This window comes from Paralichthys olivaceus, chromosome 16 (genome assembly GCF_024713975.1).
Source record: "Paralichthys olivaceus isolate ysfri-2021 chromosome 16, ASM2471397v2, whole genome shotgun sequence".
NCBI lineage: Eukaryota > Metazoa > Chordata > Actinopteri > Pleuronectiformes > Paralichthyidae > Paralichthys > Paralichthys olivaceus.
Genome location: NC_091108.1, coordinates 2,272,207 through 2,550,518, shown reverse-complemented (window position 1 = coordinate 2,550,518; position 278,312 = coordinate 2,272,207). Strand labels below are relative to the sequence as shown.

General features: G+C 43.8%; 20 protein-coding genes, 3 long non-coding RNA genes and 24 other non-coding genes across 64 annotated transcripts in view; 31 read left to right on the top strand and 16 right to left on the bottom strand.

Moving 5' to 3' along the window:
- LOC109641197 (hepatic and glial cell adhesion molecule-like) overlaps nt 1–684 on the bottom strand; it is a 3,302-nt gene extending 2,618 nt beyond the window's left edge. Inside the window, exon 1 of one of the 2 annotated variants that reach the window (XM_069510943.1) lies at nt 443–684. In XM_069510943.1, coding sequence (XP_069367044.1) covers nt 443–500 — 58 coding nt within the window. In that variant the 5' untranslated portion in view covers nt 501–684. The remainder of the gene's footprint in view (nt 1–442) is intronic. The other variant, XM_069510944.1, reaches the window with a different exon arrangement.
- Nucleotides 685–902: 218 nt separating this feature from the next.
- On the bottom strand, nt 903–5,643 carry LOC138405056 (SLAM family member 5-like). Of its 2 annotated transcripts, XM_069510941.1 has the most exons (6): nt 5,498–5,643; nt 3,820–4,125; nt 3,447–3,737; nt 2,917–3,054; nt 2,544–2,593; nt 903–1,644 (listed from the first exon to the last, which is right to left on the bottom strand). In XM_069510941.1, exons 1-6 carry the CDS (start codon nt 5,553–5,555, stop codon nt 1,495–1,497), a joined length of 993 nt encoding a protein of 330 aa, XP_069367042.1. In that variant the 5' UTR covers nt 5,556–5,643; the 3' UTR covers nt 903–1,494. The 2 variants fall into 2 exon arrangements, with proteins under 2 accessions (XP_069367042.1, XP_069367043.1); XM_069510942.1 differs by lacking the exon at nt 3,820–4,125 and having other exon boundaries at nt 5,498–5,623.
- A 1,807-nt stretch (nt 5,644–7,450) lies between these two features.
- Nucleotides 7,451–11,825, bottom strand: LOC109641194 (SLAM family member 5-like). Of its 2 annotated transcripts, XM_069510939.1 has the most exons (8): nt 11,571–11,825; nt 9,966–10,274; nt 9,593–9,883; nt 9,082–9,201; nt 8,709–8,758; nt 8,057–8,182; nt 7,854–7,956; nt 7,451–7,742 (listed from the first exon to the last, which is right to left on the bottom strand). In XM_069510939.1, exons 1-7 carry the CDS (start codon nt 11,626–11,628, stop codon nt 7,885–7,887), a joined length of 1,026 nt encoding a protein of 341 aa, XP_069367040.1. In that variant the 5' UTR covers nt 11,629–11,825; the 3' UTR covers nt 7,451–7,742; nt 7,854–7,884. The 2 variants fall into 2 exon arrangements, with proteins under 2 accessions (XP_069367040.1, XP_069367041.1); XM_069510940.1 differs by lacking the exons at nt 7,451–7,742; nt 7,854–7,956; nt 8,057–8,182; nt 9,966–10,274 and adding an exon at nt 8,421–8,537 and having other exon boundaries at nt 11,571–11,782.
- Nucleotides 11,826–12,922: 1,097 nt separating this feature from the next.
- LOC109641191 (potassium inwardly rectifying channel subfamily J member 10) lies at nt 12,923–25,319 on the bottom strand. 5 transcript variants are annotated; one of them, XM_020105566.2, is made up of 8 exons: nt 21,971–25,319; nt 21,771–21,883; nt 20,905–21,087; nt 18,265–18,607; nt 15,688–15,899; nt 15,361–15,492; nt 15,058–15,235; nt 12,923–14,710 (listed from the first exon to the last, which is right to left on the bottom strand). In XM_020105566.2, the coding sequence occupies exons 4-8, from the start codon at nt 18,605–18,607 to the stop codon at nt 14,313–14,315; spliced, it is 1,263 nt and encodes a 420-aa protein (XP_019961125.1). In that variant the 5' UTR covers nt 20,905–21,087; nt 21,771–21,883; nt 21,971–25,319; the 3' UTR covers nt 12,923–14,312. The 5 variants fall into 5 exon arrangements, with proteins under 5 accessions (XP_019961125.1, XP_019961126.1, XP_019961124.1 ...); XM_020105567.2 differs by having other exon boundaries at nt 20,905–21,070; XM_020105565.2 differs by lacking the exon at nt 20,905–21,087.
- Nucleotides 25,320–27,397: 2,078 nt separating this feature from the next.
- LOC109641198 (purine nucleoside phosphorylase-like) lies at nt 27,398–34,780 on the top strand. Its single transcript, XM_069510938.1, has 8 exons — nt 27,398–27,476; nt 27,838–27,930; nt 28,833–29,095; nt 31,387–31,556; nt 31,655–31,758; nt 32,593–32,768; nt 33,529–33,719; nt 34,036–34,780. The coding sequence occupies exons 3-8, from the start codon at nt 29,085–29,087 to the stop codon at nt 34,251–34,253; spliced, it is 870 nt and encodes a 289-aa protein (XP_069367039.1). The 5' UTR covers nt 27,398–27,476; nt 27,838–27,930; nt 28,833–29,084; the 3' UTR covers nt 34,254–34,780.
- A 2,457-nt stretch (nt 34,781–37,237) lies between these two features.
- On the bottom strand, nt 37,238–50,740 carry LOC109646531 (zinc finger protein Xfin-like). Its single transcript, XM_069511642.1, has 11 exons — nt 50,335–50,740; nt 47,903–48,887; nt 47,470–47,483; nt 45,491–45,733; nt 44,504–45,037; nt 43,655–44,422; nt 42,885–43,574; nt 40,409–40,621; nt 40,114–40,178; nt 38,522–38,615; nt 37,238–38,429 (listed from the first exon to the last, which is right to left on the bottom strand). The coding sequence occupies exons 1-11, from the start codon at nt 50,615–50,617 to the stop codon at nt 37,369–37,371; spliced, it is 4,950 nt and encodes a 1,649-aa protein (XP_069367743.1). The 5' UTR covers nt 50,618–50,740; the 3' UTR covers nt 37,238–37,368.
- Nucleotides 50,741–51,297: 557 nt separating this feature from the next.
- arhgap30 (Rho GTPase activating protein 30) lies at nt 51,298–64,381 on the bottom strand. 8 transcript variants are annotated; one of them, XM_069510931.1, is made up of 14 exons: nt 64,245–64,381; nt 58,400–58,749; nt 57,766–57,868; nt 57,498–57,642; nt 57,329–57,411; nt 56,973–57,080; nt 56,693–56,811; nt 56,432–56,600; nt 56,072–56,169; nt 55,864–55,935; nt 54,619–55,368; nt 54,188–54,396; nt 53,514–54,064; nt 51,298–53,400 (listed from the first exon to the last, which is right to left on the bottom strand). In XM_069510931.1, exons 2-14 carry the CDS (start codon nt 58,485–58,487, stop codon nt 51,672–51,674), a joined length of 4,224 nt encoding a protein of 1,407 aa, XP_069367032.1. In that variant the 5' UTR covers nt 58,488–58,749; nt 64,245–64,381; the 3' UTR covers nt 51,298–51,671. The 8 variants fall into 8 exon arrangements, with proteins under 8 accessions (XP_069367032.1, XP_069367025.1, XP_069367030.1 ...); XM_069510924.1 differs by lacking the exon at nt 64,245–64,381 and adding an exon at nt 59,292–59,438 and having other exon boundaries at nt 54,188–54,414; nt 55,864–55,953; XM_069510929.1 differs by lacking the exon at nt 64,245–64,381 and adding an exon at nt 59,292–59,438 and having other exon boundaries at nt 55,864–55,953.
- Nucleotides 60,744–63,777, top strand: LOC109639157 (uncharacterized). The gene is made up of 4 exons (XM_069510936.1): nt 60,744–61,493; nt 62,121–62,224; nt 62,409–62,508; nt 62,685–63,777. The coding sequence occupies exons 1-4, from the start codon at nt 61,280–61,282 to the stop codon at nt 63,629–63,631; spliced, it is 1,365 nt and encodes a 454-aa protein (XP_069367037.1). The 5' UTR covers nt 60,744–61,279; the 3' UTR covers nt 63,632–63,777.
- Nucleotides 64,382–64,428: 47 nt separating the features above from the next.
- On the bottom strand, nt 64,429–87,906 carry tesk2 (testis associated actin remodelling kinase 2). Of its 2 annotated transcripts, none has more exons than XM_020107992.2 (13): nt 87,500–87,906; nt 84,628–85,023; nt 83,811–83,930; nt 79,000–79,121; nt 76,771–76,819; nt 73,081–73,227; nt 71,551–71,633; nt 70,669–70,753; nt 70,272–70,355; nt 69,527–69,613; nt 68,110–68,281; nt 66,523–67,056; nt 64,429–66,208 (listed from the first exon to the last, which is right to left on the bottom strand). In XM_020107992.2, exons 2-13 carry the CDS (start codon nt 84,748–84,750, stop codon nt 65,880–65,882), a joined length of 1,935 nt encoding a protein of 644 aa, XP_019963551.2. In that variant the 5' UTR covers nt 84,751–85,023; nt 87,500–87,906; the 3' UTR covers nt 64,429–65,879. The 2 variants fall into 2 exon arrangements, with proteins under 2 accessions (XP_019963551.2, XP_069367033.1); XM_069510932.1 differs by having other exon boundaries at nt 68,143–68,281.
- A 1,001-nt stretch (nt 87,907–88,907) lies between these two features.
- LOC109643011 (uncharacterized) lies at nt 88,908–92,698 on the top strand. The gene is made up of 2 exons (XM_020108004.2): nt 88,908–89,892; nt 90,284–92,698. The coding sequence occupies exons 1-2, from the start codon at nt 89,562–89,564 to the stop codon at nt 91,195–91,197; spliced, it is 1,245 nt and encodes a 414-aa protein (XP_019963563.2). The 5' UTR covers nt 88,908–89,561; the 3' UTR covers nt 91,198–92,698.
- On the bottom strand, nt 92,695–105,212 carry nectin4b (nectin cell adhesion molecule 4b). Of its 2 annotated transcripts, none has more exons than XM_069510934.1 (11): nt 104,810–105,212; nt 101,282–101,482; nt 101,017–101,184; nt 98,804–99,082; nt 97,379–97,496; nt 95,348–95,499; nt 94,916–95,081; nt 94,755–94,830; nt 94,451–94,510; nt 94,141–94,341; nt 92,695–93,807 (listed from the first exon to the last, which is right to left on the bottom strand). In XM_069510934.1, exons 1-11 carry the CDS (start codon nt 104,847–104,849, stop codon nt 93,556–93,558), a joined length of 1,713 nt encoding a protein of 570 aa, XP_069367035.1. In that variant the 5' UTR covers nt 104,850–105,212; the 3' UTR covers nt 92,695–93,555. The 2 variants fall into 2 exon arrangements, with proteins under 2 accessions (XP_069367035.1, XP_069367034.1); XM_069510933.1 differs by having other exon boundaries at nt 92,695–93,843; nt 104,810–105,211.
- LOC138405055 (uncharacterized) lies at nt 105,163–109,485 on the top strand. Its single transcript, XR_011238713.1, has 3 exons — nt 105,163–105,300; nt 106,178–106,284; nt 109,371–109,485. It is a non-coding gene; the product is annotated as an uncharacterized lncRNA (long non-coding RNA).
- Nucleotides 109,486–109,492: 7 nt separating this feature from the next.
- LOC109644636 (vang-like protein 2) lies at nt 109,493–123,665 on the bottom strand. The gene is made up of 8 exons (XM_069510935.1): nt 123,524–123,665; nt 115,845–116,223; nt 115,539–115,662; nt 114,648–115,255; nt 113,925–114,058; nt 113,644–113,779; nt 113,209–113,452; nt 109,493–112,487 (listed from the first exon to the last, which is right to left on the bottom strand). The coding sequence occupies exons 2-8, from the start codon at nt 115,913–115,915 to the stop codon at nt 112,227–112,229; spliced, it is 1,578 nt and encodes a 525-aa protein (XP_069367036.1). The 5' UTR covers nt 115,916–116,223; nt 123,524–123,665; the 3' UTR covers nt 109,493–112,226.
- Nucleotides 123,666–124,309: 644 nt separating this feature from the next.
- Nucleotides 124,310–134,235, bottom strand: ncstn (nicastrin). The gene is made up of 17 exons (XM_069510923.1): nt 134,081–134,235; nt 131,936–132,037; nt 131,244–131,367; nt 130,999–131,120; nt 130,381–130,526; nt 129,370–129,511; nt 129,147–129,259; nt 128,905–129,057; nt 128,712–128,816; nt 128,514–128,591; nt 128,101–128,270; nt 127,920–128,022; nt 127,653–127,751; nt 127,305–127,392; nt 126,679–126,842; nt 126,049–126,261; nt 124,310–125,547 (listed from the first exon to the last, which is right to left on the bottom strand). Exons 1-17 carry the CDS (start codon nt 134,136–134,138, stop codon nt 125,425–125,427), a joined length of 2,103 nt encoding a protein of 700 aa, XP_069367024.1. The 5' UTR covers nt 134,139–134,235; the 3' UTR covers nt 124,310–125,424.
- Nucleotides 134,236–134,589: 354 nt separating this feature from the next.
- On the bottom strand, nt 134,590–146,030 carry copa (COPI coat complex subunit alpha). Its single transcript, XM_020108185.2, has 30 exons — nt 145,804–146,030; nt 145,342–145,455; nt 145,173–145,246; nt 144,575–144,655; nt 144,360–144,436; nt 144,038–144,147; nt 142,275–142,384; nt 141,435–141,534; nt 141,049–141,267; nt 140,720–140,870; nt 140,539–140,605; nt 140,363–140,438; nt 140,168–140,250; nt 139,842–140,067; nt 139,334–139,472; nt 139,044–139,206; nt 138,762–138,908; nt 138,449–138,638; nt 138,271–138,366; nt 137,899–137,987; nt 137,606–137,729; nt 137,230–137,319; nt 137,000–137,103; nt 136,704–136,850; nt 136,421–136,561; nt 136,130–136,312; nt 135,840–135,950; nt 135,549–135,710; nt 135,239–135,433; nt 134,590–134,987 (listed from the first exon to the last, which is right to left on the bottom strand). The coding sequence occupies exons 1-30, from the start codon at nt 145,841–145,843 to the stop codon at nt 134,928–134,930; spliced, it is 3,669 nt and encodes a 1,222-aa protein (XP_019963744.1). The 5' UTR covers nt 145,844–146,030; the 3' UTR covers nt 134,590–134,927.
- An 887-nt stretch (nt 146,031–146,917) lies between these two features.
- Nucleotides 146,918–151,579, bottom strand: pex19 (peroxisomal biogenesis factor 19). The gene is made up of 8 exons (XM_020108186.2): nt 151,423–151,579; nt 150,176–150,264; nt 149,904–150,066; nt 149,731–149,816; nt 149,469–149,642; nt 149,219–149,389; nt 148,943–148,987; nt 146,918–148,508 (listed from the first exon to the last, which is right to left on the bottom strand). The coding sequence occupies exons 1-8, from the start codon at nt 151,484–151,486 to the stop codon at nt 148,422–148,424; spliced, it is 879 nt and encodes a 292-aa protein (XP_019963745.1). The 5' UTR covers nt 151,487–151,579; the 3' UTR covers nt 146,918–148,421.
- Nucleotides 151,580–153,357: 1,778 nt separating this feature from the next.
- myadmb (myeloid associated differentiation marker b) lies at nt 153,358–159,356 on the top strand. Of its 2 annotated transcripts, none has more exons than XM_020108182.2 (2): nt 153,358–153,536; nt 156,856–159,356. In XM_020108182.2, exon 2 carries the CDS (start codon nt 156,965–156,967, stop codon nt 157,844–157,846), a length of 882 nt encoding a protein of 293 aa, XP_019963741.1. In that variant the 5' UTR covers nt 153,358–153,536; nt 156,856–156,964; the 3' UTR covers nt 157,847–159,356. The 2 variants fall into 2 exon arrangements, with proteins under 2 accessions (XP_019963741.1, XP_069367681.1); XM_069511580.1 differs by lacking the exon at nt 153,358–153,536 and adding an exon at nt 156,106–156,710.
- Nucleotides 159,357–164,304: 4,948 nt separating this feature from the next.
- On the bottom strand, nt 164,305–173,980 carry nfatc4 (nuclear factor of activated T cells 4). Its single transcript, XM_020106812.2, has 13 exons — nt 173,441–173,980; nt 169,062–169,228; nt 168,156–168,671; nt 167,885–168,066; nt 167,631–167,793; nt 167,348–167,448; nt 167,119–167,220; nt 166,588–166,775; nt 166,308–166,448; nt 166,115–166,170; nt 165,886–166,012; nt 164,946–165,665; nt 164,305–164,593 (listed from the first exon to the last, which is right to left on the bottom strand). The coding sequence occupies exons 1-13, from the start codon at nt 173,634–173,636 to the stop codon at nt 164,523–164,525; spliced, it is 2,730 nt and encodes a 909-aa protein (XP_019962371.1). The 5' UTR covers nt 173,637–173,980; the 3' UTR covers nt 164,305–164,522.
- A 4,040-nt stretch (nt 173,981–178,020) lies between these two features.
- Nucleotides 178,021–183,140, top strand: LOC109642133 (leukotriene B4 receptor 1-like). The gene is made up of 5 exons (XM_020106814.2): nt 178,021–178,154; nt 180,127–180,714; nt 181,759–181,959; nt 182,047–182,090; nt 182,190–183,140. The coding sequence occupies exons 2-5, from the start codon at nt 180,145–180,147 to the stop codon at nt 182,410–182,412; spliced, it is 1,038 nt and encodes a 345-aa protein (XP_019962373.1). The 5' UTR covers nt 178,021–178,154; nt 180,127–180,144; the 3' UTR covers nt 182,413–183,140.
- A 159-nt stretch (nt 183,141–183,299) lies between these two features.
- On the bottom strand, nt 183,300–184,604 carry LOC109642134 (uncharacterized). Its single transcript, XR_002203636.2, has 3 exons — nt 184,442–184,604; nt 183,659–183,689; nt 183,300–183,457 (listed from the first exon to the last, which is right to left on the bottom strand). It is a non-coding gene; the product is annotated as an uncharacterized lncRNA (long non-coding RNA).
- A 932-nt stretch (nt 184,605–185,536) lies between these two features.
- Nucleotides 185,537–188,229, top strand: LOC109642135 (gap junction delta-4 protein-like). The gene is made up of 2 exons (XM_069511303.1): nt 185,537–185,830; nt 186,652–188,229. Exons 1-2 carry the CDS (start codon nt 185,773–185,775, stop codon nt 187,788–187,790), a joined length of 1,197 nt encoding a protein of 398 aa, XP_069367404.1. The 5' UTR covers nt 185,537–185,772; the 3' UTR covers nt 187,791–188,229.
- Nucleotides 188,230–193,433: 5,204 nt separating this feature from the next.
- On the bottom strand, nt 193,434–196,197 carry LOC109642131 (frizzled-8-like). Its single transcript, XM_020106811.2, has one exon. It carries the CDS (start codon nt 196,002–196,004, stop codon nt 194,256–194,258), a length of 1,749 nt encoding a protein of 582 aa, XP_019962370.1. The 5' UTR covers nt 196,005–196,197; the 3' UTR covers nt 193,434–194,255.
- A 15,321-nt stretch (nt 196,198–211,518) lies between these two features.
- On the top strand, nt 211,519–211,606 carry trnay-gua (transfer RNA tyrosine (anticodon GUA)). The gene is given in 2 exon segments: nt 211,519–211,555; nt 211,571–211,606. It is a non-coding gene; the product is annotated as a tRNA-Tyr (tRNA).
- A 264-nt stretch (nt 211,607–211,870) lies between these two features.
- trnay-gua (transfer RNA tyrosine (anticodon GUA)) lies at nt 211,871–211,958 on the top strand. The gene is given in 2 exon segments: nt 211,871–211,907; nt 211,923–211,958. It is a non-coding gene; the product is annotated as a tRNA-Tyr (tRNA).
- Nucleotides 211,959–212,685: 727 nt separating this feature from the next.
- trnay-gua (transfer RNA tyrosine (anticodon GUA)) lies at nt 212,686–212,773 on the top strand. Its single transcript is given in 2 exon segments — nt 212,686–212,722; nt 212,738–212,773. It is a non-coding gene; the product is annotated as a tRNA-Tyr (tRNA).
- A 381-nt stretch (nt 212,774–213,154) lies between these two features.
- trnay-gua (transfer RNA tyrosine (anticodon GUA)) lies at nt 213,155–213,242 on the top strand. Its single transcript is given in 2 exon segments — nt 213,155–213,191; nt 213,207–213,242. It is a non-coding gene; the product is annotated as a tRNA-Tyr (tRNA).
- Nucleotides 213,243–213,718: 476 nt separating this feature from the next.
- Nucleotides 213,719–213,806, top strand: trnay-gua (transfer RNA tyrosine (anticodon GUA)). The gene is given in 2 exon segments: nt 213,719–213,755; nt 213,771–213,806. It is a non-coding gene; the product is annotated as a tRNA-Tyr (tRNA).
- Nucleotides 213,807–215,878: 2,072 nt separating this feature from the next.
- On the top strand, nt 215,879–215,966 carry trnay-gua (transfer RNA tyrosine (anticodon GUA)). Its single transcript is given in 2 exon segments — nt 215,879–215,915; nt 215,931–215,966. It is a non-coding gene; the product is annotated as a tRNA-Tyr (tRNA).
- Nucleotides 215,967–219,017: 3,051 nt separating this feature from the next.
- trnay-gua (transfer RNA tyrosine (anticodon GUA)) lies at nt 219,018–219,101 on the top strand. The gene is given in 2 exon segments: nt 219,018–219,054; nt 219,066–219,101. It is a non-coding gene; the product is annotated as a tRNA-Tyr (tRNA).
- A 199-nt stretch (nt 219,102–219,300) lies between these two features.
- trnay-gua (transfer RNA tyrosine (anticodon GUA)) lies at nt 219,301–219,384 on the top strand. Its single transcript is given in 2 exon segments — nt 219,301–219,337; nt 219,349–219,384. It is a non-coding gene; the product is annotated as a tRNA-Tyr (tRNA).
- Nucleotides 219,385–219,579: 195 nt separating this feature from the next.
- trnay-gua (transfer RNA tyrosine (anticodon GUA)) lies at nt 219,580–219,665 on the top strand. Its single transcript is given in 2 exon segments — nt 219,580–219,616; nt 219,630–219,665. It is a non-coding gene; the product is annotated as a tRNA-Tyr (tRNA).
- Nucleotides 219,666–219,894: 229 nt separating this feature from the next.
- trnay-gua (transfer RNA tyrosine (anticodon GUA)) lies at nt 219,895–219,983 on the top strand. The gene is given in 2 exon segments: nt 219,895–219,931; nt 219,948–219,983. It is a non-coding gene; the product is annotated as a tRNA-Tyr (tRNA).
- An 86-nt stretch (nt 219,984–220,069) lies between these two features.
- On the top strand, nt 220,070–220,158 carry trnay-gua (transfer RNA tyrosine (anticodon GUA)). The gene is given in 2 exon segments: nt 220,070–220,106; nt 220,123–220,158. It is a non-coding gene; the product is annotated as a tRNA-Tyr (tRNA).
- Nucleotides 220,159–220,337: 179 nt separating this feature from the next.
- On the top strand, nt 220,338–220,425 carry trnay-gua (transfer RNA tyrosine (anticodon GUA)). The gene is given in 2 exon segments: nt 220,338–220,374; nt 220,390–220,425. It is a non-coding gene; the product is annotated as a tRNA-Tyr (tRNA).
- Nucleotides 220,426–220,654: 229 nt separating this feature from the next.
- On the top strand, nt 220,655–220,740 carry trnay-gua (transfer RNA tyrosine (anticodon GUA)). Its single transcript is given in 2 exon segments — nt 220,655–220,691; nt 220,705–220,740. It is a non-coding gene; the product is annotated as a tRNA-Tyr (tRNA).
- Nucleotides 220,741–221,195: 455 nt separating this feature from the next.
- Nucleotides 221,196–221,283, top strand: trnay-gua (transfer RNA tyrosine (anticodon GUA)). Its single transcript is given in 2 exon segments — nt 221,196–221,232; nt 221,248–221,283. It is a non-coding gene; the product is annotated as a tRNA-Tyr (tRNA).
- Nucleotides 221,284–221,512: 229 nt separating this feature from the next.
- Nucleotides 221,513–221,601, top strand: trnay-gua (transfer RNA tyrosine (anticodon GUA)). The gene is given in 2 exon segments: nt 221,513–221,549; nt 221,566–221,601. It is a non-coding gene; the product is annotated as a tRNA-Tyr (tRNA).
- Nucleotides 221,602–221,687: 86 nt separating this feature from the next.
- trnay-gua (transfer RNA tyrosine (anticodon GUA)) lies at nt 221,688–221,775 on the top strand. Its single transcript is given in 2 exon segments — nt 221,688–221,724; nt 221,740–221,775. It is a non-coding gene; the product is annotated as a tRNA-Tyr (tRNA).
- Nucleotides 221,776–222,004: 229 nt separating this feature from the next.
- On the top strand, nt 222,005–222,093 carry trnay-gua (transfer RNA tyrosine (anticodon GUA)). Its single transcript is given in 2 exon segments — nt 222,005–222,041; nt 222,058–222,093. It is a non-coding gene; the product is annotated as a tRNA-Tyr (tRNA).
- A 228-nt stretch (nt 222,094–222,321) lies between these two features.
- Nucleotides 222,322–222,407, top strand: trnay-gua (transfer RNA tyrosine (anticodon GUA)). Its single transcript is given in 2 exon segments — nt 222,322–222,358; nt 222,372–222,407. It is a non-coding gene; the product is annotated as a tRNA-Tyr (tRNA).
- Nucleotides 222,408–222,493: 86 nt separating this feature from the next.
- Nucleotides 222,494–222,581, top strand: trnay-gua (transfer RNA tyrosine (anticodon GUA)). The gene is given in 2 exon segments: nt 222,494–222,530; nt 222,546–222,581. It is a non-coding gene; the product is annotated as a tRNA-Tyr (tRNA).
- Nucleotides 222,582–222,808: 227 nt separating this feature from the next.
- trnay-gua (transfer RNA tyrosine (anticodon GUA)) lies at nt 222,809–222,897 on the top strand. Its single transcript is given in 2 exon segments — nt 222,809–222,845; nt 222,862–222,897. It is a non-coding gene; the product is annotated as a tRNA-Tyr (tRNA).
- A 179-nt stretch (nt 222,898–223,076) lies between these two features.
- On the top strand, nt 223,077–223,164 carry trnay-gua (transfer RNA tyrosine (anticodon GUA)). The gene is given in 2 exon segments: nt 223,077–223,113; nt 223,129–223,164. It is a non-coding gene; the product is annotated as a tRNA-Tyr (tRNA).
- A 228-nt stretch (nt 223,165–223,392) lies between these two features.
- Nucleotides 223,393–223,478, top strand: trnay-gua (transfer RNA tyrosine (anticodon GUA)). The gene is given in 2 exon segments: nt 223,393–223,429; nt 223,443–223,478. It is a non-coding gene; the product is annotated as a tRNA-Tyr (tRNA).
- A 206-nt stretch (nt 223,479–223,684) lies between these two features.
- On the top strand, nt 223,685–223,768 carry trnay-gua (transfer RNA tyrosine (anticodon GUA)). Its single transcript is given in 2 exon segments — nt 223,685–223,721; nt 223,733–223,768. It is a non-coding gene; the product is annotated as a tRNA-Tyr (tRNA).
- A 267-nt stretch (nt 223,769–224,035) lies between these two features.
- trnay-gua (transfer RNA tyrosine (anticodon GUA)) lies at nt 224,036–224,120 on the top strand. Its single transcript is given in 2 exon segments — nt 224,036–224,072; nt 224,085–224,120. It is a non-coding gene; the product is annotated as a tRNA-Tyr (tRNA).
- A 43,621-nt stretch (nt 224,121–267,741) lies between these two features.
- Nucleotides 267,742–268,796, bottom strand: LOC138405095 (uncharacterized). Its single transcript, XR_011238777.1, has 2 exons — nt 268,676–268,796; nt 267,742–268,354 (listed from the first exon to the last, which is right to left on the bottom strand). It is a non-coding gene; the product is annotated as an uncharacterized lncRNA (long non-coding RNA).
- Nucleotides 268,797–278,312: the final 9,516 nt, after the last annotated feature.

The following is a 278,312-nucleotide window of genomic DNA, read 5'->3' as shown; positions in this document are numbered from 1 at the left end:
CTCAAACTTGTTCATTGCAGCAGCTCATTTCTTAAACTGAACATTTAAAGTGGACGTGCAATGTAGTTCTGTCATAAATAGACAGAGAGACACTGACATGATACAGGAAACCTTCTGTCACTGAGCCTGTTGTAATATCGAGCTTTGTCTTTAATTCATTTGTTCTCTGTTGTTCTCTGTTCTCTGAGTCACTGCCACAGGTCATCACATTAATAATGATTCTGTTGGATTTAAAAGCTTTTAAAAAGTTTCTCCAGGTCTGTTATCACTCAATAAATTTTTTAAATTGAATTCAAGCATAGAACTGTTCTTCCTTTAAATATGTTTTAGAATAATGACATTATTAACAGCAACGACAACAAAAATCAACACAACGTACTTTGCTGAGACAGTCACATAAAACAATATTAGCAGAATGAAGGTGATAGAATTGAGTGTGTACCTTCAGCATCATATGAGCTCAGCAGAGAAAAAGCAAAGAGAAGAACGATGGGACGCATCCTGTCAAATGTGTCGTGTGAGGACGTGGTAAGAAGTTTTGTAGACCTCACTCAGCAGCAGCAGCAGGTCGTCTCTGGGTAATCCACATGTCTCAGTGTAGTTAAAGTTAAACTGAGAACAAACTTCTAGTTTATGTCAACGTTCTTTGACTTCTTGTGTTTTAGGGAAGTGGAAGTAAAGTGTGAGGGTGTGGGCGTGGCTTATCCTCTGGTTGTCTATCTATATGAACTTAAACTTTAGGACTTCCTCATGATGATGTTAATTTAACTAAAACATGTATAATTCCCAATATTTGGGTGAAGTAAGAACTTTATTGTACCAGCACCAATACTGGACACTCATCAAAACTATAGAACCTTCCCTTTTTTGTAATTTTGTGAATACAAACTGTCACAGCAAAAATCACTTTAGGTTTTTATTGTTTTTTTACAGTGAAATTTGATCAAACTAACACACATTACATTATCAAATAATATAAAAATCTCTCTGTATAAAAATAAAAAATCTAATTACACAAGTCATAATGAGATTAACTGAAAGGAGCAATTAAAAGAACTGCTACAAACTTTCTCACATTTTCATCTAAAAGGAACAAAAGTTTGATTCCAAAATGTTTTTTTTAAAAAAAGTAAAGTCTCTGTGGAATCTTTAATATTTTTCAATCAACAGTTAAAATCTTTATAAACATCATTTAAATTGGGGGAAAAAAATGTAGTCGGTCATTTCCCATATTGAAAAGCTGCAACACATAAATGAACCAGAAAGAATTAGAACACATCTGTAAGAGAAATACTATATTTACCATAACATTCATCCACAATGTCAAACCTTCATCAGGTGTCTTTGACAATTAGATAAGAAATGTATTCACAGTTGTAACGTGGGCGGAGCTGTTCCAGATGCTCCTGGATCTGGTTCTAGATGTAAAAAAACGTCTCAGGCAACAATAGTCCTGGAAATTGTCCAAATGTGGAAGACAATTTATGATTTTCTTCAGGACCTGTCAGACTTATCCACCTGTGCACGCTGGCTCTCAGGCAGAGTCGAGTTTCCAGACTCTACCAAGCTGTAGATGGAGGGTTGAGAAGGAGCTGAAGCTTCATCAGGTGGAGTCTGATCCAGATGTTGGCTCACGGTATTAACCTGGAAAGAAAAAGTCACAGAAAAGTTTTTGGGTGGTGCTCCAAAGTTTCCTTTTTTTTTACATCACAGATTTTATATCAGTATTTCCAGTGGGATTTCTCCAAGGGTCCCTCTAATTACACATATTTCTTTCTGAGGAAATCAAATGATCAAATCACGATTCCACTTTTCTTTTCCCCGTGTGTTTTAAAGGAACAGGTGGATGTGATAAGATCTTAAACGTGGATATTCGAGCCAAAGACTTTTGTTTGAGCACAAGCAAGCAGCAGGAGCAGTGAGGCTCACGTGGCAGGTGAGGCAGCAAGCAGCAGGACCACGATCAGCGAGGGGTCAGAGGTCATGTACAGTAACTAGACCAGGGGCTCCCAAACTTTTCCACGCCATGGCCCCCCAAACAGCATTAGCTTCTGGCCGGGGACCCCCTTTGCAAACCCACAGACAAGGCTACAAAATATGTAAAGAAACATCAACTTTTAGAAAGTTTTTTCTTATGTCATGAATGATGTTTTGACTGGCAGCCAATCAGAAAGATGAGCATGGCAAATATCATTTCGATAAGATATATTATTATAAATGATGTTTGATAATAATGATTAAACAACAATAATTAGATTATATATATATATATATATATATATACATTTTCTTTGTATCTTTCCTCCAATTTTCTGAGGCCCCTCTAGCGCCCCCTGGCGGCCCCCACTTTGAAAAACACTGAACCAGACCACCTGTCAGGAAAATGCAGAGTGATCGCTGTGTTTATCCAACAGAGGAAATACAACTCTGGCTTTTATTTTATTTAATTATCTATTGATTTATTTTGGCCCATTTCTTTTGCTCAAAACCATGAAACATTTCGTCTCGGAAGACAGATGTTAGAAAAGATGACGTAACTTTACCTGAACACTTTCGTACACTGTGTTTTTCATGTCCATGCTTTGCTCTGCAACTGAGTCACAAGTAATGTTCATTAGCTTTAAATCACAAATTCATTTAGTCATTTTTGTGATGTTGGTGACCCCTAGAGGTTCTATATTAACACAGCATTGCTTTTCATTGCTGTTGATAGAAAGATATAAGTGACTAACACATTCATTCATTATATGATAAATAACAAACAGTGGATTCACATCCGTACTGTAAACTGGGAGAGGATCTCAGATATTGTTCATTACATAATGGTAGTTGATTAGTGAATAAAGTGAAGCACAGTGAAAATGCTGAATTCTTATTGACACAGGTTTGAAGAATTGAATTTTTATTCTGACGTACTTTTTCTTTTTTTTCGATGTTGTACAACTGCTGCTATGGCAACTATCACCACAACAACACTGACAACAACAGTGACAGTGACAGTGAGAGCAACAGTGATGGTGTCATCAATAACAACAGGTCCTGGTGGTATAATGTCTGCAATGAAAACACAGAAAAACAGATTAGACATCCCCCCCACAGCCAAATGCAAACAAGCTTCAGTTATTTTCTCAACTTATTCACTTCAACACAAAAAATAAATATATTTAAAAAATGACATGCTCTAAATTCAATGCAGTCAAATGCAGCAAGGCCAGAATCTGAGTCATGTGTTGTCTTGAACCAGTTAGAATCCAAGCAGCAGCTTTTTGAACCCATTGAAGGTGATGTCAGAAAGTCTGTGTCTAGAGGCAATGCAGTCAAATATTCAGGGAACGTTTTCAAATGTTGGGACAGATTCAATATTTCAAAATGAACTTAAGTTGGAAGAAACAGGAAAACCGTCTAGAAAACAAAGTTATCAGCCGCTTGTGTTGTCGCTCACTTACCACAATCTGAGAAACAATAGCTCTCAATCTTTATTATGTCCTCGGCCCAGCTGACCTGGTTACTATGGTTACAGATAACTGAGGAGCCATTGGACAGGTAGACACGGAGGGAGGCGCCCGAGGTCGTGACCTTGGACCTGTCTCCTCCCTCGTCCTGGCTGCAGGTGTTGGCGTCACATCTAAAAGTGCTGTTGATGTGATGGGAGTCCTGTGTGCTGCAGGTCACTGTGAGGTTACAGGAGTCGGAGCTCGAGGACACAGACACGTTCCCATGAACCGGAAACACTGGATCTGAGGGGCAGGGACACGGGCATCAAGGGGTTTAGAAGTTGGGCGACTACTGTGTCGATATTTGAAATCTGAAGAAACCTACCTTGAACTGTGACGCTGTATTCACCCACAGATACGTCCTTTTCTCCAAAAACACCTGCACTGTAATGTCCAATGTCACTTTGTTTTACATTCTTCAAGAGCAAAGAGTAATTTTGAAAAATCTCGACCCTTCCCTGATAGGGGCTAGATATAATTGTTGAGTTATCAGAAAACAATCTAATTATGTTTTCTTTTTCATTATATCTCCATTTAAATACATCTCTATGAACTCTGTGAACAGGAGCCATGACGTCTAGAAGCAGATCCTTCCCCGTCTGCACAAATACAGGAGTCACGATGTCGGAGTCTGTAGAAACAACACAGCATCATTTTATTAGGAAGTAAAGACACTGTGGTTTCTGTCCATTGTTACTCCGTCTTGTTTCTGCTCATCGTTGGTTCAACGATCGGCAGGATTACTTCAAAACTGGACACCAACAAAGCTTGGTGGAAAGATGGGACATGGAGTCAGGATTTATTTTTTACTTTCTTTAACATTGTGAGACGAGCAGTTTTTAATATTCTCCATGATTTCCCAGGGAGTGAAATCAGGCATATTTAGGGGACGGATATTTTTGAGTACGGAAATCAAATCATGATTCCACTTTTCTTCTCCCGTGTGTTTTAAAGGAACAGGTGGATGTGATAAGATCTTAAACGTGGATATTCAAGCCACTACCTGTGTCTTCTGAAACATATTCATCCTCATGTAGGGGCAGAATTATTTTGATGAGCTAAATAAAAACCACACTTTCCTCTTTCTTCCTTCTTTCATGTACAGTAGCTTGAGATCCTTGCTTTTGTTTCTCAGACCTCATTGCACACAGTGAACAAAACTATTGACTGTTAATAAATATTGTTCCTGATGTGTTGGAACATATCACTTCTAGTTTTGTCGGAACAATTAAAATGTGATTCAGTTCTTTTTTTTAGGTAGTTGTTGACTACTTGCCTTCAATAGAACCTGTCAACCTGATGAATGTGGGTAGTGATGTGAACATTACACTTCACCATAGTTAGAACTTTGAATTCATTATCAAGCCTCGGTGAAAAGGGGAATAACGAGTCGATCTCACGACAGATTCTGGAGCTCACATGAAGAGGAAGAGGAAGAGGAAGAGACTACAACAGTCAAATTATCTCGACTGGTGTCAATGTTTGTTTGTAGTAGGAAGAAAGACTCAAACTTGTTCATTGCAGCAGCTCATTTCTTAAACTGAACATTTAAAGTGGACGTGCAATGTAGTTCTGTCATAAATAGACAGAGAGACACTGACATGATACAAGAAACCTTCTGTCACTGAGCCTGTTGTAATATAGAGATTTGTCTTTAATTCATTTGTTCTCTGTTGTTCTCTGTTCTCTGAGTCACTGCCACAGGTCATCACATTAATAATGATTCTGTTGGATTTAAAAGCTTTTAAAAAGTTTCTCCAGGTCTGTTATCACTCAATACATTTTTTAAATTGAATTCAAGCATAGAACTGTTCAAAAACAACATGTATATGGAAGGAAGTCTTACTGAGAGAATCATCAATCAATCAATCAATCAATCAGTAATAATTTAAATATTTTTTGGGATAATGAAACAAACAACAAATATGAACACAACGTACTTTGCTGAGACAGTCACATAAAACAATATTAGCAGAATGAAGGTGATAGAATTGAGTGTGTACCTTCAGCATCATATGAGCTCAGCAGAGAAAAAGCAAAGAGAAGAACGATGGGACGCATCCTGTCAAATGTGTCGTGTGAGAGGTGGTAAGAAGTTTTGTAGACCTCACTCACTCAGCAGCAGGTCGTCTCTGGGTAGTGAAGCGACGTGAACGCAGCCCAGGTAGTCCAGCAGGACTCCTCCTTTAGCTCCTCCCCCTGCCCAGGTGCAGTATGGAAGGCCTCAGTTCAGTCTCCTCCTGGTCCCTGGTGGTGGTCACCTGCTCTTCTCGTCTCCTTGTGTCAGGTTTGTCTCTGTTTGTCTGTTTTAAGTCATACTTGTAGTTTCGATTTGCTCGTTTGCTCCAGATTTATTAAGTTTGCTTAGTTTAGGTACATTTCTGTTCGACTCCTTGTTGTGCGTCCGTATGTTTTAAGATCTTGTTTAATTATCAGTTGGGTTTTTGGTTTTGTTCACTTTTTGTTCTCTTTGTTTCAGGAAGTTTCTTCCTTTGATTTTCAGTGCGGACTGGGTGTCATCAGGTGGGGGGGGGGGGGCTCGGCACCGTGGTGAGGACCTCACTCCTGTTGCATGCAAGTGGGCACTGAGGCGCTTTTAGTGCACGTTGTGTTGTGATTTCTTTTGTAGTGTTGCACCCCAGGCGAGAGGGAAGGGGCACTTCTCCAGTAGTCTGCCTCCCACTGAGGCCCCGGCCCACTGAGTTTAGTTTTCTGTTGTAGTCATTAGAGTTTTAGTATTGTTATAGCCGGCTTAAATTTTTGATATTGTGTTCTGTGAATAAAGTAATTTTTGTTTACTTAGTTTATATTCGTCTGAACTTTCTTTTTGTCTCCACCAGCTCCAGTTCTTTTCTTCTCTTTTAGGAACAGTCCTGATTTCTTTGAGTTCTTTGAATCAATAAACATGGTTGCATTATGTAATTTGCTGTCTCTGCCTCCTCAGTCATGAACCTGTGTCCCTTTAGGTTTCTTTTCATTAAACTATTTTCTTGATTTACATTATATCCTGGGGTGCGAGGCCCCAGGTGGCGTTGTTGGTCCCTAAGTTATCGTTACCTCCTTAGTTATCTCTATCTCTCCCCTTATTTAATAAAAAAAAAACTCCACTCCTCGCCACATCTGGGTAATCCACACGTCTCAGTGTATTTAAACTGCCGCGAGAACGTACTTCTAGTTTTCACAAATGTTTTGTCAAATGTCAATGTTCTATAATTTCATTTGTTTTAGGGAAGTGGAAGTAAAGTGTGTGGGCATGTCTTATACTCTGGGTGTCTATTTATATGAACTTCAACTTTAGGACAGTTCACAGATGAAAAACAATGATTGTCTGGTAATAACATCATCTCGAGGTCGGTAAGTAAACACATTGATCTTGTACAAGTTTTGATAATGTGAGGAACTGACTGCTGGTTGGGGGGGGGGGGGGGGGGGGGGGGGGGGGGGGTTAAGTCCCAGGACAGACTTCCTGGTTGAGTGTGTGGAACTTGTTGGTTTGTCAACAGGGTGGAGTGACCACAGCGTCTGCATGGTGCATTTCTACCTGTGGTGAAGCAGAGGAAGATTTGTTCTGCGGCTCCGTGGGTTCGAGTCTTGCGGGTTGGGAAAGATAATGAGAAAATGCAGATGATGCATCAAAGCAAATACTGGATTAGATTCTTCTGGCTCACTTCTCACTGTGAAATGATTCATGGTGGGATCATTAAAGGGAGACGTGTCCCACTGTCCGATGCAAAAGTGCAGGGGATATGATATGGACGGATGGAGATGATGTGTTGAAATGTATTTTTTGGCTTTTGAACATTATTTGTCTTCATATTCATATAAAACATGTATAATTCCCAATATTTGGGTGAAGTAAGAACTTTATTGTACGAGCACCAATGCTGGACACTCATCAAAACTATAGAACCTTCCCTTTTTTGTAATTTTGTGAATTAAAACTGTCACAGCCAAAATCACTTTAGGTTTTTATTGTTTATTTTACAGTGAAATTTGATCAAACTAACACACAATACGTTATCAAATAATTTAAAAATCTCTCTGTATAAAAATAAAAAATCTAATTACACAAGTCATAATGAGATTAATTGAAAGGAGCAATTAAAAGAACTGCTACAAATTTTTCTCATTTTCATCTAAAAGGAACAAAAGTTTGAATCCAAAATGTTTAAAAAAACCAATTTGAAATTTGTTCAGCTGCAACATGAAACTTCAACACTAGATATCACAGAATTCTGTTCACTGTACCTGCAAATTAGGAAAAAAATGTATTCAGTCATTTCCCATATTGAAAAGCTGCAACATATAAATGAACCAGAAAGAATTAGAACACATCTGTAAGAGAAATACTATATTTACCATAACATTCATCCACAATGTCAAACCTTCATCAGGTGTCTTTGACAATTAGATAAGAAATGTATTCACAGTTGTAACGTGGGCGGAGCTGTTCCAGATGCTCCTGGATGTAAAAAAACGTCTCAGGCAACAATAGTCCTGGAAATTGTCCAAATGTTGAAGACAATTTGTGATTTTCTTCAGGACCTGTCAGACTTATCCACCTGTGCATAATGGCTCTCAGGCAGAGTCATGTGTTGAGACTCCACCAAGCTGTAGATGGAGGGTTGAGAAGGAGCTGAAGCTTCATCAGGTGGAGTCTGATCCAGATGTTGGCTCATGGTATTAACCTGGAAAGAAAAAGTCACAGAAAAGTTTTTGGGCAAAGGCTATTATATCAGTTATTCCAGTGGTTTAGTTTTTATGTGCGGACAATTAAAGTAATCCACCAAGAATCTATATGACTCCTCATTTTCCATATGCAGTTTGTTGTGAGACACACATTCAGCAGATTCAGCACACGCACGCAGCTCAGAGACACAGACCTGGAAAGATCTGGAAATTCGTCACTCGATCCGGAGCAAAGAGTTTTGTTCGAGCACAAGCAAGCAGCAGGAGCAGTGAGGCTCACGTGGCAGGTGAGGCAGCAAGCAGCAGGACCACGATCAGCGAGGGGTCAGAGGTCATGTACAGTAACCAGACCACCTGTCAGGAAAATGCAGAGTGATCGCTGTGTTTATCCAGCAGAGGAAATACAACTCTGGCTTTTATTTTATTTAATTATCTATTGATTTATTTTCGCCCATTTCTTTTGCTCAAAACCATGAAACATTTCGTCTCGGAAGACAGATGTTAGAAAAGATGACGTAACTTTACCTGAACACTTTCGTACACTGTGTTTTTCATGTCCATGCTTTGCTCTGCAACTGAGTCACAAGTAATGTTCATTAGCTTTAAATCACAAATTCATTTAGTCATTTTTGTGATGTTGGTGACCCCTAGAGGTTCTATATTAACACAGCATTGCTTTTCATTGCTGTTGATAGAAAGATATAAGTGACTAACACATTCATTCATTATATGATAAATAACAAACAGTGGATTCACATCCGTACTGTAAACTGGGAGAGGATCTCAGATATTGTTCATTACATAATGGTAGTTGATTAGTGAATAGAGTGAAGCACAGTGAAAATGCTGAATTCTTATTTACATGGATTTGAAGAATTGAATTTTTATTCTGACGTACTTTTTCTTTTTTTTCGATGTTGAACAACTTTTGCTATGGCAACTATCACCACAACAACACTGACAACAACAGTGACAGTGATGATGACAGCAATAACAACAGGACTTGGTGGTTTAGTGACTGTAATGAAAACACAGAAAAACAGATTAGACATCCCCCCCACAGCCAAATGCAAACAAGCTTCAGTTATTTTCTCAACTTATTCACTTCAACACAAAAAATAAATATATTTAAAAAGTGACATGCTCTAAATTCAATGCAGTCAAATGCAGCAAGGCCAGAATCTGAGTCATGTGTTGTCTTGAACCAGTTAGAATCCAAGCAGCAGCTTTTTGAACCCATTGAAGGTGATGTCAGAAAGTCTGTGTCTAGAGGCAATGCAGTCAAATATTCAGGGAACGTTTTCAAATGTTGGGACAGATTCAATATTTCAAAATTAACTTAAGTTGGAAGAAACAGGACAACCGTCTAGAAACAAAGTTATCAGCCGCTTGTGTTGTCGGTCACTTACCACAATCTGAGAAAGAATCACACTCAATCTTTATTATGTCCTCGGCCGAGCTGACCTGGTTACTATGGTTACAGATAACTGAGGAGCCATTGGACAGGTAGACACGGAGGGAGGCGCCCGAGGTCGTGACCTTGGACCTGTCTCCTCCCTCGTCCTGGCTGCAGGTTTTGTTGTCACATCTAAAAGTGCTGCTGATGTGATGGGAGTCCTTTGTGCTGCAGGTCACTGTGAGGTTACAGGAGTCGGAGCTCCGGGACACAGACACGTTCCCATGAACCGGAGACACTGGATCTGAGGGGCAGGGACACGGGCATCAAGGGGTTTAGAAGTTGGGCGACTACTGTGTCGATATTTGAAATCTGAAGAAACCTACCTTGAACTGTGACTTTGTATTTACCCACAGATACGTCCTTATTCCCTTGAACACCTGCCCTGTAATCTCCACTGTCGGCTTGTGTTACGTTCTTCAAGAGCAAAGAGTAATTTTGGCGAAAAAACTCGACCCTTCCCTGATAGGGGTCAGGTATAATTGTTGTGTTATCAGAAAACAATCTAATTATGTTTTCTTTTTCATTATATCTCCATTGAAATAGATCTCTATCAAATCTGTGAACAGGAGCCATGACGTCTAGAAGCAGATCCTTCCCCGTCTGCACAAATACAGGAGTCACGATGTCGGAGTCTGTAGAAACAACACAGCATCATTTTATTAGGAAGTAAAGACACTGTAGTTTCTGTCCATTGTTACTCCGTCTTGCTTCTGCTCATCGTTGGTTCAATGATCGGCAGGATTACTTCAAAACTGGACACCAACAAAGCTTGGTGGAAAGATGGGACATGGAGTCAGGATTTATTTTTTACTTTCTTTAACATTGTGAGACGAGCAGTTTTTAATATTCTCCATGATTTCCCAGGGAGTGAAATCAGGCATATTTAGGGGACGGATATTTTTGAGTACGGAAATCAAATCATGATTCCACTTTTCTTCTCCCGTGTGTTTTAAAGGAACAGGTGGATGTGATAAGATCTTAAACGTGGATATTCAAGCCACTGCCTGTGTCTTCTGAAACATATTCATCCTCATGTAGGGGCAGCATTATTTTGATGAGCTAAATAAAAACCACACTTTCCTCTTTCTTTCTCTCTCATGTACAGTAGCTTGAGATCCTTGCTTTTGTTTCTCAGACCTCATTGCACACAGTGAACAAAACTATTGACGGTTAATAAATATTGTTCCTGATGTGTTGTAACATATCACTTCTAGTTTTGTCTGAACAATTAAAATGTGATTCAGTTCTTTTTTTTAGGTAGTTGTTGACTACTTGCCTTCAATAGAACCTGTCAACCTGATGAATGTGGGTAGTGATGTGAACATTACACTTCACCATAGTTAGAACTTTGAATTCATTATCAAGCCTCGGTGAAAAGGTGAATAACGAGTCGATCTCACGACAGTTTCTGGAGCTCACATGAAGAGGAAGAGGAAGAGGAAGAGACTCTGCAACAGTCAAATTATCTCGACCGTTGTCAATGTTTGTTTGTAGTAGGAGGAAAAACTCAAACTTGTTCATTGCAGCAGCTCATTTCTTAAACTGAACATTTAAAGTGGACGTGCAATGTAGTTCTGTCATAAATAGACAGAGAGACACTGACATGATACAGGAAACCTTCTGTCACTGAGCCTGTTGTAATATCGAGCTTTGTCTTTAATTAATTTGTTCTCTGTTGTTCTCTGTTCTCTGAGTCACTGCCACAGGTCATCACATTAATAATGATTCTGTTGGATTTAAAAGCTTTTAAAAAGTTTCTCCAGGTCTGTTATCACTCAATATATTTTTTAAATTGAATTCAAGCATAGAACTGTTCTTCCTTTAAATATTTTTTTAGAATAATGACAAAACTCAACACAACGTACTTTGCTGAGACAGTCACATAAAACAATATTAGAGGAATGAAGGTGATAGAATTGAGTGTGTACCTTCAGCATCATATGAGCTCAGCAGAGAAAAAGCAAAGAGAAGAACGATGGCACGCATCCTGTCAAATGTGTCGTTTGAGGAAGTGGAAGAAGTTTTGTAGACCTCACTCAGCTCAGCTCAGCAGCAGGTCGTCTCTGGGTAACCCACATGTTTCAGTGTAGTTAAAGTTAAACTGAGAACAAGCTTCTTCTTTATGGCAACGGTCTTTGACTTCTTGTGTTTTAGGGAAGTGGAAGTAAAGTGTGAGGGTGTGGGCGTGGCTTACCCTCTGGTTGTCTATTTATATGAACCTAAACTTTAGAACAGTTCACAGATGAATAACAATGATTGTCTGGAAACTACAACATTGAATGTGTGGAACTTTGTCGACGGGGGGGAGTCGGTCAGCTGCTCCTGGTCAGCAGTGATAAGAGCCACTGGTTAGACGGATGTCTGTGGTTCCAGTCAGGAGATTTTAATGATGGTTTTGGAAACCCCAGTGCATTTTAGTGCACCAGTAATCGTGGATCTAATTAAATAATCCGGGCATGTTTAGGGGACTGTAATCTATGAGTGTTTCCAATTTGCTGTGGATTGACATATTGATCTGGCTCTGGTGAATTTAAATGTGGTTTCATGTGGGGACTGATGGGCGGAGCTTCACTGTGTGCCATTCTAGTACTGGTACTGGACCCTGGAGCAATGGAAGGGGGTCAGCTGCTCCAATGAGTCCAGATTACTTCAAAAAAATAATAATTTCAAATTCCCATTGGTCATTTGTGGGACGTACTGGAAGAGCTCCGCCTCATAACCATGTCGACTGCATAAAGCATTTCAATCGCCACCTGGAGGCTGGCTGCAGTATGACTCCTCAACCCTGCCTCTTCCATGTTAGTTAACGGGACATGGACCAAGTTTGTTTTCAAATCGTTATTGAAGCCGTCTCAGTGTACCTTCGCTGCCTGTCAATCTAAAAGACACAACGTCAGGTCCAACACGTCGCCACTCGGCTTCAGTTGCTCTGACTGTAAAAGAATAAAAAATAAAAATAACAATTCATTTATTTGAGTGAGGCCCCTGATTTGTCATGACTGGCAAACAAACGGGGAGACTGTTAGAATGTGCGTCTTCATTGGCAAAAAGTAACCTGTGATTTCAGGAAAGTGAGTGCGTGAGAAGAAATGTGTTCAGTGGAAGAAACAAAGCCACGACAAAACGACACACAAGAGGTGTCAGTTTTGTGGCTTCAGTACATTTTTAGAAAAGATGAATTGATGCTGATGCATCAAACTCACTTGGGTCTTTCAGTCTTGAGAGATGCGATACTCAGCTTTCGTATGAGGACTTTCAGTGAAAGATGTAAAACAGGAAGTTTCTCATCATCAGCTTTATTTCATCACTTGTTTTAAAGAGAGAACTGTGTCACTGGAACTCTCCAGCTGCACTTTAAACACTAATAACACTCCACAGCTCCATGTTAAGTCAAGAAATGTTACAAACAGATTCCAACACATTCATATCTCGTCTTTACTTCGTCTGTCGAGTCAAACCGTCGCCATCACCGTTTATTTACGTTCAGTGATTTACAATATTTCACCTTCACATTCTCATCCCTCCCCACTCACCTCGTCATCTTCTAAACGTCCCTGTTGTCTAGAAGGAACAATGAAAAAGGAGGATTTCGACAAATCACCTGTAGTTAATTTTTTCAGTGTTAGAAAAAAAAACTCCTTTTTCACACGTAAAGAAAAAGAGCTTCTGAAACATTTTCAGTAAAACTCCCTAAGGGGCACTTACATCAATGCATGTTGCCTACAGATTAAATTCAGTTTGCTTGTTCTAATTAGGAAGGAAGCCTCTGTTGGAAATAATCAACATTTAATATGTGAGTAGTATTAAAAACCTATCTCTTCTAAGGTTATGTTCCAAACATACATAGGCAGCTAACCCTCCTAAGGTGCAAATGTACATAATGTAAATAAAGTGCTATATCACTCTGTCCTGAAACAGCAGTCGTTCAGAGAGACACAGTAGATTTGACTCATAGTTTCTGACGCCTTCTCAGACAGGAAACCTCTCAAACTATCATGCAGACGTTGTGGTTGGGGGGTGTTGGTGAGTTGTACATATAGCTGCCTTACCATCACCCACTGTCTCCATGATGATATGAAGGGGACTAGGGTCGAGTTCATTTGAAATGTTTTAAATAGAGTTTTGTGTAGAGTGGTTTGATGTATGTGTGTATGTGTGTGTCTGTGTGTGTGTGTGTGTGTGTGTGTGTGTGTGTGTGTGTGTGTGTGTGTGTGTGTGTGCGCAGCAGGAAGTTTTAGTGTGTGTGGGTGTTTCCTGCTCACTTTAACAGACTCAAGTTCTTCTCCTTCTTTAACATAGTGAGACAGGGCTTTAGCATAAGTGGAGGATTTGTGCCCTTCTTGTTTTGTTTGGTGTTGTTTGAATAAATAATCCAACCTAGTACTTCTTTAACAGTGTTGACAGTATATGTAGTAGTGGCTGTTAGGTAGTTGGTTATGCTCCTTCATATGAATACAGTCAGAACAGCAAATGTATAACAAACCATGCAGTGGTCGACAGTCCATACTGGCTTCCTGCATGTTCTGGTGTTACTGAGAACCAAATCTGTCTCTGATAGGAGGGAAGCCAGTGTCCAGAGCTGCTTTATATGATGTTTCAGTGACTTGGTGTCGATACTGAACTTGGCAGTCTCTCGCAGTCTCTCCCTTGTCATCCAGTCGACCGTCGGTTCACACATTGCTGATGCGAACACTGAGAGGAGTGTCTCTGACCCGGCCTCGGTCCTCCCCTCGCTCCCTGTAGCTCTGCTCCAGACGGATCTTCTCTGGATCGGACAACTCCGGCACAGTCCCGTCGCCCCCGTTGCTCTGGTACCCGTGCTGGGGGCTGGATGGTTTGAAGACGGGCGTGGTCTTAGTCTTGGCTACTTTGTCGAAGAAGGCAAAGTCAGCTACGTATTTACCTGTTGGAGAAAGGGAGACTACGGGGGGGAACTCATAACCCCAGAGGATCTCGTCGGGCAGGTAGGAGGTGCGAACCTGGCAAGTGGCAGAGGTCGGCTCCACCGTGGCGCTCATGATCACCAGCAGCTCAAAGTCAGCCAGTTCTGGATCTGTCCAGCCCCCACCTGGTGGACGGAAATGAGAAGTGAAGAAATGGCACATTGGAGGGTTGTAAAAAGGTGGAAGTTGAATAATAGGACAGAGGAATTAATAAAAATACTAAAGTTAAGGGCAGTCAGTGGAGATGATTCAATTGGGGATAACTTCACACTCTCAGTCTCACCTTGAATACATTTATTGTTTAAGATATGAAAAATGTTCAAGATACAGGTTCATATCCTGCTTCTTCACCTCTGTTCACCGAGCCAATCTTCGCCTGAAGTGCTCGTTGGATTGTGAGTTTCAGATGTCAGAAAGCTGTTGAGGAGAAGGTTTCTACATACCCGCTAAATCTCCTCACCTCCCGACTTACCCTTGGCTGCCCAGGCTCGCAGGGGGCTGCTGTCATCGATGATGTGGTAGAAGGTCAGGGGCAGGATGAGGAAGGGGCTGTCACTGGATGTGTCCACTTGGAAGGGGACGTTCCTCTGGTCCAGACGTACCGTCTCGCCCTCCTTGGTCAGAGACGTCTGGAGCAGTTTTCCACTCACCTGGAGGGAACAACGTGCACGAGCTGTTTTAGCTAAATTCATTCAACATTGGACAAATTGCTCACTGTCAGTTTGGAACCTGTAGGTGGTAAAATTTACAGTATATCCATGTACTGTACACTTGCCTGACACCCAAGCAGGAGGCTCTTGCGCATGTTGGCCACTCGGATCATCAGGCAGGGTCGACCTTCATGCGTGGACACCACAGCATGTTGGCTAAACTTTACTGTCTCTCCTCGCTTTTTTGGTCGAGCAACCTGATCAGAGAAACCTCGTGAACTTCTAGTTTCCGTTTGACAATCTTTGAAAACATTCACGTTGGTCTCTTCACATTGAAGACTTCAGATTTTGGGTCGGACATTATCCAGAGTTTGCAATTTACAAAAGAAGAACACAGAGTCAGACGCATTCACACAACAGGGAAATCTCCTGTATTTGCAGCTGTATGTTACCTTGGCCAGGAAGGTTCCGGTGATGAAGATCTCCATCAGCATGGTGATGACCAGCTGGACAATGAGGAGGATGACAGCCGCTGGGCATTCCTCAGTGATGCAGCGGAATCCATACCCAATGGTTGTCTGGGATTCCAGGGAGAAGAGGAAGGCCCCCGTCAGGGTCTGCATCTGCATCACGCAGGGTGTGTGGTTCGACGGAGGGTCGAACTCTGGAGAAACATGACGCAACATAGTTTTGTATTTTTACTTCTGTACATTTTCTTGTGAGATTCAGGTCATTTTGAAATCTGAAAAACAAAACATTGCAAGGGAGAATAAGTGTCTGAGGTGAAAACATGCTCTTGGTATGCACCATGACACTGGATGTTATCTAACTTCTACTTCTTACATTTTGCTGGAAACATGTGACATTGAAGGTCCAGTGTGTAAGATTTAGGTGAAAGGGAACTATTGGCAGAAATCCTCATGATGTTTTCACGAGTTCGTTTCATCTAAATTTGATGAATTGTAGTTTTCTTTACCCCAGAAAAGGCCCTTTATATTCAAATACTCTATATTTAGAGGGGAACCAGTTTGGGAACCAGAGGGTGGCCGGTTCAAGTCCAGCATGGACTGAAAAGTATGGAAGGTGGACTGGTAGCTGGAGAGGTGCCAGTTCACCTCCTGGGCACTGCTGAGGTGCCCTCGAGCCAGGGCCGGGTCTAGGCAGGGGCAAGAGGGGGCCTGGCCCCCTCAAATAAATGTTGTGCCCCCTCAAACTAAATCCCCCAAAATATATTAAATTTCATATATTTTTTATTATCTCATGCTTCTCTCCTCCGCTCCACTTCTTAATGTCTTAATATCTTGCTTGCCCTCTCAAATATAAAATATATCAAGTTGTTTCTCATGTCATGTTTCTCACCTCCGCTCCATCTCCCCTTTGTGCAGTCAGTTTAGGTTGAGGGTAGGACATACAACTAACAACCCAAGTTCACATATGGTTAGTCTAACAACAATAACTACAATGAAATAAGTGTGCCAAGCATTTGAGACCACAGTACTTTACAAGGCACTTGTTCAGTGTACCCGCATCCTAGTGAGTGAATTTGTCAATTAGACATGGTAAAAGGTGCTGGAGCACAATGCCCCCTCAAGATTTGTGGCTGCCCCCTCATACATGCCTGTCTAGACCCGGCCCTGCCTCGAGCAAAGCAGCAAACACCCCAATTGCTTGCAGGGCGCCTCTCCGGGGCTGCCCCTCACTCTACCACCTCTCTCCGTGTATCGTCTATGAGCCCTTTGTGTGCGTGTGTGTGGGTTAAGAAACTGCATGTATTGAAATGAGTGTAAAAAGAATTTCCCCCTTGGGGGATCAATAAAGTTTTTCGCTTTCTTCTTTAGATCAAGGGGGTCAGAGAGAGAGAGAGAGAGAGAGAGAGAGAGAGATACAGACAGTCGCAGCAAATTAGGAGTCTCTGTGACCTTCTCCTGCTTGCCATTGAGCAAGACATAGAGTATTTGATAGACTATATTGGATGCTTTATTTTTATATCATTCATTCTGAGCAGAGTTTCGATAAGTTTTAAGTTCGAATATTTTCATGATTATTTTTTTGCCTGTTTTTCATTTATTTATTCGAGTTATGATAATTTGAGTTAGACTGTGTTGACTGTGTTCACAAAAATAAATATATAAGTTAAATATATCCTACTGTGTTTTTTCTTAATGGCAGGGGGGCCTCTTTTTTTGGCTTGAGCACAAACATGTCTGTGCATGTGCCTACTAAACACCTTTACACGAAAAGAAAGTGTCCTTTTGAAGACATGTGATTTCCTGTCATCATCATTTTTAACATATACGGTTAAAATTAGGCACCTTTAAACGCAGATAATTCCAGTGAGTAGGTAACCACCCTCCAACTTTGAGTCAAGCATGAATCATTTAAAGTTTCCACTCATCGTATCTCCCCCAGACACAGATTTGAGATTTCCCTCTATGAGAGATGAGTTTGGAAACTGAATATAAAATAAAATGTTTTCACTGGTGTTTAATCTAAATTGTATGAATTGTTGTTTTCTTTACCATAGAAGAGAGTATTCAGTATTCAGTGCAACTTCACCGCTAGATGTCACTAAATTCTACACACTGAACCTTTAAGTCAAAGTGAATAAACGTATTTACCACGCATACTTTCCCCACTAACGGCCATGAACCCCACCTCCTCCATGTTAGTAGATGGGACATGGACAAAGTACACACAAAGTAAATGTTTCTCAATTATATTTTCTTTCATTTAAGAATAATTATATCATACTGATGTAAGTTCTCATTCAATTACTTATGACAGCTAATTGACAGCTGAGTGTGAGTCAGAAAATGGCAGCAACCAAGATAGTTTGGCTTCGTTTTTGTAAAAGGGGAAGAAGTGGAGATCCACCATCCACGTTTTCTGTGATTCTGAGTTTCAGAATCCAACAATACAAGATGGCAGCACCCTCATCGGAGCTATTTCAGCTTAATTTTTTCAGACGTGACGTTATGTCAGGCGATGAACTGCGCATGAAGCCATTGACGGCACCCCTCCTCTCTCACCCAGCAGGTCTCCATGCACCAGTGCCACCAGGTACCACAGCACCCCGAACAGGAACCAGGTCCCTGCAAACGTCGCCGTGAACACGAAGAGCTTGTAGCGCCACTGCATGTCCAGGAACGTCGTCCAGAGGTCACGCATGTACAGAGCATTCCGCCCACTGATGTGCTCGATACGCACGTTGCTGCGTCCATCCTTCGACAGAACACGCCTCCTCTTCCTCAGAGTCCCGCCCGCATTGGAAATGCCGCCCAGCAAAGGTTTCAAAACATCTGTCTGTGTCTGGGAGTGGCACACCTTCTGAGGGGAGGAGCTACGAGAGGAGGGAGGTGTGGCAGATGTCATCTAATGGACAATAAAAATAAGAGGAGTTAAATTAAGTCATTTCACAACTTGGATAAACACAACTTTCATCAGTGTGATGTGTTCAAAAAAACATGAAACTGCCCACAATGACTGCAGACTCTGGTAGATTCCCCTGCCGCCACCTGCTTCTCCTCTCTGGGAAAATTCACCTCAAATGAAACTGGTCTTACTATAAGTTATTTACACATGTACCAAAGAAAAATGAAAGACTAAACTTTTTCTGTAAATTACAAGGCCAAGGGGGTTTTGGAAGCCTGAGGCAAAAGGGAAGTGCATCAAAGAAATGTCCTCTCTCTCTATTAGCAGACAGCTTGTTGAAGGGTTCCCCTCTCAAGTTGGGAGAAAGCCCCCTAACCTGTTGCTACGCCCCTGTCTGTGTATTTTCTCAGTCTATAGAAAATCTATATATATCCTCCACCTGCAACACACACTCCAGTGATATGAGCTTTGTTTTTTTTTAATGCTTTACTCTGTGGGGTGTATGGATGTCAGAACATTCAGGCCCTGTTCAGACCTGGTGTTAACATTCACACACTGACAGTCACTGTATCTCCGAGTACTTAACACGCTCACTTACGTCCAACAAATCATGCAGGCCAGCAGGAAGAGGATGAGCCACAAAGCAGGAAGATAAGGAGGAGGAAAGAGAAAAGAAAGAAGAGTAGAATTAGGATGAAGACATGCAGCATTAACCCGACAAACCTGTCCACACAGAGTCTCACTTGTGAGTCCGCAGAGAGAGGAGAACCCTGAATGAGTTGATTAAGGTAAAAAAAAGACTGAACTTGGATGTTTATCTGGATAAAGTTTTTCTTTCTAGGCGCTACTGTTGATTCTGACTAAAGAAGCTGTTAGTGGACAAAGACTGAACTTCTCACGGGAAACTGGAGACGGCTGTAAGAGTTTGGTAGGAAAAGGGCCAAAGTTCGGCTTTCTGGTGGCCTGCTTCTCAGATACGCCCCCCTGTGACATACAAATGTTAACGTTGGCCATAAGTACGCAGACACCCAAAAACTACACTTGCATAGGGTTGTTGAAAATCTCATCTCTCCAGATTTGACCTCATTCAGCTACAAAAGCTCTGGCGAAGAATGAACACTGATATCAGGGCGTTAACCGGCAGTGAAAGAAGTACTCAGATCTACGTAGAAGTACCTCTACAACAAGGTAGAAATATTTCCCTACAAACAAAAGTCCCCAATTTAAAAAAAATAAAAAAGTACTCATCCTGCAAAAAACTTAACATCAAGTGTGAGGAATGAAAAAGTGTCTGTATATTTTTATCCGAGTGGTGTAAATGATAAATCATAAATCAATCAGCTTTAATCACCTCACACTTTTGTGATTATGCAAGCGTGAGCCCCTCAAACGCTCACGAATCACAATGACACCATTGAAAAACTTCACTCTTTCAACCCTGCGTCGCCCTCTCGCCCCAATCCTCCACGTCACACACACACACACACACACACACACACACACACACGTCCTGGAGAAACACACAGCTCCCACTACAGGCATATCAGGTGGATGATGATACAGTAAATGGGAGGAAATGAGTGTGAGAAGACATATGACCATATTTTCTTTGACCAACCTCTCCAGTCGGATGTATTCCATCTCCATGGCAACACGACCACTTTACTGCACTGGCCCGGACTCAGCGAGCCGCATCCAAAACATGTGAATCAAAACTTTTTCTCTGACCAAACAAAAGAGCGCTCAATGTTTTTCTGATCTCCCTCTCTCTCTCCCTCTCTCTCTCTTTACTTTCCTCTTTCTCTCTCCTTCCATCGCTCTCTCTCTCTCTCTCTCTCTCCTCTGTGTACACAGGAATGCTTTGTTTGGAGCCAAGATAAAAGAAACAAAAGACACCATTGACAAAAACGACTCTGTGCCCATCCGTGTGTGTGTGATCATGTGTGAATGGTATTGCAATTACATGTGTATTTCCTTGTTGTGTGTGTGTGTGTGTGTGTGTGTGAGAGAGAGAGAGAGAGGTGTACATGGAGGTGTACATGTGTTATTTTGTTTGCATGTATGTGAGTTTGTGTGCAATTACATGTGTGGGGGGGGTGAGAGACAGAGAGAGAGAGAGATGAGTGAAAGGGAGAACGACAGAACGGAAGAGAGGAAGGGAGAGAGAAAGAGATCTGTGACAAAAGGCCCTCGTTAGTATTCTGGAGTGAGGAGTAATCCCCCTCCGTCTCCCCCTCACACTCACACACACACACACACACTTTTTCTTTCTCCTCCTCCATTTGTTTCGTCCTTACCTTCCTCGATTTCTCATTCTTTCCTTCTTTTGCTGCAAATCTTTAATTCACCACTCATCATCAGTCTCAACTCCTCCGACTCCTCGTTAAATTCTAGTGAACCTGCTGCTCCTCTGATTCTCAGTGTATCAGACTTCTTCACTTGATTATTTTGATTTGCCAAAACCTGTTCAATATAGGACACTAAAGTGAAAATTAAGTAAGAAAGGAAAAAAATGCATTAATTGATTTAATTTGAAGACTCATATAAACTGAAAATTTTGAATTATTAGAGATAAAAACACAGTAAAGCTAACGATTGATTAGTGAGGAGTTTTTCTCGAACTCACGATACTGCGAGAGTGAGAACCCGACAAGAAACCCCCATATGAGTCATGTTTACGTTTTAACCTCAGCTTCAGTTTCATGAATGGCCAGATGTTCCCACACGTGGAGGTGACAACTTGTCGCTGCACAAAATAAAACCTGAGAATTATTTAGACGTAAATATGAACTTGTTTTATGTAGTTTATATTGTTTTGGTCCCACTTGACGGACACTTGTGTTATTATTGTTTTTTTTTTACAATTTTTATGCATTTCCAACTGTCATCATTTTAATTACCAGTTTAATTCATGAAATATAAATAATCATGCAAATATATAAACAGTTTACAATGGATGAAACATGATTCTACAAATTGTGAATCTGTACAACAACATGCACATTTCTTATCAGAATAGATCGTTAGACACGTTTGAGCAGATGAGGAACTTACCTGTCAGAGGATTTTTCATTCATTCATTAATGAAACAAATCAAGACATTTGATTTATTTATCAATCTCAGTGGTTTGCATCGCTCTCTGCTGTTAAATGTGAAGCTTACCTTTCAGTAACCTAAGTGACCGGTGCAGAGAAGAGTTAGGAGCCCGGAGCTTCAGCCTCTCGTCCACATGTCTGCTGTGTTGTCATGCTCGCAGGACACAACTGGGCCTGAAACTGTGCAGGAACAATAACTTCAGCAGCGTGCATCCCTGGACATTGATGCACCATTAAGGAGAATTATTGGTGTGGTCACTGGCTTACCGGGCTCCTGTTCCTGACCCGAAGCCCGGACTCACTGCTCGCAAATTCTCCCCAAAGAGACAGGACTTGGCTTTATAAGAGGCATCCCTCTCTCACTTTTACTCTTTCCCCCTCTCTCTCTCTCTCTCTCTCTCTCTCTCTCTCTCTCTCTCTCTCTCTCTCTCTCTCCCTCACTCCTGAATTCCTGTTGTGTCCTGCTCACGTCTGGGTAATTGCTGTAATAACTGATCGCCACTCCCTCCAGTCTCAGTTCCCTCTCAGGATAATAAAAGGTTCCACAAAGGCACCACAATGGGACCTCTGCGAAAACTGGCCTGAGAGAGCAGGGGTTCAAAATGTTTACGTTTTTCTTTTTTCGAACATGTTTTGCTGCAGCTGTTGTTGCATCACTCCTTCACTGAGTCTCAAAGAAGCAACACACACACACACACACGTGGACACACACACACATGCTTGGGGCCTCACATGCACATTGTCCACAAAATGCACCAACAAACTGTCGCAACAAACCACCCCCTGCAGCACACACAAACACACAAACACTCTTTTAGGGGGCACCACAGAGCCCTCTATTCATGGCGCCCTTGCCGTGTCCAAGTGCGTCTGTACTGAGCGTCCTGTGAGGCTCAAACACATGAAGAGGGACATCCGTGAGGTGAATACCGCCCCTTATCCTGCCTCAGGAGAGGGTGACAAAGCATTATTTAACTGAAAGAGGGAGAGGTGGATGGAGTTGATGAGGGCCACTGGTCCAATGTGCTAAAGAGTCCCTGTGAGTGCGCCGGCTACAAAGTTCAGAAAAGGAGTTTTTATGTTTCGGGGGGTTCTGTGCTGGTAGACAGTCATGTACCTGCAGGGGTGGATATTAGAAAACATGGAGGGTGCATGATATCTTGTCTTTCATTTTCTGTCATCCATCCAGGGAAGTCCATCCTCAGAACCGGGGAGCGAATGCAGCTCTTGATCAATAGCACTTTTGTGAGTTGCTGTGAGGATGCATGTCGATACGGAGGACCCATGCATCAGGGGCCCCAGCAAGCCAAGCCGAACAATTAGCGAAGAGAGAGAGGCGCTCGCACTCTGCATCAGAGTCTACAGCTGGTCGTCATGCAATCTGAACCTGCATGAGAGGAACCGTGTTGCATTGTGGGAGGAGACAATCTGCAGTTCTCTCCTAAAGAAGAGAAGATGCGGAAACAAAGGCATGGTGCAATGCAATGCATCAAAGATAAGCAGAAGGAAGAAGACTTTTGTAAACACGGCGGTCAGAAGGACTTGCATCACGAACTTAATTTGGAAATTCGTTGGAGTTCATCTTTAGAGCTGAGTAACGATGGTGGAGCCAGACAAGTGTCAGCTTGATGTGTCACGGCCTCTTTTTAAACTCCAGCAACACAAGTCGAACATTTAGCCGAGCCAGATCTCCTCCTCTGTCAGTTTAGTTCACAGTGTTAGATTATGTACAGCTCAGCCCATAGAACGAGCTCATTTAGGACCACAGGGTGCCATTTGTTGTCATGGCACCTAAATTGTGGAAGTATTTATTCCACCATCTCTGTTTTTTAAGAGTTAAACTGACTTTTACCTCTGTTTTATGATTTTCGGTCACGTGGACGATGCATTGTTTCATCTCATTTACCTGCATTTGCTTTTCTCTGTATAATCTTCCCACAGTAACGTGCTCTGTTAAAGCTCAACTGTTAAACCAGGTTTAAATCCACTAGATCCAGACTTTTATATTTTGCACACACTCAGATGTCAGTACTTCATGTGCCTTCTCGCTCTGAATGCTACTAAAATTCACCTGTAGTTAATCTGCCTCAGCGCATCTGTCACTCAACACAAACTCCTGTTTATTTCTCCTGCATCTCAGATTCACTGACTTTATTAAGAACTCGGGTCAAACCGCGCGTGAGGAGACGAGGACAATCAGCCGCGTGTCTTCCCATCACTGCAGATCGTTTACTGGAACTGCCGATTATCACACTTACAGTAAGTGTGAACCATGTTGAGAAATCAGCTTCCTTGCCTCTCCGTCAGATTCTCTCTCTCAAAGAGTCACGTTTGGTGTTTGCCACGTTGCTGTCGAACACTTATCTCCCGCGCAGGTGCTCAGTTGGTTTGAGATGTGGAGCAGGTCATTAGTGATGTTCTTATGTCAACGCTCGTTTGTCCTTTAATAAACTAGTTCTTCAGTGGTGGAGATTCACTCTGAGAAGTTTTCAGTATGTGGGCCAACGCTGCTTTTTGCTGTTTTCATGCATTCAAAGTTCAGTGTGTGTGATTTAGGTAACATGGATCTATTCGCAGAACTTTTATATGAAAAAATAATCCTGGTGATGTTTTCAATCATCTAAATTATAGCAATTGTTGTTTTGTTCACCCTAGAATGAGCTCTATATACGGAACTACTTCATATCTATATGCAGGATGTGGAGATGTGATAGTTAAGTGTTTACCATTTCCTGTCTCTCAACACAAGAAGATACGTGCGTGTGCGTGCGTGCGTGTGTGTGTGTGTGCGTGTGTGTGTGTGTGTGCGTGTGTGTGTGTCGGGGTCAGTCAGTGCTTTTGGCTCCTTGTAGAGCTGGTGTTGGTGGTCTTACCTCCGTTTCATTCATCCTTAGAAACTCCCTTTTCTCTCTCTTTCCAGCCTTTTATTTTGCTCTCCATCCCACCTCTTGCATATTTATTTGCTGTTTTGGTCACTGCTTCACTTCCTGTGGTCACCGAGAGTTTAGACGTCTGCTGAGTTTTTTAAATCCATCGCAAAAGTTGGTATTTGTTCTGGAATCTATCTTTGTTTACTTTATTGCTTCATTGAGTTTAATCGTTAATCAATATGTCATTAACTCAGCTATTCGTCAGCCTTTCAGTTGTCACACATTCACCAGATGATTCAAATTTTTAATTTTTAAAACAAAGGAATCTTCCATTGTTTTTCATCAATAAATGAGTGATAGCTCATGTATAAATACTTCAAGAGAGGATTTTCGTTGTACTTTTTTGTAGATGATCATCAAGTATCTCATAAAATAATTGTGACGAATGTACCTCCTAATTTCTCTCCTGAATTCTCATAAATATGAATAATAAAAGAGGAAAGTCTCTGCTTCAAAGCTCAGAAAAATAAAGTGTGAACAGGATTCACTTCTGCAAGTTAGACCTCAGCCAGCAGGTGGCAGCAGACGATAACTTCAGGTGTGTGTGTGTGTGTGTGTGTGTGTGTGTGTGTGTGTGTGTGTGTGTGTGTGTGTGTGTGTGTGTGTGTGTACTAAAACTTCTCAGAAATCCTCAGGACTCTCGTCCTCCTCCTTCCTCACAGTTGAAAGAGCCTCAGTCTGTTCACCTGTAAAACAGACTGAGCTGATCATGAGCTCAGATCTGAAGATGAGACAACAACACATGATTTGCACCAAATCACACGCACATGAAGACGTGACTGACCAGCAGCTCAGTCCTGACACATCATGACACGATCAGCTGCTGGTCAGACACTCACTGAGAAACCACGGACAGGAACACACGGAAGGAACAACGACACATCAGTGAGTCATGCGTGGTGTTGCAAATGACCTGTGATCAATCCTATGATTCAGGATCAATACCTGCAAATATTAGTACACGACTCAACGATCAGATTCAGCAAACGAAGCTACGTCATGAACCCTCAGCGACGGATTCATTCTTTTGCAGCAGCAACACGAGTGGATGATGCTCAGTGAACCTGCAGCACATCTGGAGAGACTGGGTCCCCAACTCATTTCTTTTTTATAGAAACATTACACACTGTGAGCGTGTATTTGTTCAGTATGTATCAGAGAGTACTGAGAAAACTGGAAAAGTCAAATGGACAAACCTTTCTGACTCAAAGTTCACGCCATGCTATTGTGGTCGATTTTGAATGATGTTCATTCAGAATTAATAACCCGACACGTGGAGATTATAACCAGCAGGGGGCAGTGAACGAAAGAAGTTTTCATCCTCAACTTTTTTTTAACAATACATCCAATAATAATCAAGATACTTCAAACTGGATCTGAAATCAAATAATGGACAAAGCAACCACTCCATTCTTAAAGCCGTGACGTTTCAGAACCAACGCATATTAAAGACGACCCAGTTTGTTTCCTCGACAATAAGATGAAGTTACCGTTGCCTGATATGTACTAGTTCTGATGTAATGAATACTACTTGAATGATATGATATACTACTATTATACTACTAGAAAGTATAATATTGTGAGGCAGTGATGTTTACGTAATATTTCCACGGACATTGTGAAGCTCGACGCTGACAAGGGATGAATTTAAGGACTCAGCTCTTCATATACAGTTTTTAATATTTGGTTTTTAGTTGCCATAGGTCAACTTTTTACTTAATTTTACAGTATTTTTCTGAAATTGTGTTCTGTGTCTTCCTATGTATTGTATGAAATATACATTTCCATCAGTACCTGCATTAGACAATAAAGTTTAGAGTCTTGTATCTTGAACCACTTGGGTTGAGAAGAGAAAAAAGAAAGACAATAAAAGACGATGAGCAAAATAAAACATGCCGGATGATTTCAAGGCCAGAAAAACATCTATGAAACTGTACAGATCAAGTATTTAGTATTTGTACAGCCCATATTCACAGATCACACTTTGTCTCACAAGGTTTAACGAGGTGCGACATCGTCAGTTCCCCAGCAAGAGCAAAGAAAAACGACCTAAAGAATCTCTACTAACAGACGAGAAGAAAGTAGAAACCCCAGAGAGAGAGACACGTGTGAGGGAAACTCTCCCAGGACGGACTCCAGGGAGACGGATGCTGGGAAATATTTGTGTCTGCTCTGGGTTTGCAAAGTAAACAGACCTGAGCGTCGGTATAACAGCTCTGAGAACTGTCAGACTACAAATGAGCTGTTACGTAACCAGAACAGTGGCTGCTCTGTATGTACAGCAGGTATGAGGAGCACACACACACACACACACGGAAATGAATACACACAAGTACACAGACACACAAATGTAATTCACGTACACTTCTCCTATGTCATCTCAGGACAGTTCATTGTTGTGTCCAGGTTCTTGAGGATTCCTTGAGATACAAGTGAACTTTTCCTTTAGTTTCACATCTGCATGAATTATACTGTGAACATCCCGACCAGATGTTTGTAACTACGTGTTTGTCAGCAGGTGATGTCAATCTAACTTCTCTCTCTCTCTCTCTCTCTCTCTCTCTCTCTCTCTCTCTCTCTCTCTCTCTCTCCTCTAGTTCCACCCTTCAGTCCAAAATGTCACCACACAGGACATTTCATGAGCTGTTGAAACTTTCGTCACGTCCTGTGCCTCTCCTCCGGCACCACCCTCGCACCAGAGGGAAACATTTTCAGACCTGAAGGCCTGAACGATCAGCTGCTGAATGTGGGGGGGGGGGGGGGGGGGGGGGGGGGGTCAAGTCCAGAGTAATGGTAGTGGAAGTGTTTATTGTGTTTTAAGTGCCTGCTATGGGAGATGTCTGGTATGCTGCCACACACACACACACACACACACACACACACACACACACACACTCCTGCAAATAGTGTCTGAGTGAAGATAATTAAAAGCCAGGTGTCCAACCCAACATCTGGTTTCTATTTACAACCCTGAATTACGTTGCTGTTTTCCTGTTGCATGTGTGTGTACGTGTGTGTGCATGTATGTGTGTACGTGTGTGTGCATGTATGTGTGTGTGTGTGTGTGTGTGTGTTGGGGGAGGGGGGGTTCCACTCTAATGTTAAAGTTTTCATTTGGAGCTGAGTATTATTTTGAAAAAGTGCACAAAGAGGTGTTTTGTTTTCATCATGGATTAAGTTGCGGGTATCATCGGTCTCGTGCAGAGTTATTGCGTCAGCACCAAACTCAACACGACCACGTTGTGCGAGGTGGGGTCTGTCGGTGCGTTCAGGTACCGTCGGAAAAACATCCTGCAGGTAATGCTCATCAGTGGTCAGAGACTAAATGAAGATTAAACATTAAAACAAAACTGAAAAGAAATTAATTAAAAACTGAAATACTCCTTTAAAGGTTATAACAGAACATAAAGGAGAATAATGCAGCAAGAATAATACTTCAAAACATCTATAATCTGTTGTTTCATCCCAATGTATATATTCTCCACTCCGCAATAATCACTGTGAATTTTTCCAGTATCTTTGTATATTGTTTAAATTTCTCTATATATTGTTTTTTATTCTTCATTTTGAATTCGTATTCTTATTTTTATATTTTTTTTCTTCTTTAAATAAAGTCGATCTTATCTTATCTTATAACAAGATAAGACAATTGCTCCTTTACATGTTAGGCTTTTAAACAAACATACTCAAACAGTATAAAAACTATTTTCTATTTCTTAAAGAGGACGAAATGAATCAGATGCCTTCCTGGCCATATTGTGTGATTGATGGAAGATAAAAAGAAGACGTGCTGGACTAGAGTTGGACTAAACTTAAAGTAAACTTTTAAAGTATAAATATAAATGGAATATAACTAATATATACAGTGAAAACAGACTATTTCACTGTATATATTCCCAACATGTGAGACTATATATATATATAAATATACAGTGACATGGATTGCATTGAATGAATATTGCAGTGAATTAAAAATATAAATATAAAGTGTCGCCTAATCGGAGTAACACTAGAAAGAGGATAAAAGAAGTACACAGAAAACTAACAGAGCAGTGGCACTAAGTAGATACTAGTTAATAATAATAGTGTTTTCAAAGTAATACTCCTTATTCTATACTTTAAGCTGTAGATCTCCTGTTTGTGGAAAAACTCCCTCATTATCACTTAGTCATAAATTTCATCCGTGCATCTTGTTTTAGAATTAGTTCCCGAACGCATCATTTGTTACTGGCACCACCGACGCGCGGAAACGCACGAGCCACTCCTGCGCATCAGCCAATGGGCGCCGGCGCTGCGCCGTGACGCACCGGAGGAGGATGTGGCCGCCGTTAACGTCGAGGGTGGGGGATGTAGGGAACGTGAACCGGGGACCAGTTCGTCAGGTTCCATCAGGACCCGGGTGACAGAACACGGATCAACCTGCGGAACTCCATCTGCATCGCGTCTCCATCATGTCCTCCACGTGAGTTACAATCCGACCCACTAGAATAATCTGATGTGCACATGAAGGAAATCTTATTTCTAACATTCGCTGTGATGCGTCCTCACCGGAGTCCTCACCGGAGGAGTCCTCACCGGAGTCCTCACCGGAGGAGTCCTCACCGGAGTCCTCACCGGAGTCCACGGGCTCATTTCAAATCGGAAACCGCACGTTTACTCTGAAAACCGTGTTTGAATGCTTTAATTGTCTGAAACGTTTCCTTCGCATCACGTCGCACAATTAAACTATTCATTGAAAGAAGCGCGCTCCCGCGTAGAGGCTGCGCACGACATATGTATGTGTCGGTGTGGGGCACGCGCAAGAGGAAGAATTTTTATTTATCGCGTTAACGCAATAATGAAATTTAAAAGAGCGCGCAACTCCAAACCCCTGATGGCGACACGGAAAAACCCCAGTTGGCACCAAATGCGCTCCGGCGTCACGTCTCCTTTCCACCCCCCCACCACCCACCCACGTGCACGCACACACACACACACACACAGGAAGGAGGATCATTCTGAGTAAAGTCTGACACTTGTCCCACCAGACAGCTCTGCAGACCCCGCGTCATCACCACGTCACTCGTTTCACTCCAACTCATTTTCTTTACTTTGACTTTGACAGAGAAAAGTTTTCCACCAGATCCGGATGCTTCCAGCTTCTTCAGTTCTGCTCTGATGTTCACTTCACGTCCCTCTGCACTGAAAACAAGACAGAATGTGATGATGACAGTGAAAGTAGAATCCACTCGAGTCAAACCAACAGATTTAAAAATGGAACAGGTGAAAAGAACTCAAAGAAAGTTCTGATGAGAGTTTTGTCTTAAGAAGGGACTGAAAAGACTAAACTGTCCCCAGAGGATAAGATAATCTTCTATTAGTCCCACTTGAGTCACAAACGAGTCGAGACACGTAAACGTGGAAAGTAAAGTAATATGTGTGACGCTAACATCATATAACAGGATCGAACATGTGCGATATTGAAGTTGCAGAAACGGACAGAAAATAAATAATAACAATAGAAACAAACATAAAAGTTAAATGTGCAGTTGTGATTGGAGACAACAGATAAGGAATAACTCTGATGTGTGTATTTGTCCTTGTGAGAACCTGATTTAAAAGGCTGCTCACTTCAGGTAGAACTCACTGGGTTAGCCGCTATCATGTATTTTCAAAAATAGATTAGATTTAACACCAAGTAATCTGACAATTAATACAAATTTTAATAAACTAATACTTGGGTCTATAAAATTTCAGGAAAAAAAAACAGTGAATATCTTCAAATATCTTGTTTGACTGGATAAAATGTATTAAATTTAAATTAGAGTATCTGCGTTTATATTTACTGATATCTGATGACATGAAAACTTGTATTTTGATTGTATAACAAAGCAGAATATTTACACTTTACATAACAAATATGTTTTTTTTTTCTCAATTCAAGATCTAGATATTTGGTTGTATTTGTGTTTTTCATTTTATTTGTAGTTATTTACCGTAAACTGTCAAATACAAACCGGATTAACTGACACGTTATGGTGCACGTGACGCTGAGGAGGAATAAGAACAGCACAGAAATACCGAACAATCTCTCCACATGTCGTCTAATGAATCAAATATCGTCAGCACCAGCCTTAAAAATCCAACATCCGGCAGCACCGGGGTGAGAATCTCACTTCAGTTTAGTTTCAAAAAGTTTTTGTTTCTGCAGTTTCGGTGTTTTTAGTTGTTTAAAATCTGTGGTAATTGAAACTGATTGCTCCAGATAACATTGAACGAGATCTGTGTGTGAAACTAATGAATGGTAATGACATGTGATACGAGCGTATTTTCTACAACACTCTTTTGTACGTGGGGCCTGGAACTGGATTCATCTTATTCCAGCTGCAGCTCTTATGACTGCTCCTTTATTAGCCGAGTAATCGCAGCCATCACTTTGCAACTTCGTGGTTAAGCTGAAAATTATCAGTATGCAAAGTGCAAAGTTGGCGTGCTGCACTGCAATAGATCCAGTGAAACCTCGTAACTCCACACACATGCACACATCGGGATAGAATGTGTGATTACTTGTGTGCGTTTGTGTAAATATTAGTTAGTAAAAGTTAGAAAGAACATGATAATAACTTTGGGATGAGCTGAAACGCAGCCTCTGATCCAGGTGTTTGAAAAAAAAAAAAAAAGGCTTGATCCCACTGATCTTTGTTTTCCTGCCTCTCTCTCTCTCTCTCTCTCTCTCTCTCTCTCTCTCTCTCTCTCTCTCTCTCTCTCTCTCAGCGACAGCTTTAAGGAGTGCAGGGCCACAGCGGATTGGCTGATGTCCAAAACACAAGTGCGGCCGACTGTGGGAATCGTGTGCGGCTCAGGTCTGGGGGGGCTGGCCGAGATGCTCAAGGACCCGCAGGTCTTCAAGTACAGCGACATTCCCAATTTCCCACGGAGCACAGGTACACACACCCTGAAGCTGTCTGGGTAAACACAGCTGTTAATCTGTGTGTGTGTTCCTGTTGTCTTAACAGTGTGTGTGTGTGTGTGTGTGTTGCAGTGCATGGTCATGCTGGACAGCTGGTGTTTGGGACTCTGAAAGGGAAACCGTGTGTTTGCATGCAGGGTAGATTCCACCTGTACGAGGGCTACCCCATCCAGAAGGTGAGTTTAAAATCTGCACCGGTCCATAAACTCCAAATCTGGTGTTACCGGGGGACCGGCAGGAAAAGTAGAGCGTCTCTGGAAGATGTGCAGACTTCAGTGCTTGTATGTCAGAAAGCGGTTTAACTCTGCAGCAGGATATTTAAAATCCTCAGTTCCCTTTATATCATAATTATTAACAATATAAATATTCCCCCTTTCATCATAATGGTATAAATCTAAGGTTTTGAGACAGTGACCTTGAGAAAACTGGTACAATGAAGATAAAGTAACTGTTCCTGCTGCGGAAAACATCTAAAACTAACTTTTCAAAAACTCACACGTTTGTCTTTCAAGGTTTAGAAACAATCGTGCTCACAAAATAAAACACAAACTTCCTGTAAAACCTGGAATAATAATAAAAAACGATCTGCACGGCGAGAAGCAAGTGAGAGGTTGTTTGTGTGAGCTGGTGTCTGGACTCAGTTATCAGGCTTTGAGATATCAGCGTGTTCCAACTCCTTCAGTCAGAATCCACTTGTTCATTCTTGTCCGCTCAAAAAAATTTGAAAACAACCTGAGGCTGCAAATATGGAAATTATCTTCCTGCCTCGATTGCTCTTGCGCCAGTGGACGTTTTATATTCTCAGCTTGAGGCTCGATTAAAAAAACAGGAATGTTCCCTCCAGAGATGCTTCGTAATTCTACCGTGTCCTAATCTAGTCTCCACTTCAGAGCGTCGGTGTGTTTGAACTGCAAGACTTTCAGCGTTTAAATACATAGTGATGTTCATGATCATGGGAATCGATCACGTTTGAGATGTGAGGTATCGATATCTTACCTGCCGCTCTCCAGATCACTCTGCCCATGCGCGTCTTCAAGCTGATGGGCGTGGAGACGATGATCATGACCAACGCAGCCGGAGGCCTCAACCAGGACTACAAGGTGGGAGACGTCATGATCCTCAAGGACCACATCAACATGCCGGGTTTCGCCGGAGTCAACCCTCTGACCGGACCCAACGATGACAGGTGGGTGGAGGGGTAAACGCAGGGAGGCGTGTTTCATGACGGCACGTATCGCTGCAGCTGTTTATCTTTGAAGCTGATGTTTGACAGAATGATTGGATGGAATGAATGATCAGAGAAGTAAGTATTCGCTGTGTAATTTGGATTTTGCCACCGCGGAAAAGCTCGACGGCAGAAGACCATCGTGAAGTGAAACAGAGGCTCCTCAGTCTTTCAGCACGATAAAGAAAACAGGATTTTCAAACGTTTTATAAATTCTGCCTGAAGGTTTCATCCACTCAGGAAGAAAAAGAGCTGTCTTCATTTGAATCCCCCCCCCCTCTGGAGATAGAACCAAGTTTTATTTTTCTTACAATTTCAAGCAAACCGTTGCTTCACTCAGCTGTACCACCCCATCCCCCACCCCCACCCCCCCTGCATTTTTGCAGGCTCCTACACTGAACTGCAACTCCGTGGCCCGGACACATCCGATGCTGGTGTCAACAACGGTGTCTGTTGTTCACAGAGGCGGCGGTTTAGAGACACTTTGAAACAAGAATCAGAACGAGACTGTTTCATTTCTAAAGACAAACCGACCGTGAACTTCAGGAGCAGCCTGACGTGACACATCTCCTCATGTTTGTGAGGTCATGAGTGCTGTTGTGAAACTTTGTGTTTTCACCCTGCTTGTGTCATCTGGGAAAATTTCCGTCTCACTGCTGTGTAGATTCTGACCTTTGACTGAGCTTGATTCACCATCTTCTTCTTCCCCCCCCACCCTCAGGTTTGGCGTTCGTTTCCCCTGCATGTCTGACGCCTACGACCGGGAGCTGCGACAGTTGGCGCGCGACGTGGCGACGGAGCTGGGCTTCGAAGACATATTGAAGGAGGGAGTGTACTGCGTCCTCGGAGGCCCGTCCTTCGAGACCATCGCCGAGTGCCGCATGCTGCACAGTCTGGGCGCCGACGCTGTGGGTGAGTCGTTAAATCTCTTGAGACAAACACAGATGAGCGGTCAGGGACGCCGATCACTCCCAGGCCTCTTGACTCAGATCTTTTCCCTTGAACTAAACCTGAACCCTTAAGCAAATGATGATCAGTCTCCAAAATCATCCTCATTCAATACGTTTATAGGTCATGAGGTAATTATACAAGCTCACATACACACAGAAGGAAGTGAGTCACAGGGCGAGCCTTTCAAAAAGCAAGTGGACGATGACCTATAAAGTCCTAAAACACCAGCAATGGTCATATACTGAAATCTCTGTCGTCTCACCCTCTCTCTCTGCAGGGATGAGCACCGTTCACGAGGTCATCGTCGCCCGCCACGCCGGGATGCGCTGCTTCGCCCTGTCGCTGATCAGTAACCGGTCGGTGATGGATTACGACAGCCAGGAGAAGGCCAACCACGAAGAGGTGCTGGAGACGGGCCAGAAGAGGGCCAAGCAGCTGGAGACGCTGGTCAGCACCATGGTGGCTCGGCTGGAGCACAACAACAACAGCTTCTGAGCGCGTGACTGGAACCAAGGCGGCTGGTCCCAGATCAGCTCTCCTGCTTCATCTCAGCGAGAAGATTCTCCCAATGTTAGAACGCTACATAATCTCCGCAGAGCTTCATAACCGAGCTTCATAAAAAAAAAAAAACCTACTTTGAGAACAGTTTCCACTCCCTGCATCAAGTCTTAAGATCATAAACCTGGTTCTCTTTTTTTAAATACATTCCGTTTATTATTCATTATTATTATTATTCTTATCATTTTGAGGTGTTTCAGATGTTGTGCAGATAAATCCTAACTTATTCCTACTGAGACACATTGCACTAGACTCAGCCAACTGTAGTGTTTCAGTGAAACATGTGATTTTAATGTGAACTTTCTAATGTAAAATATTTATTTATTTTACATTCCCTGACATGTTAACCACCGTCAAGAAAACAGCAATATTCCAGTTTTAATGTAGAGAAACCAACTCATCACTGCATATCTTCATCGTGGCTGAAAGAAGGGGGTAAAATATTCTAAGATATTTAAACTAAATGTATTTAAGCCGTGTCTTTATGTCGTTTTGATGATTTATATCGAGTGTTTGATGGACACACAGTTGAAGAAAGGGATGACTTCCTGTGTGGAGCAGTTACCAAAGTGTGTAGATTGAATTCAAAGCTGCACTTCTCCTCACTGTAAACTAACTGTGCTTTCTTTTCAGAGGTACTTAACTGAAGACTGTACGAACTGTGGATCTACTTTTTCAATTAAAAAAAAAAAAAAAAAAAGACTCAGCATGAAAACAGTGTTGTCTTTGTGAGCTACGTTCAGAACGGAAAAGGTCGTGCTGTGTTTTTAGCTGTGGGATGTATGAGACCTTTCGAACACACGTGGTCTCGAGACACAATTCAGAAAAGGACAAACGCAGTCTCGGATCATATCGTGTAAAGTACACTGTGAGTTATTTTCTGTAAAATGAGTAGTTGATAAAACGAATGAAGTGAATTAATTAGGATCTTGATGTTTCTGTGTCAAATCTGATTGTAACAACAACATTATTCTAACTTGCATCTTTTAAATATATGTATTTGTTAATTAAATTATCCAAAACTATGCTGCACAAAAGCAGAGGAATCCAAAACACAGGCGGCGAGTGCAGCTGTTCCTCTGGGAAACAGACCAGCATCATGACGGTTGGCATTTTTACTGTCAGTTTGACCTTCACAGCGTCCGCAGCTGTCCGTTCTCTCCGCTCTCCGCTTCTTTCCCCTCACTCTCTCCACTACGCTGCCTGCTCCCACTTCCTTATCCTAAATATACCCACGCTGCCACTTGTGCCCTTCCTCCTCCTCTGAAAAGAAAAGAGGAGAGGAAAACATTTTCCATGACGCTCAGGGGTTCTGTGTTTATGGCCTTACAAGGTTGTGGGGAATTTATGACCTGTCTCTCTTTGCCTGCAGCGAATGATTCATTTACGGTGGCGGAGGGAAGCTGTGGGTGAGGCAGAGGCACGGTAATGGCCTGCTCCTCTTCTGGTTTTATTTATGGCTGCACAGAACCTCCTGGATGCGCTGATGGGTAATTAGTTTGCTTCATACATGAGATAGTGGGTGGAGAACTCAACTTCATGAAATATTCCCTGTGAAATCGAGGAAAATGTTCATTCCAAAATGTCCAGGTTGCACTCCCCTGCTCCTCAATGTAAACAGGACCTGGCTTCAGCTCCCCCTCCGACCCTCGAGATGGTAAACTGTACAGATAATGGACGAGTGGCTTCATCCATTAAAAGCTCAATAACATAAACGGACTGAGTGGACACTCCTCCAAGAGTCCTCAGTGGAAACACATTCACTTCCTCCGCTCTCTCTCCTGGCAACACCCGAGGGGTCACATAACGAGGAAGCGTCTCTGGCAGCGGTGTCTCCTGCGGGACACATTGTTCCACAGCAGTGTTTACACTGTACTCTACGACCTGTGGAGCTGCTGCAGTCCCGAACTGAACCTGTGTTGATGTTGAGATTCTTCAGTGAAAACCTGCACAGCTGGAATATTGAGAAAGTGCAGAGCTACAGTTACTGCACTGTGGTGCAGTTTCCATGTACATGCATCTACATGGCCACTGAAACTTAACCACTCCAATTTGAAGACGTTCCCTCGAGCACGTTGAGAAAATCACATTCATGAGGCCAAAAACATGTGTTTTTGAAGACCTCTAGGAAGCGAGGGATCATGGGTAATATCCACACAGGCAGAGCAGAGACAGGGAGGACATGTTGTGTGCAACAAGCTGCTGCCTCAGACTGCCACACCTGCAATGTTCACACTCAGGTGGCTGTGGTAAACAGGAAGTTCGAAAGTTGCTGTTCCTGTTGTGACTTCTCCTTTCTGCACTGTCATGACTAAAGGATGAGTTACACTGCCCCCTGGTGTAATTTCACCCGCCACTGGGACAAACGTGCAGCCTTCAGTGACGCCGCAGTTTGATTTTTGAGGTAAATTCACCAAAAAAAGAAATTCTGATAATCAACGAATCATCATTTATTTAACAAAAATCCCCAAAATCTCACTGGATCCAGCTTCTTAACACGTAAACTGTCGATTTTAGTTTCTTCCTTTTCAGTCAAAAGAAATTCAGCTGTTGATTTTAACAATACTTTAATATAAATCATAAGAAATAGCAAAGAGAGATTTTGGGGGAAACGTTAAAGGAAAATTAAACTTTGAACAATAATCAGGCAGGTTTTTTTTTGTTGTTTTTTTTACAATGTTTACACCGGAACATAAACCTGAGAGCGTTGAAAAAGCAAAAACCCACTTGTGTCAGACAGAAGGAGTCGATGACTGAAGAACAGGTTTATGTTGATGACTCCACATTTTACGCCTTGTTTATTTTGGCTTCACTAGCTTTGGAACTGTCCTTAAAAAATGCTGACGTGTTTTGAGGTTGCAATGCGACTTCACATTTTTCGATAATTATAAAAGAAGCATTTCAAAAAAAAGAAAACATTAAAATCCATCCCGATGGATTTTGCATAGTGAAATATGCATCGATAAAGAAAGTCAAGGGTCAGAATGAGAGTAAGTGTGATTTTGTCTTAAAGGTCATCTGTGTCTTTTCACCTGAGCGACACTTCGTCCCCTCAGCTGTACGTGTGAATAATTCTGTGCCGTTTCAAATGGTGCATCAGGATGAAGGTCTTCCCGCACTGCGAGCAGCTGTAGGGCCGCTCGCCGCTGTGAGTGCGCTGGTGGACCCTCAGGCTGCTCTGCTGCGTGAACCTCTTCCCGCACTGCCCGCAACCGTACGGCTTCTCGCCCGTGTGCGTCCGGTGGTGTATGCTGAGGTGGGACGAGCACTGGAAGCTCTTCCCGCACACCGTGCACCAGAACGCCCGCTTCCTCTTGTGGCTCTGCTGGTGCAGCTTGAACTGGTGCAGGCGGCCGAACGTCTTGCCGCACTGCAAGCAAACGTAGCCCCGCCCCGCGGCAGAAAAAGGCTTGTGGGGGTTGTGGTAGCTGCTGGGTGTGAACGTGTTGTGGGAGTGAGTCACGGCCGGTCTGTCCCCAGATGTGGCGTCCCTCTCTGGGTGCTCATCGGGCTGCCTCAGGTGTGAAACATGCGACGCGTTTCTCTGCGAGTACATTTGCTCCTTCGGCCTCTCCCCCTGCGGGAGCGCGCCCTGAGCTCTGTTCTGAAAACCGGACGACTGCGGGACGTCCTTCTGGTACTCACCGCTGTAGATCCCGTTGCACGGCCTCTGAGAGGACGACTGCTGGACACCGGTCGACTTGCTGGCGTTCGAAACCACATTAGCATCCGAGTGCTCCGGGAACGTGTTGGAGTACTCCTCCACCATACTTGAAAAGTCAGGAAAACCGGCGTCGATGTCGTTACCTTCGATTATGGACGACCAGAGCTGATTATCTCGTTCGTCGATGGAAAAGTCAGCGGCGAGTTGATTCTGCTTCCCGGCGCCGTGCTGACATCCGTCCTGACTGAATCCAGATTGCTCCTCCTCCTTCTCCGTCTTGACGGTGAAGTGGAGGCCGCTGATCTGTCCCGCGTGATGACCAGAGTTGTACAAGTCACTGAACTCTGACGTTTTTAGCCTGGAGACCTCTGGATGGGATAAGTGACGGCCCTCTTCCAGCTGCTGGCTCTCCACCACGATACCTGGGTTAGGGTACTGCACAGAACCAGCTGCAGGAAGCAGGGGTGGAGGGAATTCATTTGATATCTTGAACGAAAAGAAGGAAAATACTTTTTTTTTTTTCAAATGAATAAAATCTCACCGATGGGTCCAGCGGTGTCACTGATCCACAGCGGCTCATCTGGACTCTCTTCTTTAATCGTGAAGGAAACAGCGGCATCGTCCATCTCTGGAAACTAAATCAAGATGTTGGATTAAACATGCATGTGTGGTACAGTACAATAAATATCTGTCTCGTCAGCAGTTTAATTCTCCACTACGTTCACCGGCTAGTCAACAACTTTATATCGTGTTGCTGGAAAGGAGACTAACGAGGGTCGGTGAGGTGAAAGACACTAGAACACCCTGACCCTTCTCTGTGGATTCTCCTCTTCAAGGGACCAAAACTAACATCACAAAGAAAACCCTGTTCCACCAAAGTGCTACTGCTGCTTCGGAGCTGGTTTAACTCGCGAGAGCCAGTTTCTTCGGTCGTGGAAACGCAGATCTGGTACCAGATTAGGCCCTGAACTCTTCCCTGGTGGAAAAAGGGGCGAAAGAGTCTTCAGATCCAGTGTTAATATAAAAACAAGGAGCGCATTACAAAGTGTGTCAGACCTGATGGCTTCTCTCAGGTTCCAGGGAAATTCCAGAAGGTTTAAAAAAAAAAAAAAACCAGGATTCAGAACGAGGTCAGATTAACCTGACCAGAGGCCCCGCAGCAAAAGTGATTTAAGCACCGGTCCTACTTCTCTCTCTGTGCTTTGTTGACGGGAAAGTTACTGGAATTCAGGTTTGCAGATCCTCGACCCAGATGTCGGTTGATGAGTCAGGACCCACAGACAAATGAGAGCTGGACTGTATTTTACAACACCAGGGTCTCTGACGATCACATTTCTGGCAGGATGACAACAACAAATCTTCAGGGAGCAAAAAAAACATTAGTTTTCTTTGCTGAGCTGTTTTAAATCCTGCGTCTGAGGACGTGTCCACTTTATGTCCATCTAATAAAGAAGAACATACTTTGACCCAATCTGCTGATCCTGAGTCGTCTACAACCATAAACAGTCAAATCAAATCTATCTCTGTCTATTTATATATCTATCCATCTTTCTATTTATATATTTATCCATCTATCTATTTATATATCTATCTGTCTATCCATCTATCTATCTATCTATCTATCTATCTATCTATATGTCTTTCTATTTATCTATCCAATTATCTGTCTTTCTATATATTTCTAATTATCTATCTATCTATTCACATGTATGTACTTTGATGTTTTAAAGAAGCCAAAGCTAAATTCCTACTGATGTGGATCATAACGTTAATCTGTCTGTGTGTCAACGTGAACCAATAACCAATGGGGGCGGCTCTAACCAGAGGGTCGGCGGTTCGATCCCGGTCTGCCGATGAGTCAAGACATCAAATTGCTCCTCACGGACCCACAGATGCTCAGTATGAATGTGTGTGTGAATGGAAATAACCTGTTAAGTGCTATGAGCGGTCAACAGGACTGGAAAGGCTCAACCACTGAACCTGAGGGTGTCGGGCCCCTGAGGGTGTCGGGCCCCTGAGGTCTGGGGGGCCCCTGAGGTCTGGGGGGCCCCTGAGGCGGTTTCCTGCTTTACCTTGATTCAGCTGCAGCTTCGTAATATTATCGGCGTGAACTGAATCTTGGAAGTTACGAACCTTCATGTCTCCTGAGGGATGACGACAGTTGGAGGCGACGTCAGTTCCTCGGTCCATGTAGTTTTCTGAGAGGAGAAAAAAAAACGAAATGTAAGAAAGTGAAATCTGATGTTGTTCAAAAAGAGGAAATGCAACAATCCTCACAGAGCACGTGAACGCAACATCAGCTGCTCTCCACCATGATGGGACGTGTTGTTGTTGTTGTTGTTGTCTCGTTGCACAACAACAACAACAACAACACAACATGAATGGATTGGGGGGGGGGGGTTCGATCACAGTCACTGGAGCCTCTCACCGAAGCCGCGCTGCAGCTGCGTGTTCTTCTTCTCCATCGTCTGCAGCTTCCTCTTCAGCATCTCGATCTCGCTCTGCTTCCTGGAGATCTCCACGTGCAGGAACGCGCATTTGTCATCGACCAGTTTGGAGATGTCCGCCACCGCCGCCTTCAGCAGCTCCTCCATTACAGAGGACAGCTGCGTCTGGAAGGAGATGCACGTCGCCATGTTCATTCATAAACAGGAAATGTGTGCAAGGAGGGAGGAGGAGGAGGAGGAGGAGGGAGGGAGGGAGGTGAGGGAGGTGGGGGTGCAGTAAAAAAAAAAAAAATCACAAACAAAAGCTGCTTCCGCGTTGAGACTTGGTTTAAACTGCGAAGAGAAGCGACGCACTAGAAAAAATAAAAAACTGACATCTGTGTTTGAGGCTGAAGCGAAGCTCTCTTCCGTGTGGCGGAGGGATCTACCGTAAGTACAGGAGGAGACGCGCAGGGAGATTACATAAAATCGAGGAGAGATGTTCAAGTGCAGGTGATTTAATTTACTGACCTGATCGAGAGTTTTAAAAAGGGATCAAATCTGTTGATTGCTGAGTTATGACTGCATACTATGTAGTACTGCATACTATGTAGTACTGTGTACTATGTGTTGTGTACAGAATATGTTGCATACTTACATGTTCTGTTTTTTGCATACTTTTTGTGTACTTATGTTCTGTTCTCAGTTGTATTGTGATGTTTGCATATATTACATATATACTTATTTATTATAGAAGTATTTGTCATAGGTGAAACTTAATACACACCACAAGATTTCTGAAGATGACACCTAAAGTCATTTTTGAGTGTGTTGATCTCTAATGAAAATAATGAATATTTGATTCAAATCGTCAGCTGCTAACGAACCAGTTGGTATTTCAGTGGTTGGTTGAAACTGTATTTTAAAGGTCTGCATGAGGTTTTATTCCTTTTCCATCAATTGGAAACTAGAAGATGTGAGAGAAGCCACAAAATTAAATGTTGTGGTCGTGCCCCGCCTCCACCCTTCCACGACATTTCATTGAAAGCGGTTTGTGGAATCTCGACGACAACAGAGCAACGGACAGATGCCGACGGAATCATCCTCGATGGAGCCGATGTAAGCAGAGCCAGACTCAACAAGTCCATGAAGTTGGTTTTGAATTTATTTGAAAACATTGTGCGATACCCGTGGAATCAAGTTACCAGATCTTGTGTCCAGCAAATCAAAGAAAACAAGAATTAATATACATTAAATGAAGGTTAAAAAAAAAATGACTGTGAAAGGTAACAACAGAAAGTCAATAACACTGCAGGGGTTTTACTCCCTGTATGTATGAAGGCACAGATACAGTATTTTGGTCTTGAGAGCAGCATTTGTTCAGCTTGATTTTTAAAAATATTGCTGATTCAGTACCCGTGAATATTTCGGACACATGTCCTCACACATATTTTATAAAACAGAAAACTGTAGTTTGTTTTTCAAAACACGTAACAAACTAAAAAAAAAAAAAATCTAATTATAAAGTAGATCAGTGATTATAATTAGATTTGTATTAATTCAGCCACAAAATACTAGATAGTGTTCCGCAAAGAAGGATTTTGTTTTTCATTTTTCACTCAACCCAAAGTAAACATTTTTTATTCAGCCATGTCCTTGACTTCTTTATCAATTATTTAAGAAAAAGTAAAAAAAATCAGCTTCAATTATCCTCTCATTATTTTTACAGATTTAAAAGAAATATCCCAAACAAATAACAGAAAAAAACAAAACCACTGGTTCTGCATGAGGTCGACGGTTCTTCACCTGAACAGTGTTCAGTAATAAACATCATCAAAGTGTTCTATGAAACAGCAAGAACCCAGAAAGATGACTGAGTTCACTGCTCCTGTCAACACTGATTATTTTTAATGCGTGGTGGAGACGGTCAAAGTAGCAGGAAACGTTTTGTGTCTTTACTGCAGAAGAAGAAACGACTGCACTTCTCAGCAGCAAATACAAAAATAATTGGGTCTTCAGATTTGGAGTATTAGGTCCGGGCGTAAGAAAAAATTAGAAGAGGGAGGTTTTGTTAACAATGCACGTAAGTTCAAATGTCGAGAGTAAAGTTGAACGAAATCGAACTCTAAAAAATTTTTTAAAAGTTTTTTTCGATAAAATCCATGTTTTTTAAAAAAAAGTGTAAATCTTGCAACGTTAAAATGAAAAACAAAATCTCGGAGCTGCTCCTTTAATCAAATCCAGTTCAAAATTCCTTCCTTGGCCAAAAATCGCATTTTCCCACCAAGTTTCAAATAAGTCAACTGAGTAGTTTTTACGTAATACCGCTAACGAACAATCAGAAATGAAACAATGACCTCCTTTGCAAAAGTAAATATCTTCCTTCTATTTGGTTCAACTTTGTTCTCTGCATTTCGATTATTCCTCTTTTCTTTTTTTCTTATGTCCGACCCTGAACTCGTCCGTGAACGTTTTTTTAATCACTGATGTTTTTACACCGGTGCTGCTGAAACAAGATGAAACTATCAAAGCTCTGCCCGCAGCTCGAGCATATAAAGCAGTTTTGTCTGGCGCCATCGCTGCCACAGCCGTCCTCCAGGTTGCCTAGCGACGTCATATCTAATTCAAACCCGGTTCCCTCCCCAGTCCTGTCGCTCGCTGAGCCGTAATCGTTCGGCTCTCGAACCTGCAGCTCAGGCGCCAGAGTCACATCCGAGCTCCTGGAGTGAATTCCCATCGCTGCGTAGTCACCGCGCACCATGTCTTCATTTTCTTTGTCATTCAGAAAAGGAATATCCTTGATCGGTGACGCACTCGTGTATCCCTGCTGCTCATCGGCGAGGCCGAGTTCATACTTGATGTCACGTGAAAGTACGCAGACGGTTTGTACCATGGCTTCGCAGGTCTTCTCCGTCCCAGAGGTCCACAGCTCACTGTGGTCCAGCGCTCCTGTGCCACAATCGGGCCTCACCTGACTCAGAGCCTGAAAATCCTCCTCGTTCGACTCCACCTTCACCATCACCATGTGTTCGCCCAGCGCCTCCCTGCCCGCTAACTGCTCCTCAAACGCCACCAGTTCGGGCTTCGGCTCCGGCGCGTTCTCCAGCGAGTGGTTGTCAGGCATCGTAAACATCAGCTGATGAGCCTCCAGCAAATCTGGGTTCTCCCCTTCAGGAAAAACACAACAGATTTAAAATGAGCAAAGTAACTTCACGTGCTTTTCTACAGGAATAACTTTTGTCTCTTACCATTTCTGTGCGTCTTCATGTGGACCTTCAGGCTACTTTTTTGAGTGAAGCACCTCCCACAGACGTGGCAGCCGTACGGTTTCTCCCCGGTATGAATTCGTAAATGTGTCTGTAGGTGACCGGAGCGCTTAAAGATCTTGCCGCAGTACGAGCAGGCGAAGCTTTTCTTCGGTTTGATCACCTGGAAAGACGCGTTCCTCCTCTGCAGCTGGTGATTCAGCGCTGCCTCCGACACACCGGGCGAGGCCGCTTCGCCGGACGCGAGAAGCACGTCTGACGATGCGTAGGGCGTTTGGGAGATCGTGCTGTTTTTCAGCTCCCCGTATGGTTTCCCTGGAAACGGGAAGGAGCTACAAGAAGCTTCGACCGGTCCCGGGAGTAACTGAGCGATCCCGGGGTAGGACGTCATATTCTGTGCCGAGCTGCTGAGATATTCCATCCCGCTCATCTCTGTGTCGTTGTGTCCTTGTAGTCTCGACCTCCACCGCTGGCTGTCTCTCTCAAACGCTGTGAAATTCCCTCCGAGGTCGTCCCCTCCTTCCCTTGGCGGCTCACCCCCTCTCTGAAACAGCGGTTGTGTTATTTCCTCCTCTGCCGGCTCAGATTTGACTCGTAGAGGTGGAGGGAGAACGTCCTCGTCCTCGGGCGGAACATCGTCAGCGCTCGTGCGGATCTTTTCCTCTGGGAGATGAGGATCGGCACATGGATTCACCTCAGGAATCTGGTTCTCCTCGACCACCCGGGCCTCCACTGCTGTGGGCGGAATACCTGTCGTCAATTATAACGTATAATGTACATTTAATGCAGCACAACTTTCTAGAAAGTAAAGTTTGTCTTTGTCAAACTTACATCTTCTGTGAATCTTCATGTGCTCCTTCAGGCTGCATTTCTGATTGAAGCGTCGCCCGCAGACCTCGCAGCGATACGGTTTCTCCCCGGTGTGAATCCTCTTGTGTCTCTCCAGGTGCCCGGAACGCTCAAAACATTTGCCGCAGTACGGGCAGATGAAGCCCATCTTAAACTTCAGCCTCCTCGCCGTCCTCCTCCGTGCCGTGTTGTAAGCGCCACGATACTGACCGAAGGCCAGTCCAGCGTCCAGGGAGGATTCCGGGAGACATGGCAGGGAGTTGGGCCGCACGTTTAAATAACCTGAGGTGTCACGTTCTGTCTCCCTCTCGGCTTTGGATCTCCACCGTCCGCTGTTCCCCTCGTACAGAGTCAACTCTTCCCCCAGCTGCTCGGCGTGACCTCTGCCCTCTTCACCTCCCGGCTCCATAGAGTCAGGTTTGTCCTTGACTTCAGGTTTGGACACGCAGCTGTCGTCTCGGTCAGCGTGGACATTTTCACGAAAGATCCTCTCGTCCCCAGCGGAGCTCTGACCACCTGTGGAAACACAAAGATACAGTCCTAAAGTCCTAAAGTCCTTAATGTCCTAAAGTCCTAAAGTCCTAATGTCCTAAAGTCCTAATGTCCTAGTGTCCTTAATGTCCTAAAGTCCTTAATGTCCTTAATGTCCTTAATGTCCTAAAGTCCTAATGTCCTAAAGTCATTGATGTCCTAAAGTCCTAATGTCCTAAAGTCATTGATGTCCTAAAGTCCTAACGTTCTAAAGTCCTTAATGTCCTAAAGTCCTAATGTCCTAAAGTCCTTGATGTCCTAAAGTCCTAATGTCCTAAAGTCCTAAAGTCCTTAATGTCCCAATGAAATGTGTCTTTTAAACCTTGATTGCAATGAAGATGTGTCCTGAGGAGTGTGTGTGTGTGTGTGTGTGTGTGTGTGTGTGTGTGTGTGTGTGTGTGTGTGTGTGTGTGTGTGTGTGTGTGTGTGTGAGCTCACCGTCCTCAGGTCTCCGGGTCACCGGGCCCCGGGTCGCCCGGAGCTCGGTGTGCAGCAGCTGGATGTTGCCCTTCAGCTTCTGGATCTCCTGGTCCCGCTGACACATCTCCAGCCGCAGCAGAACCATCCCGTCCTCCACCAGCTCCGAGATCTCCGCCGCGGCCGCTCTGGACAGTTCTTCGATGATGGAGGCGACCTGAGCCCGCAGAGCGACGCTGCTCAGCATCGTTACGAACCGGACAACTTACCGGAGGCGCCGGAACTTTGCGACGAAAACTACCGACACGAGTGAGACAAGCGCCGGACTCCAGGTCCCCCTGGGTCGGTGACCCTCCCCCCGGTGACACGGAGCAGGTGACGGCCGGAGCCAGAGCTTCAGCTGCGGCTGCGGATCTTCCCCGGGCTCGGTGTCGGTGTTTAACGTGGCGTGTCTTCAGCTAACGGAGAACGATCGTTGCGAAGACCGGAGCGGGCTACTGTTACCGGAAGTGAGGACATAAATGCCGTAAAGACGCGTCAGAGGGCGCAACGATTATCCCCGGGGCACTTCCGAGGTTAACCCCTAAAAAATAAAAGTTTCTAGACAAACAAATAAAAAAAATTTAAAAGACCATGAAACTGAAAGACAGTGTTAGTTTGCCTGAACTTTTTAACCATAAAACTAAATGTAAAAAGTCTTATTTTTGTCTAAATTCTAACTGTATTCGGCTGCAGGGTTTTAATTAAGCTCTTTTCACTTTAAAAATAAAAAAAATATTTACTTTTATCAATAATTCCAAACCTTCTGCAAGTTGTCCTGACATCTGTTCACAATTTTTTCACTCGAAGTGATAGTTGAATGAAAAAAAATGAGCCGTGATAAGTCGTGATTTTCAAATTTGACTCGAAAAAGTCGTCATTTACATGTTTTTATCCTAAATGTTCGCTGTTATCCTCTGGAGCCGCGTTCACACACAAGTGCTTTTAAAAGCTGAATACTTTGGTGTAAACTGAAGTGTTTAGAGACCGTTTCTGTTTCTAAGGCTGAAGCAAAGTCCTGAGTTTGAACGTCTACATTTCCACGACACTCGAACAGACAGTATTCATTTTAAACATTTAAACATTTGAAATTGTTTAGTTTACTTTAAGACATTTCAGCGACATTGTGAACTCTTTGATGTGTGTATGTAATAAAACAACGGATGTCACGTAAGTGATATTAAAATCAGAACCTTTAATATCAAGAGAAGAAGAAATCTCTACAGAAAGATTTGAATTGAGGGCAAACACAAAACACAGTATATTATTGCATAGGTACACGTCACTCTCCCGTTCGTTTGATGCACTTACATCATCACTACGTCAGCCAACAATGAGTTGAACATGTGACAGGTGTCTTAAATACACAGTCTGTATCTCGAAGGTCAAACACGTATAAGGATGTTAGAAAAAGGGGACGACGCCTTTAAATGTACAAGGCACTGAAATACCTTTGAGAACGGGGAGGACTGATAAAATAGGGATGCAGGGATCCGGTGTTCTCTCTCCTGATATTGATTTCTATACCGTAGATGTATTGTCCACTCCTGAATGTGAGAAAATACATTTTCCACCATTATATCAGTACACAGGTTAGAACAGTTCATAAATATGTCAAATAATGACATTGTCCTCATCGGTGCTTTGGACAGTACCAGTGTATCTGGTAAGGAGGATATTTTTACCTTTTGTCAAGGGTGTGGAATGGGACAAGGGATTTTGGTGTGGATCCGGATCAGAAGGCCGATCCAGAAATTACTTTTCACATTGCAAGATAGGGCATTGATGAATAAAACATGGATCTTCATGAAAAAACGAATCGGACAAATCAACTGCACTGATAATGAGTGTGTGCAAATAAGTGCAGCTTGAAAATGAAGGGGACTGTCGAAGGAATCAGGTTATTTAGGAGATATTTACTGCCACTAGATGGCGCACTAGCACCAACATCTCTGACCAACAGGTGCTCATGAAACTAAACACACACCCAGAAGCACAACTGAATAAAGTTACTCTGTGTTCTGACAGAAAACAAAAAACCCAAACCAGCAAACTGTCCAGAGTGGCTGTCTTCCCAAGTGAGTTAGTTCACCCAGGTGTCTCGTTGTCATCGCTGCCGATTTAATGAAGCCAATTAAAACCAGAGTCCTTTCACCCGGGAGCGAATACCGACTGTATCCATTCACGTTTCAGACAAGATCAGCGGAGATGGGTCTGTACTTTCCAAATGTAGGGAGAACCATCAGAGAGGGTCTCACATGAACTCATATGAACAGACCAGATACCAAAGCGAAGAACAGACAGTCGGACTTCATTATCTGCTCAGGATTCAGTTACTCCACTGAATCTTTACATAGATCTTTAAAAGTACAGTCTTAGTGCATCACTGGGAGCTATCTACCTTGCAGGTGAATCTCCTGATGGATTTTGAGGTTACCCAGCACCGTGAAGCTTTTCCCACACTGCCCGCAGCTGTACGGCTTCAGGCCGCTGTGGAAGCGCTCGTGTCTCGTGCAGTTGTCCTGCCTCGAAAACATCTTGCCGCAGATTTTGCAGCTGAACGGCCTCTCTCCCGTGTGCACGCTTTGGTGCGTCTTCAGCCGGGTCTTCTGGGTGAAAGACTTCCCACATTCGAGGCACCTGAAAGGTTTGAAGGGCTGATGAGTGGCCTTGTGCTCCTCCAGCTGAGACATGCGGGGGAAAGCCTTGTTGCACACGGAGCAGATGAAGAGTTTCTGATTTGATCTCCACATGTTCATGAGTCTTTTTGTCCTCAGGTTGTTTCTGCTGAGGATGTGATCTTCTGTGACTGCAGCGGACCTCTGCACATGAGGAACAGCGGGTGACCGCCCAACCTGTTGCGGAGGAGACTGCAGACACTGGGTCCCGATGCCTGAAGGGCGTGAAACACGTCTTAATGGTTCATTGCTAACAGACTGTGAAGTGGTACCTCCTGAGCACACAGGTTGAATCTCTGTTTCTACTTTTATCGGCACGCTTGTCGAATTATCGACAATTTCCTGTGTTGCGGTTGGAGAGTTAAAGGAACTTTCTGAATTTCGGTGAGCAGAAAATTGCTCAGCGTGAGAGGGGAACATCTGCATGTGCTGCTGCAGCGCAACAGAGCTTTTCTCAAACATGCCGCAAGCAGCAGGAGGCCAGATTGAGTCACTTCGCTCGCTCCCCTCAAAGCAAATGTTAGTCGCTGCTGTCGCAGTGTTGTCTGTTGTTTCCTGGATCACAAGCTCACCGGCTGGCTCGTGTTTCACCGCTGGTCTCATGTCATCACTGTCTTGGTTCCCATGTCGATGTCTGCAGAGTGAATCAGCAGCCTTTGGTTCCAGAAACCCTAAACGTGTTTGCTCATCCTCTCTTTCATCTGCAAATAAAACACAATTTGAATGTTACCTCGTCAAATGCAAGTCAACAAAGCAAGAACACAATTATCCGCAAGAACAGTACAACCCTACGGGTATTTATTCAGCCTGTTCACTGGAAGGTGTCCATGACTGACAGAACCCGATGAGCCATTTTGTTTAATTCCTTAACACATTATCGTTATGTCCACTTCACCAAATGTTCTACCTTCATATTTGCTTTTACGGTGAATGAGGTCACGTCAGTTGATCTACTGAAAACTTGTCAAAAGTTTCTAAGTTAGTCATTTTCTTAAAGTTGTCAAAGTGCTGTTGAAAGACATGAAACAAAACTTACTTGATAATGTAAAAAAAGAAAAAAGAAAAAAGAATAACAAGTGAGGTTAAATCTAGAGTCCAACCAATTTATCAGTTCGACCGATTAAACTGGCCTAAATAAAAACTTTGATTTCACAAAATAAATAATACAAAATCATTTTCTTGATGATGAAATTTTATTTTCTTGATTTGAATTCAATATATTTGGTTGTATTTCTGTTTTCTTTTTATTCAGAAGCATCCTGACGTATAACATGTCCAGTGATGGTGACTTTCTCTCCACATGAACCATTAAATCATCTTCCGTGGGGCAGAACATGTCACTGATGATGTCTGTCCATGGACATGACCAAGAAAACACAGGATCCACATATAGAGTCAAAGTCAAACCTCAGTCAAACTGTTGACAGAACAGACGGATGAAAAGTGTCTTTCAACAGAGGTTTAAAAGAAAAGACAGAGCTCGCCTGTCGTTCCAGACGGCTTTGTCCCGTCTGGTTTTAGCCTCGATACTGGAATTACTGAAAGATCTCTGCCAGATGGTCTCTGGCTTTAATTCACGCGAGTATGGAATCAGCAGGTCTCATGTAATCTGGAGCCCACTCACACCGTCAACACCATCACCAGCATCTCAAAGCCAGTTCTGAAAACGTTACGACTGAACGACTCAAACTGCAGCTTTGTGTAACTGGAACATTAATCATTAGTGAAAATAGTGATTGGATGGAAACTCTGTGAAAATTACACAACATAACTAACTATTCTGATTATTGCTTATTTCAAATTATGATCCAAGAACGTCATATAACAGAACAAGAACAACAATGAATGTTTGAAGGCCGAATGTGAGAAGAGACAATATACATTTGTGAGGAACCTTTACTTGTGTTCTACCACATAAGAAACGTTGATTATAATCGAGTTGAGTTTTTAATCTGAGAGATTTTACAGGAAGTCTGGTGACAGAACTAAAATTAATCAATGTTTTAAAGCCGAATGTAAGAGGAGACGATACAAACTCGTTGAGAATATTTCATTTTGTTCTACTGCGTAAGAAACGTTTTTTTATAAGCGAACGAGTTCTTAATCTGGGAGATTTTAAATGAAGTTTGGTGTGAGGGAGCCTCTCACCTATGGAGGGGACCTGGGTCCCGGCTGTCTGCTCCTGCTGCTCCTCCTGCTGCTCCTCCTCCGTGTCCCGGGTCTCTGCAGCTTCTCGAGCTTTGCACAGTTCCACCTCCATCAGCTTCAGACTCGTCTTCAGCTCCTGGATCTCCGCGTCCCTCCGACACATCTCCAGGTGCAGCACCGCGGTCCCGTCCTCCACCAGCTTCGATATCTCGGCGACCGCAGCCTTCGCCAGCACGTCCATGATGGCGGCGACCTGCGAACCGAAGGCGGAGGGGAACGCCATCCTGCCCGCAGACGATCACGCGTTCCCGGGGGAGATTTATCCAACAGCCGCCGCCGCAGAGTTCGAGTCCGACCGATTTACCTGACGTTTTATTTTGGTTTACTTCCGGGAACTGTAAAGGCCGGATGTGACGTTCAGGGTCGAAAGGTGTAACGTTCCTAAAAAACGCGAATCACAAAATTCTCGCCTGTGAGAAAATAAAGTACAATAATAAAAATAATAAAAAATTAATTCTCTCGTTAATTCAGAAAAAACTCAGATTGTTTTCTGAAGTTAATGCAATTCATATTAATACACAATAAAATATATTTGTTTTAAAACAATGCATAGATTTTACAATGTGAAAAGGTTTTCTAACTACAAGTAACATAAATGTACTTGTGTACATCCCTGTAAGGTACATTTTATTTCCTTTAACCGCATGAAATGAAATGAAATAATCTGTTTGTTCTCCAGATGAATGTGTGATGTTTGTCTTGAGAAGGAGCGTTTAAAAGAGAGTGACAATGGTAACCTGACTTTAACTTTTGTGAAGCGTCAAACTCTAACTCTAGATCTCATACTTGGTGGAAGAAGAACCCAGATCCTCTGTTCGGATAAAAAAAAAAAAGCCTTGATGCCAGAAGATTATTTAAATATCATCAACATATGAATATAATAATAAAGCAAAGAACGAGCACTTTCTTGAAAACATTTTAATCACATAATCCAAAAACATTTCTTCATATATTTATCTCAAACAATACATTCCATCCATTATCCCCGCTCATTCAAATTTACCATTCAACTCTCTGGCATTTTCTTTATACAAATACAGTATACATAAATATAGATATACTGTGTATATACATATACTTTATATAATTACAAAGTATTGTATAATTAGATAACTAGTGCGACCGGGGGGTTTGCTTTGAGAGCCATATTTAACACAATATCAGGTCACTGCAGTTATTCCTGTTTTCTGATCCTTTAAGACATTACTGGAATAAAAAGCCTTTTAATTCATATGTAAAAAAAAAACTGTTTGTACAGTAAAAATCACGACACTGGCTCAGAGCACTTCACCTCCCCGGTCCCTCGGCCTCTCCTTGTCGCTCCCCCTCTCTTTCTCTCGCCTCATGGTTGCTATGGCAACCGCCTCATCGAAACACATGCTGAGGGGACTGTTTCTGCTGGTGTCCTCCCCGTCCCTCCTCCTCTCCTTCTCCCTCCTCCCTCCGTCCTTCCCCTGTTCCCCTGCACTGACTCTCTCCTGCTCCGTCTGGACTCTCGGTGTGTTTTCTCCTCCTCCTTCCGCGCCTCTCCATACCCTCTGCTGCTGCTGCTGCTCCTGCTGCTCCTGCTGCTGCTGCTGCTGCTGCTGCTGCGGCTCCTGCTGCTGCTGCTGCTGCTCCTGCTGCTGCTGCTGCTGCTGCTGCTGATGGTGATGGTGATGATGTTGATGATGTTGATGATGCTGGTGCTGCTGCTGCTCCTGCTCCTGCTGCTGCTGCTGCTGCTGATGGTGATGATGATGCTCCTGCAGCTGCTCCTGCTGCTGATGGTGATGATGATACTCCTGCTGCTGCTGCTGCTGCTGATGGTGATGCTCCTGCTGCTGCTCCTGCTGCTGCTGCTGATGGTGATGCTCCTGCTGCGGCTGCTGCTGCTGCTGCTGCTGATGGTGATGATGATACTCCTGCTGCTGCATCTGCTGATGGTGATGATGATGCTGCTGCTGATAGTGATGCAGCTGATGCTGCTGCCGGAGGGTCATGGCGGTGAGTTTGCAGTGCTGAGGCTTCGGGGGCACGACCGGCACAGCTCTCACCTGGTAAACCTTTGGGTGTTTGGAGATAACCAGCTTCCTGCCAACTCCTCCTCCTCCGTGGCTTCTGTCGCTCTCCTCACACATGAGTATTTTAGGATCAAACCTGGCGTTGGTCGTTGTTCTTCGTTGCTCATCAGCTGTCTCCTCGTTGTTTTTCCTGTTTCCTGTCTCTCTGGCGGCCTCGTCCTCTCTGTCGTGATGCTGTGCTTCTTCAACGGCCGCGTTCTTCACTTGGAGTTTACTCGTCTCTTTCTCCTCGGACTCTCGGTGCATCCCTGTGAGCTTCTGTTCAGCCGTCTCCTCTATTCTATCTTCTGTCTTGTTTGTCCCTCCTTCCTTCTCTTCCTCTCTTTTTTCTCCTGATCCCTTCACATTCTGCTCCTCCTGCTCCTCCTGCTCTCTAGCTCTCTCTTTCTCCCTCTGAACCTGCTCACTTTCCTCGATCACTTCACATACAACATCCTCAAGTTCCTCCCAAACTTCACTGCTACAAACGACACTATCCTCCTCTTCATCTTCATCGTCAGCCGTTCCCCCTCCATCTTCTTCAATGGAGTCTTCCAACAGGTTCTCGCCCCCTTGTTTTTTCTCCGGACCCATTTCTTGACATGTTGTCTCTGTGTCTCTCCTCCTGTCCTCTGCATCGTCAGTGTGTTTTTCTTTTGTCTCCTCCTCATCACAGGGTCCAGGATGTCCTCCGGTCTGCTCTAACAGATCATCAGCAGTCTCCTGTGTGGAACAAGAATCTGTGCAACATAGTGGATAATCAGTGTGAAGATTATCAACCCCTTCCTCTTCCTCCTCCTCCTCCTCCTCCTCCTCCTCCTCCTCCTCCTCCTCCTCCGCAGCCTTGATAGTGATGAATTTGTCCATCTCCTCACAGCTGGATGTTGACAGTTCGGAAGCACAAGACTTTTCTTTGTCACTGTGAACATCCTCCGGGATGTCGGGATCTTCCTCTGCCTCCGATCTGCAAATAGACGTTAACACACAGTTAACAGATAAGTGAAGCGTGAAGAAGAAGAGAAACTGATTTTCAGGTAAAGATTTAGAGATTTGTAATATTAGATTTTACTTTCTTACCTTTGTTTTTCTGGTCGATCTTCTTGTTGATGATCTTCCTCTTCGCTCTTCATCATCTGTTTTCCCTCCAGTCCTCCTCCATCCTCTTCATCCACCACTTCTTCTCGCTCCTGTTCTCCGGTTGTCGTTTCTTTAGAGTGCAGCGCCTCAAAGTTTTTCGACTGTTCAACAGGAAGTCTACTTACGTTATCGGTGTCCAGGTCAAACCTGGTCAGATTGTTTAAAAGGAAATCAGCGGGGAGGCTTTTAATGAACATGCTACCATCCTCGTCACTGCTGTAATCATCCTCATCGTCACTGGGGTCGCCCTCATCCTCGTCTTCTGAGCAATACTCGTCCGGCCCGTGGACAGGTGAGGTCATATAAGGCAGGCTGAGGGATTTAGTTTGTCGGCTGTGCAGGTCGAGGCTGAGCGGCCTGTGTGGTTTAAACTCAGGGGCCGGCTGCAGGTGCATGTGTTGCCCTGCAGGATTCTGGGCAGGCTCAGCTTGCGCCATGACTTCATACTCGTCGTCTGAGTGACCGGGAGGCTCGACGGAGAACTCGTTCACCTGAGAGACGAAGAGAGAGTTTTCTTCAAATTAACAAAAACAAGCTCAAAAGGGAAAATAAAACTGTCAGCTTCTGCAAACTCACTACCTTCAAACGACCTCATCTGTGCAAACAACACAAACCTGATGTGAGTTGCTGCTGTCCATGTGGTCCATGACGCAGCTGTCCATGTGGTCCAGGAATTCAAAGTTATCTTGAACGTAGCCGAACAGCTCCTGGTCGTCTCCCTCCGCTTCGGTCGAGTTGAGGATGTCGGACTCGTGAAACACATACACATCTTCGGGCTCACTCTCCTCTGGATGAGGATCAGCCGGTTCCACACTTTTCATATCTGTGAGTGAAACACGGGCTACGATCACAGATGAGGTAACTATAGACTACGCTGCACTTGCAACACAATAAACTCAAATTGAAAGAATGCAGGGTTAACAGAAACCAGTTCATTGCCACATTAACTGAGAGGTAAAGATCAAACATGAAAAGTAGTCTGCATACTGAAAGGTTCAGCTCTGATACTGAATGAGAAGCAGGTTCATGAAATAGTTGGACTCACCCACGTAGTCGTCTTGTTGGTCGTCTCTCGTTGCATCGTCATCATCTGTGTTGGAGTTGAGGCTTTTGACTCGTTCCTCTCTGGACACACTTCCACCTCCCGTCACCAGCTCCGACTTCCTTCTACCAACGCTTCTCTCCTCCTCCTCCTCCTCCTCCTCCTCCTTCTCCACCTTTACTCCGTCACCCTCCTCCTCACCAACGCCTCCTGCCACCACTGTTTTCACCTCCACGTCCACAACCCTGTCTGTCTCCTCCTCTCTAACCTTCCTACCTCCATCCACCTTCATTTCCATCCTCTTTCTTTCCTTCCTCTCCACTTTTCCTTCTCCCTCCTTTCCTTCCACCCTGTCCCCTCCATCCTTATCCCTGCCACGATGGATGACCCGGTTGCTCCCGCCCCCTTGCAGCACCCCCAGTGCCAGGTTGGAGGTGATGTGCAGCGGCACAGTAACCAGGGTGGGCCCTGTGATGTGCATGGCCGCTCTTCGTCCTGCTTTAGCCGAGAGGCCCGGGGATCTGGACTGGACTGGGTCACTGCCAATGACCCCTAAACCCTCCGGGTCGAGAGCGGTGTAGGTGCCCTGGGTCCCTCCGCTCATTACCCCTGTTCCTCTGCGGTATGTCACAGCATATTCACTGCCACCCATTCCACCAGGAGGCGCCGCGGCCTCCGAGCCCAGCTGTGGGGAGGAGGTGACGAGGGGAGACATGTTGGTGGAGGGAGGGGTTTGGGGAGGATGTTTGGAACCTGGAATATAAGAGACAGATAATAATTAAAATAATAATAACACATAAGATCCAGGTCACAAACTTCTTCTTATTTCTAACACACAAACATAAATGAGGCATCATCTGTTTGTAATGAGTTCATTTGCTGATATTTTCTGAGCAGGAATCGACAAATTAGAAAAACTGTCAATATGCATTAGAAGTATAATTTTTAAGATTTTAAGAAGTGTTGTATAAATCAGGCTACAAATGATATATGAGAAATCCCTTCTTTTAAATGATATAGACAGAAATAACACTGGAAGGTTTTGGTGAATTAACATGAAACCTAAGTGAATCTTTCTGTCTTTTTTATTTTTAGTATTTTTGATGAACAGATCCTTCAAGAAAAAAAACTGATTGGTGGCGTTTTTCTTTCAAGTTTGTAGAATTAAATCTTTGCTTTTTCCATTTATTGTATTTTATTTATCTGGAATCACAGAATTCATCGCGATGACTGTGAGAAGAGCAGCACCTTCATTTGCGTATGACTGGATACTGAGGGAGTCCATGCTTCGTGCTGGTCTCAGAGCAGATCTGTCTTTCTCTGGAACACAAACAAATTCTATGAAACATGGAACAAATAGAAGGGGATCAACATTAACATAAAAAACAAAAACAAAGCTATTTATAGAAATAAAGACAGAAACCAGGAATTATATTTTCTTTAGCAGGTCTTCTACCTTTACTTGAGTGTTTGTGTCGTCTCCGTGTGTCCTGGAATCGTCCTCCGATGTTGAATATGGACATCCACTTCCTGCCCTTCAGAGATCCTTTCCTCCTGAGGTGAACACAGACATTCACAGGCAGGTGGTTTATATTTGATCTGTATTTCACTGACGTATTGCACATATATAGAATAAGAATAATCTGTATCATGCATCGCTATTATTATTCAGTTTTTATCGTATTTATTTTGGACTCTCTTTCTTTCCTTATTTTATTCTCAGCACATTTCTTCTTGCACTACTTTTTTTGCTGTCGAACTGTAATTTCACCAACGAGGGATCGGTAACGATGCTACTGCTAAATATTGTCCTCACTTGTCTGTGCCCTCTATGATTGCATGGTAGGGTCTGATGGGTAGTGGGCCGTCCCCTGGACTGATGTTCCCAAAGCTGGCGAGAGGCCGAGAGGGAACAGACTTGGGTAACGGGTCATCCATCGCTGTTGATGGAGAGGGGAGGGACTTTCTTCTCTCATCCGATCCACCTGAATACAGCAGAAGAAAGAGATGAGGCAGAGGTAGTGTGTGTGTGTGTGTGTGTGTGTGTGTGTGTGTAAGTGTGTGTGTGTCTTCTGACCTTGGTCAGGAAACAGCTGAGGGACGTGTGTGAGGATGAACTCCACGACGATGGATTGAACCCTGACCTCCATGAAGGCTGCCGTGCCGTTAAACCCGGTCGCCTCAATGTCCTTTGACCTTAAAACACAGATTGATCCATTGATCGCTGATTGATTGATAAGTGGCTTATAACTGATTACACTGGGAAATGTGAGGGAAGAAATGCTGAAAGGAATTAAGATCTAATGTGTGTACAACAAACACTGATATATCTATAAATGCCACTGATATCAGCGCACCTGAGCAGATTGGGGGCCCAGACGATGGCGAGGTTCCTGGAGTGCATGTTGGTCTCTGAGGAATAAGAAGCCATTTTGACGAGGTGACGCATCAGGAACTCCAGAGTCCTGAGAAAGAAAATGAAGACGTGAACCTGCATCCTGCTCTGAGGCGGAGCAACGAGCTGCGAACACGACACTGAGATACAAACCACGTTAACTATTATTCACAGTTACACGAGAGTTTGCTTCTGGTCACCTGGGAACTGTGTTCACTTTGGTGAGTCATACGTTCACCTCGAGCTCAGTGCACAGAAATACTCGGCAGGTTGGTTCATCTCCATCAGTAAAGAGGCCGTCAGTGTGCAGCACCGTACCTGTAATGTGGTGACGGCAGTTCTTTCAGCACATCTCTGATCTTCACCAGCCTCTCCTCCTCCAGCTGGATGGCAACAGCCTCCTGTAACACAGAACACCTTGGTGATGAAGCTGTTGTAAACAACATGTCCGTGCTGGTCTATGAATGTGTGAGTTCGAGCTACTCACAGCAAACTTGTCGTACAGCTGGTACGTGAGCAGAGGGTTCGGCAGCTCTCTGAAATAAGCTTTGCACAGAGAGCTGATGCAGTGGATGTCCTGCAGATACACATCCTTGTTCAGGTCTGGATTCCCGTCACTCTCAAACTCCCCCCTGGTGGTGGACGAAGAGGAAGTGCTGACATTTTCAGACAAAAGGTTCAAAGAGAGGTATACACACACACACACACACACACACACACACACACACACACACACACACACACACACAACTTGCCTGAGTTTCTGGATGTTGGACGACACCCCAGACAACCTGTAGATTCCATCCACGATGCCATGATGCTCGACGAACTCGCTGCAGCATCGTAAGACCTGAGGAACTGTGTCAGATGACTCATGTCAATCATCTGAATAAAACCTGAATCATTTAGAAACAACGACCATGAACACAAACACTCTGATGTTAAAATCTTTCATTCATTGTAGACTTGAAACCCAAACATGCTTCGTTCCTGCATTTCTCTTTTGTTGAACGCCACTTCCATGTACGTTAGCATTAGAGACGAAGTGGTTTATGTCCTTTTGTTTCGATTATTATTTTTACTTGTGAGAGGATTTAAATTGAACTGAATGAAAAACCCACTTTGTTGAGTGGACATGTTGTGGTTGATGATGTGTGATCGGAGTCTCGACAAAAAGAAATTGTTTCACATTTACTTTTAAAACGCTGAGTCTTAATTTGAAGGATTATTTTACTAACTGTAAGACGTGAACCACACCAACAAGGTAAATCAGGATATGCAGCATGTCTAGAACACACAGTTGTATAGTTAGACACACAGTGAGTGTGTGGAATAGAAAATAACGTGGTTTATTCCAACAGCTTGTTTGTGTGGCAGCAGTTTACTCACTCTCTTGACATGAGGCGTTCAGGTGCTCGAGCAGATCACATCCAAACACCTTCTCTTTGTTGCCTCCTCTTCTCCGAACTCTCCGCATCTCTTCCTGTCTGCGGTGTTCCCCTCACATTCAGACCCACCCGAGCTGCTCAGCCTGTCACCGTCACACCGTCACTCTCTGCGTGGACTCCACCAACTCAGCTTAATGTGGCAGAGACAGAGTGGAGGTGGTGCACATCTCAGAGATCCGACCGAGCTGCTGCTGCTTCCTTCACTTCAGTGCATGTTGTCGGCCGCTTCCTCTGTCGGCTGCGTCGCGTTGGAGCTGATGTGTTAGGACATACTTTCATTTGTCGTCCTCTCTGCAACATGAGAAATAACAAACGTTCCTTTTTGGGTCCAAATCAAAGTCTCTTCTAGGATCAAACAACGAGTAGCACAGAATCCTCTGTGCACGTACGTTTACTCTCCACTTCCCCCAATGCACTCAATTTATGTTCGAATAAAAGGCCACACCCTTGTCTCTTAACTTCTCCTATTCAGTGAAGTGAGACTCTGACTGTTTCACTCTCGTCACACCATAATGTGTCTCTGGACGGGTGGACGCACCTAAATCTCCAATCTCAGTCCCCCGCCTGAGGCCCGAGTTCATTACGGACCCGGACTGCTCTCCTCACACGCATGTCACGGCCATTGAGGCCCCTGGCTCAGTGCAGCGGAAGTCGAGCCTGAACATACAGACTCACGCAGACGCTCAAACTCTCTCCCCATCCCCTCCATCTGTCCTGACACCTGCCACTCTCCTCCTTCAGTCCAGCATCCCTCCCTACCTGTCCACCTCCAGGGAAGAGTTCCAGTGTTGAGAGAAATGACCAAGTTAAGGAGTAAATACTCGTGTTCCTACCTTCACTCTGCATCGGCACAAGAGGCAGCATAAAATGATGACGCAAGAAACCACTAAACTTCCTCTGTTAACTTCCTGAGTGTGTCTCCTTCTCTTGCGCTTTCTCTCTGCATGAGGCTCACAGTGTCTCCGCCTCTGCTGATTGAGAAGGGAAACCAGTGCATCTATTTCCCTTTATGTGTTTGTCTCAGTGCAGGTCGAGCTCCATGTGTATTATTCACCCTGACAACATGGACAGTGAAAGTTCATTAAGGACAATACAGCCACGGACAAAAGACTAATGTGTTTGACTCCTTCTCTTTGACTGAGTCTGATGTACATGAACGTTACGTATACTAATACTGATCACTGGATGGTAACAACATAGAGCCTCAGTGAGTACTGCAAAAGTACCACAAACTAAAACACGGTACCTCACAGAAAGTACAACTAAGAATCAGAAGGCACCAAAGCAAACAATCACTATGGTAAATAACACAAATTTACTTCCACCCTTGTGGTGTTAATGGTATCCACACAAAATCCCGACACAACAGAAATATAAACTCGTACTGCCTCAATCAGTAGAATGTACTGCAAAGAACTACAGGGTTCAAATCAAGGTCCATGAAGAAAGACAAAAAAAGGGCTGAAAGTACTCAGCACAGCTAATTACATATTTGACTTTATCACTGGGGTAGACCCAGAACTCACTGGAGGGACGACATATTCCATCTGGCCTGGGAACATCTCAGGGTCCCCAGGGAGAGCTGGAAAAACGTGGCTTTCGTTCAGCGGCAGTGAACATCTGGAAATCTGTAAACAGCTGGATTGTGTGTAATAATGACAAAATGCTACAGGATAGTATTAGAGTGATGACGTTCTTCTTATTCTGTTTAGTAAATTATGGGCGAATCATTCTGAGTATTCGTCTGACTGAGAGTCTCTCACTCTGGTCTCAGTCATCATCTGATTAGGTTCCTGTTAAAATGGGATTTCCCAGCTCTCTAGAGTTTGCAGTATTTTGTACACAAGCAGAAATACGCTAGAAATAACTACAGTTAACGAGCATAAAAAACTTCATTACAAATATATTCAAACACCATGTGTGTTGCATCTCTCTCTTGTTTACTTTCCTGCACGGCTTTGTGACTTCCTGTGTCTTATTATGCTGTTTCTTGTGCTGACCTAATTTCCCCGTCATCTGATCTTTGAGAAACTGGTGCCACTTTCTTACATGTATGATGAAATGTTTTTTTTTTTTAAATAAATATTTATTTAAAATTGCGTCACCGATAAATCATAAAAAAATGCAAAATATAATATTATATCAACTGAATAAAATACCTTTCATTTTTATTGATTCATTTTTGACTTTGTAACATGAGATAAGTGCTATTTAAATAAAGTTATATCATAAAATGCACTTTATCAATGGTACATGAGGAAGTATGATTCAAAGAAAACATCATAGTAATTATAACAATAAGGAAAGTTTTCATGAAATCAACAATAAATAATAATGAAATAAATAAAAAGAGGCAGGAATCAGTTCCTCTGGTTTATAATTTAAATAAACATTGAGTTTCAGTTTATTTCAGGGCGTGTATTCTGACAGTGCGCGTGTAGTTTCATATTTACGGTAACATCACCAGTGACGACATGGGCAGCTGCTATGGTAACCTGGTTTTAACTTCCGGTACGTGCCAAGATGGCGGAAATGAAAGCGGAACGAGGAACAGTGTGTTTTTAAAAAGCGCGGAGACTTTGAGACGTTTGTTTTATTCGCGTCGACGAGACGTTGAGATGTCGTTGGTGTGAACAGCCGAAGGGGGAGAGAGACTCCACCCGCGCGAAGCGTAACGGTGAATCCATCGAGCGGTCCTCTCTTGGTGCCATCCGCGGAAAACATCAACACAACGTCCGCCTCCGGACGCTCCTGTGACCGGGACCTGTCCACGTCCTCCCCCTGGAGGAGTCACGCGTTGGTCTCGTATCTGGAGGAGAAGATGGAGAGCTGCGGCTTCCAGAACCAGCTCCTCTCCGTCATGGAGGTGCTGGCCAAGGCGGCGGTGGAGGAGATCAACCGGCGAGTGGAGGACAGCTGCGCGGTGCTGCGGCTGGAGGTGAACCGGAGCAGGAGGGACATCGAGCTCCTGAAGAACAAGTGTGAGCTGATGGACGCCGAGCTGAGGAGGAGCAGGCTGAGGGCCCGGAGGAGAGGTGAGGAGGAGGGGAGAGGAGAGGTGAGGTGAGGAGGGGTGAGGAGGAGGAGGAGGAGGGGTGAGGAGGAGCAGGCTGAGGGCCCGGAGGAGAGGTGAGGAGGAGGGGAGAGGAGAGGTGAGGAGGAGGAGAGAGGAGAGGTGAGGTGAGGTGAGGAGGAGGAGGAGGGGTGAGGAGGAGCAGGCTGAGGGCCCGGAGGAGAGGTGAGGAGGAGGGGAGAGGAGAGGTGAGGAGGGGTGAGGAGGAGGAGGAGGAGCAGGCTGAGGGCCCGGAGGAGAGGTGAGGAGGAGGGGAGAGGAGAGGTGAGGAGGAGGAGAGCTGAGGAGGAGCAGACTGAGGGCCCGGAGGAGAGGTGAGGAGGAGGGGAGAGGAGAGGTGAGGAGAGGTGAGGAGAGGTGAGGAGGAGCAGGCTGAGGGACTGGAGGGGAGGTGAGGAGGAGGAGGGGAGGTGAGCAGCAGGAGGAGAGGTGTAGGAGGAGGAGAGCCCTCTTCATCAACTTGGTGTGTTTACTTTCTGAAACATCCTGTGTGTGTGTGTGTGTGTGTGTGTGTGTGTGTGTGTGTCTGTGTGTGTGTGTGTGTGTGTGTGTGTGTGTGTCTGTGTGTGTGTGTGTGTGTCTCCTCCAGGAGCAGACCGGTGTTCTCCTCTGGTCAAAGTGATTCTCAGTAAACAAACTCAGATCATCGACTGGGACACACAGACAGAAGCTGAGACCTCAGATCAGCAACAGGTACGAACACAGGATCGATTCATAGATAGATAGATAGACTGATAGATAGATAGATAGATAGACTGATAGATAGATAGACTGATAGATAGATAGATAGACTGATAGATAGATAGATAGACTGATAGATAGACTGATAGATGACGTGTGTTCCTCCTCACAGTCAGTGTTGCTGCTTGTGTTGCAGTGTGCAGACCTGGAGGTTTCTGATGAAGCCGAACACGTGCAGATAAAAGAGGAGTGTGCGGAGGAGGACGAGTGGAAGAACGACACAGACGACAAACTGAGTGAGCGAGAACACAAACCACTGTCACGTATGAAGGTTCCCAGGTTTTTCAATCAGCGGACGTTGACCCGTCATCTACTTCCTCTTTCCCAACGGACTCATTTCCCTGTGAGGACCAATAAAGGCTTTGTGATTGATGTGCTCTCGTATCTGATCTCACGTGTGCTTCCTTTTCAGTATCCGCAGCAGAACCATCCCCGTGTTTCAAATCCTCGCCGCCTCAGCAGACCGACGGCTTCGTGGATCGTTACCACTCGGCCGAGGACCCGGCAGAACCAGAACCTCTTGTGTCCCCGACGGCCGGACACGACTCTTTGCCACTAGGGCAGCAGCCGATCGTCACAAACCGGAGCGGCTCGGAGCTCGTGGTGAAACACGAGAGGGAGGAGGAACCAGACGACGACGCGCCGCAGCTCGAGTCGGGCCTCGCGTCTGTGGCGGTGGACGGTCACGATCAGCTGTGGTTGTCCGGTCTGTGCAGGGACGCAGCCGATCCCAGCTTCTCCTACGAGGGGCAGCAGGTAAAGCAGATCCCCGCTGTGTTCACTCCATCAGAGGAGGTGGTACCCAGGACTCACTCAGCGGGGAAAGCTCACTCTGTCCTGGTCCGAGGGAAAAGACGAGCCAGAACATTTGGAAGTCGACGACCACAAGCAGAAGACGGACTCAACGCTCAGACGAACTCCACGGATCAGAGCTCCGTCCCTCAACTGTCGCAGCATCAGTGCAGAGACCTCGCTCCTCCCTCGCTGAGGAGCCGAGACGAGGATCCGAACCCAAACCCGGCCGCCTCCTCCCTCTGCGTGCAGAGCGGCCGCGGCAGCTTCGGCCTGGCGAGGAGGATGAGGACGCCCTGGAGGTCCGGCGTCGGCGAGAAGAGGTTCAGCTGCACGTACTGCGACAAGAGCTTCATGAGGTTCAGTCAGCTCAAGGAGCACCTGAGGAGTCACACGGGGGAGAAGCCGTTCAGCTGCGCGCAGTGCGGCCGCAGCTTCACCAAGCAGTGCAACCTCATACGACACGCGGTGGTGCACAGCGGCGAGAAGCCGTACGAGTGCTCGCTGTGTGGGAAGTGCTTCACCCAGCGCTCCAGCCTCAAGTCCCACCAGAAAACAGCTCACTGAGTTTGACGTGGCTTCAAGGAAGGTTCCATGTTTTTATTTTTTGAGTAGCTCAGAACACAGTGATGAAGCTGGTTTAACTGTTTTTGTTGTTGTTGTTGTTGTTTGTTTAATATTATAACATGTGATAAATGTTGATATTATCAAAACAGACCCGTTGTTCCGTTATTTAGTTGAAGGCAAACAATGATTTTCAATATTGATTATTTAGATTTTCCACTTAATGAAATCAGCCTCATTTCATATTTCTCACAGATTCAAAGAGATTCACTTTGTCGTCATTCGTGAAAAAGAAAAGCATCAACTTCTCATATACGAGAAGCTGGAAAACCAAGTTTTTGACAAAACTTGCCGACCGCTGCTCACGCTCATGTAGGAGCACTGAGAGATTATTAATGATAAATAAAAAACTTAGTTTAATTCACATTCAAAGTTTCCCATCTAGTTTAATCTTCCATATTTATCACAGTATGAAGACTATTAGAAATTATAAATATAAATTACTATTAAACACCCCACCTCATTAAAGATAATTGCAGCATCCGATTAATAATAATAACTAGTCTCAAGGTGTTTTTTATTATTATTATTATTTAACGGACAGAAGAGGACTCACCTGTAGAAACGACCTTTAAACTTGATCAGGATGAAAAATCTAGATCCTCTGACACCAATCGTTCCACGAGAAGACTTCAATTTCAGAACTTAAAATCTGAAAGCAAAAGTTTCACATGTAATTTGAAAGTCTCTGAGTTTTCATCAAGTCATCCTGAAGAAAAGAATCAAGAGACAAATGCAAGTAAGACTCAGGGAAGCTTTGTTACTCGATCAGCAAAAAAAACATCTGGATCTGTATTCGTGACACAAACGTTTTACACAAACGTTTTACACAAAAATACAAAGGTAAGACATTTAAAAAGGGTTTTTTCTTATAAATATCAGATAAGATCTTTTTTAAATCCTGTGAAACAATGAGATAAATGATCTGTTGCATAGAAAAGTAGTGAAAAAGTCATTAAGTGGAGATCATCACGATACAAGTGCATTTTAGTTCCTGTTGGAGTGAGATCAGAATGTAACGAGAGCATCACTGACTGGAGCGGATCAACGGTCAGCATGTTTATCAAGTCAAACTCATTTAGAAAACATTCAGATCAACAGTTTCCGTGTTAAACGAACCTTCCCGATGTGATTTTAAATATATTTGTTAAAGTTCAGTAATGTTTGAAGCCTCAAACAGGAAGATGACCTCAAAACAAACAGCTTTTTTTCATGTATTTGGAAACGAGACCAGTAATTTAATGAGACAAACTCAACCGAATATTAGCAGCAGTTTTTCCCAGAATCAGCTCAAAGGGAAACTCATGAGTGATTTACTCCAAAGATCAATAAAATAAATGCTTGAATATTTTTTGAGGGAATTAAAACTATTGAACGAGTGAGACCAGTAGAGTCTGTGACACGTTTGTGAAAGACTGAAGTTGTGTCGGAGTGATAATTCATAAAACCCAGAGTAAAAATATTAGCAATTACAACAGAGTGACGAGAGGGAACTGTTTTAAAACTCGTGGTGCATTCAAGTAAACTCAGACATCAGATTGCAACTTTAAATGTGATGCTCTTTTTTTCTGGATATCGTTTCTAGAAAACACGTCTCCTGAAAGACGTTAAAACCACTGGTCGGGTCCTTAAACAGCTGATGAAGACAAAGTTTGTGTTTCTGGGCCAATTATTCACAAATCTTTTGACTGAATGTTTTGAATGAAAGAACACAGGGAAGGTTTCAAAACACACTTCTGATTTTTTTTAAACACTCACACGTACACAAGGGATCAGGTTCCCTCGTCATAGACAAGACGCCAAAATATACGGAACTTTTAAGGAGAAAAGAAATCGACATCGTCTCACAATAGTAAATATAAACAACCTTTAGAAAAAATAATCTCTATTCCGAGTGTCCACGGTTTTGATAAAAGCTTTTTTTGTGCTCACTAGAGGCCGTCACACATTGTTCTGTCCGTGTGTGATAACAGCTTGAAAAGATGTGCTCGGATAAATTCACTTGAGAACATCAAGCGCTTTTGCTTTTCTTTTCTTTTTCGGCGCCGTATCTTTCCATTAACTTGAGTCCAGTCTGTCCGTCTCAATGCTCGTCCACTTCCTCACAGTCACAAGTCACAGTCCCCGAGCTCTCGACCAAAACTACCGCATCCTCTCCGCCATGTTTGTCCATGTGAGTGTGTTAAGTTTGTTACATTGAGCCGGCGTCTGTCCCTTTTCCTCGTTCATCCTCGTCCTCCAGGCTGCACGAGCAGTCCATCGCCTCCCCGCCGTCTCTCTCACTGCTGGGGACCATGGGAGACCAACTCTCCCCAGACATGTCCTCCTTGTTTCCCTCCGTCCTTCCCTCTACCTCTACCTCTACCTCTCCGTCCTCCTCCTCCTCCTCTTCCTCCCCTCCTCTCTGCCCACAGTAAGGCGGGATCTCAACCACCACGTATTTCTTTGACCAGCCCGACACCAACGCTTTCTGCCGGACGTCGTTTCCAGTCAGGCCCGCGTCAGACCTGGAGTTAGTCGCTGTGGGAATAAAAAACAGGAAAAGAGAAAAAGAAAATTAATTTAATGAAAAAAGGAAAGTAGAACAACTTCACCTGAGTAAAGAGGGGTTTAATTGTAAGTAACTTTTTACTCAACGTAACTTATCTGTGTTTTTTCCTGTTCTACCAGATAAACAAAATTACCAGATTAATTAATAACCTCATTAAAAACCTTATGTTTGGATCATTGATCATAATATTTTCAAACATCATATTGTTCTGGAATAAGTTTCAAACTCTTTGAAAGTGTTCACTTGTTAAATGCTGAAATGACGTGCACATCAAACTACTCACCTGGCAGCGTTGTGGACATCTGACTGGAGTTACAGGTGAGAGAACCGTTGTTATTGGAGCCAACAGCGGCAGCGAGGTGGAAGACCTCGGAGCGGGGCAGCTGGGGCGACACCGGTAAGGAGTGGCACTGTCTCCCTGGCAGCTGTTGCCAGTAGTAAGACCCCTCCTGCTGCGGCCCCGCGGGTCCATGGGTAGCTGACGGGTTACCGAACACGCTCCCTGGAGGTGAGTGGAGGTCAAACACCAGCGAGAACACCGACTTGCTGGGCACGTCGTAAAACTTGATGTTGCCCCCACACAGGTCCTCTCGGGCGGTGAACGGGTTGATCTTGCGGGCTTTGGAGGCTCGCTGCGTAATGGGGGGGTGGTAGTAAGGGTCCTGCACGTTGACCTTTCTCACTGCTTTGCAGGAGAAGATGTCCGATTGGCTGCGGCTGAGCCAGATGTTTCGCCGAGGACGGGGCGACTTCTGTGGGATTTTGTCGTCCTGGAAACCGAGAGGGTTCAGTCGCTTGAAGCCCTGGATTTTGTCGCCTTGAACAAAAAGACAGAGAGTCGTGTCCTTAAGGAAAGTGTTCAAGTGTAGCTCAGACTCTTGACTGATGATATGATGTCACCACTAGGTGTCATTGCAGGCTGAGTACAAATCCCTTTTTATTTTCTGTGACACTGAAAGAGATTATTATAACATTGAATTTTACTTTTAGCTTTGTAGGATTCAAACTTCATAAAATGTATGTGATAATAATAACAATGCTCATAATGATAATAATCTCGAGTGGAGGACTGGAGTCTTAAATGCTCCAGCGATTGTTAACAAGTGTTTAGAAACAGAGTTTGTTCATATAAGCACATAAATAGCTGGAGCGGGGGGGGGGGGGGTCAGAAGGAGTTCATGACATAACAACCGACAGCAGACGAGGAGTCAGACTCAATCTGTGTTTTCCACATAATAACAGCTTCATAAGAGAGCGTTCTTATGTCAACAGACTCAGACTGTGTGTTGTGTTGTTTTGTGTTGTGTTAACTTCATCATGATCTACAACACAACACCTGGTGAAAGAAACAACACATTTGTCACCAGTATAAATCACTCCTGCATCCTGTGTTGTCCTGGGGACACGGAGCTCTTCCAAACAAAAACATGACTGACTCCTGGCTCCATGATGGTCAGACACGCAGGCGTCAGAACTGGACCAAATTAGAAGTGAAACCAGGACCTGTGCGGATCGAGTATCTCCGAATGAGAACGTTGATCTCAGTCTAGTTTTTCCTCTTAAAGGAAAGATGAGGTTTATATTATCAGGAAACAGGGAACCTGGACCTGCGCTCACATTCTTTAGAGAGAGGGATCACGGTGCACGAACGTAGAATCAACACTGTGCTTCACAAGAGGAACTGGAGAGGAAAGGTTTCTGTCAGTCCCAACACTCACTGATAACAAATAATATATTGACTCGCTCACTGGCAGACAGTTTACATTAGAGTGCAAGCTGAGCCTGTACGTAGCGGTAAAGAGGATGAAAGGGTGGGGAACCCATGAGAGGTGGAGGTTTCTGTTCCCTGACTGTAAAGCTGTAAACGTACTGTGTGGTTTGGACAGCACTGCAGGGCTGATACCTTTAGGTATCGTCTTCTTGTCGTTGTCTCCACTGAGCGAGACGCACTCGTGCTCCATCTCTTCCACTTTGAGGCGAGCAAGAATCTCCTCCAGGTGCCTGACGTTGTCCGGGAAGGACGGACGGAGTTTAGGGTCCATCTGCACAAGGGAAAAAGAGTAAGTGGTTCATACATGGTGACATATTTCACTCAGGGAAGTAAAGATTACACCAGTAGGTGTAGTTCCTAAGTAAAACAGACACAATAAATATATTTACATATATCATTTATATAGCTGACTCCTCCCTTACACTGGATTTTACAAGCTAGTTTTCCAAGTTGCTTATACTTGAGTATGGTGAGGATGAATGAAAGAATGAAGTTTGAATAAAGAGTCATCAGGTAAATATGGGCTTCGATGTAATAAGCAAAAACAATTGAGGCTACTAATGATGTGAGTTTCATTTTCAGACCTGTCTTGAGCAATAATATTTATGGAGACAAGCTGCGGAGAGGCGAATGGAAAAGACAGAGAAAAAAGTGGCTAACAGATGAGGACACACAGCAAATAAGAAAGTGAGAAGGGATTGGAATAAGATCCTAGAAAGAAAATGTAAAACTGATAGAGAATTAAATTAATTTAAATTCAAAAGACCTGGATGGAAGACAAGAGAGACAAGAATAACAATAGCAACAGAGCAGACAAGGATGAGAAGAGAAGGTCGGAGCCAGTACAGCCTGCTCACAGAACTTTAATACTCTCATCACGGTGGGTTGTAATTATATTAAGTCCAAGGATTATAAAATGACGTGAGCGTGAAACACATATTTGATACGGTTTGACTTAATGTTACTCCCCCGTTTCATTAGCTAATCAATTTCACAACTAATTAACGTATGAATGTTGTGAAAAGACGAGTCTGCCAAGTTTCTGATCCAGCTTTTAGAGAATAGAGGCCGACCCCCTGGATAGCGAGCTAAATCAGATTATTCACATAATCAGATTGGCCCTCTATTCCTGAATGACTGAATAAAAAGTTACTTAAGAAATTAAGAAAAAGAAAATCCAAGAAACAGTCGTCAACACATGTGCCTCCTCCATGTTAGTGTATTGGACATGGACCAAATTAAAAAGTCAAAATAAATGTTCAGTACATTTTCTCAAATATGGTTTGTGTGATTTTAGACATTTCCTACAGAACTGATGTTTGTTCCTGAGCTTTTTATTCTGGTTAAGTTTGGATTTAAATAGATATTTGATGTTGGGAACAGGGTGAGTCGTGATGATTGACAGCTGACACCGACTCCGGCTGACGTCATCAGCACAAGATTATGTTTGAGTTCGTATCCAGGATATTTTGGCTTCGTTTCTGGATCGACAGACTCGAGAGTGTGTTAGACTCACATTGCAGCAGTTGAATGCCAGCTGGAGGAAATCAGACGGACAGTCTCCAACCATGTGCTGGAACGTGTGGTAGTCCAGGCCAAAGTTCTGGTTGGGAGGCAGCGACAAATACAGTATTAAAGTTACAACAGGAAATTCATATCTCCCCCTCTGACAAAAAGGATAAAAGAGACGGAGCTTCATCAGAAGTTTGACACAGTGCTGCTCTCGTGCCAAAGCCAGCTTCATATCAGACTAATCCCTCTGACATGATCCCGCTGACTGCCAAGTGGACTATCAAGGACTAATAACCAAAGACTCATTTCCGAGCTTGGAGTCGCCCATAAGCCCGGTTAAATTCACAATCCTCATGGCTACGCAGGGGATGATCCTATTTAACAGTTTTTATTCTTTTCAAATTCACACTGAGTTCTACGTGGCAAGCAGGGGATCCCAAATTAGACAATGTATTATCTCGCACACAAATCTGTTCTAAAGAAAAGTCTATATTTAGTTAATTAAAATATATAGACTTGTGAGGTATTATTTCCCATATGAAAAGATAAATCTCTGCATCACACTGAGATCAACGTTAGGATTAGGTACAGTGAACAAACGCTCCTCATCTGTTCGTCATGTGAACGTTTGCAAACAGGGACAGAATTATGAGACACAGAGACAGATCAACCTGTTTACAAAGCAAACATGGACACAGACGTGTTATAAGAAGGTCACAGGGTGACACTGAGGGGAAAGGAGCAGCCACCTCTGTGCGGGGCAGGAAGTCAGGGTCGGCCTGGATCCTTGCAATGATCTCACACAGGACGATTCCATAGGAGAAAACATCAGCCTGAATAGAGAGAGACACAGAAATGAACATAGACACACAGATAAATGCAAACATGAAAAAGTAACAAGAATAATTCTTTACTTCTTACAAATATTTCTTTCCTTCCTTGCCTGTTGTACAATTCTCTAAATTCACTTAAATCTTTTTTTAAAACAAAGCAAATGATGATTTCTGGGACCCAATTTTCCTCAAGGTTTCTTTAAATGAAATAAAACTCTATCGTAATCTTATTTGAGTGTATTTTCGACACCATCGGCTCTGGTACCACTCCTTGGTATTAACTAAAGGCAAAGCTCAGAGTGGGTGACTTTACCTTCTCATTGTAGGGTTCATCTCTCAACACCTCTGGAGCCATCCAGAAAGGGGAGCCGACAACAGAGAGCTTCTCTCCTTCAGCACTGAACCCAGCACACATAACACAGGATGTCAGATTACATGCAACAGGACTCTGTGTTCCTGGTTGAATAATAAAAATAAAACCAAAGTGCACACAGTGTCTCTAGCGTGAAGAAAAGCTGAAGCAAATTCAGCATCAATTTGTGTGTAAATATGTGGAGCTGGCGACACGTCGGTTTGAAATAATCCTCCTCTGACCGAGTGCACCAGCAGGAAGAGAACCCTGACCTCGCCCTGTCCGTGTTGTGTGTAAATGAAAGATGTGGAGCAGCAGAAGGAAAAGAAAACGTTCAATTACCTGCCTGCTTTTACATCTGTGTCGAGGTGTTAGCACTTAATAAAAAAAGGTTCGGTTTGAGTGAACTTATTACTCCAGGCTGCCTTTGTAATGTTAATATGAACAACATGACAGATAAACGAAACCAGGGCAAACATGCAAATATTTAAAAACTAAGCTGACTCCCCCAAGGCCTTTTTTTTTTTTTTTTTTTTGTCAACACAAAATTACCCTCTCATGCTGTGTTTACACAGTTTACACAGCACGAGATGCCAGATTTGGAAATGGCCGCCTGCGATTGACAAGAACAGCTGTGACGTAACCACAAATACGAATCTTGGGAGCCAAAAGAGGCCGTGGAGCTGCATCAAGCTGGAGAGGAGTGATAATCCCCCACACAGTTTCAACACAGTGGAGTCACCTCCTTTCCTTTACATGGTGTTAATATCAAATACTGAGAATTGATCCAGTAATTATGTAGGAAAGTAAGTAGGTAGGTGTGATCCGTGGACGACTCCTTACAGAGTAGTGGGGATCTTTTCCGCCAGGCCAAAGTCTCCAACCACTGCTGTGTAGCTGTTGTCATCACATTTGATCAGGCAGTTCTGTGAAGACAGAAAAAAAAAACATTATCAACACATTTAGTTGAGGAAGTTACAACAAAGAGGGATTCATAACATTTTCTGTCTTAACAATATCAGTCAAACATCCACTTCCTCTATGAACATGAACCTAAACCTTCAACATTACTGTTTGTTCATTGTCAACCAACAAACCAGCCGAACCTGTCGATATGCATCTCTACAAAGTTTAGACTCTTCCTCTTTCTTCTGAAAGGAACCATTTGTTTATCTTCTGCTTCCACTTGTTGCAGTGATTATAGACATTATACAAGCAATGCTGAGGTGTTACTGTACTTTCTGAATAGATTTCTTAGAACTACTTTATAATGGGAGAGTGTATAAAATAGCTCACTAAGAATACATTATAATCTCTAAAACATAGGGTCAAGTTACAGTAGGAAGGTGTTTGCAACGAGTAAATAGCATCAAATGAACATGAAATATTAATGAATAAGTCTCTGCTCAACAACCTCCAGGACAGAAGTATGAGTCATTACACTTTGCATTCATTTGAGGAACTATGATCTAGCAAAGACATATGACATCATCCACCCAGCTGCATTAACAATATCTTTCCAGTGAAAGATTCTGGTTCGATGTCACTTACACTGTTCTGTGCACTTTTGTTTTTTTCCTGAAGATGAGCACCTACAGTCTTAGACTGGCAATAAATATGTGTTTACAGCAGAGTGCACACTGTCCGTCTGTGCCAACATGGCTCCGGGTCAAGTTGGAAAACTAGAAGCTGCCGAGGAGAGATTCTCACATGCGACAGCGACACTGTGTTTTTTACAGAGAGGTTATTAGGTCTATGACTAAAAGAGCACACAAACAAAAAAGGTGATTACCAACGATATCATCTAAAATACAAGTCTGACAAATAGAGGTTGCTTCATTATCCTGGGACCTTAATGCATTTATGAATAAATTATATTAAATGCACTTCAAGTTTTCAAAACCAACTAATATCTGAAAATATTCTGTTTAAAAATCCTGTGAATTCTCTATACTGAAGAGGGAAAACTCAAAAGTACAAATCAAAAGGAAGTGTCATGGAGCAATCATCTGAACTGACAATGTCTTTTTCAGTCATACATTGTCTTCTTCTCTAAACAAACAAAATAAAGACACAACAGTCTCAACTACACTGATAACTAATTGTTTCTGCACTAACAATAAGCAGAGACAAATACATTTTTGTTTTATTTTACATCGTATCTATGTTTCTGGAACTTACATCAAAATAAGGATTACGTTTGCGTGAGCGTCAGAAAATACAGTATACTTCATATATTTAGTGTCTTGATTAAACACGGAGTGAAACAGACACAGGTCCGCACGTCTCCAAAACAAAAACACAAGCAGACCTCTGGTTTTGTTTTTATCTGCGGTTTCTCCTCTAAATGACCAATTAGCCTGTGCAGCTAACCTTGGAGGTGAGGTCCCGGTGGAATATGCCTTTGGAGTGCAGGTAGGCCAGACCGCTGGCGATATCACAGGCCAGCTTCACCCTGGCGGGCCAACTCAGGTGCGTGTTGCTGTCGAGCAGCTGCTCCAGGTTTCCACCATTGATGTACTGTAGCAGAGAAAAGATCGACACACACACACACACACATGCATTATTTATATTTGCAATACTAATACTTCACAAACAAAGGTTCAGACAGTACTTCAAGTTGAGAATAGGTACAACTTGATTTGCTGTAAAAACACTGCTTTCCATGGAATCCTGCCTCTTGCGTGTTCTACCCAGACACCTTGCCTGAATGTGACTCTTGTTGCGAATCCGTCAGACTCTGACATTCCCTGGAATTCCAGTCTCAAACAAATACTGACATTATATGTTCCTGAGCCAGGAGTTGCATGGGTATACTCTGAAAATCACAATGTTCCTGTTTAGCCGTGTGTGTATCAGTGAGCTGGGGATATGTCAAATTAAATACGGGATGTTTTATCTCAGTTAGTGAAGCAGATCTGAGAGAGAGTCGCCCACCGAAGAGAGGGCAGCAAAGAGGGTAAATCAGCTCAGTGGGGTTAAGTGTCCAGGGGTCCTGCGCTGTGCCTGTCAGCTTTGATCCAGAGGAACTTGTCTGACCTTGCTGCTTGCATGCTAACACACAGACACGCTAATCCCATGTCACACAACTCAGACGACGGTGGTGAACTCGAGAGAGCCGGAGGTGGGACAAAGAGATGGTCTGGTTCAGCTGTGGTTATTGGTAAAACCGACAGGCACGGAATTAGGACAAAGGGGGTCGATGGGGAGGGGAGGAGGTCTCGACTTCTTCACACGATTTAATGAACTGGGATTTGTGGTCAGATTAATTCTACTTTTCCGATAATCTTGACGAATTACTACAACGTAGAGCTATGTCTGAATCGCTCTTGAAAAGATGAAACCTGATCAATCTGTGAAGATACAGACTGTTGTGTTTTTAAATCCATCTCATATAATGATGTTAGTAGCTTTTCTATGTTAATTCTAAATCTAAACGTCCATTACAGCTTGTAGAGGATCCACGGAAATAGTTAATACGTGTATTCTGAAATGAAATAAGAGATACGACCATGTTGAAATATCCAAACACCGCATGCAAAAGTCAAAACTCACAAAAGGTGACTCTGTTACAGTCTAACATCTTCAAATGTCTGTCACACACGCACAATTCAAGATGTCTGAGGATCACAGCATTTGTCCAACAGATCCCTCAGAAGCTAACATCTCTTGGGTTTGGACACAATTGTGGAAATTAAAACTGATCCAACTTCCTTCCTTGATCATCTACTTCAATATCCTGGGGCTGATTATATTCTCACACTGACAGATTATGCACTGAGCGCCACGTGTGCCGATTCAAAATGCAACTCCCATGGTTCAGCGGAAGAGTGTACATGCCGTGTCAACTTAAAGTAACTGAACGGCAGTAAAGTCTCATTTGATAAAAGGCCTCTTACTCGGGCATGGCATTCTCCCCCTGGACTTTGCTTTATCCTATTCTTGGAGGTACTGACATGCTGCAGTAATTACTTGACATAGCACATGTTTGATCCATGTAAGTGCCTCGCCATGATCATGTATAATGTAGAGGAAATGCGGAGGAAATGAAAAACATACGGCCGATCACATCTGTTGTGGAAATCTCTCTGCCTCACTGTCTGCGTTTCAGGTTAAAGACCCTGGAAAGACTCACACAAAAGAATCTTTGTTTGCCGCAGCTTCAAACGGCAGTGCAAACCTACCCTGGGTCGTGACTCCCCATTAGCCCGGATTATAATTGCTCTAGCATTTTTCTATAAGGTGCGTTAAATTGAGATTCAGCAGAAACGGAAAAAACAAGGACAATGCTAAACTATTCTATGCATCTTCCAGAGGCTGGAAGGATCTCGAAGCCCGGTGCATCCTTTAACAAGTTTGGTAACTATTGCACAACGTGTAAACCATTAAGTGTTTTACTTTAATATAAATAAACTTTACCGGACAGTGGAACATAACATACCTATAAATATATATACTGTGCACATTATGCCCACCTGCTGTGAGATGTTTTGGAAAAGTGTCAGGTACTATTTAATATGCTGAACTTTATATCAAAAGTCAAAGAAGTTAAATTTAAATCATTGGAAACTAGTTAGAAACGTACGTCATCAAACAGTTTGCAGGTTTTGTGTGTGTGTGTGTGTGTGTGTGTGAGAGAGAGCTTGTTTCTTGGGCCGTGCAGTAACTTCATTCTCCATTTCCTCTTTGCACGGCCTCATGGTGGGGGTCAGGTAACATAACAGCATGGGTCTGCTACCACAGTCAGAGCATTCACATATAGGTCCTGACACGACACAACAGGATCTGTTTATCCTGCAGCATGAAAACAAGACCAACCGCAGCGTGCACGTAAGTGTATTTATGTGTGTGTCTAACAATACATGCGTTCACTTTGCAATTAGTGCACGGCAATTTCTTACAATGAGACTGCAGAAAGTCGGTGTTTGTCACTTTTGGCAAAGCTACAATGAGCACATTCACTGAGGAGCCCAACAGTGTAACCATGTACACATGTGTGTTGCCTTGAAGAACAGAGTTCAACAGTGTGGTCTTTCTTCTCCGTGGGATGAATTGTGTGTTTTGTGCCATTTGTCCACATTTACTTGTATTTGATTGCGTGTGTTCTTAAATACAAGCATGTTTATAGATGTGCATTGCCACACTGGTTGAATGTTTGCATCTATGATGAATGCGTGTTTCTGTGTAGTTTCTATAATTGGACAGTTGTTTGCTTTATTAATAATTTAGTAAATAAAGAAAATTATTAAAAATACCCATCTCTATTCTTCAAGCGCCCAAGTTTGTTTTGCACCATGCAAAGAATCCATGATTTAGCAATGTTACCCGTGTCCTGAAATTCAAATACCTAGCTTTGTTTACCTAGCCGATGTTTCTGGTTGTAAATTCAAGAGTATTTTTCGATTTGTCAGAGTGCATCAACTTCACATTGGAGTATTTTAGAGAAGTTGTTTTAGAGAAGAGTGTTTGTATATAGAAGAAGCTATTCACTACGACGGAATTGACCTATTAATTCTATTTCACCCTCAGTTCTCCTCCACATCAAAAGAATTAGGTCAGACATTTTAATAACTATCAGTAACACTCCTCTCCTTCACACGCACAGACACACAAAGAAACACTTATAAACGTACAAAGGATAATTATAGGCTATGTGCAACCTGAAAGTATTGCTCACTCTTACCGTAATGATTTGTGCTGTCACATTAAGCATTTCTGGAGAATTTTATTAGCAGCCTGTATTCTGCACTCCCTCTGTCTCTCTCATGCAGACATACTAAGTGATATGTATACACATGAACATTTAGTTTTATTACAGACTGGCGTGTTGCCGTGTCGTGTTCATGGTTGGAAAAAGTTGGAATGTGTACAAACACAGACATTAAATTTGCAGGGGCTCAAATTTGCAGGTAAACACAAGTACTGGAACATACTGGAAGTACTGGAACATATTTTCAGCATCATATCAGTATATCACTTTTCATGAGGCAGACACTTTGATCTTGCACATCACAGAGGTGTGTGTGTGCATGTGTTTGTGTGTGTGTGTGTGTGTGTATCTACCTCCGTCAGAGCGTGAAGCTGGCCTTCGTGGACACACACTCCCTTGAACCTACAAAGACACGAAAGACATTCAAAATGAAGGTGCTGTACAGGACATTTGTTGATTTGAAAAGAATGAATAAAAGATGGAGACTGACACACAAACACATCTGAGGATATAAACCACGGTGGATAGAAAACCCTGCACATCCAGCATTTTTAGTTTCTCTACGTTCACTGTTGTGTTTTTTTGATTGGTCATTATATTTTCTTATCTGCCCCTCAGGGCCACTGAACTATCGGGTCATTTCAATTAAAATAAAGCAGATATATCAAATCCTGGCTCGTGTGTGGCCTTCTTTACTGGTAGCGAACAAAGAAAGCTGCAAGAACAGTTAAGGAAAAATGTAAAATTCCAGTGGGCAAGACCAGGCAAGTTATAGCTGAGAGTCTGTAGAGAGAAGGATAATAACAGCTCAGTTGCTTTATCTGCATTCCATCCATTTCTCCCTCCACCTTACCTATCAATCTCTACATTCAAATAAACACACCGTTTACCTCTCTGCTATTTGTTCGTGTTTCTCGACCACTGTTGAATTAAAGGTTGCTCTGTCTTCACACGATTAACCGTACAACAACCACGGACACATGCTCTGCTTCAACCAACGTAAAAAAACGAGGTGTTTGTGCAGAGAAATGTATAAACCAACTTTGCTCACAAGCAGCACTGACGGCCTCATAAATCCGGAGGCAATGAAAAGGTCAACTTTATGGGTCGTTGTTAGATTTGAGCTAACAATGACCCCCTCAGTGCCTGCTTGTTAACACACAGACAGACACACAATCCAGCAGGCGTGCTCAACAAAGATGGCATTGTAAAGAATACCGTACATGTGTGAGCCTGTGCAAAAATTATACACACACACACACACACACACACAGATATTTATGCATGTATGTGCATGTTGGTAAAGACACACTCTCCCGCTTAGGAGCTCAGAAGAGAATGTGAATCTGTGAAGCCAAAACAACACTATTTGCTTTATACAAAGTAAAAACACAATTTAAAAAAAGGAAAATAAAACAATAATAGTCCAAAAATAACCACAAAATACAGAATAAGTGTAGTGACAAAAGGAAATATAAAAATGCATGAACCATCTTAAGTAACAAGTTGTCTTACAGATCATCAGGAGGACGCCTGCATTCATGTGCAGCATCGCTTTTGAAAGCTGCTCTAAGGTGCTGCTAGCGGACTGCTTCCTCAATATCACGGAGATTAACTGAGTTTGTATTTTTCAAGCATATCAAAAATATATTCTACGAGCTCCAGGCCTTCAAATCATCAAGACATTTCTTCAAACCCTTCCATGTGCATGTGACTGCTCTCAAAAGGCTTTTTCATACCCTTATGTATTCTGGAGAAAGTCATGGTTGGGGAATATAAAGTAATTACACAATTGCTCTATTGTGTAATTGTAATTACACACTCTATTACACAAACACAAGTTCACCAATTCTGACACTGTCTGTGCTGTTGTTGTGGAAAAGTCAATCAGCTCTGCTGCATGAAGTCTCATCTCACTTGATTGTGAAATGTCAGTCAACAGGTCTGACGTGCAGCACCTCTAAATAGCTGGTTTGAAGACCTTCAGGACCACAGAGTCAGACCAAGCTGCTCCCACACTGTCATACTTTGTCCCTTTTGTCCAATCAATAATTTAACATGAGGGTTCAAAGCCTCGTCCCGTTCCTTGGTGATAGAGGGGGCTCTCCTTGCTTTATTTTTGCCTCCAGGCATCTGGTGCAGCCCTAACAGGAGCTGGCAGTCTAGAAAATCCATTGTTAATAGGCTCTGTGTTTGACACAGTTTCTAACCAACCCCAGAGGAAACAGGTCACAACCACAGACTCATGAAGTTACACGATGAAGTTGGGTAAAAGCAGACGTGTACACTGTGTCAGTTGTTCCTGAGTGACTGTAACTCTCAATAATCCTACGTGAATTTAGGAGACTGAGCTTATTTCAAGTTACATCTTATAAATATCTTCACAATAGGCCTTTTGGATTTGACCATTAAACATGCCGGACAGGAAATCATTGCCAATAATCAGTTTATTACACATGGACTGATCAAGTATTATAAAGGAGCTCATCCTGTGATAATGTAATTATTTACTTGTTATTTATTATTTGAGTAATATGGCCGGTGTCTGATTGTTGTGAGCAAAACTTTATTCAGTTACTGACCTGAGTACATTTGGATGTGAAAGCCGGTTCATTAGTTGGACCTCTCTCAACATGTTGGCTCTGTTGCTGCTGATCTTGTTCATCTTCAGAGCCATGACTTGGTCTGAAGCTCGATGACGTACCTGTCAAACAGTCAAATGATGCCACACTTTAACATGCTGGAAATACAATCACAATCACAATGTTTGAAGTATACTCATAGAAACACACAGGGATTAAACATTTGTCTAAAAATGAAACTCTTTTTTTTAGACTTTTCGACCTGGGTCACTATGGGTGCATGCAGCGAGACACAAAAGAGGAAGTCAGGACATAAAAGAGAAGTGAAATGAGGTCACTGACCCCCCCTATGAGTGTTAATATGTCAGTCCAGAGCTACACAATCAATTTTTTATTATTGCGCATTGGGATTTTGGTTTCCACCTTTGTTAGATAATGGGGGCATCACCATTCATGCATCCATCTCTGGCTGGAGTCAACTAGGGTTTGAAAAACTTTTTTACCGGCCCACCAAAGATCTCATACAGGGCCTCTCTGGAATTCAAATGTTGGAAATCTGTCATAGCAAAGTAGAGGTTCAAACACTGAGATTAGAAAACATGTGTGTCTTAATGGTGCTGTGTAAAAAAACACAGTGGAATTACCTTTCCAAAAATAACTACAGTCCATTTCATTGAGTGAAAAACCTCTAAAAGAGCAATTAGCAAATTTAATCTCCGAACTGAAGCAACTGCTTTAAACATTTTCTGTTAAAAGTCCCACGTGGAAGCATTTTTATTCTCTCTGTCAGCTCAGTCTTTGAAAATAGAAAGATGACATTCACACTTCAGGTGTCAGCGATGCCACAGTACATAAATTACTGAGTATGTAGGTTCTTCTGAATATGCTCAAGTATATCATACAAATAGGAAATATCAACCTACAAACCACAGTGACTGAGCTGCTCAGCTGCAGACTGAGCTACCCACACTTGTTTACTCATTTCCTGACACACATTTAGATCCGAATGTAGGTTTCAGTAGTTTAAACGCTTCACTGATGCTCCTGTGTGTATAGAGTGAGTTTAACTGGTCACAGAGGTTTGAGCCCAACTGCAGGTAGACGGCCTTCAGCAGCGACAACACAATCCAGACATGATCAAGAGCTCCAGACAAGGAATAGAGTACTGGGAATCGATCAAAAATGCATAGTGCATAGTTGTGTTACCAAACAATTACACAACAACAACAATCACAGTTGGGTATACGTGATGTACGTGATATATGTGCCGGCTTGAAAAGTTGCTCCATCATACGCAACATAGGAAACAAAACAGAACCACAATGAAGTTTGGCAATGCATGATGTCACCCCAAAGTGAATTAGATCACATGTTCACTTCAGTATGAGAGCCTTGTCCCCAATTACACAACAACAACATGTTAAACCACACCAGACATTATGCCAGAGAGGTTCCAATTCTGCACAGATGCACTAATAATATGCTTCGTTTTTTCGAAAACAAATATGACGACATATGATGGCACTCAAATAATAATATATCGTTTGACAAAAATAATGGCAGGTGAAAATTACGACTCGGATGATCCTGTAACCTTGAATCTACGGAAATGTTGATACCAAAGAGGCAGTAGTAATGGAAATTATATTCTTCTTACGTTTTCTTCTATTAACCCTCTGACCTAGATTGACTAACTGCTGAATTGCTGTGACTGAGCAGAAAATGTGATGAATGTGATTTTACTTCACACACAAAGTCTCTGCAAGTCGCTGTTAGTGCCTCACTCAACATCTAAAGACAGGATGAGATAAGCATTAGCTCAGAATTAGATTATAAGTGACTCAACCAGCAAGAATAAAACACTGATGTTTCCTCTTTCTAAGTTCAAGTAAACTTGTTTAAAAAGGAGATTGACTCCTCTCCCATTGCCATTGTTTGACGTCACAAACTCAAGAGAAATTCCGACCACAATGTCAGTCACATTTATATTTAAATCATCTTCTAACAGTGGCTCTTTGACCATCTTCCATCATCACAGCCACCAAACACTGGTGACACAACGTAAGACGGTGTCACTTACAGCGGAGGCCAAATCAATATGGGTTACATAGGAGGGAGAGTCAGTGAAATATACTGCTGGACAAAAATGGGAGTGGTAAATTAAAAAAGCTCTTGATATAGAGGGGGAGTTATCCCTAATATATATATATATATATATATATATATATATATATGGCTGGTGTAGTCTGTTTCTGTTTAGGGAAGCTCTCTGTCTGCTTCTCTCTCCATCTCATACATACAGACACAGAAATCTCTCTGTTCCGTTCAAGTTCAAAGCGAGGGGCCGGGCTGTAAGAGCCGACAGTCTCCACCACAGGACAGCAGTAACAACAGATGGCCACTCCTCTGAAGGCCTCCTCCCCCACATCCGTCTATCCTCCTCCAACCCCCCCATTCCTCACTCTTCACATCCCCCCATCTGAATTTATTCCTGATCCCCCTCTTTCTCCTCCTCGCTGTGGCCTCCAACAAACCTGCCATCCTCAATCCTCATCTCCTCCAGTAGTAGTAGAAGTAGTAGTAGTAGTGTGTTTCTCTCCCATCTTCCTTGGCTGTCAGTCCAAACCTTCTCCTCTCCACTCATGCATGCTCTGCTCTTGGATATGTCTTTTCGCCCCTCCACTTTCCCTAGTTTCCTTGTCCTTCTTGTCCTTCAAACCCTTCAACAAACCCCCTTCATCTCTCCCTTGCCCAGAACTCCTCCACAGCCCCTGTCTGCCCCATCCCTTACATTCACAGTGAACTCCTGAAGGCTCCACTCAACCCCCCCACACTTCCAACCCTTTCAACAGCTCTCCACCATCAGAAGCTTTTTCTCCTCCTCCTCTTGGCCTCCACTTTTATCACTATCTATGTTGCGCCTTTTCATTTCATTCAACCTGACCCAGCTTTTCATCAGTGCGCTGCCATTCCCTCTGCTCGACAAGAGGCGGGATTCATGCAGAGGGACGGAGACTCTCAGTGCTGCTGCTATTAAATTCCAACAGCCTCTATTTAAACACTTTTTCACTCCATCGTCAGAAATTGAGTTTTATTAATTGAACCAAGCTGTAAACGTGTATATCAATGATTGAAACTGCTTGCTGTTGTTTATTTGTGCTGTTCTGTTCTTTCATCACTCATATGAATAAGCTGCTGTGTTTCCACAGCCCACAATGGGGGGTGTTTTCGACAGCTGGCATACCCAGAGAACAATGGGTGACACTATAATGTAGTATGGTTCTTCATACAGCTAATAAAAGTCAATTAATATAAAACTCCATTTGCAACACGTGGACCTTTAATGTCTGCCGCCCTTTAACCAGATGCACCACACTCAATAGCTGCCAGACACAGTAACATCAATAAGAGACACAGTGGAAACTGAATGTCGCACCAGTTCACCAGTCAAATACACTGTTAGCTAAGGTCATACTGAAATTCAAATTCAAAAAGACAGACAGTCTAAAATACTGGAAACTCAAAATATAATCTGATACAACAAATAATGTGACATTAAAAGGAACCTGGCTTAATGTCAGTCTAATTTAAGTACTGAGTTTCCATTCAACTACATGAAAACCAGAAGTCAGTGGTGTTCACACACATACATTTATAGAGAAAAACTCTGAAGAAATCCACAACAAAACAGGTATTATAAAATCACAAGTTACAACCATCCAACGTAAATAAATAATCACTTTACGTCAAATGTAAACATAAATGTAAATATGTCTATTCTGTCAAATACAGAACTTCATATCAGCACAAACATAAACAATACAAATATGTCTGTGAAAGGTTCTTATCGGCCAGCTGATACTTCAGTCGGGCTCTAATTACAAATTAAACTGAGCCGTGCTATAATTGCACACTGTCACGGTGGCTTTGATGACACAACTCGATGAAGAAAATGTAATTCCTCTGCTGATGGATGCTGATGATGAGGGATTAATTTAGCAAAGCCAAACTAATAGCACTAAATGTGCTTGTGTGACTCCCATTCACATGTCTGCAAGGGGGAGGGGAAGTAACAGGGTTAACAACCCCGTATTTAATTGATGTCTTTGAACGGAGTCTAACTTGACCTAAAAATGTCTGCGACACAGTCATGAGTGAAGACCAAGCTCACTCGGAAACAATCAGTCTTCGACCCACCGAGCACATCAACTTGACAAGTCAAATCAAACAGAAAATGAATCTGGGCGTCAGTTTCTTCACTCACAAATGCCATTTATCTGTAAGAGCCACACTCAGCAAGTTCCCCTTATCTTTTTTTGTATTGGGGGGGTCCCTGTTCTTCTTTTCCCTCAGTCGTATATGGAGGTGACGTCAGCTACGATCAGTACACACCTGGGTCTGGTGTGCCCTGCCCTTTAAAAGGCCTTGCATCATTCGTGTCTCTGTCTTGCACTCTCTGAGGGATGAGGTTGTCTTTCCCTGACGGCCCTTCCTATCTTGTTTTGTTTAAATATATGTCTTTAAACATAACCGTCAACAGTCATCTCCCTCCTTGTCTGACACTCTATTGAGCTGGGTTGTGACATGACTAATGCACAAAATGCACAGCACACAAGCATCATTTTTTACACCAACAAGGGAAAAAGAAATCAGTCCTGTGGTTATGAGTACGTATGATCTTTACACATTGAAACAGACAGAAGATGAAGTCAAGCAGAGCAGGGGAAAGCCAAAGACCGACTGAGTAAATGAAAGGAGAAAAAAGGATACGCAGAAATAAGAGAACAAGTAATAACGGATCTCAACCCCACCTTGAAGACATCGGAGAAGAATCCAGAGCCAATCCACTCACAGGTGAAGTCATCAAGGCGTGTGAGACAGGAGAAGGCACTGATCAGGGCTCTGTAGGACGATGGCCACACCCTGCCCACCTGCAGAAGATATGAACAGACCGGTGAGAACAGGCCAAATGGGTGATTTATCTGACAGGGCAGTATCTGCACTGCTATAATTTACTTGTTTCTGAGGAAAATGAGATAAAGGTCACATTATCTGTCTGACTGTACGTAGGACAAGAACTAGATACCAAGAGTGATTTAAACCAGCAAACATAAGATGTTCTCAGTCTCTACTCCTCACAGACAGAAATGAGCAGAGAGTGAAACAAGTACATACACGAGACCCAAACACACTTTGAGCTAATAGCTAGCTATATTCATTTTTGTGTCGTTAGGCAACTCAGCAAACCACTTCCAAATCCTGCGGGAACACAAATTCCAGTATGTGTCAATACACAAACAGACAAATCCCTTGTTGCACCAGCCCTGTTCACTCGTACATTTATGCTATTATTGGCACAGAAGAGCAACTCATGCAAAACAAATGTGTAAAATGGTCGATGGGAACAACATGAATAACAAGGATTTCAATTTAACATCAAAACACACCCAAACGGAGCTTTCTGGTTCTGGTGATCATAGTGCTGTACAATAATGAGATCCACAATTTCACCAGAATGACACACTGCGCCCAGCTGAATTTAGTCTGTTTGTTTTTGGACCCTGTATAATGTAATGCACGCCCTGCACCAGTGAAATGTTCCCTGAATTAAAAAAAACGAGGACTGACCTGTGGAGGCGGTCCCATGCCCATCTCACAGACCCCTGCCCCTCCGACAGTGTCCCTGTCCTCGGTGAGACGTTCAGGTCGAGTTGGGAACCCAGCAATGGAATTGCGCTTATTCCGGTCCATGGTGATGTGACTGATGGTGATACCAGTGAGGGTAATATGAGCCTTCCTCTGTGATGTACCCACATGACAAGAGGACTGGATTGCTTTAATGGTGCCGAGGATTCCACGGCAGCACAGAATCTACTCAGTTTGTGTCCTGGGAGGAAATATGTCACACACATAGACGTCCAAGATGATTCCTACGGGTCCAGTTCCTCACTGCCTGTAACTGAAGAGTCCACTGGGACGGGAGGGACTTCACTTATTTGAGATGTATAGAAAGTCCTTGGAGACCTGGAGAAAATGAAAAAGGGGTTTATATTGATTTGAGATTAAGACATGTAAAGTAGCAGTGCGGGATGTTGTTATGCTGCACACCCGGAATAAAAGAAACAAGAGCTGCCAAGCTGGTCTTTCATGAAAGGTTAAGATATGTAGAACTGTTTTTGTAGACTGGGTCTTGCATTAGGATGGATGAGACAAGCCACTATTGCTCAACAGGGCCAAATATAATGGCTGTAATAAGGGCTGATTGTCCAATTATGGGAGATTAGCCAAGAAATAGCTCAGGTCCCGGACCTTTCTGCCATCCAAAACAAATTCAGCAGGGTACAAAGGCGAACAGGAAAGGAAGTCTGTGGCTAAAGGTCTTGTAAACAATGTGGCTTTCATAGCCAACGTTTAAGAATATTTGAGGCCAGAGGGGAATTTTTTTGACTGATGTAACATGTCGAGTCTGGTTATAAATATTTCTTTTCAAATACTCTAGAGAGAGGGACAGAAAAGTAGATTGGAAACTGGAAAAAACATTTATTCTGCCTGTGATATGAACAGAAAATCTCCCAACAACATCAACGACCTATGAAGAACAGTGTATGTAATTAATTCATCAACTAATTACCCCCTAAGACTAAGCACCTACACAACAGTTGAATAGAATAATAGATGATGCAGACTGAGTGAAGCGAGATGACCTTTCACAAAGTAAAACCCAGATGACCAGCAGGTAGTAAAGACAACTGCATGAATAATATATATCTATAAAGCAGAGTTCACACTGCTGCTTTTAAAACTACAAAACCTTTCATCGTGTACTTGTGTTGATTTCTGTCCACACACGGCATCAATCTATTTCACTCATATCTATCAGAATAAAACTCCAATAATTAAGTTAAATGTAAGAAAGGTGCTGATTTAAGATGAATAAATCAACAGAGACTAACAAATGTCCAAGTCTGGCCCAGATGAGGTCTGATAAGATCAGATCCTAAAGACAATATATGACAGAGCCAGATTCTGCTTTGGTCCGTTACCATTACATGACAGACGCTTGCAAGTTACTGTCGATCTCCTGGACGACTTCTGAGATCATTCTCTGTCCCAGCAACATCCTTAAAAGGCTTTTCATCCTCCTCTTTCTTTTTTCTCTGCAATGACACTTCATTTTTATGCCTTGCTGAAATGGTACGGCAAAGCTGAAAGTGCCCGTGCCAAGAAAAATACAAGCCACAAGTACCAGGCCAAAGCTTTCCTATCTAATTTAAGTAGCTTTTCCGATCTAAGAGCAGGAACAGAGGCACGCTTTTCATCCTCGTATTTGTATCAGAGTTGACAACAAGAGGTCAGCATGTAAAATTCACCCTTGATTCAACACTACGGGCTTCAGTTCCCACACACCCACATCAGTGGTCAAAGCAGCTGATGCTGACTAAACATAAACATCCTACACTTGAATATCAGTCATGCAAACACTGAGATGCTGCATTATTCTACCAACTGTGGGTGGCTTCATTCGGAAAGATCCTCCCAGTCTAAAGCGGTACGCTGACCACCCCAACATTTTTTTTACACCCACTTCTGCAATAAACACGAAAAACACACATCAATCACAAGGAACTTTGGCCACACACTGTATAAAATAACTTTGTACTATTAAAAATAAATTCAAAGTCCTGTAATATTGTGCTCGTCCTCGTTTAACTATATTCCTGGAAATGTGGATTTAGATAAGAAAGAAAAATACAGACAAGCTACAAAAGTTCATTGCTATATTTGTTTCCAAACCATACCATGTTGCCTACATATCCAGAGGGCCTGCATTTAAAACACCACACTAAAGAGGCTATGCTTGGAAAGGGGTGGAATTTTAAAAGGCGGCCCTTTTTTTGGGTTCTGTAAAATGTGGCTTGTTGCTACTCCGAAACAGATGGGACATCTCTGCAGCAGCTTCAGGCCAAATGTTTCAACAGTAGTTTGGGGTCCTGAACACTATCCAGCTGTGTCTCAGTGGATTACAGGCTAATAGAGAACGTCCACAATAAATCAAAACTCAAAGTGATGTTATAATGACGAGTTGAGCGTGGCTCTCTGAAGTGCAAGAGGTATTGAATGACAGTGGAGATGTGAGGGTGAACACAATGAAGGAACAACACAGATCTATTCTTAGTATTTCTAAATAGACAGTGTGTGTTTAAAAGTACAATTACATTTGCATTTTAGTTATCTGTCAAGACTTTATCCTGCAAGGTCACATTCAATAAAAAAAGGAATAAGCAGCATCTTATCTGACCAGCATCTAAACCTGGTGACCTGGCCGTGATATGTGAGCCGCTGCATACCTGTCATTCTTCAAGGGTTTAAAGTAATGAACGAGTCCACGGGGCAGACACCGTGGAAAGAAACTGGAAAACCATGAACCACTAATGAGTCCGGGGAGCTTTACAACAAGTCACATGAAGTTAGCTTTCGGGTTAAAGTCTGGCTGACTCACCTGGTGTGGTCCCCGGGAGAAGTTTGTGAGAGCAGTGGAGCTCCATGACTTCCCCTCCTCAGAAGATAAATATCCCGAAAACCAGAGACGACGACGACAACAACGACGACAACAACAACAACAACAACAACAAAGTTTAGTCACGCAGTTAGCTCGGTGGCTAAAGCTGCCTGGCTAGTTTGTCAACAGAACTCGGGGCTAACGTTAACCGACGAAGTTTTGTTGAAAAGTCCGCATTGGTGAGAAGAGCCCGGCTCCTCCGGGTGGACCCCCGGGTGTGTCGGTGTCCTCGTCGTGTCCTCCGGAGCAGTACGGTCCGGTGTGTCCCCCTCGCGCTGCCCGGGGTCCGTGTCTCTGACGCTTGTTGCCGTTTGACAGCTCCGTCGTCTCCCCCTGCTACTCCCACTGACCCCGCCCACGTTTGAGCGACGCGTCGCCCCGACCAATGAGCGTGCGACTTCCCCCTCGCGCTGCTTTTGAGAAAAAAAGTTTTTAACAAAAATAAAGCGCACGTGCGAAACACATTCAAAACTTAACTAGCGCAGTTTGTGTGCACGTGTCTGTACGTGCTTCTCTCGTGTAAAGGTCACTGTGACCACTGGAACACTGTGACCTTTGACCTCCTTGCATATTGTAAATGGAATCAGTTCATCTTTGAGTCCAAGTGAATCTTTGCACAACATCTGAAGACATTCCCTCGAGCTGATCTGAAGATATAACTTCAAGAAAAACATAAACATAGTTTGTAAAACCACCCTGACCTTGACCTTTGACCCTTAGCTACGAATATCAAACGAGTTAATCTTTGAATCCAAGTGAATGTTTGAAGACATTCCCTCGAGCTGATCTGAAGATATAACGTTCAAGAAAAACATAAACATACTTCGTGAGGCCACCATAATCAAGTGATCGGTTCATCCTTCAGTCGAAATGAATATTTGTACCAGATTTCAACAAATCATCGACACTGATTTTAAATTTGTTCTAATGATCTAATTCAAGTTTGTTTACAACTACTACAGAAGCAGATCGAAGTGCATTTTCAGTAAAAAGAGAGTCACATAAGTAAAGGAGAATAGAGACAAGTACCAGAAACAATGCAAACAGACGAAATAAATACAACAATAATAATAAGATGCAAATAAATTGCATTATTATATTCAAATGGGCTCTTTAATACACTGTTGAGTGGCTAATATTTTGATTGGTAACATATGGATAAAGCTTAAATCACTTAAAACAATCATGCACTGACACTAATGTGTTTCTGTTGGTTGCTGTCAAGGCAATCCTATTTTTTATTGTGTCCTGTTTTCATTCCAGTCACTAAAGTGAGCTAAATTAAATAAATTGCATATAGTTCATATTTAAAGTCAGATACAAATATACATTAGCAAACACACTTAACGACAGATTTATTTCATCAGGATTTTTCCTCCCAGTGGACCCCAGCTTTTATACGATCACGTGGAAATACAGCATCACCTAGTGGACAAAATTAAAAAGCACTGCTGCACACACAGCTCCACTAAAGCGAGATACTGTCACCTATCGTTCTTCACTTAACATTGTCTGAACGTTTATTTTTAGTTATATGTTTCAACATCAATGGGTAAATGATATATAATGAATGAAAACCTGAAACCACACTCAAGAGGTAATTGACAGTGGGTTAAAAATGAAAACAATTGTTTAATCAAACAGTAGAATATAGTAAAATCCTTCTCACGTGTTGTTATTTACATTAGTGTTTAAACCATAGACTGTATATAAAAGGTTTAAACTTACAGTGACAGTTTGGCGGAAGTTGTCATTTTCCCACATTTTGTCCTTTCGCGGACACCGTACATTCCCTGTCACGTGACCCCGCCCCATTTCCTGTTGCTATTGTATTTCACTTCCATGTTTTTCTCCTCCAGCGTTGACTCGTCAAAGTGTGACAGTCGCGTCGCTGCCCCACCGACTCGCAAAGTTAGTTCGACACCTTCTCCCTGCCCCCCCCCCCCAACCGGGGTCCTCGTCGCCACAGCCGGCAGAGGCGTCTCAGCGCTGCGGGGGAACCATGGCCCACTGCGCGGCTTTCCAGAGCAAGTTAACCTCGGTCATGGAGACGCTCGCCAAGGCGGCCGTGCTGGAGATCAGCAGACTGTGGGAGGACGGGTTCGCCCTCGTGCAGGTCGAGCTGCGCCGGAGACAGAGCGAAATCGAAGCCCTGAACAAAAAGTTGATGCTGATGGAAAACGAGCGACTGACAGTGTTGACTCAGACCACAAATATGTCTTCCTCCTCCTCCTCCTTCTCCTCCTCCTCCTCCTCCTCCTCATCATCTTCAGCATCTTCTTCTTCCAAGAGGGAGCAGCCAAACACGCTGCTGCTGCTGCCCACAGGTGACGGTAAGGACGACCGTGAAATAGAAAATGTAAATGTTTGAAAACTTCACTGCAACTCCCCCCCCCCCCCCTACAAGTAGTACTTTATCTATTTAACTGTGAACTACATACTGAATGTTTTTATACATGAGTGAAACTACATTAAAGTGTGACAGCTTCACTAAAGGATCAATCTGCAGTGAAATTATCTAGATGTAGTTTTTCTGTGTAAACTTATTTTGAGTTACAACAACTTTGAAATCAGATATTCTTTGTGTTCATAACAAAACATGTAGATGAAAAATACTTTTGTGTCTTTAAAATGTTCATGTCACAGATCAAAATAGTCTATTATTACAATATTTTTTTGTGTCAAGATGAATAAACCTTAATTAAAATGCTTTTGTTGTTTCAGGGCCTGTTGCAGATTCGGTCCAGGCCTTGTGTTCTGATCCGGTTGTCAGAGAGAAGGCCGACACCTCTGCTAATCACACACCACCACCACCACCCGCTCAGACAGAAGAGATGCAGTGTGAGCAGCACAAGCCTTACCTCTGTCAAAGGGACGACATGGATGACGAAGACTTAATCGTCAAGCTGGAGGATGAGGACGATGTCCAGATTGTGGATCGGCTAGTGGACTCTGATCACAGCGTTAACGACGGAGCGGGTCACCACGAGCGGGATCCTAACCACCAGCCTGCCGAGGTCCTGGAAGAACAAGAGAGCCAGCAGTGGACGTCTGTGACAGTGGCAGACAGCGACTCTGCCGAGGACTCGGACTGCCTTTTTGAACCAAAGCAGCTCTCGCAAAATCTGGACTCGGAAATCCTACTCATTCAAAATGCCTTGGACATTTTTGATAATTCAGCAGAGACGGCGTATTCTGACAGGTTCGCGATGGATAATGGACAAGGTGCGTCGAGCAAATCAAGGGCTCCTTTGACTTTTAGCCAACCTCAGCTAAGTCAACCTCGAGAAGCAATAAATCTCCCAGAAAGGGGAGTGTCCATCAGATTCCTCTCAGAGAAACAACAACAACAAACTAAACACATGTCGACTTTTAACTCTGACAGCAGGTTATTCCTCTTAAACGACCCGGAGTTTCATAAAACTATGGCGAGTCGCCGCATTAAGGAGAAATGGTTCATCTGCCCGTTCTGTGGCAAAAGCTTTGATCGTATCAGCCACCTGGAGATTCACCAGCGGATTCACACAGGAGAGAAACCGTACACGTGCGATATATGTGGCAAGTGTTTTTCTCAGAGGAGCAACCTTCGCACTCATCAGCGGACTCACAAAGAGACTCTATCCCAAAATGCAATTTGATTTGATGTATTTTGAAAAATGAGAGAAAAGCAAGAATGATTTCTGTGGCATTTACGTCTAGATGAATTAACAAATTATCTTTATATTTTGATATTACTGAGAGGTAATGTAGCTGACTGATATTACTGTGCACTCACATAGCTTCGTTATTTTTAAACTCTTTTTAAATCCAGTGGGCAGGCAGATTTTAAAAAACAGGCAGGGGTCTCCAGCTTAGAAGTTTGACTTCTAGAAGGTCCAGTGTGTAGGATTTCAGGGGCTCTATCTGCAGAAATATATATATATATATGAGGTTTGCCTTAGTATATAAGCATCTGAAACTATTGTTGTGTTATGAGTATTTGAATTAGATATACATACACATGGAGTGGGTCTGCTGTGTTGCACTGCCATCTTTCTTACATCGCTGGTTGTTGAGAGGACCTTCGGCATTTTTTTTTTACTTTACTTGAAGGCCACTGCATCCTTTGAATCCTACACACAGGCTCTCCTTTAAGGTTACAGAAAAATGACAATTTGTTATTAAATATCTGGCTGATTGAAATGAGTCATAGTGGCTCAGAAACAGCTAATTTCCCTTTCATTGAATGTAAATTTAAATTCCAACTTGCTTAGGAGCAAGAAAACAACCAGAAAACATTCAAAATTGAGCAACATGTCGTGAGATCACAGCTTCTGTGGGGAAAAACGATTTCATGCTGGATTGTCAAGAGTGGCTAACGTTAGCAGGGCCGGCACCGGCAGCCTTCACAGAGTTGTACACTATTGATAAGTTCAACCTTCTATTATTTCTGGTGCTGACGAGCAGAGGTAGCGTGGTTTAATCACTTGTCGACTGATCTTGCTCATCCATGGATCAGAAGGCGTTGGACTGGTGTTGTGTTTGATCACGTACTCTGATCTCATTATAGTTTTCTCATTCACTTTCCATTCTCCAGTCGTCCACGCCTGGTTCACTTGGGAAACACGTGTGTTTGTTTCTTTTACACCACTTCATTCTACTTTAACGTCTGGACGGTAAACGTGAATCTTCAGTCGGCAGCTGTTTGTCTTAGTTTAGCGTCAAGACTAAAACAAAGAGGAATAAGCTTGTCTCGAACTCATCTCCTTCCAACATCTCTGAAGCCCACTACTCTTTTTATGTACCATACATACACAAGATCTTAACCCTTGGCAAGAAAGCAAATCAACTTATATACCAACTATTCCTCTGCTACGGACGTTCAGTAACATTACTGAAGTCATCACGCCACTCTGCGAGAATCCACTTTTTTCTACTTGTATCCAGTTATTTCAGTTAGCGCCGAGTCGATGAGGTTCGAGGTGAGAACGAGGAGAAACACTACAATCTAAAACAGCCGCTGTGATGCGTCTGCGTTGCCCTTTATCCTCCAACACAAGGTGAAATAAGCTTAAGTGTCCCAGGTTTTAATAAATAACCATGACTTTCTTTTTAAAACTGCATATGCTGTACTTTTATGAATAAACATTTCAACATTTACATATCAGGTTTTTTTAATTTTTTTTTTTACTTTCATAGAAAACACTGGATGGATATAAAACATGTTCATCTCCTGCAGGTTTTGTCCCCGTTTCCTCATTTGCCAGTTTCTTTTTCATGTCCATGTTCTGGTCCTCGGGGTAAAAGGCCTTTTTTTTTCTTTGGCCTTTCTCTTGTTGCAGGTAACAATATTGTAAGTATACAATAGCTCTTTATCTCTCCCTCATATTTATAATACACACATATACAAAAACACACACTACGTTGTCCTCCACAGGTGAATCCACGCTGAAAATATGGTTCTGAGAAGAATTCCCTCTTGACTAAAGCCTAGAAACCGTCTTTGTCCACATTGTCCTGCCTGAATGTTTTTGATGTAAACTGACAGGACTCATAGTAAACACTGTGTAACAGGAACCATGATTCCTTGTATTTTAAATTAGTTTTTGTTTGTCGTGAGTGAAAACTAAAAATCTCCACCTTTTCCTCTATTTCTTTAAAATGATTATAATTCTCACAAACTTCCAAATTAGTTCCTGATGGCTGTTCAACAGAGTGTCGTTCATCATCACTATCCCCTCATTGTCGGCTATTTCTCCACTATTCTGTATCTTAACAACGGCCAAAAAGTAATTAATTAAAAGTAATTATATTCCCAATTATTATAGCATTAGAATAAATGAACAAAATCTGACAGCCCAGAGGAAAAGTATTTTCAGTATTTGAGTTGTGCCTGAGGGAAATTAACCAGCTGCTGTCTGTAATCACGTTTGTTTTGTTCACACAAAGACGTAAGATTGTCGTCCATGCAGGAATGCAGACAGACGCTGTCTCGCCACATGAGCAGAGTCTGCGGTCTAGATCATCTGTCCTCTGGGATGCAGCAGAATGGCGTTGGAGTGTGGCCTGGGTCTGAGGACTCCTTTGCTGAAGTAGAAGTGATTGGTGAGCGCCTCTGAGATCTGGTAGGAGCTGCTGCCGTCGTCGCCCTCATCCTCCTCCTGTTCCTCCTCTACCGACTGCGTGGGAGCCCAGTCCTCCACACGTGGAGAGTCGCCTTCCCTGAGGTGGCCGAGGTCCGGCTCTCTGGGCCCTTCCTCCTGCTGGACCTTCAGGGGAACCAGGGATGAAGGGAGACCTGAGTCCTGTAGGTAAAGCAAGACATTTTGCCAAATACAGACCTGTAAAATCATCTAAAAATAAAAATGTGCTCAATCAGGAGCACATCGGGTTGTGATGTGTTTACTGGAGTTACTTTTCAGTCCCACTACATAAACATAAAACAGCGGATGAGGACGTCTGTAGCTACAGCGTCACGTGTGTGAGTCAGTTTTTGTTTGTCATCCTTTCGTCTCCATGACTCCGTCCGACTGTGACAACTCAAATTAAACACCGTGTGACACATTACAAACGAAACTCAACACACGAACTCCCAAACATACCAGCGACATGTTGCTGCTCTTCAAATACGACTCCACCCTCCTCCTGCGCTCCTCCTTCTCTCCGTCCATCTCCTTTTGTCTCAGGCTCTCCCTGCCGTCGTGCCAGACGACCGGACGTCCCAGCTCGTCCACCTCCACTCCCCCCGGGGGACCCCACTTGCCGCCCAGCGTGGACTGGCTGCCTTTGTAGTTGGGCCGCTCCTGCAGGCGGCGAGAAGACAGTCACAACACTGACAACAGCGGTCAGTTGTCTCCGAGGACTCTTCTCATGTATTATTATTATTATTATTATTCCCATTGAGAAACTCACCAGGGACATTTGGCTGTTCTTCATCCTGCTGTCGACTCTGAGCAGAGCGTAATCTTCAGGCTGGAATATTTAAAGAAAGAGAGAACACAAAAGGTTATCACACAAGAAGATGATCAGTGTGAGTTTATGAACTCTGCTCGCTATTTGTTAGAAGCAGCTGCAGCCTGTAATCATCGGCCACCACGGCAGATGTAGCTGCTGACTTGCCAGCAGCTCCACCCTGGCCACGCCTGGCCATTGGCGGATGTGTTGACCTGGTTTGTCGACATCCTGCAGGTTATTGTTGTCTCTAAGTGTTTCTTACCTGCACTCTGGGGTCTGTGCTAACGGAGTTCAGTCGCCTGAAAGAGGCTTGTCTGGAGAGGCTGTTAATTTCGTCCCTGGGGAAAAAGAGAGAACACGTTTAGAGGGTTTGATTTAAAGGTTCTTATTACAGTGACACTAGTTTCTTGTGTTTCCGCTCACGTTTTTTCAGTGAGCTGCCTCTCAAGATTTTTGTTTCTGTGGCGATGGTAGCGGTTGACGAGCAGGACGACAACGATCAGGACCAGGACCAGAGCTGCGGCCGAGGATCCGAGGATGATCAGCAGCAGGTTATCGTCAGAGGGGACGACCTTACGTTGAGATTTGTCTGAAAGAAAAACGACAAAAACTAAATAATGATGCATTTCACACAGGCACACAAATAAAACTGTGGTTACATCTTTCATGCAGCAATTCTAGTCCTTATTGAGTTAACGTTCACGCCTTCAATCCATCACAAGGGGGCAGCAAATCTGCACGATTAAAAATGAGAATATGCTCAGGATTTAGTTTTAGTTTAAATCTCAATTTGTAGTTTAAATCACCTCATTCTCTCCTTCTAAAATATCAATAAAACCAGGCTGAGGGCTTTACCTGCTACTTTCAGTGAATACTCTGCTTTTCCTACTCCTACAATGTTCACGGCCACACACTCGTAGACCCCGGTGTCATTCGAGCGGAGGGTCCGCCCGAATACAAGCTTTCCTCCGACCACAGACACCCCATCTGGAAGAGCTCCTCCCCTCCTGAGGATCATCGCAGAAATCAGAAGAAGGTCATCATCAATTCACAGAAACAGAAACCTGTGACTCACCGGTGACAAGAAAAACAATAGCTGTGACTCATTTTAGTTATTGAGAAATTTAGACGAATGAAGTGAAACCTGCTTTTCAATTAAAGGAAACACACGAATATCTGATGGGATCTGCTCTGAAGCAACAGAGCCTAACGCAACAAGTGGTTTGCACGACCGAAGAATAAGAGCTGCAGGGGATCAGGGTCACCGCGCTGTGTAACCACCAATTTACATGCACCTGAACCAAAACCTGCTGGGCTTACAAGCCCATTGATGTGAATAGACGGGGTTAATACCAGGTTTGGGGGATTTAAGCAAGTCCAGAGTGCCACACTGTGCAGCCGGAGACGTCGCAGGCCACATAATGGAGAGGCAGTTTCTGATCAGGTCCACTGAGAGGGCTCATGTTGCCTCTGGTTTCACTGTGCTGCAGCAGCTATTTAACTGCTGCTTTAGCCCCTGAACAGGAGCCAGCTCACATTTCTTTTCTTTTAAAAAAAAAAAAAAAAACCCCACCTAGCTTCTCCAGCCAGCCTTTTATACCAGAGTCACAGGTGGAGATTGCATCTGACACCAAGTAGATCTTTGAAAATGATACAGATTGGAAGTAAGTAGTACGAGTTTAGCAGCCAAGAAAGATTTCAATCTGTCCGCTCTCTAAACTGAAAGTGTAAATTCAGCTGCAACGAAAAGACGAGAAGAGAAAAAGCTTATAATGGAGATAATGACTGAGCTTTAGAGGAGCTGGAGGGACGTGTAGCTGTCAGTTTTCAGTCTTAACGCTACATTAACCTTCAGTCGCCTATAGCTTCGTTTCTGACGGACAGGTACGATGAGTAGTATCGATCTCTTCTTACTCTTGGCAAGAAAGCAAAAAAATGCATTTCTCTAAATGTCAAACTCTTTTGTTTTTGCTTTAATTGATGAATATTCTTTGACTTCAAAATACTGCTGTTGGTTTATGAGGCACTGAAGGATTTATATATCAGATCTACTCTATACGTTATGAACCATCGTATGGGACGAGTCTCTCTCTGTCTTTCTGGCCCCAGAGACAAAACTAAACCTGGAGAGGCAGCGTCCAGCTTTTACAAAATCTCCGAAAACTTGTTTGCCTTTCATCAAATCAATTAATTGCTCATTCCAAATGCTGAACCACTTCTTCAACTCAAAAACAAGCCTCTCTGAGTTTGAGCAACAGTAGTGAGGGTTTCTATCACTGAGGGTCTGTGCCGCTGCAACGTTTAATCCTGAATAATCGTAATATTTCAGCATCGTCTCGGGGGCTGAAATATCCCTCACTCAGCACACAACATTCGATCGTTGTGTGCACAGTGGTGTCTGTAATGGCTGGTGCAGTGTCTCTAATTAAAGCGCAGACCCGGTGTTTTACCAGGCATTACAGTGATATTTAAAGCATGGCACTATGATTAAGAGCTTAGCGTGCGTCTCCTGCTCTTCCTAACGCAGCTTCGCTCCCTCCCTCGTGTGAAAATTGTCTCTTTCCCTCTTTTTACAACTTTGAATTGCGCAACGCGACACCAGCTTTTTATTGTGCACTGAATTGAGCGAGAGGAGAGAGGGGCGCCCTCCTTCAGACTCATGCACACGTCTTGGCTGTTCTCCGGTGTCTCCTCTACGTGTATGCGTGTTGGCATAAGTGGCTTATGCATGTTTTCAGTCTCATTCCAGTGCCATGTAAAGAGCAATTTAGCGGCACAGATAGAATTACACTGTGCTGAATTAGCATGTAATTGTCACAGTCTTGCTGGCAGCCAGACTGAGAGTTAACCCAGAGATGTTGTTATGCACACGGCGGATGACGGTACCGTATCCAGGTGATGTTCTGAGGTTTGGGGTGTCCTCCGCTGTCACACACCAGCTCAGCGTTCTCCGCACCCACGAACCAGTCTCCTGAGGCCGTGGTGATGGTGGCATTTGGGGGGTCTGACACAGAAACACACACGTGAACACAAAATATTCACCTCAGTGTTTAGATGGTGCAGCAAAGAGAAAAGACTGTATGACGTGATTTCCCTAGCAGAGGCCTGGAGGATCTGAAGTTCAGGTGGCTTCGTTTTACTCAAACATTTTGTCAGCGAGGGATCCGACCTGCCAATATCGTCTAATGTTTAGTCTGGTTATTTTCACGGACAGAAGGTTGAGCTGAACAAATGTTGACCGTGGATCCAGAGGGTAAATATATTTAATTGGTTGACTTTACCTTGAGTGGGAAGGAACCCAGTGGAGAACTGAACACTGTGGCCTGATTCCATACTTAACACAATGACAACACAATGAATTCCAAAACATTGCTGTCCTTTGTATTTATCCATATTTCGAGCTGAGTGCACCCACATATTTTTTTACCACAAACATTTTTACAGCTAAAGCAGAGACGTAGATGATAACATTCATGATAACGACATTTAGTGTCGGAGTTTCTGTTCATGTCGAAGCCAACTCTCTGCCACGCCTCATGAAACACACTGATGTTATGTGTACTTTGGCTGCTGCGAGAGTCGAGTGGTGCAACATAAAAATAATATTTCAAGGGATGAAGGGAAACATTCAAAACCAGGAGAGGGAGGGAATGTGAAAGATATGAAGTCAAAACATAATGAGTCATGCTTGGAGCAGATAAAAAAAAAAGTGTTCAAAATTAATACTACATAAAGCAAAACACTTGATTTGCCTATTTTCCCACAATGCAGTGCACAAAGGAACTAAAGGATGATATCATACTTTCAAAAGAAATATCTATCATCCATCTATCTATCCATCCATCTATCATCCATCCATCTATCATCCATCCATCCATCCATCCATCCATCCATCTATCCATCATCCATCCATCCATCCATCCATCTATCCATCCATCTATCATCCATCCATCCATCCATCTATCCATCATCCATCCATCTATCATCCATCCATCCATCTATAATCCACCCATCCATCTATCCATCATCCATCCATCTATAATCCACCCATCCATCTATCCATCTATCAATCCATCCATCTATCTATCCATTCATCTATCCATCTATATATCATCCATCTATCCATCCATCCATTATCATCACCTTCATCATCACCTCCACCATCATCATCATCATCGTCACCATCATCAACTTCATCATCATCATCATCATCATCATCATCATCATCATCATCACCTCCACCATCATCATCATCATCATCATCATCATCATCACCTCCACCATCATCATCATCATCATCGTCACACTCACACTGAACCTCCAGGCGGTGTGATATCCTGCGGGGTCCGTCCAGACCAGGATGCGACACCAAGCAGTCCAGCTTTTTACCATTCATGCTGCGCAGCGGGTGCAGGGAGAAGTAGCTGGACACGGACCCGGCCTTGCTGCTGCGGTTCTGGGACTGGCCCGGCAGCTCGGTGTCCCACGTGAGAAGAGGAAGCGGGCGACCCATCGCTCGACAAGCGGCCGCCACACGGTACGACTGGCCCTCCACCAGGATTTCAGGGTCCAGGGAGGAGATGGGTAAAACTGAGAGAAGAGAGGGAACGTGGAGACTTTAGGTGCATTTAATTACAGCTGCATATGACTGTGCTAAATCTGTAAAGAATAAGCCTTTTATTTAAATTAGACATAATCTCATGTATTTAAAAAAAAATGAATCACCTTTAAAGAACAATTTAAATTGTTTTTTTTAAATTGCTGCATAAAAATAAATTCAATATTATAATTTAAGTAAAAAAATAATAATTCTCTCCGGGCTCCAAATATTTATTTTTCCACCTTTCTGAAAGAAGTTTGTCTATGATGCAATATAATGTTTCTGTATCAATTGATTGAGTTATATTTTCATGTCTTACAGAGCTGTTTTATGTTCTACTTGTAAAAACTACAATAAAAACATTGTTTAGAGAAAACTATTTCCTGACAATCTTTTGAAAATGAGAACCTGAACATGTACTTATAGGCCGGGGGAGTTGTGGCATCTAGATTTAATTGATACTTTCCGACGCCCGTTCAAAGCTTATTAGTCTTTACCTGAAATTATCTAAATTGACTGTAATTAGATCAATTAAAACCAGGAATTCACACAGTGTTTCTGCATGTGTGGGTAATGGACAGATGTCAGGTTGAGGATCAGGTAAGAATAAAAAGATATGAAAGACCTAAAACATCCTGGATCAGAGAGAAATAATCAATCAAACTATCAAGAGTAAAAGAAATGTAAATATTAGACATTCTTCACAATTATTAGAAACACAAGAGAAATGATGCAACTCTAACACAAACTTCATCAGAGTTGCGCAACGAGACTATTTTGCAAGAGGGCAAATGTCACATGTGATATTTTCACATAAATACATTTTTGTTTTCTCAGTCACCAACAGGTTTGACATGATTGAGATTCACGCCCCGATGGTGACGGCCTCTATTGTCCTAAACACACAGCGTCTGGTTCCTCCTGCTGTTGTTTGGATTATTAACGCAGGAGGGAACGAAAAACACGTAGTTAGAATTAGCAGCAGCAGATTTCGTGGATTAACAGACAAAGACAAGGGCAGCACCTGAGCTTCATAGACAGAAACCCCCAAAACACACGACGTCACGGTACCGCCCACAGGGTTTGATTGACAGCTGGTGTGTGGGATGGGCTCTCACTGACTCACAGGAACTTAGTAAATAAACCTCAGACACAAATAAAGTTACAGAAACTATGTTATATCAGGTTTTAATCTACACTTTTCTATATCTGGTTGTGTTTTTAATCTAAATTAGGTTTTTAATTGCATGAGAAATGTTTTCTTTTTAACTTTTATAAAACTTTTATACACCAAACAGGAGCAGCACTACTGAATGTGTTAATTCTGTACAATATAATGACGATAAAGGTACGATATAATGACAAGATAAGGTTTTAAAAGAAAGTCTTGTATTTAAGTGGGATTAATAAAAATCTGGATCTGCAGGTTTTAATGATGTATGGACAGTGTGTGTGTGTGTGTACATTGAATGTTGTTTAAAGAGTGAAAGGAATTCCGTGGTCAATTACTCGTGTGTTGGTGCGTGCGACGTGTTCGGACACGCTCTCTCTGCCGGGAGCCGTCACCGCTGATGACTGGCAGTACGATGAGAAAGTCGTTAAGAGCTGAAATTCATCGCTGCAGGTTTTACTTCGAGGAGAACGAACATTCCCACGACTACTGTGATGGCGAAGAAGGAGATCCTCAATACTCAGTGCCAAAGAACAGTGTGGTGCAATATAAATTAAATGAATAGAAATATAACAAAGGTTCAATGTAAAAATGTGTAGATATGATGGAGGTTTAACTCAAACTACTATAAACTCAAAAGAAATTAAAAAAAGTTTCAAACCGGTTCATCCTTTAGTTAAATGTCATTACAGCAGCAGCTGGGATTAGAAAAGTGTGCAGAAGAAGAGAGAGGAAGAGGAGGATGAGTCTTACTCCAGACGGTCACCGTGATGCGCCTCTCAAAGTTTCCGTTGGGGAAGGTGGAGATGTGGCAGATGTAGCTGCCCTCGTCCGACTCCTCTGTGTTGGGGATGAGCAGAGCCGAGTTTTCTGTGGGGCTGCTGCTCTCGAACTTCACCCGACCGGAGTAACGCCCGAACTCTGAGAACAGAAAACAGACCAGGGCTGATATACGTCCAAGATACAGACAGATAGAGGTTCGATTCCTCCGCAGGAACCCAGACTCCGCAGGTTATACCTGTGTGGCCCTCAGCGAAGTGGGCCGTGATGATCTGGTCCTTGCTGCCGTCCTTGAGCTCCTTGTGCCAGGTGACCTGCACCACCTTCTCCCCCTCCTCCGCCTGGTAGCGGCAGGGAAGCCTGGTCTGACTCTCTGCCAGCGAGCGCAGGGAGGTGTCGGGCTGAGGAGGCTCCACAAAGTCACTGTGCCCCCTCACCACTGAGGAGGGAGGGAGAAGAAGAAAAGCTAGAATTTTATGGGATCACTATTATTTTTCACATTTCATTGATCAAATAATTGATAAACATACTGGTTTAAAAACGTATTATTCAGTTTATGCAGTGACCGGGAGCTGATGGGATATTTAGTATTTTAGATTATTTTTGTTTTGAGCTTTGAGCTTATTACAGTTCATCTTGAATAAAACATGAATACGAGGAATGATTTTGGAACAAATTTCGACAAAAGTACAGATCCAGAATATTTTTAATCCATTTTACTTTTTCATTTCCTAAAAAAACAACTCCATCCATCCCTCGTCTATAAAACTCTTCCTTTTGAGGCCGGCAGGAGATGTTGTTGAGAGGTGAGGTTTACCCCAAACACGCTTTATGTGTAGACAGACAAACATTTAAACTCAGTCACGCCTGCGGGCGGTCGCCTCTGGACCGAACCCTGCTTGTGTGTTGACACTGAGACGCAGAGAAAACACAAACGCTCCACAGAGGACGGACAGGACGGAGGAATGAAGGTTTGACGCCGATCTTCCTGCCGCGACGCCACGGAGATAAAGACCTGAACAATAGAGCTTTCATTAGAGCTCAGTGTTTAGAAGTGTCTGCTGCAGGAGCTGGTGAAGAGCTGCAGCGACACAGTGACATGCTTCAATCTTCACTCTGTCAAAGTCATGATTCCTGAATCCTTGGGATGATTCTGTTTCAACACTTCATGGAGGACTGCTTTATGTTTTTTATGACATCATGAGGATGTTTCTAGTTTGGACGAATCTTGGAAGGATTCAGGGTTTCATCCGTCTTTCATACGTCCAAGTAGTTTTCATCTTCCATCAAACGCTCAACAGTATTTTATGGATGTTGACATATCGGCAGTTATCAATTCTGTATTATTTCAAATTAATTATTCTCAATGTTGTTATTGTCCGTCATGCTTACATAGAGATAGAGAGAGAGAGAGGGAGAGAGAGAGATAGATAGATAGATATATATATAGAGAGAGAGACAGAGAGAGAGACAGATATACAGATAGATAGATAGATAGATAGATAGAGAGAAAGAGAGAAAGAGAGACAGAGAGATAGTGAAAGAGAGATAGCGAGAGAGATAGAGAGACAGAGATAGAGAGATAGACTTGATCTGATAACCTAGATTATTTATTTCTCATAAAACAGAGCTGAAGAAAGTGATTTCAAAACCACCTAAATGTTCTGGGTCCTTCTCAGGCCCAGGACTCGTCCCCCAGCAAAGTAGGGGAGTAGTAGTAGTAGTAGTAGTAGGAGTAGTAGTAGTAGTAGTAGTAGTAGTCGTAGTAGTAGTAGTAGTAAATACAGAAACTAACAGACATGAGTAAAAACACAACAATCACTTTTTACAGCTCCAGTAAAAATAAAGGCAGCAAAGGTATCGACTCGGATCCGTGAGGTGATTCACTATCATCAATGCGTCAGCGTCGACTAATGACGGAGAGCGACTGAGGTTAATCTCACAGGGAGTCCACATCAAACCGTGGGACTGAGGGAAGTGAGAGAGAAACACATCCACACCGCAAACAGGAAAAACCAAACATTCCCCTTTGATTTCTGAGGTGAACACTTTTTGTTTGGTTACTGATTCATGAGCTTTGATAATGATTAGACAGACGGAGCTGATAGGGGACACAAACTCCCACAGATAAAGTGAAGCAAGGACCCATCGACAAAACGTGGCGACAGGGAGAGAGGATGGGAAACAAAAGTTTGAATCCGAGCAACAAAGGAGAGCAGTGTTGGCGAGAGAGAATCATTCGAATCATTCATTCAAGTGACACGACGGAAAGAGGCAGAAAAAAAAAACAGAGGAATGAAGAGGTGAGAGCACCAAGTGAGATAAACGTCAAACTGAGAGAAAGACTTAAACACACACAGACACAAAAACTCGAGTTCACTTGAATGTCACAAGGCTGCCATTCAAGCTTTTCCTGTTCATTCAGGACGGCAGTAACTCAATCACACCTGAGGAGGCTGCAGGTGAATATGGTCATTAAAAGAGTGACTTTTAATTGGATCAACACGGAGCTCCAGCCCCTCGGTTTGATCCGTGACCTCCGACGAGTTTCACGATTCATCAAGGAGTCCACATGAGTGAGTCACAGGCACAGGAAGAGACGGATTGGGCAAGAAGTTCTGATTGGAGGAGTAAGAATGTGACCGAGCTGCATTCTGTCACAACGCTTCTGTCTGTGCGGGGACGAGCTGATCAAAGAATGTGGACACCTCAGGATTAAACCCACGGGCGATTGTCAAACGGCTTATTCCAAATCCACAGGCTGCAACCTTCTCATGTTCTCCCCCCCCCCCCACCCACCCACCCAGCCACAGGAGCGTTTGTGAGGTCCAGCACAGATATCGGGTGATCAGGTCTGGCACAGTGTCTGAGATCCAGACTAAAGTGCCGGATGTTAAAGGAAAACTTTTTCTTTAAGGACCTGGCACACGGGGGTTGATTCATGTCGTTGAAATAAGAAAGGGCCTGTCCAGGTTGGAAGCACACAACAATGGTCCCTAATGTTTTTAAGGCCACGTGAGAAGCTGATTCTTCGTACGTATATAAAATCTTAAATCTTTAAAGAGAAGTTTCTCTTTTCAGATTTCAGACACTGGTTTTGAACATCGTTAGGATTTCACCTCAGCGGATTTAAAGGCCTGAACCAAACCAAAGAGAGAGCTGCCCAATTATTTATGAGCACATTGATTATCCATCGACGGGAAAATGTTTTCATGTTGTTTGATTCACGATATACATTAATGTATAGAGTGTATGGCCAAAAGTATCCAGACACCTCCTTCTGCTGTGCTATGTGGCGAGGGCTGGAAATCAGAGGCCCAACCGACCTGGTGTCCAGATACTTTTGGCCACGTTGATTGTTGTGAGTGTTGTTTAATTCACAATACATTACAGTTTACAAAGTATGGCCAAAAGTATCTGGACACCTCTTCACGTCCAGATACTTTTGACCACATACACAGTGTATTGTAATGTATAAATGAAACATGAACATATTTACACACACACACACACACACACACACACACACACACACACACACACACACAGGGCCTCTAAGGGTTTTTTTAAGTCTATACAAACTTTACTCAAACACTTAAAGATCCTAAAAAGCTCCTGAAAGTTACTAAAGTTTCACTTCAGTGTTTTCATGATGATCTAAGATGAAGTGTAAGTTTCTATCCAGTGAAAGTCGAACGTGCACCACAGTTTGAATGAAGCAGCACTGACCCCGAGGTCGTGTGTTCAACGACACGGAATCACTCACCGAACAGAAGGAGCAGAGTCAAACTCCTCACACACTCCATCTCTGCTCCTGGAACTAAACCTGCGGTGTGGTCCTCCTCCTGTTACTCCTGTTACTCCTGTGGGGGTTGATCAGCTCCCATGATCGATCTGTGGCTCCGGCAGGTGGGACAGGAGGTCTCCTCAGAGTGATGCTCACTGCCGACAGCAAAGTTTGGTGCAGGAAGTTGTGAAGGGTCTGAACTTCATGTCGAGGCCGCAGCTGCAGGAGGAGGAGGAGGAGGAGGAGCAGGAGGAGGAGAAACAGCTGAGCAGGGAGTAAATAAAGACACAGTTTGAATTATGGAGGAAAATAAGAAACACAGAGCAGCAGAGAGCAAACAGCGCAGTGTGAGTGTCAGTGACGCACAGAGACGAAGAAGAAGAAGAAGCTCAGGTGGACTCTGGACACCTGTCTGCAGGCCCCGCCCATCCGCGCTGCACGACGCGCCCACATGGGGATGCTGCGTTCAGGTGAGTCGGACACTTTAGATTTCTGTACCTGAGCATTGAGCCTTGTCGTATTATAAAGAAAATGACGTCGTCCATCTTTATTTAAAGTCAAATTGCACACTCCCCTCCCCCCCCTCTCTTTCCAAACATGAAGAAGAACCTGTGGCAGCTTCGGTTGTCATGAAAACTCAAAAGGTGTTTAGTTTGTCCAGTCTGGACTAATGTAAAAAAACATGGCAGCCTCCGTAGAGAGGGTCCCCTCCATGTAAATATAAAGTATTTAAATATAAAGTATTTAAATATAAAGGGCCTTTTCTGGGGTAAAGAAAACTACAATTCATACAGTTTAGATGAAAAGAACTAGTGAAAACATCATGAGGATTATTCTACATTACATTTCTGCCAATAGTTCCCTGAATCTTACACACTGGACCTTTAAGTAATACATACCATGTATATTTTATATATGTGTTAAAAAGGACTGCACGTCTGTGGTATTGAAATGATACAGGTAGAAAACAGGTATTGCACAATTCGATTCGTTAGAATTTGAGTGACATGTTTTGGTGCTGTGTTGTTTGTGTTGTATTAAATCAGGGACAGACTTTTAGTTTTTATCTTTTGGCTCAGTAATGATAAACCAGTTCTTTACTTAATCATCATTCAAAGTTTTTTCAGCACTATAACACAGACTCATCAAGATAAAATATCCAACTAATCAAATTGAATATAATTACTTATGTAATGATGCTTTTCTTGGAGGACAGCTACATAAACAGATGGGAACGATTCTCGCTTGAGTTTGTGTGTGAAGTCAAATTCATCTGCAGTTTCATGTTGGATATTAAAAATGTGACTTTAGGGGTTATTGCCTCATTTCAGTGTCTTTTGTGTACAGATACAAATGAATGTTGATGGATTGGTGATATCATCACCAGGAGATAAATCAAACGTCAGTCACAAGTCGACTTTCCCAGAGGGACGTGACACAGCGTGATTGTTCGGGTAAGTTCTCCCGAATATACAGACAGTATTTGCGGGACAGGCAGATGCTGGCGTCTTTCTGTTTACCTGCATGAGTCACTGTCAGCGGAGGGAGACGCTTCACAGATAAAACCCCAGACAAAAGAAAGCTTGATCCACATGCATGTAAAGTAGCTGTGTGAGATGGTGGATTAAGATGAGACCTTTTCTATCTCCAAAATATACAGCTCACAATACAACAAGTCCCAGCTGATCGTTTACTGGAATAATCCAGAATAAAACAAACAGCAGCAGCAAACACAAGGAACAAACAGGTTCATTCAGAGTCGTGTGTTTACCCTGTGGCAAGGAAAGGAAAGTTTCACATGTTTAAAAGAATCAGTGAGAATATGAATAACTCTGAAAACATGTATATTTATATGCTGATAAATGCTGCGTTCAAAAGAAAATCGTGACCCTAAACATTGTGTATTGTGGTGATGTTGATTGTGGTGCAACAGTCGAGCAGTTTCTGTGTGTGTGTGTGTGTGTGTGTGTGAGTGTTGTTTGAGCAGAGCCTCGGGGGAAACGGCTCGCAGGCTCGTCTGTTCTGAGAATGTTTTCAGTTATATAATTAAAGTGTTTTCACAGTGACAGTGTGTGATGCCCTCTGGTGCTGCGACTGATCCGAGACATAAAAAGAAATGTGTGACTATTATTTATTTATTACGATGTTATATTTTTAACCACCTGGATTCTCAAACTGACTCACAACACTTGTTTCTGGTTAACTGAGACTTTTATTTTGGAAAATCTAAATAGATTTATTTTTAGATTTTCCCATTTTATTGTGATGAAATTCAAATGCATTGCCACAAAGAATCTCACATGAATATAAAACATTCAAATGTTGTTGTTTTTGGTTGTTTAATTGCAATAATCAAGATTTTCAACAGTAGACATGAAACCAAATCAAAACATTTACACACAATTGAAGCTTGTTGAGTGAAAAACTGTGAAACAAGAGGTTTGGGTGATTATGAAAAGCCTATAAAATAGGATTTGGATGAATCAGATCAATTTGTAGGTAGATTCTTGTCAATAATTAATTAGTCAATCAGCAGAAAATGTGTAATTTAAAACTTTTGGTCTGGTTTATTCATTCTAGATTCTATCTGTCTGTTTTTCCTCCTTTAGATTCTGGACAAAGAAAATAACTTAGGGACTTAAGGAACTTTTCATTCGTTTCAGACATTTATTAAAATAAATTGAAAAGACAATCAGCTGATTAAAAAACATTGATTTGCTGAAGCCCTCGTTGTGAGGATAAGATTTGTCTCCATGTTTCTAACAAATGAACAGACACAAAAAATAAAAAAGAACTGCTGTAAAACACAGTGAAAACTCTCCCACATGACATTTACATTAGCTTATTAGTTTTAGCATTTCATAGCAGATCTTTTCACGCAGAGATGGATGGAAAGAAAAATATATATATAAATATATATATGTTAAGAAAGACAATGCACAAGCCCGCCACAAGTCGAAATAACAAAATATACAGTAAATGTTTTTGTTCTCAGCATCGTCTTCACACTGATCAGACAACCGGCTTCTTCTGCATCCCGATGGTCTCATATGTGTCGTTACAGGGAGTGTTCAAACCCTACACACACACACACACACACACACACACACACACACACACACACACACACACACACACACACACACACACACACACACACACGAGTGAATGAGTGAATTTAAATAAACATCCTTTAACGTTGTGTTGTAAACTTTTCCATCATCTGCCAATTTCAAGTTAAAAGAAATCTCACCGCATAGATGCCCTCAGCCGGCTGCTTCTGTGGAGTGGACAAAGTTCACAGAGATAATCTGAAGCAACCGTTTCTTAATAAATGTGACATTGTGCTGAAACATCAACGTCCTCTTTTCTCATTTGAAGACCAATTCAAAGTAATTGTTCACGTTTGAAACAGGAAGTAGAATGGGACACTTGGTGTGAAGGTGGTGGAAACTGTGAGTGTGTAAATAATATAGGTCGGCGTTCAGCTCGAGCCCACAGGAAATGGCAGAGTGAGGTTTAATTCTAAAACAGAAACCGTGAAATGCCACAGAAATTATGCCGAAGCTTTACAGATAAATATATTTTTGCCAAATGACATTTCACTCTATTATGCATTTAGATTTTAAAAGTCAAAATATATTACTTTTGTTTTTACCTTGGGGCTTTCGTTGGCTGGACCCATCTGTCAAAAAAAAAAAAAAAAAATGATTCACTTGATATTTAGATTTAATTTACAATCCAATGTGTGAGTTAGTCATTTCTCTAGAGAAATTTAGAGGAAGTCATATCTCCACTTAGCTTCTAAAGAACTATGGAGAAACTAAGCGTGACATAATTTTCTGATGTGACCTACATTTTTTATAAACTGATAAACCAGATAAATTTTGATCTAGAGTCTTGAAATGTTGCATGTAAATGTTTTGTTTTATTATATTTTTCTTGTGCACATTCGACCATCTTCTGATATCCTGTGGTCTAACATTCATCGTGGTGGTGTCTGTTGTTCCTCTTTGTCCTACCTTCAGTCTGCAGTATAAGACGGTCAGGATGAGACCGTAGACGATGAGGATCCCATCCAGGATGTAACATACGTTCATGTCTTCAATGGCCTCTGCACAGAAACCATCACAACCTTCATCACTCATCATCGTCGTCAGGCAGCGTTTCAGTGCAACAGGCTTTTTAGAAATCCATTCGAGATTCAAAGATTTTTATCATCAAACTAAAGAGCTGAGAGAAACGACTTTACTAATCACGAGCAGCACAGGTGAGACTGAGCATCAGAGAGGGGATGATCTTACCTACCGGGGGGGGGGGATGCAGATGAAATGGAGGGTCTGGGTCGTTGTCGCTCTGTCGTCCGTGAGATCGAAGAAAACCCTCTGAAGTGAGCTGTAACAGCAGCGAGCAGGAAGTCCGCAGCTCTCTGTCCGTTTCGAGGCTGTGAAACCACACGCCTGCCACACTGCCGTCCCCCTCTTCAGATGAGTTCCTCTATCAAAGTCTTGTGTAAACTTTTCTGTGTCTATTTCAACAGTGGGAACAGAAACCTTCAGGCGACCAGTCTGACCCTGTCACAAGACCACAAAAGAGAATCCACTCCTGCGCGATCATCAGTTCTTCAAAGGTGATCAAAGACGGCCAGGAAACAAAGACCCGTTAGGAATAAATGGTTTAATAATGGAATAATGCCGAACACACTATACAGGCTACAGTTACCAAAAGGAAGGAAATACAAGACAAATCTACACATTTTTTTTACAAGCCACTTGCTTTTCAAATGTAAAAACATTCAGGAAAATTGCATCGTCTTAACTTAGGCACCTTAAAAATGATAGAAAACAAGTTATTATAAAAAGCTTTGGAGCCTGAAATAACTCTAGCATGCATTTAAAAAAAAACACAAATCTGCATTTTGATCACTGATGAAATGTCAAACCCATCAGACCTGGTATTTGGATCATAAAGGGCTTTTAAAACCACATTTTCACTGGGAAGGAAACAGTCGGTCGTGCTGCGGCTCAAACGTACAGTAAAGGTCGAGACGTCCGAGCGGCTCGTGTCTCAACGTCTCGGGGTTTGCAGTGAGTTCCAGGAGTCGGCGTGAGGACAGGTGTGGCCTCGACGCCGCTCCCGCACATCTGGAGGGTGTAAGGCCGAGAGGGGAAGGAGGCAGCGTGTTCACTGTGCTTGTTGCAGCTCGTGGCACAAGGGCGAGGGGGGGGTTGATGTGCTACAGCTGCAGAGGAGCTGCAGTGAGGACTTACAATCACACGTCTGGTTTGGGATTTTTTTTTTGCAGAAATGCATTTAAAAAAAGAAAAGAGAAGTCAGCTCGTAGTTTAACTGGAGCCGCCTGTTTAGTACTGATTTCCTCACATGTACAACAGACCCCATCTACACCTGGCGTCAACATGCAACCTGGATCTGGTTTCATGATCGAATACGAAAGGAGTCCAATCACGTCACCAGCTCGTGAGAACAATTTGGCAATTAGGACGTTTTCAGATGAAGTTTTTTTTTTTTTTTTTTCGTGGATTTGCTACAAATGCTTCGTCACAAAAGCTGAAAACAAAACTTTTCGTCCTCCTTCACGAGAAGTGGACGTTTTGAGGATACATGGTGCATGTACAGCCACTTCTTCTTTCCAGAGCTGCCAACCACATCCCACGACCTCCCCCAGACAGACGGAGCTGGATTCATTTGACATGTGGATGATGTCACCTCCCGTCTCTGGTCTCTTGCATCAGATGTGGACAGTTTCCTCCTCCACAACTGAAGCCACCGCACTGAACCGTTGCTTTTTATTATTGATTATTCTGCAAATTATTATCTTCAAACCTCTCGTTTTACTTCCCAACATAAAACACTGAATTTCTTTACAGTTTTTTTTTTGATTGTGAATCATTCAGCAAAAATTCTAAAAGTAAAAACTGCGACATCAACAACGTGTGAGTTCGTTGGACCCTGGGTTGAGAATGTTTTTGTCTGAACAACCGTATTTCGTCTTTTCTTTCTACAAAGAGTTTTCTTTAGAGATGCTGCGGCAGGTTCAGAGTTCAGAGAGAAATCTGACCGAGACCGAACCTCTTGTTTTCCCTATTTACAGGCACGTGCAGTGAAAAATATCAAGTACAGAGAACAGCCAACGTGACCGAACCCAAATATTAAAAAAAGTTTTTTCAGAATCCAGTTCACAGGTGGATTCATTTTCAGCTGATTGAGTTCTTCTTTAAGAAAGTGGCACATCTGTACAACTCCCATCAGCAGCTGTATTAAAGAGTACGTCTGGTGATGTTTCATTTACTTATTGTCATCAAATCTCCAAGATACTACAATATAAATTAATTGATCTTCCTAACGAGTTTGTCCGAGTTTGATTAAACTTATTCCACTTTAAAAAAAAAACACAAAACTGAGCCTTTAAAAAGGGAAATGTGTTTTTAAAGATTTACTTCAGTAGGAAGAAAGACTTATTTGATAGCTGGTCCAAACACATGAGGTTTTCTGGTCTCATGTGGGATTTGCTGACAATGAGAAAAAGACTTCTGCTTTAACGTCCACAACCAGATCGCATGTTAATACAGGGTGTTTGTACTTCCTGTTAAAATTGAAATATTAATAGTATAAAAAAAAAGGCCAGTGTAGAATAAAACAGAAGCTGCATATTTTCAAAAACAATCACGAACACACCGAGTCCAGAGAAGCAACAACTTAGGAATGTTCTTCCGTTTTTCTTTATAGTCCGATAAAAAGCACAGTTTGGCCTCGAGGCCGCGGAGGAGCGACGTGTCGATTCCACACGATGCTTCGTTCTGTGAGTAAAAAAAAAGTCACGCCCTCTAATGTAAAAAGACAAAAACAGTCCTCGTCATCTGAGAGGAAACAGGGAACCGAAGGCAGTGGTAACCAGCGTTTAGTCAGAGCCGAGCTCCAGTCGCTCTGTTCTCAACACACACAAGAAGAGAGGAAGTAACACGTGTGATGTAACCGCCCCCCCCCAGTGGCGTCCGTGTGAATCAGCACAGTAAAAGAGTCCAGTGGTTAAAGGCCTGAAGACAAAAAGTCCCCTTTACAAACAAGGGTTGTTTTTTTACAGCGTGTCATAAAGACCGAGACACAGATGGAGAAACGGTCAAGGCATCCGTTTATTTCCAGGTTCAGACAATCGTCGAGCTGATCACAGTTTGATTCCCGTGCATCTGTGATGATCATAAAACAGAGGGGAGGTGTCAGGTGTGAAACGCTCCTTCTCCTCAAATGGTTTCTTAGTCACAGACAGGAGGAGGAGGAGGAGGTCGCCACGTGTCCCGCGCGTCAGTGGTCCTGATGGGAGAGAGGAAGCGGTCGGGTTGTTGGGTAGGGGGGGGGTGGTCCTTCAGGGGGACGCCCCTCACACCGAGGTCTCCGACTGCAGCCTCATGACGAACTTGTGGCTCTTTGGGTCGATGAATTCCTCGCCGAGCCGCAGGAAGGGGAGCGGCATGGCCGTGACCACCAGGGAATAGTCCAAGCGTCGCAGAGAGAAAACCAGCCCCTGACGCAGGGCAGAGGTCACCGGCTCCTCGCTCACCAGGGTCCACTGGCGCCCCCTGCCATTCTGCTGCTGGTACTGCACGGAGGGGCCGGGGGAGAGGTAACGCTCCAGGAAAGCCTGTCGGCGGGGGGAGGGGGAGAGGAGAGGTGTCATGGAAACAAACCACAACAAGTTTTATCAGTAACAATAAAATAAAAAAATCTCATTAATGTTAATTCAATTAAAAAACTAAAGTTTACTAGAGTCTGCACTGATCTGAGTGAAGCAGATTTTATTTTTGCTTCTGTCACGAATCATCTGCTGTTTTCTCAGTGTTCTGGTTTTTTTAGATGCTTGATGTTTTACAGAACATGTTTGAGTTGGAATAATCGGTAATGACTGTTCTGTTTTTTCAAACTAAAATAAAACTGCTGGTATCATCAGCTTTTTAAATATTCTGCTTTTCTCTGTTGATCGAGGAGGAGCTCTGGACTGTTGATTAGATAAAACAAGACATCACTGGTAAGTTATGGAGAATGTTAATGTTGGTTTCATTATATTCTCTAGATCTATTAAATCGAGAAAATGATCACATCTATAATGAAGATAATTTTCAGGCCTAATTGATCATGAGGGATTAGTAGTAAAGTTATTTTTATAGCTTTAAAAGCCTCTTGAGTGATTAATTAAAATTGCATTAGATATATTATTCATTATTTTATATTCACGTGTCTGCATATTTAGGATTTTGTATCATAGCTTGTGTAAATTCACGGTGATTGTTGAATAAATCTAGAAAAAGAGATTTCTAATCTCCGGTTAACCGGTCGTCGTGGTCACTCTGATCACAGACTCTCACCTTGGGCGTCATGTTGTGCGTGATGCAGAACTGCAGGTGTGTGAGGATGCTCTCCATGCTGTGGAACGCCTGCTGACGGGTGGTTCTCAGATACTTCTGCATGGCCCGTGCCATCGGAGCGAAGATGGCCTGAGCCGCCTCCCGGGGATCCATCACCTCTCTCGGGTGTTTGGGGGACGATGCGACCTCGTCCTCGTGGAGACGCTTGATGTGCGTGAAGGCTTCTTCCACCGCCACCACCAACCTTGAGAGTGAGAGAGAAACAAACACTGATGGACGTTGTTTGCTTTCCTGTCAAAGTAATAAAAACATTCTAGTTGGTTAAGTCGGATCAGCATCAGCTTTACAGTCAGATGCTCCGTTCAGTTCTGGAACCACGAGGTCTCCGTGTCTGTGTAGACGTTAAATACACAGTCGCAGTCACAGTCTACTGACCTGGCCTTGCGTTTGCGGACCCTGCGGTCCATCTCCGCCTCTTCGTAGTAAAACTCGTTGTGGGAGTTGTCTCTCCTCCGGGCAGCAGCTGCGATCATGGCCCGGGACTGACCCGTGGAGTTATTGGTGGTGTTTTCTACAAGACAAGTGAGGAGAATTAGTGGAGGAGCGTTCCAGGTATTCAGCAGAAGAGGGAAACAATGTTGGAAAAATAAACTCCTGCAGATCAGAGTCATAAAACAGGCAAATGAAATGAGTCATGGACGAGAGGTTGAATTTACCATCCAGGGAGTAAACCTTGAAGCCGGTCATCTTCTTGGACAGGATGGATTTGGGCAGGTTGAGCAGTGCCGGGTTGTAGACGGGGAAGTCGTTGTAATAACGGTCCAACACCCACACGGCTGCTCGCTGGATACTACGACACAGAGAGGTCAGACATCAGCTGCTGGGAACATTTAAACACCGAACTAATTCTGAGAATTAAAAATCAGTTAGACTTTTACCAAAGCAGGTTTATCTCAGAATCTTAGCTGTTCAGGTCATTTTTTCCGTTTTCTATAATCTGATGTTTATGTATTTAAATATTTATAATATCTCCTATATCACACAGATTAAATTCATGGCAGACATTTTATTAATTCCGTAGAAACTTCTAAACAGATGAGTCTTATTAGGTTCACAGGGACATTTAAAAAAAAAAGTGTTTGATGAGAACAATGAACTTAAATAGACTTTTCTTAAAAACATGGGTGGTAGAAAAGGAGGACGGTTAAAAAAACAAACAGTGTCCATTTATAATTCCACCGATTTTAACAGCATGAGCACTGATGTGCCAAATTCACGCCTTCAAATTTTGTAAATCACCAACAAAACCCTCAAATCTGTGTTTGATGCAATCACCACACGTGTGAACTCTGCAGATTCACCATTAGAGAGGCCCTGGTCCTCTGAATAGATTTCACGAGCACGTCATGTAGTAGTGACCTCGACATTGTGTCACTAACCTGAGGTGGCCCACGTTGTAGAACCTGCTGGTTCCGTCCGTGCTGCGGACCACCTTCAGGCAGAAGGCCGGCTGCAGGTGTCGGACCTCCAGCAGCACCAGAGCCAGGTACTGGATGAAGAGCAGCGCGTCCACCAGCGAGGCGGCGTACTCCACTATCCCCCTGTAGTCCCTCTCCCTGGGCTCCAGCACCCGCACGCCATAGAACAACCAGTACGACGCCACGAACAGGAACACCAGCACCATCAGCAGGCAGCGGAAGACGAAGAAGCGCGGCAGGGTGGCGCGGGGGGGCCGGAGGAACAGCGCCCAGGAGGAGATGAGCAGGACCAGGAGCTTGAAGGCCAGGGAGACGTAGAGGCCTTCGCAGGGCGTGCCGCAGGGCTCGAGGGCGTCACGCCACAGGACCTGCGGCAGGATGAGGAAGGCTAAAGGCGTGACGAGGGCGAAGAAGCTCAGGCAGCCTCCCAGAGCCGGGCCGACAAAGCGCTTGCACTCCAGCGGAGTCGTTTCCTCCAGATCTTTGGAGAGGCGCGTCAGGTCCTCGTTTGAGATGCTGTGTTCTGAGGTTCCAGTGACGACCGTGGTGGTTTCACCCCAGTTATCATCCTGTCAGGAGAGAGAGAGAGAGAGAAAACAGAGTAGAGATAATCTTCACCGTCTGAAATCGTGATAATGAACACAGGGACGCCAGAGTTTTAATTTGAAATGCAGGAAATAAAAGCTTTTTATCATTTGGGAAGCTTTCGACGTCTCCTCACTTCGTGTAGGAAACAAAAACACCGTGACCTCAGGCTCCTCGATGAAGAGACGCCTCTCCACTTAAAATACTACGTTTTACATACAACACCTTTAAAACATGCAAACTCGTGATGAAAATAAAAAGACTGACCCTGTCATCTCCGCGGGTCGACTCTGCGTCGAGCAGCGGCTCCCCGGGAGTCTGGATGGTCACAGATTTGTCTCCTCGACTGCTGCTGTCTCGACTTTTAGAGCGATGACGATCCCTCCGATCCCTGCAAACCACACAAACACACACACACACAGGGTTACCCAGCGTATCGCAGTACTTTGTTTATTTCACTTTCCTTGTTCACAAAGTTTTGGTGTAGGAGACAATTTATATATAACTTCATTAACTTGGCAGTGAGAGAAAAGGACAATGTTTGAATAAAGTTGTGTGACCTATGTGACCCACCTGTGCTTGCGGGAGCTTCGGGAGTGGGAGGACTTGTATGAGTAGCCCGAGTACTGCGACTCGTTGTCCATGTCTCGGGTCGGCGGCAAGCGGGCTTTGCGAGCACCGCCTCCTCCTCCTCCGACCGTGCCGCGCTGCTCGCCGACTCCTCCCAGCTGGCTCTTGCGCTCGGAGATGGACTTGGTGGAGAGAGCCAGGGGCAGCTTGAGCAGGTCAACCTTGCTCCTGAGGGAATCTATCTTGGAGGCCGATGGGGAGGGAGCAGGAGAAGGGAGGCGGGAGGGCGGGGGAGGCCACGGAGAGGACAAGACGAGGAGGAGAAGAAGAAGAGGGACGGGAGAGGACGGTCACAGCAGGGGAGAGCGGAGGTGGCCGTGATCTGAAAGAGACGAGAAAAATACAACTTTTGGTTCAAATCTTTTGGAAACTTGTGACTTCACATCAGAATGTTCTGTGGATCACGACATCATGTTGTGTTCATACATGCAACACAACACGCATCTGTCTCACATTACACACAAGTTAAGGACTTCAGTTAGAAACACGGAGGAGCGTTCAGATGAATCTGTTCATCAAACGAGCTTCAGATTTTTCAAAGTTATCAACCAGATCATCTGCACAGACTCATGCCGTCGCTCCCGGAGGCTGATCTGACCTCCACGAAACTTCCTTTTCTAAGTCACTCAGACAGAAAGTTAAATAATCTTATTATATAATCTTCATCTGAATCAGCATCAGTCGGTACCAATAATCCAGATCGTTCAGGTTCTACTTCATATCTGGAGTCTGTGTTTGTGTTTGGGGATCAAACCTCTCACCCACGGATCAGCGACGAGCCGACCACGTGTCACTACAACACATTAACCCACTAAACTGAGCCGTTAGCTTCAGCTCCGTGCTCTGACATCACCTCCTCCAGGTCTCAGTCGAGGTTAATCATCACTCGACTGTACCTCCTCTCACCCCGGACACAGAGCCGCCGTCAGCCCGGACACAATGGCGGCCATATTGGATTACTGTGTTTTCACAAAACTTGTTTGCCCTGTCCCTCCCTCTCGCCGTCTCACATTCCCTCCCGCACTCCCCCCCGTCCCCCGGGAAACGAGGGCCTCTCCGCTGCCATGGCGATGAAAGAGGGCGTTCAGCTGGAGGGGGATTGGAGGTTGACAGTTGCCGTGGAAACGTGACCTCACGCCGCCCTCTGCCACTCTGTTCCCCATGTTGCCGAAAAAAAAATCGCCAAAATAAACGTGGTGGCATGACGGATGTCGGACTGTCATACGCTGGTTAATTGATAAAGGGGGGGGGCGTGGCTCGCCGTCTTAGACCGGACCTCTGTGGGAAGTGAAAGGGGACGTTAGACGCCATCGCCGTCTTTACAGCCTCCTGATTTCACTTCATGGGGCTTTTATGCTCCGGCTCCGCCATTGTCCTTAAAATCCACTTCCCTTCAAGCACAAATATACTGGACGAGTCGGTCTGTGGGTTTTTCTGTAAGTTTATCCACATCATAGAAACCAGCCCCTCCTTTGTTTTAACCTCTTTCACTCATATTTCTTTCCCAACAGGAAAGGCCCCTCGTCCAGTCTCTGGATTCACTAACTTCTACCAGACCGGAGCAGATCCTGCAGCAATGTGTAAAATCTCAACAACGTGCGTCGTCCAAACCACAAAAGTCAGATGACTAACAGCCTCCTGCCGGTGCATCGTCGGTAATGTCACGTTCTGCTTTTACATATGAAGAACGTACAACAGTGGAGGGTTGTGACGAGGCAGAATTGCAGCACTGTACTCTGAAAAAGCTCATTAAAGAAAGTGAAGATCCACACTCAGAGCGCCCGAAATGCTTTGAAGCGTTCAAAGAACACAGCGTCTCTCAGATTCACTCGGAGGAGCAGAGTTAAGTGGCGTTTCCCTGCAAGAAACACGTGGAGAGTGAGAGCTGAGAGCGAGGCGACGGTTCCCAGAGAAACCGCATATTTTCAACAAGACTGAATCTAAACAGAGTTTTTTTAATCCACTGGTTGTGGGAGTTTCGCTGGAACTTGTTCTCAAAGACAGAAGTGTTGTCAAAAATAACAATCTGAAGACACTGGGCTTAATGTTCAGCCCACCGTCTTTAAAAATAACAATTACAGCAACACTGTCCCTTTAGAAACGCAGGACTCACCCGTGGAAATCATCCATGAAACTCACGTGGTTGTGTCTCTTACATCTGGCTCATCTTTGCTCACACACACACACAGCAACTGAAGCCATTCAGAGCCCATATGTAAAGGCCTCAGAGAGCAATTAAACGAGGCCAGGAATAGACGTCTGGATCCCAGCTCCTGATCGCTGAAGGTGTGAGACTGAACAAATACTGAGGTGATAACTCCAACGCTTGTTGTTGCAGCGGCACTTCAAGGAAAAACGTCTGGTTTATCAGCAGCAGATTTCAGATTAGACTGCACGTTAGGTTTGCAGCTGGATCTCTCGGTGGCACGCCAGGTAAAGTCACGAGTTAGATACCAGAAGAATGGTCAAAGGTTTAGGTCACAGACAACGTAACGGAGTAATCGTGCTTTACGAGAAGAAGCTCAAACTTCCCGTTACTAACAGAAAAATATACCGATGAAGCTGCGGTGACAGCGTGGTGTTTATCTGCCGTTATTCACGTTCCCCTCGTTGATGCACTAACTTGTCAAAACTTTCCTCATCTACTTCAGCGTTCCTACAATTCCCACAATGCTCCTTGACGTCACACTGAGACGAGACAAACCTTTATGTCTGTGTGTGAAAATATAAACTGACCTCAGGACAAAGCAGCACGAGTTACACCAGTGTCACGTTAATTCACTGGATTAATAATAAAACACTGTCCACAAAACGTGGCCTTTTTAACTAGTTTTGGATTGTTTACATATAAAAGTTTGCATTGCATTCTGGGCCTCTGAGGTCTCCGCAGTTTGCGGTTGCCGAAGGTCACTGTAAACACATCTAAACTCCTCCTGTTGGTTCTAATGGGCCGACTTTAAAACTGACATTTCAGATGATGACGTCCACGTTTGTCCCGTTATTCACATAATGAGACACACATGCTGAACGAGGACGTCTTTTAAAAATCGAACACATGCTTCCGGTCTTCAGCCACATTCCTCTTGCTCATCATTGTCCTCGACCCTGACACTTGTGAAACGAACCCGTCTGTTAACGCGTCTCTCTTTCTATCGGCGTGAATACAGCAGCCGGACACTTGATCTACAAACAGGTGTGGTCCAGTGGTGCCGTGTCTAAGGTTTCCTATTCATCCCAGTGTCCTATGTCCCACTTAATGAGCCACACCATCGCCCTCCTCGTCTCACCAGCTTCAGTCTGCAGCGCTCGACTGTTCACGTCCGAGAGCCCGTTCGGCAAAAGAAAACATAACCTGTTGTTGTTCTCGGCTTTCCGTAATCTTCTTCCCAGAATGCACAGGTTCATTTCTTTCCTCCCTATTGTTCCGGGGCGGCCATTGTTAACCGAACAGTAGAGTGATTCTTCAGGTTATTTCAGGATTTAAAGAAAACACACACACACACACCATTAATTTCTCACAGCCCTGCTTCAAAGTCTGACTTTCTGAAAATGAGAACGACCCTTGTTCACTCGGGTCTTGACTGAATTCGACAACAGGCCGCGGCAGTAATCTGTGCATGTGTGTGGTCTGAGATTAAACGGTGAGGATGTGGGGCTTCAGGGCTACTTGCGCCACGGTTGGACGGTTTTATGGCTCCAGCCAAAGGGAGTGTAAAACCATTTCACTTCAGCCGACAGAACATATTCACCAGGAGGAAAACAGGATTTTTAATCTGACAGTTGCTGCTGCCAGAGGAGATTGTAAAATACCACTTAGAAAAAGCAGCTCTGCAAATTCAGAGTTTTATTATCGAGCAGCACGAACCAGGGACATAACAACTAAACTCCTAAGTCTTAATATTATATGACTCTATATATTATGTGTATAATATGGTGGATGTAGTGACGGCCTCTATATTTGTGCACTGTGAGTAATTGACCCTTTATAGCTCTATTCTGTTTTACCTGTTTTCATTCTGTACTCTGCAGATCAACGAACAATCCTCTCATCTCCTCGTGTTTTAAGAATCATTTCTACTTTTGCGCCTCTGTCCTTGTTTTCGTACGTCATGCAGTTATTTCATTGGTTTATGAATCATTCACGCTGAGTGTAATATTGTGTTTTAATGCATCTGTGTCATTTGCAGATGAAGCATAGCCTGCACGGCTAAAATCTGAATAAAGTACACGCGTTAATTAATCACTATCTTCTCTGTAAATGATATCTCTCTCTGGAGGATGCAACTAAATCCTTTAGGTTCGATTGTTTTACAAAATCCTAAATATAATCTAAACTTCCAAGAAATACTACAGAGGACATGTCCTCAGAGGGAGCGACGGTGGTGCTCCGATATTTTAAGCTTGAAACAAACCACAAGTAGAAATTAGAGCCATGCATCAACGATACATGATTATGACCTGGTACAAAAATGTTTTTCAGATTCTTTATCTTGTTTTCTTTATCTTGTTTTATTGAGTGATTTATAATAAGTTTGTAAAACAGAAAAAGTTTCAAGATTCTAACAAAACAAATCCAACAATATCAAGACTCAATCTTGATTTTAGCTTTTTAAATGTTATTCCCTTGGACGATTAAGTTACTGCGCTGAGAAAAACAAAACTGTTCGACTTCATCTTCAGAATCTTTAACGGTTCCTCATTTCTTCATTTGGTTTGTTTTACGATGCATTAATATCCAAGTCTCGATTCCTAAATCTAAAATAGTCAAGATGTTTTTTTTTAAATCCAGGCTGATGAAACCAAACGTGCAGCTGAAGGCGAACGACATTTAAAACAAGCAGATGCAGATTTTTTTTTTTTTTTTTTTTTACAGTCTCTGTTTGTCCCAAGGGCAAAAAGAAATCAAGCTGTCATCAAACATTTCCAGCCGCTGGCACAGAGTTGGCAGCTGTCAGGGCGGAGAAGCAATCTGGGCCAACTCTGAAATGACCAGCTCCGTTCAGCAGCCTTTTGAGACCTGATATACCAACTGTGAAAATAAGCGTGCACACACCCGGCCTCCAGCAGGACACCAGGCTCATCAGAGTACCAGGGCCACACACACACACCCACACAAACACACACACACACACAAACACCACCCACTGCTGCCTGCGACGACATCGGTAAAAACCAGCAAACAACAAGACAACTGTCGGCCCTCGTGCACACATGGCCGGCAAACCGGAGCAGGTGTGTGCATGTGTGTAGAAATCCAACAGGGTGTGGTTGAATCAACAAGCCTTTCTTCTGCTCCGTGCTGGGATTCAAAGGGACCCCTGCACACGAGCTGTCCTCGTATCCAAACACAGTGTTGCAGGGACAGGAAGTGGCCCGACGAGCGGAGATTAGACTTGATGTGGTTTCGGATAAAAGACTCGATGAAGCCACAGACTCACGTCCACTGACCATCGCACGTTCGCTTCCTGTTGATTCGTCTGCTGATTTCTTCTTAATCACTCATTTCGTCTTATAGAACATCAGGAAATAGAGAGAGTTGACGTCTTCTGTCTGGTGCTCTCGTCTTTACTTTTATAGGAGAACATGAAAGACAGTTGATATTCACACTGGAGAAGCTGGAACCGGTTTTTTAAATGTTTTGGCACTTTTGATTGTTGTTGCAATTATCTGAGCTGCTTTCAGGACTGTGGACATTTTCCTGAAATGGAAACTGTAAGTGAGAATGCAAATGTCCGAGTAAGTTGCTCCAAACATTTTCTGGTCAGAGTAAAATCAGAGAATCGCAGCGAGCGATCGAACATGTTGAGTTAGTAAGTTTACACATTCTCCTACTTAACCTTCCGTGGTTGTGTCTAAGTGAAACGTTCCTGTTTTTACTTCTCCTCGGTTTCACATTTCTACAAACACCCTGATGTGAGGTGGACAATTCTACTGTTGTCTCTTCAGGAAACGTCTCCCACTCGCTGACGTACCGTCCACACACTGGGATCAGACATCGGCGATAAATCGTAGATATCTTCCTTTAGAATTGACTTTTTAATTCACACTGACATCGATGAATCATTAACTCGGTCGTGGAGCTTTGGACAGTTTGAAATAACATCTCTATAGGACGTCACCTTGTGTTTTCACAACTCTGACAACCATATTAAATGTTTTTGATATTTCATAGACGACAGGAGCTTAATGCTTAACGTCCAGCTGTAATCATTAGCTGCAGTCCTGTCCTACTTCGCCCTTCAACAGTGGCACACGTCTGACTTCAGTTTTTTTTTGTGTGTGACTGGAATAACTTAAGAAAAACACTTACCACCAAAAAACCACTGTGGCAGTGAAAGACCGAATCACACGGGTTTCTACAAAATTCACATTTCTCACAGGCAATTAAACCTTTACAGTGAAGCAGCTGCACACACGTGTTATTGAGTGAAATCAATTTAAAGCAGTGAACTCAATCACTCAGCATTTTAAGAGTAAAAAATACCAACAAAAAAAAATGTACTGGATCCAACTCAAATCAAATATATCATTTATAATTTCACACATTTGGGGTTTGGAGTCTGTTGGTTTCACACAATAATGAGAAACGTAGATGAAAACCATCACAGCTCTTGAGTATGTTCATAGATTAATAGATCAAACTGTAGTTTCTCACCATTGGTGGCTTTTATAAGTTGAAAACTAAAAATTCAAAAGCTCGTGAGCCACTGAAACCTTGAACACTTTGTATTTCCTTTAGTGTCAGTGTGACATGAATGATAACTCCATGTCACAGTCACTTTACATGTAACAGGTAACTCTGATGCTTTAAAGTGAAGATCCAGCAGACTCCTGGTGGGTCCTAACTCCTCTGAGGAGCAGAGAGAAGGCACCGGGGGGCCCCCTCCACGTTCCCCCCGCTGGATCAACAGTGGGTCCCGCATTAATAATTCAAAACACACTCCTCACGCACAAAGGGCCACGGACACACCGGCACTCACTGCGAGGAGCCGGGGCCGGAGAGGGAGAGCGACCCGCGCACCGAGAGCAGGAGGGTGTCGGAGAGGCGCAGGACAATGGGAGACTCCCAGGCCCCACCGGCTCGCGTCCTGATGCCAAATCACCCGAATGCTCGTCGGTTCTCCTCCTTCCTCCTCCTTCCTCCTCCTCCTCACGGTAAATGAATGGGCGCTCTCACGTTCCCACCGAGGAGACGATTCAAAAGCTTCGGGCCTAGAACCGAGCTGGACGCGCTCGCTGCTCCCAGACTCATCACCCCGAAACCTCGAGATTTAAAAAAACACAAACCACCCCGGTAGTTTCCACCGGAGCACCGAACCACCACTCCCGTGTTTGAGTTCGATCCCCGCGGATACTCGACCTCAAGGGGGGGGGGGGAACAACAATAGAGCCAGCGAGGGTCCTGAACTTTCCTGTGGTTTCAAGACAAAAAAAAAAAAAAAAAAAGACGGCGACCATCGCGTCCTCTCGACTATTGTTTGTGGAAACCGGAGCCGAGCTGCGGCTCCTGCGTCCCCCGCGTCCCTCGCTCCTCACGCGGCCACACAAACCACCGACACCCGCAGCATTTCTGCACATTTTTTTAAAAACACACGCTCACACAAAAACAAAACACCACTTACTTATTCCGGATCGTCCATTCAAGCTATTTTCTCACTTTCCACTTTCTTTCCTCCACTCAGCCGTAGCGTCGAGCGCCCCGCCTCCTCTCCTGGTTTGGCCCCTCCTCCCGTGTCTCCCCCCCGTGGGGGGGGGGACAGGAGGGTCTCTCTCTCTCTCTCTCTCTCTGTGTGATGACGTCACCCTCACAGAGTACAGGCTAGTGAGAAAGTGCACAATCACACACAAAGTGCACAACCACACACAATAACAATAACTGGAGTTCAATTGTCTTTGCAGCTGTGGTGGATTCAAGGGTCCTCAGGTGAAGTGTAAAAAGAAAAGCCGAGAGGACGGAGGTCTGGGAGAGGAACTGAAAGAATTCCACACCGGCCGTTTGAAATGTTTTTTTGAGTTTTTCACATCAGAAGCACTCGTGGTCTTTGATAAAGAACGATTCAAGTCCTGGCTCTGGAGCAGCAGATCATGAATCTAATTCGGTGACGTGTTACTTCACGGCTTATGTCAGTGAGGAAACGTTTATCAGAATAAAACGATGAGCGAGAGAAAGCTTCTGTAAATAAGTATCTACACTCAATTATACTGTGTGTTAGTGGAAACAGAAATTAGCACCTTCCCTCCTGCTTATTCTCCGTAAGGTGAGTGAGACAAAGACGGGTTAACCCAAATAAAACGAGTAAACTGAGGCCGTGTTATCCTTGTTGGTTCTTTTTTCATGGATTGGTGCCGGTCCAGTTCACGAGCTCTAATAAACTAAAGTCTTGAAGTCAAACCACCAAGAAATAAAAAACTGGAAAAGAAGCAATGTTTATTTCTTCATCAAGGCATCACAACTGGTCGTTTATTCCAGCCATTAAATGAACATCCATCAACAAAATTAAAAACTCTTGCCCGTAGTCACAATTTTTCAGAAGTCAAAAGAAACCTTGTGAGAAAACGAGTGCACAGCCGGAGTACCGACACATGTTCAGTGTCAAAGCAAAAAGATGTCTGACTGGATCTGGAAGATTTCAGCAGCCGATCGATGCTCAGTGAAACGTTTTGCGGTCTCGTCAGACTCTCGAATGTTTAGGAATCTCTTCTTCTCCAGACAAATATCACAATATGTGAAACCGCAGTGTGTTGAAAACCACATACATGTGTAGTTTTACACGTGCTGGGATTGAACAATATAAATTAGAGTGACGTTTCTCCCAGGTTCTAGAACTTATTAAAATTAAACAGCTCACCATACGTTTCCAGATTTTGCAAAACAAAAATTTAAGTATGTTTCTACTTGTTCACTGACTCACAAAGTGGTTTCTCATCATTAGAACTGAGTGATATTTTAACTACATGACAGAAAAGACAGCTACAGTAGTGCACCATCGCAATCCTCATATAAAGCTCACTCACACTCTTACAAATAATCGTACGCACTCAGTCACGCGGCCACTTGTGGACACACTCAGTCACATTTACATATTCACAATCACACACACTCAAATTAACGTTTCATGTTTTTGTGCCTGTCACGTGACACAGTGAACCGAAACATTCTTTGACAATAAAAAGAAAAAAAAAAACTAAAACAAAAGAAATATAAACATCTTATTTTTCCGCTGGCAGGGTCCTCTGGTGCCTGACCAGCGTTTTCTAACCCTGATGAGTCCAGATCCACCCAGGTCAATCTAGTTCGGTCCAGTCCTCGTCTCGCGCCTCACAGACGCGAGTCTACAACCACGGAGTCGTCGTCTAATAACCACACCCACACCCCCACCCTCATCCAGCTGCTGTGTCCCACCTGTGTGTACCTAACCATTGTGTGTTTTGAAGAAAATGTCCTGTCAATGTCTGTAATAAAAGTAAAAGTAGTAATCGTAGAAGTAATAGTGGTCGTGGGCCTGCGTCGCCTCGGCGTGGATCAGTAGGTGGCGCTGGTGGATTCCCTCCCCGAGCTGAAGAGTATGTCGGCCTTAGCGCTGATAAAGTACGTCAGAAGGAGGGACGTCACCAAAATGCCGACGCCAACACCCAACGTCAACATCTGGAGGAGGTGAAGGAAGGAGAGTTTTAATGGAAAAGTTCAAATGATCACTGGGAAAGTTTTTCCAGAACAACAACACATTAACGCAGCTTTAAAGCAGATTTGTTAACATTAGCATTTATTTCTGTCCACCTGATGAATTTAAATCAAATGTCAATTCTCCCTTCAGCTTTGTTTTGGTCGACTCGAGATCCTGAGGGAAATATTTGGCTAAATAGCATCTTAACGTTCCACTTTCTTCAGCCGCTAATTCTCTATTAGCTTCTAAACACTGAGCGGAGGCACAGACTGTGAATAAAGATGGACGACGCGTCTCCACTTCATCCCACCATACAGAAATTAAGCCTAAATATCTCTGACACGAACGTTGCCATCTTGCCGATACACGGGCGAGTATCGGGTCATCCCGTCCCGAGGACACCTGAGGAAATTCACACTGCAAAATCTCTCTGAATAAAGTGTCTGCGTCTTTGACCCTGAGGCGGTGAAGGACGGCCGTACCTCCAGTTCGTGACTTGCCACCAGGAATATGCGTCCCTTGAAGGGCTTCCACCGGGACTCGGTCCACGTGGAGTAATCTCTGGAGGTGAACTCCCGCAGGTCGAATGCCGGGGACACGGCTTTGGAGAGACGGGCACTGGAGCGGACACAGTAACCCTCCCGCTGTGTGCTGTTGGGCGGGGCCGCACCCTGAACCCACATGTAGCTGTACATCTGAGGGAGGAGACAATAAAGAATATATTTATTTTTTTAATTCCTACTCATAATATTAACTGAGAGCAAACAAATGTATTTCTTTAATTACAGTTTTTCCAATCACTCTGTCTCATGTTTCCACTTCCAGCTAATAGCATTTGTAGAGCTTGAATAATTTAGACAAAGTTAATCTGACGAATTTGATGAGTGATGGATCCATCAGGCAGAAACATTAAATATTTACTGGTTTCAGTGTCTCTTTGCTTTCGATGACAATAGATTGAATATCTTTGGATTTTGTTTGTACAAGAAGAAATTCTGAAGACGTGATTTTAGACACTGCAAACATTTCTCATTATTACATAAATAAAGAAAAATAATTAGTCAATCAAAGCAAATCAATAAAAACAGAGACTCCATCAGTATTTGTCTTACATGTCTGCTCTCCTTGTCGTCGTCATCCTCACTCTGGCTCTGGCAGTTTTCCCGGCTGATGTTGACGGTGCTGCCCGTCAGGTTGGCCAGCAGGTACTGCACCAGAACGGTCGGTTCACTTGCCTGCTGGATGGCACCGACGTACAAGTTAGGCGGTCTGTTGGCTAAGAGAAAGAAAAACAGAGGGAATAATCGTTCTGCGTCTGGAAATGTATTTTTTTTCTTCACATCAGCGGTGACAAAAGTGTCAATAATTAAAAGTCTAACAATAGAAATCAGTAAAAGCTGCAGTCTCCTGTTCAACAAGCTCTCGTCAGGACAGATTCTCATTGGTCAGATAATCGCTGGTGTTATTTTCTGCAGTGGTTGAGACGCAACATGTGACAACTTGTCCAACCTCAGACACAACATTTACTCAGAGTTGGCTCCAAACTAAATGACGTCATGTCAAAAAAGTCAACGCTGCGTTTTGTTAAAAACCCCAAAAGTCAGATGCAAACACTGCACACAGCAGTTTTCATTTCATTTCTGGTTGAAGTGTTGTGTTTGAGTCGACCAGCGTCGTCCCTTGTTGACCGCATGTGTAGATTCTAGTTTAAACAGGATTAGCTCTTATAAGAACTTACACAGGTGACTCATGAAGTCCGAGGGGATTAGCTGCTGGAACCAGGAGTTATTTGTCCGGACAAGGAAACCATACAGCATCTGGGTCACCTGAGACAAACAGAACAGAGACGACACAAAACATGAGCCAGAGGTGTCAGCGAAGAGTAACAACCGTGTGACGACGAAGAAGAAAACACGGTGTCTGGTAGTTAAAATAGTATTTTCATGTACATGTTGACTTGCACTGTCAAAACACTATTTTCTCAATATTTGAAAAGGGTCAAATAAACGTAGAATATGAACAGTGAGCTGTTAGATACGATTGAAACGTGCGTATTAACCCTACAAATAAAATCGAGCAGTCTTACGATCTGAGGGTCGGCTTTGATGCTGTCCAGCATGGATTCTGCTCCTCCCGCCTGCTTGTACAGAGCCCGAGCAACCAGGGTGGCCACCTCCGTCAGAGCCTGAAAGATGCAAGAGAAGAGAAATTAAGAAAATCTTTATAGGAGCTGCAACATCTGTGTAACGTTTCTATAAACAGAAGCATCGCAGAGAAAGTATGAAGATTTTAAGTAATGGATTCTATCTGTGAAGGTAATTAAACATTGGTAATCAGTGTTAAATCGAAATACCTTCGCTTTGTCCGTGACAAATTCCAGCTGCTCCTCTGGCGTCAGATTCGGAGGGTAAGACATGTTCATGTATTCTCCGTTATCGTACATACTCTCATAGAACCTGCGCACAGAACAGAAACAATGAACACGTGTGTTCCTCGAGGAAAACAGATTCTAACGTCACGAAACTCGGATTTACTTGTTGGTGAACGAAGACTGGTGATCCTCGAGAACAACACCGGGGATCGACCGAGATCGCAGGAAACGCTGGAAGGACGACGGCGGGAGAGGCTGAGAGACACCGGGCTCCTCCGGTGTGACACTTAGATTTACAGCAGCCGTGCGCAAGTTTCCAATGAAATCCTCCACCTGAAACAAAACAATGAGAAGAAATTGATTTTGCAGACTTTATATTTATAACATATTTTCCGCTCAAAAGCGATTACAAGTTTTTGAGGTTCTTATTAGAAATATATATATTTTATTACATTATTTCAATGTATGAGATTCAGCTAATGATTATTTTTGCTGTATATTTAAATCCCCTCTTTTCTCCGGCAGTGATTGTACGCGTCTTTCTGTAAAAACTCTAAAATAAACACAAATACAAACCTCCTTGTTGACGCTGACGTTCCTCCTGGAAACAGGATCCGTGTGAAGCCAGAGTCTGGAGTCACTACGAAGTCCCACCTGTGGCGAGGAAATTCATCAAACAGACAAATTCTGTAAACACACATGAACATAAAGTACATCTAATACTGTAGTAGTGCAGGTTGATACATCGAACAGAAGTCGGTCGGCAGTACACACCTGTCCAATCTCCAGTACTGAGTGAATATTGTCCAGATCCACTGCAAACTGACCGTTCTCCATCTCATACACCATCCTCGAACTGCCGATGTAGTCAAAGGTTTCCTGGGGTCAAACCGCAAAACAAACATGAGCAAGGCGCTCCAAAGAAAACTAACATTAAGTGACGTGATCGAGCTCGGTAACAACTGACCCCCTGGAAGAAGGTGTAGAGGATGGTGCGGTTGGGCTGGGCCTCCTGGGTGGCGTCACGCAGAGCGTGAGCGGCCGCCAGCAGGGTGACGAACCCAGAGACTCCACTCTCGGCTCCTGGAGCGATGTCGAAGAAAAACGACCTGCTGTCCAACTGGAGAGAGGAGGGGAGAAAATCTATCAAGCTGAGGTCACGTGGACAGTGCGACTTTTTGAGAAGGAGGAGTCTTTCCAGAAACTCACCCTGGCGGCTGCTATGACCACACTCTCCCACATCTTGTGGCCCTTGGCCGTGTTATTGATTGGCCTGGTGGAGCCCCACACATTAAAGTCCCCCAGTGGGTCACACACCATCTCTAAGAGACGACACAGGATAAAACACAAATCAAGTCATGGCTCAGAATTGGTATTTTCCTCCTCAATTGAATTTTCTTCCTGGCAGAGTTTCATGGCCATTATAAAACACCTGGGTTGATGCTTAGGTTGATATCATTTCTTCTCATGCAGGTGGCCGTGTCGGTGACGGCGAACATGTGGGAGTAGAGCTCCATGGCACACAGCGGGTACTGAGGAGTGCCGTTCACAGGAAGGTTATGGTCCAAGTAACACTGCGGACAGAGACAAGTGCACGGAAGGTCTTTGTGAGTGTTTGTTTCTAAAGACGATGAAGCCACTTTGTCTGTAGATCTGCAACAAAATTTAACAGGTTCTTTCTTGATCCAAGTCCAGTCCCTCCACCACGTTTTGAGGAAAAGCGTTTTGCGTAATCCTGCTGACAAACTAACAGCAAACCAGAGGACAGAGTGAAAACATGACCATTGGGTCTCGCTCCCTGCTCACGGTAACGTTGGCCACAGAAACTGTGACGACCACGGGAATAAACGTATCATTTTGACACCGCAGCCATCCAACCTGAAATTGCTGGTTTACAGAGCGGTTCCCCTCGTCCACTCTAACATTTCATCAGAGACGGAGAGAAAACCAAAAGGTTTTAAACTCGCACAAATAAACCACAACACGACGACAACCTCTGGACTAAAGAACAGAGCGACCGACCCAGTCCTTCACAGCAGTATGAAGGAGTTTCTACAGTCCACATTATCAGTGACGTGGAACCGAGAGCTGAGATAAAGACCGGTCATGTTGAGCTCAGCGACTCACAGAGGGAATAAACCACAGGCACACTCACAGAGGAGGACGTCTGAGTCCTGTGTGATATGATCGGCCGGTTTCCGTCACATGCAGTGGTGGAAAAACAGCAAATGATTCGTGGAGTTCTGTAAAATAATCTCAACATAATGTGCCACGACATGATCGTCAGAGCAACTGGCTTCATTCCAACTCTCAACCACCTCTGAGTTCAGATCAGACGTGAAACGATTTCGACTGTAAAACAATTCGACTTTTTGCACAGCGGCCTGCCTATAAACACGGATGAGTACATCGGGATTAAAGACAAAAAAAACTTCACATGTACCTGTCGTATGACCTGAGTGTCGTTGTCGTCTTTGAGAGAGAATATGGGGAAATCAAACTCCTCATAGGACAGCCCGTTTCCCTGAGGGTTCCACACAGTCGTGTTACAATTAGCCAGGGCTGGACCGTAGGTCTCTGAATAAACACCTGAGGGAAACACAGAGGGAACATCAGCAACAACATTGTGTACTGTGCACAAATAATAAACACAATGAAAATGCATATACTGGGTCTTTAAATATTAGTACCCAACTGCAATATCTGGCATTTTCTATCACGTGCATGATACAAATCTTTAAAACATAAAAACTATGGTCACACACACACACACACACACTGCCTTCTGCACTTTAACTCTTACATGCAGTGTTTCCAATATTATTTCGAGCCTTGGAAGAAACATTAAAATGACACAATAAATCTTGGTTTGGTGACAAACGTGTTAAACTGGTAACACTGCTACGTTTCAGAAATAATTCACATGGCAGTAAATCTGAAACGACCACAGCGTGTGACTTCAATCACCGTGCCCTCTGGCGGATCATAAAACTGAAATGTATCTCTGCAACTTGTGTGATACTGAAGGACGTGTCACAGCTCGCAAAAAATATCCACCCACCTGAGTTCTCGTTGGGACAGGTGGTGTGCGGAGAAAAGGCGTCCGCCAGGTTCGCGTTTGGCGCCACAACAGCAACGCCTGCCACCCTCCTGGAGGCGCCCTTCAGCTTCATCATTATGGATCTGTCGGGCAGACGGTGGACACAGACGATAGTCAGCGTGGCACAGAAGACAGACAGCAAGACCAACCGTCATGGAGCACGGCTGTGTGTGATCCCTGCACAGGGTGAGGCGCGTTACATTTACCTGGTAAAGAGCGAGGACTCCAGGATGACGATGTAAGGGGGATTGAGACCTGAGCTCAGGACCCAGTCCAGCTTATCCTCCGACTCCAGCACATGAAGCACGCCCACGTTACCCGACAAGGAGGCTAAAATCAGAAATAGGAAATGAAATATAGGAAATAGAGAATAGAAATCTATAGAGACCCAGGGAATGAATAGAAACAGAATATCAAAGAAGTATGTACAAATCTGAGATATACATCTAAACAGAAATCAAATATGAATATGTAAAATATATTAAACACATGATGAATTCCAATGAGTCATGATCTAAATGTGCTGTCAGGATCAAAACGTCCAGGGTTAGTCAGTCTCAGGGAGGAGTCTATGTCCTGTGGCGCTCTGTGGTGGATCTCAGTGAAATGAGTCTGTTGGTAAATGTCTGTCAGTGCGTTTGATAACTAATTTCTAACTTTCAAAGCCCCAGAATTGATTTAATTTGTTGGACTGCCTGAAGCAACCACAGAGAAAATTCCTCAAAAAATGCTTTGAATACACAGTGGAGTAATTTTTTTTTTTTTTTTTTTTTTACTAAACAAGTGCGGTGGAAGATGTGCAGAGGGTTTGAGGACACGCAGCACATTCAAGAGCCTGAAAACTATCACAAATACTTCATCGTAGGAACAGAAACAGTGAATGTACTGCTTCACTCACACTGGCAGCCGATTTGATGTGTTGCATTGAGCAGTCGCACACACGAGACGGTGTAATTGAGATGCACGTAAATCTTCTTGTCCACAGAATTACAGCCGACACCTGCAATAAAAAAAAAATAAAAAGGCAATTTAACAGCTGCACAAGAGGAACAGTTTAGAAAAATCTATGAAACACAGTTAAAACTGGAATTTAACTGTTTACTAAACCTCAAGTGAAACCTGGATCTTTTATCTCTCACACACATTTCTAATATCTTCATGTCTGGATCAGACACGGTTTACGGATTGACCTGGCAAAGCTGATATCTGACCTCCATTACCTCCAGGTTTATTGTTTTGTGCTTTCTTTCCCAGTGAAGAAAAGAAAGAGAAATGACTCCTGCCTGACCCAATCATCAGTTTAACACTTCTCGCACCCCGCTGCTGCAGCTGGAACTCATATTTAAAAATCAATAGTTTCTAATTACATCACAAATTAAGATTTTATGAACATAACATATGATAAATTAATAAAATCTGTTACGGGACCGGGAAGAATTCATTCAATTTCTCAGGGAGAGTAATTCATGATGAAAAACATTAGACATGATTAGAGAACTGGTATTTATGAGTGTGTGCAAATAAAAAATCTGGTTTAGTGACTTTCAATGTGTTTTCATAAGTATGTGTTCTCTGAGTGCCCGACGTTCAAGTGAGCTACATTAAAATGGTGCCTGCGTAGTATAATATAATATACTGGATATATAACTTTCACTTACATTGTGGTATTGTTATACGTTGTCAAGTAGCAGAAGGGAGTTCTGCCTTTACTGCATTTTGAATAGTTTCTTCACAACTTGGCGCCAAATACGTTTCACGGATTGTATGAAAACTAGTTCTAATCAAAGAATTGGACTTAAACTAATAAACCTACCTGAGATAAGATAATGCTTTATCAGTCTAACGATGGGGAAATGTGCAGTAAGTAAGTAAAGTAAACTTCCTTTATTGATCCCACAAGGGGAAATTCTTTTTACACTCATGTTTTTCATTTTATACATGCATTAACCCACAATCCCACACACACACACAGGGCTCAAGACATGCACATTATGGAGAGAGATGGTAGAGTGATGGGCAGCCCCAGGAAAAGCGCCCTATGAGCGATTGGGGGGTACGGTGCCTTGCTCAAGGGCACCTCAGCAGTGCCCAGGAGGTGAACTGACACCTCTCCAGCTACCAGTCCACCTTCCATGATTATGGTCCATGCTGGACTTGAACCGGCCACCCTCCGGTTCCCAAGCCAAATCCTTATGGACTGAGCTACTGCTGCCCCAAGTATCACAGCAGCGAGAGTCAGGAATCGGCATTAGTGAGTAATAATGTGTAATGTGCAATACTAAAGTGTAAGGAATATTAAAACAATATGGATGAAATGAATAAAAACTAATATAAACAGTGTAAAAACTAGAAATCCATTCACTGCACATGAACCATTACATGAGGTCCAGTCAGAGTTAAAGTTCAGTTCATAATGAGTGAATGTAAAACTGTAACTGTGGATTTACTTTTAACTGCGTTTGGTCTTTTCAGTTCAGATGTGAAAGCAACAACACAAATGTGAGATTAAAACTCGTTTTAACTCAAATGTGTTGAAGCCCCGGCTCGTCAGGTGTGTGCCGAATTCACCAGGTTAGCCTGAAGATGCGGGAACGACTTCACTGGAGCACAATCTGAGACTCTTGAGTTCCCGAATAATGAAATTAAAATTAAAATCATGAAAATGTAGAATGTAATCCCCGAGCCCCGGGCGGCGGCGGCGGCGGGGGAATCACGAGCAGTCACGCTGATGTTGAGTCGCTCTTCTCGGGAGGGACAGACACAACTCACCGGAAAGAACTAATAACAAAGAAACAATAGTTTAATCTGAACTGAACCCTCGATTATAAACGTGTTCAGATTCCAGACGATCCATTGAGACATTAGCTTTAAAAAAATAAAAGAAAGAAAGAACGAAGGAAGCAGCAATGGAGATTAAAGCCCAAACCGGGGGCTAGCCTAGCATTCGGCTAGCACAAAGAAGTCCCTCATGCTAGCTGCTAAACACACAAACACACTCAGCTCGGTAACAAACACACGAACACGCAGCCGAGACACAACTCACCCACGAAAACACAACAAGCGAGCAGAGGAACAATCCACTTGTTCGAGAGCGGATCCATCTTCCTGGTTTGAAAAGCAAGAGAGGCACAACAGGAAGTGTCGACATGAGAAACGTCCGGGTTCCGCAGTTTGGTTCCGCTGGCGTCCGAAAATAAATAAATAAATAAATAAATAAGATGGTGAGAGATGGAAAGAAAGATGGACTCTTTGTCAAAATGGCACCTTTTGATTTCTGCAGCTTCATTTTGTTTATTCAATAACAGCTGCAGCTCAGTTCAACATCTTTACCTGCAGTGAATATATTTATCCACCCAACTCAGTTCACCTCCATGTTTTTTTTAAAAATTCAGCTTTCTTCTCCTGCCCGGTGACTCAGACCTGTAGTGAATTTGTAATTTCCCTGCGACACTTTTATACCCACACATTAATCTCATCCTCCTCCAGCGCATCAGCCGCAAGGTGAGCGCACATGCATCCAAACCACATCAGAAGAACCTCAAGAACACACGCTTCCGTTCACAAATGTAGTTTTTATTTTCCTCCAGATACACAGAGCGGCGTCGCTCACTTCGAGTGAATCATCTCATAGAGGTCAGAAAAGAGACAGCGGTTATGATTACAGGTTTAATACAGCCACAGCACGGAGACGATGCCGAAGAAGAGACAAGCCTTCTGCAGGGAAGATGGTGCATTGAATTAAGATAGTTGAAAGGGTTTAAAAGTTTTTCACATCACTGTGATCAAACATATATATATCTCTGCTTTAATTCGTCGTGTCGATAGCTATTATTTCTACAGAGTAAGTGTGGATGTGTTTTGCTGAGCAGAGTCTTCGTCTTTATGTCCTCTTAACGGAACTGGAGAGGACTCACACGCAGACCGATCACATCCTTCCCGATCTCCGTCACCTAGAAAATAAAGTAAAATGAAAGTTTTTAACACAGTTTAAAGCCAATCTTTACAAATTTATGTTTTGATGAAACTGTCAGAAGTGTAAATTAAATTATATGTTTATAATCAACACCATAGTAAAGTACTGGACATGTTGTATTGGATTTCATTTGACTATACTGATGTACCGGATGTAAATTATGCATTCTCTTGATTTGAAAAGCCTTTTAGGTTGATTGTTAAGTTGTACATGGCCGTGCAGATCTACCTGAGTGACCCTGCAGATCTGGCCTTTGTACGTGGGACAGTAGCAGGCTCCAGACAGAGGACACTTCTCAACAGGGCGTCCACGGTACAGGGGGACAAACGATGCAGCGCACAGGTCAAATGGATTGTGGGGGTCGTAGTTCAACTGGTGTGCATCTGTCAGGGTCTTCTCGCATGCAGCCAAAATCTTGCGGGTCTGAATAGCAGGGAGAGAGTTAACGTTATGATAGAAGATTAAGAAACAGAATTGTGCTCCATGTAAAAAATAAAAACTTTAATATCAGTGCTTCTGTGGGAGTCGCACAACCAACCTGCTGCGCTACATCAGGCTTCGGCCCCAGCTCCAGCAGGCGGCGTGCAAAGCCAGCAGCTGTTTTGAAGTTACGCAGTTTGAAGAAGAGGTTCAGGGCCGTGCGCAACACCAGCACCATGTGGACAGGCTGGAGATTACAGTGGGTGAAATAAGCAGCCATCTGGAAGGGGAAAAAAAAAAAAACCTTGGTATAGGCCCGAAAACAAATGTATCACACTCACCGTGATGTAAACTTTGAGCCAAAACAAGTTATTGTCTGTCTCCAACAGCCCTGACTCCAGATTTTTACCTCACACAGCCTCTTCTGCTGCTCCAATGTGTCTTTCGGCAGCTTCTTCCTCTCAGTCTCCATAGTCAGACCCACGATGTATTCTCTGCAAATCGTGATCAGCTGTTGAGCCTGAAACACAATAACAAAGGTGACCCATGCACATTTAATACTGTAAATATTTTTTGATTATACAGAATGCAGGAGTATATATGAGCTACATCGTTATATTTAGCATTCTCGTGCTGTAGGAGCGGTCGATAGCCACAGACATCTGGACTGAACTGATTTAAAGTTGGCCTGGTCCTCACCTCTGCGATCTCCTGCTTGTTATCGACCACCAGCAGAGGGACCGACAACAGGATGACTCTAAAGCGCTCCACAGCTTCCTCAAACCGCCCAGAAGTGGTCAACTGGTAGCACTGCTGCAGGCGGGAGATGAGGTCCGAGAGGCGCAGGCCCACAGCAGGCAGACCTTGCTTTGCCCCACAGTCCTAAAAGATAAATAATTTGTATGATTGCTTATTAGATTCACAAAGAAAATGTTTTTTGGAAAAACAGAAAAGTACGTCCTCCCCCCACAGGCAAACATCTGCGTGTACCTTCCAGTTCCTCTGGGGGTGACTACGCAGGCAGGGCAGAGAGGGCAGCCCCAGGTAACAGTTGCGGCCCCTGGTTAGCGTCTGCATGAACAGAGACTTGTACGGGCCAAAGTTCACAACTCCGACCTGGTCGTGGAGCAGCTGTGGTCGAGAAGGGTGAACGGTTACTGTCAGTATGAAGTTTAAAAAGCTTATATATATCCAATCAGTGCATACATGTTTATTTAAAGAAGTAATAGAAAATAAAAAGCAAAACATCTGAAGTAATATATTGTGAACACACTCTCATGGCTGTTTCGAAAGAGCCAGCTAGGACGTGGTCCACTGGCAGCTGGGAGTTGTTGCACCACATCTGGGTCGGACTCGTGCCCTTGGTTGGCGGGACAAAGAAACCGTCTTCAGCTCCTCCGCCTCCACCAGCTTGCAAGTCCTGATGTTTGGAAACGAGAGAATGACAGTGGACTAAGACAATGACAACAAAGTGCTGAGCAGAGGTGAAATATATCAGTGTTTATCTGGTGTCTAGTTTTAACCCTGTTTTAATCCTGGAAGGATTTGTAATGATGAGGCTCCTCTCACCAGCTCTGGAGGAAGGTCCAGGTCTTCCTCCACCTCCCAGCCTCCTCCCTCCTCTTTCGCAATTCCATCCTCCCCTAATCCTTCCTGGGCGTCCATGAAGCCATCTGAGAGAGAGAGAGAGCGAGAGAGAGAGAGAATAAGGGAGGGAAAAATTAACAATGACAATACTGGTGACGCTCCAATCTGCCCACTGACAGATGCAGATAAATGTTACTTTAAATTGAATTTACCTTCATCCAGCTGAAGTTCAGCATCGTCTCCCCAGCCCTCTGCTCCTGAAGCATCCATGTCCAAATCGGCAGCCATCTGACCTGCCTTCCCTACAACAGGAAAAACAAACAAACACTGTTTTAACTTTTAAATCAACTGCTACATGTTTCCTCAACTTCCCTTCAAGTAGTTCCTATTTATTTTTGACTAAAGATGGAAAACATTTCTCACTGCTGTGTATTAGGTAAGCAGTTAACTGAAACCTGTCACAACTGATCAGTTCTCTTTATTAAAATGAACATAGTTTGCTGTTTATACAGGTACTTATATACACGCGTATCGTGAATATATACAGTTTATCTATATTTGCATCTGTCAAGGCTGATGACGACCCACCTTTCGATGCAATGGCTCCCTCAAAGAAGCCCTTTGACACAGTGAGCAGAGGCCAGTTGGTGTCCAGAGGGTTGATGGGTGGAGGAGGCTGCAGCAGCTGTGCATTTGGATCAACCTCAGGCACCTACAAGACAAAATCCACCATCATTACACAACCAAAATGGTGGATTAATACAATAACATGAGAGGGATTCTATTGTCAGAGGCTGTGGTGAGGAAGTAAAAGTCAGTCAGCTTGTTATGCGTGTCCACATGATGTGAATGAAAGTACAGGGAATGTTTCCCCAACACACCGTCTCCTTTTCTGGGTCAAAGGTCTCCTTCAGTGATTCAGCTTCTTCATCCAGCCCATGTGTGGCTGCAGTCAGGTAAGCCAGAGACTCTGCACGCAACAAATGCACAAAATCAGTGTTGGCTCTTTGTTCATTAGTTAAAACTTATTTAAAAAATGATATTTTGGAAGCAGTACTGAAAGGTGAGCACATTATTGATGTGGCAAAATATTTATTTCTTATGTTTCTCTTAAACACAAGCATGAAAACAGGGTGCTTGTCATTGGTCACATGGCAGCAGGCAACACTGAGTCGACAGAGAGATAATCAAGGTTCAATGCACAAGATTATGATAATAGACTGAATATAGTTTATGGTGACAGGTGAACTCACTCTGTCCACAGTTCTTCAGGATGCGGACCCTCTCACTGACGTCTCCCAGGTAAAGCGCCGCCTGGTAGTGGCCGCTCATGTCCTTTCTGATCTCAGCTACACATGAAGAGAACACAGATATTAGCAATATGAACGAATCAGACACTCGAAATCCTTCTCTACAGTCTCCACCGCTCACCGATCTTCATCATCTTGCGCAGCTTGGCCAGGTTGCCAGTGAGGAGGTACAGGAAGGTGAGCTTGTCAAAGTTCTTGGTCCTCTGGTAGCACATTTCCACGACCTGGTGGTGACCCTGCAGCAGCGCTGCCTCGCCCAGACGCTCCCAACAGCTGCGCTCATCCAGGGCCTTGGCGGCCTCCAACGCCACCTGGAGGTATGGAGTAAAAAAAATGAATGAAGAAAGCTAAGAGTAGAGGGAGAACACAAACTTAGAGAGTAACAATTTAATTCAGAAAAGGTTAATTAAACAGTTTCTCTGGCAGCAACCTACCTCGATGTTGCCACACTCCAGAGCCAAACTAAAACGTGTCTTCTCATCTTTGACAAAGTGCAGTGCCACCTCAGGGTAGCCCTTCTTCTGCAGATAGGCAATGATGGACTGACCCACCAGCTTGGCGTTACGCACCATGTGGAGCACCTGGACAAACGATGTTAGGATTTTATCAGAACCAGTATTTTGGAATAAAATCGTGGCCAGTTACAATAGTTAAAAAGGTAAACAGTGGTTTAGTACCTCATCCTTTCACACAAACAACAATCACCACTGACCCACCTCATCATATTTGCGGTTGACCAGGGCCAGTTTGAAGCGGTACTCTGTGGGGTCAATGGTGAGGACACGTGGTCGACACTCCCTGTCCAGGCAGTAAACGCTGTTTCCTCTCACACGGGTCACGTAGATGGGCAGGTCCAGAGTCCTGATGATGCCATGATCACTGCAGGAAAATATTATAAACACATAAAACATCTGCGGTGGGATTTTCCATCATGACAGTTAAATGGTTGGAAATATGATTATGTCAAGTGCAGTGCGTGACAACAGCCTTTCTCAACAGCACATACCCAGAGGTGAGGGCATATTTGATGTGGTTGGAGGTGGTGTAGATGAAGACTCCGCTCTCGTCCCAGGCTCCGCTCTTCACTCGGATGTTCTCGTGAATGTTGCAGAGACTTTCCCACTTACGGTTGCAGATCATGATGGCTGCAGGATGAAAAGAGACAAAGGAGATTTACCCTCAAACATTGTGTTGGTTTTTCATGAATTTTAAAATCTTCTGAGAACTGGCATTAGTTATCTTAGTGTGTTTGAACGAGTAGCACCACTTTGTCCCACATTGTAAAATACTAAAGTCACTTAAAGAGAGCAGAAATCCTTGTGTCTGGAGTTACAAAATGTTTTTTTTACTTCATGCCCGTGGTTATTCTAAGTTTGTCCGAACAGGTCTCATGTCTCAGTGAGTTAGAAATGTTCCAGAGGCTCAGCCGTGGCATCACAAACCAGATAAAGATGTTGTGTCTCTCTGATAAGTTTCCCTGTCTGCACGAGCTGATATTCATCTTATCTACTCACCATGTTTGGCGAGCAGAGCCACGTGGCTGGTGTCGGCACTCCACACCACGTACTTGACCTTGGCGATCTTGACGGTGGCCAGAGAGCGTTTCTGCTGCACATCGAACAGAGTGACGCCATCGGCATCGCGCAGCAGCAGCGAGCCCGTTCCTGCGTAGAAGATTTCCTCGCAGCTTGGAACCTGGACTTTCTTCACGATTTCATTCTTCAGGTTCTTAATCAGAAGCTGCAACGGAGAGAGGGTTCCACAAAGAGTGAAATAAAAATACCAATGAAGAGCTTCCATTTCAAAACGCTACACTTAGCAAACCTGTAACTGGACTTACAGAGTGCATTCGGTCCAGGACGGCAAATCGGTTCCTGGCCACCCAGACTGCTGTCAGACCAGACGACCTCTTCCCCTCCGGTGCTAAGAAAATACAGAGTGTATGTTATTTTACTGTGCGTTCCATCCACATCTTGAATGATGAGTCAATGACAAATTTGAGGAAAAACATTTCCGACTGAATATGTTTCATTACCATCGGGGTTCTGAGAATCACTTTCTTTGGGAATAGAGTACAGGTCGTATGTGCTGTTCTCCAGATTGGTCGCCCTCTGCAGGAGGTACAGAGCATTACATTTAACACATGGACATATACATCCATATGATGCGTAAAGTAAGTGATAAGTGTGTTTTTGATTGAGAGGTACTTACATTGCAGAGCAGGACAGCGTTCTCAGCTGGGTTGTAAGACATGCTGAACACTGGGAACTTAGACCCACTACAACAAAATGCATAAAACACAACATGTTAGAAAACACTTTGAACGAAACCTCTCAGAATGAGAGGGATGAGACGGTTTCACTGGATGTGAGAAACACCAGACAGCACCTACCTGCGCAGCTGCATGACAGCAGTGTCTTTGCTGCTGTTGAAGTCCAGCTGGCGGAGGAAACGATCCTTGACGTAGTACAGCATGTTCCCGTGCACGGCGTATGCTGGACGCTCGCGCTCCAGCTTGAACACAATCATTCCGCTGTCATGACCTCAAGGACACAAAAACAGACCCTCTTTGAGCGACACGTCCACATATGTAATACCTAAAAAAGTACTCATGTGTTAACCCATTGCTGTTAATAAATAGTCTTTACAATACTACAGTGAAATACATCCATTTTCCTTTATTTGAATGTTTATGATTTTCAAACCAGTGTCACCACTCACCAGCGGCAAACAGATTGAGGTTTGGGTGAGCACCCAGCACCCAGAAGCGATCATGGTCCCGACGGAAGGTCTGCACTCCAGTTCTCTTGGACATGTCCCACACCCTGATGCTCTTGTCCTCAGAGTTGGACAGGATGAGCTCCTGGCGCGGGTGGAAGACGGCACAGGACACATTGTTGTAGTGACCGCGGCATGTATCCAGCTCCCATGCCTTGGATTCTGAACCGGGGGAGACACGGAGACATTAGAGAAGATAAAGGACGTTAAGTAAGACAAGAGAATGTAAACAACTAAATCCCAAAAAAAAGTGATGGAAGTATTTTTGTTTTAATGGATGAAGGCAGATGTTTTTTCGTGGACAAGGGTCTTAAAGTAACAACACTCACCGTTCATTCTCCAGATCTTGACCTGCCTGTCGTCAGCTCCAGACACAATGAGAGGCATGGTGGGGTGGAAGGCTGCCCAGTTGACTCCCCTGTCGTGGCCCTGAACATGAACACACAATCTCAACTCACAAAAATCCATCACCAGTGCTGGAAATCAGGATGAAGGACTGAACACTTAACACTAACTGTCCTCTCTGGGAAAACATTATACCTGAATAAAAACAAACTATTTTGAATGTGTATCAAAGGTACAGAAGATTTACAGTATAGATTCCATAAGTTCACCCCTTTTCAATTTCCTGTGCAAAGACGGAAGTGTATCTGTGCTTGGTTGTGTCCAGCTTCCCCATTGCTTTCAACTATTAAAACCCAGACCTGGCAATGAAGTTTAATTTCCTTAGACTGGTCATTTCTCCATCTTGCAGAGTAAAAGCTCAGGACTAACAAACACACAGAAAACCATGATGTAATTAAGAGAACTGCCCATTTAAAATAAATGAATCCCAGTTCATGGTATTTTCCGTGAACTGGACTGAAACTTGGTAGGCAGTGACCAATTGGAAAATGCCTTTATGCTACTGGAAAGGATTAACTTAATGTCTCATGAGAGGCTTTTTATTGCAGCTGCAGGCAGAAGATTATTACAATAAAGTAGTATTTTAATAACACCATCAATTTCATCATCCCTGAACATTTCTGGGCATAAATAAATTCAGTTTAACAGGTTTCCACTGAGCTCACCTGTTAACCTGTCACCGGTTAAACATTCACATAAAGGACAACATCTCGTCATCCCTTTACTAAGTAACTAAAACCATACATGTGAAAGTTTCTGCTTACCTCAAGGACATGCTTGACAACGGCATCCGAGGCACCGAACAAGTCAACACCAGAGATGCCTCGCACATCCGTCTCCACAGCACCAGGAGACAGGTTCTTCTTCCTCAGACCTGGAACCAACATTCACAGCACCACGTGCAAAGGGGGGAGGGGGAGCATATTCATTTTAGACAATCCAAGTCAACAATCAAATATGAAGTAATATCACGGAAGCAGTGAAAATACAGAGAGTGATTTTAAAAGGAGGGAGAACTGCTGGACTACTGAACACACACAGGGTGGAAAAACACCAACACATCCTCTGCTTTCTCAGCCCCTGCCAACTTGGGTCTGGAAACAATCACGGTTGTAGCAGAACTGCTGATTGGGTTAATGAATCACTGGCATACAGAAGAAAAATCACAATTACTCATGATTTGATTGGATAGCAGATCAAGATTCACTGATTACCTCCCAGTAACAAATTGATCAGGGGGGAAAAAAACGATTGAGAAAACACAGCTTGCGTTTTCAGGATTCCTGCCCGTTAAATCAATGTGGTGAACAGATAGCTCAGCAGTAGAGAGAAATGACACGGGGGGGAAGGAATGACACTAGGAACCCATGTGCAGGTGTGGATGTTTCCAGGGAGAGCATGGGATAAGGAGGACGCAAGGAGTGCAAGTGGACTTTGGTTGATGAGGGTGGGGTTGTGGTTGGGTGGGTGGGTGGTGGTGGCTGCCGTTGTAAAGGCGTGCTCTGATGGGGCGATGGATGTCAGAAATATGAGTTTGGAGTTTAGAGGCTCGTGCATGTTTCTGTCGGGATGATTGAGTCACATGCAGAGTTAGATTACAGCTAAAAATAGAGGGAAGTTAACAATATGATGAATAACGCTTCAAGAAATATAAAAAAATATATATTTCATATTTCATGTTAGGTTTTCCGTGCATTGAGTGCCAGGAGAAGTAGAGCATTTTAACATCTGTACTGAGATTAAGTCTGTAAAAGATGCACTTCCAAACCAGTTAGTAACGATGGTGGTTATTTTTCTTGATGCAATGTAGTAAAAACGACAGTATGGAAAGCAATACGAGTTTCTGATAAGTAGAGTATGAGAGCAAAGTCACAAGCTAAATGGAGGTTGTTCCTAGAGCGAGGTTGGTTAAACATGAGAACTGCACATCATGTTCTAGTTCATAAAAATGCTATGGAGGGATGCAATCATGCTCAATGGTAGAAACTGTAAAAGCAAAGAGATCCCAGGAGGTGAGGAGACAGTTACAGATTCACATTGTTCGGAAGAATTTGAGGGGTGATGCCAGCCAGTTAATGATTTGGTTAGTGAGTAGACAAGCAGACGAAAGGGCAAGAAACATCAAGAACAAAAAAAATCAGAGCATGCAGAGGCACAGAAACACTTCTCCCATTTTCTATTTGTGACTTTTCTTTTTAAATATGTCTGCCACCTTTCAGATTTCTTCACAGTTTCTTCATTCAGGATGCTCATTTCCAGTGGCTAGTATTTCATTAACAAATACCACACTGTAAATATCTTCATTAAAACTATGTCCCTGTCTGTCCTGACAGGAGAAGTGTTTCTGCAAATAGCCCACAGAGATTTGTCCTCTACAAGTTGGAGAGGCAGAAGAGGTGGTCCAGGACTTGATATTCGTCCTGTTCCAGCTTCTTCTTTGTCCTCCCTACCACTCGCTACCTCCACCCCCACCCCTCTTCCAAAACCCAGCCCGCCATCCTCTTGTCCACCGTCCCAGAGCCCTCACCGGAGATATCCCACACTCGCACGGTCTGGTCCAGACTGGCTGACACCACCAGGTCCTCGGATGGATGGAACTGGGCGCACATCACATAGTGATTATGGCCGGTCAGCACACTGTGGATAAAGAGCAAAGACAAGGTTTTAGAACAGAAGTTACCTTGATGTTTTGCTTCTGGGATAATCAAACATGATCAGTAAAATGCTTTCACTTAAAACCTGTAAACTGCTTAGTGAGTTTATTTGATACTTCACATGAAACACAGTAATACAGACATGGCCCAAAGTAATACCAATTTCAATAATAGAAAAATAAAAGTGTGCCTGACCAGACACAGGTCCTGGACTGCCAGTTCCAGATGCGTATAGTCTGGTCATCCGACGCACTTAGAATCCAGGGGTACTCCTACAGAAAGTGAAAAAGGTTAATTAATTAAATCATTGAAGATTGTTTTTTGACATGAGCAACAAGATATTGAGTCTTTGTCACCCTGGTCCTTGACATAGATAGAAAACATGTATTTACAGTGAAAGAATAACTCACATGGTGGAAGAAGGTGGTTCTGATGTAGTCCAGGTGTCCAAGGAGGGTGAAGAGACAGCGTCTCAGCTTGTAGTTCCAAACCTGGTCAAAGCAGGAATATGTACTCATGTGTATACATAACAATTCTATAGAAAATTCCTGTGATAGATGTTTGAATCCAAGCTGTAGCTGCCTTTAGTTATTAGGTCAGATCCGTCACGTAGCTGCACCAGCTGAGTGTTTGCAGATGTTTACTTTCATGCCTCATTGTTTGTACAAGTTATCTCCTACTTTGATAAATTCTGTAACCTTTTTCTGTCTAGTCACTATTTATGTTTATAATTTGTTTGGCTATAACTTGAAGATAGAATTTAACAATTTCCTGATATTTTGGACTATTCACATTCTTCAGACTGAACTATTGATGTGAATAAAATCATTTCTGCCCCTCTGACTGGAACTGAGACTCCTGAGTGTATACGTATGGGAGTCCGAGTGAACGGCACAGGAGTGGACGCACACAAACAACATTTTGGTGCAGAATGACTTTGCAGGAAACACATGTTGTGCGTAAACCTTGCAGCTTCGTTGCATTTGTGTTCGGTGACAGCAGCCTCACCTTAATTTTGTAATCGTCTCCTCCAGACACAAACAGAGGCTGCTGTTTGTGGAAATCAATTCCTCTGACGGGCCCTGTGAGAGGAGACACGTCAGTTCAAACCACACATCTGATGAAAACCACAGCCTGGATTTATTTGATAGATATTGTTCCTCGTTGATCTTTTTACCATCATGCTCATCGAACTTGTCGATCAGGGTGCACATCCGATAATCCCACAGCTGGATGACTCCGTTGTGCAAACTTGCAAGAACCCATGGTCTTTTAGGATGGAAGCTCAGACCTGCAATGTAAAACATGTGATCTTTAGCTTCACTTATAAACAGGCCAGCTGAGAGGTCACCTACACCCGATAAAAAGCAAGGGAACCATGTTAACTAGTGAAGTTTGGCTAGGTTTGCTACGTTAGCTAGGCTATACAGCTAATTTTATATTCAGGTGGGGTCAACATATCTACATGTGAACACAAGACGTAATATATATATATAATATAAATAAAGAGTCTTTTAAAAACAACATTTATCCATTGACACACTCTTGTTAAAGTTAATTAAAAAAACAACCTGAGCCCGGATAACGACAGCTAGCTCCCGTTAGCTGCTATGCTAACTACAGCAGGTGAGGCTCTTACCTTTAACTCGGGCCGACTTCGTTTCAAACTTGGTCAACATCGTCGCGACGCGGCCGCTCTTTTAATTCTCCGCTAAAATATGAGTCCACACCGCGCAGAGGCTGGATGAAGCTGTCCGGGATGAGGTGAAGTCACTCGGCCCCGTCGCCTTCGACCATTTAGCCGATCCTGCTTCTTCTTCTTCTTCCTGACACGTCGTCCGTTCTGTCTTCCGGTTGTGAACAATAAAGTTGTGAAGTGAAAGATGTGACGCAGAAAGCGCCACGCCGGCTGAGCATAGAAACACAACACATAGACCGGAGCTCCACGGGGCACACGGGCAGTGATTCATCTAAGATGAGTATTTCTATATCTTCATTCCATTTCTACAGCTGATTCCTGTATCGACTATTGTCATTACGAAACCTGAGGTGCATGATGGGAAATAAAACCAAGTACTGAGGTCTGAGTTAGAGAAATAGAAACATAAACATAAATGAATATAAATACAATGAAATAAGAAAAATAGAATCTCAAACTAAACAAGGACAAAAACAAAGAACAACAGATTCAAAAGGTGCAAATGAGTATTTATAAATGGGAGTGTAAATATTACTGCATATGAAAATAGTATAAGTACTTCATCTGATTATGATAATTGATTTTAATTGCACTCAGCATGTACACATGCTGTTTAACGCATTTGTCCTGTTGCTCTGATGTTCTGGTCTTAAATTCATACAGTTGAAATGTCAACTTTATTTATCCAGCACATTTCCTTGTTTGACCCAGGAGCTTTACAAAGTATAATGTATAAGAAGAAAACAACAATACACAATATATCATTATACTGATGATAAAAGAAGGCCAAAGAGAAGAGGTGTGCTGAGTCGAGGGAGCGACTTGGCAAACTTAACTTAAAACTTCAATATTGAATTGTTTAATCCACTGTTCAACATTAGTATCATATTTTAAATGTGTACATAAAACCTCCTCAGCCACACGTAGGCCAGTGAAAGGTAGACTAATTCAAATGGAGTGAAATGGAGGCATAAAACTGAATAATTCATTACAGCAAAAGTACCTGAATACATATTCTTCCTCTCACATCCACTGATAATAATTCACAACAGAATTTAAGTTGATATATATCATTTTATTTTATATATTTACAAAACAAAACAAAGTCAAATGGCAGGTTGTTTTTGTGAACCGTTGCTTTGGGGATGTTTGTGTCATCCCTGAGAGTTGAATAGGTTGCACCCCCACCTCTTCATGATGAAAACCACAGGCCTCCACAGCAGCCTCCCCCTAAACCGTGTTTGATGTACATCTGATCACACCTCAGTGCACGGCTGGCTGAATCCTTTCACAGTAGTACCCCTTTATTATACAGTTATTGACGAGCTGATGGTCGTGTGAGTTCCAGACCTCTCTGTAGTGACAGCGGTAAACTTTTGTCCACTGGCAATAGCGGCTGGTGAAAAGTGGCCTCTGGACTGAACGGACCCACCAACCACCGCTGCAATGTGCCAACAGGCTGTTGATGCCCTAACACATGTTCATTTGATTTTTATTACTATGCCTGTCAGTTTTTTCAGCAAAGAACATTTTGTACTATACACGTGGAGGGAACCGAGGACATGCACAGTGTTGGTAAACACTCCTGAACACCACTCAAGTGTTTTTCTTTCCAAGCAGGGACCCCATACCAAAGAAAACACCACTCTGCACATTAAAAACACCGGGAAACACGAGGGAAGCACTTTGCACAGTAACTCTACACTATAATTATCACTGTAACCACAGCAAAGGCATCCGGCAATCAACATCTCAATCATTTCAAACCAATACCTGGAAGTGGGGACTAATATTCAGAGGATGAGTGTTGTTAAATTAGTTGGCTGAATCAAAGAAAGTGCTGCAAACTTCTCAAATGGTGTTCAATCCTCACTAGTCATGTTAATTCTTTAAATAATTAACAAATGTACAGTTGTGTTTTCTCATTTCTTCACATGTTAATAAATCGTTAACTCGTTAATTCAAATCCTGTACAGCCTGACGAGAGATTAAAGTGTGATACCAAGTTAAATTAAATAGCAGCGAATGACGACTAACTTGTTGTAAACCTATGACTTTAAAACTATCATGTGAAGTGTTCCGCTTGATGGATTCATTTGACTATGCAACTAAATTAATAAATTAAAGTCATTCTGCAAAGGCACAGTTTATACCTGCGAGGTGGTGTGATAGATTTTACCATGAGGTTAAACTGTTTGTAAAAACAAATATAGAAAAACAGGCAGTGGTATTTTGTTTTTAAAGGAATGCAGGTAAAATTCACTATGAATGTAGCAACCGATGAAAAACTAATGCAGAGATGTTAAAATGTTCTCAGTTGTGTGCTCCTTGAGAAGAACGTGTGTGCAGTGCTCCTGTTGGTTCTCTCCCGTGCCTCCTCCTGTTGTTTCTGCGATCCACACACCTTCTACTTGAGGGAGTAGAGTCGACAGTCTGGTCACACTCCTGCCTGACCACTGTTTTACACTCGGTCGTCTCATCTTCATTGCTGACACACACACACACACAGACTGACCCTTTTGGCACCAGTGCTTCTGATGGACGGCACCACGACCTGCTCACATGATGGAGCACTGCTCTGCCGCCCCGGCCCCGGCTCCTCCGGGGAGGACGAGTGACTCCATGTCAAAGTTAAATCCAGGAGGCTGGAGGGGAAAAGGAAGAGAGACAACACATTCATGTCTTAATAAATGTTGCAAATTGTCAATACTCTAAAACTAAATACATTTATCGACGGTCAAGTTTCCTATTATGTACATACTAATAGATACTTATTCAATATTTCTGTGTGATGAAGGCAATAAAGGGAAATAGAGTTAATGGCAATTTGAGATTTTTCTGTGTCATTCTTTTCACCTTTGCAGTTTAGTAGCTTTATTTATTCTCTATTTAATTTTCTGGATTAATTGAAAACAAAAATACCTTTAAAATCATTTTATCCACGAGAAGTTTCTGAATTAATTTTTTTAAATCAACATCAAGATAAAAAAAAACTCTTTATCAAGAAATAAAGAGTTCATAAAGAAAAACACGAGCAGAAATGGTTTGAGTTGGACACAAAATAAATTGTTTTACTTACCGCATCACCTGCCAGTTCTTTGGGTGGCTGGCCCAGGTCTTGCAGCTGTAAAACCAAATATATATTATCTACGATGCATTTAATTTCTATTCACTATAAGTTAAGATCCCCGGCAGATGTAACAAGTACAATAGTAGCTTGTTAATAAAGATATCTTCATCATGCAAATAATGTTTCTGTTACTATAACGGTCAAATGCAGATTCACAATGTAAATAATCAAGAAAGAAAAGACTAAAGACACTGTAATAAACCTAGACACAGATCACTTCTCTACCTTTTGCATCAGGTCCATGATGCTCTCAAACGTCCCCTCTTTATCTTCCGCCCCCTCTTCCTCCTTCTCAAACCGCTTACAGATCTCTCCCATAATTTGGGCCTGCTGCTCATAGCGCTGGTAGTCCTCTGCACTGAGACTCGGCTTGTTGGCATCCAACCACTCTGGGTACTGTGAGGTTGAGTGAAAGTTATTACAACTCTGACAAGGACAGAGAAGATACGGTAACTTCTACTGAAATGAATAATACCTTGGTAGTGATCTCTTTGAGAGATGGATAAAGCACTTCCTTAGAGAGCAGATTTTGCATGATGGACTGCATGATGGGCAGAATGTTCCCGTCATCATTGCCTCCTTCGCTACTCTCATCCAATCCAAGACCTTCCAGAGCTTTGACAAGATCGTCTCCAGCCAGTCCTGTTGACTACAAGAAACCAAATACAACACGGTTGGAAACTTGATTTAATTATGACACTGAACAGTTTCAAAACAATTCTGACTTGACCACCCACCTGCAGGTTGTCTGCATTTTTGGCCAGGCCACGGAGGGTGTCTTTAAGACAAGAGGTGAATTCTTGTTGGGAGGCAGTGTCACAGCCTTAATAAAACATACAGGCAACATTTAGGCTATGTAAGTAGGAGACATATCAAAAACCACAAAAACAATTCAAAGTGAAGACCTTACCAACTTTGCCTGCAGCCTCTGACAGTTTGTGGAAGTGCTGCAGTAACTCTGGCTCCTCCTGGGCCAGCTCACTCATGGCCTTCTCCCACTCATCCTTGGCTTGAGAAGCCATTTCTCCCTCAAAGAGAGTCTCAAAGAGCTTGCAGTCCTCAAGGAGGGGTGGCTACACAGGGAAACAGTACAAATTAATTCACGAGCAGTGACTAAATGACAAGAGGATGGAGAAGATGTAGTCAAAGAAAAGCAAGTATGTGATAATTTAGTTTTCAGACCTTCTCTGCACCACTTTTAGCTGAAGCGGAAGCAGCTGCAGGTTCAGGGGCCGCAGGGGCCGGTGTCTTGTCAAAGTCATCCAATGCACCTGAAAGACAGAGACACGACATGAGATTGTGTCAATGTTACCTTGTGACAAGCTACGTAGCTGATAGCTAGTTCCTAGCTCTGTTCTGGATCATGTGGTTGTTGATCACTCACTCGCTCTGGTTTGTTGAAAGAAGAGAAGAGTTTGTAGCAGGAGCGTGTGTGTATAATTATTGCACATGTGTGTGTATAGTTATTGCACATGTGAGTATAGTTATTGCACATGTGTGTGTATAGTTATTGCACATGTGAGTATAGTTATTGCACATGTATGTATAGTTATTGCACATGTGAGTATAGTTATTGCACATGTATGTATAGTTATTGCACTTGTGAGTATAGTTATTGCACATGTGTGTGTATAGTTATTGCACATGTGAGTATAGTTATTGCACATGTGTGTGTATAGTTATTGCACATGTATGTATAGTTATTGCACATGTGAGTATAGTTATTGCACATGTATGTATAGTTATTGCACATGTGAGTATAGTTATTGCACATGTATGTATAGTTATTGCACATGTGAGTATAGTTATTGCACATGTGTGTGTATAGTTATTGCACATGTGAGTATAGTTATTGCACATGTATGTATAGTTATTGCACATGTGTGTGTATAGTTATTGCACATGTGTGTGTATAGTTATTGCACATGTGTGTGTATCAGTTGTTTCACATTTCTCGTCACAAAGCGCAAACAGGCAGGACAACAGATGTTGTTAGTCACGAGTTGACTGAATGTTGACGACATTAAATGCACAAACAAAGCTCGTCAGCACAAACACGAGCCCAGAAACACTCGTTGGGTTTTAGTGTCACTGACACAAACTCTTCCTGTCATCCACTTCATTACACTCAAGGACAACGACATCGTGTTGAAACCTTCTCTCTCTGGCTCTGGGTCGGTTCTCAGTGAGCTCACATGATGAACACAGAGCAGTCATCACAACAACACCTCCAGCTCGAGCTGCTCTGTGAGGATTGGCGTCATATTGTCAATATCTGGGACAGAAGCCAGAGGTCCCAGCGAGCACACGAGCTAACCTCGCACAGAAACAAGGAGAAACGAGGGAACCAGAGCCACAGAGCCCGGTATCAACCCGGGACCACCCGGACTGATGTCGGCTACACGTAAATACTTAGTGTCGTGTCTTACTGTCCAGTAACTCGTCCAGTTCTGTGTCGTGTCCAGAGGACGGCTCTCCTGCTCCGGACGCCATGATGTTCTCCAAACACCCACTGTTTCCGTAAAGTGAAGAAAAATGTCGCGGACACTTGTCCTGCAGGAAAGTGGACTAACCAACCGGCGAGCTCCTATTGGTAGTCAGACGCGGATCCCCGCCCACGTATCAAGCATCGACCAATCAAAACCATGTGTGTTTAAAATAAGGCGGGTTCAACGGTATGATTGACAGAGAATGCGGCCAATGGAAGCGACGCTGAAACGCTTTCGTCAGATTTTCTAATTCTTTCGGTCAAAGAACCAAAATGGCGCCGTTGCTCTTTCTCCATATGGGACATGAACAGTGTTTCCTGAACAACAAACAGTCTGCGAGGAAAACTAATGAACGAAACTTATAATTAATACGATGAAGTGTGAATTTAATGCAATTTAAACAAAACAACAACACGAGCACAATGAGTGAACTGTGAAAACACAGGCCTTGGATAACACAGCAAAGTGACATGACAAAAAAAATAAATAATAATAATAATAATAATACTAATAATAAAATTAATCCTTATGGAAATGTGGTCCATACCGTTTGACAGGTGATGACATGATCATAAAGCGTTTTTGTTGTTTTTGTGAGTATATTGAGTTCAATATAAAATAAATCAATATAAAATAAATCATGAAGCAACTCTGGAAAAAATACATGTTAAAATAACTCTGGAGAATTGTTCATTTATTGCATCAAGTTATTTTGAATACATTTTACTTTATTGTGAACACAAATCTATTTAATTAAAATGGCAAAACATTCACTTTACATCTGGCGCCATCAAGTGGTGGTGATAAAAGTCCAATGACTGTAGTTTATCCAGCTGCTGATATCTTATTTCTGATATATTGGTCAAACTTTAATAATCGACTTCAGCTGTTGCTGTCTTTCATCAACACACACTTAATGTGTATCGACAAAAAAAAAATGCAATCATAAAAATACTCAAATATAATTACATAGAACAAATATATGCAAGGGCATGTACATGTATTATTAGTCGTGTATGTTTAGTCTGGTATCTTTCATATTCTTTTTACATCCTATTTCTTTTTTTAAAAATCAATCTGGTTTATAAACAGTTTTTGTAAAGAATAAAAACCTTTGCTTTGAATTAGTGTCCCAAATACAATTGAAGAGTGTTATAGAATAAAATAAAATACAATAAACACACTCTAATAGTATATCCCCCCTATAGATTATAATGGAGAAATGAACCATGAGATAGTTTGAACATTTTAAAATGTGCACGTTTCCCTCTGAGACAAGTTTTTTTATTTTTCATTTTTGTGATCTCTCGGTAAATACAAGTGGTTGTCAAGGTAACTGCTGCTGTTGCTAAGTGACTCACACAAATAATGTCGGCGCGAGGGGACAAATATTTATCTTATATCCGGTCTGTATCGATAGTAACGGGGAGAGATTTAAATAATAGAAAATAATAACGACAGTTTCTAAAAGTAGAAACTGTAATACGTGATGGGCGGATGGATGATTTTTTTTTTTATGGGCAGATGATGCTCTCTCTCTCTCTCTCTCTCTCTCTCTCTCTGTGTCTCGCGACATGTTTGCTGAATCACGTTTGTCTCAGGAATGTGCAAAACTATTAAACTATTATGACTATTATTAAAAGTATTGGCTCGTGTTCTAAATCCATTTGAACTTTTCCACAAAGATAAATCACCAATTACATCATTCCAGATTAATTCAGGGAGGTTAACACTACCTCATAAAAACAAGTGAAACATATCTCCACATTTATCATATTTCCCTCATTCCAAATTGTTGAAAGTGAATAAAAGAGTCATGAGATAAAATTATGAAGGAGGAGTTAACATCTGCAGCTCCTCTGTGTGAGGAGGAGGAGGAGGAGGAGAAGTCACAGGAGAATGTAACGGTGCAGACATTTGACGCCTAATTTGGTTTGCTGGGCGGGGATCTGCTCCTCCTGAGCTGCTTGTAAATCCAGTCAAGGAGCCGAGGAGGCGCAATCTGCGACTTTCCACCGCCTGGACGTCCCGGAGAGCAACAGCAGCAACTCCAGGTAACACACGGTCACTGTAGAGACTCACAACATGAGGCCATTTGAAAGGGAAATGAAGGGAAAGTGTTTTATTTTGTCTTGTCGACGAAGTTGGCCAGAACATTCTTCAGCTACAACTTGTTGCATCTTGCTTGAATCTGCACAGCTCGTGTGAAAGGTGTGATCCTCTCAGAGTCAGCAGCTGGGGAGGGTTGGTTTTTTTCACATGCTGAATAAAGGTGTGCTTTTATTTTTTTGAGCTCCTTGGAAAGAAAAATAATTCTTTTAGTGAGTTTCAACTTTATTTATTTTTTTACATTTTATTCACCGACTGCATGAAGTGGATTCTCTCCTCTGTGTCTTTGATGAGAAGTCCTGTTTGTTTGTGTGCCTGTGTGTTTGTGTGTGTGTGTTTGTGTTTTGATGGCTGCAGTGTGGTGTGTGTGGTGGGAGCAGGGTGCGGCAGGCGGCACACCCACCCTGACTGTCAATGAATGAACCCACTACTTCACATAGGGACTCTCACTATCACTCATTTGCCCGATTCAATCATTAACATACAATTCCTCATTGTTCTGGAGGAGCCGTTCCAAGTTTTTATCACAGATTCAGTGTCTCCTGTTTGTGCAGCTGTAGTTTGACGTCCTTCTCTTGGATGCAACAGATGATATTCTGTGGGAAAAGGAGGAATATTCGGTATTTCTCAGTCTGAAAGAGTCACAAATGGATGCTATGGTTGTATTTTGCCACAGCCTGCAAAAACACATAGTGATGGTACCTTAATAAACTGAGTCACTCATGCTACACACACAGAGGGTTTTGCCAACAGAGCTCGTCTTGTGCTTTCGACCCATGGATCCCCTGGTAAGTGGATTATGGGTGAAATTGAGTTAGATGTTGTTGTCATCATGACAACCAAACAAGCTGCGTTCAGGACCTCTCAGCCTGAGACAAGCACTTGTTTCCTGCACATCTCGGGCCTCATGAAGTGTGTGTGTGTGTGTGTGTGTGTGTGTGTGTGTGTGTGTGTGTGTGTGTGTGTGTGTGTGTGTGAGAGAGAGAACACACTCCCCTGCTGTTTGAGTAACTGTGGACTGGAGCACGCTGGTGTCACATCCTCTTTGCTGTCCTGCTGAAGGCCTCATGTGTGAACCTATTTTCAGCACCTCTTCCATTTGGAGAAGTACCTCCTGTTAGTGTGATCCCGTCCTGTTTTCCATGCTGCGCTGTTAAAAGACACTTTCCCCCCCTCCACACCGAGCTCTTGTTTCTTTTCCGTCTCCCTTTTTTTATTTCCTCTGCCATTTTCCTCGCCCATTTCTTTCCTGACTTGATTCCATGAGCAGCGAAGTAATGGCGGGATTGATTTTTCCATTACGACCCTCCGTTTACGTTTATTTTGAGTGGTTTACATGAGGCGTAATTGGTACCCTGACTTTAGAGCTGGAGAGGGAGTATCGAGCATGGGAGGGAGGAGGAGCAGGAGGAGGACAACTGATGGAAAAGAGAGGGAGTAGTCACCGAAAGAGACGGCGAGGAGGGAAGGAAGAGAAGGAAAACAGAGGAGAGGACTTGGCAAATGTGACAAAGTTACCAGTTGTTCAGCAGCAGCCAGACTGCAGCACATCTGGAACACATCAGCACGTTGGAAAATGTTACAAGGGATAAGGGGGGTGCAGAGAGAGGAGTGGTGAGAGAATGAGGCCCAGTGGTGACTCACACTCCTGCAATTCCACTCCATCACTGTGTTTAAACTTTGTGTCCTTCTGCGGCCAAGGCACAGGGCTTCCCCCGTGTTCCTCCCTCTTTTTACTCCTTTCCTGTGCTCGCCCTCCCTCCTCCCTCCGAGTGAGTCATCCTGCAGGATTCTAAGGGTTTTTCTTTTTCCATTCTTTTTCTGCCTCTTTCTATACCTTCTTCCTTGTGTTCGTACCCCTCCACTCCTCCCCAGCCTCCTCGGCGGTGTTTAATGGGACTAATGTAAACAGGCCTTTTCTCCTTGTTTATAACTGTCTCCCAGAGTAAACTGCGAACACACGGTGCGCGAGGAGCCAAGTGGGCGATTGGTGTCGGGGATGAGAGTCAGAGTGTTTCTTCACTGTAAAATAGTCCATCTTCTCCGGGTGTTAACTTTTCTTTTGTGGTTGAAAATCTTTTCTTGTTTTTCTGTCTGAAAGAACTGAGCGGATCAGCACAGAACTTAAGGTTCAGGTATAAATCAGGGAGGAACTCATGAACTTCTGGTGTAGACCCGGCAGGTAAAAATCCAGATCTGCTGATTTTAAATGTGGTTCATTAAGGGACTGTTAGGCCTTGAATGAGATTACAAGACACCCTTAATTTACAAAAGCATATATCTTCTCCTTAGAAAACATATACAAAACGTGTGTGTGTGAGTGTGTGAGGGGTTTTTTTTTTATATATATGGCAGTGCAGCTGCAGAACAGGTTGTGGTTTGAGTAATTACTCTTAACTGGAAATACGCTTCGCTGCTATGCAACATGTAGAGCAGGATGCGACATCTTCACAACTGACTTGCTCACCTCCGGGGTTCGTTCGAAACATGATGTCACCTAAGACTTTTCAGAGAAGATGTCAGGAATTAAAACTTGAGTCTGACTCATGCAGTTTTTTTTTCTTCCGGATTTTAAGTGTGAAGAAAATGAAGGAAGCATGAACGTCATTATCGACACTAAAACTGGTCTGATTGCTCAAATTGTTTTTCTCTGTATCTGCAACTTTAGTCAGAAGCATTTGCCCAGTTCAATGGACTCACAGGTCGGTTTCCATTAACACACTGGAAGATGTCTCATTAGGATTTCAGTTTCGCAGTGTAGATGAGGTCTCCAGGAGCAGAACGAATGAGGAGGGTTCATTTTTAGAGCACGATGACGGACACATTGGGGGGTCGGTGGAGGCCGCGGCACCACACCCATCGCCGAGGTCATGAGCGTGGAGGAGTGAAGCCGTCTGCACTGCGCAGGAATGCTGTTGAGAGAAGCAGTCTGGACTCGGGAGGCAGACGTGCCTGAGAGAAAGAGCCGGAGTGTTTCAACCCGATGATTTGACCGAATGTAAATGTGCTGTGAAGAGTGTGATCACAGTGGAGTCATTATTTGTGGTTTGAAATTGTGTTTTCGTGGTTTCAGCTGTTTCAGCCATTCACAGCAGTACAATAAAGGCATTGTTTGAACGGTATGTAGGAGTACACTGCATATTTGAGGAGGATCACAAACTGTTGCCCTCATGTGGTTGTTTGTCGTAGATAAAGTTCAGGAAAAATTGCGTCCACCCTAAAATACTGCCTGCTGATTCTTCTTATTCCTGTTTCTTCTTGCAGTTCTGTCTGAGCGGCTGATCCTGCAAATCTGAGGAAGTGACTCCTGAAAGGAAATAAAGAGGAACAGGAACATCTTTAGCTTCTCACGTCACCAACTGCACCTCCCATCATGGCGATAGCCCTCCACTCCAGCCCCCTCCTATGGACACGGTTGGCAGCGTTGATCTTCGCCTGTGTGGCCTTCTCTGTGGCCGTGCATGGCGGCAGAGTCATGCACGGCACCGGAGACTGGTGCATCTTCTGCTGGGCCTTCAGCTTCGCTGGGACTCTGCTCGTCATCCTGGTGGAGCTGTTCGGCCTCCAGACCAGAGCCCCCGTCTCCTGGAAGAACTTCCCCATCACGTTCGCCTGCTACGCCGCCCTGCTCTGCCTGTCCGCCTCCATCATCTTCCCCCTCTACTTCCTCAAGGGATCCATGGGCCCCAGTGAGGTCCGTAACTACCGCATCGTGTCCACCGTCTTCTCCTGCCTGGCCACCGTTGCCTACATTAGCGAAGTGAGCATAAGCAAGGCGCGTCCAGGCGAGGTGGCCGGCTACATGGCCACAGCCCCCGGCCTGCTGAAAGTCTGCGAGACCTTCGTGGCCTGCATCATCTTCGTCTTTGTCAGCGACCCCGTGGTGTACGACCGCCATGACGCCCTCAAGTTCTGCATGTCCGTCTACTGCATCTGCTTTATCCTGTCGGCGGCCATCATCCTGCTCTGCATAGGCGAGTGCACCGGGTGCCTGCCCTTCCCGTTTGCCCGCTTCCTGTCCGCCTACGCCCTGCTGGCTGTGGCTCTCTATCTGGTGGCGACCATCCTCTGGCCCATCTATAACTTTGACTCCAAGCACGGCGGAACGAAACAGAGGCCATACTCTTGCTCCAACACTATGGGGCTGTGTGTGTGGGATAAGCTCATGGCGGTGGCTGTGCTCAGTGGCGTCAACTTCATCCTCTACCTGGTCGACCTGATCTACTCCACCCGCCTGGTGTTTGTCAGTGCTTGAGGGAGGAGAAGGGATGTTCGGCCAGCAGGACGCTCCAGATAAAATTGAATTTGGCATTTTTAAATAAAAAGGCTGTCAAACAGTTTTTTCAAATACGCTTTTGTGAGCAAATGCGAGTGTTTGTTTAATGGTTTTCGCACCAGTTAGTGGAGTCGTGACGGGAACAAACAGTAGAGTTGTGCCACAGCTGGTTGAGTTCGACTCTGTTTGACATTTGCTCTGAAAATAAAAGGAAGTGAGTTTTGTTAAGAAGTGGCCCAAAAGTGCCGGTGTAATCTATAACTGAGGGTGAATCAGATGACAGTGAAAAGGTCTTAAGTTCACGACCCGCGTCATCAAAACCCCACTCAACCTCACTTCTCAAATCTGCCAAATTTGATTTTGTGTGAAGTACACTGCCAGCCATAGAGAGAGAGAGAGGGTGAAGAGAGGAAGAGGTGGAAGTCATGGCTATGTTTACATGTACAAAACAATAATCTCTCTTTTTCATGTGTGGGAACATGTAAATGTCAAACTTTCAAAGATTCCACTGACCTAAATGGACTGAATGTGATTTGTGGAACATGCTGACATCACCAAAGATATTAAAACACCTTCTCATCCATTAGAATAACTGATTGGTGCCCGTTGTAAAACTCTGTGGTTGATTGTGATGTAAAACTCACAGAATCTCCGGAACAAGCTAACACCCAAAATACTATGTGCATGTAAACATAGTCTGTGACGAGAAAGAATGGAAAAACAAAGTAAATGGTGGTTTATTATTGTGTTATTATAATTATTTTTTGCATATTGTTCATGTCAATGCGCTGGCTTGAGAATGTTTTAAATTGGATGTCAGTTATAAAATAACTGATGAGCTTTTTACTCTGTTTTAAATTGCTAATTGATGTAGAAAATCAAAATGAGTAGCTGTGCCGAACAATTGGAAATCCACGTTGAAGAAATTTTAATTTGTGTTGTTTTCTTATTTTTTAATGACAAGTATTTCTCCCCTTTACTTTTTACACAGCTCCAATGTTTTATGACTTGAAGTAGTGGAAGAAAAAAAAAAACGTTTACATGATGCTAAGATGAATGCTAGGCTAGCTTTTTACTCCTGTTATGAGATATGTGTATCTGTATATGCAAGCAACAATCTCCAGAATATTTAGTGTGGGAACAACGTGTGCAAAGTTGTGGATTTCAAAAAAACATATATGCTTAATTAAAAGTGCACTTATATCCATATGTTTAATGTGTTTCCGAGTCCTGGTGCCTCCACATATCAAAGCTTCTATAACACCGCACTCACCATCGCACCATTAAATTCAAATTGTTGATCGGGTCTTTGAGTTTAGTACTGCTGTATAAATCAAATACTGAGGGGAGGAAAACATACGTCGTCTCTCTCTCTCGATGTTGTTATCTAATAACTTTTTGGTGTATTTCACTGTTCTTGTTTCAAGTGTGCTTACCACATCAGTGTTGTAGAAAATGAAAACCACAATAAAGCCACATGGTAAACAGATGTTTGTGTGTGTGTGTGGTTGTGTGTGGTTGTGTTATCATTATACACTTTGGTTGGATTAAAGGTGTCACAAGAGCCACTTTAATTGGATTTTTTATTTTTTAACCACAGTCAGGGCGCGGCTCCGAGCACGTTATTAAATTGTTGGTCGGTTTGTTTACCACTGTGGCACGAACTGAAAATACCTCAAACACGACTTATACGTCAAACAAACTCCCGCTGCGTTTCTCCGTTCGTGAATTTTCTGGACTTTTTCTGGAGCTCATGTCTGAAAAAGGTTTATTTATTATTATTTATTTATTTATTTATCACAAAGATGACCTGATTACTCCACAAGCGACGAGGGAGTCTGCAGTCTCCAACACACGAGTCTGCTCAGGGACATGATTTACAGAAGGAAACCAGGGAAAACGTCCCCTGCACTTTGTTTCAGAATGCAACCTTGACCCAGCCGCTACGATTTAAAGTGCAAAAAACTAATTCTACATTCAAAAAAAGGTGACAGGAGAAACTGGGATCGTGCAAGTCTGCTCCAGATCCGAGTCTTCCATCTGCAGCTTCACTACTCTGAGTTACACCCAGTGACTGTTTATAAAGAGGTTACGTCTCTCTATCGCTGTCCGCACACTGACCCCTCTTCAAACTACACCTCCCCTCTCTCGTTCTCATTTAATTCAAACGGCCGCTCAGCAAAAAACATCCAAACAAAAAAGCCCCAAATGTCCTTTGATTGGTGCCAAACAAACACCCCCAGTGCATCATGGGTATTTCCCCACCCCACACAGCTGCTGTCTTATCTTTCTTCACTGAGATGGCCTTGATGATGGCCGCAAATAACATTACATTTTATTTCATTATAAACAGTCATGGGATTTTCCCTTGTTTATACTGAGAGACGGCCGATTGGAAAACTACTGTACGTAGACTGTGTTGGCTTTTTAAAATGAAATAATATGAACTCTCTTTTGCATAAGTTGCAAAAAAATGTTTGCCACTTTAACACTTTGCTAAGTTTCGCTTATTTTTGACACGACCAAGTTCCGGTTGTACCTCAGGTAAAGTACAACCCCCCGCCCCCCCACACACACACACACTCACACCTTTCAAATCAAAACTCTGATCCCGTGCCCGCTTATTAGTTTTTCACTCTCAACTGATTGAATTTTAAATATTTATCCTGAAGTAAATAATTGCTGGTTGAGTAAAAACCTTGTTAGTGTTGCAGATGCCTCTGAGGATTAACACCAGTCAAAACAAAAGTCTTACATCTCCAGGCAAACAAAACCAAAACAGAACCAACGGAAACACGGACGTCCAGCACGGACACACACGAATGACCAGGACACTTAAGAACCTGACAACATATACAACCTGTACATATACTACTTTACTATACTATGCTGTGCTGTTCTGATATACTCTTTACTAAGTACCACACTTGTTTCCATCATGGATTAACCTGCTCATTATTTTCTCCTCCGTCCCTTTAACATGTTTGACCTCCTCTGTCCTGAGGTTAGTCCTCAGTATACATCCTAAGTCCTCAGTATACATCCTTAGTCCTCAGTATACATCCTCAGTCCTCAGTATACATCCTCAGTCCTCAGTATACATCCTCAGTCCTCAGTATACATCCTCAGTCCTCAGTATACATCCTCAGTCCTCAGTATAAATCCTCAGTCCTCAGTATACATCACAAGCTTTGCTACTGATTCTGTTATGCACAGCAGGGAGTGGACTTCATCCTCTCCTTCAGTAACTAATCTTGGCCTTAACACTTCGACCCCTAGAAGGAACAAAGAGTTTAAGTTTATCAGCCCAACAATAGCTTGAAACGATCTCACATGAAAGCAGCGAGAGAAAGATCTCCGTCTCACACACAGCATCTTGTTTCCATTCGCAAAGCGGATGTGTCGTTCTCAACGCAGCCAAGAGTCCATGTGGAACAACACGCGCCTGAATGACAATACAAAACATACAACTATAGTAACAATAGACGTGCAAAGATGTGCCGAGTGCTCGGAGAGACCACGAATTCATTCAGCGCTGTGGCTCGTGAATGCTCGCCCTCCCACCAGAAACGGCTCGTAGCTTTCAGAGTCTGATTTCTACCCTCGTCTCTTTCCAAGACAAACGGCAAACAGCTGTGCAAGATGTTTGTGAGCAACATGTGAAGGGACGGAACAGGTATTCCCGACTCCAGAGACCCGAGAAAACAAGAGGAAACTGAGCAGAAACTGACAAGACGTGACTCCAGAATTCCTTCAAATGGGAACTTGTCCATATCAACAACTGTTGATTCACAAGTTGTGACACGTTTGCTGACGTTTTCATAAACGATTGAGGAAGTTCATCTTTGGTTGCACGTTCTGGTAACGTGTTGAAATTTGAGACAAATAAAGATTTTGAGGGACTGCGAGCCCACTGTGGCAGACCCAACTGTACCGTTTATTATAGCGTCCGTGTTACTGTTGCCTAGCAGCATCTCGGAGGCTCCTTCAAACACACTCAACAAATGCATCCTTCCATCCCAGAGCAACAAAAGATCCATGGGTGGATTCTTCCCGTCTCAACTCAGATAAGAGTGGCGGTGAGCCAAGACATGTTGTGGTTTCACCGGGGTCATGCTGGGGTCATGCTCTCCCGGCGTGGCGCAATGACGTCCAGAAATCTCTACCGCTTGTTTGGCAACGTGATGACGAGGCATCACGTCTCTCATGTGACCACTGATAAAACGACATCTTGTTTTTGTCTTCACACTTTCTAGAGATTTAAACAAACAACATGTCCGAGCTTTGGAGATGCTGGACATCTAGGAGCCCGGCCGGTTGTCCTTGTTACTGAGGTGCCGTCATTTGCAGAAGCGCAGCAGCATTATCTGTGGAACAGCTTGTTCAGTGTCACATTCACAGCAGGGAACAGCCTGACTGCAGCGTCCTGCCTCCTCATTCCTCACTGATCCTATAGTTAGCAAGTCTGTAGGGACTCTGGTTTTCCAGTGACTGAGCTTCGATGCAATGTTTAACTTTGTCCAATGCAGGCAGCTGTTGCATGAACCTGTATGTGTCTGTCAGACTGACTCTTGAAGACACACTCGCTCTGATGTTTGAGTGTATACCTCCCCCTGGTGAAAGTCTGAGGGATTTCATGTTGGTGGATGGAGGGGAACCATATGTTCCTAAGAAACAGCTGGACGTCTTCTGCAGGATAAAAGTTAGAGTCTATGTATGAAAAAGTATTTGAAACAGTATTTGCTGTAGCAGTAAATATATTCATTGAATTTTTAACAAGTCTTTTCCCAGTTTTAAGGTTTTAAGTCAGCGTGACCTTGCTTCTCTATTCGTGGGCTGGAAAACTGATTGGGTTTCTCAGAATTAGTCCAAGAGAGTAAACTAAAGATTCGATCAGAGTATTGATGAAGTGCTATATCAGAGAAAAACATGATTCTACACATAAAGTGTATAAAACACGGTGTGAGCCCTAGATTCTAACATAATGAAGCGGTTACATCCTTTTTTCCTGTTGGTGTATTTCAGTCTGTTTTTTAAAGAGCTTTCCATTCCTTTACTTTTTCCACAGATGGCTGTGGGTCAGGCAGGAGCGTATCAAGAGACTCTGGGGGCCCCCTGGGCAAAATGGAACTGCAAAAGGGGGCCCATACATTGATCCAACCAAACTGTGGATTAACAAAAACCGGTTTTCAAACATGAGAGATTCTCTTCTGTTCAGGCTGAAGCAGGATGTAATGTATTAATTCATTGTCTGCCCTCATCGCCAAAAACTCTTTCGGTTTTGTCTCCGTCATTGTCTTAGAGACGTGTCCTCGCATCGGTTCCTGTGGACACTGCAGACTGATGAATGAATGAATGTGTGTGTGTGAATGTGACCTGCAGTGTAAAGCCTCTTGAGTGGTCTGTGAAAGTTTTTTTTTTTATAGATCCAGACGGTTTTCCACATTCACCTCTCGGGCACTTCTCCTGTGTTCCATGAACTTTCCTGATCTGCAGCCAGAGAGAAAAAGTAGAAGCTGGAACTGGAAAAGTCAAAGTCATGGAGGAGTTATGGCTTCAGATTCCAGCGCTGAGCTCTTCTTCAAAGACGCTCAGAGCTCTACACCAACCACACCAGTCCCTCACCTTTCAGGCCTGTCTCCAGCTCCCAACATTCCCATTTATGGTCTGCGTTGAACCATATAGACCCATAAAACTGTCAAGAAAACCTACAATGCTACTTTAGCCTCTTTTTGTTAGGTCGGTGCATTTTCATTGCCCTCTCTGTTTTTGGAATAACAAGACTTGTCTTTGTTTCTTGGGAGCTGCACTTGTTTTTGGTGAGGAGAGTTCAGACAGAAGAGAATCAGACCTGTGAAGTTTTACAGCCCGAAAGACGGAGTATCTCAAACAGCGGACAGTAATGGCGTCCCGGTCCTGAGTCCCCGCAGGTGGCACTGTTCTTCAAGACAGAGCCGCTCTGCTTCAAGAGGATCTAACAAACCATCACTCTTACAAACCTGTCAAACAGCTTAAACAGTCTCAGTCAAATTTACAGAAATATCCACTTTAACTTTAAAGGAGCCGCCTGCGCAACATCACTGAGAACTTCCATTTTTAGATTGTTTTGGGCATTTAACCATCTCAGAAATTCAGAAATCTTTAAAAATTTCCAGCGAGACAGGATCCCAAATCCAAAATTGTGTACTTAATGCAGGTTATATCAAATTTCTGCTTGTGCAATCATAAAATAAAGACACTGCTTGGCTTTTAATAAGGAACATATAATTGTGTAATTATTCACCGCTGCATCTCATATTCAACCATTTAGTTTTCCATAGGATTCAAACCTTTTTTCCCCCTCCGGCCTTTTATCCTCCTCTCCTCTTCATTTATCTTGTATAAGTGTAATTTATACATTTTTCCACAAGAAAAACACACAACCCGAGCAGTTTCTTGTATAATTTATATTGAAAACATGCTAAAAACATTAGTTTCCCTTTATAAAACCGTAACAGTTGCTGCACTTGTGGTCATAATTACAACAGTGTCCTGGTAATCAAAGTCCCCTGTCGTCAGTATCACGTGTTACTGGAGCGACGCATCTTCATATCAGGAGCACGGGGGTTTGAACTGAGGCTGAATATCAAAGTGAGGGCGATCAGCTGCTCCGAGCTCAGTTCGGCTGGTTGTCCATCTGTGAGGTCGACTGGTACGACTGGATGTCCTCTCCGATGAACTCTGATACTGTGGAGGGAGAAGAGAGGAAATCAGTCCATCCGTCCATGTAATTGATATTTTACAGTTTAACCATAAACTTTATATGAAATAACAAGAATTCAAAAGAAAACATAAATGAACAAAGAGTAAAGATTAAATGCACTTTTTTTTTTGCATTCTTTAAAATAAACTTTTCAAATCTGCAAAACTAAACTTAAATATCGATTTGTCAGTGCGAGATTCATATCAGTGGATTTTTAACAGTCTTACACAACTGTCTAGTTCAATAGTGCTTATATTTAAAGAAAAAGTCAGACGGGCTCTGAGATCCAATAACTCAATGAATATTCATACATAAAGAACCAGAAAGGTAACTCACCCTCTTCAAAGGTAATGTGGTGCATTGACACTGAGCTGCTAAACTCCAGGGGACACTCCTGGATCTTGGCATCCCTGTCTCCCCCATGTCCCATCCCCACCACCCTTCTCTGGGAGTCCCAGCCGTCATAATGGGAGTAGGGTGCGGGGAACATGTCCTGATAGGGACTGGGGTTGGAGGGAGGGGAGGGACACACCTCCTGAGGATAAGCAGAGTACTGGGGGTAAGGGGAGGTGGGCATGGGAGGCAGAGGGGAGGTAGAGATAGGACTGCTGGCTGGGAACGGGCTGAGAGAGGAGGAGTGGGAGGGAGAGGGTGAGGAGGACAGGTAGGGTGAGTCCAGCCACGGAGAGGGAGAAGGGGAGGGAGGCTGCGGCCCGCGGGGGTACAGAGGAGGAAGGAGCTCGGTGAAGCCCAGCTCCAGGTTCTCGAAGCTGGGGTGGCGCTCGGAGAGGGCGGCTCTGGAGCCGGCGGGCTCGTCCACCGCAGCGTCGGGCGTAGAGCAGTACTCCTCGTGGTAGCTCATGGTGGGGCAGGGAGGAGAGTAGGTGGAGGGGTAGGGGGGCAAGTTGAAGCCCAGGCCTCGATCGTCAGAGACGGGGTCGCCCCTCACATGGAAGCCCCTGTCCATCCTGAGCTGACCCTCGGGACACACTGTCCCCCTGTCGAGAGGCAGGACAGACGGCCGGGACAGCAGAGGGTCCTCCTCTTTAAACAAGACTTCAGGGACGAACAAGAAGAAACAAATCACTGCACGTCCATAATAATACTGATTAGTAATAATACACATATGTTCGTGTTCATTTGTGTGTTTGTACATAAATGTCCATCGATACTGTGTTTTCCAGGTAAATCTAAACTTAGACCACGAAACTAATCTAAAATCAAAAATGCAGAAACATCAGCAGAGGAGAATGAGCTGAGACGGACGGACACTCACTGGGGAGATATTTGAAGCAGTGAGTGCTGCTTCTTTTCCTCTTCCCGTTGGAGACGTACAGACTGAGGGACACGGGCCGACTGACGGACAGGTCGCTGTAGGCCGGAACTCTCACGCACAGCAAACACTACGAGGACAAAGAGGCGCGGACACGTGACGGATTATTTACATTCATCAGATTTAAACTGCAGCTCGATCGGTGACGAAAAGTTGTGACATTGAAAATCACCTCGTTGCTGTTGTCACGGTCGACATGAGCCTCCTCCTCCCACTGCAGTTTACCATCTAATGGATGAGAAGGAGGGATTAAGGTCAAGAGGCATGTAGACACACACACACACACGAGTGAAATCTTGAAAAAGTAAAAGGCTAAGATATTTCTCCAACTAGACAACAGACATGTCTCCTCTGTGGACCATTACCTGTCCCTCTCTCCATGAAAAGGACCCTGGAGATCGGCAGGAAGTTTGTGCCACTCAGCAGAAGTTCCTCTCCGCCCTCCACGGAGCAGGAAGTGAGACTGACGGACTCGATGACGGGTAGCTCCTGGGCCGAACGCTGAGCTGAGGGAGGGAGAACCAGCAAATCAAATCAAAATCAAAATCCAGAATGTGCAGAGACAGAGACAGAGACAACGATGTGTTATCTGTCCGGGTTGTGTGAAGCTTTAATCCGAAAAACTCCATGTGACCAGGAACTCACAGCATTCGATGGGCAGCGAGGCAGCCTGCAGAGCCAGTACCCGTCCAGGCGGGGCTACAGGGGGCGCTAGATGGAGGTAGGTACGAAACACCAAACGAACACGCGTGTTCTTCCTGCCGACGTCCGTTTCCCCTTTTCTCAGCTCGATGTCTGAGTTCCTCAGCTTTAGGATCCCTGCACAGTCGATGCTACAACAACAAAAGATTTATTTATGCAAAATGTGTAAAAACACCTTTTCTACATTGTAAATTCTGTAAAGTAAAACTTTACATATCAAACACGTTATTTTTATGTAGAATCTTGTGAAATACTATTAATGGTAAGAGTAAAAATTCACATTATTTCCTTTTAAAAATCCTGTGAAGTTGCAGTATAAAGTACATAGTAGTATATAACGGAAAATGGTAGTGTCAGTATTTATCGTCTAAATATCCTTGAAATCTGAGCATAAAGCTGAATAACCTGTGAAAACCAGAACTGGTCTGGTGGTCGTGTGGAGGAAACACAGTGAACTGCGTCTCTTCTACTCACAGCGCGGTCATGTTGTTGTCAGGGTTGAGGGGGATGTCCAGCAGCTTGGTCCCGGCCTGAACGCTCTCGTGACTGGCAGTGCCCACCATCTTCCCTGTCACCCTGCACAGACAGACAGCTCAGTCACAAGTATGTTCTTAATGCACGAGTCCCCCGGCTCGGCTGACGATGACCACGTCCCATCCATGTACAGAATACTGTCGTGTTTTTATACGACACAGTGAGGTACCTGTGTATCTGATAGAAAGGATGCGGCCTGATGGATCTGTCGTCCGCTGTCCCCACGAAAACCTGAAGAGAGAGCGGTTTCCTCTCTGTGTATCCACACAGCTGTAGAGAGAGAGAGAGACGCGAGAGGTGACATCAAACTGTGACGACGACGACGAGGGTCAAAGGTCATGATCGACAGCCGAGATTAACTCATGATTGGTTGAGAGCAGGATACTGTGGCTCCGCCCCCCTGTCGTCACTGTTATCACATGTTTCAGAAGCTACGTTGATTTGTGCGTCACCTTGACGACAGGATGTCCCGTCGGCGTGGCCTTGACGGCTCCTCGGCTGCCCTCCGTCTCGTAGTGGGCTCTGTGGTGAGGACGCGGCTGCACCTCGATACGCAGCTCGTACTGGTCAAACTGGGACGGCAGCGGCCAGTCGAGTGGCGGCAACGCGTTGGTCCTAAAAAAAAAAAAAAATCCAGAGAATGACGGTTTGACTTGTGTGACCAATTTAAGGAGTAAATTGTGTGTGTGTGTGTGTGTGTCCAGACCTGAACAGGGGGCTTTGGGCGCTGGCTCGGGTCCGGGTCTGGCCCCAGGCCAGAGCTGGGGGCACAGAGAGGTAGTCCATGCCCAGAGGAGGGGGCTCTCTCCTGGGCTGCTGGGTCTCGGGCAGCGGGCAGTGCGAGCTGTGGCCTGGAGCCTGCTCCTGATCCACCTCCCTGGGAGACAACTGGAGGACGAGAGGTGACGTTCACCACTGAAATCAGAAGTTCACAGAATGATTCATATCTTATCACAGAACCGAACCAGCATCTTCACCTGTTCCAGCGACGTCTTCCTGGTTTTCTGTGGGATGCTGAGCTCGCAGCTGCTGGGCGGAGCTTGCGACTGGGGGTGGGAGTCCCCGCCCTCCAGGTTGCACCCCTGCAGTTCCTCTGAGTAGCTGCCCCTCCGCGAGGTACAGGGGGAGGCCAGGGGGGAGTTCCGGCGCTTTTTACCCCCGGGGGAAGTGGGCCTCGATGACGGCGAGAGCCCAAAATTGACGGAGGCCTCGTTGAGCTCCTCCTCCTCCACCAGCAGGGAGTCGCAGCTGGAGGCGGGGCTGAGCCAGCCGCGGGATGAGGGGCTGGAGGCGGGGCTGGGGCTGAGGGAGCCGGGGCATCTGTCACGGTAGCTGAAGGGGTCCAGCAGGGGGAGGTAGAGGCGCTCTCGGTCCCACCCACCTCCTCCGCCACCCATGTCCCAGTAGCTGGAAATGGTGGGTGCTGGGTCGTCTTCGGGCGAGATGGTGGTTATCTGGATGCTCGGACACTCGACCACACGAGACTCTGACACCTGAACAGAAGACGAGAGGGACGCTTTACCCTCTTGGCTATTTCTCTCAAATACTTTATAATCAAGTAATAATTTCCACCGAGGAGGTTTTGTTGGTTTGTACGAGTGACGTCTGAGTCTATCGTCAAAGAAACTAAGTATATTTAGCTTGGTTCTAAATCCAGAACTCTCCAGTTGTGAGTGATGCATCGATGCAGAGCAGCTGTGATGCTAGAGATAAAGTTTTAACGGGATGGAGGAAGCGGTGCAGCGACCGCAGCTCAGCTCACCTCATTGTTTGCAGTTAATGGGGCAAAATGTGCAAAATATGCAGAATGGTCCATAAACTCTTTTTTTTTTCCGCTCAGCGTAATAAACCAACAGGGTTTTTTTGTAAACAGGTCGTCTCACCTGCACAGAGCGAGCTGGCAGGCTCTCGTAGGTCCCGCTGAACTCTCTGACCGCGGCCCGGCGTGGAGGCGGCGAGTGCATCCCAGCCCGCTGACTGGCTGAGGGGGGCGAGCTGGGGATGCTGATGGAGTGCACAGCGTGAGTGGCAGCCGAGTGGTTGTCCGTAACTGAAAAATAAACAACGCAGACATGAAAACATGATTTAAAATAGTTAAAATCAATCGCTGCCTATGTTTATTTCCCTGATATTCACCTTTACTTCCACGTGGGAGCAATTTATTTTCTGGCTGCCCCACAAATCTTTTTTCTCCTCGAACACACTTTTTGTTTCTGGGGTCACGTGACCTCACGTTGATGTTTTTCCAGAACCGCACCATGACGGTTTAACTCTACTATTGTTTTATATCTGGCACCGAAAAGAGACTCATTAGATGCCCATCAAAATATTGTAAACACAATTTGCGGTAAGTAAAGACTCATTTCTCGATCATCAACGAATCCATTTTCCTTGATTCACTGCAGTGTAATTGTTTGCATGTGGCCGAGACATGCAACTGGAGCTTTTTCTGAGGAAGTGAGTTTGCATCTTTCAGTCAGGAATGACGATCTTTGTCACTTTTAACTTTAAGTATTTGAATAGTTGGACTTTTTGGGGCAAATCTGCGTATTTGCTTTTGTTGTGAGACGTCAGATGAGGTGATCGATATCGCTCTCATGTCTGTGAACATGAAGCCGGAGCCTAGAACCGAGGGGAAACCCTTAGCCGGGTTCTTTCCAAAGGTGAGTCGGCCTTATTTTGAATGATGTGAATATTAAAGGACCAGTGTGTAGAAGTTACACTGATCTATCGGCAGAAGTGAAATATAAGATTCATTCATCGATATCGTTTTCATCTTTAAATAACCTCTTAAAATCTAGTTGATATTTAAATGTGTGTATATACATCTAATGTGTGTGTCCATAAGAAAGTCATCATGGGGTGGTGACATGTATGTGGCATGTGACATACATGTCGTGACCCAACAAGTAAATAACAAAACAAGATAACTTCTTCAAATCTGCTCAGAAATAATAAAAGTGATGATAAGATGAAGGAGGAATGTTCCATAGACTCCCACTCGTATGGCAACAATTCACCGAATGCACCTTAAACACTTTTTAACTTTTAATTCTGAACAAATCATGAAGCAAACTCTGGCCTCCCTGATCCAAACCCGATGCCAAAAAGAATCACGAAACCAAACTCTGCCGCCGGTCTTGACTGTGATGAAGAAATCACACTAAGCTAAACAAACAACCAAACAACCACCAGGAACACGACCGCGGTCCTCACCACAACATTTCCTCAGCGTGGAGCGGTCGACCTCCGCACGGAGCCAAACGGTAGTTACTCTCTAATGAGCGAGGCTCCGGCCGATCATTGTTGAAATGGCAACGGGCCACACAGGCAACTTTTTGGGCAACACGGACACACAACGGCAGAAGCCAACAAACTAAGACTTGGGGTGAAAACTCTCTTCAAATGTTTCCTGGCAAAAAAGATATTTCCAAGTGATTAAAGCTGCAGCGCTGAGGCAACTCCTCCGCTGGTGGACGACTTTCACTTAAAAACAGAGATTTAGATGATTGTGCACTGACCAGCGGAGCAGTTCATGAGCCAAGACAAGTTACCTTAACACTAAGTGAACTCAATAAAAGCTGATCTGAAGTCGAACACATCGAGTACACGTTAAATATTTTATTACGTGTCCTGAGCTGAACCTCACAAAAACACAGAGGGAGGCAAAATGAATCTGAGGCACTGTGAGATAATCCCACTGTCTTTGGATACGATAACGAACCTGAGGAGTGCATCATACATACCAGTGGTGAAAAGAAATCACAGATGTGCAGTTTGTTTGGTGTTGGATCCTATTAAAGATACCTGCGCCAAGGAGGTTATGTTTTCACCCCCATCCATTTGTTTTATGGTATTTTTGTGTGTTTATGACCAAGATTACACATTAAGAACCAACTGTATGTCCACAAGATGCCGTGTAATTATTTATATGTATGTATTATATATATATATAGTATAGATCAGGGAAGGACCCATTTAATTTAGCTGCAGATCAGGATCACGAGATTGGACGTCTTTCAATATTTCCCTTGATTTTTCAGAGAATCTTTCACGGGTCTTGATTTAAAAAAACAATCCGACATGTTTATGAGACTGATATTTTTGAGAGTTTCCAGATCCAGATAAAAAAACCTGGATCTGGTGAATTTAAATGTGGTTTCATGCCGGGTCTGTTGGGCCTCGGTGGAGGTATGAACTCTACTGAGTGTTTTTCTAGTTTTCAAAATGTAGATGGTGATTGATGTGATGGAATTAAATTAACCTGGAGGTTAGGAAACCCCCCCGAGGGATCAAGTGATGAAGGGATAATTAAAAGGCTGTAAAATAAAATAAAAACCTGCTCCAATCCTTCATCTTTGCTCATTTTACCTCCTTATCTCCTCTTCTACCAGTTTCTGAAAGGATCATTTAAATATAATTTAAAAGCACGGAGCAGCAGAGGATTGAACGTTTTTCTGGATCGTGTCACTTTCCTAAAAGAAGCCTCGTCCACTCAAGAGAGAGGACTTGTGTTCAAGACGAACGTTTATATAATTCAGAGACAAGCGCTTCAGTCACAAATGGATGAATGACAGAGATTTAATTTTACGAATAAATGAATTTTGTTTGTGTCAGCGAACAGTTTCTTACCTTGTTGAGCGACTAACATATTCATCTATGTCCTGATTTGAGTCTCTCACATAAATTAATGCAAGAAATCTTCAGGGATAATGAAACGATCGTGATTAAAAAACATTTTCTTCCTATAATCTCTTCCTCGTTTTCATTTCTGACGCATTAAACACTCTTGGGCCACTACTGACCTTATAAAGCCGATTGTGTACGAACCACGACATGAAACACATTTTGTTTTTGTCTTGGTTGTTTTATAATTCAGTGTTTCTGCAATAAATTACATTCGTTAAGTTGCCAATTGTTTTTTTGTTTTTTTTGAGCCGCAACAATTTCTGACCTCATGTTGCGTTCATGAGCTGAACATTCAATTATTTCCACTCAGGAAGATTTACAGACTTTAAATTAGTGGAAATGTTAAATGTTACATGAATATATGGAGAACAGAGGCCGGGGTCGTAAATCTAAGAGTCAGGTGACATGATACAAAACAAAAACTAACTTCTGTGGAGGTTTATAATCTGAAAAAGTTAAAAAATTAGTTAGTAAGTGATCTTGTTTCTCCTGCTATTCTTTTGCATGCTTTGGGTGTGGTGATATAAATGTGTGCCAGTGTGGGTGGGAAACTAACGGGGGACTGGATGTGAGGACAGGAGGTGTGTGTGTGTGTGTGTGTGTGTGTGTGTGTGTGTGTGTGTGTGTGTGTGTGTGTGTGTGTGTGTGTGTGTGTCTCTGTGTGTGTGTGTGTATTGAAAAATATGGGAGATGGAGGTTGTGAGTATGCGGTGCACATTCAGTACACACAGTACACAGAGGTTGAGGTTCCTACCCAGATGGCAGCTGTTAACTCTACTCACACGCACAGCTGATTGGAAACACATTGAGTCTGGGGCCGCACACACACACACACACACACACACACGCACACACACGCACTAATAGGAATAGAGAATATGCACACGGTAAGATGCATACCAAACACACAAAACAAACACACAATAAAAATATACTTGTGCTCACATTCTTACAAAATCGAGAGGCACAGACACATGCAAGTTCCAACACACACACGCACACACACATGCATGAACACACACACACACAGACACACACACACTTCAGAGGACATTACATTACTGTGATTTCCTGGAGACTTGCTCTAACATTAACCCCAGCCTAAACCTGAACTTAAACCAAATCTTAACCTAAACCTAAAGATAAAACTTAACCTAACCATGCCCTAAACCTAAACCTCAACCTAGACATGAACTTAAACCCTAATGCTTCATCTAACCCTTCAGATAAACCTAATCTTAACCTAAACCTAATCTTAACCTAACCTAAACCTAACTTTGCCCTAAACCTGAACCTCAACCTAACCTATACTTAACATTAACTTAATTATCAAATCAAAACCAAAACCTAACATATACTTAATGTGAACTAATTAAACTAACCTCAACCTTAACTTAAACCTAACCTTAAACCCTTAACCTAAATCTAGACTTAACCTAACACACACACACACACACACACACACACCAGATAAAGGCCCTCATTACAACAAATACAACACACACACTCATACAGAAGTTTCCTCTCTCACACACACACACACACATGCATCTCTGGTAGAGTTGAGTCTAACCCAGGCTGCTGCTGCTGTTGTCGGGCTCCAGGCGCAGCAGGGAGCTCTCAGCCTCCTCCGCGGGACCGGAGCTCTCCGGCTCGGCTGCGCGCACCGGCGACGGCCCCTGGCTCTGCCGCGGCGGTGGATCCTCCTCGAACACCAACTTGAACTCGAACTCGCCCTCCTCCCAGCCAGAGCCCGGCGCGGCCCCCATCGCCTTCCGGCAGCAGAAGGACAGGACCCAGAGACACTGACACAATCTTATCTGCTTCTTTCAAACTGCGGCTTTAAGCGTCTGCGCGTAAAACAACGAGTATCCAAGACTTTGTCCTATGCGCGCGTCATTGCGCAAAGATCTGTCCTCTTGGAAGAAACTTATCCACGCTGCTTCCCCACGATGAGCACTTCTCCTTCACTCTTTGAAACTTTTTCCCCCCCAGACTTGATGCCTTGCAGTTTCCAAAAACCAAATCTTCGCTCACAGGGTCTCATCTCTCAACATGTTTCCCACAAGGAATCTGCTCCTTTCCTTCCCTTCTGCCTCCATCGTCATCCCATACAACTTCTCCCTCCTCTTCCAAGACAGAGAAGGAGGAAAAAAAAAAAAAAGTTTATCAAATATTTTTTGTCGTCCTTTACCCTTAATTGCCTTTGGGTGGGTTTCCCAGCTCCAGTTGGTCCGTTCCTCATTCCCCATAGGATCTTAAGCCTGTCAGTCATGTCCCCTCCACCCACCCTCTTCATCCCCATCTCCTCCTCTCCCTCTCTCGCTCCTCTGCCCCCTCCTCACTCACTCACTCTGGAGGTTTCACTTCCAGCAATTTAACATTTACTTAAAGCACCAGAACTCCTGCAAACTGTTTTTTTTTTTTTTTTTTTAATCCAAATTTCACCTTATTTTCATCATCTCATCATTTCCTGGTGTTTTCTCACCGGAATCCCGTTTGTTCCCACTTCATCCTCACTATCAGACACTTTCAAGCCCAAAACACTGTGATTATTATTCCAATCATGAGCAGGACTCATGGCAGGCGGCTCACCGTCCCCTAAACCCTTCCATTGTGGGCCGGCTGCATGGCCGCCGCCGGGGCTGTGATGTTCACTGTCAGTTAGTGCACATAAGAGGGTCTACTTCCTGTGGCGATGAACACATTACCCTCCTTTTTTTTGTCTGTCACTGTTCCCTCGCCTCCCCCTCTCTTCTTCTTCTTTTTCCCTTTTTTTTCCCTTTACCCCACTCCTCCTTCCTCTCGTCTCCTCCTCGTCCCTCCTTCTTCTTCACTCTCCCCTCCTTCCTTCTCTCCTCACCGCAGATCTGTTTCTCATTATCCTCTGCAGTCTGCTCTCTGTCTGAGTCAGGAGACGAAAAACTTAAATAAACACACTCTCTCTCCGGCTCTCTCCGCCTCAGTCCAGCTCCTTATTCCTCCTCCTACACCCCCTCCTCTTCTCACGTCTCTCCCCCTCTATCTTCCTTTCCTCCTCTGGTTCTCACAACCGTCGTACTGGAGAGTAACTGGGGGCCTGTTTCACTCTCCCTGTCGTCCTCCTGGGGTTGTGTGGGCAGGCCCTGGGTCCTGGACTGATCTCAAGATGTTACAGTCTGGTTGGGGAGAGGACAAAGTGCAACCAGCCGGGATGACGCAAGGGTTTAAACCCAAAACAAGACTTGACGAACCCGTCACCACCTCCGTCACTAAATCCCAAAATGACATGATTAGATTAGAACCTATTCAGGGAGTGAAGGATGTTTAAATTATGATATGCTGGTGGTTAAAAAAACAATTTTTTGTGGGGGCCACCCCTCCGCCTTTAGTGTGCTGTTAGTTATGATTATTATCCGACAACTTAACGTCCACGAACGTGAAGGTTTCAGTTTGCTTCAAACAAAGTCTCGGATCATTGAACTTCCCACATGTTGGATCTAAAGAGTTTTGTGACTTTGCGTGCAGGGTTTGAACTTCACACAACTTCTTCTGTCAGCTCTTGTGTTTGAACACAATAGGAAAACCTCAGATTCAGTAGATTCACCTGTGCGTTGGTTTTCTGCAGGTTCGCCGGGTTCCTCCGCAGTCCTACTGTAATATAAGATCGAGAGGGAATGTACATTTTCATATAGTGCACCACAGGGAGCGGCAGTGTGCAGCCATGTTGTTCTGATGTCCGAGGACTTTGTATTTGCAGATACAAGTAAAGCAGGGATGTTAAACTTAAGTCTCTTCGTGTCCAAGTGTTAAACGCAGAGTTAATGTTGATGCAAATGCAGCTTATGAGAGAAATCTACATCTGAAAAAAACAAAAGTCAAAACACCAAATTGGAAAAAAGCTTCTAAAAATATACATGAGAGCTCAGTTTCTAAATCTTTGCTCCTCCGTCCCCTCCAGCACACCTCATCGTTTACCGTCACACCGGTGTATTTAAATAAAACGGTGATTTCTGCGCTGCCGCTTTGAGACTTTGATTAAACCACTGTTTTGAATTTTCATATTTCAAATCACAGTGGTCTGACAAATAGCACATGTTGGTCGCAAACATCTGCAGCCCATTACGCGATAGGTCAGAACAAACCATAGCAAAGAAAGTTGGAGGTGACAGAAAGTTGGCGGCCCGCAGTCGTGTATGTGCAGACATATACGAGGTTGTTTTGGAAAAGTCAAGTTTCCTCTTCCACACTTGAACGTGAGGTCGGATCCATCCGCTCTGCTTTCAAAACATCTTTGGGTGTGAATGGTGTTGGCTTTGGCAGGATGGAGGGTGAGAGGAGCAGGACTCGCTCTCAGGTTTAGCCGCTTTCGTCTGCATCAGAATCAGAATCAGGTTTATTTGGCCGAGTGAGCACACAAAAAGGAATCTGGTTCCGACTGATGGTGACGCTCTAATGGAACAGACAATATACAGATACAAATACAATACCCGTCAAATATCCACAGATACGCAGATACTTACCTAAACTTTGCTAGTATTCGTGTGCAGGCACCAAGGACAAAGATGGCCGACACGTACGAACGCTGCCATCCGGTGCATTTGGCCGCCAGAGTCTGCACAGTGGCGATAAGGGGGCGGGGCAGAGGCCCCGTCGATACACGCACTCGACCAATCGTGATTCAGTCTCAGACGATTTTTAACCACGAACAATTGAAACCAAACTTCCAGGAAAAAAAGACTTGAGCAAAACACCAGTGTGATAAGAGCTAACGCGACAGAAATGGTTCGGTCCACTTGGGCTCCTCCGGTCTCTTTTGCCCAGGGGCCCCTGAAGTCTCTTGAGACGCTCCTGTCAGCTGATCGTGAGGCTGATTGCAAGCAGATAGAAGCTTTTCCTGTGGTGCACGAGGCTCTGTAGCGCCCACTAGAGGAGAGGGGTGGGAAAAGGTTGTGTGATTTCCTGGTTCTTGTGGAAAACAAATACAAAAGTATTTCATGATGTTGTTTAAGTTGTTTAAGGTGGAGCTGCAACTGTTCCAGTGAAACCTCCTGCTATTGGATGAACTTAATGTTGAACCTGATAAACAAAGTGCATGCTGGTACTAGAAATGGAGAGTCCTGTGGAGGTTGTGAAGCCGCAGCGGTGAACGTCCCAGTAAACTGTTTAAAAGGACTGCTGCGATGTGATGGATGAGTGCAACACAGAAGAAGAACTCAGGTTCACGAGAGGAGGCGAGCAGAGAGATGTGGATCCTCGAGGATGTGTTGCCCTCATGTGGTGAGAAGAAAACACAGGATCTGTTTTTCATCAGAGGACACGAGGAGGAAATGTTTCCTAACTTGATCTCTGACGATGATCTGAATCAGAGATGAATGTAGTTTGTTTCACTGACTGATTGAATCTTAATATTTTGTGGTGCATGTGGAATATGTAATATTGTTATCGTGGTAAACGTTACCTGATGAATGTATGATGTGTATACTTGATGTTCAGACATTTTACAAACACATATGAACGGAGGAATATTTGATAAATTGATCTGAAGTATTTCAGGAATAAAAAAGGTTTTTGTTTCCCCCCAAAAACTTATTTGGCAAAGCAAATGTAAAAATGTTATACGAGGCAATTTAATATTCAACCTAATGATGGTGTGTGATGAACGTTTTTACACTTTATTCTTACAGCAAACATGAGGATGAAGGTGACCTCTCTGGGTTTTTCCTAATTTCTCCACTTCCTTCAGGAAACCAACATTCCTGTCAGTGTCAGAGGCTTGTGTGAACGAGTGAATGGGAGTTTTTACGAGTTTACACGAGTTTACACTCATGCCGCCTGCACCTATAAGACACAGTTGTGAATTGAGCTTGTGCAAACACCTGAATCACTTTTCCTCTCCTTCTCGTTACGCAACAAGGATCGACTCACGCAATGAAAAGTGCCTCAGGACAAAAATATCCATCTTTATGTGACATTGTGGGACAGGTTTAAAAAAAAAGGATGCAATGTTTATTGACAAAAGACCATCACATGGTCATTATATTTAAAACACATATATATATATGTTTCAGAGCAGATATTTATTCTACAGGAAGTTCATATTTGGACAACAATAGATGAGTAGTTCAGAGAGGGAGAGGACACACCTCTGTCCCTCCCTCACCCACAGGCAGCATGTTGCAGCCTGTGACACAGGACATGATTCACTTTATTATGGACTGAGATAACAGACGCTGTGAGAGACGGACAGAGCGACATCTGGATATTTAAATCTCACACAAACCAAAGAAGACAGACATTGCACTCAGGTCGGTCATTCTTAAACTTGAAAACTCTCAACTCATTTATTTGTCTTCGTTTTCTCTGCGAGATTTCACTCACATCTTTTCCTCCCTCCTCTTCTCCCCTTCTCTCTTTTTCCATCTCAGAACAATAATTTACTTTTCTGGACGTGATTATTTACATATGGCAGATTTATTACAAACCCGTGACTCGTCATTTGAATACCTGTGGACTGTGAGCTAATCCACTGCCATCACTGTCCTGGCAGGAGCGAGTGTTTCGCAGAGTTGTGGTGTCGTCCAGTTTTGTTTTGTAGCTGACTAATTGCTCTAAATCATCAAAAACAGCTTTGCGGCAGTTTCCAGTGAAAATAATTTGTCTGTATTTCTATTTCTCAGTTTCTATTGCGTTTATTTTTCTGAGTTTTTCGTCTAAACTAAAAATTACCGATGTTATATACAATAAAATGCTTTAACAATATGTGCTCTGTCATAAACTGTGCGATTTTTCATCTCCTGACCGATTGTGTAGACGTATCTTGATTGGAAAGATCTTTGAATTGTTTCTGACACAGTGTTTTCCTCGGACAGCATCAGTGCGTTGCTATGACTGAGCTCTCGGTTGCATTTCTTGCCTGTGTTGTAAGTCAGGCTTTGATTGATTGTGTTTACTCGTCCACTCTCATATGAAGCCGTCAGGGGAAAATAAACAGCCGGCTTCAGCGGGACCAGAGCAAGGACATTATGGCATAATCAGGAAGTAAGGACTTGACGTTGTTTTGTGCAGATATACGTGAAAGCGACCATTTTTAGAACCGATGACGTCCTCTCTGCATTGCTCATCTTAAATATTATCAGGGACACACACAGACGTGACCTCTGTGTTCTGTGGAACTGGTTTTCAAGTGGAAAGACAACGAGAGAGATCATATGATATGATCGGCTACATTTTCTCTTAACCGGGTAAATGTTCTGTCCTTTTCTAATTCTAGTGTTTTAATGTACAGTTTTGCTCAAACAGTACATCTATGTGCAGCCACTTTCCCCGTCATACATCACGCACACTGTCAGCCTGACTGCAATGTGGGGTTAGGAAGAGATGGAACCAACGACCTCCTGGTTAGTGAACGACCTGAAAGACGTTGTTTATCTGTTAATTAAGGGATTTTACGAGGAAAAACTACTGAAAAGTTTCCCACCAAACCTGGTGGAAGGATGTGGCGTCTGTCCAGGACAAAGCAATTCATGTTTGGTCCGGATCTGCATCAGGGAGCGGGTGTATGATCTTTGAGTTCGCGTGTTTAGAGGGTGTGTTTTTTTCCGAGGGAATATAACTCATGGATCAGGACTCATTGGATTCAGAGGACTGATATCTAAGAGTGTGTGCAACGTGGGGCAGCTTGATTGAATTCAGAGGGTCTCTCGGGCCTCGGTGAAGGTGTGAACTCAACAGATTGTCATTCAAGTTAAGTGTGGACACTTTTTACTCGTATAGTTCAGAAACCCATGGATGGTGGTGAAACCCAGACTTTGTGCAAATATAAAGATGCACCTAGAAATCGACAAAAGACAATGCATTTAGAAATGTTCTGTCACATTCCTTTCTTGTACTTTCATTTTTTCTTTCATGAATAATTGTGAAACCTCCAATAAGCAGACGTCTCGAGGGCAAAGAACGACTGTGTTGAAATCCTGCTCTCGTACATGTTTTAGCACGCTGCCTCGTCCACTGAGCTGCACAGTTTGCTACAGGGTGTGAATACTTTAGAGGCTGAGTCAGGACGAGACACCCTCCGTCTCTAAATCACTCGTGCTCATCTCGCAAACAAATGTTTTCGTCATCTACTGCTGCAAAATGTTGCCCAGAACAAAAAAAGTGTCCCAGCTCATAAACCTTTTATTAATGCTCCCTCATCAGATAAGTACCGAAGTAAAGTAATCCGACAGTACTGCGGTAAAACTGGCAACTACAGATGAACATGTTGTCTCTCGTCCTCAGGATCAAAAGTCTTCCATCATGAGTAACAATCAGACTGGTCCAGCTGTGGGAGACTCGAACCTTGAGGACGACAGCGTCGTGAGCAACGACTTCTCCACGTCCTTCGGTGCCATCATCCTCGGCCTGGTCTGCCTCCTGGGCGTCCCTGGCAACTTCTTCATCGTCTGGAGCATCCTGGCGCGCATCCGACAACGCTCAGTCACCACCATCCTCATCCTCAACCTGGCGTGTGCCGACGGCTTCCTCATGATCCTCACCATCTTCTTCATCGTCTACCTGGCCAAGCAGACGTGGGTCTTCGGTAACGCGTTGTGCAAAGGCCTGTTCTACCTGTGCAACTCCAACATGTACGCGTCCATCTTCCTGATCACGCTGATGAGCGTGCACAGGATGGTGGCGGTGGTGTTTCCGATGAAACTGCCCTCCGTGGCCAGCAAGAAGATTGTGAGGAGGGTGATCGTGACCATGTGGGTGATGGTGCTGCTCATTGCCCTTCCCTCGCTGGTGTTTCGGGACGTAAGAGAAGACAATAACGAGAGGAACACAACGAGAAGGGTTTGTGCGCCCAATCACACCCTTCCTCGACATGTAAGTAAAGACAGACCTGCTGCTAACAGTTAAATTTACCTCCAACAGGGAGGACATGTTTTCACCCGTGTCTGCAGGCCGAGAAAGAACCCTTTGAATTTTGTTTTAAATCACTTTTCTTAAAAATTGCACATTTTCCCAGAAACTGATTTATGGATCTTGATAGAAAGAAATTGAGGCATCTTCAGGGGACTGATATCTCTGAGTGTGTTCACTTCTCTGAGGATCCACATGAGGATTCAGGCGTCTTTAGTGGAAAACATTTTTGGCATGGATCCAGACAAAGAGGCAGACCCAGGAAGTGTTTTATCACTTTCTTAAACATGACAGGACGGGGCCTTTGGTGGAGGACTGCATACGCTACTCAGCACCATTTTAGTTGTTAGCTCAAAAAACCCTAAACAGTTTCCAAAAACCAAAGGCTCAGAACGGACAAAGAGCTCAGTCAAGAAATTCCTCTGAGCAAAGAGCATCTGCACGATGTAATTGAATCTGGTGCAGAGATGTGCAACTTGGTCTGCTGCCATGTAAGAGACAGAAAACTAGATCATCCCTCCTGCGGTTGTGCCTCCGCCAGCACCGCAACAGTTTCAGTCTGAGGTCTGGAAATTTGTGCCAATTGTGCCATGATTCTCTTGTTGTGTTGTGAAGATGACACGTTCACGAAGCAGGAGGACGTTTCACAAAGTCACAGTGACCTTGACCTTTGACATTCGACCCTCAAAATCTAATTGAAGATATTACCTCAAGGATATTGTGTTACCAGTTACTGCTCCGGTTTGGTGGAAACACACAGATATGTGTGAATTCCGCAGAACAAATAGTCTCCTCCCCTGTGTCGGGATGATCAGAACATGTCAGAAGAATTTAAACTTCCATTGTTTTGTCTGATCAAAAGATTTCCAGTTTTCAGAAGCAGCAAACCCTCTGAACCGAGGAGCTGGAAACTCCTTTCGTCTTGTTCCACCTTGTTTTGACTGATTCATTCATGTCGGCTGAATCCCACGTGACCATCACTTTTCTTTTTCCGTCTTCTGTGTGTAGGTGCGTTTTCAGTACGCCTTTGAGACGGTGACAGGATTCATTCTTCCTTACGCCATCATCATAACCTGCTATGTTCTCATCCTGCGGCGCCTGAGGCAGACCAAGTTCCAGAGGAAGATCCGCAGCGAGAAACTCATCCTGGCCATCGTGGTGATGTTCGGCGCTTTCTGGCTGCCGTACCACGTCATCAACATGCTGCAGGTGAGTGAGTTCGCTTTATCACGTGAGAATCACGTTTCTGCCTCTCAAGCAGGGATTGAATGAACTCGGCGTTTTGTTTTGTTCAAGGTGGCAGCTCAGTGGTACCCAGAGGATTCACCCACAAGAGAGATGTGAGTATTTGTTTGTTCAGTCGTCACGGCAGAACTAAAAAAGACTAATAACAGTGTGAGGTTATTAACGTGTGTGTTAATCTCTGTGTGTGTTTGCAGATTGGACCACATCACTCAGTCGAGTCGAGCCGTCACTTCAGCGTTGGCCTTCATCAGCAGCTGCGCCAACCCCGTCCTCTACACCTTCGCTGGGAAGTCCTACATCAAGAAGAACGGCTTCACCTTCATGGCGAAGCTCTTCGAGGGAGTGACGTCGGACCAATCGGGGAAAAAAAATGAGGTCGAGACTCAAAACTGTGTTTATACACTAGATTCCAAATGAACAGGTATCGTTGTTTTGTAGATAGAATGTGTTGAATCTTAAGAATCGTGTTTAATTTGTATTGTTTATTTTTACATTTTGTGGCAGTTAGAGTATAATTTTCTATAATGTTATATATATATATATATATGATAGCTAGAACGTACAATTTGCTGATGCACTTGAGGGAGAAAATGCAATGTGACAACAAATTCTTAACTTCACTAAGACCTTTCTTCAGGACCCTCCGTTAATCTTAAATATTTCATGAATGGTTTAGAAAACTGTTTTGTGCAGCAATAATATTAGTTTCCAGACATTTTATTTTACTGTGTTTTACTATATCATCATTTGTTTATGCTGCAGCCTCCACCGGTGCTTTAGTTATGAACAAATGAATGAAAACTTTATTTGCTGGCTCAGTGCTGCACGTTTGTTTTAGACCAGAGATCATTGAACCACTTGTGAGCTGAGTTCATCACAGCTCACTAAAGAAATCAGTATTAATTAGATCTGGTAAGTTTCAAAATAATGGGAAACTTCACAGGGGCAAGCATTTAGTTTTTAAATCTCGCATTTTATTTACCATGACTTTCATCTTTTTAACGGCACGCTTTGGTTTCACGTTACTTTTCGTAACGTAATCTTGCACTTCTTTTGTTCATCGTTAACTTTAAAAAGCACTGAAGCATGACTTGTTCGTACCCCAATTACCAGGAAACATCATGTGAATAAACATTTCTTTTTTACTTGTTTGAGATCATTTCTTATATCGTTGTATACACGTCTGTCACCAGATGTCCAGCTCTGCATGTCACAATGTTTCCCACTAAATAGATTTATACCGTCGGCAAACTTGATCTCCACGTTACAACCTGTGAGCTGCAAATTAAATGAAAACACTGCAGTTTAAAACACTTTTCTTTATTTGAGAGCAACGGCACAGTTTATACAAAATTACAAGCATATGTTGACCTACAACTGGGACAGTAGAAATATTTAGCTTAGTTTCACCTTTAAATTACAAAAACGAGGCGATCCAGCATTTATCCATCGTTCCCATTACCTGGAAGAAGAACAGGAGAAATTATTAAGCTGATTTTAAAAGGGTGTCAAATTCTATTTAGTCAAGAAAGGCCTGAATTTAAATAAATGACAGAGGGCAGCTCTTGTGATCCTTGTACACCAACATAACATGCAGCAGGTCTTAGAATCATGTTCGACTTCACGCGTCGTTAAACTGTAGAAGACGACCACCGGTACTGACCTCATCTCATCAGCTCGTCCAGGTCGGGGCTCTGAAATCATAAAAACAAAATGAGCTCCGTTAGTCTCAACGTGCAACGAAAATAAAACACGGGCAGCATCTGTTCCGTCAAACCCATCAGTGCAGTAAAGAGTATAATCATGAGCTTCAGGTGAAACACGGACTGCAGATCATCATTGGAGTTTGACTGAGCTAAATGGTTGAGGAGAGTTCATTTACTCGGGTGCTGTGCTCAGTTACAAGGTTCTGTATTTCAGTTAAGTACAAGTATTGTAAAGTTCCTTAGTTTTTTACGTTTGGGTCACAGCTCCAAATAAGACCAGGGAGGAAATGAGCTGATGTAACCAGTTAGTGACGCACGTGTGAACCAATCAATCAAATTTAGATTAAAACTAAACAGGACCACTCACTAAACGGAGAAACACGTGGGATGCGATGTTTGGGATGAAACCAGGGGTTTAGAAGAAAAGGATCGAGCTTGTGTTTCAGCTCAGTGACCTGCTCCCTCCAGGAAACACTGAAACATGTAAATCATTTAAAATTATCTAATAACAAAACCAGATTCAAACCACAACACGTGAGCCTCGGTAGAGATGATGATAATAATAAAGATAATCTGATTATTAGAAATGTTCCCTCACTCAGACGCAGTTTTACTTCTCATGAGTGAAACAACCACGAGGTCTGAAGCGTGGAGGCGAACAATGGAGATCAGAGCCACAACCACAACAAACACACACTTAACACACAGACAAACACACACCAATCACATGTGACACGAACCTGAGGGCCGCTGATCGAAGACGAACAGAACATGTTCGATTCCTCCGCAGAAACACGCTCGACCTCCGTCACCGCAACGAGGAAGAGAGAGAGAGAGTTAATGGAGCCGAGCCGCAATTTATCTGCTGATCGAAACCACGTGTCTGCCGCTGTCCTCCGTCACAACCTGCAACTTCCGGGTCTGCTGCACTATAAAAATACTGCACACGTGACCAGCAGAGGATTTTATCTTTATTATATTTATTATATCTCACTGATGTTCAAATAAACCTCCTGTTATTATAATATGTGTCAGTATAATAAGACACGTTCTCAAAATATCATTATTAAGACTTAGTTTATCATTATTATGATTTAATCTCTTATTATTATGACCTAATATTTCATTATTATGACTTAGTTTCTCATTATTATGACTTAATATCTCATTATTATGACTTAGTTTCTCATTATTATGACTTAGTTTATCATTATTATGACTTAATATCTCATTATTATGACTTAGTTTCTCATTATTATGACTTAATCTCGTATTATTATGACCTAATATCTCATTATTATGACTTAGTTTATCATTATTATGACTTAGTTTACCATTATTAAGACTTAATATCTAATTAATATGACTTAGTTTATCATTATTATGACTTAGTTTACCATTATTAAGACTTAATATCTAATTAATATGACTTAGTTTATCATTATTATGACTTAGTTTATCATTATTATGACTTAGTTTATCATTATTATGACTTAATATCTCATTATTATGACTTAGTTTATCATTATTATGACTTAGTTTACCATTATTAAGACTTAATATCTCATTATTGTGACTTAGTTTATCATTATTATGACTTAATCTCTTATTATTATGACCTAATATCTCATTATTACGACTTAGTTTATCATTATTATGACTTAGTTTATCATTATTATGACTTAGTTTATCATTAATATGATTTAATATCTCATTATTGTGACTTAGTTTATCATTATTATGACTTATTTTATCATTATTATGACTTAACCTCTTATTATTATGACCTAATATCTCAGTATTATGACTTATGACACAACATTTATCTGTGGAGCTTAACTTGATGGTTGTGCAGCTTCCTGTGAGTTTGACCGGCACCTTGACATCCCAACAATGCTCCGGCGGTCGCCTGGTAAGAATAGCTCCCTGCACAGGTCCTGGCCTCTGCAGGCGGGTACAGAGCGTTAGAGGTGACTGTGTTCAGTGGAGAGTACGTTTGGACCAGCGGAGAAGTGGGCAACAACGCAGCAGCACGTCCATTTAAATTCTCCAACACTTCTGAACAAGGAGGATGATGAGAACAACGGATCTTCTCTTCATCACCATCAGCCATAATGTGTCCTTCATCGGTAAGATATATTCTGTTTGACCGCTCTTATTAAATAGTAGTGATGTTATTTCATCCCTTCGCTTCTACTGTGTTGTTAGTCATTTTATATTTGTGTCTAATTCAGAATAATAAAGGTTTACTTCTATAGCACTTATCTAAACAAGGGAATAAAACAAGTATTAAAAACAAATGACATCCATTAAAACCAGTTTAAATCTGTCTTTCCATCCAAAAACATGATTTAAACAACAATTTAAAATCAGATGATTTTAACTATACTAGTGTTGGTTGGATCTTAGTTTACGTCTCGGAGCACAGGAAGTTAGTCGCTCTGTAATATAACCTGGTCCCTTTGAAAGTTATTTAAAGAATCTTAAAATCAATCCTAAATTTAACTGGCTCGCTGATTGAATAGAACGTCTGCAGTCGTATCATATCGTTTGCAGACGTCCAGACGTGAGACGACAAATGCATGAATAACATTTTTTTCAAGGGCAGGAAAAGACAGAGCTGATTTGATTTTGGTATAATAAAAAGATATAATAGCTTGAAAATTCAGTGTATTCTGAATTTTGTGAGTAGTTTTATATGAATATATTCTTGTTTGAAAGCTGCTGCACAAACAAGGTTTACTCTAAATTTTTCCAGTTTTATAACATAAATTTCCTTTTACCCATTTTGCCAGTTGTGTTATATTCAGCATCATGATACTTCTTCCTTAATTACGTTTATGACTTTCTTTCAAGGTTTTCACACGTCTTGAAAAACCAGTAGATTACGAGACATTATCACTGACCTCATTATATTGTTTGTTACTTGATCGTCGCTTTTCTATTTCAGGCAAAACCTGGTGGGTGCTGATGCTGGTTCTACGTGCTCTCTCCGTCCTGCTGGCCGGTTTCACTCTCTTCAGCGACGAGCAGGAGAGATTCATCTGTAACACCATCCAACCAGGCTGCTCCAATGTCTGTTTTGATGCATTTTCTCCCATGTCCGTCCTCCGTCTCTGGTTCTTCCACCTCATTCTTCTCTGTCTGCCAAATGTGCTGTTTGCAACCCACGTCGTGCACAGACTGTTGTCACATCCTCACTCTGGAGCCTCCTGCAGCGACAGGAGTCGAGGAGCTTCACTCGAGAACTCCAGCTCTTCCGGAGAACTGTCCCTGCATAAAGCTCCTCTTCATGACCTCCCTCGTGAATGGGGAGCGCCACGTTTCTACTGCGCTTACTTCTTCGCTGTTATTCTGCGAATCCTTCTCGAGGTGGTATTCGGAGCGGTCCAGTTTTTTCTCTTTGGATTGTCGGTTCCAAAGAGCTTCCTCTGTTACGAGGCTCCCTGCACATCTGGGGTCGAATGCTACGTCTCCAGACCCACAGAAAAGACCTTGATGCTGAACTTCATGCTGGGTGTTTCCTCCCTGTCCGTTCTGCTCAGTTTGGTCGACCTGGTGAGCTCCATGAAGGCAATGGTGCGATGGAGGAGGACGAAGAAGATGCTGATGGAGGAGTTGAGTAAAGGGGAGCAAAGCAGCATGTTCACAACGACAACCATGGCTGAAGACAACGACGTTCTTCCAACCAGAAGAATCAGCCCGAGTGGACGCTCAACGGAGGCCGACAAGGATGAAAATCAGGCGGCTGGTGTTGTGTCAAATGGTGAACTCCTCTCAACAATAACGAATGGCGGGCCGACCCGTAAAACTAGTGTATCGACCAATGAGAAGAGCCCAGATGACAAAGACACTAAGGCGGACATGCCTCGTTCACCTACTCCTATGAGCAATCCTGTGCCAAGTCCCTTTGTCCTCCACACCCACCTGAGACCTCCGCTTTCCCCCCGCCCAGACAGGGGGCCGCTGAGCCCCAGGGTGCCACCGATGGGTGTCAAACAGCTGCAGTGCCAGAGCAGCCCGGCCGAAATGAACTCAAGCCAACAGTCTGACAGCAGCGAGTCCCAGGACAAGAGGGCGTGGGTGTGACTGGCCCAGGAAATGAGCTTTAACTATTATCTGAAGCACAATTAACATGTTTGAACTGTAAAGGAAGAATCGTTAGAAATTGTAGCTGCACTGATTAATATTTTTTATATATATACGAGTATGGCGTGAAAGGTTTTGCTGATGTCGACATCGACCCACAAAGCTTTATACTCTTTAGCTAATTTTGTCTGGCTGCTATCAATTAAATCAATTAACATACTTTTACAATCAGCTTCTAATGTGAACGTGTTCATCTCTCACACTTTCACCAAAACTGATTTATGATTAACGTGAATAAATACGTCTCTCACTCCTTCTTCTCCGGCTTTGCTCTTTGTTACGATGTAAAAAATTGGAGAGAGGTGTCAAGGGTTCGTTCAAACAGGTGTCGTTACAATTCTGTCAAAATCCTGGTTTCGCGAAACAAGATTAAAGTGTAGTTTTTGGACGCATGTTGTTTCTGAATGTTTGATAATAAAGTGAACTGCTCAGATTTAACTCGTTTAGTAAAACTGCTTCACATAGTTCTTCTTCTGGACGCCCCACAAAGTCTCTCTAACACAATTGTTTTGCCGTGAGAACATGAGACGCTCAAACAAACAGTGTCTGACCTTGATGCGGCCGAAGTTACGGCGCTCAGCTGTTGTCTGGATCACCGGGCGCTGGCAGCCACAACAGACACACTGACCTGACCTCCGACATCTCACACGAGCACCCCACAACCCCGCCGTGACCCGACCCGAGCCGAACCTGCTCGCATGACCCCAGTCCTTCAACCCTCCTCGCCACCATCGCTCAACATCAACTTGTTCTAAGGTTTGATACAGAAGCTGGTGAACGATCACAGTCACATTTGACTCCGTGGTTAATAAAATACAAAACCTTTTGAGGGTTCGGAACCAAACAGCAAAGAAGGGAAGTTCTTTCCTTTAATATTTGGATTCATTATTTTCTCTTTCTTGACAAACATCGCTCCAGCAGCAACAAACTCATCCGCAATTACTGGAATATAACATTTTAACAGCACAACCCCTGTGCACAATACCGCCAGTGCAGCCATGACCCTAACACATGCCTCAGACCCTTCCCCTTCTTCTTCTGCTGTGGTATTTGGAGCAGCTACGACATGCAGAAACATTAGCGGGGGTGGAACAGTGGTCAGTCGGGTGCTCGGAGAAAGGACCACACTGTCTCTGGTGGAGGTCAAAAGGTCACACAAGCAAACCTGTTGACCCCACACATGCATGTAAAAGTGTCCCTGAAGGTGACAGTGTGTGTGTGTGTGTGTGTGTGTGTGTGTGTGTGTGTGTGTGTGTGTGTGTGTGTGTGTTGCTGACCTCCCACAGATTTATGCTTCAACACAAAACCCTCACACTGAAAGAATTTCTCGTCACGTCACAGGCTCTGCTCTGTCCCACATCTGTATCATCATATAACATCGGTCACAACACAACTTCAAAACAGGATGTCTGACAACGTCTAAAACTCAATATAGAGGACCTGCATGGCCAAAAGTGTGCGGACGCCACATAACAGCCGAGTGTGATAACTGCACATCTCATATCTCAGCTGATGGAACCGTCTCCACTGTTCTCCGGAGGCTGGTCACAGTTTTTAGTGACCCGGCTGCAGGGCGCTGCTTGGTGAGGTCAGATGCTGGAGCTGTGGGATAGCCGGCTGGTCACAGTCGGCGTTTCAGTTCATCCTACTCATATTTAATGGGTTCGAGGTCAGGGCTCCATGCATCCATAAATCTACAAAAGCCTGTCCACATACATTTGGCCACATTACTTTCACATGTCCTGAGCATAGTGCTGCTTTTACTGACATCTAGTGGCCAGTTCTGAGTAATGCAGTAGAGAAAAGAACATGAGAGTGACAGGTGAAAAATATATTTTTTATGAGTTTGTAATGATAGAATATAATAAAAACACATTTGTTTATGCCTGAAACATAATCTAGTTCTATAATATGCTATAATATGACTTAAAACACAATAGAACTGTGAAAAAGTAATTTGAGTTACTGCTAAAATGATTTAAACTGATCTGATAAACTGCCAGATTCAGAATATATAAAAAATTAGCCAACAGCTCTACCTCTGGTTTCTTTACAATCTTTTTCTGTGGATTAACAAACACTGTTCCTATCAAATAAACACATCAGCACCTGAGAGTATAAAGTTTGAAATGATCATTTAAAAAGTTGTCAGGGTTAAAAAATTGTTTTTAATGTTATAACTGATCAGGAGTCGATCCACTGAAGTTAACTCTGCAGCCGCCTGCAACAACACACCGACTGAGACAGACGAGACTGAGACGCTCTCAACAGTGACCACATCAGAGAGAGGGCATCGCAAATATTGACTACCCAGCATCCTCTTCACCTTTGAGGTGGTATAGATGAGTTTCTCCTTGATGGGTACGACTCTGGAAACAAAATCCATTCATCCTCCCTTGGTGCTAATAACAGACGATTGATCCAGGTCTCGTCTTTGCTTTGACTTTCTGACTGAAGATTTATAGAGCGGCTGACAAATGATAAGCTGCTCTTGAATATCTACGTTCACAAATGCCGACCAGGTCTTGTTTCTATCAGTTTTAAAACAAAATAATTCTTTTTTATACAATTATCAACCAACACAAAGTCATAAACTCTTAAGAAGACAAAGAGATATTCGTCTTTTTAGTCCCAAGTATGATTAAAATCCTATAATTAATGTAACATGATGCAACTCAATACCATCTTTCCTGAATTTGCCCAATCTGAGATGATCCCGCCAGATTTATTCGACTGTTTTCACAACTTGACTGAATCTGCATGTGACACGTAAACTGATCCTCATGAGTAAAATCAATAACATCTGTCCAATCTCCTCAGTCTGGAAACCATTCAACGATCACACTGTGCTTGTTCTCTGCTGCAGCACCTCAGATTGAGGAGCTGCTCTCTTCTTAGCCCCAGCAGAGAATCCCAGGTATGACAAACATGACCTTTAACCTCTCACCTCTACAACCCCCCCCCCCCCCCCCCCCCACACACACACACACACACACACACTCACACGAGCCGGCAGGTCAAAAAAATAATCCAACACTTAAACTTTACAGACCTCAGATTTATCATCAAGCTAATTAGCTTGTGTGATGTTGTTTGTTTTAGTTTCACGTTTTCACTCTCTCATTCTCATTTCCCAGGGAATCATTCAATATCTATGGGACTGGTATTCATGAGTGTGTGTAATTTAAGGACGGTTGGTACATGAATGTGTTTGAGGCTCTACTGTGTGTTATTCTGGTTTCAGTCTGCAGCAGAGGTGGTCGATCCAGATTAAACTGTCAAATATGAGGCAAATCTGAAAATATAGAGCAAAGCCTGAAAAGCTGAGTGGGAGACTTACAGAGGACGAACCTTTCTGACTGATGACTTTTATTCTATGAGCTGCAGGAGTCTGACGTTAGTATCCATCTGTCCATCAGACAGATCTGTCTCTGAACGACGACTGATTCATTCTTATTGTTACTGAAAGTAGAAAACGCTTCCCGCACATCTTTGTCCACATTCTGAAATCGAAAGCTCCCCGCTGCTGTGTGACCTTTCACAGTGTGTGTGCGTCAGAACAAACCAATCAGAGACCGAGCAGCTCATTACACAGAGGCTGGATTCACAGAGCCGATGAAGAGGAGTTGCTCTTCACCTCCAGCATCTCTGAGCGTCGAGCTCTTCCTGAAGTCAGTGTCTTGTTTACGTTAGGAGGAGATGAATCAGCCTCGACCTCTCAACCCATTTCCTCTGTTGATTTTGGCTTTGGGGCTTGAAGGAACATGCCACACACACACACACACACACACACACACACACACACACACACACACACACACACACACACACACACACACACACACACACGGGTAGAGGAAGTAAAGCTGTCTCATGGTTAACAAGCAGTGCAGAGCAATTTGTTCTCATTGAAATAAGTAAACAGGACCTGCCGTCTCCTCATCTGATGATTGATGATGATAATTGACGGAGACATATTTGGTCAAAGTTGTCACAGTTCGGCTTTTTGGAGGTAAATCGTGACATTATTTATTCTTTTGCCCCTGAGTTGTTTAACTTGATTACATTTCAAATGAGGGCCACCCCTCGATGATTTACTGAGTAAAAGAAACGGTTGTAATAATAATAATAAAGTAATGTTGTGAAAATTCTTGTTTTATTGTCCAGCTGACGTCTCCTGACCCGATATAGTTTCACAAAGAATCAAATATACCTTTACAATCCTCCGCCCTTGTATTGATTTGTTGTTGGCCACAGATAATGATTTCTAAAACATCATTCTGGGGCCGGGTGTCAATACCAGGTCTGAACTGGGCCTCAATCTTGTTCCCTTGTTTCAATGCTGAATTTGACTTCTTAAACTGTGACCCTCCATCAGGTCTGAACTCTTCACATGTGAACTTCAGCTGCAGTTGAGCGTGTTTGAACAACAGCCGTGGACATGATTTCTTTACTTCAGATGTTTAAGTGCATTTAAGGTAAATTTTGAATTAAAAAAATTAAGAGTTTCAGGACATAAATGTGCGTCAGAAACAAGTGAACTTTGTATCTTGTTTTTAAAAAATTTACTTTTTTTATTAAGCAAAATGTGAAGATTAGCTGAATCAGTCGTTTCTGCTCTATGGCCGTTTGACCACAAGGTGGCAGCAGAATATAACCGTATCCAGACTCTTCTCCAGAGGAGCTCGTTGGCTTTTCTGTCTCGTGTCCTCTGAGTTTATAGATGATTTAAACACACTGTGCAGTGGTTTTTAAACATTTTGAAGAGAAGCAGTATTTTCTCACACTGGAGGCAAAAAAAACTAGACCCTTCTCATGCGCCCTAGCAGCCATTACGCACGGACCTTTCCCTGGATAAACAGACCACACACACACACAGACACTACGGTAATTAACTTTAAACACGACAGACGTTGTGTCAGTCTGCAGTTACAAGTGTGCACATCCCCGCTGATGTCTTAATGATGACACTCAGGCGATTGTACCTCGAGGAACCTGAGCTGCCAACCTACAAGTCAAGTTACAAGTATTTAACGACATTTAAATTGCTGCATGTTTAAATTATAGAGAATCTAAATGTTTGAGTTGTTTCTTCCAAGTTCTTGTGACAAACTGGATGAATAAGAGGAAGGAAAAATCTCCCTCCTGATGCACATGTTCCAAAAAGTAGGAAAACCAGGATGCAGTTGCAGACCTGGTGAAGTTAATTCACTTCATTGTATGTTAAATGTGACACGTTTAGCTCGGATCAGGGGTTTTAAGAAAGGGCAGGAGCCTGGAGCCCAGGGAGCATTAAACTGAGAGGACCACCTGTGGTGTCTCCATTGCCATGATGATGTTGTTCCCCGCGTCTCTCAGCGTGAGAACCTGCAACTCAGCGGAGGTTTACAGGAGCTTAACTATCTCACATGTGGCCCAACAGGCCAGCTACAACTCTGAGTTACATATAAATGAATCCGTCTCTGCCAGAAGCTTTAAAATCCCCCACCACCCCCCAGGACTGTGCGCTCTGGCACAACAAATAGTTTTTTACCAGGACACAAGTTTTGTCGACAATGACCAGGACGCACCAGGTGAAAAGAATTCCATAAAAACTTGTTTTATTCTCAAAATAAAATCTTCTATCAAAGTGGAATTATACATATTTACAATCTCATAAATTTCCATATACAAAATGTACAATCTATGTACACCAATAATTATATAAATACACTTTACGCGCTGATGCAACCCGTATATGAGACAGTATTAAGGCATTGATTAGTGTACGTGTGGAGAGACAGAACGTGGCTCCGGTTTGGATCCAGAGCAGAGAAACTGTGGAGTTTGTGTTTTAAGACACAGCGGTTCTTTCTTTACAGTGAGAAGAGCTTCAGCTTCACCATGTAGCCTATCGACAAAAGGGATCTTGTCAGCTGTGCGCATTCAATTAAGCCCAGATGAGGCTCTGCATTCTTAGTGCCAGGTACATTGTTCTGCAGCTCACAGCCCCATTATTTAAGGAGAAGCCATTAGGCTTTCATTAATGAGCTAATTACAACACGCTGATGGACAATCCCAACACAATTAGTCAAACCCCCCCCCCCCCCCCCCCCCCACCCCCCACCCCACCCCCTCTATTCAAACATAAGGACGTCATTTGGATAAGGCAAAGGACGAGCACTTCCCCAACCTGATTTTAAAACTTTCAGAAGCAGAGTTCACATCAGGAGTGCTCACGACCAGGATCCCATGAAACCTGGCATGTTTGGTGACTCACGTGTAATAATTTAACAAATAAAAACTTTTAAAATCAGTCCGTCCCCCTCCGCCCCCCCCCCCCCCCCCCCCCCCCCAAAAAAAGAGCTGGTATCCGCTGGTTCTATAGTTTTTTCTTTTTTCCGTGACAAGGGGTAAAAGATGCAATCAAACCCGAGACAGAGGCATTTGTTTGGGGCAGGAGACGGAGCTCGCCGTCCCGGACCTCCAGGTCAGTCCCGTGCTCACGTCGCTGTACATGGAGCCCGCGGAGGCTTTGCTCCCCCAGCAGCACCGCGTGCAGAAAGTCCTCCAGGAGTCCAGCGTCTTCCCGGACCAGACCCAGGCCCCCGAGGTGATGCCCACCAGGAGACACATGAAGTATTTCAGCATGAACACAGCGTAGTCCGGCTTCTGCCTGCTCGGGTCCGTCTTACACGTACAGTTGTGCGTAATCTCCCACGTCTGCTGGTTGTGCTGCTCGTAAAAGTAACACGCCACGATGACAGTGGCCGGGACCGTGTACAGAACCGTGAACACTCCGATCCGGATCATCAGCCGCTCCAGCTTGTCAGTCTTGGTCCCCCCTTGCTTGATTACGCTCCTGATCCGGAAGAGTGACACGAAGCCGGCCAGCAGGAACATGGTGCCGATGAACAGGTAGATAACCAGCGGTGCCAACACGAACCCCCGCAGGTTATCCAGGTTCTGGTTTCCCACGTAGCAGATCCCAGCCACAGAGTCCCCGTCCACGGAACTCAGAGCCAGAACCGCTATGGACTTCATGCTGGGGATGAGCCAGGCGGCCAGATGGAAGTACTGTGCGTAACTGGCTATAGCCTCGTTCCCCCACTTCATCCCTGCGGCGAGGAACCAGGTGAGGGAGAGAATCACCCACCAGATGGAACTGGCCATGCCGAAGAAGTAGATGAGCAGGAACACGATGGTGCAGAGCGCAGGACCCGTGGTTTCATAGTGGATGTGTTCCGCGCCGTTCTCTCGGTTGCACGCCACTTCCTCGTGTCCGGCGATCAGTCTCACGATGTATCCGACTGACACGAACATGTAGCAGGCGGAGAGGAATATGATGGGGCGCTCCGGGTACTTGAACCTCTCCATGTCGATGAGAAAAGTCGCCACGGTGGCGAAAGTGGAGATGAAGCACAGGATGGACCACAGCCCGATCCAGAAGGCGGTGAAAGTCCTCTCCTCCTGGGTGAAGTAGGGGTTGTGGCACGGCATGGCGCAGTTCAGGATCTGTCCCGTCTTGACGCGGTTGTGCAGCGGGTGGTTGTCGCTGGTCACCGGCACCATGGGCGCACGGCAGAAACAGCCCGTCTCGCACGGTGGAGCTGCCGGTTTGAGTTTCCCGGGGATGCCGCGACCATAGCCGCTCTTTTTTCTGGGATTGAACGGCTTCAGGGGCCGGTTGGTCGGCTTCACCACCACCGGGGAGGCAGTCGTGGTCACGCTCCGGTTGTAGTCCATGCACAGCGTGTCCTGGTCTCCCTGCTCGGGCAGCAGCTCGCACCTCATCCGGTCCGGCCACGGGAATCCGTACTGCCTCATGAGCGGTGCGCAGCCAGCTTTGGCCCGCTCACACACGCTCCTGCACGGCGGCAGCGGCTTCTTGTAGTCTTCCAGGCAGATCGGCGTGTACATGCTGCACAGGAAGAAGCGCAGGTCCGGGGAACACTTGATCTCCACCAGCGGCCAGAACTGGTGCACCTCCAGGCCGGCTTCGTCCTGCGTGTCGTGGTTGAACTGGTTGGGCATGTAGGTGTGATTGTAGCCGATGCCCTTGCACAGAGGCACGGAGATCTCCTGGCACTGGAGCTCCTTGGCCGCCATGCAGTGCGTCCCGTGCCAGACCAGGGTCAACAGCACGCACCATCCCGGGACCATGCACCGCTCCATCGTGGTCGTCTTTTACGCACGGCGTCCTCGCGCTTTAACCCAGAGAAGCTGCTGGAGTCATATTAGAGCGCAGAGAGGTGATGGTGGATCTTCCACACACACTGTGATTCTGTCAGTCTCTCTCTCGCTTTCCCTCTCTTTCTGTCTCTCTCTCTCTCTTTCTCTCTCTCTGTCTGAATGCTCTATGGATGGAGGGTGTGTTTGTTTTTATACAGGGGCAGCGAGGACACTCCCCCAGCCTGGGCGGGGATGGGGAAGAAGTCAATCCACGACTCATTCTATAGGTGTTTGTTTAAAATGTTCACCCTGGAGGAAGGGTTATAATCACATTGTCTCTGTTAACACACACACACACACACACACACACACACACACACAGACAATGCAAACACAAGGAGGAGATGTAATTAGTGCTGCAGACAATATGGAGTAAACTGTCATTAACTCAGCCTGTGTAACTTTTTTAAGCTGAGAGGATTTTCTCAAATATATTAGATTAATTAAATTATCATAATCATTCAATTAAGGGGGCAGACTCCTTGCATTGAAATATTAAAATGTATTGATTTTCCTCCACGTTAAACTTTGATCGTTACAAAACATTTATCTTAAATAAGCTTTTATTGTTAATTCTCACACGTTGATTTACATTTCTGTTGTTTAAAAGTCCTTCCAGCTCCGCACATGTCACTTCAAGTTGTTTCCGATGATTTCATTCGTGCATCTTACAAAACAAGAAAGACATTGTCAAATCATTTAAATATTAAATTATCAGAGTCCTCGTTTGTTGTCGTTGTTGTTGGGGGGGGGGGGGGGGGGGGGGTGTCAAAGGTGATGCAATTATCCAAAACACTAAAAAAAATGCTTCCTGGGTTTAATCGACTTGAGCTCTGCCAGTTCTGTCATCATGTGTTTACAGACATTAACTCATTTGGAAATGTTCCGAAAATTGGGTGCGGACATTTTCTGTACTTTGTCATGAACGCAGCAGGAGAACGTTTCTCTCCTCACTTTAGTGTCGTGTGTTTGACTTCTCCTGCTGTACGTTCACATGGGCTCACGTGAAATCACAAAGGTGGCTCTGACAGCCACACAATGAAGGTCTGACGCCGTCCGTCAATCACCCTCCGCTGGAGTGACTGACCGACAATTCCCTGTGAGCGTGGTCGTGCGGCCTCGGTTCGACAGTCGTGTGAAGGAATGAGGGGAAACATGCTGATGTAAGACAGTGTGAGAGTATGTCTGAGAACATACAGGGGGAGTGTGTGTGTGTGTGTGTGTGTGTGGTAAGGGAGTTTAATGTGGTCTTGTTAGCCCACAGCGGGGGGTTGTCTTGGACTAAAGGGAGGGGGCTGTTTATATTAACGCTGGTGCCAATGTTTCACTCAGAGCCTGCTGAGCCGGCGATTACTGCAACGCACCACCAGGCCCAACAAACAAGACAGCGTGTGTGTGTGTGTGTGTGTGTGTGTAAACAGTGTCCGAGCTCAGCCCAAAGAGAATAAACTGATACAGGCAGATGCAGAATTGTGATAGCACTAATTAAAGTCATTCACACCTCTTATTGGATTCATCAGCTTCAAATGGAGCTGAGGCACAGACGTCTTCACAATCCACAGGTTTTATCACAACTAATTAGCTGCAAACTCCATATTTGCCGAAGGATGCTCGTGTTAGCTCATTCAAACGCCGTCATCTCGGGGTAAAACAGACACTTCCCTATAACGGAACGGAAATGTTGAACGAATAACGTGAAACAAAATAAAAAGGGTGAAACATTAATAGTTTCTCTCAGTGAAGCTCATTTTATTAAAGTGTCCAGCATTTTAGTTTTACTCTCACAGCAGCAACGTGTCCTGTCAGAGCAGGTGGGACATTTTCCTCACGTTGGAATGACACGCCTCAGACATGTGTGCCAGTGCCGGTACGTTCTGGGCCCGATCCCGAGGCCTCACGCTGGGCAGGGCCCGCCTCCAGCCGAGCTGTGACCCCCCGCAGGTGAAAGTCTGAGGAAACAGGCGCCTCCCTCTCCTCCTGCCCGCGGCGAGGAGAATAACAGGCCGAGCATCGGTTGCACCAATCGCTGTCTATCGGAGTGGAACCCGTATTGATTAACAAGGCTGATAGAGTCGGCGGGCCCAGCCACCAACTGCCGACTACGCCTCCCGCCTCCTGTGAGCGGCGGCGATAGTGGGTGTAGAGTTACACGCTGGCCCCCTGCATACCAAATTTAAAAGGGGGGAAATGGAATTACTGCATCTGTTTAGAAGTCAATTTCTACATTCTCCAGGCTGCCCACCCAACCACTCCTCTATCTAACCCCCCCCCCGACTCTCCCAGGGCTCTCAAAGTTCATGGCGAGGGAGGGGGGGGGGGGGTTCTCACAGAGTTACTGAGGCATGCTGGGGAACTCTGAAATGTTTGTCTTTGTAGCCTCCTCATGGGAAGTTTGTTTCTGTGACATTCTCAAACTCCTTCATATGTAATATCATGAGCTGTTTATGAACATTGATTATTTATGTGTGTGTGTGTATATGAAGGGGGGGGGGGGGGGGGGGGGGGGGGGGGGGGGGTAGACTCCACTCAAATACATCCACTATAAACAAAGTACAAATTAAAAAACACAAAGTTTTCATTTCAAACCTTCAGTTCCTCCTGAACATCTTCCTCGGGCTGAGTTGAGTTTCTTATTATGCGGAGGACGTCTTTCATTTTCATTTTCAGGCCTTGACCAAGAAAAATGTGAGTTCCCGCTCATGCGTGTGTCGGTTCTGCTCCTGGTCAGTGATGGATGGAGCGTTCCTGCCCTCCGTCATTCCACAGGTTAGATTCCTCCGCTGTTAGCCGTGTGTTTATTTAAAAAAACGACTACTAATTAGTCTGACGTGGGATGTGAGGCTTAATGCAGTCACCCTTAACGCCACACACACACACACACACACACGCGCCCCTGACAGTGTGTGTATTGTATTGACTCACCTTCCTTCCGCTCATTAACCAGAGCAAACACTGACACAAAACCCTCCCATCCAATCAGTCTGCTGCTGCAGCAGGATGATGACAGGTCTGTTAACCAACCTCCTGAAACCACACAAAACTAAAACCTAACGTCCCCGAGCTCTTCTTAGGTTTAGTTCCACAAACGTGTCATGAAGGTCGAGTTCATCTCTCTGGTTTAATTTAAAGTAGAATGGAATGTTTTATTTGCTATAATTCGATTTGGTGCTGTTTTTGATTTTTCGTGAAGGAGATAAAAATAAATGACTGAACGCTGAATATTATATGAACCAGAGGATCTGCTGCTTTAACAACTCTGTTTAAAAGTTTCCTGCTCAATATATTGGAGATAAACTCTGTTAATAACCTCTCAGTGTTTTGAACTGATCTCAGTTCAGCTTCACTGTCTGGAGCTGACTGTGACAGTTGAAGCTGAGACTCTCAGTCAGTTCCACACTTCTCTCACGCAGAGTCACTCAACCAGCAAAACGAAAAAGAAAAGAAAACACGGTGACTCTAATCACAAGATATTTTATAAAAGTTCAGCTTAAAAACACCAGGAAACAAATCTCAACTCGGCTGGAGTGGAACATACCACGTGCTCAGGTGGGTCTGGGGGTGACTAACACACGTGAAGGCATTTAAACAACACACAGCGACACATGTGAAGGTCATGTAACATACAAAGTTATTGCTGAAGCCCCGTGCAGACACACACACACTCACATGTGCACCAACTTCAACACACACATGCTCACCTGTCCCCTCTTCACAGTGTCACTGCGCAAGGAAAAAACTTTTGGACATTTGGGTCCGAACAAGTTTGTCGTAAAACATTCAGTTGAGGGGAGGAGCCTGAGTCAAGCAACAGGAGGCAGAACGAAATCACGTTTTTTTATTCAACAACAACACCGACGTCGGCTCTTATCACCTAAACGTTCAAGTCTTTCCATGTTGACAATCTTCACCTGCGTCTTTAAGTTGCATGGCTCCTCTTTTTCATCCCGAGATGTTCGAATTCATTTTATTTTTGCGTCTGTCGCGTGTTAGAAACATCACAAAGTGTCTTACATATGTAGAAAAACACCATAAAACTAGTAACTAACAATATATGAGATAAAAATGAGAATGCACGTTTAAAACCATAACGATGTTCAAACATGAAAACACGTCTCTGTGTCTTTTTAAACGCGTCCTGTCATAAAACTGAAGCCTTTTCTTTTCTCAGGAGATAAAACCAGCTGCTGGATTCTGACCATTTGTCTGTGTTTGTCGCCCACACCCTCCGTAATCCCTCCACACTGCAGTTTAAATTTGGAGGGTGCCAGCCCCACACTGAGGAGATTATGGTGAGTCCTTCTAAATTGCCACTTGTTCTCCCGGCGTCATTAAAACCCTGGAGCGACAGGAGGCCTGTTCTTAAATGGCTACCGCTGGAAACGGGTATAATTGCGCTCTTTCTTCAGCGAGCCATGACGTTCTCCTCGTGGCAAACACGCTCCTCCGGCCCGGCTCTGCTCCTGCACAGACCCGAGGATTCATTAGGAGCCGCGACGACAGCCCCGGAGCTCGGCGGACTCCGAGCCGCTGGCTGTGTTTTACGAGCGGCTCTCACCTCAGAGGGAGCTTGTCAGCGAGGCGGTGCTGATGGCAGAAACAGTGACGAGGCGGGAGACGCAGCCGCGTTGAAAGCGATTAGTGTTCCATTAGTGTTTGGCCTCCGGGAGCGAGTCCCGGCCAGAGACCGAGGTGACACACCGCAGCTCTCGGTCGTGCCTGGTGCGTCACATGTCATTTTAAACTCATTAACTCTGCTCCGGATTGAGCAACATGTAATTAGACAAAGTCAGAGCTGTTGAATGTGATTAACTTGAAATCTACTTCATGACGCCGGGTGCCAAACGTTCACACGCAACAATCAACTATATCTGCGATATTTTCAAGAAGCTCGTAACGAGGTTGTATTCCGCAGAGGAGTTGAAAACACGTGTAAGTGATAAAAGATGTAATTGACGCAAATGTTGTTGTGCGACTGAAATTAAAGTTAAATACACAAACACACACATCTTAGACTCCAGAGCTGCGTTTTTAACTCTGGTCCATCTGAACGACATGTCGTCCACTTCATCAGATGAAGGCGTCTTCAGCATTCAGAGACATCAACTTCCCAGAAGCCCTGAGTGTAAATGTTTTAAAAAGAGTCAAGTAGCCGAACGTCTCTCGTGTCCTCTGCGTCTCAGGGAGCTGGAGACATGGAGGTTGCCCTCCTGTCTTTTTCCTCTCTATGTCTCTGGTAAACCTGTTGGCCTCTTTCTGCCGCTGTCCTCCCGCCTCGGAGAGCTCGGAGCAGCGGAGCTGGAAAAACCATTTAGGACGGATATCAGATGATGTGCAGCTCAGGCTTAAAATAACATGTACGCAATGCATGAGTCTGAGGGCTCGGCTTATTTCCTGGAGGGTTTTCGTGGCCTTGTTTCCCTCATTTGGTAAGAATCTGACTAATATACACATTTGTACAGACACACACACACACAAACACACATCTGCAGGGTAAACACTCGAGTTCAAACACTCCTACACAAAAATACACACATCAAGTGCTCCCTGCTAATATTTACTCATGTTAGCCCCTGAAGTAACAGCTTCCTCTGCATTCACTCTGTGTGTGTGTGTGCGTGTTTGATAAATGACAATTTAATGGTTAATATACAAGATCACATGTCTCCCGGGTTGCACGCAGGTGTTTCTGAACAGAAATGAGGATCATCCGTCGGTTATGTTCACGTCTCTGACTGTGTTTACGTCTGCGAGTCTCTCGGACGCGTCCGTTGCTGCTGCACATCTCCAGTGGCGAGCGCTGGCCGCTCTCTGGATTCAGAGAACGTACCTGAGCCGTCGACACATTCCACAGGAAGGTGACGAGTTGACCTTGACCCAGACGAAAACCTGGCAGAAGCCTCCACCCGCCCTGTCGACCCACCCAAATCTGTCAAACCCCCCCCCCCCCACCCACCCACACACACACACACACACCAACAGTGACAGTAAACTGTGAGCGCCCCCGCCCACCACAGACAGACAGGAGTGAATTATTGGGGTGATCGTTGGTCGATGTGGGAGTGAAGGAGGAGGAGACGAGACTGTGAGAGGAGGTAAATGAGTAAGGAGGAGTGATAGGGGTGGGGGGGGGGGGGGGGGGGGGGGGGGTGGGGGGGGGGGGGCAGAGAGAGAAAGATTTCATTCATTGTTGCCGCTCTCAAGGAGGAAATGACATCATCGCTGTTTGTCTGGTTTTTTTTAGCAGGATTACTCAAAAACTTTACTCAGAGAGTTTAGTGGACGGCTGCGTCGTCCCCCGGAGGAAGAACTCATTATTAAATAATCGTGGAGAAAGAAAATATTCCCATTCCCGCTGAAGTGACTGTGGTGTCTCCATCTTCTCCAGTCTGCTCTCCAACTGGTGCGACTGGCTCACACAGTAAATGATTATGTGACAGGCGGAGCGCGTGTTTATGACAGCTGAGTTATCTCCCAGGGAGCACTGCTTCCGCTGAACGACATTCCTCAGGCTGGACGTGCAGCCCCAGTACAAACTCCAGGTATGTCACTTAGCGATGATAAAGCGCTCGGCGGAGCGCGATTAACCTTATCTCTCCTCTAATGGGTCTGACAGCAGGTGCGTTTGGATGCAGCCGTCGACAAAGATTGCGGCGGCGAGAGCCCGCATTTGCGAGATAGAGCTGTCAAAGGCTAACCAACCCGAGGAGAGATGGCTGTGGATGTCCAGACGCCCAGAAAAATGTCAGTCTGATTGCATTCCACCGTAATCCAGGACCACAGCGTTTTAAATATTATCATTCAACTGACCTGGTTTCAAAATGTTGCTGACAGATCGTACGGAAATTATATTCTACCCACTTGTTTAAAGAAAAATCCTGGAGTCCTTCAAAAGGTGTTTCTGTGACTGATAACTCTGCTAATTGTGGACAAGTCTTTAGATATAAATCTATATTTCTGCTGCCGGGAGGACGGAGAGTCTTCATGCTTCCCTCTGTTTCCCTGCTGCTCTGTGGTGGACATTTCTTGGCGGCGTGACGAACAGTTCGGCCCCTGAACTTGGCTGCAAAGGTCACGGACGGTTGAGAGGGCGAGACACTCCTTTCCTTTCTGTCAGAGAGCGCTCGGGCGCTTATGGCGCAGACGCTCTACATTTAGAGACAAAACCCTAAATACATAAACCCTTTTCAACCGTACAGCGCGCAAACATTTCATCCTGCCCAGACAACAACCCACTAATCTTGGGCACGCTGAAGGTAACTGTTTAGTTACCGTGGTAACGCCGTGTGTTGTGGCACTCCGCAGCGAGGACTATATAAAGACGTGGGGATTTAAATCAGTGTTTACATTGCAGGAAATGGATAAATACTATTTGACACGGTCTCTTGAAATTATGTAGGCTCCGAGCTCTCGTGGCTCTTCATGGATGACAGCAGCTGCAGAGGCCTTCTGGGTAAACCGACCATTACACTGACCATCTCTGGGTTCGTCATATAGCTTAAACGTATAGATCTTTTCTCTCTCAGCGAGCGAGCGTCTGTCTCTGAAATCACGACTGAAGCCTGACAGAGCAGCTCCCGCACGTCTCTGAGCGTCTGTAGCCTCTGAGCGTTTGCCAGAAAAGCTTTAATTCTCCAGAGTACTTAAAAAACAAACAATTTGTCTCTGGGGATTTTAGGCTCGGATGTGAAAAACATTTTTCAAATTCTTGGTACCTGATTATTTATTCTTTTACCTGCAGAACGAGTGACACAACAGACGCTTGACAAGGAAGGATTTTTGTTTATGTGATGGATCGTCAGGAAAACGTCTAAAGCAACCGTGAGCGGGACCGATGGGTGAAAATGATGGAACTGTCTATTTCCTGAAAAATTCCCACTGGTGACTGAAGACATAGCTTTAAAAAAAAAAAACACGAAATAATTCACTTACTTGTTTTAAATGAAGACCCATTAAAAATGAGAGTTCTCCTGAGAGATTATCGGTTCATTAAAAGTCTCAGTTGGAGGCTTAATGGGCACAAAACTACCAAATGAACAACACATTCAAAATATCTGATATCTGCAGTTTTGGTTTTACTGGGATCACGTGCCAGATTATTTCTCCCCGAGGAGCCGCAAGCATCACAACTAATCCTCGGAAAGAACATAATTATTTGACGACTCTTCCGAAACCAACTCAGGCCTGTTCACTCTATTCACTTTAATTTGAAAAGGCCATTTATATTGTCCATTAACGCTCCGAGTCACAGCTTTTGCAAATGTCCCCTTGATATTGTTTACAAGTACATGTGTGATTGTAGGCTGGACCTCTCCGCGCAGTAATCCCACTGGCTCGCTGCTGTGGCTCTGGCGCGGAGCTCGGAGTGCGGCATTGGGTTTCGCCGGCGGGTCTTTTGACCGGGCTCACAGGGGATGAGTGGAGATCCTGAGCGCTGCAGAGGCACTTATGAAGGACGCACATTGTTGCCAGCCCTGGGGAGAAAACTGAGCAGTCTGGCAACACAGGCGGAATTTCCTACTGTGATGTTATCTCACACGAGACATTTAGCTTCGGCCAAATGAGGGAGAGGGAGAGAGAGAGAGGCGAGAGGGAGGAGGGAGAGGGCAGAGGGGCAGACAAAAAGGGGGACGGGGAACGATGGAGGAGGGAGAATATAGTGAACGACAGATGGAAGAAAGGAGAAGAGAGGGTATGCACCTTTCTATCAACCTGGTTTAATGCACATGTTCCTCGTGCAGAGTAAACCCTGAGTGTCGAAGCTTCGTCCGTTCCTCTGTGAGACGACACAGAACAAACCACACGGAGCAAGAGCCTGAGTCAGATTCAGCGTGTCTTCATCACACAGCGATTATTTACACTGAGCTGGAAATCAGAGGTAGATCCTTTAATTTCAATCAAATGTAGTTCGATAATAAACAGATCGTTGTCCTGGTTTGGCAGCTTCAGTTTTTCGTAAAGAGCCCAAAATAACAACATCAAGAGATCTCTACACTTTTGAAAGTGTCACATTCAAACTGTCCAACACTTTACAACTTCCGCTGTATTATTTGAAAACCGACGAGCATTCCACAGAGCGACCTCTGAACCCGTATTAGTGCTTATGACCTTTGTAATGTTGGATTTAACCATTTCAGTCATCGGCAGAAACCACAGTGTGAATATTGTATATATTCTGTGAAAACTGTTTTCAGTGAGGGGTTGATTTTTATACAAATAAAATGGGGAAAAGTAAAGGTACAAGTGTGAACGAGGTACAAGTCAACAGTCCGAGGTAGTTTTAATAACTTTCACTGACTCAGAGGTGTCAGTCGTAAGTGATTACTCGTTAGAACCTGATGTGTCTGAAGGTGTAAACCACAATAAACCCACGTTTACGAGGATATTTATGATGGTTGTATTTGTTCCCTGTACTTTGACGATCAATTATAGAAGAGATGGAAAGAACTCAGGTGACAACACTGTCTTAAAATAAGATATCGTCATGAATCATTATCATTGAATTATCATGAAAACGATATTTATTTTTTTAATTTGCTTCCTTATTATAAAATTATCTCTGAGTTCAACCAGAGTTCAAAGAATAAACAATATAAAAATCCCCACAAAGGACTGAAAATAAAGCTCAATAAAAATTCTGCAGGACTCAGATATTATCTGTCTTATCTCTGATTGGGCCGTGAGGGGGTTAAAGTGACAGAATCCAATAATAAATGATCTGAATTGCCTGGACTGCAGGAAGCGCTCAGCAGACTGGTAAATGTTTGACACTTGTTGTGCAGGCTGAACGCTCGGTGAAGCCGACGGCCCAGCTGCAGAGATTTAAAGATTTCCAACGCGGGATAATGATTAGCGAAGGGCAGGCTGTCCCGACACCTTGACTGTGGCTGTAAATGAGGAGACTGTTTTCGAAAAGATTATTCAAGAGTCTCAACAAGTGGAGAATCTAATCTGCAGCTCGTTGGGGGAAAACACTTTGCTGTAAATTTAGAAAAGACTTGATGTGTTGCTGAGGTATTTTTTTTGTTTTTTTATTTTGCGACGTGTCAATCTTGATTTTTTTTTCAGCGGGTAAACATCAAAGTTTCAAAGTGTTTACCTGTTGTGAAGACGTCTGCTGCAGCCAAAGAGACAGAGAGTGACATGTGACGGTAACTGATCCTGTGGTTTTATGAAAGTGTATCACAGAAGCTGCCAAGGGTTCATCTGTGCAGGACAACTAAAAAAACATTTCAAGCAACTTTAAAGTCATTAAACCAAAAAGGAATTCCACAAACAGCCTCCCTGCCCCAGCTCCTGAGTGGAGTTCTGGATAATGATTACCGGCCTGTGATGACTTCTCATGCAGACGTTGTTAATGTTTTCTCACGGAGTTCACGGCACCAGACAGAGCTAATTGTTGTCAGCGAGAATAAAGTGTCTGAGAGTCGGTGTGGGACGCTGCAGTCCTCCGACAACACGCGTCTGTAATCATTTGAGGGAGCCCACGAGAGGATGCAGCGCAAAAAAATGTCCGATACAAATATCTCATGAGGAAAAAGAGAAGCAGCACATGAAGAAGAAGACGCTGACGAAGGCATCAACCTGGAAAGTTAGACGTCCTGTCTTCTGCTGATCTTATCTCGACCCTCTCTGAGTTTATACATTAACAAACACAGGTAAATCAACACAAACCCACAAAGTACATGGATGCAATTCAGAGGTGTTAAAAAAACTACACGAAACTACAAACCTGTACTTTTACAGTGAATGTGATGGTTGTACTCTGAGACCTGCCTCTGCACTGAGCCGCCACCAGATCTAAATGAGTGAGGGAAATCAAAAACGTGAGCGATTAGCGAACTTTTCCTGTAAAGGCCACGAGAGTGAGAGGTTCGAAAAAATCCGCTCCAGGAAACATCCACACTTGACATATGACCTGTCAATCTCAGTCTCAGTTTGACCTGATTAAGCTGATGCAACCAACAGAGAGCCACCTGAAACTGACGGAGACGTGTTTCACTTTGTTCGTGTCAGAGTTTGTTATTCCAGCAGCAACAGGCTGACAGTCACATGAAGGCAGCTCCAAAAATAAACCATCTGAACAGCTCTTTGAAACACGCTCTCACCAATGAGGTGAGATAAGTTCACTCGTTTCCAGAACAAAAGAAGTGGAATCAAGAAACCGTGTTGCCATCACGTGGCGTCATCTCGGCCCCTGAGCAGTGGTCGTATGCGCAGGAACATTTTCTGAATAATTTGTCTTTTGAAAGCAGCGCGTTGGTTTGATTAAATCCATTTTATTCTTCATGTACACCGCTGGATATATATGTACAGGACATATTACAACAACTCAATGACTTCAAAAACACATGGGTTTAAAATGGAGAGCACCAAACTCATGATAGCCGTCGCAAAATGAGTGGTGCCAATTATTACCAGTTAAATAGTACCAATTAAATTAGATTAAAACTAAATTTAATTTAATAAGATGGTTAAAAGTAAAAAAGTGAAAATGAACCACTTGAACTTTGGTGTAAATGTCACTAGTTTAAATGTGGTAAAAAGAAATCAGCTCAATTATCTGGTTACTTAAGCTTCGGCCACTTACCTAGCATTAGCAGCTAATTGACGCAATCATTGGAAGGACAATAATTAGCTAAATTAACTTTAATTGTACATTTTTGGGTAAAAGAGTTAGAATCATTGTCAAGGTATTTCAAATGAAAATCAATAAAACAGATGATTTTCATTGCGTCTTTGACGGAGGTGATGCAGCCTCGACCTCCATACGTTTGCTCGTAATGTTGACGATCTAGTTATTCCAGCTCAAACAGCGTCCATTGTGATGTGAATGGATACTTGTTGCCGTGCGTTTTGAGTGAAGAGGCCCGGTCCTGGTCGACTTAGCCGTGTGACACGCGATAGGGTCCAAATCCAAAGTGGAATGGCTGCAGGCTTCAACCTGCGCTTAAGAGGGTCACTGCCGAACAAAGGGGGTTCAGTCACTCGCTGAGAGGCTGCACTCACCGAGAGGAACGTGGGGCCAAAGCACTGAGTGTGTGTGTGTGTGTGTGTGTGATTGGGAGCGAGCGAGCGAGCACGCTGCAGGTTGGAGTTTCAATTCAACAAAACGGTTCTAGAGGAGAAACGTCTGCCTCGTCTGTTTTAAACGCCATGCCTCATTCGGTTAAGTCTTGACCGCATGTCTTAGATTCCTCCATCGGAAGATGCGAGGAGAGAGCGGAAATATGTATTTAGTGAAATGAGCCGTTCTTCTCTGATGACAGCGGCGCTGCTGCGTCAGTCTAACGGCTCCTCGGGGAGTTTTTCTGGCTCAGAACCTTTGTTTGTTCAGATGATGTGACACTGCTCCGATGATAAAGGTGGTCAGTGGCTCCTGGGTGGTACTGACGTGTTTTATTTACATGACATCCTGAAAAATCTAAAGGTTCAAACCTGCGGTATTTCATGAACAGACATATATAACATAACAGAAAACAACTTAGAGCAGGAAATTAAGCAAATCAGTGAAACCTGAGCAGCTCCGTCTCGTCACTGAAGCCTCGTCCAGAGACGCACTGAAGTCTGAACAGTCTTAAATGTCAGAGTCAGCTGCTCCGAGCATGAAGGAAACGTCCAAGAGAGAAAATTCACAGTGAGCGAGTTTCTAACACGCAACACACGAAACTAGAAGAACACAAATATCTCAGCATGAAAAGTTTTTGAGCGGAAACTCAACTAAGTTAATTTACCGTATATGACGTGTGTGTGTGTGTGTGTGTGTGTGTGTGAGGCCGAACATTAACTGACATTGTAAAATTGTGAATGACGATCTTTTGAAAAACAGTTCAGACACTTTTAAAAGCCTTTTTATTTATTCATTTTAATCATGTATTTCTTCTGTGTGTCACGTCACACCTGCCATCTCTCCTGCTGGGTGTGCACCGTGAATTCTGCCCAGAATGCAGCATCTCTCCAGAGAACTGATTGACGTGAAGTGTTTCGTTCGGTCAGCGATGTGTGTTGTCTCAGATATTCCTCGTCTGCGAACATCACTCGGAGGCTCGGCTTCTGCGATAAAGTCCCCCTCTCCAATGAGAACGCTCCGAACAATATCTCCGTTATTCTTGAGGAATAATACAGTCGATGCTCCCATGCTGCAAATCTTCAGCTGGAGTTCCAAACTGTTGTCGTCCCTGTTATGTTGCTTCCCACACAGTTTTGGCAGAGAGGCTCCACAGATTCAAGAATATTCTACTTCTTGAACCGAACGCCGAGAGCCAAACCTGCGGAACATAGCGGCTGCCATCGGCTTTTCACTCGGCCTGGCACGCATCATTCAAAGTCAGGCCATTTCCCACGCCAAATGGGCTTAGAGCGCTATGAAAAGAACAGACGAGAAGAAAGTCCTGTCAAGTTTTTCCACTTGGTTTTGTTCTCTTCTTCTGCTCCTGTGTTTTTTCACCTCAGTATCTATTTGTCCCCTTTTCTTTTCTCTTTCTCCCTTCTCCTCCACCTCCTCCTCCACCTCCTCCCCTCTCCTCCTCCTGAGCAAGTCTAACATGTCATTCTTAGTCTTTTGTACCTGCAGGCCTTTTTCCCTATTGAACTCCCCACCCTCTCCACTCCTTTGGCTCTCCCTTTCCCTCTCAGGGGCCCAATTATGAGCCGGCATTAAATAAAAACATTTATATTTCTCCGAAAAAAAAGGCTTCTCTCTGTGCTCTCTCTGGACAATGAGGGCTTGTGATTCTCCCCTCCCTCCCGCTCCCTCTTTCTCTCTCTTTCTCCTCCGAGTGGCCATTCACTGGGGGTCTCTGTCTCCCTTTGTGATTGGCTCACTCCAGGACTCCTAGGGGGCAGTAATTGTGTCTCATTAAGTCTTACAGTAGTCGTGAGGGGAGTGTTGCAGGGTGGGAAGTGAGGGGGAGTTCGCCGCACAAGGCCCCGCAATTAGAAATCCCAGAGAGCTTGAATGGGAGCCCTAATCAGGCCACAATAGCTGGGGCTCCCTGCCATTTAGGCCAAAAAGGAAGTGTTGCCATTGTACAAACACACACACACACACACACACATGCAGAGAGACACGCACACCAGGAATGCATGCAGCACAGCGGGGATGGATGTACTTGTGTGGTGGCGTCATCCCAGAGGCCAATTTAGGAAGATGGGGGGGGGGTTAAGAGAGCTTTTCACTGCCTCAGTCACGGCACACACATTCATGCACGCAGAGGGTCATGCACACACACACAGGTGCAGACACACACACACACACACCCATGCACACTTTTCCATCCACGTCGAAGCTAAAAGAGGTCTCATTAGTGATGTTCAGGACGAGCTGGGAGTTTGCGCTGTGTTTGCTCATTTGTCGCCCTGTGATTCCTCCTGCTGCTCACCGGAGCCTCTCAATTTTTGTGTGAAAAACAATTTCTGCAAGAAGCAGATTCCAGCGGCGTAATAAAATCAGCACGCTGTGTTGTGGCAGATACATAAATAACCCATGCACACCGTCTCGGTGGAAATTGAGTAAATTTCAATGAAATACAAAAAAAAAACTAAAAAACATACAAATAATGATATTCCACCACCATCTGTCTCTGAAAGGGAAAAGCATTGGAAAGTGAAAACTTTGCAAAGCCTTCCTCTTTTTTTTTATCTCATAATAGGAGCAGAAAGTGGGTCTCTTTTTCTCCGTTTATCTGTGTAGCGTTCCCAGGAGAAACAGTGGCTACACCTCCTTATCTTTGTCACCGCCGAGTGCTGCAGTGGATTATGAAGTGGATTATGCAAATGCCTCACAATATATTCATATTAACAAAGGTTGAGGTTCATGCGCCCGTGCCCGGAATTTATGAATACGCAAATAATAAAATAAAAGAAGCAACTGAATTGGCTGGAATGTGTTATCATTTAATGAAATGTACTTGGTTCACACAGTATTGTGCCGTGTTGTGGCTCATTTGTTAATTTGTTGAGTTGGCTGCATCTGTAAAATGTGATATCCAATTTAGCTGCTTTTGTTTCAATTAATTTGGGGTGTTTTAGTGCAGCTCGATAGCTGATATGCCTGTAGGTATTACACATGGATAATTGTGTGGATTTCTCCCTTACGTTTTTACTCTATTGTATCACGGAAGACAGGATTTTCTGTTGCATTGTGGGAGTTTACTTGATATTGATCCAAATCCAGAATCCTCATCGGTTCATTGTTTTTAACATGAGGTCAAGTTTTGGTTTCTGTGCAAAAATCTTGTGAAGCTGAAATATGGATCTGAAGCAAAGGCCATAACCCAGCCTCCACCATGTCAGTAGATGGGACCAACGTACGTTTGGTTTTAATTTGATGTTATAAAAATGGGCTGAATCTCACAATCGGTCCTTGCCACCTAACGATCACTTATTATTCCTGCTGCAAATTATGTCACAGATATCTGGATCTGTACATTTCTATCAAGTACATCATTTATGTTTCGTCCCTTCGATAGCTCAGTTGGTAGAGCGGAGGACTGTAGGTGATGCACGTTGACATCCTTAGGTCGCTGGTTCAACTCCGGCTCGAAGGAGGAGTTTTTAACAACTCACAAAACAGAAACAGCCGTTCACAGTCTGCTGAGTGGCTTCTTTTGCAGGTGGAAACATGTGTCTGACTCACTGGATAACAACAGGCGTTCACACCTTCAGTCAGGATACCTGAACGACCCAAAAATAGACCAGGGAGGTAATGAGCTGAATGTTCGGCATAGTGACTTTCAGTTTCAGAATCTCTCTGTTTCTAACCAGGATATGTACATTTTGAAAAAATAATGGCTCACTCAGCACCTTCCATCCCTTCGATAGCTCAGTTGGTAGAGCGGAGGACTGTAGAATACATATGAGGACATCCTTAGGTCGCTGGTTCGACTCCGGCTCGAAGGAGGGACTCTTTTACAGGTTTAACGACTCACGAGATAGAAACAGCCGTTTCAGAATCTGCTGAGTGGTGACAAGCAGGTGAACTTAGAGCACCGGGTGGCTCATCACCTGCAGGGAGGACAAAAATGAAGGTCGTACAACAACTAATCTGTTCTACATTCAGCATGTGCAAACTGAATTTACAGCTCATCCTCCAGATGGACTGGATCTGGGATTTTGAACAAGCCAGAAAGACTTGATTCAGTGAGTTCCAGGACTGGATGAAATATGTTTGAAAACAATTCAGTTCAATTTCTGGATTTCATCTTGTATTTCACACTGAACAGAATATAATGACGTACATGTAACTGTATAATTATAATCTGAGGTCCTTTCTCTGGTAGTAAGAAGACTAGAGATTCAGGGCGCAGACATCGAGCTGTGAAGAAATACTGAGATTTCAAATATCAAGTCGTCTGTGTTTGGGAAGCAAAGCAGTTCACAGCCACTCTGTCGTCCTCACAGATAGAGGTTACAGGTTAAAGTCACAAGTTCAAACCTGCAGACTGTGTGGGAAGCTGGGTGTGGAGACACTGTCTCGTCTTTCAGCAGCAACTGTTACAGTGTCCTTCAGCAAGGCATTCCACTGGCAGCCGAGCGAAACGGAAAAAATTACGAAGCTGAGTATCTTCACATGACGGCAACAAGAAGTTACAACAACAACAAACAGCACAGAGATGTGGTTGTACACCCTTCGATAGCTCAGTTGGTAGAGCGGAGGACTGTAGGAGAGCATTGCTGACATCCTTAGGTCGCTGGTTCAACTCCGGCTCGAAGGAGGAGGATTTTGAAGCACTGACACTGTGTTGTCACATTGTTCTGATGTTCTCTACATTTGTGAATACATATAACATGTGAAGCTCTTGTGGAGAAAATGACAACAAACATTTCCATGCACACTGGTGCAGCTACATGAAGGGATCGTTTTCAACTTATTTTTTACTTGAGTCTGAGCAAAGGTTCATTATTTTGGCTGCAAGTGGTAAATCTTATTTTTGCAATCCCTTAATCATGATCCCATTCAACTCTGTAGGTGAAGCTGTTACAGAGAACGTGCCGACTTCTCATTCTGTCATTGCTGTGATCAGCCATGTGAAGACGTTTATATTGTTTTTACTAAGTTTCGCATGAACTGTTTTTGTCTGAAGTAAAGTTGCATCCCTTCGATAGCTCAGTTGGTAGAGCGGAGGACTGTAGAAGGCGTATGAAGACATCCTTAGGTCGCTGGTTCAACTCCGGCTCGAAGGAGGAGGCTTTTAAAACTGTGACCTCACATTGTTCTGATGTTCTCTACAATCACAGTTAGTAGCAGGGCCCATCAGTAAGCTGGTAACCTAGAAGACCATTTGTGAATATGGCCTATACATATAAAATGAGAAGCTCTTGCAGAGAAAATGACTGAAGGTTCTGCCTCCACCAAGCATTTCCATACACACTGGTCATGAATTGAATCGTTTGCAACTTTGAACACATCTTTTACTTGAGTCTGAGCAAAGGTTCATTATTTTTGCTGCATGTGATGAATCTTATTTTTGTAATCCCTTAATCGTGATCCCATTCAACTCTGATTTAAAGGAAGGGGCTCTTGTAGGTGAAGCTGTTACTGAGAACGTGCTGACTTCTCATTCTGTCATTGCTGTGATCAGCCATGTGAAGATGCAGCTTAACTTTTTGTTTTTTCTAAGTTTTGCCTGACCGGTTTTTGTCTGAGCACTGGCTACATCCCTTCGATAGCTCAGTTGGTAGAGCGGAGGACTGTAGAATACATATGAAGACATCCTTAGGTCGCTGGTTCAACTCCGGCTCGAAGGAATTTTTTTTGTGAGTGAAGTTTACAGATAAACCAATAAAACAAAGTGATGCACTTCTACTGTGTCCACTTTACCAAGTGTCCCCATAATGTCACAGAATCAGGCTTGTGAGGAACTCGTCATTAGCAACTTTGTGTTTTTCTTGACTTGGATCTTTGTTTTTCTTTGTCTCCATTTTCTTCTGCGAACATTGAATGACTAAGTTTTGCTGTCATGGACGCCTCAGCACGGAGAACCCCCCCCCCCCCCGAGCTTCCGAACGTTCCTTCCCTTGCTCTCTCTGTTTTCTCACAGGTTCACTATCAGTGCCAGTCCCACTGTATCATTTTCCACAGTGGGAATGATTTGCCCACACATTTTCATGACCTCATGCCAGATTACATTACAGCTCCCTGTGTCTCTGTGTGCCGGGGCTGAAAGGATGACCAGCTCAACCAGTATGACTGGGAGCTCTATGTGTTGCAGGGCAGTGTAATGAGTCTTCGGGCGGCGCCGGCAGCGGCAGCAGCCCAAACGAATCTCACGACTAATTAGTGTTGACAGCATTTTAGGCACAATTAATGACAGTTGCGTCTCTTCTTCCTCTCTCACCCAATTGTAGGTGATAATTATTGTTTGGGACCTAATTTACACTAATAATTAACAGATGTATGCTAACAAATAGGCTTACTTTATTCTTTGCAAATCCCTGCACCATTGTATTGTTAATTGGGCCGAATGTAAGCAGATACTACATGCCCCCCCCCACCCTCCTCGCAGCTCCTCTCTGAATACAGTCCTAAGCCTCTGAATAAACAGCCTCGACCTCAGGAGGTGTGTTTCTGCTAAAGCCCAGATTGAGTTTTGCATCGTTAGCTCAGTTAAGCAAAGTGAAAAAAGACCATTAACTGTTTGTTTATTACAGCAGACAATTAGAATAGATACAGATCGTTTAAATGTTAAAGGATGTTAAGTTAATGAACGTATATTGAGTTGCTCTGCACCAAATCTCTCATCTGTTTCCTCGTGTTGTGATGATAAAGCTAAACAACACTCGTCTATAATGATCCTCGTTGTTTCAAAGCGGCTGTTCCGAAGTGTTTCACAAATACGACACAAATAAAAAAACAACAAAACAAAACTTTAAAGACAATTAGTTATGATCAAGGACAACTAATGATATAATTCAACATCATTTAAAAGTAATGCAAAAGAAAATGATACAAGAAACATGAGTATTAAGTAAAAGTATGTTTTGAGGTATGACTGCCTGGATAAAACATACTAACTCTTCTTTCCAGATAGTTTTGTTCTTTACCAAGTTTTGTTACAGCAAGATTATAAAATGTTTTGAGATTATTTATTTCGTGCACTGTTTTTTTTTTTTTTTTTTTTACATCTGCAGCACCAACATTCAGAGCCTGCAACCTGAGCAAATCCCTTAAAACCCCCTCTTAGTATTCCTGACAATCCACAACAATGTGCCATGTGAGTCTGTGGCACATTTCCACCGCGTAGATTCCCAAGTCACAATAAAGGCATGAATCAAGCTTGTGACGGCTATTTGTATGGAGTTTCCCACCCTACCACAGAAAGGGGGCTTAGCAGAGAGGCAGCGTGTTGTAATTGTCTCTGGGCCGGGGCCACCCGTTCCCCCTCGCTGTCCCACTGTCAGTCAAACAATACAATGCTGCCTCCTACTTCGTCCCCAACCCCCAACCTATTTACCAGGCCGGCCCCTCCCTGCTTTCACCACCCACTCTGGACACAAGGAGTGGTGACATGGTGTTTTTTTAAGCGGTGAATGTGGACTATTAGTCAACAGCCGGGCCACGATTTATTCACAGGCGAAGTCAAGTCAAGTCAAGACACGGTGGCTTTGCATAAGCACGAGGGCGAAGGACATGAATATAGAACAACATCACGAGCGTGTGGTTTTCAGTTTTAACAAAGGTGTTCATTTTGTTTCACACACAAGCAGCACAAGAGTCAAACGTCTCCACATATAAACGTAGCATTGTATGTTTATTCTACCACAGTATATATATATATACTGCTAATATTTAATTTCAGTGTATAAAGTATGTTTCCATCCCTTCGATAGCTCAGTTGGTAGAGCGGAGGACTGTAGAATACATATGAGGACATCCTTAGGTCGCTGGTTCAATTCCGGCTCGAAGGAGGAGACTTTTGCGGCAGAAGATTCCATCCACACCCCAGCATTCCCGTTGAAGCAGTCAGAGGGAGAGCAGAGTGAAAATCACTGTTTCATCCTCAATGTGAACAAATACATCTTCAGAGGTTGTAGCTGTTGCAGAGATGAGAAATGAAGCGTGAAGCCGATGCATGATGGGAAACAGCCACCACAGAATTCATCTCACAAGAGTCGGTGAAGCATTTAAATGACCTTACTGTCATTCACTGTTTCCATTTAATAATTTCTTGTAAATACTAAATGTGTATAACTGTAAAACCCATTACCCGACGGAGGTTGTTTATTTTTGTGCATTACGTTTTTTCTAACAGGATAGCAACTGTCACAGTCCGATCGAGCTGCAGCTGTGGGCTGGAATCAGTCAATATGAAATCAGTATTCAGACACAGCAACAGAAAGGGTTAGTAGAACCACAACATGGCCTTGTGGGTCCCCGGGGGGCCCTTCTCTGAGTTTTTGGCCATGGATCCGTCCAATCAGAAGTGAGCCTGACTTTGCAGACTGATGTCTCTGTGCCTGAGCCCGCGTGAACAGCGCCTGCGGCCATGCTGACCGGTAGACAGGCAGGAGTCAATATGGCTCCAGGCTAAAGCATCTGGGAAGACAGCAACTGCTGCTAAGTAGTCATGGCTACATTTTGAATGAGGAATTACATTCATGCTCTTTTTTTTTCCAGAGCATAATAATGAGTGACACAACTTTAAATCTCCAGATCATTCATGGGACGTGCAGCAGAAGAGTCCAAGTGCACGGTCCAAGCTCCAGTGTATAAATCATCACGGATGACAGATAAATGCCACAACAGGAAACAGGAGCTGAGGTCGAAAGATTTGCATGAAGCCAACATCGATTTTGTGTGACTGCAGGAAATAACTGTCCTGACAGTGACCTGGCGCGCAGCACAACCGCACGGAGAAGTGTCCGTTTGGCGAATATTCTGACTGACAAAGCAGAAACGGTTGTTTTAATGTTGTTGCTTAAGAGCGAGCACCTGTTGTAGAGGAGGGAGGTGGATGTGGGGAGCGTGTGTGTGTGTGTGTGTGTGTCTGTGGGAGTTTGTGTTGTAACTGAGGCCATTGTGTTCTCATCATAAAACCAACCTCCACCTGAACAGAGCCGACATCCTTTGGTCGCTGGGGGAAATGTTCATCTTACGGTACAATAGGAAAAATAAAGAAAGAGGAGGAGGATGGTATGAGATAAAAATCTGTGTCACCAGGACACCTTAAGAGGAAGAACTAACCGGAACAACATATTAATCAATGTCTGAAAAAGTAAATGATCCAGTCCAACTGTCAAAATTGGAAATAAATGTGAATGTGGGGGTCAGACATGGAGACGATGAGGCCGCTCCTCCCTCAATAGATTGGTGTGGTGGAATGCTAACGACGGTGAATCACAGGTCTCCGGTCAATGTGCTGGAGGGAGTAAGGAAGTGAGGAGACCACCCAGATCTCCTCCCCTGTCTCCCTCTGAAACACTTAGCAGTGTAATTATATGGGAGTGACTTGAGAAAAAAACACTCTCTGTGCAAATATGGATTAAGGCCCAGACAGATGCTTGTGTCTGCGTGCCGCTGAGCAAGCATTACCAACACAACACATCCTACTCGCCTGAAACACAGGAGGTTATATAAAAATGCAGAGGGGTAGTTTGAGTGACAGATCTGGATTCTTGAAACGAGGTCAATGGTCATTCTTCATTACCTTCGCCAAGGAGGTGATGTTTCCTCCTCCTGTCCACTGGTTCGTTGATTTGTCAGCAGGATTCAGCAAAAACTACAGTTCAGATTTCCTTAAAATTCATGGAGGGACGTGACATGAGCTAAGAAAGAACTCATTTAATTTTAGGGCAGGAATGAGATGGGACATATTTTTTCTGGGGATATTTTGACTTAATTTAGTGACTTGATCAACGCCCACTCCAAGGAGGCGTGTTTTACATGTGCACCTGAAAGAATGATGTGTGGGGAATAAAGTTTGTCTTATTATCAGCAGCGTTACACAAAATTAACTAATTTATCATGAAGTGGATGAAGAGCTGGAGAACTCATGTCAAATATGTCAGTGCTACTGGATCAGACTACAATATTTCTTATGAAACTGAAAACATGGCAAAGAAGGAATCCTCTCACTTACTAATACAGATGTAATACTGGACGTGAACTTTATAAATAGCTTGTAGCTAAGAAAGAACTTGACCTCAGTGCTGGCGACGTGTCCTCGTCTCTCTCTCTCTTTCATGAAACCTTATATCAGTATTTGCTCAATACAACAAACATCTGTATCAGCAGCAGCAGAGATCCCACCGCCCGCTGTGGCTGTTCCTCTTTTTTCCTTGAGAGGCTCCAGTGTTTGGGTTTAGAGAAAACACAACTGAAAACAAACACAACATTCAGAAGTATAGACAATACTGGGGTGGCCGGGCGAGTGCTGCACATTCCTCTCCATTTGAGCTAATATTCTGTGCTGAATGTAATTACAGGGGGAATTACGGTTTCCCATGCGCAGAGGGGAGTTGGTAACCGACAGCAGGGATGGACACTGTTATTCTGAGAGCAGTGCTAAATGCATTTCCTAGAATTCCAAGGCTCAGGTTTGACATGGAGCAAATTTCCAGAGGGGTCGTGATAACCAGCCGGACGTCTCTCTGCTAAACAGAACAAACTCGATCTCTGCTGCAAAGATATTAATTTATGAATTTTCCAGCGACAAACTGTACTACAGAGTGAGCTCAGCGGCTGCAGACGGAAGATCTCAGCTGTATAACAGATGTGGAGAAGGCTCTTTTCGAAGTAATGAACAAGTTTCCAATCCGCACTCAGCTTCTGAGGGAGTTCAACAGCGATACATGATATCTATCACTGAGAACTACATGATTTTGGAAGGCAAGTATGTGAGCATGAGGACAGAGACACTAGACCAACCTGTTGACATAATGTCTCTGCTGAACTCAATATGACAAAAAGTAATGTGAAGTCTTTTCGAAAATAACACGTCACTATTTCACATGTTTCGTCCTTCGATAGCTCAGTTGGCAGAGCGGAGGACTGTAGAATATGTTGACATCCTTAGGTCGCTGGTTCAACTCCGGCTCGAAGGAGGAGTCTTTTACAGGCTTAACGACTCACAAGATATCACCGGCTGTTCACACCTCGAGTCAGGGTACCTTAACGACCCAGGGCCAGGCAGTCTATCAGCTGAAATGTTGAGCAAAGGTACTCTGAACACAATTTAAAGTAATACTAACCAGGTACGTAGATTTAAAAAAAAAAAAAACCTAATATAACATATGGCTTAACCCTTCGATAGCTCAGTTGGCAGAGCGGAGGACTGTAGAATATGTTGACATCCTTAGGTCGCAGGTTCAACTCCGGCTCGAAGGAGGCGGCTTTTACAGGTTTAACGACTCACAAGATATCCACAGTCATTCACACCTCAATGACCCGCACAGAGGTCATTATAGTCAATGGCCGAAATGTTTAGCATAGTGACTCCTAAGAAATTTCAAAATTTTCCCATTTTCTAACCAGGATTCATAAATTTCCCAAAAGAACGCGTCACTATTAAACATGTTTCATCCTTCGATAGCTCAGTTGGCAGAGCGGAGGACTGTAGAATATGTGTTGACATCCTTAGGTCGCTGGTTCAACTCCGGCTCGAAGGAGGAGTCTTTTACAGGTGGAAATTTGCATTACAGGCTTAACGACTCGCAAGATATCCACAGTCTTTCACACCTCTAGTCAGGGTACCTCAATGACCCAAAAGCAGGCAGAGAGGGCCAGGCAGTCAATGACTGAAATGTTTAACAAAGGGACTCTGAACACACTTCAAATTATTTCTAACCAGGTACGTACATCTTCAAAAAAAATTTTGCGATATAACACATGGTTCATCCTTCGATAGCTCAGTTGGTAGAGCGGAGGACTGTAGAGTTAGACACATTGACATCCTTAGGTCGCTGGTTCAACTCCGGCTCGAAGGAGGAGTCTTTTACAAAGAAAATACCAATGTTCTAACCAGGATACATAGATTTTCGAAAAGAACACGTCACTGTTTCACCTGTTTCATCCTTCGATAGCTCAGTTGGTAGAGCGGAGGACTGTAGAGTTGCATACGTTGACATCCTTAGGTCGCTGGTTCAACTCCGGCTCGAAGGAGGAGTCTTTTACAGGCTTAACGACTCGTTATCAACAGTCTTTGACACCTTTAGTCAGGGTACCTCAATGACCCAAAAGTAGACCAGGCAGTTAATAACCTAAATGTCCAAATTTTCCCATTTTCTAACCAGGATTCATAAATCTGGCAAAAGAACACGTCACTATTAGATTAGTTTCATCCTTCGATAGCTCAGTTGGTAGAGCGGAGGACTGTAGGTGACATATGTTGACATCCTTAGGTCGCTGGTTCAACTCCGGCTCGAAGGAGGAGTCTTTTACAGGTGGACATTTGCATTAGAGGCTTAACGACTCGCAAGATATCAACAGTCATTCACACCTCTAGTCAGGACACCTCAACGACCCGCACAGAGGTCATTATAGTCAATGACAGAAATGTTTAGCATAGTGACTCTGAAGACATGTCAAAATGTTCCTGTTTTCTAACCAGGATTCATACATTTCCCAAAAGAACACGTCACTATTAGATTAGTTTCATCCTTCGATAGCTCAGTTGGCAGAGCGGAGGACTGTAGAATATGTGTTGACATCCTTAGGTCGCTGGTTCAACTCCGGCTCGAAGGAGGAGTCTTTTACAGGTGGAAATTTGCATTAGAGGCTTAACGACTCCAAGATATCCACAGTCTTTCACACCTCTAGTCAGGGTACCTCAATGACCCAAAAGCAGGCAGAGAGGACCAGGCAGTCAATGACTGAAATGTTTAGCAAAGGGACTCTGAATACAATTGAAATATTTCTAACCAGGTACGTACATTTTCAAAAAAATGCATCAATATTAAAAAATGTTTATCCTTCGATAGCTCAGTTGGAAGAGCAGAGGACTGTAGGATATACATGTTGACATCCTTAGGTTGCTGGATCGAAGGAGGAGTCTTTTACAGGCTTAACGACTCGTTATAAACAGTCTTTGACATCTTTAGTCAGGGTACCTCAATAACCTAAATGTCCAAATTTTCCCATTTTCTAACCAGGATTCATAAATCTAGCAAAAGAACACGTCACTATTAGATTAGTTTCATCCTTCGATAGCTCAGTTGGTAGAGCGGAGGACTGTAGGTGACATATGTTGATATCCTTAGGTCGCTGGTTCAACTCCGGCTCGAAGGAGGAGACTTTTACAGGTGGACATTTGCATTAGAGGCTTAACGACTCGCAAGATATCAACAGTCATTCACACCTGTAGTCAGGACACCTCAACGACCCGCACAGAGGTCATTATAGTCAATGACTGAAATGTTTGGCATAGTGACTCTGAAGACATGTCAAAATGTTCCTGTTTTCTAACCAGGATTCATAAATTTCCCAAAAGAACGCGTAACTGTTTCACCTGTTTCATCCTTCGATAGCTCAGTTGGCAGAGCGGAGGACTGTAGAGTTAGACACATTGACATCCTTAGGTCGCTGGTTCAACTCCGGCTCGAAGGAGGACTCTTTTACAAAGAAAATACCAATGTTCTAACCAGGATACGTAGATTTTACAAAAGAACGCGTCACTGTTTCACCTGTTTCATCCTTCGATAGCTCAGTTGGTAGAGCGGAGGACTGTAGGTGACATATGTTGACATCCTTAGGTCGCTGGTTCAACTCCGGCTCAAAGGAGGAGTCTTTTACAGGTGGAAATTTGCATTAGAGGCTTAACGACTCGCAAGATATCAACAGTCTTTCACACCTCTAGTCAGGACACCTCAACAACCCGCACAGAGGTCATTATAGTCAATGACAGAAATGTTTGGCATAGTGACTCTGAAGACTTGTCAAAATGTTCCTGTTTTCTAACCAGGATTCATAAATTTACCAAAAGAAAGCGTCACTAATAAACATGTTTCATCCTTCGATAGCTCAGTTGGCAGAGCGGAGGACTGTAGAGTTAGACACATTGACATCCTTAGGTCGCTGGTTCAACTCCGGCTCGAAGGAGGAGACTTTTACAGGTGGAAATTTGCATCTGAGGCTCAACGACTCGCAAGATATCCACAGTCTTTCACACCTCTGGTCAGGGTACCTCAACGACCCAAAAGCAGGCAGAGAGGACCAGGCATTCAATGACTGAAATGTTTAGCAAAGGTACTCTGAACAGAGTTAAAAATATTTCTAACCAGGTACGTACATCTTCAAAAAAATGTGTCAATATTAAACAAGGTTCATCCTTCGATAGCTCAGTTGGTAGAGCGGAGGACTGTAGAATATGTGTTGACATCCTTAGGTCGCTGGTTCAACTCCGGCTCGAAGGAGGACTCTTTTACAAAGAAAATACCAATGTTCTAACCAGGATACGTAGATTTTCCAAAAGAACGCATCACTGTTTCACCTGTTTCATCCTTCGATAGCTCAGTTGGTAGAGCGGAGGACTGTAGGTGACATATGTTGATATCCTTAGGTCGCTGGTTCAACTCCGGCTCGAAGGAGGAGTCTTTTACAGTTGGAAATTTGCATTACAGGCTTAACGACTCGCAAGATATCAACAGTCTTTCACACCTCTAGTCAGGGTACCTCAACGACCCAAAAGCAGGCAGAGAGGACCAGGCAGTCAATGACTGAAATGTTTAACAAAGGGACTCTGAACACACTTCAAATTATTTCTAACCAGGTACGTACATCTTCAAAAAAATTTGCGATATAACACATGGCTCATCCTTCGATAGCTCAGTTGGTAGAGCGGAGGACTGTAGAGTTGCATATGTTGACATCCTTAGGTCGCTGGTTCAACTCCGGCTCGAAGGAGGAGTCTTTTACAGGCTTAACGACTCGTTATCAACAGTCTTTGACACCTTTAGTCAGGGTACCTCAATGACCCAAAAGTAGACCAGGCAGTTAATAACCTAAATGTCCAAATTTTCCCATTTTCTAACCAGGATTCATAAATCTGGCAAAAGAACACGTCACTATTATATTAGCTTCATCCTTCGATAGCTCAGTTGGTAGAGCGGAGGACTGTAGGTGACATATGTTGACATCCTTAGGTCGCTGGTTCAACTCCGGCTCGAAGGAGGAGTCTTTTACAGGTGGACATTTGCATTAGAGGCTTAACGACTCCAAGATATCACCGGCTGTTCACACCTCTAGTCAGGGTACCTCAACGACCCAAAAGTAGGCAGAGAGGGCCAGGCAGTCAATGACTGAAATGTTTAGCAAAGGGACTGAGAACACACTTCAAATTATTTCTAACCAGGTACGTACATATTCAAAAAAATGTGTCGATATTACACGTGGTTCGTCCCTTCGATAGCTCAGTTGGCAGAGCGGAGGACTGTAGAATACGTGTTGACATCCTTAGGTCGCTGGTTCAACTCCGGCTCGAAGGAGGAGTCTTTTACAGGCTTAATGACTCGCTATCAACAGTCATTCACACCTCTAGTCAGGACACCTCAACGACCCACACAGAGGTCATTATAGTCAATGACCGAAATGTTTAGCATAGTGACTCTGAAGACATGTCAAAATGTTCCCATTTTCTAACCAGGATTCATAAATTTCCCAAAAGATCGCGTCACTAATAAACATGTTTCATCCTTCGATAGCTCAGTTGGCAGAGCGGAGGACTGTAGAATATGATGACATCCTTAGGTCGCTGGTTCAACTCCGGCTCGAAGGAGGAGTCTTTTACAGGCTTAACGACTCGCTATCAACAGTCTTTGACACCTTTACTCAGGGTACCTCAACGACCCAAAAGTAGACCAGGCAGTCACTGTCCTGAATGTTTAGCATAGCCCCTCTGAAGATAGTCGACCCAAACACAGGCAGAGGTCAATGTCCTGAATATTTATCACAGCGACTCTGAAGACAGGTCAAAATGTTCCCATTTTCTATCCCAAATATGTAAACTTTCAAAAGTAACCATCAATATTACACAGGTTTGAACCCTTCGATAGCTCAGTTGGCAGAGCGGAGGACTGTAGACATATGTTGACATCCTTAGGTCGCTGGTTCAACTCCGGCTCGAAGGAGGAGCCTTTTACAGGCTTAACGACTCACAAGATATCAACAGTGTTTCACATTTTACTCAGGGTACCTCAATGACCCAGAAGTAGACCAGGCTTTCAATGTCCTGAATGTTAAGCAAAGGGAATCTATACATGGAATCCAATACCCAGACAACAATGTGTACATATTCTAAAATACTACAACTCTGCTACTACTTGAAACTAATAAGATGTAATTAGTTCCAACATAATGCAAAAGACATTGTCTGACATAGAAACAGACTTTTTCTACCAGAATATTACATCCAGCAAATATGCTCCACTGATGGATGGATATTGGACCTGAAGACGGTTTTGTAGCTCTGATGAACTCGTACAATTTGACACATTTTCTGACTTTTATAAATACGCGGTGCAACAGGATCCTTTTGCATTAGTTTAAAATGCTCACAGGCATGACACAAATTACCTTACTGTGGTGGATGCTTCATTCTCCAGGCTGTTATGTGGCCGACAGAGCTGCCAGGAGAGAGCATGCCTGCCTGTTTGTCTCTGTTCCAGCTTGTCAAACTGGCTGCCTGCATCTTTATCTGTCAGTCTATCTGTCACAGGCTGCTATTAATTTGTGGGCTTAATGTTTGCAAGTTTTGAGTTGAAGCCATACATGATCACTCAACAGGGAATGTGTCAGTGGTGGAAATGTTTTACGTTACATTCAAGGCAGTTGACTGACACTTAAGCCTAGTTTATGCTTCTGCGTCACGTCTACGCCGTACCTACGCCGTAGGTCGTTGAGCATTCGAAGTTCTGCGTCGAGGGAACGCGTTGCTCTGCAATTCACCGCCATGCCGCTAGGGGGTGTAGCGGTGTGTTTGTGTGGTTATAGCCGAATCCTCGCTTTTTCTTCCGTAAAGTAAACAACAGTAAACAACGGCGACCGAGGTGGAGCAGCTGTATTTGTTGTTGGAGCTCATCAATATTGAAGAACAAATGCTTATATTGCAAATGTTGAAGCGCAAGCTACAAAGAAAACGTTTGCGGAGTTGGTTTTTACGACGAGGAAGAAAGACCGGAAAAGCAACTGCCGGAACTTACGTTCTGAGCGGACCAATCACAGCGCTTACGGTCCGCGTCGACGTCCGCGTAGTTAGGATTTTTGGGAGGCGCACGTCAGGCTACGGCGTAGGGGTCTGCGTCTACGCCGTACCTACGCCGTAGCTACGGCGTCGACGTGACGCAGAAGCATAAACTAGGCTTTATCCTGAGTGACACTTGGAGGGTGAAAAGTAAAACCAGCTTCTTCTTGTAGACCTCCATGATAAGATTAGATAAGATAACTTGTATAAGTCACGTTGTGGGGAAACTTGTGTTGCAGCAGGAATGAGGATAGTAAAAATGAGATCCAAATATTTAAGACTTGTTCGTAAACATGCACACAAGGAAATACACAAATTCACATAACAACGTTTACAGGATACAGACAGTGACTGAGTATCGTAGTTAAATGGAAAACCATATAAAAAGATGAATTTGGAATAAAAAAGACAGAGTTAGAAAAGACAAGGCCCAGAAGCGAGGAAGAACCGCTGCAACAGGCTGTCACTGATGAGGTGTCGTAAGAAAACAACAAATTAACAAGAACTGACATTCAGGTCAACACACGTCGTACAACGAAGGAGAAGTAGGAAAAGATATTAGCTGTAAGAAATACACAGCAACTAATTAGCTTAGGATGGAACTGTCTTTTTCTTTGTTAGTATATATGTGGTGTGTATGTGTCTCCACGTGTGGCAGGGCTGAGCGGTCGTGTCAAGCCTGAGGCGAAGTTTCTGGAATGGGGTTAACGTGTCTCAGTGCCACTGTCAGCCAGATGTCTGCAGCTGCCCCGCTGCCAAAAGTATGACTCACTAGTCCAGGCATTTGGCTACCTGACAAACCAAACCAAACCAAACACTGCTGTCATAAATACAGTGTGGAAACATAAAGATTCATTAGCTACCAACTTTCAATTCAATGTCGCAATTCACCAAAACATTTTTGGGGAATAAAATTAGACATCCCTGCAGAAATCTTACTTTGTTTCGTTTCATTAAATTTAATCTGTTCCACCATCTTAGATCCACAATTGAATTATATCATAGCTCACATACAGGTTCTGTTTTTGAGGGTTAGGGAAGTCTGAATAAGAAATGAAAGTCTGAATAAACCTGACAGAGACACAAGGGGGAAACTAATAACACTACCTGTGTGTACACATTGATTCTTTCTTTTGAATTTTCTTTCATTTGAGTGAATCTCACTGAAAATACCTTCACGATATTTGTACCAAAAAACACCACAAGTATTCTGCACAGCTCCTTCTGGTAATTCTTTTTAAATGTATCTCTAAACCCAGGTCATGTCCTAAATCCCAAAAAATCAGGATCAAGGACATAGCAGAGAAAAAGTGGGGGAGGAGGAATACTGAGTCCATGTATTTGAAACATTGTGGAGAAATTTGTCCTTGATGGAAGGGAGGGTGTGAACACTGCTATCTTCATTGTGTTTAAAAAAAAAATCTCTCATTGCAACTTTCACCTTTCAGCTGAGTTTCTTTAGCTGCTCTCAGACCTGCGCTGAACTCCAAACATTTCCTGAAATCATTCGCACATGAGAAATGTCCAAGTCAGTCTCTGTAGCTCTGTCCTGCCTTCTGGGAAATGTCTGGTCCCAGTTTCCAGATGCTTCCCTTAGCTCATGTCAGAAAACCAACCAACCAACAAAGATTTAGTGGATTGTGAAATCTGACAATTGCCTAATTCTTCTTGTGTGGCTCACCTGAACAATTACATCTTGTTCTGCCAACCCTGTAAACACTCACGTAATTTCCCTACCTTTGGAAGCTACTTGCAAAATCACTTATATATAAATCACGGTTCAAAACTGGTTCTGCAGACCGTCATGTGTTGTGGTGCAAATCTCTTTTCGTCTCTTTTGCAACTTCAGTTTGGAGGAAATCATTTAGTAAAACTGAAGTCGTGTCAGCAGCAGTGAAAGTTTCACACACTCTGGATACAGACACACCCTTGTGATTACAGACGAGAGGGGAAGTGAGTTTCTGAACCTCCTCCGCTGTATGTGGTCTTCATCGCTGACTCGTCTGGAAACACCTGATGCAGTTACTCATCTTTTTTTCAAATGAAGTCCAATAATATATTACATGAGACAACAAGTACAAACTTTAAACCAATTCCTCTCCGTCATCGCAAGTGTCACTTTTGAAAAAAGGTTTTCAGCTGTTTTCACAAAGATATGTCAGACTGCTCTACACACTTTTATATGAGTTTGTCTGATTGATATCTATGTGAATGTCAAAAAGAATATTCATGCAGTTAATATTCAAATTACACAAAATGTTAAATAACAAAAAGCATAAACAAATAGTCTTGTATCTTCTCAGGGTGTTCAGAATACTTTCCTCTCCATCAACGTCTCCTGAATTACTAATGAATTGTTAATTGCTTTACAACCTCCTCCCGTCCCTTGCTGTTGCACAACTGCGCTCCTCCCTCACACATGCACCACAAGCTGCAGAAGTTATTACATGTATGGAAATAAAAACGTTAGAATATACGCCAATCTTCCTTAAGACGACAGCACTTCATTTTCTCACATTTCAGAATAAAAATCTTGAATCATTGAACTCCAGATTAAAAACAGACAGCGCTGGCTGGAAAACCATGTTGGTGCTTCCAGCTCAAACTCACTCCATGACCACCCAGTTAAAGAAATTCAATTCACCACAGTACAAAACCACGGCAGTCACAGACGTCCGTGTACATGTCAAGAATAAACCACAACGTCTCCCATAGCAAAATTAATGAATTTGCTGGTTTGGGATAGAGAATGCATGTGTGTGTGTGTGTGTGTGTGTCCAGATCGATTTCAATTCCAGTGCACTGTTCTGGCAAAGCAAAGGGTGGAAAATAAAAGGGGGAGACAAAATGAAAAGGTGAAAGAAGAGATGCGCTGAGCAAGCAAGCCGAGCTGCAGCAACCTGAACGGCAGCGAGAAAACAACAGGAGGCAAATTTGTTAAAGAAGAGGTGGAAGAGAAAAGTGCTGGTGTGGAGGAAGGGAAGAAGAAGACTGGAGGAGAAGTGGACCGCTGAGAGGGCAACAGCAAAGGTCAGAGGGAGCCAATCAGGATCTGTAGCCTCCTGCTTCCACCATCACTCTGTGTGTCTGATGTGAAATCCCAGGAGAAGCCGCTGACCTTAAACAAAGAGGAGACGGGAGAGAGATAAGGGAGGAAATGAAAGAAAGGACAGTGTTGAGGGAGGGAAGGAGGAGAAGGAAGGGAAAGAGGTGAGAAAAGACAGGAGAGACGTTCTCAGACACGAATTTCCATAAATTTGGGACTTTATAACGTTATTTCTTTCTTTAAGATCTATTCTACAATTGTCCATCTTTCCTTTTGTGTGTAGGTGGAACGCATATCTTGCGAACTGTTCGTCTAGTTCACTACACACTCACTTCACCGAGGAAGTACAAGTTACTAGTTTCACAAAGTAAAGTTATTTCTGTCTTCCCCTGTAAACACGCATCGTTAGAGTTCAGATGAATCTGCCATCACAGCTGTCGTTACAAATTATATTAACGAATCTATTACATAGTTTACACACAGATCGTTAGAAGCATGTGCTCAGACACAAGCAGTGTGTGTGTGTGTGTTTCTTAAAGTGTGTATTGTGCTGTCTGACTATTGTCCTCGTCTGTTTACGGCTCGTTAGCATTGAAAAGATTTTGACTAAATGCAGTTTGGGGTTTTGGGGGATTATTTGTCCATTAGCTGATTAGGGGAGTTTACCACAGTTGCACTGACACACTAAAGACCGGGCCAGATTACATGTGGGGCCACAACTGGAGCGACAGCCAGGTGCAACAAACCTTTTCATACAGTGACGGTTAAAATACTGAAGATTTGGTGGAAAAGCACTTTTAAAATGTTCCAGATTGCTTGATGTAAGAAGGTGGATGTGTTCATGAAGTTTTTAACAGACACAAAACTGGCAGAATAAAAATCTGAAGATGAAACAGAGGCGTCAGACATGCTGAAGACGCCACAAAGATTTGAAAAGACGAGATTCAAAAGCTTTTAAAGATGTTTGTAACGTCCCACCTCCGGCATTCCTGGATGTTCTGGAAATGTTCCCGTGGTCCGGACCTTTGGAGTTCATGTCCAACGTTAGGATTACGTTACGACAACAAACATCTGTTCTGTGGGAAACAAAACAGATATAGAATAAATAGCTGTTACTGAGTTCTGACACTGAACATAAAATCACGGAGGTGTGCAATCATCCAACGTGGATGCAGTTCCAAGGATATTGCGGATGGAGGTAAAAAACAGTGAAAAATATACATCAGATGTATTTTTTGCTGAAACTTAATCAGAACTTTACGAAACGTAATCAATCAAAACAATTCAACCATCAACAGGTGACTTGGGAACAGGATATGAGCTGGTTCTTCGATTGAGGCCAACTCTCATTTCCCAGAATTCCTGAAGCTTCAAGTGTGTGAGCTCTGAAACGTTGGTTTATAGCTGACCTGCAGTACGAACCTATGATGGATGAAGATGGATCCCAAAGGTGAAGCCAAATCGCCTCCTGGTGGCCGGCTGCACATCTCCTCCATGTTAGCACATGGGACACAGACCAAAGTAAAAACTCAAAGAACTCAATGTGTTTTCTGTCATCTTAGTTCTTATCACAGTAAACAATATCTGAGATGTCATGATGGAAAACTGCGACTGACTCTGAATGTGTTTTTGTATTTGTGCATGTACACGTGCACTCGCTCTGTTCAGACCTTTTCCTCGCTAACCATCAATATCTCCCTCTGTCTCACTGTTCACTGTCTCTCCCTTTGTTTCTCCCCCTCTCCCCCATATACACACACACACGTACACGTCAGGGATCCACACCTCATCCCCGTCCTGTCTCAGAGGTGCAGCCGAGCCCTCGGGGCAGCGCTGTTTAATGAGCCGCTGGCTGCTCTGTCCTGTCAGAGCGGAGAAATGACCTCGCTACCAACACTGCAGCCGCGTAATGTCTGCGGAGAAGCCGTCCAGAGCAGCAGCATCTTTGAAAGGATTTAGTGCGGCCGAGCGTGAAATCCAAATCTCTCATGGAGGATATCCTTGTTTTAACAGATGTTATAACCACAACCACCTGGAAGCCTGGCTGTGTCCACCTGAGGGCCGATCTGTCCGCACGTATGTTTGTTTATAGCTGGATGCTGATTGTAAAGTCATACATGCAGCCTCCAGTTTATATCCAGAGTCCGGCACATGATGTCTGTCTCTGTCTCTTCCCATTAGAGAAAAGAATAAGTGTTCCCTCACACTCCTGCAGAGTCCTACATCACAGCAGAGACCAAGAAAAGACAGAAATACCAAACACGCCCTGCGAATCTGTCCATTTTCATTGGTGTGGGATGATGCAGGAGAACATTCTGTGTATATAAAACACACACAAGCAGTAGAACATGTGGAGATAAAGAGGGGGGAGCATGTAGGAGGTCTGCTGTCGACAGTGTGGAGCAGGCAGCAGAGGGAGGGAAGCCGTGACACAGACATCAGCATGTTGCTGTCAACGCTCTGCGGCGTGTGTCGGCTCAGTGCCGAGGGGAAGGGGAACCCCGCTGAGAGGAGAGTCCACGGAACAGCTCCGTGTGTGTGTGTGTGTGTGAGAGAGAGAGGGAGAAAAGAGAGAGAGAACACTGCTGCTGCTGTAAATCATCACAGCTCTTCACAATGTACTACACACTGTTCTCTGTGGACACGATGTTCACACGCACAGTGTCCTCAGTTACTGCGATGACTCCAACGAGGACAAACACTCAAACTTCTTTACTTCTAGTTTAGAGATTCAGCAGCGTCCACATTGTCCAATAGTCTTTTAAGAACAAGCCCTTTAGCCGAACGTCGCTCACGATATCCATCCTTACTAACAAGAGAGGCTGTTTCCTCTGCAGGTGGTGACTCAGTTGCAGAAAAGGGTTTGGCAACACTTGTAATCCGTTGACCATGTTGCGTTCAACACTGCGAACTGAGGCTGTTTTCTTTTGGAGAACAGGTCACAGAACGGTACAGCCTGACTGATGAGATCTAATCAGGTTGTTGCACGTCTGCGTCATCGTTTGAAAGCTTCAATTCCATTCCGATGTTTTGGTTTAAAGTGGGCTGCATCGCCCCCCCGAGTAAAACAAAGGTCAGCGGCGTTTCCAAAAGCCACAGTGGTGCAGACGTCAGGCGCAAGTGCAGCAGAGGTGGTGCGTTTAGTGTGGAGACAGCGTCAGGGGAATTTCTGGAATCAGACAAGATAATTAAAAAGGAAGATTGTCCGCTGTGTGTAATTTCTGTCCCTTATCATCCGTCTTCGATTCGGAGTGGTGCCTCGGACTTTATAGCTGCAGGAACTCTGATTATCCATAGATTTAATTGGAACATTTGGGAAATAAGAGTCTGACTTGAGGGAGCATCAGATGCAGCTGATGAGCATAAAGAGATCACAACTGTCATTAGATGCCGTTGAACGTTCTAATTAATTCTGGTTTGGAGATGGTGGGATTTGTTTGGTGGGGGCACAGAGGAGAGCAAAGTTTATCTACAGTTCACATTGTCTCACAACTGTACTTTGTTGTGTGTGACTCCTGCTCTCAGGATCTATTAGCATGATTAGATAAACAATCCACTGACGTTCAAATCAGGCTCTAAAATATATTGTGGAAATGATTTAATAGCACGAGGCTAAAAGTTTGAAAGTGTGTCAGCCTCGTGCAAATCAAAGTCACACATCCCGGCATGTTCCCATCCTCCCCACTCATCCTCTTCCATTCAACCTTTTCCTCCTTCGCCTCCTGCTCTCTGCTCTGTTCAGGGCCAGCGGCTCCTCAGCAGGACGTCCAATCGCAGGGATGAACCGTGGCTGGATGCAGGACGTTCCCTGCAGGGAACCAGAAGAGTCACCTCCTCCTTCCCCCGGCTTTATAACGGAGTGAGGACTGAAACCAGGCGAAGGATGTGAACTGTGGAGCGTTCAGACCTGGGCGGTGGTTAAAACCTTAAAGTTGAAGTGGTGGGATGAGTCTCTCTGCCTCTGTTTGGAAATGTTTAATGTCTCGGACACACGTCCTCTTCGTCATTGAACGAAGGTTGGATGCATTAAAATGAGTCTTGAAGAGAAGCAGGAAATTACATAATCCACTTTTCCACCATATCAAACTTTCCCATTTTTCTTATCTCGGCGCTCGATCGGAATCTCAACTTCGATGGTGCTACTGCTGCGCGGATGCAATTTAGATTGCGTAACCCCCCCGGTGGAGGAATGGTGTCACATCGCTCCACCTGCACTGCTGAAGATCTGAATCATGTTCTGCTGCTTTCGTCCCTGTTGTTCCCTTGTGTCCAGGACCCCCCACATAATGTCCCTCACTGGACAAGAATCCAAATCCTGCTGGAGGAGAAAGAACTCTGTTGAATCTCTAATCAGCTTGTTTTGTTTTACTTTAAACTCCTTAATGAGCAGTTTTATCTGAACACCTATATTCACCGCTATCTGTCACACATCAGAAGAAGAAGCAGCACCGCGGACTTACGTAACTCGTATTTATCTCTCTGCGTTACAGCGCTCAACTCTTTGCCATAATCGAAAGGAAACGATAGAAGCCGTTCTGGGTTAATTAGGGACTTGACCCACGTGGAGAACAGGCGACCCGGTTTATCTCCAGCTCCGACGAGCATGTGGTTAACAGCCGTTTAAAACACCACTTATTTACATTTAGAGTGAATCTCGTGGCCCCGGTAACCCTTGACAGGAACTTTACGACTCCGTGAAAGAGAAAACAAATGTGTTTAAGTGCCAGTTTTTAAAAAAAAAGTAATTAACCCATTTGTTCGAATGTCACGGTTCGTGAGTTTGTCTTTTTTTTTTTTACACCGAGTGAAGGTTTGATTAAACATGGCACTGGTTTGTTATCCACTTTGGAGTATCTGTCCATTTCATCTCGCCGCCGTGTCCTGAGGCAAATTCCCATTTCTGCTGAGAGAGAGAGAGAGGGAGAGAGAGGGAGAGAGAGGGAGAGAGAGGGGGAGAGAGGGAGAGAGAGATGTGTTTAACTTGGCTGTTCCTATTTAGAAATGAGTTCAATCTGACTCTGGTATCTCTCCAGCTCGCTAATCAAATTGTCCTTGCTTGACACTCATTTTTCATGTCGACAGTTGTGGCCTGTCTGTCTTGTGTGCAACTGCTCACGTTAACAAACACACACATACTCTCACACACACACACACACACACCTGCACCATTTAATTCTCCCTCTTTCCTGCAAATATTAAACGTTGTATTCTCAAACACTCACTCACTCACTCGCTCTGGACAACTCACTACATCGGTCTAAATCCAGAAAATCTGTGGATTGTGTTGATTGGTAAATTTTCTTAATACAACAAAAATAAACACCTCACACCCACTTGAACTTGTCACAACACACACAGTCCATGTCCGCCCGCTCTCCGCAGCACAGCTGTGCACCGCTGACGCAACCTGAGGTCTCGAGGAAGGGCTTAAACGTTGCGAGCTCAACTCTCCCACTCGGCCTCGGAGCACAAGCAAACCATTGTGGGTGACGCTGAGCGCTGGTAACAGCTGGACCGCATGGCGGTTATCTTGGACCCCGACCCCGCGGTGTTGACAGGATCAGCTTTGGCCAAAAGCTGCCTCATCCACGGTCGGCACATGATAACATGCTGGACGAGTGTGTGTGAGGCCAAAGTGATGAGCTGGCACACACTCTCTGTGCCCGCGCTGGGTGGCCGGGGGCGAAATGCTTTTTCTGCGGGGACGCATCCGGTTGTTTTTGGATGCTAAACATTTTTAAAATAACTTTAAATACATTTTTACATTTAATCACAGCTGAACATCTCATTTAATCACGTTTCACGGTTCTACGATGGCGTATTTACGGCCAATGCAAGAGCTGGATCAACATAATAACCTGAACTCAAAATGAAAGGATGATATAATTCAAAACTCTCCCTCCACTCCGTCTGTCGTTTTGTTTATTTACACTTTGAACGACTCAACAGGAAACCTGCAGCAGCCCCAGTGACGCTGGTGCAGACGTCAGGAGTGTGTGTCCGTCGTCAGTTGTGTATATTTAAGAGAGGATTATGATTGGACCTCTGCTTCCTGCAACCTTTGACCCCAGTTTATCCCCTTGTGTTATTGGCTCATGAGTAGTGTTGAGGCTCTCTTTTGATATCCGCGGTGCACGTGCATCAAGCTTTGACGGACAGTTCAGAGCACTTTGGTTTTAAGCTCAAGGAGAAGTTTTTGCTTCCTGTTGTTTTGCATTTATTCCAACACATCTCTCTTTGTTTTCCGTCTTGACGATCAACAACAGACTCAGGATTCATTTGTCTTTGCAAACTGATAAATGATTAAATGACTTACGTTACGGGGGCTTGCTTTTTGTCTCCATAAGGAGGACAAGTCCCTAAAAGTCCCTGTGATATCATGTTAAAAACAGATGTAGGTCCCCATAACATGAGTAACACACGGACCACGCACACACACACACACACACACGCTTTCCATTTCGAAATCACATAAACCTCATGTTCCAGGAGGTCAGTAGTAGATTTTCAACTTTAGATGAAAAGGAAACATGAAAAATCCTGCTTCTGCACCACTTGTATTCACTATAACACTCACATGATGCAACACTTGCAGCTCGGAGCTGTAACTCAAATGTAACATCTGTCTGCGTTTGGGCTCAAATATTTCCCAGAGTTTTCATGTTGAATATTTGACTCGTGATTCTCATTTTGTCACCGGACGAAGACAAAATAAATTCAAGTCCAGTGCGTCTCTGATTGTTTTTTTCACTGCTTCCCAAACAAATGCATAGAGCACGAGGTTTTTACGACGATGGAGACGGAACCGCTTTTTGTCCAGAGAGGCGCCACAATCAATGACGATTAAAAGTTCCTCGTAGGAGCTTTAACGATAAATGTCGAATCCTGACGAATCCGTGGTGGAGGGGAAGAGAGGGAGACAGTGTGTGTGAGAGCTGAAGTGAGCGAGTCTCAAATTAAACTCCTGCAGCAGCCGATGTTAACATGAGGAGCAAACAAACGAGGCCTGGGAGTAAATCCTGTCCCACACTGTCTTCATACTGTTACTGTGCTGCAGGGAGTGGACGTCCACTGTAACCACACTGAGCAAATCTGTCAGATCTGTGTGTGTGTGTGTGTACGTGTGTGTTTATCTTTGTCAGATTTGTTGCTCTAGTCTAACACAGTGTTGATGTTTCCTGCTGCACACACACACACACAGGCTTAGATGCTCTATTTGTATCTCGACGCTCACACAGAGGAGACACCTGCAACATCTGTCTGGTTCTGTCGTCAAGCAGCAGCTCAACCAGACATGCCCGATGAAATATGCATGACACGCTAGCATGTGATATGTCAAAATAAAAAAAAATTTCAAAAAACTCTGATTCTCCTCTTCCTCCAGCGGCTCAGCTGTTCATTCATTATACATGGCGGCTCCGTGCACCTCCACTTTGTGCATATTACTGTTTTCTACCCATCTGCCCTGCGTGTACAACACACAGCTGTTCACGCGTCTACCGTGTTTTGTAAATACGCACGGGACGCTCTCTGCACCCACAGATGTTCAGCGCAATATAAAACACCACCGTACTCGAACATACAGACCGACCGTCTCAAAATCAAAACTGTCTAAATAAACCAAAATGTTATTTCCTCTCAATTAAGCTGTTGCAGCGAGTAAATAAACTTCACTAATTACCGAGGGTGGACAGTCTGATGTGTTTCTGAGCTCCAGCGTTCTTGTGTTGCCACGATATCGGTGCAGGACGGATGAATTTGTTAATACTGCAGAGTTTTATCGGTGATTATAGATATTTACGTAGAAATGTTTGCTGCCGTTTTACGACATGTGTTACACACGTGCGTCACACTAAAGAGATAAAACGATTGATTTCAACTTAACGAGGAAATTCATGGAATACGTCAGCACTCGGCAAAACGACGAGCGACCTGCTGTGAACGGTGAAATCCACAAGTTCCTCAGTAGCAGCAAACCTCTGGAAGTTAAATCTTTGTATTCCAGACAGGAAATGCTTCACAGTGTTTTACATGTGAAAACAATATTGTGTCGCTTCAAAATCCTTTTGAATATTTTTCTTTCATTCCCAAACCCCGACCTCATGGCACTAACCAGTTTCTTTAGCTTTCCCTGTAATGATGTAATGAATATAATGAATTGTTTTTCATTGTCCAAGATTAAATGAAGAAATGAGATTCACTGCGTTTCATCCCGATGCTGATGGGTGAATTGTAATTTATAAAAGAAATGATCAGAAGTAAATATTCCCAGGAGATTATTATTATTTCTCATGTTGATCCCTGCGTCGCTCTTCAAACGCTCTGCATCAGTCGCCCTCCTCACTCGCCCTCCTCACTCCTCATGCATGATGCATGCTCCATCTCTGATGCCATTTCCAGTTCACAGAGTCTATTTGTTTTGCATCACTGTTCATCAGACTTACATTCATCCAGCGCCTCTGCATTACCAGCGTAGTTAAACTCCTCCTGAGACTCTCACAAAGAGCCGGGGTGTCAGAGTTGACGCCGCGCTGCTTTGATTATCTCGTTCCTCGCGTGGAAAGAAGTTTCAATGAGGAACAGACCTGTGATGTTTAAATCATCTCACGTAGAGAAATACAAGGCGAAGTTTTCCATCAGGTGATTTGCTGACTTGGGATGTTTGCAGGGTTTCTCTGTATCTCCTGTTTCTCTCCCGCATTGTGTTTTGCAGCCGTAATATATTGTGTATTTCGAATGATATATCACTCACTTCCCTGGAAACCCGACCGCGTCGTCATAAATTAACGGGTCTTCGTCAACTCTTGTGTGGTTTTTAACACATTGCTCATTTTAATTGTTAGCTCTGGAGAGCGGCCAATGTTTCCATGTGGCTGTTTTACTTTTGGCTGTTTGCAGGTTGCTGGGAATTGTTTTTCCAGACTTTGTAGACCCCCCCCCCCCCCCCCCCCCCAACCAACCAACCCCGCTGGGCGTCTGAGCCGGGCCAAGAACAGAGCCCCCTGGGTGCTCCTCGTTTCTCGTGAACAGACGCAGCCAACTCTGCGACGTACCATACACATGTCGGACCGTACCGGCGAGCCGGCCTCGCCTCGGCAGGATTACGTTCATGTCCAGTTATTCTGCTTTAGCGAGTTAGTGGCAAAGCGGGATGTGGTGTGATCTAACAGTGAGCAGAAGTAATGCTGTTCAGGGGTTTTGGCTCTAACTCCGCTGTCCGAGGTTCACTTCCCTTTTTCCAACAAGTAGAAAGTGACATTTTATTATTCAGCCCCCAGTCTGAACACTGGGGTCCGGACTTTCCCCAGAGTTTGCCTTTCAAATATGTGACGAACAACGACAGCGCGCAGGAGACAGGACGTCACTCATGAAAACCAGTGCAGAGATCACATGTTTTTGTTTAGGGCACGTGTTGAGTGATGCTGTCGGCCTGCATCATCGATATCTCTTGAATCTCGTCACCTTTCTGTTCTTCTTATGCGTATTATCGCTCCGGAGAAACGTTTAAAGTCACAGTGGCTAAATCTTCATTTCTGCTTGTGTGGGTACCGAAGTGAGCAGATATAGAAAAGTCAACACACACGTGTAGGTTTGCAAAGTGGCCACACCAACCGAATGACAGATTTAATATATATATTATATAATATGGTGGTTGTCCACTGATATAATAATCAAGTCATTTCTTCTATTTCTTCGTCTCCATTTGTGGAACATGTTTTATTAGAATCGTATCATTTGTCTGTGTCGTTTCCGTCTGTGCATTCTCAGCCCGTCGGTTTCCTCTGGTCAAACTGAGCCGCTCTGTTACGGCTCCTCTTTCTGGTCCTGACCTCCTGTGTGTGACTGATGTTTTTATTGGTGTCCTACTGCCTCTGGAGTGATGCGCCTATTACAGAGGTCACAGGGGTCCATTATGTTGCCCCCTCGCACCCCCACCTCCTCCACAAAGGCTCGATAGCACGGCCGAGGCTGCTTTTCCCAAAAGCCTCTTGAAACTAAGTCTGTCCTTGTTCTGTTACCTTCCAGCGGAACAAAGATTAACTTCTCCTTTCTGAAAACGCTGGAGAAAAAAAAAACCACACTCCCCAGAAATAAGTCATGTCCGCCCATCAATCCACCTCCCGCTTCCCCCTCTTTGCTACAATTTAGATTCGTTCCACATCATGTTTAAACACTCACATGATCCCTTCGCACAAGTTCCAGATTACATGCATGTCAGTGGACGTCCAGACCGGGATTGGTCCGAGGACGGTGAGGGGGTGAGGGGGGGGGGGTTGCAGAAATATGTTGCAGTAATTGAGTTAAGCAGCTCAGACAGTAGCGTTGCTGTAAGAGGGGAACTTAGAGCCTATTAGCTGCAGTTCAGAGTTATTCACTGTCTAAGCACTTTTGACATGGTCGCAACTCAGAAATTAGATGCGGTCGGTGTCTCAATAATTCACGAGTGGCACACTTGTGCGTCCACGAGGTAAAAAAGAAAGGGAATTCTGTTTGACAGGAGACGTCACTGCGGAGAAGAATAAGTTGCCATTTGAAAGCTAGAGAACATTAGAGACTTGCGGATGATAGCTCGCGTCTGCTAAATTATTGATATCCTGTGCACTTACCATATTTTCACTCTTTGCCACCAGACATGCCAAATGACGAGGAAGGGAAAGCACATTCATCTATTCCCTAAGTGCTTCAAAGCACCCAGAGTGTAACCTAGACAAACGGAGCCAAATACAAACACTTGAAAAGAATACGATGATGCAGACGCCAAATGGTGCCGAGCGGCTTCTGTAGCAGGAGGCGGCGAGGGGAGTTTTGAAGAGCCATGCTGAGCTGTTGGCGGTGATGACATTCAAGCCGCGACACAGCTCACCAGGACGCGATTTAGAGCGTGTACTTCCACCTTCCAAATGATGCCACTTCTGAGAGGTGAAAATAGATCCTTCTGCCTCCTCGCAGAGTTCACAGACTTTATTTCTGCTTCTGAATCATGAAAAAGGTCTTTTTGGCTTTTGGAGCTATGAGGCACATTAACTTTAGTTTCAACTTGGTAACAAACCTCATTAAAACTGAGGGAAAAGTTTTGTGTTTTTTGTTACCTGAAAACAAAACAGTGCACTGGAGTTTTTAGTGAGTTTACTTGACCTGAAAGGTGAAATTTAAACTATTTTAATCCTCACGTGTGAATTCCGAGAAGTGAACAAATAACCTACATCGCTCATGCAGCCCTCTGGAGATCAAACCTCCTTCGTCCATCACTTTCACATCCCGTCCCAGTTCGGGACATCAGGGAAGCTGGGCTCGTTCGTAATCTTCACGTGTTGTTGACGCGGTCGTGTCGGCCGACCGTGAGATCCGACCCCTCCGGTGAAAACACATGAATCCCAGAGGACTACGCCAATGAGCTGATTCCTGATTACACTGTGTCCGCGAAGGCGACTCGCTGCTCCAGAAGTTGTGTTATTCATTGATTACGTTGTGCGTTGGCCTCATCCCGTGAGGCTCAGGGAGGAATTCATCCAAACTTTGAAATGAAAACAAACTGGGCTCCAGCCGTGAATCCCTGGGAAAACTCTGGAGCTAACTGGGACACTAAAATTAAACTGCTCCGGAGAAACAATGACAGGAGGTGTTGACACAGCTCAATGTGACTACACACACAAATATGTTCTCTTTATCTGAGGTCCAATGCAGAGATGTGACACCATGTAAAAGATGAAGTGGGTCAAATAGTTTTTAGTATCTCTGCCACTTTGTTTAAAAAAGTACTTCATGGGAAACTTTCCCAACAACTAAGTATCTCAACTAAAAATCTCAAACTAATAACTTGGAAAATGTAAATGACAATCTGAGAATCTCAAATTAATAATTTAGAATCTCGAAATATCATCTCAAAAATAGAATCTCAAACAAAGGATGCAGAATATGAAACTAACGGCTTTGAATCCTAAACTAACGACTTAATATGATTTAGAATCTAAAAATAACGACTGAAATCAAGTTAGAATCTCGAACAAACAACTGAATATCTCAAATAAGAATCTTTGTGGATGTGGAATCATTTTTTAATGATTAACTTGGTGATACTCATTAAAAATATGTTTTAAACTTGTTAGTACCACCTCGTGTTTGGCTTCTTACACTTGATGATGCGAAACGATGACGAGCTTGTAGTCTTCATCGTTATTAGAATATTTTAATTCACTAATATTTAATGGATGTCTTGAAGGTCGCGTGTTTCTCTCTGCCTTAAACTGAACCTCCCCTTGAAAGAGCGAGTCGCCGAACGCTGAACCAAACAATTTATTCATCTTTATGTGCCGCCGTTTCTTTGAGTCTCTGAGAACCTGAACGGATTTAGAATTCCATGGCGGAGAAATTTTCGCCTCTTCCCACTTCGTCCTGATTTGCGTGTCAGTGGACAAGTTACGTGAAAGGCCTTTTCTCTCCGCCGCTCAAAGCCGCGGCCACCAGTTACAGCAGCGCCAGCCCGGCTTTGTTATTTATCTATTTATTTAGCTGCTGGAGTTAAATGGCTTAGTGACAAATTAGAGTGTAACGATAATGACCGCGATAGTTAACAACGCTCACTTCTCATCGAACAGAGGACGGAATTTCCAAATGCGCCTTTTCTCTCATTCTTATCCCGACGTATTTCACACCATCGCAGCGTGAATGACAACTACTGCCCCGATGTGAAAGGGAAATCTGAACTTTGTTTTCTTCTTTTTCCTCCTCAGGGTCTAATGTGGCGATCCAGGCTCAGAGAGCGGCCTGCGACCAAAGCCAACAAAAGAGAGCGGGGGTGCAGGGTTTTTTTTTTGTTTTGGGAGGAGTGGGCCGAGTTTGTAAAAAAAAAGAAAAGGGGGTCAAGAATCGAAATGGGAATGACATTTGCCATCAGCCATTGATGCGCCTTTTCAAAACCCAGCCTGCGAGGGGGCAGATCTGAATTGCAAATTGGCAGCAGCGCACTGGCCCTTTTCACAAGTGGACAGGCGGGCCGGGGCCACGGTTCCCACACACACCCCATTCGTTATTCTGCAGCCCCCCCTCCGACAAACACCCAACCCTCCGCTCGCCCGAGTGGCCTCATTCCGAGCTGCGATGGAGGGCGGCCCAGCTTTCTCCCAGGCTGACTCCCAGAGCAGGCACACACACAGCGGGGGCTTTGTTCCAGCAGCAGGGCCTGGGGAGGGACCGGGTCAAGGGGAGGGGACTGACAGCTTTGACAGGCTGTAAGTGAAGGTGCGGTCTGAGCCGTGTTCCAGTCCCCCCCCCCCTCCGCCCCGACACTGAACCGCATGTTTGTTTGTTTGTTGTCCCACACGGCCTCAAATCTCCGGGACGCCGAGGTGCACGGGTGCGGCTTTGTTTTGGTCGACAGAGTCTTGAAGTCGTCACAGCGGCACGAGCAAAACTATAGAATTATATAAACTGTAAAATAAATCTACAGACTAGATGTTGTTGCATTTTAATCATGTTTAAAATTGTATATGACAATCAATGTACACACATATTTACAGTATTATTTATCAATGTGCACTGTAGAGTAAACCAATTACACACACACACACACACACACACACACACACACACACACACTCCTGCCTGATTAGCAGCTGCTCTGGGCGACACAGGTGTGTTGAGTCTGTGCCTGATTGGCATCTCTCTCTCTGTTAAAGTTGATTCTTGAATCGATTAACAAACTTCAAGTTTCAGTGTTTCAGCAGCTTTGGAGAAAATATTAAAATCAGGAAATAAACAGAAAAGCAACGTGCACTGACACTGACACTGACACACTGAGAGAACGTCGTGATGTAAGTTAGGACACATTGTCATTGCTCTGACTGAAGCTCAACCCTGAAGTTATCGAGCTGAAACAGAACTTCAAAAAACTTGAAGTAGTTAACGTCACAAAAAGCTGTGCATCTAAAAAAATAAAGCTTATTAGTGCAGATGTGTCCTGAGTGAAATGGTGCTGATATTAAACTTACTCTCAAACAATGTTTCCTCCACTCACACATTTTACTTTAAATTTATCAAAACAATAATTCAGAATTTTAAGAAAGAAGAAGAGTTTTAATGAAGCTGAACTTGTGATAACTTGACTAATGTGATGTGTGATCTGATTTTCTTCTGGAGATGGTTATTTAATTTAAAACAGTGGAATTCTTTTTAAAGTGCATTAAAATGTATGGTTTTTATTAAAGTTATACAAAGGCTGGAAGGTTTTATTTAATGGCATAAAGAGACAGTATACCTGTGTTAATATAAATCTCTGCAGAAACAATCACGTGACCTCGACCTGAGCTGAATCAACCGGAATGACACACACCTGCGCTGGTGGGCGGGGCCTGAACTCACAAGGTTACAAAGGCGGCTCATTTTAATTTCTTCTTCTTCTTGTGCAGAGCAACAGAACGTTTGTGTCTGAGGGTTTAAATCAGCAGTCGACCATTAGCAGAGCTGCAGTCTTTGTTTTGTTCTGAAGCAGAAGTTCTTCTTGTTTCCTCTCATGTGAAATGTTCTGTTCACACTAACGCAGATATTTAACGAAACAAACTTTACTTTCATCCAAGAAAAACGTTGTTTATCACCAAAACAGAGGTTTTCTTTTCCGAGGTGCAGATTGTGTGTGTTCTTGTCTGGACAGAGACGATTTGCAAAATGAATTGTCATGTGGACAGATATTTTAAAATAACAGGATCAAATATCTGTTTCAAACTAATTCTGCAGTAGTGTCAAGGATCTGAAGTTTCATAAATCAGCTGTGGACAGTTTACTGATTACCTCTTGGAATTAAGATTCCTCCAGAAAGTTGTTTGTGATGCCAGACTTAAATGTTTTAAACCTTTCAGTCAGGTTCATGCTCCTGTAGCTTCTCAGAATAATATCGAGCGTTCGAAGTAAAGAGGGGAACATCTGAAATTGCGGTAATAGAAGGGAGCATGAAATATGAAGCAGGACCTGGACGCTGCGTGGTCGCTGTATTCTCACCTCCGAGTTATGACAGATGAATATTTCTCTCACATTTCCTCCTCTACGTCTCCAAAGTTTCGACATCTGTTGGTGAAGTTGGTTCATGCAGAAGCGCGGCCAGAAACAATATGGTGAAATAGCTGTTAAACGTATTTTGAAGACAGCAGAGAGGAGCTATCGCACTTCAAACCTCATATTTCTATACAACACATCATTTTCTGCAGCGGACGTGTCTGCAGGCTCCTCGCTTCTCCAAACCGACGGAGCTTAGCAAACTGCTGATGTGCGATTTCAGGAGGTCATGTTAAAAAAACAACTTCACATGCCAACTCATCTAATACTTTATGTAGTGATGAAGGAAAAATACAGTATAATTCTGAGTAAGAAAACACAAATACTTCGTCCTCTTCATCCTCACCAGATGCTGCACACCGTTCAACAGCGTCCACTTTAAAGACGACCATAATTTGGGACCCTGGGACGTCCCCCCCTTTTGTCCCGGGCTTTTTATTTCAGGAGTTTTATTGGCGGCCTTGACATTGTGAGCGGGGTCAGTGTGGAGTGTATTGATGTTGTTGTGAGTTCTCAGGGTCCCTGCACATCACTGTGGACCGTTATCATCACAATACGAAATAAAAACACAGCACGAGCAGTTTTTTTTTTATCCAGAAGAAAAACAAAACTGAACATTTGTGAGTTTCTCATACAAAATATAATTGTACTTAAGCTGCAGTTTTCTCTCATAGCGTGTGAACGTCTGTGCGACAGCTAGTGGAGGAAGGTATCCAGTTTTTAGATTCATCCTCGTGAGCACAACTTCTCTGGAACACCTGGAGGGAATTTCTTCAAATTTAGTTCAACTGTTCACTTTGGACTGAGTAGAACTTTGTGGTTAAAGTTGTGTTTGCCTTGTGAACGTGATATCTCATGAACTCCTCCGGGGAGTCGTTTAAAATTTGGTGCAAACATTCACTTGGACTCAAGGATGAACTGATTGGATTTTGTTGATTGCAAGTCAAAGTTCAAGGTCACGGTGGCCTCACAAAACATGCTTTATAAAGCCCGTCGTCGGGGGAATTAGATATCAGTCGTCAAAAGTCCTGTTGACCTCAAGTGAATCTGGAAAAAAACATATGCAGACAGAAACTGGCCTGGTGAAGATCAAAAGAAGATGGAGGTTTGTGTTTACAGCGGCCCTGACGTCAATCCGACTCTGCAAACACGCCACCAAACCCATCTCCCAGTCTCCGACAATAAACTGCCCTTGAATCCTTTTTGGCTTGTGTCTGAAAATGGAGTTCATAAGAAATAACTCACAGACGATAGTTGAATAAAAATACCCCTATAAACATTACGGTCCAATAGAGACAGTTGACCTGTTTACTTCCTCCTTAACAGAATGGAGACACGGGTGCAGCAGAATGTCCGTCACCCTGGGATGATCATGTAGGGGGAAAAAATGCACCATGAACAAAAATAAGGGCTGAGGTGAAGAGGTGGAGAGGGTATTTATTTTTTCTCTCCTTGGACTGGAAGGCTGATGGGTTTTATATTGGCCTGTGTGAAAGGGGAGGCCGCTCAGGGCCCCTCTTGTTGGCGCTGCCCTGTCTCTCTGTCTCGGGCCTTTATGTTTGGACGCCTTTGAGACAGGACGTGAAGGTATGCGGCTGGGAGAGGGCAGGCTCAGGGATGAATGTCTGCACGTTTTCAGTTGTTTTTAAAGTACAGGGCTGTTTTCACCCCTGGAAATAGAGCTGCAGCTCTGCTCCGTGGTTGTGGTCCACAGTCAGACACATGGATCAGTCCTAGTGCTCACAGGAAACATTAATGAACAATTCTAATGATTAAGTCGCACTAGAGGTAAAAACTGCAGCTTTATCTACCTCTTCTAGAAATCAGGAGTGAAAGCTTCCTCGGACTGAGACCAGGACTGGTGCGGTCTTTGCCCCCGTCAGTATTGATGCTTTCAAACTCGTGTTGAGTTCTGTGCAAAACTTGGTGTTTCAATTTTCTGCTTTCAAACGGAACAAAATGAAGCTTGGTTCAGACAATCACGTGAGAAAACACCATCAAATTGAGCAATTAAAAAAAATGACCGACTCCTCTTTTTACTACATTAATGAGAAATGATTGATTCACTTTAACAATCAAAAAAAAAACTCGGTTCAGGAAATCAATCTGTGCCCGATCTAGAAGAAAATGTTAAATTAATTTGCATCATATCTTTAAAAATAAGTTCCCCAGCAGTCGTTCCGTGGTCTTATTTGTTTTACAGTAACCAAATGCAACTTACGACATGACAGAGCAAACTACAGTTTCATACCTGGAGCCTGAGAGATAATAAATCTGTGCGTTCTCTCCACCATCATTCAAACAGAACATTTCATTTCCAGTGCAACAGACTGTGTTTCTCATCAGCAGCCGAGGATTCGCTCCGTAACTCAACTCCACTTGAATTTGCAAGAAAAAATAAAACGGGGTGGGGGTGGGGGGGTACATTGGGGAGGAAATGCAGCAGGGAAACTTTTTTTTTTTTTTTTTTTTACAATGAGAAGGTGAAAATGAGAAATTCAGCGCTTGACAAAACGGCACTTTAGTGTCTCCTCACAGACTCTGTCAAACGATCCTCTCTCCGAGCCTCCATGAGACAAATATTAACGAGCAAACTGATTTCAAAGCCGCTCTGGGATGGAGCGGCTGCATGTCCGGGCGTCTGAGGAAGAAGAAAAAGCCCCACATTGCTCTCTCGCTCCCTCAGTCTGCTCTCGCTCTCCCCCTTTGAGAACCGACAGAAGTTTTGACAGTGGCAGTAAATTCACTTCGCAGACCTGCTGGGAGGCAGGGGAGCGCAGCGATGGGGAAGGCCTTTCTGCACTTCAAGGACCCCGAGCGTCTGCCGGATGGCCTGTCAGAAATACTGAGGCTGATGATAAATTTTGCTTTCGCACAGCTGTGGCTGTGAAACGAGCGCGGAGGCACTGGGACGGAGGCGAGAGCTCGAGGAGACAAATCTGTGAGGCAATTGGTTGGCCTGACTCATAAAGAGGGAGCAATTGTTCAATGAAGGCACAGAGAAGAGAATTTTATCACCACTGCACTGGCTCACAAATAGAGTCTCTACTGTGTGTGTGTGGGGGGGGGGGGCTTTAAAGCAGCAGAAAAGTTAGGGAAGCTTTATTTGCTATTTGCCACATGCTGATATATATGATGATGTGTGTGTTTAGGATATTATACAGCACCTTTTGACTCTAAACTTTACAAAGGCTCAAAATGAAGAAGGAAAATTTAAGCATGTGACGATGCAGAAAGATCGTGTGCATCAGATTCCGAGCGACAGGTCCACAGACTAAGACTCTGAGAGACTGAACTGCATCGATGCCGTAACTGCAGGTGAAACTGTGCGATCGACCGCCTGCGTGGACGGTAACAACGTTATGGGCCGAGCACGCTGAGACCAGCCCTGCAGATTAGAGTTCGGTGTGGATAATTTAAGGGAAACGCTGGATCAAGCTTGTAGGTGCAGGATGATCCGCACACTTCTCTTGCCTCAGGCCTGTTTGCTCTGCAGCATGTTGCAGGATTTACTCCCAGTCCTCAAGATAAACTCCTACACAGACGCTGCTCTCAGGAAATTGACTTGATCCAGAACACTAGAGGCAAGTGTTCATTTGCTTTTGTCCTCCTGCACAAACGTGTTAATGTTCAATGGGATTCTCACACAGACACACGTTTCTGAGGCAGGTTTCAAGACGTGTGCTCACGTCCCCTGAAAGAATTCTGCCTCTCATTCCTCCTCTGCTGTGCCTCGTGTGATCCACGTCTCACAATGTAAAGGCAGGAGACACGTGTCCCTTTGCAACTTCCCCTCATCTCATTCTTCTTCTTCTTCTCATGAAAAAAATGCACTGAGGTCTGTGAGAGAAGCAGCTCTCCTGGTATCTGCCCCTCTCCTGGTATCGCCCAGCGTCCCTCGCTCCCCCAGCGCTGTGCTCCCTGTGCTCTGAGCCCCTCTGAGCATTAAGACATGTTTAAATGTATATATTTCTTTTCCTTGTGTACCACCCTGCGGTTCATGACGGCCTGGAGAGTCCCAGACCTCCTCATGAGGCTCCCATGGGAGATACCTGCTGTTTGGAGCCATCTGAAAAAAAAAAATCCTCCAGTTCTCGGGAGGTGGAGACGCAGCGAGGGTGGTGGAAGTCAAAAAAGGGGAAAACTAATATTTACACTTTAATATTTTTCATTTTATAATTCTATATTCTCCTAATTTCTAACTTGTGATTCTTCTTGATTGATAGTTTTGTGATTCAGAGCAACTCTGGGGAAGAAACAGACAAATGTTACTGTCCCGGCCCAAAACTAAGAGAAAAGCAGTTTGAATAAAAAATAAAGTTATATATAAAATGTGTTTAAAATGTGTTTCGTAGTTAGAATAAACACTTTCACCGATCGAAATCCTTCAGTTTGATATTCAGCAGAATAGAAGTCTCAGGTTTTGCGCTGCACTATTTTCCCGTTCGTCGACTTGACTTTTGTAAAATGCTCCACACTTTCAAAATCTAACATGTCTCTGTGCATAATTCTGCCACGGATAAGAGATCAGTCTGTCTCTGAAGCATCAATAAAGCAATTTCCATGCAGAATGGGCGGATGTGCCAACGCCTCCTTAATGTAATGTGAAATGTCTTCACTTGAAGTGGTTTGGGAGCTTTGAGGTGAGATCAAATAGATCCACGCTATCAAGATAAGAAACCACCGATCCATGTTGAGCCACCGGTCTCACGCCGGTGTTCTGTTCTGTGGTCCCTCTATCTGTGTACGTACATTATTGAGTTCCTCCTTCTCAGCTCTCCGCAGCCTGTAGAGCTCAAAGCAAAAGGACATGTTTGAATTAGACGCGTCGTTTCGGGGGGTTTAACCACCGACTCATTCTGATCCGCGGTGAGACAGAAGTGACACACGCTGCTTTTTTAACGCAACACGTCGCCACAGTTAAAATCTGTCACCTCCAAAATGGTTTCAACATACAAAGGAATTTCATTTTGAAAAATAGGAGGAAGAAAAGCAAATTGAGAAGAAAAATATAAAGACAGGAGCAAGAGCAATAAGTGAAAAGATTAACAATAAAATCAAAATGTATAGAAGTTAATGTAAACGTACAATATGATTAAATCGTGCAGAGAATGTCCAAGGTATGAAGTCAGTTGCTGGTGTGTTAGTGGAATTAATGCAAAATGTTTTCTAATGATAATTTGTTTCATGGCCCTTCAATGTCTTGGACTTCCTCCAACCTCCAGTCAATTAAAACGGTCTGTGCTTCAATATTCATCTCTGCAAATAGAGACACAGTTTTACAAATGATTTCACTCTCTGCATCCCTGAACCTGCACCTTCATCAAGTCGAAATTAAGATTTGTGGTAATATTTTGTAATAAGTTGATTTATTCCCTTTTTAAATCCTTCCTCATTAATTAAATCATGGATTTTCCTGATTCGTGCCAATATATTTAGAAATCAATGTAAGTTGCATTCTTCTAAAACCCCTTTTATTCATTTGAAAATGTTTTCACTTTCTCAAACTTCTTCAAGAGGTCCGCAACAATGAAAAACTGAAAATTAGAAAGTTGCTTCATTATGAAAACCATTAAAAGAAGAGGAGAGTCTCTGTGTGGAAGCAGCATCACTATATTTACCCGGAGACGCCGTGTTGAAGCAGCTCCATTAAAGCTGCATCGTTTCCAAAATGAGTCTCACAGATGTGTTTAAAATATCAGTTTCTCTCTGTGAATTCATCTTTGTTTTGTTTGTTGAATAATCAGCTCTGGACAAATGGAATATGATATATTTTATACTTAAACTCGCCCATATGCTGCACCATCTGTGCTCCACATAGCTTCTGTTTTTCTGTTGGACCAGCCCACAGCCTGGCAACCTTACAGCTCGAAACCCAAATAATGGACCGTGTGTTTGCACAACCCATTTCAAGTTCACATGCTGCACTGTACGTGCTTTTCCACGCCACCCTTCACACCTAAATGGTGACAGGTTTCTCTTGGCTTTGCGTGCACGCCACAGCTAGGCGCGCTAGCAGGAGGGCAGCACGACGCCAGAGCATAACCGCTTTCTGCTGAGAGCCAATTTGTTAAGGAGTGTCCTGGAGGAAAGTGTCTGAGCTTGTGTTGGCTCAAACGGACGCTCGACAGATTTGACTGTTTCCAGACCAGTCGACCAACAAAGTGTGGACACCCAGTGAGAGGGAGGGGGCGATCAGAGAGGACTGGAGCGAGCGACTGACTCATCAGCTTCGTCACTCTGGGTGGAGATGGAGTTCAGAAAAGCAGAAAGCATGTGATGACGGTTGTGGAATCTGTCAATCATTATAGATGTTATTATCCATGATCTACATGATGTGTGACGTTTACAGCTCGGGTCACATTCCTCATGTACCTGCAGCGTTAATGAATGAGACTTTCAAAATAAAACCAAAATAGCTTGTGATGTGATTAGTGAGGAATAAATCGACCTGACAGACTAGTTTGAGCTTTACATCTAACTTTAAACCAAATATTTAGCTTCATTTAAACACAAACATGGAAGTAAACAAACAATGACTTCCTCCTGCTGTTCGATAAGGAAGCGTACCCGTATACATTGTGTGGTTTGGCAGGTTTCTGTGGATGTGCCACAGTATTGAGCCTGTGTTTCCTTTTTCATTCTGAACACAGATGATTGAAATGTGCCAACGATCCGGTGAAATGTAACCGTGCATTTATGGTACATGGCTCCGGCCTGAATCAAGCTCATTCATCATCGCTGGAATGAAGAGCTCCACCAGAATTATTTACAGCAGCCGTTTGATGACATTTTTATGTGGTGCAGAGAGAATCTGCTGGGAGGCAGAGCCACGTTCACTTTCCTTATGGAAATGTCGGGGGTGGAAACACGCACACACACACACACACACACATAGCAGCTGTCAGGAGCACACTGAAACCCTGTGTGTACAGTACATGCATTACTCTGTATGTGTGTGTGTGTGTGTGTGACCTGCCCCATGTCATGTTTTTATGCATAATCTGTCAAACATGGTGCACAGTAATTGTGCTGCTGTCTGCAGACTTCATTCCTGCAGGCATATTTATTTTTGCCAACATGACAATGTGTGCAGTTGTCCCTGTGTGTGTGTGTGTGTGTGTGTGTGTTTGTGTGTGTGTGTGTGTGTGTGTGTGTGTGTGTGTGTGTTACTGTACAATGTGCAGCGTCCGTCCAAGTTGTGGTCATTTCACAGCTGTTTTCAATTTCAGAGCTGTATTGTCTCAGTTTTCAAAATGTCTCTCCAGGATTTTCTTCTTCACTCTGTGTAAAAAAACATTGTCATAAATGTCAGAATGTCAGAAGGAAATCACATCACAGTGTCTAATGTCCCGGTCACTTCTACTTTTTACCAGAAACCACACGGGTTGTGCAAAGTTTTCACATCTCACCGCATTTATACACATGTTTTTATTATTATTCTCAGTTGTTGCTTCTTGTGTAACTTTATTAATTTTTTCTCCGGCACTAGAGGAATAAACAGCAATATTTAATTATTTCACTGACAACTCATTTATTATTGGACATTTGGGGGAAATGGGAAAATATATTATTACCTTGTAAAGTTGTTAAGAAACAGCTGCATCTGTACAAATCCAGCAGACACGGAGCCACCACATCTGGATGGGCTCTGGCCAACCGATGAATCCAAATCCAAAATAAGATTTTATTTTTTTCTGTGTAAAAACCAAAACAAAATGTTTTTTTTTTTTTCATTAACAATTTGACTCATTCTCAACAGAAAATACTGAATAGTGTTTTAAAAAGTTTGGATTGGAAGCTTTCGTTATCTTTTCCCATGAGATAGAAAAGTGAAATACAAACGAAGTAAAGGTTAATAAATGAAAATCCAACTTAAACACAAGGAACTAGATAAATTACACTCAGAGAAAAAGATTTTTGCACAGTTAAACTGAAACCTGAGTGAGATATAAGGTCGCAGAGTAAACTGATGAAGTCGGGACAGTTTCCTGAACTTTTCCTGCCCCGAGTAAAATGTCCGAGTAAGAATACAGCAGGAATATTTCCAGAAAAACAAATAAAAAATGAAGAGGAATATCTCAGGACTCGTGTCTTGCTCTGTTCGTCATGTGTCATTTGAACGTGGCTTCAATTTCACGACGATATGACCAATGTATTTCTGTCTTCATGTATTTATGTGGACAAGATATAATGTTCTGTGTGTTCATGAGAAAGTTTACTTGCATCTTCCAAACGTGTGTATATGTGTGAGAGCAGCTCGACCTTTCAGGGGGTCTGCAGAGTTTTCCAGTGGAGGTGATGAGGGGGTTCAGGGCCACGGGAGGGGGAGCAGAGAGAGAGAGAGAGAGAGAGAGGGGGTGAGGGTGGAGGTGGATGGCGGCCGGGCAGGATGTCAGGGAGGTCCACTTGGCCATGAAATTAAAAAGAGAATGCAACGTGATACAAGGAAAATAAACAGAGAGAAGGGCCTCCCTGGTTGGGTTTTAAACAGCCGGCGTGATTATTGAATTGCGTTGATTGTTTCCTGGCTCGCCGTCTTAAAAAAGAAGACGACCAGAGAACTTGGACGAGCAGAAACCAATAAATTCTAACGTCCTTATGATTCAGTAGAGGTCAGAGTGTGTCCTCTGTCCGTCTACAAGTTAAACACGAGTCTTCACCACGTAACATTTACTCAACCAGTATTTATTTTTCCGTCCAGAATACATAAAATAAAATATATTTGCAGTTCGACTGGTACTTTTCCTCTATTCGAACGAGAGCTGACTGTAAAACCTTGTCACACTCATTGTAAATGAATTCCAGAAAAGACAGCGACAGCTTTTTTTTATCCATCACGTTGAGGCAAAGACGATTGATGCCGCAGAACCGACGATAAACAGTTTCTGTAATTGACCAGAACAGGCTAATGCTTTTCAGCATATTGGGTATTTCCTGTTCGACTCATTCAGTGAACTCTGACCCCCCCCACAATCATTCCCATGCTCCCTGTGTGGCGCTCAGCTCCGGCTGTCCCAAGGTGCCTCAGTGGTTCCATGTTATTTGTGAAGAATCAGACGAGTGTGGAGACACTTGAAGTGTAAAATCCAAAAGTTTGATGGTTTTAGAGAATTCGGAAAATCCATATTTTGATTTGTCTGATTCCCCTAAAAGTTTATGTTCATGTCATGTTCTTACATAAATGTTGAATTTAACAAATATAATGATGACACTGAAACAAAGTTGTGGAAAATTGACTCATGAACATGAACTGGAGGTTGAAACTAACTTGAGTTCAGGTCTCGAAAGCACAGAAATGGGTTTCACATCCTAATGAAAGGACACTTAGCTCTCGGACTCTCTGACACGTGTCCAGTCACGACCCGTGTCTCGCTCTCCTTAGCGTGTCGGCACGGCCCTGAGCTGCAGGCAGGATCATTTCCCAACATGCATCAGTTCTCCCCCGTTAGTTAAACAGTGTTTATGCTGCATTTTAACAGTTGGAACCCTGTTACGTTCCCGGGCCAGCAGTAGGTAAAGGTACAGGTGGCGGCCGCTGCTGCTGCTAAATAATGGTGGTTCATTGTGAATTGAAAAAACATTTCCAGCATCAGGCGACATACGTCCAAGAGAAGGTGGAAGAATTCAAATCCATCTGTTAAAACGAGGGAACCGAGCGAGAAGCGTTTATGATCAGTAAAAACCGTGTATTGGAAAAATGAGCTTGAATCCAGGAACATGAAAACAAACTGTGGCAGTGTTCTCTGCCCATATTGGCAACGTCAGCATACGTTTATTTGTAGCTGGCAAATGTGAAGCGGTTCAGTTGTGCAGTATTAAAATCCCAACAAACTCCCCACCCTCAACGTGCTCTCATTGCTCGGCTACGCATCACGTCTCCCCCCCCCACCCCCTCGTCTGCAGCTCAGTTTTTCCCCCTCTGGACATTTCCAGCTCTAAGGGGGTGTAATTTTATGAGCCGACCTGCATATGCACCTCTACAAAGCATCTCGAGAGCTGCAGATCTGACAGCTCTTTCCTCCACCAGCGATGTGATTGACTGATGTCAGTCTGGACCCTTTTTTTTCTTTTGGGGGAGGGGGGGGTTTGCAGCTTTGCAACCGGGGGGGGGACTGCAAGAATCCAGGTCAGCAGCATCACAATGAAAGTCTGGAAGCTGTAAAGTAAAAATAGAGACGTTATAAAAGCAAATGTATGACATGTGTCTCAGGCTATAAAAGGATATTGAGGTTGTGACACGATGAAGTTACGACCGTTCAAAGGATGAAATGAGTTTAGATAATTATCTGACATTGAGATATTTCAACGTTAGAATTTGTATTATTCATTATCCCGAGGGAATATACTATATGAGAGAATACTCAGGACTTCCAGACCCTTGCAGTTTAAATTCCTGTCATCAGGATGTTTAATTACCTGAGTCACTCATTGACTTGTTGATCGGGCTGGATGAACATTTAATCTGCCACTTCTACTTTGAATGACACCTACAAGTAATTGAGTTATTCAAAACTTCACACAATCGCCGACGAAGAAAGAAAAGCTCAAATCACAGCCAAGTCAAGCGAAGCTACTTTTTTTTTTTTTTTTTTTTTGCACGCTCGAGTTAAAACATTTGAAAAGCCGAAAGCTAATCAACGCTGAGAGTGAAACTCTCCGGAGACCGTGATCCTGTGGCCAAAGTCAAATTCGCAGCATTCCCAGTGCGATGGCGGTCGTTCTGCGGAGTCTCTGGTAGCTGCTGGTGTAGATGATGAATGGATGGATAATTTAATAAGTTTAGTCAAGTGAATATAAAGTAAAAAGTGGAGTATTATCCTCTGAGTTACTGTAAAGGAGTATAAAGAAAACCATTAAATGGAAAACCGTTACTTCCCAGCACCGGGAGGAATACATACATATAAAGTGTGAGACTTTGCACACGGTGTATTCATGTCATGCATTTGTTCACACATGTGCGTGAGAAGTCTCCGCAGGGCTTCCTCCGGACTTTACTGCAGCACGCTGCACAGTCTGGTCACATATGCCAGCCGTGAGCGCCGCAGCTCCCCCGCTTGCACCATGACACAAGAATTCACACTCCGCTTCCACCGAGCTTCGCCATCGACAGCTGCACTTTTAACAAGAGCTCCGAGATTCAATTACTGGCCGGTTTCTGCTCTGGAACCTCATCAGCTGAGCCGCACAGGAAATTGCCTCTCGCACCGTAGAGGTGGTAACCGGTTGGCCGGACTCTGAGGGGGGAAAATGTCCACACATTGTTCCTGCGTGCTTTTTATTATGTTGTGAATTGTTGGCAGATTGCATAACGGCGAGCTGGATGCGTAGCCGAGCTCCGCCGGGTACAGTTTCTGCAACATAAAAAGCGTTTGCCATGGAGCTGGTGTGTTTTAGAGCTTTTTCATCCGGCAGCCAGGGAATGTTTTCAGTCACGGGGCAACGAGCGAGACATTTTTGTCCAATTTTTCTGTCGTAAAGACGTGAGCACAGGAGAGTTTCAGTCTCTCGCTCTCTGGCCCCCGTCTCCCTTTTCTTCCTCCCACCTTCCGGCCCTCTCTCGCTGCCTGGTTGTAATTCAGGCTGAAGTGGTCCAGCTCCCACTCCTGTCACTCTTCTACCCCGAACGTAATAATTGTCTGACAGCTCGAGTATTCGTTCCACCGCAGCTTTGGCAACGGACCGAGACTCTGAATCATGGTGAAAATTCTGCAATAACATTTTCATGGAAATCAAGTTGTTAGGCTTTTTTTCTCTATCCGAGTATATGGCTGTAAAAATATTTTCTTCAGCTGGCATTTCGCTGCCATACGAGATTATTCCAATGACATGGGAATATTTGGCCCTGATTTTATTTGCTTATAACTTCGGAGATGGAGGAATTGGCTTGTTCTCCTCTGCCCGGAGGTGTTTTCAAGTCTTTTGAGGAAAGGCCAAGTCGAGTCTGTCAGAGTAAGTCAAGTCTCGGGACTTTTTTCAAATGGCTGGAGCCATTCTGTCAAAGCAGCAACATTTTCATAAATATTAAAGATCCAGAGCAGCGGAGGAGCTTTTCAAATCAGTCTTTAAGAGCTAATATTCGTGATTTAACACAGATCAGACTTCAGAATATCAACCGGATAAAACTCTGACTTTACAGATGTTGGGAATGAAAGTGAGTGTGACAGTGTGAAAATCCATGAATCCAGGACAATGTTTGGACATGGATTCACAAAATGTACAGACTTTAGTGCATATCTGAAAGCAGCTTATGAATGACCCACAAATGTATATATATATATATATATTTTAATATTTCCTTATGTTTATATTGCATTTACTTATTAGTTTTTCCTGCTGTTTCTTATTTTTAACATATAAATGTAGCACTAATAAAATCTAATCTTATTTTAACCTGAGTGCTAAGCAAAATCAAAATATTATTTCTCCCACCGACCGGGATAATTATTTATATAATATAATCAAACCACATTTATGAATGCATATAGAGGAAAAGTTCCAGTTTTACTTTCATTAATAAAAACCATCATTAGACTTGTAAATCTCTCTCTTCTGCTGACCACCCTGAATAACGGGGGGATTTCGTTGGTGCAGCAGAAATAAGTGCTTGAGGTTTCATTTCTCGCACCGTGTGGCAGCACCTTCTGTAAATCTCTCCCGATGAGGCCGTCAGCTTTAGCGCCCAGAATGTAATGTATATAAAAACGTGCTGGTAATTCATAGCTGTAACATTTTGCTTGGGAAACCCGGAGAAATGCGGAGCTGCTTATGCGAGTGTCTGCATTTTAAGGTTCGTTCCTGACACTTTGTTGGCAACCGGCGACCGAGGGAGTGAATGAAACTCTTTGGGCACGGCCTTGAGTTTTCCGTGAGAGGGAAGTGCATCAAGTTATTGGTTTCCTTTTCCACGCTCACCTCACACACAGTTTGGCCGCGTCCCCTCCAGGATAAATGTGGATGTTTTATTCATTCTGACTCGCTCGTACGATGTGTATTTCGTTTGGTCAGTTGTGCAAAAAGACTTAAAAATATGTTGGTAACAGATCTGTTCTCTCAGGCCACAGGACACGGAGGAATAAATTGTTAGAAGCCATAATGAATAGTTTAAAAACCTTTAAAGGCCGAACCACAAGTGGCTCTCAGACCCTGAGAGGTTTCAACCGTGTCACCACTTTAAAACGAGACATTTTCAAAATGTGTCGCCATGTTCAAGTCGTAAAAGACTGATGCCAAACAGGAGAGTTTTCCTGCGGACGTGTCTGTGATAACCATCAGTGACGACGCGAGCGCCGGACTGACAGCGGCTCCAGAGCCTCCAGCTCACACATCACGGTGTCAACACAGCGAGTCAAGAGCGGAAGCACATTCCTTCCCCAGAAAACTGCCTCCAGTTCCCCAGCATGCAGCGCTGGTGAGTCGGCTGCAGAGTCTCTGCCATCAGGGAGCCGTGTGATTGAGCGTCGGACGGGTTAATTGTGATTACCGAGGTCAGACCTTCCTCTGGATCAGGACGTGTCCCGGACATCAATCATCGTCCATCACCGGCCTCTCATCAGCTTTCACTTCCTGACTCAGTTGGCAGCTCTGTAACATGAGAGAACACCCGGGTGATCTGTTTTCTTCTTGTTTGATATTAAAGAGCTGTTTGGTGGTTTCCATGTTTGAAACCAAAGGGCTGAGTTTACAACGCTCTCTCTCAGTCCCACTGGAAACAACCCAAAGACACATGATTCACTTTTAAAACTGGAATGTAACTAAGAAGAGTGAATGCGTCCACCGCGGCCCGACAGTCTGATCCTGCGCCCGGCCTCCCGGTGTAAAGTCCAGAGAAGTCGATGCGAGAACACGGCAGGAGATCCTCACAGCGGGGAAAGAAGCAGACGCAAAAAGAAAACAAATACCTCCGGACGAAGGAGACACCAACAAAGACGTCGAGACGGTTTGTGCTGATAAAAGCTGACGTCCATGTGCTGGAAACAGAATCACGTGATCTCCACAGTGAAGTGAATACCTCACATCCTGCCTCCGCCTGCTGCTCCACCCGATTTGTTGCTGTTGTGATAACGTCGCTGCAGAGAATTTTGCATTTTGCATTTTGCATGCCAGAAAGCAAAATGTGGAGAAAGTCCGAACCAAGTTCTCCGGAGTTCGTCTGCAGGACATGTTTCTGAAAACAGCTCTCAGCCCTGGAAATATTGAATGTTTTCATCAGGATCCATCAAGTGTTATTAGTGAAACTGGTGGAAATGTAAAAAACCTCTGTCTCGCTCCATGTCCCGTCCTTCAGGGTGTAGAAATAGTTTTATCTTGAACTTGTTTTCAGTTTAATGCTCAAAACTAAAATCATCACTGTTACAACAAAGAACGAAGCATTGTAATTGAATTGGGGCGATCCCAGGTTCTGGATCCCAGATTGGATCAGCTGGAAACTTTTAAGTTTTTCATTTCAAAATGTTTCGTCAAAATAAAATGTGAACACGGAAAATCCCATTTGAATTCAGTTCATCTGCTTCAACTCGGTTTGGGCGCTGCTTCGTATTGATCACATGTGGAGTCCATGAAAGGCTTCAGTCTCGTCTCAGATCGATGGCGTGGAGGAGTCAAGGTTAGCGTGTTGTTGTGTCTGTCTCTGTGAAGTCACTGACCGCACAGCATCGGCCTGCGTTCACCTCAGTCCCGGTGAGGAGGAGGAGGAGGAGGAGGAGGAGGAAAACCCAGAAACCCGCCGATGGAAGCAGCGATGCCACGAGCAGGGCGGAGACAGAGCTCGTACTTTCGTGACTCCACGGAGAATAAATGCATCAAACGTCAGTGCATGAATGGACATTGTGTGAATAGCATGTGGAGGCGTGTATGTGTGAGGTCTATAGCAATGCATTATGGGGCTGAAACATCTGTCTCTGAACCAACAGCCCCATATAGACGCATTCTAGTACATTTACACTCAGACCTTCTTTTACATTGTAGACTTTGGCATCAGTCCAAGTCTCCGTCTTTCAGTTTTTACTCATAAATGTCTCTCCGTCCACACAGTGCCAGTGGAAAATGATTTTTTTTTTTTTTGTGTGTGCTGAATTTGTGGCAGCGACTTGGAAAACAAACAAAAGACTGATCCTGTTGAACCTGGACTGAAACTCTCACCGTTTAGCGCGATAGAAACAGACTTCAGACGTCGCTTGGCTCAATGTGAGAGAACGAATCTGGAGTACTGTGAATTATTTGGGCAGGTGTGCGATCAAATGTGATTTAAATACAGCTGGGACGTATCGATGTCGGTCTCCTGCTGCGTTCTTTACATGTGACAGAGGACACACTCCAGAAAATATCCAGAAAATTGGGTTTGGAGGTATCAGATTTTAGAGGTTGAAGAGACTTTTTTGAACTTTTATAAAACTCAGCGTCTCCTCAGCAAAGTTTGTTGAAAAAGGCACAAAAGAATGAAGTGTTTCCCTGACCCTTGCTGTGTCTCTCTCACTGCTGGTTAAGGTTTTAAACTGCAGGTTTTATTTTTTAAATCAAACAACCATCGTGGGGCAGTTCTAACGTAGCGGCACTGGATGTTCAGATTTACTGGTAAATGAGACCCAACGCTGCTTCGTTAATTAGCAGCACCTAGAGCCTAGAGGTTGTTCCAAGGTTGAAAAAAGAAAAAACAGAAAAGAAAATTCAATATATCGGCTCTATTCCCGTTCTTCCAATAAATGTCAGAGCAGCCGCAGGAGCCCTGAGAGGACGGAGGGGGAGAACAGTGGAGGCCTTTGAATTTACAAACTGCAATATCTGTGTTCTTCACACATCCAAAGTAAACACGCTGTATTTTCTTAACGCAGCATTACCTCAGGTTTTCATGCCGTTCAAACTTTTTTTTTATTTTGCATCTCCAGGAGGGAGGGAGGGAGGGGGGGGACAAATAATCGTCCTTTTCTATTTAAACGACAACAGTTTCCCTATTATTGGCTGGAAATTAATTGGGCACTATGGGCTGGTGGAATGAATAGAGCTTTGATTGGTTTAACTGAATACATGAGGTCTTGGTCAAGCCTGCGATGAGTCTCTTGGAGAGCGACCAAGAATGAAGTTATGGGCTCTGAGTGGGGGAATGACAAGTATGTGCAGAGAGAGAGAGAGAGAGAGAGAGCAATACAGAACGCTGGATAAAAATGTGCTTTAAAGAAAAAAACACTGTATGGCCACAGAGAATCCTGTCCTCCACACAGAGGACGTTTTGTCTCCAGATAAAAAACATGGCTGTGTAGCAGTCCTCGTTGTTGCTGTGAATTTAAACAGTTTTAGCTGCTGCAGCCTCGTCATCAATCATCGCGGTTTCTGTCCCGGTTGACTTGTCGACATTAAATGCATTTCACCAACACGTGTTTCAGAGTTTCACCGAGTGCAGCAAACACGCTGGGAGCAGCTGCTGTGTCCGAAACACAATGGAAGAGGAGAAACTCCTGCATCTGTTGATACTGTTCTCCGGTAACAAGGGAGGATACCATTCTGTGCAGCCAGTGTAGAGTCCCTGCAGAAAACCCAGGCAAATACAACATGCTAAAACAACATGCAGCAGAACATGCTAAAACAACATGCAGCAGAACATGCAAGTACAACATGCAGCAGAACATGCTAAAACAACACGCAGCAGAACATGCGAGTACAATGCTTCATATGGATGAGATCAGTGTCTTTTAATCCATGAACGTGTTTCACAGAGATCTATGATGAAAAAGTTCTAACGTGTGTCATCATCACTCCGGTCCTGAGCTGCGTATGTTGTCAAACACCAGACTTTAAACTTACACAGTCAAAGTCTCGCCGCAGGCTATGAAAAACACCAGGCCCCTGACCACAGTATCCACTGCAGGTCCACCCAGGATAAAGACATGTAATTAGCAGATGCCCCGGATAGTGCAAGGTCAATCTAAGGGCCACCTGGGATATCTCACACGCTGGGAACGGCAGCGAATGTAGCTCATCTTAATTTAGACTCGGAAAACGGAGCAGAGCCGCGATGCGTTTTACTGCAGTCATCAATTCCTGTTTTTCTATAAACCTTGACTCTGTCCAGACAGTTTTATCCACGGCAGTGAATCTTCTGGCTTTTGATGAGCTTACCATCCGACGTGTGACGATGTGTTGACGTTGCTTCTTACGGCCAGACATGCACGTTGATAATCACGCAAATAAATGTACCATCTTCATGCAGGAGTGAGGCTCCGACATGTTGGGCTGCAGGGAGAAATGTGCCGAAAGCACATTTAGCACAATATAAGGAATGGAGCGGGACACTGGTGCTGATGTCATTGATGGAGTGGAGACCCCCGCTCGCCGCTGCAGGCCCAGATGGTGTGTGACCTGACAAATAGGGGTCGCTGGAGGTCAGGAGGGCAACTGCAGGGTAGCTGATCGGCGTGGGTGGTACGAGTTTCCTCTGCAGGGCGACGTTACTACGTGATGCTGCAGCTTCAGTCATTCTGCACGTCAACATTTCAAGCAGAAGTTAGTTTGAACTAGTTATTACGATGATGAATGTGCGAATAATAACACAAGCGTGGTTTTTAGAAATGTGCAAAACATGTGCTCTCTTTAGGCCAGAGGGAAATTTATTCATGGAATTCTGTTTTCCATTTTGAAATGTGTTTTATTAGAAGTTATATCACTTTATAAACCTACTTACGTCTGAGCTACAGGAAAGAAACAGATCTGTGCTCGAGGATTCTTCTGAGAAAACCTGGTCGTTCACCCAAAAATAACTCAAACTACAAATTAGTTGTCAAAAGCAAGAATCAATATGACATCAGATTTATTAAAAATGTATTCAGAACAAGTAGCATCCTGGTAAACAACGTCCACAACGTCCACAATGGCGAGAAAAAGTACTTGAAGCTTTAGAATAAACCATAAACTCTCAACTGGTGCATAAAGAAGGGTTCAGTTCCCGACGTCTCTCTGAACGTCTGCCTCCACAGGAGTAACTCCCTCCCTGACGCCGCTCCTCCTCATCGACCTTTCACCGTTTCTCACACTTAATCCAAATAATCCGTGTTGCATTATCTGGCGGCCACTGTGCATTAGCTTAATCCAAACGCTATGACTCCAACCTTTTATCATCCTCTTCATATAGTTTGCATTAGATGCTTTTAGAGGCGGCTTTCAACACCTGCACGTCTTTTTTCCATTTACACTCTTGTCTCGTGCATGTCCTGTTCCCCTCTGCTCTCTCCGCGAACATTTAGGTCGGCTTGTGCAAACAGATGCTATCAGCCGTACCCAGTGTTTTGCCTTGGTTCCATTAGCCGGTGCACATGGCCGCTTCGAGACGAAGCACGTCACCGGCTGAGAAACGCTGAACCGCCTTGATGGAGCGGAGACGTAACAGCTGAGACTGAGCGCAGCGTTTGTCCATTCACTTCTTTTAAAACTGAGAGAGTATTTTGTCGAACCCAAAACATTTTCAACATGTGTTCAGATAAAACCACGTCTCCAAAGGTTGGATCTTCAGAAACTTCCATGATGAGGAGGATGAGACTGCAGCTCAGAGTTGTGCACAACAAGGACCTTTGCTGCGTGCTTCCTCTGTTTCCTGTCACTGATTCAAAAGAAGTATAAGAGCCCCAAATATAAAGATATATTAAAAACATTAACCAGTAAAAAAACAAGCCAATGAGAGAAACATGAGAACGTTTTCAATTATCAAACATTTCTGAGACAAACAATACAATAAATATTCCAAGAATTGATTTAGTAATAATGTCATGATGAAACGATCCTCATGGAAATGTGTAGTTTTTGTGCAGAAACATAAATAAATAGACTCGATCCCATTAAACCTCTTTGTGTCCACATCTCCGATGACTCCACTCTCACTGACGAAACCCGGAGATGAGCGTTCAGCTCCATCAATCTTCACGAACAGGAGTGTTGAGTGAAAATATTTCCCAGCTGTTTATGCTTCCCCTCATTTTTCTCCCGACTGCACAAGCAGAGGATTAATCTCATGAAAAACAAGGAACAACCTTCTCTTTGTCAGCCGTGAAACAGCCGGGTCGACCTCCGCTGTGCTGTTTGTTGCTCATTTGCTGAGGACGGATTAACTTGGAAACGGCATTTGACTCGTTCTGTAAACTCCGGGCCGCTCTGATTAGCACGGCACGTTTCCCGGTTTAAGTTTGCGGAGCGTGTACGAGCGGAGGACGAGAGCGGAGGGGTCAAGTGGGCCAATAGCAGGTGGTCACCAGATTTGTGAATGAATTCAGCCGTTCTGCTGAGAGTGAAGAGTTTTCATGTCGGACAAGTTTGAAACTGGTGACGAAGGAAAGTGGAGTTTGTTGCATTGCAAAAAAACCCCAAAACAAAACAAGTTGTTTTTGTTGTTTTTATCAAATCTGTATCTATTTAATTTAGTTTTATTCTTCTCCTTCTCATTTACCACACAGCCCTGTGGTTGTTTTAAAATGTGCTTCATTTATCGATTCAACTTGACCTGACCTCCACGCGGAGAAAGCTTTCGTTCTTTTATTTGTGTCGGCTGCAAACACATAATGACGGAGAAGCTTAGTCTCTGTCCGCTCGTCCTCTGGTGACCAGTGTAAACGATCGCACCTTCTGATAATGTGTTGCTCAAACTAATATCTGAGACTCTTCCTCTGCTGCGTCCTCCAGCACTTTCCCAGTTCGAGTGATACTGTGGTAAACCGCCCTGCAGCCTCAGGAGCAGCCGTTAGCCGCTCTGTGTTTCCACAGGGCAGGTTTAGAGAAGTGCCATGTGATGGATCAGCAGTTTGGAGAATTAACCACTAACCGGCCCGGATCTCTTTTGCTCAGCTGTCCCTCTGGGATCAGAGTTCAACACGTGGCCCGACACCTTGATGTGCACGTACAGTCAGATCCTCCACCGAAACATAATGCTGAGCTGACTTTAATCTACCGGCTTCATCTTATTTTATTTATTTACTTTACTGTGTTTTATTCTATTGTTGTATCTTTATTGTTACTTGCACAAAATGCTCTACAGCCTCTAAATAAAGTTTGATTTCATATTATTCGAGTTCAATCACATGGTTTGTGTTCACATAAAACTTATTCATTACATTTTTCTGTACATCATTTTTGGATACTCTCTAATATTGTCTGCTGCATCCTGCAAAAATACACAATACAAATAATATTGGTGATGGCCGGTCCCTTGCTCAAAGGCTGTTGAAATACTTGTTCACTTGCTGGAAATGAAACCGCAGCAGCTGTTGAGCAATAATCTGCCCTGGTAGAATAGAGCGGAGCTTCGTCGCTCACTCAGCTCTGACCTCTCTCTGGAGGAACTCACGTTGTTCCACTACAATCTACAATATCTTCTCTGCAGCACATACATCATCTGCTCGACACTGAGGTTATCAGGTTTGTGAGCCAACCGAACCTTTGGCTCGCACAAAGCTTTCACAGCGAAGTGTTCCCAGGTGTAACTGGAATAAACTCTGTCTCTGTTTTGGTTGGCGACGGACTGGATCCCTACCTGAAGCTGTTTACTCAGAGGATGAAGGAGGAGCCTCTGGCCAGAAAGATGCTCCTCTGATTTACATCCCTCACACCGGCCATAACCTCGATTTATTCCCCTCTTTCCATCCAACGGCAATTAGCTCTGACATTTGTTTTTGCATCAACATTCCAAGGTTGACAAGTTCCTTCCCTCAAACTGAAAATCCAGTGGCTGTGTGTTTGTGCCACCGTTTCCCACGCTGCCTTTTGCTTTCACGGTTGCATGCGATGTTTAAAAAAACGTGCACACCGTTCGCACACACGGTCAACAGAGTGTGTCATCCCCAGACGGACGCAAGCTGAAAAACACATGGTTGCTACGCGCCAGGCTGCAGCTCGGTGAAGTAGCACCTTCATGCTCGCTCTCTCCGACTCTGCAACACGCACTGAAATGTGACGCACAACTGCAAACCAACAAAACCCCCTGAGTCTGACGTTGGATTTCTGCTCACAAGCTGACACCTACTGAACACACAGGACGTCTCAGAAGTTTGTTTTGGTCGTAATCGAAATCTGAGCAGCGTGAACATTAACAGAATTATATCTGAGCTGAGTTTTATTTTTTTCCATTATGAGCAGGAGCTTGAATTCTTTGGTTTCAAAATCTCTCCACATTTCCTGACCTAGATTTTGTGAGACTAAAGAAAGATGTGATGACAGTGTTTGCAAACTAAAATGAGTCGACTGTTATAACAACAGCAGATTCTACAGGATGCAAAAGTGTTCAGAGGGGAAGAGGAACAAAAAAACCTCCAACTTATTCTCACAGAATAAATTTGATTTACAAACGAGCCACATATCAGTGCAGAACTGTCTCCTCACTTCAGTTACACGTTTGATCAATTTTAATATAAAATATATACAACTTTTAAATCAAATCAACAATGCCCCATTTAACTTCATCATTTTATAATGGGAATCGTCAAATTCCAGTGTCAGTTCATCATTAAGATGAATTTAAAAAATCTTTTTGACGAATGTGGTAAACCCAAAACTTTTTATTTATTCTGTTTGTGTCAGTAAAAACCACAAAGCAAACATTAAGGAGTAAACCGTAGATTGTGTTGTGTTGTGTAACAATGGTTGGTTGTGGAGCCCCGCTGTAAAATCTCTGGATGTCCGACTGCACATGAAGACCTCGCTGATTCCCCCCGTAGGTGAAACATCCCTTTGAGTCAGACTTCCTCCTGAGACGGTGACGGTGCGTGAACGTTTCTGCTTCAGTCATACATGTGCGTGTTGTGTCCCACAGCGAGAGGTGTCACTTTCTACACAGGTAACGTCTGCGGTGGCTTTGTCTGCTGACAGACGGAGCAGCGACAACACGGCAGAGAGATTGGCATCCGTCACCCCCTTCCCCCCTCAGGCGCCGAGACGTCGCTGGATCCTTTAAATTCCTCGTCCTATCAGAGCTGCCTTGCGTGATCTTCTTCCGAAGCTGGTTTCTGTCTTCTGATTGGAACGCTTTTGTCATCGGGGGGGATGTTTTCAAGTAGCTGAAAGGACGCGTGTGCCAAGATACTGTTTGGAGATTTTATACGTCTAAAATAGTTTGTGCCTTTTTTGTTTTCATAGACTTAGAAGTAGTTGACGCCAACGTAAGAGTTCTGACTCAAAAAACAGTTTTGGTGTTTTCTTCTCCGTCAAATAACAGACACACACACACACACACACACACACATGCACACAAATCTGAAAGTTGAGCAGTAGATTCCTTTCACGACAATCGGACCTGCCTACAAAGTCGGATCAAGCAGATGGTAAGTGCTCGGAATAAAGGGCATGAAACTAAATCTGTGGGGCACCTGCACGGCAGCGGCCAGGCCTCCAGTGAAAACCAATACCGTCTCTACAAATGTGACCAGGAAACCAGAGCACTAATAGCCCCCTGACAATGGCCGGACTGGGAGAGATCTGCTTGGCCTCGCTCTCTTTTGCACTCGGCATGAATGAGGTCATTATGGATTTTGGAGTGTAGCTGTAAGGATAACATCTGTACGGACACGGACTGACGGAGCCGTATGAACATTTGAAGCTTCTGCGACCTGAGTTTTAACTTTATTCTCCGTACTTTTCATTTATTTCCAGGTTGAATGTTGTGGACTTCATCCTGAGACCCAGTTTTCACCGCTGAGCTTCACGGGGACAAACAACTGAGCCGCTTGACGGCACAGAACAGAACGGATTTGTTCAGGGTTTCTGTTGACGGCAGGTAGAGGGAGAGTAAATTGGGCTTCGTGCTTCTCACAGCAGGCTCAACAACAATCCTCCGCCATTACGTAATTGCAGCTGTTCCGCAGACCCACCACGCGCCTCCGAATTTGAACCATCAAGGTTTAGCTCATCGGTCTGTGGGAACCCTGACCCGACCACTGCTTTCCATCCTAAACGCACTGATAATCAGATAACCAGCAACAAACAAGAATGACCCAGAACATGATGTCGACACTCGTCACGACATTCAGCTTTTCCTGCTTTCTTCTTCTTCTGCAGAGCTCATGCTTGGGCCACTGTTCATCAACGACCTCTGGTACATTTAAAGGTGCAGTGTGTAAGATTTAGCTGAAAGGATCTATTGGCAGAAATTGAAATTCAAATCATTCTGGTGATGTTTTTCCTCTAAAATGTATGAATTGTTTTTTTCCTGTTTGGAAGGGGAGGGGTGAGGTGAGGGGTGTTCAGCTGCAACGTGACCCTTCACCACTAGATGTCACTAAAGTCTACACACGGATCCTTTAAATTCAACAACTGGGACTCGTCAACGCAGAAGGATTCTCCAGTTCAGTTTCTTTGTACGAGTCCTGAGTAGAGCTTCACTGAACAGCTCCTCGTGCAGCAGCGGTGGCTGCAGGTTCCAGCGGCAGGTCAACCAGCATCACCACAGGCCAAGACAGCCGCCCCTTCACAAACAGCGGGTTTAACACAAACAATTCAACACAAAATAAAACATCGACACATTTTCACTTCATCCTGCTTCAACAGGAAGTAAAGAACTGTTCGGTTTGATCAAGCTCCTGGTTTGTATTTGATCCTCTAAGAATAGAAGCTGTGCAGAATCACGCTGTGTAAATAAAACTGACTTTATACATGAACTAAATTTTGACCTAAATCTATTATTAACCTCCGTCTCTCTGCTCATCCATTTATCCACATCTGTCTGATACTCTACTCCCTTTTAAACAGCCTATAATTAATTCATTCACATTTCACACACAGGCAGCGCGTCAATTATGCGTCCGGGCTCCCGGACCACTCCTCGCCATTCAGCCCGAGCCCCCTCAGAGACGAGCACCTCGGGCTTTAGTCCTCATTCTGTCCACAGATTTGCAAAAGACACAGACCCATATGCCTCGTTGTGCGCTGGATTAGACCTGCCTCCATTCAGCCAAACCTTGAGAGTAACCCCTCGGCCGCCTCTCCACCATTGGAAGCAAACCAATTAGAATCAATTGGCTGTATTCTCTGGGGTGATTAGCATACATGCTCCACTCGTGGGGCTTTGACAGTTATTGAAGCTGTCCGGTTTGAGTCCCGTCTGTACGGCTGCTCCGTCGCCTCGCTGATAATAATGAGGACTAATGAGCTGGTCTGAAATGGGAAAAGTACGAACGGGCCACGGATCGATGTCATAAATGTGTGTTTTCACTGATGGGATTGTGAAAGCTTGAGAGGGAGAGACTGAATTAATGGTTTTCCTCTGCTAGAAAATATGAGAAACACGATCTCGCTTAGAAGTAAAGGACATAATGATATACATACATTAACCTTTAAATCATAAAATAAAATGGCAAATGTACATTAAATATACAAATATATGACAATTTATTAGTTCGGTATAATTCAATATTTCAGAATTGTTGTAAAGAAATGAAAGAACAGAAGCTTTATCCAGATAAAAGTGCTTTTTAATATCTTTTAACGTGATTGTCTGATACATAAGCAACTGCTTATGTTTTTAAAGATAATTTTTAATCAAATAATGGATTAATTATGTAGAAGTGAAGCCGGGATGATTGCATCTTCACCGTTCCAACTTCTCTTGGAGAGATTTTCTGCTCGACATTTTTCTCTAAATCTGTTCTCTTCAGCTATGGATAAATGTCATTAAATGCTAAACTGCCAAAGGGTAGTAGCAGGAAAACCATTAACAACAATGAGCGGATAATTAAAAGACAATATGACTTCCACTGAATACGAAATATGCCAGTAACACACTAATCAACTAAAATGAGGAGCCTTCTCGTTCGCTGGGATCTGTGTTGGCTGATAATGTGGATCCAGTGGCCTCTGGCATGAACGCAGGCAGAACGAATGACAGGCGTCCTCCAGAGGAATGTCCGATGGATGTTTTCCAGCCGATCTTCATTAGCCGCCATCCAGCTGAAACATCTGTCACTGGAGTGCTTGGCACCGACCCATGGTAATTAGTGAGCTGCTCGCAACAGGTTCTGCCGGAAGATAAACAAGAGGCGAGCGGAGCCGAGGACGCGGACAGAGCAGCTCTGCATGGAGGAGGCAGGAGGGAGCTTCAGCAACACACACACACTTATGAATGTAAGACTACATGCCTGCAGTGTGTATTATAATGTCAAAACATGTGTGACTGAATTCTAGTTATAAATATTGTGTATTTCTTTTAATTATCATTTTTGCCTCTTGAGCACTTTTTATGAAAATGAGCCACTTAAATAAAATGGATTATTATTATAATAACACAACATGTAACTTGGTATTGTAAATATAAAGCACATGAGTAAAGTACTGTTACTGTTTCTGAAAAACAAAACCTTTACAGTATTTGGAAGTCAATCAAATTTACTGACGGAGGAATGTGTGTCTGGATTCTCCCACCACATCGACTTCTTTGTCAGTTTTCCCTCCATTGGTGTTTCCCTCTTCGGAAACAGTCACACAAAGAAGCATTGGAGCGGGACGAGAGGGCAGCTACAAACCAAAAATCCCCCCACGCACACACACACGCACACACACACACACACACACACACACACACACACACAGACATTAGAAACGTCTTAAACGATCCATTGTGAAGTGCCACATACCTGAGGTGAAAGTGAAATGGATGTCTGGATCATTCTGGACTTGGACTTCAAATGAAAAGAGTTTTAATATGTTGCAATGAATGCTTCGATGTTAGAAATGTGCAAACACCACTTGGAATATCTTGGCAGGTTAAAGAGAAATGTAAAAATGGAGCTCAGGTTTTGAGAAACACTTAAGTTGTTTTTGCAATCGCAATGGTGACGCTATTCTATTTCCACTTTAATTTAAAAAAACTAATCAAACCAAGATATCAACATTATCTGCTCCTCTGATAATTGTCAGTCATTTTGCACATCCAGTGTTTAAACACATTTACAAAGTTGTATTTTATGGGCTCGTTCTCTGAGACCTGCTTTGTGGAGTTTAATGTGGTGACACTTTACAAAATAAAAATTGGAATAATCGTAGATTTGTTTTAAAACATAAGACGCAGAAGTTTGTTATCACACAGAGAACACGACTGACCACAACAATTACCATCCAGTCCCACTCTGTGAGTCCAGCAGGAGAGGGATCAGTGTTTTGGAAGAGACCACATACGTCTCTGCAGAAAAAGAAGCCAGAGCTTCCCGCCCCCAGGCACAGGAAGCCTTCATCTTAAATAAACAAAGCGTGGACTGATGGAAGATCCTTATCGAGATACGCACAGTCGTACACAAGGAAGAGACAAAAGCAAACAGAAAAAAGGAGAAATGCCACACAGTTTAGTGCAAGCAGACACACGCCCTGACCTCCTCCTCGCTAAATAATCAGCTGAGGAATCTGCGGGACAAATCTCAGCTCTCCTCGAAGCTGAGATCAGCGGGAGCCATTATTTTAAAATCTGCTCCGTAAATCTAGGAGGAGGGAAACAGCTGGACACTGGTGACGACTAAATTAAGAGATCAACATTTAAACTGCGTTATCCAGCAGCAGTGTGACGAGACAGGCATGTCATGTGACCCGTGGAGGGTTTTATCTTCACGCTGTAATGTCGTCTCTCGCTGAATCCCAGATAATGAGCGGCTCGTCCGGGCCCTTTGTATAATGTAGCCTGGTAGTTTGTTATTGCACGACTGTGATTGTGAGTAACAGCGGCTCACTCCTCCAGGAGTTTAGTCTATTCCTTCTCTCCAGCGTTGCACCGGGCAGACACCCAGATCCCTCTGATTAACTGGGACACAGGAAGCCAGCATGTAAACACACTGGGAGACAAGCGGGCTACTGTTCGGCCACTATATGTTTTGTGTGCTATTGTTTGACTTGTATCAGATGAAGTGAGAGGAGACACGAGCTGGCGGTGATGTGGGGAAGCTCTGGGCCGTTGTTACGTCATGTTAGCGTTAATAGGCTTCACACAGAAGTGTATTTCCTGAACTAGCGCCCCCTATGGGTAATAGTCACGGTTAAGAGAAATGACCACTGGTTTGAAATGGGACACAAAGAATTGTCTCAAACATTAAAGTTTTCTTGACTCCCTCCTCTGCTCACGTCATAGTTACTGCGGCCACTAGAGGGCTTTGTCACTGTAACGTAAACACGCAAATCACCCGCATCACATCCGTCCACCAAGTTTCATAGAGAGCCATCCGGACGTTTTCGCGTAATCCTACTCTCAAACAAACGTAACCTCCTCAGCGAAGGACAAAACGTCTCTCAGACTCACTGAGACATTATCCACGTGTACGTTTTACATTTAGATTATTTAGATATTATATATATTTCATTAATACCCTCACATATCACATAGTAAAACTTTGGGTCCACGTTGACAAATGTCCTGACCTGACACACTCTCACTGGACAGTCACACTCCCTCTAAAGTCTCATTTGACTAAATTCCATGAGACAGGGAGTGGATGAATGCATCTCTATACGTCCCCCCTCCCTTTCCTGTCTGTTTTCCTCTTCCTGTGTTCGACCTCCACGTCTCCTGACGCCGACAAATCCCCTCGTCCACCCGAGAACCGGCCGTTTTATTTAGGTTCACTTAAACGCACCCGGCAGATTTATGTGAGGAATCCAGTGGGTTGTTTGATTCAGGAAGCAAAGGGGGATCAGTGTGGGAGTGACACACACACACACACACACACACACACAGAGCTGTGTATACATAAGGGGGAAACGCAATACATACTCACATGTACAGGAAACACTAACCCACAAATACCTACACAACGACAGATATATTTACACAGGCACACAAACACACAGAGGAAAGTTTTGTACACAAGACGAGCTTTCACGCACACAGGAAACACTCGACCACAGACGGCCGGACACACACAGAGTCGGATCTTATGAGACCTAATGAAGTGTTCTATCAACAAGTCCAACTCCTTATTGTTTCCTTCCTGAGGTTCACCACGAACATCACAGGCCTCCCCCATCCCATGGCGGGTGCTGCTCACAGGGTTTCCAGTGGCTTGAATACCCGACTGGTGTGCGATGGCTGAGAGAAACACACGAACACACACACGCAGACATAAAGGTTGAGATAACCTCGACACATGCAGAGACACAGGACACGCTCGAAGGAACATACAAAGACACAACATGCCGTCGAAACATGCAAAGGTGCAGCCCACGCACGAGCGCTCACACGCGGCACGGAGGGGAAACCCAGGGAGGAGGATGAAGAGATTATTTTATCATCCATCGTGCCGACAGATCCTGCTGATGTGTGACCGCAAACCAAACAAGCATCAATCACTCGGCTGCAGGAGAAGCAGCACGGAGGAGAGTTTTACATGTTGAGGTCCAAACACTCAGGAGTGAGTACACACACGGCTCGGAGAGGACGTAAGTGAGGTTATTCATCAGAAAAACAAGGCGGCTGTGGATTTGACTGTGAGCTGACAGTGTCAGAGGAAATTCTCTTGTGCTTCCAAGTGGAATGTGTGTGTAGTGGTGGAGGGTATGAGATCAGACGTCGTCGAAGTGGAGTGTGAGGAAATCTTTCCCTTTGTGTGTAAGTGGACTGAACGCAACCAGCTGGTATTCACCGACCTCAGTCTGTGATGCTTACGTGACTCAAATGAAGCAAATAAGTCAAAAGAATAATGTTGGTCAGTCGAGGTGATTCAGGATCGAGTACTAAACACGGGAAGAAGCAACACACAACTCGCTGACAACACGTCGCTCCCCTCGTCTGGCTGCACATTTGTTGGCGTTGAAAACAGGAGCATGACACAAAGATGACAAACACTCATCTTTTCTCGTTCTTTGACGTCTACTACATCATCGTCCACTCAGGGCGTCTTTGCTTACTAGGGAAGTTGTGTCCAAACTCAGGGGCCACCTCCTTCAGCGTGGCCCAGGAAGTATGGGGCCTTGTAGACTGCTTGCCAACGCCATTACCTCCTCTTTTTTTTTTTATTTGACGCCCAAGAAAACTACACATCATTTAAAGCAGTGGAAGAAGAGGCAGCTGACATGGAGGAGGCTATACTGCAGCCAGGCCACTAGGGGGCGATCCATGTTTTCACTCTTGGGTGCTTTTTATTCACAGTCTTTTAATTACTTTTTTAGGCACCACCCACCCTGAGCTATAAACAACGTTTTAATTCTTTTATATTTTTCAAAAGCAAATAAAGTTTTAATTGTTCGTTTTCTCCTTCATCTTTGAGGCCTGTTATCATTTGTTTGCTCGAATGAGCCTTAAATCATTTTAATTCCTGATATGTTTAATTTCATTTTTGAGTTTTAAGCCCCGGTCACAATCATTTTAAATGTTTGCTTTTAATTAGGTTAATTAAGAGGAGACCGGCTTAAACTGATTTTTCCTCCAGAATCTCATCCACTGCAGATTTATTCCTCTGTGATCTCAGACGTGTGGTGGAGCAGTGAGGAGCAACAAGTCTACAAGTTTCATCCGAGGAAAAAACGGTCGATTGTTTTCAAGCAGGTGAAGTTAGAACATCCTCAAATGCAGAACTTCAGTCTCGGAATAATATGATCTGTGAGAATTCAGGTAAAAATATGTGGAGAATTTCATCTAAAAATATGTGGAGAATTTCATCTAAAAATCTCTTTTCTGCACGTTCCACATGACGGCCTGGATTCCTGCATGTTGTCCGGCCACAGACAACCTGATCCTGCGAGAACAGGCTGAGGGGAAGGAGTCGGCCCCCGACACGTCTCCGTGGTGAAAGCACCTCTTCAGCATCCAGCAGCTGTTCACATTTCCTGCGTATTGGATGTCGAGCGGTGGCTATCGCTCATTTGCTGGGTGCATTATCAACAGATGGACTTCCCGCTCAGCACTAATATTGGGAAACGGGAGAAATGTGGAGAGCACTGTGCACACACACGCACACCACTTTGCTTTAGCAGCTGTTACTGCTGCTCAAGAGATGCGCGTGTGTGTGTATGTGTGTGTGTGTGTGTTTGTGTGTGTGTGTGTGTGTGTGTGTGTGTGTGTGTGTGTGTGTGTGTGTGTGTGTGTGGGCCAGTTGTGTGGCAGTAGAATTCCCCTCTGACCCCCTCTCTCCCTTCTTCATTGATTCACATGGAGTGATTTGATAACCGGTAAATGTGTGACTGTCAGCGCTGTACTCTCAGCTATGAGGAAGCACTGGGAGGACGCTGTCATGTTGGATTAACTGCAGCTTCACCAGTTTCCAATTAAATAATAACATCAGGACGACTGATGAGGAGTTTCAGGAGCTTCAGTGTTTTCTGTGGGGGGGCTCCCTTTAATACAGACCTTGTAACGTTACTGGACTTTTACATTCACAACAAACATGACAGCTTTACTTTAATATAATAAAATACAGATGCGAAGCTACGAAGTCAAAAACATCTGGATCTTTTAGTCATGTCTAAATCTGTCTCTTGTATAAATGATGTTTTTAGAAACATTTACGACTCTCAGTATTCGTCTGTGTGTTCTGTCGCTTTTTATTGAGTTACTGTTGTAAGTCTCTATGACCTTCAGAACAAAAGTTATTCAAGAAAATCTTCAATTTCCAATGGGTTTTCCTCCCCAACCCTAACCCTAACCCTGGCTGCAACCCTAACCCTAATTGCAACCCTAACCCTAACCCTAACCCAGCCCTAACCCTATTCACCTTAGGGTGAATAACTCTGCGCTGCTTGCTCGAAACGGGCTGAATTTGTTGTGGGTCTGTGGCTTTTTCCCCTTTACTATGTGTGAAATGCCCGAGACGCTACGACTTTCAGAAAAAAAGTTATTCAAAAATATTGTGTACTTTTTTGTTGAGATTTGGTGGTTTGACCCCTTCCGGAGGTCATAGGAGCTCGGGGGTGGTACCAATGGATCGGGCATCCCCACATTAGTCCAGATGGAACCAACTTCCAAGTCTCTATGACCTTCAGAAAGAAGGTTATTGAAGAATATCTTGATCTCCAATGGGCATTCATCCCTAACCCTAATCACAACCCTAACCCTAACCCTAACCCTAACCACAACCCTAACCCTAACCCTCATGGCAAGCCTAACCCTTATTCACCATAGGGTGAATAACTTCGCGCTGCTTGCTCGAAACGTGCTGAAATTCGGTGTGGTCACGTGGCAGGCTACCCTTCATTAATCCCGAAATGCCCAAGTCTCTATGACTTTCAGAAAAAAAGTTATTCAAAAATATCTCGTACTTTTTTGGGGAGATTTGGTGGTTTCACCATTTCCGAAGGTCGTAGAAGCTCAGGGATGGTCCCAATGGATCGGGCATAGCCACATTAGTGGAGATGGAACCAACTTCCAAGTCCCTATGACCTTCAGAAAAAAAGTTATTGAAGAATATCTTGATCTCCAATGGGTTTTCATTCCTAACCCTAACCCTAATCACAACCCAAAAATCAAACACTGATCACAACCCTAACCCTAACCCTTCCAAAGGTCGTAGGAGCTCGGGGGTGGTACCAATGGATCGGGCATAGCCACATTAGTGGAGATGGAACCAACTTCCAAGTCTCTATGACCTTCAGAAAGAAAGTTATTGAAGAATATCTTGATCTCCAATGGGCATTCATCCCTAACCCTAATCACAACCCTAACCCTAACCCTTACCACAACCCTAACCCTAACCCTAACCCTCATTGCAAGCCTAACCCTTATTCATCATAGGGTGAATAACTTCGCGCTGCTTGCTCGAAATGTGCTGAAATTCGGTGTGGTCGCGTGGCAGGCTACCCTTCATTAATCCTGAAATGCCCAAGTCTCTATGACTTTCAGAAAAAAAGTTATTCAAAAATATCTCGTACTTTTTTGGGGAGATTTGGTGGTTTCACCATTTCCGAAGGTTGTAGAAGCTCAGGGATGGTCCCAATGGATCGGGCATAGCCACATTAGTGGAGATGGAACCAACTTCCAAGTCCCTATGACCTTCAGAAAAAAAGTTATTGAAGAATATCTTGATCTCCAATGGGTTTTCATTCCTAACCCTAACCCTAATCACAACCCAAAAATCAAACACTGATCACAACCCTAACCCTAACCCTTCCAAAGGTCGTAGGAGCTCGGGGGTGGTACCAATGGATCGGGCATAGCCACATTAGTGGAGATGGAACCAACTTCCAAGTCTCTATGACCTTCAGAAAGAAAGTTATTGAAGAATATCTTGATCTCCAATGGGCATTCATTCCTAACCCTAACCACAACCCTAACCCTAACCCTAACCACAACCCTAACCCTAACCCTAACACTCATTGCAAGCCTAACCCTTATTCATCATAGGGTGAATAACTTTGCGCTGCTTGCTCGAAATGTGCTGAAATTCGGTGTGGTCGCGTGGCAGGCTACCCTTCATTAATCCTGAAATGCCCAAGTCTCTATGACTTTCAGAAAAAAAGTTATTCAAAAATATCTCGTATTTTTTGGGGGAGATTTGGTGGTTTCACCATTTCCGAAGGTTGTAGAAGCTCAGGGATGGTCCCAATGGATCGGGCATAGCCACATTAGTGGAGATGGAACCAACTTCCAAGTCCCTATGACCATCAGAAAAAAAGTTATTGAAGAATATCTTGATCTCCAATGGGTTTTCATTCCTAACCCTAACCCTAATCACAACCCAAAAATCAAACACTGATCACAACCCTAACCCTAACCCTTCCAAAGGTCGTAGGAGCTCGGGGGTGGTACCAATGGATCGGGCATAGCCACATTAGTGGAGATGGAACCAACTTCCAAGTCCCTATGACCTTCAGAAAAAAAGTTATTGAAGAATATCTTGATCTCCAATGGGTTTTCATTCCTAACCCTAACCCTAATCACAACCCAAAAATCAAACACTGATCACAACCCTAACCCTAACCCTTCCAAAGGTCGTAGGAGCTCGGGGGTGGTACCAATGGATCGGGCATAGCCACATTAGTGGAGATGGAACCAACTTCCAAGTCTCTATGACCTTCAGAAAGAAAGTTATTGAAGAATATCTTGATCTCCAATGGGCATTCATTCCTAACCCTAATCACAACCCTAACCCTAACCCTAACCACAACCCTAACCCTAACCCTAACCCTCATTGCAAGCCTAACCCTTATTCATCATAGGGTGAATAACTTCGCGCTGCTTGCTCGAAATGTGCTGAAATTCGGTGTGGTCGCGTGGCAGGCTACCCTTCATTAATCCTGAAATGCCCAAGTCTCTATGACTATCAGAAAAAAAGTTATTCAAAAATATCTCGTACTTTTTTGGGGAGATTTGGTGGTTTCACCATTTCCGAAGGTCGTAGAAGCTCAGGTATGGTCCCAATGGATCGGGCATAGCCACATTAGTGGAGATGGAACCAACTTCCAAGTCCCTATGACCTTCAGAAAAAAAGTTATTGAAGAATATCTTGATCTCCAATGGGTTTTCATTCCTAACCCTAACCCTAATCACAACCCAAAAATCAAACACTGATCACAACCCTAACCCTAACCCTTCCAAAGGTCGTAGGAGCTCGGGGGTGGTACCAATGGATCGGGCATAGCCACATTAGTGGAGATGGAACCAACTTCCAAGTCTCTATGACCTTCAGAAAGAAAGTTATTGAAGAATATCTTGATCTCCAATGGGCATTCATTCCTAACCCTAATCACAACCCTAACCCTAACCCTAACCACAACCCTAACCCTAACCCTAACCCTCATTGCAAGCCTAACCCTTATTCATCATAGGGTGAATAACTTCGCGCTGCTTGCTCGAAATGTGCTGACATTCGGTGTGGTCGCGTGGCCGGCTACCCTTCATTAATCCTGAAATGCCCAAGTCTCTATGACTTTCAGAAAAAAAGTTATTCAAAAATATCTCGTATTTTTTGGGGGAGATTTGGTGGTTTCACCATTTCCGAAGGTCGTAGAAGCTCAGGGATGGTCCCAATGGATCGGGCATAGCCACATTAGTGGAGATGGAACCAACTTCCAAGTCCCTATGACCTTCAGAAAAAAAGTTATTGAAGAATATCTTGATCTCCAATGGGTTTTCATTCCTAACCCTAACCCTAATCACAACCCAAAAATCAAACACTGATCACAACCCTAACCCTAACCCTTCCAAAGGTCGTAGGAGCTCGGGGGTGGTACCAATGGATCGGGCATAGCCACATTAGTGGAGATGGAACCAACTTCCAAGTCTCTATGACCTTCAGAAAGAAAGTTATTGAAGAATATCTTGATCTCCAATGGGCATTCATCCCTAACCCTAACCACAACCCTAACCCTAACCCTAACCCTCATTGCAAGCCTAACCCTTATTCACCATAGGGTGAATAACTTCGCGCTGCTTGCTCGAAATGTGCTGAAATTCGGTGTGGTCGCGTGGCAGGCTACCCTTCATTAATCCTGAAATGCCCAAGTCTCTATGACTTTCAGAAAAAAAGTTATTCAAAAATATCTCGTATTTTTTGGGGGAGATTTGGTGGTTTCACCATTTCCGAAGGTCGTAGAAGCTCAGGGATGGTCCCAATGGATCGGGCATAGCCACATTAGTGGAGATGGAACCAACTTCCAAGTCCCTATGACCATCAGAAAAAAAGTTATTGAAGAATATCTTGATCTCCAATGGGTTTTCATTCCTAACCCTAACCCTAATCACAACCCAAAAATCAAACACTGATCACAACCCTAACCCTAACCCTTCCAAAGGTCGTAGGAGCTCGGGGGTGGTACCAATGGATCGGGCATAGCCACATTAGTGGAGATGGAACCAACTTCCAAGTCCCTATGACCTTCAGAAAAAAAGTTATTGAAGAATATCTTGATCTCCAATGGGTTTTCATTCCTAACCCTAACCCTAATCACAACCCAAAAATCAAACACTGATCACAACCCTAACCCTAACCCTTCCAAAGGTCGTAGGAGCTCGGGGGTGGTACCAATGGATCGGGCATAGCCACATTAGTGGAGATGGAACCAACTTCCAAGTCTCTATGACCTTCAGAAAGAAAGTTATTGAAGAATATCTTGATCTCCAAT

Excerpts from the sequence above, each read along its gene's own strand:
- myadmb (XM_020108182.2), top strand. The coding sequence starts at position 156,965 with ATGGCGATAGCCCTCCACTCCAGCCCCCTCCTATGGACACGGTTGGCA.
- LOC109644636 (XM_069510935.1), bottom strand. The coding sequence starts at position 115,915 with ATGGACAACGAGTCGCAGTACTCGGGCTACTCATACAAGTCCTCCCAC. Across the intron at positions 115,663-115,844 it reads CGAAGCTCCCGCAAGCACAG|GGATCGGAGGGATCGTCATC; the intron begins GTGGGTCACATA and ends TGTGGTTTGCAG. Across the intron at positions 113,453-113,643 it reads GTCCGCAAACGCAAGGCCAG|GTTGGTGGTGGCGGTGGAAG; the intron begins GTCAGTAGACTG and ends CTCACTCTCAAG.
- LOC109646531 (XM_069511642.1), bottom strand. The coding sequence starts at position 50,617 with ATGGCGTTCCCCTCCGCCTTCGGTTCGCAGGTCGCCGCCATCATGGAC. Across the intron at positions 45,038-45,490 it reads GACCCGGAGACCTGAGGACG|GTGGTCAGAGCTCCGCTGGG; the intron begins GTGAGCTCACAC and ends GTGTTTCCACAG. Across the intron at positions 40,622-42,884 it reads GTGTAAAAACATCAGTGATT|TGAACATGGCGACGTGCATC; the intron begins AAAAAAACGTTC and ends CCTGTTTATGAA.
- nfatc4 (XM_020106812.2), bottom strand. The coding sequence starts at position 173,636 with ATGGGGGCCGCGCCGGGCTCTGGCTGGGAGGAGGGCGAGTTCGAGTTC. Across the intron at positions 167,794-167,884 it reads GCCCAAAGCCCCCTGTTCAG|GACCAACGCGTTGCCGCCAC; the intron begins GTCTGGACACAC and ends TTTTTTTTTTAG. Across the intron at positions 166,013-166,114 it reads ACCGTGACAACAGCAACGAG|TGTTTGCTGTGCGTGAGAGT; the intron begins GTGATTTTCAAT and ends TTGTCCTCGTAG.
- LOC109642131 (XM_020106811.2), bottom strand. The coding sequence starts at position 196,004 with ATGGAGCGGTGCATGGTCCCGGGATGGTGCGTGCTGTTGACCCTGGTC.
- LOC109642133 (XM_020106814.2), top strand. The coding sequence starts at position 180,145 with ATGAGTAACAATCAGACTGGTCCAGCTGTGGGAGACTCGAACCTTGAG. Across the intron at positions 180,715-181,758 it reads ATCACACCCTTCCTCGACAT|GTGCGTTTTCAGTACGCCTT; the intron begins GTAAGTAAAGAC and ends TTCTGTGTGTAG. Across the intron at positions 182,091-182,189 it reads GATTCACCCACAAGAGAGAT|ATTGGACCACATCACTCAGT; the intron begins GTGAGTATTTGT and ends GTGTGTTTGCAG.
- LOC109641191 (XM_020105566.2), bottom strand. The coding sequence starts at position 18,607 with ATGACATCTGCCACACCTCCCTCCTCTCGTAGCTCCTCCCCTCAGAAG. Across the intron at positions 15,236-15,360 it reads GCCTCCTGCTTGGGTGTCAG|GTGAGTGGAAAACTGCTCCA; the intron begins GCAAGTGTACAG and ends TGTTCCCTCCAG. Across the intron at positions 14,711-15,057 it reads GCGAGCCTGGGCAGCCAAGG|GTGGGGGCTGGACAGATCCA; the intron begins GTAAGTCGGGAG and ends TCCGTCCACCAG.
- LOC109641194 (XM_069510939.1), bottom strand. The coding sequence starts at position 11,628 with ATGCGTGCCATCGTTCTTCTCTTTGCTTTTTCTCTGCTGAGCTCATAT. Across the intron at positions 9,884-9,965 it reads ATACAAAGTCACAGTTCAAG|ATCCAGTGTCTCCGGTTCAT; the intron begins GTAGGTTTCTTC and ends CCTGCCCCTCAG. Across the intron at positions 9,202-9,592 it reads TGATTCTTTCTCAGATTGTG|TCACTAAACCACCAAGTCCT; the intron begins GTAAGTGACCGA and ends TTTTCATTACAG.
- LOC138405056 (XM_069510941.1), bottom strand. The coding sequence starts at position 5,555 with ATGCGTCCCATCGTTCTTCTCTTTGCTTTTTCTCTGCTGAGCTCATAT. Across the intron at positions 3,055-3,446 it reads CTATTGTTTCTCAGATTGTG|ACATTATACCACCAGGACCT; the intron begins GTAAGTGAGCGA and ends TTTTCATTGCAG. Across the intron at positions 1,645-2,543 it reads CAGTGTACGAAAGTGTTCAG|GTTAATACCGTGAGCCAACA; the intron begins GTAAAGTTACGT and ends TTTTCTTTCCAG.
- pex19 (XM_020108186.2), bottom strand. The coding sequence starts at position 151,486 with ATGGCGTCCGGAGCAGGAGAGCCGTCCTCTGGACACGACACAGAACTG. Across the intron at positions 149,643-149,730 it reads AAAATGCAGACAACCTGCAG|TCAACAGGACTGGCTGGAGA; the intron begins GTGGGTGGTCAA and ends GGTTTCTTGTAG. Across the intron at positions 149,390-149,468 it reads TCAAAGAGATCACTACCAAG|TACCCAGAGTGGTTGGATGC; the intron begins GTATTATTCATT and ends TCAACCTCACAG.
- copa (XM_020108185.2), bottom strand. The coding sequence starts at position 145,843 with ATGTTGACCAAGTTTGAAACGAAGTCGGCCCGAGTTAAAG. Across the intron at positions 141,535-142,274 it reads TTGTCAAGCATGTCCTTGAG|GGCCACGACAGGGGAGTCAA; the intron begins GTAAGCAGAAAC and ends GTTCATGTTCAG. Across the intron at positions 140,606-140,719 it reads GCTGTCATGCAGCTGCGCAG|TGGGTCTAAGTTCCCAGTGT; the intron begins GTAGGTGCTGTC and ends ATTTTGTTGTAG.
- LOC109643011 (XM_020108004.2), top strand. The coding sequence starts at position 89,562 with ATGGCCCACTGCGCGGCTTTCCAGAGCAAGTTAACCTCGGTCATGGAG. Across the intron at positions 89,893-90,283 it reads GCTGCTGCCCACAGGTGACG|GGCCTGTTGCAGATTCGGTC; the intron begins GTAAGGACGACC and ends TTGTTGTTTCAG.
- LOC109639157 (XM_069510936.1), top strand. The coding sequence starts at position 61,280 with ATGGAGAGCTGCGGCTTCCAGAACCAGCTCCTCTCCGTCATGGAGGTG. Across the intron at positions 61,494-62,120 it reads GCTGAGGGCCCGGAGGAGAG|GAGCAGACCGGTGTTCTCCT; the intron begins GTGAGGAGGAGG and ends TGTCTCCTCCAG. Across the intron at positions 62,225-62,408 it reads AGACCTCAGATCAGCAACAG|TGTGCAGACCTGGAGGTTTC; the intron begins GTACGAACACAG and ends CTTGTGTTGCAG.
- tesk2 (XM_020107992.2), bottom strand. The coding sequence starts at position 84,750 with ATGGACCGGAATAAGCGCAATTCCATTGCTGGGTTCCCAACTCGACCT. Across the intron at positions 68,282-69,526 it reads TGGCATTCAACTGCTGCAAT|ATGGACCCTAAACTCCGTCC; the intron begins GTGAGTCTAACA and ends TCCCTTGTGCAG. Across the intron at positions 66,209-66,522 it reads GATGTCCACAACGCTGCCAG|CGACTAACTCCAGGTCTGAC; the intron begins GTGAGTAGTTTG and ends TTATTCCCACAG.
- nectin4b (XM_069510933.1), bottom strand. The coding sequence starts at position 104,849 with ATGGAGTGTGTGAGGAGTTTGACTCTGCTCCTTCTGTTCG. Across the intron at positions 99,083-101,016 it reads CATCACGGTGACCGTCTGGA|TTTTACCCATCTCCTCCCTG; the intron begins GTAAGACTCATC and ends CTCTTCTCTCAG. Across the intron at positions 97,497-98,803 it reads ACACCGCCTGGAGGTTCAGT|ACCCCCCAAATGCCACCATC; the intron begins GTGAGTGTGACG and ends TTTCTGTGTCAG.
- ncstn (XM_069510923.1), bottom strand. The coding sequence starts at position 134,138 with ATGGATCCGCTCTCGAACAAGTGGATTGTTCCTCTGCTCGCTTGTTGT. Across the intron at positions 131,121-131,243 it reads GAGTCCTCGCTCTTTACCAG|ATCCATAATGATGAAGCTGA; the intron begins GTAAATGTAACG and ends TCTGCCCGACAG. Across the intron at positions 129,058-129,146 it reads TGGTCATAGCAGCCGCCAGG|TTGGACAGCAGGTCGTTTTT; the intron begins GTGAGTTTCTGG and ends TCCTCTCTCCAG.
- LOC109641198 (XM_069510938.1), top strand. Across the intron at positions 31,557-31,654 it reads CAATTTCCCACGGAGCACAG|TGCATGGTCATGCTGGACAG; the intron begins GTACACACACCC and ends TGTGTGTTGCAG. Across the intron at positions 32,769-33,528 it reads ACCGGACCCAACGATGACAG|GTTTGGCGTTCGTTTCCCCT; the intron begins GTGGGTGGAGGG and ends CCCCACCCTCAG.
- LOC109642135 (XM_069511303.1), top strand. The coding sequence starts at position 185,773 with ATGATGAGAACAACGGATCTTCTCTTCATCACCATCAGCCATAATGTG. Across the intron at positions 185,831-186,651 it reads CCATAATGTGTCCTTCATCG|GCAAAACCTGGTGGGTGCTG; the intron begins GTAAGATATATT and ends TTTCTATTTCAG.
- arhgap30 (XM_069510924.1), bottom strand. The coding sequence starts at position 58,487 with ATGCGGAGAGTTCGGAGAAGAGGAGGCAACAAAGAGAAGGTGTTTGGA. Across the intron at positions 56,170-56,431 it reads ATCATAGAGGGCACAGACAA|GAGGAAAGGATCTCTGAAGG; the intron begins GTGAGGACAATA and ends TGTTCACCTCAG. Across the intron at positions 53,401-53,513 it reads GATCGACCAGAAAAACAAAG|ATCGGAGGCAGAGGAAGATC; the intron begins GTAAGAAAGTAA and ends GTCTATTTGCAG.